General features: G+C 54.0%; 2 protein-coding genes and 1 long non-coding RNA gene across 6 annotated transcripts in view; 1 reads left to right on the top strand and 2 right to left on the bottom strand.

Annotated features, from left to right (window-relative positions):
• The first annotated feature begins 45,677 nt into the window (after positions 1-45,677).
• ITPK1 (inositol-tetrakisphosphate 1-kinase) lies at positions 45,678-218,228 on the top strand. 2 transcript variants are annotated; one of them, XM_023628307.2, is made up of 10 exons: positions 45,678-45,978; positions 82,644-82,668; positions 146,367-146,492; positions 169,080-169,197; positions 196,696-196,794; positions 197,198-197,238; positions 200,926-201,091; positions 206,633-206,700; positions 211,638-211,800; positions 216,150-218,228. In XM_023628307.2, the coding sequence occupies exons 1-10, from the start codon at positions 45,884-45,886 to the stop codon at positions 216,500-216,502; spliced, it is 1,254 nt and encodes a 417-aa protein (XP_023484075.1). In that variant the 5' UTR covers positions 45,678-45,883; the 3' UTR covers positions 216,503-218,228. The 2 variants fall into 2 exon arrangements, with proteins under 2 accessions (XP_023484075.1, XP_070106443.1); XM_070250342.1 differs by lacking the exons at positions 45,678-45,978; positions 82,644-82,668 and adding an exon at positions 83,806-84,004.
• Positions 218,229-222,048: 3,820 nt separating this feature from the next.
• On the bottom strand, positions 222,049-233,476 carry CHGA (chromogranin A). The gene is given in 8 exon segments (NM_001081814.2): positions 222,049-222,535; positions 224,855-225,345; positions 226,070-226,489; positions 227,963-228,058; positions 229,160-229,228; positions 230,086-230,179; positions 232,518-232,564; positions 233,356-233,476. Coding segments are annotated over 8 exon segments (1,347 nt in total). The 5' UTR covers positions 233,402-233,476; the 3' UTR covers positions 222,049-222,451.
• A 22,765-nt stretch (positions 233,477-256,241) lies between these two features.
• The window catches only part of LOC111770387 (uncharacterized), a 3,360-nt gene continuing 3,082 nt past the window's right edge, over positions 256,242-256,519 (bottom strand). For 2 of the 3 annotated variants that reach the window (XR_011432115.1, XR_011432117.1), the window contains exon 4: positions 256,242-256,472. This is a non-coding gene — a long non-coding RNA (uncharacterized lncRNA). The remainder of the gene's footprint in view (positions 256,473-256,519) is intronic. The other variant, XR_011432116.1, reaches the window with a different exon arrangement.

The raw sequence follows: 256,519 nt of genomic DNA, 5'->3' as shown, positions 1-256,519 counted from the left end.
CGAGGGGAAGCAGGCCCCGCCGGCGGCTGTGGGCGCCCGAGGCGAGGAGCGGGTAAGGTGGCTGCTGGCCGCGGTGGGGCCGGCGGGATGCGCTGGGCTTCTCAGGGGCGGGCGTGCACACCTGCGGCTAACCCGACCGCGCCGTCCTCGCAGGCCGCCGGGCCCCCGACGCTGGCCGGACTTAGCCGTGGTACCGCGGAGGAACACCGTGAATTGCGGGGGCAGCAGTGCCCCGAAATTTCAGTCTCTCGGTTGGGGCGTCGTGACGCCGAGGCTCTTGGAGGACTGGTGCAGGGGGATGGATGTGAACCCTCGGAAAACGCTGCTCGTCGCCGGCGTCCTCCAGACCTGCAGTGTGGCAGAGATGGAGGAGGCCCTGCGGGCTGGCCTAGCTCCCTTGGGCGAGTACAGACTGCTCGGGAGGATGTTCAGGAGGGACGAGAACAGGAATGTAGCCTTAACAGGGCTTCCTCAGGAGACTGGTCCTGCTCTGGTCCCTAAGGACACACCTGGGAAAGGGGGTGTCTGGAGAGTGATCTTTAATCCCCGTGACCCAGATGACGCATTTTTAAGCAGATTAAATGAATTCTTAGAGGGAGAGGGCATGACTTTGTGTGAGTTTGCCAGAGCTCTTGGGTATGGAAACGGCCCTTTTGACCTAGACCAGGACATGATCCCAGAAGTACGGGCCCCTTTGTTGGCACAGGCATTACCTGAGGCTCTTCAGCCTGCCCTGCAATACCTGGAATACAAAAAGATGAGAATCTTCTCGGTCAGCGATCCTCCAGAACCAGACCAAGAAGAATTTGAACCCTGGCTGTTTCATATCACGCAAATGATAAAATCATGGTGGGTTTCAGATGCAGAGAAAAGAAGGTGATTGCCAGGAAGCCCTAGAAGCCCAGCATTTGATGTCATTCGTGTCCTCGATATAAACAGTCCTTTAATTACAGTCCCTGAATGCCTGCGAGCTCTTGAGCAGGTATTTGGGGTTATCATAATCCCAGGGAGTTGCAGGTCAAATATCTGACCACTTACCAGAAGGAGGAAGAAAAATTGTCTGCTTATGTACTAAGCCTGGAGCCTGTGTTACAGAAACTGGTAGAGAGGTGAGCAATTGGGAGAGAAGTTGTGAACCAGGCCCGCCTGGACCAAGTCATTGCTGGAGCAGGCCACAGAACACTGCACAGGAAGCTCGCTCTGCGCGGGGAGGCCCTGGCTTCCTGCAGCTGCTGACGCTGATAAAGAAAGAAGACGCTGCTGAGGAGGAGGACGAGGCCCTTCTCCAGGCAGGACTGGAGGGGCATTTCGTCTGAATCTTAGGAAACCAGGAGGGGACATCTGACAGCGAGCGGAGCACGGACGTTGAACAGTCCTCATACTCCAGTGATAGACATTAACCTGTCCCTACCTTGTGCTGCCAAGTAACTCATTTTTGTCCAGTTCTCAGTATAAATCCTTTGTCATTTCTGTGCCTATTTTATATCTCTTAATGTGTCATTGACTAGGAAGGCTGTAGTTCTGCGCTGGTATTTATGTATTTATTTTCACCTCCATGAATTTTTTATCATACGAAATTGTATGAAAGGTCTGTCACTACACCTGTGGTGCTCTGAGAGGATGGCAAGGCTCAGGTGCTTATGCTCACTCGATCTTGTTGAGATGTCAGCTGTGTGAACAGGTGGAAGTGTGGCGTGTCAAAGGTGATAATGGATCATAGATAGTTTTTTTTTTTGAGGAAGATGAGCCCTGAGCAAACTGCTGCCAATCCTCTTCTTTTTGCTGAGGAAGACTGGCCCTGAGCTAACATCCGTGCCCGTCTTCCTCTACTTTTTTATATGTGGGATGCCTACCACAGCATGGCTTGCCAAGCGGTGCCGTGTCCACACCCGGGATCTGAACTGGCGAACCCTGGGCCACGGAAGCGGACGTGTGCACTTGACCTCTGCCTACCGGGCCGGCCCCCATAGATAGTTTTTAGGTGTTTATTGCCCTCCATTTATCATGAAGATCTTGAGCAGTGGTTAAGAGACTTCATTATTTTCTATGTGCATCAGAATTTTACTGATTTTGTGCATTCAAAACGAGAATTAAATGCGGAGGTTGGTGAGTTTGTAGCTGCCTTCTCTAACCCGGATTTTCGATGTGCGTCATCAAAACATCTAGTTCTGAATATCCTTTTCATAGGGGTTCTGAAATTGTAGGTGTGAACTTATAAAATGAAGGACTGCTAATAAGATGACCTCTTTTATCTGTTATGTTTATATCAGGGTTCCAAGAGAGATTTCATTTGAACGAAGGGTGCCAAAAGCGTGAACCTGAAAACCACTGAATTTACACAATCTTAGTCCCTTGGACACTTTTCCTCATGGTGCCCAGGGGTAGGAAGTAGTTTCCTAAGTGAGATTGCTATAGGAACCTTCTCCTGAAGCACAATGGAGTGAAACAAGACAGTACACAAATTAGTGCAAGCTGCAGGTCCAGCTGCATCAGTGCATTGAATTTGGAGGGTGGAAGGAAAGGAATGAACATTGCATATCTCTGTATGGCATCCTGGACTTAACATTTTTCCATGTACTTTCTCAATTAATCCTCTTAAAAATCCTGCAGTATAGGAAAACTCAGTTTCGCACTTGAAATGGGCACATAAAGGTTAAGAACTTGCCCAAGGTGAAACAATGGGTTTCAGAGTTCTATCCTCTGTGTTACTGTAAGGCCCATATTCTTCCCACTGCCAAGAAGGAGAAGCAATCATAAGGGTATCTGTACCCAGCAGCCTCACAAGGGAGGCTGGGCAGATGTTACCCGCGTTTCATAAATGCACATCTTGAATGTGTTAGTGTGGAGTACGTTCCGCTGAATCACTACTGCAAACTAGACACTATTAGAAGCGGGAGTATGAGAACCTGGAAGGCCCAGGGGCAGCTGATAGACAGACATCGTGTGTGTGCACACACAGATGTGGACAAACGTTGCACCTCTCCTATGTGCAAGGCACCAAGCTGGGGAGTTTAGACTGTATTGTTAAATGTAGGTTATAATCCCTGCCATGGAGGTCTCTCCAGAATCAATAATAGTAGCTGACATTGAACACTTGCCATGGGACAGCACTGAGCACCATTGAACACCTGTGGTCCTCCAACCATACTGAGAGGCAAGTCCTTTTGTTTTCCCCGTTTTACAGATCAATGAGGCACAGAGAAGTTACACATCTTGCAGCGGGTTTCCCGGTTAATGAGTGGCGGGGCCAGGATTCACACTCTAGCCTCTATTTCCAGAGCCCTTGCTCTCCATCGACTCTATGCTGCCTTGTTAAATCCTCGCAGAAACCTGTGAGAAACATACCGTCATTTCCCCCCTTACAGACAAGAGCTGTGAGGCTCAGAAGATTCAGTCCCGGCGCAAGGGCACGTAGTCTGACTCCGGAGAGCTTCTAAGGTGTTCTGACATATGCATCTGGTAAACACCACGTATTAAAACACCATGTGTTAAAAACGGCGGTTATGTTAATGAAAGGTAAAGTATTAAAAATGTTTGTTCTTTAAATGCTATGTTTCAAAAACATGAACAAAGAGAACATTAAAATACTATAGTCATGTACCATGTCATGACTTTACACTCCAAGAGAACGCATGTACAGCGTTGGTCCCATTGGGTTAGTCCCATACAGCCTAGGTGTGGAGTAGGCTGTACCATCTAGGTTTGGTAAGTACACTCTAGGATGTTCACCCAATGATGACATCACCTAACGACACATTTCTTAGAATGTACCTCCATCATCGTTAAGCAACGCATGACTGTAGTTGTGTTGGGATGATGGAACTATAAGGGTGATTTAGTTTTCTTTCATTTCCTAAATGTGTTGTTTTTTTAAACGAAAAATAAATATGCATAGGCAGTGTTCAAAAAGCAAAAGCCAGGTGGCAAGTCAAAGGAACGCAGGAGTCAGCCTGGAAGAGCTCCCACTGGCCGAAGCTGCAATTTGAGCAACCAAATGAGTAGCATAGTATTGGGTTATGACCCAAAGTATAAAACAGATATCTGGGCCAGCCCTGTGGCCGAGTGGTTAAGTTCGTGCACTCCGCTTCAGAGGCCCAGGGTTCGCCAGTTCGGATCCTGGGCATGGACATGGCACCGCAAATCAAGCTATGCAGAGGTGGTGTCCCATATAGAAGAACTAGAATGACCTACAACTAGGATGTACAACTATGTACTGGAGGGGCTTTGGGGAGGAAAAAAAAGAGGAACGTTGGCAACAGATGTTAGCTCAGGGTCAATCTTCCTCACCAAAAAAATAAATAATATCCATGCGTTCATGCTGACATGAATAAATGAATGAATAAATAAGTATGGGAGAAGAGTCAAATTTTCCTTACAGAGGAATTTCAAATTGTATGGACATTTCCTCCAGGAGGTGGAGTTTATTCACTTCCCCCTTAAGTGTGGGCTGAACTCAGGAATAGAGTATGGAAAGGAAAAATAGTCACTTTTCGGTGGAGAAACCTGGCACGTACTAGCTTGGCTAGGTGATCAAGGTGAACAGTCATGTTGATAGCATGTTCCCCTGATTCCATGTAATGACAGGGCCACCTCACCTCTGTGGTCTTAAAACCCATAACCCCATCTATTCATGAGAAGAAAACCAGACAAACCCAGATTGAGGGACACTCTGCAAAATACCTGACCAACACTCATCAAAACCGTCAAGATCGTGAAAAACAAGCGAAGACCGAGAAGACGAGGGGAACGTGGTGAGTAACGTAACGTGGTTTTCTGGGAGGGGTTCTGGAACAGATAAAGAACATCAGTGGAAAACGACATCGAGATACAGTCTGGAGTTTAGTTAATAATAAGGTACCAGTGTCGTTTTCTTAGTGGTGACAAATGTACCACCAAATACGTTTGTAACGTAAGACGCTCCCAGTGCAGGGAAACGGGGTGAGGGTACAGCAACTCTGCACCATCTCTGTAACCTTCCTGCAGCTCTAAAACTATGCTCAAATAAAATGTTCACTGAAACGCACGCAGAGATACGCACATACATGCACACGCAAGCAAATGCCAGACGACCCGGAATGCCAACCAGAGTCATGAGGGCGTGAATGACTGGAATGCCCCACTTCCTAAAAATAGCTATTCACCCCGACACCGCTGGGTGGCGGTGAGCACTCAGGTTCGGCCTCCGCGGGGCCTGAGCCGGGAAAGGGACTGTTTCTTACATAAAGGTCATCCCTGCCCCCCTCAAAGACTGGAAAATTTCTCAAGCCGTTATGTAGAAAAATATTTAAGTACTCAATCTGGGAAAGTGACTTCCTCTCTACGCCCATGACACTTCTAGAATCTTGTAATTAGCTTGTGGGAGAGGCCTGGCCTTGGCAGATGGACTGATGCGTCTATAGAGTGAGAACATCCCTAGTGACTCCACTTCACTGCCAGCCAGAGTTGGAAACTAGATGGTTTGTAGAGATCAACTTCTGAAAGTCTCTTATTTTAAAGAGAATGACATTAGGGTCGAAAGTACTCTTTAGCTATCATGGGTCTCCCCCGCACACTCTCCTGCCTCTGCTACCAGCAAGCCTGACTCTGCTTTTGGAGGTGTTAATTTTCTTGTGTACACTTGGATTATCGTACGAACTGGAACAGTGTGTTAAATAATTCAGTGTGAAGTAGGGCTGTAGGGCTTTTAGTGCCCGTCCTGAGAGGCTGGTTGGGAGTCAGAAGGCCGGGATCTGAAATAAGAGGATTTTGCATGAGGCAGATGAGGCTCAGAGAAGGTGAGTGGCCTGCTCAAGGACACGCAGCTAGTTAGTGGCAGAGCCCAAACTTGAACCCAAATCTGAGTCTGCCTCTAGCTTGCTCTATGACCTGAAGTAAAGGCAAATTCCTCTTGGACTTCAGTTTACTAACTTGCAATATCCATGGTCCCTTTTAGCTCTAAAACTGTGTGACACAAAAGGTCTACTTATCTTTATGTGAATATCCTTAATTTAAAAATTGACTCTAAATTCTTAACACACCTAATATTTGTCACATAACACGTGTTCCCAAATATTATCAAGATATCTTTTGGTGGATATGCTTTCTAACTCCCCAGCTGGATTCTATGTTCCCCTTGACATCAAGGTATTATATCCCCATATAAGCCCAACACGGTGTGTCACACTTGGAAGGCAATAAATGTTTCGTGACTAATTAGCTGTGCGCTGGCATACCTTATGGTATGCAGTAATAGTCCTGGCTGTCATTTGTTAAGCTGTGCCCTTGTGCCAGGCGTGGAGCTAAATGCTTTATATGTGTTACCTCATTTAACTCTGACCACAACCCTTGCGGGTCTATTACTGTCCTTAACTTCAAATAAGGACACAGACCTCTGGATAGGTCAAGTGGCTTGGCCGGAGTCACACAGCTAGAAGCTACCAAAGTCTCTCTGCTTCCAGAACCAGCACCTTAAACACTGTGCTCTGAACCCAACCAGCACCACCTCAAGAGCAGGTAAGAGTACGTGAAAATAATCCTCGGTGAACTAGTTCTGAACGTATAACCTGAAACCCTGTCCATCGCCACTCCCCGATGCCTCCCTCCAAAAATAAATAGTAATGATACAACCCAGCTCATGCTGCAGGAGACAACGCTGTTAGCCACCACCTCTCTTCCCCCTTGGTATCGAAAGCCAGATTTGTTCGCCCACTTTATGGAACCGAGAATCTTAGGGGAAGCCCAGCCCTTCCCTGCCCAGTAGGAAGTGGGGGTGGTAACTCTTGATTAGTGTAAGATGATTCAGTGCCCTTTGCCAAACTGCTCATTTCAGGCGTGGGAAAATAATGCCACTGTATCCAGTGAGATAGGAGCAGCTATGTTTTTCTCTTTATTTCTGTGAGTGGGGCTCTGGTACCAGATGCCTCCATTCAGATTCTCCAGCTTCACCATTTTCTAACTCTGTGACTTTGGGAAAATTTATTAACCCTTCCCATTGCTTCAGTTTCTTCAACTGAAAATGGGGACAACTATGGCACTTACAGGGTCCTTGTGAAGTCCAAATGAGTTAATAATGTCATGCTGAGAACTGTACCTACTACACAATAAGTATGCAAGAAACAGCTGTCGTATTTGTTCTCTATTGCTGTGCAACGAATTACCCTAAAACTTAGAAACAGTTGTTATCTCACAGTTTCTGTGGATCAGGAATCTGGGAGTGACTTAACTGGTGGTTCTGGCTCCCTGACAGACTGCAGCTGAGGTGTCGGCCAGGGCTGTGGCCGTCTCTGGTGAGACCCTCCAAGCTCACCCAGGGGGACCTCTCCACGGGGCTGCCTCGTGACACGGCAGCTGATCTCCACTGGAAGCAGGAAGTCCGAGAAAGAGTGAGAGAACACCCAAGACAGAAGCAGGAAGTCAGAGAAAGAGTGAGAGTAATGCCCAAGACGGAAGCCACAGTCTTTTTAAAATCTTATCTCACAAGTGACATCCCATTGCGTCTGTCATATTCTATTCATTAGAAGCAAGTCAACAAATCCAGCCCAATCCAGCCCATACTCCAGGGGAGGAGATCACACAAGGGTGTGAATTCCAGGAGGTATCATTGGGGGCCATCTTAGAGGCTGCCTATGACAGCTTTTTTTTTTTTAACATATACAGAGAAGAAGTCTGTACTTTGTTACTTCTACTTTATGTTTTACCTTTAAATAATAAAATTCCTCTATTAGATCCAGGTTAAAAGAAAAAATCTTCCATTACATTTCTTGTCACTAATTTAACTCTTTCATGTATCAGAGTAATAAGTACGGGGCTGTTCTTTGTCCTTCCTGAAGGCTGCCAGGGGCCCTCTCAGGTTTTACAACCAGCATATGTTCGGCTTTTTAGAATACAGGCATAATTACCTCCTCAGTCTCTCTCCCCTCTGAGCAGTAAAGGCCCAACTGCTTCTTAGGTTCCAGTCCCTCCAGATCTTGCCTCCCTCCGTTTTGAGTGCCCTTTAAGGAGAAGCAATAACCCACAGGGCCCCTGACATTCCCATCCTCCTGGAACCGCAGAGAAGACTTACCTTCAACCAACCAGCTTCTAGCTTCTCAGAAACTGTAGCTTCAATTTGCAACAAAAGCTTTCAAAATATGCCTCCTTTTATTGAATGTATTCCATTTATAGAAATGTATCCTAAGAAACTAAGCAAGGATGTCCACAAAGAACGGGCCAAAAGAGTTTTCCATTGCAATATTTTCTATAACTGTGAAAAAATTGGAAACTACGTAAATGCCTAATAATAAGTGATAGCTTGAATAAAGTATGCAATGTCCAAAGGGATGCAAACTCTGTACCCATTAAACCAAATTGTATCCAGTGGAACCATACATGATTGCTGTCTTATAGGTCAACACTGGTTGAATTTTGGTAATATCATATGGTTCAACCTAATAGAAGGATATTTTTTGGTATACAAATAGGTTTATAACCTACTCTTGAGCGAGGCAAGCAGAGTACAACAGTATTTATGGAACAGTCTCATTTTTGTGTGGACAAATACACATAAATATATTTGTAAAGCAAAAAGTCTGGAAAAGCATACACCAAAATGTTCACAGTAGTTATCTTTAGGAGGAAGAATTATGGGCAATTTTATCTTTTTTTTTTTAATGAAGTTTCTGCTTTTTTCCAATGAATACTTCCTATTGGTGTAAAGTTGACAGGCTCTTAAATAAATAAAACACCGTAAGAGATCAATTCCAGGAGGCCAACCCTATTCTCTTACTTTTTATTAGTAACTTACAGTGCATTCAGCAAAGCAGGGGCTACCCAGCACCTCTGCAGGGAGCAGACGTGGCAGTCCTAGCCAGCTGGAGGGGATTCGTCCTGGAGACAGGTGTTTTCTCTAAGTGACTGATCCCCATTTCAGTTGTGCTGAGACCAGAGCAACTGAAGAAATGCGCGTGCTCCCAGGATGTCTGCATAGACACTGCTTCTCTCTCCAGCCCATTCTGCCTTCTCCCAGCAATAACCCTAGTGTTTGTTTGTGGATTCTCCCCCTATAGCTTAGCCATAGTTAGGGGTGCATCGATGATCTCCCTAATTAGACCTAGACCCATCAGTGGGTCACATTCCTATGAGGTGGGCGTGAAACCGACCAAAGCCGCTGAAGCAGGAAATCATTTCCTCAGCTCCCTCCTCCAGCCTCTCCGTTGAATTTTAGCTTCAGTTTTGGCTTGACTTTCCTGGCACTCATTCACATTACATGATTATTCCATTTTTATTAGTTTTCTATTCTTATTTCCCAGCTGTATTACTCCCTATCACCTATTGCTGCCTAACTAATTAACTTAGTGGCTTGAAACAATGATAATCGTTTCTTATCTGTCATGGTTTCTTTGGGTCAGGAATTCAGACAAGGCTGAGCGGAGATGGCTTGTCCATTGCATAGTATCTGGGGCCTCAGCTAGAAGACTTTAAGGTCGGGTGTGGCTAGATTTCTCTGGCCATTGATGCTGGGGTCAGCTCAGGGCCTAGCCGGGGTCAACTGTCTGCCAGAACACAGGACTTTGTCTGCCAGGCCTTTCCATGTGGCCTGGGCTTCCTCACAGCTTAGTGGTTGAGTTCCTAGAGCAAACATCCCAAGACTCAGGTAGAAGCCCTATCCTTTTTATGACCTAGCCCCAGAAGTCCTATAGCATCACCTCTGCTCTACTCACCAGTTACTGGTCAGGAAGTCACACAGCCCCTCCCCCACCCAGATTCAAGGAAAGAGCATAGATTTCCCTTCAGTCCTACTGTGAGAAGGGCATGTGGAATGGGATAAATATATAACTGGAAAATGCACCCTGTCTCAATGGCTACTTATCCTATATTACCACTCAGGGTAGGGTGGGGCTCTGGGTGTCTTACTGTTCCTTTAGCTGACGTTCAGCCAAACTCTCTGTATATTTCTGATGGCCGCTACAACAAATTATCCCAAACTCAATGGCTTGAAACAACAGAAATTTATTCTCTCACAGTCTAGAGACCAGACGTGCACGATCAGTTTCAGGGGTCCCAAATCGAAGTGCTGGCGGGGCTACCCTCCCTCTGGAGGCTCTGCGGGAGAGTCCAGTCCTCGCCTCCTCCACTTGGGTGGCTGCTGGCACTCCTTGGCTGTGGTCACATCACTCGAGCCTTTTGGCCACCATCTCTAAATCTCTATCTGCCCCGTCTTCACATGGCCTTCTCTTCTGTACCTGTGTCAAATCCATCTCTGCCTTCCTCTTGTAAGGACATCTGTGATTACATTTAGGGCCCGCCTGGATGATCCAGGACCGTCTCTCCATCTCAAGATCTTTAACTTCGTCGCATCTGCAAAGACCCTTTTTCCTAGTAAGGTAATATTCATGGGTTCCAGGAATTAGGAGCTGATATCTTTCGGGCCATTATTCAACCTAGCACACCCTCTGTTTTCAGTCCCGTGTCCTGACCGTCTGCTTCTGTCCCTAGTGCCTTTAACGCCTTCTAGAAGTTCCATGAGGGAAGATTTGCTTCCAATCCGTAGCCCCCTCTCTCTGGGGACTTGTGTAGCTTTCTCTTCTCTCCTAGGTCAGCACCATTCCTTCAATACTCGTCCACATTCTAAAAATGTGCTGACATTTTGCTATGGTCTGAATGTTTGTGTCCCCCCAAAATTCATATGTTCAAATGCTAACCCCTAAAGGTGCCGGTATTATGACGTGGTGCCTTTGGGGGGTGATTGGGTCACAAGGGTGCAGCCCTCACAGATGATGGATGAGTGCCCTGATAAAAGAGACCCCAGAGAGCTCCCTAACTCCTTCCACCATGTGAGGACACAACGAGAAGTCTGTGACCGGAAGAGAGCCCCCACCCGACCACGCTGGCACCCTGACCTTGGATTTCCAGCCTCCAGAGGAGGAGAAAGGAATTTCTGCTGTTTATAAACCACCCAGTCTGTGGTATTTTGCTATGCTGCCCGAACGGACTAAGACACATCTCTCCTTGGCAGTCACCGCATCCCCCTTCTCCTCGTTCTGGTAGGCTTACACTTGTCTTAGTCCTTGACTGTCATTTTGGATGAGTTTCAGGTGGAACTAGAGAGAAACATGTGTGTTTAATATACAGTGTTTAACCAAATGTCTCTCCACTGGTTTTAAATATTTTTACAAATAGCTTTGTTGCTTCTTGCATTTATTACAATATTATATGCTTCTTTTCAAAATAGTCCCCTACCGGGGTCCGCCTGGTGGTGCAGCAGTTAAGTTCGCACTTTCCACTTTGGCCGCCCGGGTTCACCCGTTTGCATCCCTGCCTAGGGGTGCCTAGGGTTAGCCCTGACCTAACATCTGCTGCCAATCCTCTTCTTTTTGCTGAGGAAGACTGGCCCTGAGCCAACATCCGTGCCCATCTTTCTCTACCTTATATGTGGGATGCCTGCCACAGCATGGCTGGCCAAACAGTGCCATGTCAGCACCCGGGATCCAAACCCGCGAACCCCGGGCCACCAAAGAGGGAATGTGTGCGCTTAACCGCGGCGCCACTGGGCCAGCCCCTACAGTTACAATGTTTTTAAAGCCCATGCCAAACAGTATGGCATTTTGTCTCTACGCACTTCAGTACACAACCCTTACAAAACACATTGTTTCTTATAATGTCCATATCACACCTGACAAAATTGTCAATAATGATTTGGTGTCATCTAACACCCACTTCATATCCGAATTTCCCTGATTATCTCAAAAATATCCTTTTACACTTAATTTATGGGAATCAGGATATAAACAAGGACCACCAAGACCCTTCATCAACATGCCCCTGACGTCTCTTAATTAAAGCTGTCCCCTTCCCTTTTCTCCGTGTGATGACCTTGTTGGACCTCCCACTTTAAAAAGACATGTAAGATGCACATTTATCTTCTCCACATTGTCCCAAAATGGCTTTGAGAGAGTCTAACAGAGTACGCTCTTCTTTCATGGAAAGCCATATTGGTGTGACTTGGAGTCCAAAGGAACCAGGTCTTGCTCAGACATCAAACTCCAGCCCTCGACATGTCCCCACAGCAGCCCCTCTACTCTGAAATTTGAGGAGCCATCTGTTTCTCACCCAAGGGTCTTGAGCAGCCCTCTCCAAGCGAAGCGGTCTTTGGGTCAGATGGCATCCAAATTCCTTCTGCAATGGCCATGGTGCCCAGAGGACGCCCTTGCTCCGTTAAGTTCATGTCCAAACTGATTTTAAAGAAGAAACGTTCAAGAAGCCTCCCCTTGAATGACTGTTTCAGAATATTACTCAAATATCTGCGAGACAAGGAAATGTATCTTTTTCGTGGGTGGGGGAGGCGGCTTCCACACCTCCTTCCTACATTTGAGGATGTCCCAGTGTTAGTGTCTTGGGGCTGCTGTAACAAGGCAGCACAAACGGGGCGGGGAGGGAGGGCTTAAAACCACAGACATTTATTCTCTCTGTTCTGGAGGCTAGAAGTGCGAGATCAAGGTGTCGGCAGGCCCTGCTCTCTGCAGGCTCCGAGGACGGATCAGCTCCATGCCTCCGCCCTGGCTTCTGGGGCTTTCGGCAACCCTTGGCGCTCCCTGGCTTGGAGGCGTATCACTCCAATCTCTGCCCCCGTTGCCATGCACATGGGTTCTCCTCGTGTCTCAGTTTTCTCTTCTTATAAGGGCACCAGTCATTGGATTAGGGCCCATCTTAATTGAGTACGACCTTATCCTAACCAGTTACATCCACAACGGCCCTATTCCAAATAAGGTCACATTCTGTGCTTCCAAGTGGAGGTGAATTCTTGGAGGACACCGTTCAGCCCAGTGCACCAACCTGACTCTGGCTGACCTAGAGAAGACACAGAGCTCACCTACTTCTATAGAAAATGAAAGCACCTGGGGCCGGCCCGGTGGCGCAGCGGTTAAGTTCACACGTTCCACTTCGGCGGCCTGGGGTTTGCCAGTTCCGATCCCAGGTGCGGACATGGCACCATCTGGCAAGCCATGCTGTGGCATACGTCCCACATATAAAGTAGAAGAAGATGGGCACCGATGTTAGCTCAGGACCAGTCTTCCTCAGCAAAAAGAGGAGGATTGGCAGCAGATGTTAGCTCAGGGCTAATCTTCCTCAAAAAAAAAAAAAAGAAAGACAGAAAATGAAAGCACCCGATGTGTGCTTTTCTAGTCTCCCTGTCAGGTACTGCACAGGTGTGGGACCTGGGCTTGGCCATTCCGACACACTCACGTAGGATTTTGTAGCTGGAGCTAGAGATTTTTCCTAAAGAAGCAGAGGAGAGTTTCTTCTAGCTGGTCATGTGTATTTGTCAGTTTCTACGTGGTAACAAACACCCTCAAATCTCAGTGGCTTCCAACAGCAAACGTGTTTCTCACTCTCAGTTCTGTGGGTGGGTTGTTGGTGGACTTCAGCTTGGTGGGTTCTGCTGGGCTCTGATGGGCTGGGCTCCAGGCCGTGGGTTGGGTTCAGGTTTGCCCCACATCTTTATTTCAGAGCTTGGGCCAAAGGAGCAGCCATCCCCTGGAGCATGCTCATCTCATGCAAGATGGCAGGAGCAGGAGAGCAGGGCAGAAACACTCTGCTCAGAAAGGGCGCATAGTCACTTTGCCATGCTCCATGGGTCAGTGCAAGTACCTGGCCAAGCCCAAAGTTGGTGGGGCAGGGAGGTGTGGGGTGGGAGAGGGGAGACAGCATCCTTCCTGGAAAATAACAATCCATCACACCATGACAGAAACATCAGAGGCTAGATGGCGGCCGTGTCCTTTCTAGTCTGGTTCTGCTTGTGGTTCTGGCCCAATTTCTAATCCCGATTCTCAAGATAGTTCTGTGAGGCACCCAGTAGGCTTTGGCAAATTCCTTTCCAGCTTCAATCAGCCAGAGTGGCTTCTGTGGGTTGCAGCTGAGAGTCGTGAATGAGATGCAGGATGTTAATTCCTCTCTGGCCCTAAGGTGGCTTGGTGGTCACTGGCCTAGTGTCTCTTAGCCCCAAGCCCACCTGTCTACTTGCTCTGGGGCTGGGACTCTGAAAACCACATTCTAGACTCCTTGGCCAGCTGGCTTTCTGACGGGTCCCCCGCATCTAGAGAAAGACTGCCAGGGAAGAGGAGAGAAGGGACATGTTTCCTGCTGCTTAACTCTCTGGTCCATGTTGTCTTGGCAACAGCACTTGGTCCCACCCTCCAGATGCCTTCAGCACCCCCAGCCCTGCTCCTTTATGCCCTCTCACATGGACCGCAGAGGCTGGGCAGTGCCCCCTCCTCAGGGGTGTTTTCCCAACAGGGTTGATCAGTGACCGGGTCATCTCCAATCACTGTCCCAGGTTGGGGGCTCCAGCTTGAGGATGTCATCCCCCAACTACAGACAGCTGTCACACCTCCTCCCATGCTATCCACTGGGTGGCCAGGGCATGCCCTTTGGGCTCTTGGGGGTCCTGGAGCATTTCAAGGAGGTGTCACACTGCATAGTCACAACAGGACAGAGTACAGTCTTGTGGCATCACTGGGTGTGGTCCCTGCCGGGCAGTCCCTGGCGAGAACCTGACTTCATCCTGCGTGCAGATGACAGAGGCGTCTGTATCCAGAGTCTTCTGGCAGAGGCTGGGGAGGTTCCAGCACAGCCCTCGGGCTCTCAATAGTGCCTCACACACAGTCCTTTCCTCCTAATCCCTCCACACAAAAGTACTACTCTCTGCTCTCGCCTAGTGGACCCTGACGCGCCGATAGAACTGGCCCCTACATCATCACCCAGTGAAGAAGCGGTGTCCCTTGCCCCGAGGGCTGGAAGGGCTCATTCTTCAGCTACTGCTGGAAAGGGAGGGAAGCCTTTGCACCAGGGTACGTGCTTGGGGGTGGAGGGGAGACTCGCTTCCTAGATTGTGTCGAATCCTTCCAAGGCAGGGAAGAAAAGGAAGAAAAACAAAACCGTTAAGTTTCCATGTTTAAAAAGTTCCTATGCTGCCTCAGCTTTAAAAAGTAAAATAAGGGGCTGGCCCCATGGCCGAGTGGTTGAGTTCGCGCGCTCTGCTGCGGGCGGCCCAGTGTTTCATTGGTTCGAATCCTGGGCGCGGACATGGCACTGCTCATCAAACCACGCTGAGGCAGCGTCCCACATGCCACAACTAGAAGAACCCAGCACGAAGAATACACAACTATGTACCGGGGGGCTTTGGGGAGAAAAAGGGGAAAAAAATAAAAAATCTTTAAAAAAAAAAAAAAAAAAAAAGTAAAATAAACTTAAAAATACAAGCAAAAAGTCATGAACTTCAAATTAACATTAACTCAACGTGATGGAGGTTTTACTGAAACTGAATCACTGTAAATCACTGGTGTGTGGTTTAATGGGAGAAAGACGTATTTTCAACTTGATTTTTCTTTTTGTGCTAATGGACCATTATTTGAGTCACTGACATGATCACTGTTAATTTTTTTTTTTTTTGGTTGTGAATAATAAGCTTTTTTAACCACCTATCCATTATTTTAATGAGCCAATCAATTTAACTGTGCACCCCCAAAATATAATACAGGAAATATTTAATGAAACTTGTTGATTGTTTATTTACCACCACACTTACCGCTAATGCGTATTGTTGCAAGTTGGGTGGGAAGGAGATGGGGCTGCCAAAGCCATCGGCTTGCAGGGCCACACAGTTCTCCTGCCATCTTTCCCTATCTGAACTCTGGTGAAATATTTGCCTTTGAGGATACTGCACACTGACTCATCTGCCATGAACATGGCCTTCATCCAAATGGAAGAGCAGATTTTAAAATTGTGAAGTGGCACTTGGTTCTGGGGTGATCATCCAAATGATCCCAAAATGAAAACACGACACTAGAAACTTTGGGTAGAGCTCACAGATCCCCAGGACCGTGCTTGCAGACCCCAGTTTGAAAAGCACTATGGAGAGAGGATCGGGATGAAAAGAGAGAGTGCTCAGCGGCCACGTGCATGGGGCCTGGAGGTGTCCGCTGCTGACCTGCAGAAATAGCTTAGGAAGATGCCAATACACGGCAGGAAGTGGAGGTGAGTTTCCAAGGCCAAGTATAGACACCTCCTATACATTCAAGGAAGAGGTGGCCTCCTCCAGGAAGCCTGGCACAATCCTGGCCAGAGTGGGTCTCTTGTAGGAATCAACAACGTAAGACACAAGATTGCCTTTGTACTGTGCTTCCTTGAAACTTGAGCTGCAAATTTCCAAAAAACAATGCTAAAATGAGTATAGTCTGAAAAAAAAAATCACAAATAAACAGTTAACAATGCTTACCCCTGGAAAGCAGGAAGGAGGTTGTCAGGGGACTTCCTTTTCACCCTACTATACTTTATGCATTTTTAACATAAGCATGTATAATTTATTTTATAACTCATTTTATTGAATAATAAAGAGTGCCTCACCTCTCCATCGCCAATACTGTGTCAGAGGGAATGGCAACCACATATCCTGGATCTTCTCGCCCAGCGTCAGTCTGTTCTTTTGGTGAAGTGTCATCTCCTCTGATTATAAAAGTCAGATTGATCACAGAAAATTGGGAAAATACAGTAAAGTGGGTAGGAACCAAACAAATTCCCATCCTTTGGAGACAATCGCCATTAACTTTTGGAAATATTTCTGTCCACTTCTGCTTTGAGGTATAAATTTCCCGTCCTTGAATACAGCTGTAATCACGCATGAGTGGAATTCAGTAGTTTTTTTTGTTTTCCAAGCAACATTAGGACATAAGCGTTTGCCCCATGGTTCAGTAAAGCCCAGGTGAGCACTAGCATTTGAAAAACTATTTTGGAGATCCCATCTTTATTAAAAAAATTAATAAATTTTTGAAAATTTAACTAAATTAAAAAAACTTTTCATTTTAAACTAATCAGAGTCTCACAAAAATAGTATAGAGAGGCCTGTGTTCTCTTAACCAGCTTTCCGTAATGGAGTCATCTTACACAACTACAGGACAATGTCAAAGCCAGGAAATTAACATTGGTACAATCTGTAGACCTCATGCAGATTTCACCAGTGTTTTCACGCACTCGTGTGTGTGTGTGTGAGAGAGAGATTACCTTAATTTTACTTGAAAAGGTAGAGAAACCTAAGGCTCAGTTTGGTTTACCGTCTGCCCAAGCTGCAGTGCTGGTGACTCCTGGTGAAGCTGTCTGATGGGAGCCTGCACATTGCTCCCTCGTCCTGAGGGGTGGAAGGAACTGCGAGAGACAAACCTTAAGAAATGACAACTGAAACATTGAAAATTTAAACTCAAACGTTGTCTGAGGACTGGTTTTAGTAACCAGGAGATCCGGGCTTGGTTCTCCCACTAACCGTAAGATGTTGGGCAAACTTTTAACCTTCTATCAGCATCAGAACCCTGGTCATAAAATGGGAGTGACCCAACCCCTACACACAGAGCCCTCCTCCTAGGGCTGTTGTAACACAGACACAATGCCCATTAGAAATGCCGAGAGGGGGGCTGGCCCGTGGCCAAGTGGTTGAGTTCTCGCTCTCCTCTTCGGTGGCCCAGGGTTTCGCCGGTTCGGATGCTGGGTGCAGACATGGCACTGCTCATCAAGCCACGCTGAGGCGGCGTCCCACATAGCACAACTAGAAGGACCCACAACTAAAAAATATACAACTATGCACTGGGGGGGGACTTGGGGAGAAAAAGCAGAAAAAAAAAGAAGATTGGCAGCAGTTGTTAGCTCAGGTGCCAATCTTTAAAAAACAAATAAATGTCCATAGACAAGTGCTTTAGACACACGCACACACACCCCTTCACACTGTTATCTTAATCCCCAAATTTAGTAGCCCTCCTAAAAATGTTCTGGATGGGAAAACTCTAATAGAAACTCCTGAATCTGGAGTTAAAAGATTTAAATACATCAAGTAGAGTGCAGTTATATTTTACGTGAATTTGAATCATGGAAATCTGAAATAATATAAAAATATGAATAAAGCCTGATATTATATCCCATAATTGAAATAAAGAACCCCACCCAACTGAAAAATTAGTCAAGAATCCCTATATTTCAAAACTGGTGAGACTGGGCATTGTTCACCATACAGGATATTGCCACAGGGTGGCGCCACGTCAATGGGTAAACAGAAATAGGTCTCCTGAGTCAGCAGCCTGGGAACCACAGGCCGGTTTAGGTGTACTGGGACTTCTGAGTTCCAGTGGTCTTAGAAGCGCTGAGGCTGAAAAATGCATCAATGCCGTAATCTCTTCTGTGGGAAGGTTAGCTGAGGTAAAATCCTATGAAGACCTGTCACTGTGACAGCTCTTGCTATTATGTGCGAGCACTCTGCAAAATAATAGAGATGGTGCAAGAGCAAAGTTTCCATGAAAGCACAAGACTACAATGGTTGTAGAATGTGTGCCCTGAAGACCATGCCCCCAACGTTACAGTTATTCTTATGGGAAATTACTCTTGAGCTATTGAGCTTTAAATGATGCAAATCTCGGGGTTGGCCCAGTGGCGTAGCGGTTAAGTGTGCACGTTCCACTTCACGGCCTGGGGTTCACTAGTTCGGATCCCGGGTGTGGACATGGCACTGATTGGCAAGCCATGCTGTGGTAGGCGTCCCACATAGAAAGTAGAGGAAGATGGGCACGGATGTTAGCTCAGGGCCAGTCTTCCTCAGCAAAAAGAGGAAGATTGACAGCAGATGTTAGCTCAGGGCTAATCTTCCTCAAATAAATAAATAAATAAATGATGCAAATTTCTAGAAACCCATCACTCTCATTAAATGTGATTGATCAGATTCTGATCCCCAGGAGTAGATCAGCTCATCTGGAAAGGAAGTCCTGCACTCCTAGCCAGATAACCCAGTTCACTCCGGAATATAAAAGAAGAGATGTACAGTTTTTTTAGCTCCGTTTCATGGTAAGTTATGTTTATCCACCTTCTTTCATTTAACTCTACAGCCCTACCTGGTTCTATTATCCAGCTGTCCACCCCCACAGCTGATCTCTGGTTAGTGTCTTTTCCTTCCTTCAACAAATGAGGCCACTGAGGCTCAGAGAGGTTAAGTAATTTGCCCAAGATCCCACAGCTGGCAATTGGTAGATCTGGAATTTGAACCTAAGGTCAGCTTGACACCGAAGCCCGCTTTGTTCCTGTCCACCAGGTTGCCTCTAAGCTATATTTGCCTTATCTCTAGCATCAGATATTCAGCAAGAATAAACAGGTGTCTGTCTGTGATGAGGGTGGAGGGAAAGCATTTCTCAATAAGCTATCACTGCTCTTTCATAAACTATGTGAATGTCTGAAGCATGCTTGGACAGGATGATTTTGAAGATTGTTTGGGTGGTAGCCATCATAACTTGTCCCCAGACATAATGTCACCATCTGTGGTTAACATAGCAATGGTATGCTTATCAGCAAACTTCTCAATCAGTGATTCACTTGTGAGATTTTATTTTAGTTGAGCCAGCTTCTTAATGTCATAGAGGCAAAAAGAGGTTGACGTAGGCAGGCCAGAAATGGTGGAAACTTGTGACATAGCAGCAAGGGCAGGAACCACAAATGCTTCCCGATTCTTTGGGAAATCGTAATGTTATTTATCCAGCCACCCAACAAACACAGGTGAGGAACCAAAAGCATGAGACCTTGGAGAATTTGCCCATTGCCACATAACAGGTCAGCACCTGTGTTGTGAAATAGCGTTATTCTGAAAGTAGGGTGGATGTGTTCTTGATTAACCCGAAAGTAGAAATGCAATTGAATCTCACAAGTATGATCATAGGGGACGTACATACCACCTTTTTCTTTTCAAAATGCTTCTACATCCGTTATCTTAATTTATCTCTCCACAACCTCCCTGCCTTGAACAAACTTTTATTACAGCGCTTATCGCTCTGTAGTTAATGTTTACTATGTATGTCCGTCTCTCCCACTGGTTTATGACCTTCTTTAGGGCAGAGATCTTGCCGTATTTATGCACTGATACAGTCCTAGCACTTGGCAAGGTGCTAATTAGGGCTTGTTCCGTTGCAAAAGATAGAAACCCAACTGGATGCAATTTAAGCAAAAAGGGGGCTTTGTTTCAAGGAGCCCCAGGGCAGGGGTGCAGCCACTTCTCGGATGGACAGGAACCAGGCTCTCTCGCGGTTTCTCATCTCTTGCATCTGCCTCATTAACACCTCCTCACTGCATAAGTGTCTTTCACTGCTTCCTGGTCCCCTCGGCTGAAATCCTGGCTGCTAGCATCTCCCGAGGGGACGAGCAACTCGTCCAGCGCGGAGCTGAGAGCCTCGTCACTCTCTGGGTTCCAATCGCCCCAGTCTCCAGGGGTCGAGACTCTGATTGGTCCAGCCTCGATGAGGTGCTCACCTCTAGTCCAATCAACTGCGGCCAGAGGGGTGTGGTCCAATCGTAGGAACGCGGTTGTTCCTATGGTAACCACGTGGCGGGGGCAGGAAGGAAGAAGGCTCAGTTCCCTAGAAAAAGGGAGAAGGGGCGGGACAGCCCAAACAATAGGGGGCCACGTCCCCGTATGTACTTGGTGCTCTATAAATGCCTACTGATCTGCCTGGCTCCTTCTGGCCCCAGGGCTTCCTGAAGGCTCTTCCCCACCTGCACCCCCTTGGCCTGGCTAACTCCTGCTTTTGGGGGTCTACCTTTGGATTCGCCACCTCTTCAGATGGCCTTCCCTGACTCCCTTCCAGAATATCCTGCTCTGTTTCTTCAAAACACTCCCTGCAGTTACTTGTTTAATTCTAGCCTTCTCCTCAAAGAGTGTAAGTTCCAGTGTTCCCAGAGAGCCCAATAGCTCCCCACGCAAAGGAAGAAGCAGGGCGACGTGGGGGTGGGGGACAGCAGGGGAGTTAATGCCCTATTAGGAAACGTTTGACCGATGCGAGTTGGGAGAAGTGGATCAATTCCTAACCTTTTCCCCTCAATGGACTGTCCTCAGATGAAACTGATGCGGCTTTTAAGAGGACTGTCCCACAAGATGGGGCACCCTCGTACTGACAGTGGCTCCTTCTCGCCCCATTCTCCTGTCCCTCATTCCTGCTCTCTGGGACTGCCTTCCCTCAAAACTAGCAGCAAACAGGCCTTTGCCTCAGACTTTGCTTTCTGGGGAACCCAGGCCAATTACCAACTCCAGCCAGCATAAATAAAAAATTAAGAGCATTGGCTTGTGTTTAAGCACAATGGGGCAGAAATCCCCCCTCTCTCCACCTCTAGGCTCTGCTATTCTCCACTTTGGTTTTATTCTTATTCAGCCTTTCCCTGAATGGAGGCTAGGGTACCGCCAGAAGCTCCGACCTGTTCTCACACGCAAGGAATGCTTCTTTCCTTGGGGTTTCAGCCAAAGTCCTGGAGCTGACCCTCGTGGACTCTGATTGGCCCATATCGGCTCACGTGTTTTCCTCTGGTCCAATCACTGTCCGGGGGTGAGGACCAAGCTCCGTCTCCAGGTATCTTCTCCTTTCAAGTTTCAGGAGCAGTGATAAGCTGGGAGGAGGGGCAAGATGAGGCGCAGGGAAGGCCAATTTGGGTGTGCGATGGAGGAGGGGAGCAACGCAGATCCAGATGGCAGGGAGTTTATGACCCGCCCGCCGTCCAGCACAGACCCATGGGGCAGGAGCAGGAGAGACCTGGGCAGCCAGCTCTCCAAGCATGTGGGGTGTGAGGCCAGAGGTGGGGCTGGGCAGGCTCCCTTCAACAACAGGCTGGCCCGGAACAGGCTCTGCCGCCAAGGCCCTGGAGCAGAGCTCAGGCCCCTCTCACCCTGATGTCCAAGCCCGCGCTGGCCCTCTCTACTCCACAGCACCTTCAGGGCCTGTCTCCTGAAAGCTCTCAGGCGCAGAGCCTTCCCAGGGGCCCAGACACACCTCCACCCAGCGCTGAGTTCTCTTAGCAGGTGGAGACCCCAGGTAGAAGCAGCCTGGAGCTTCCTGATTCACTACACGCTTTCAGCCAGGCAGACCACGCCCCACCCACCCTCACCCCCAGGGGACACTATTCTGATGAAGTCACCTTCTAGAAGACAGTCAGGACTGACTGAGACCCAGCCAAGAGGCTCCCCCGTGGACCATCCGCTCTGTCATGGGGTCGCCACACACCACCATGTGGGCCTCCTGGGCTCAGTCCTGCTTCTCTTGACACACTTATTATTCCCACCGTGACATGGTGTGTCTGCAGCTCCCTGAGGCTGGGGCCCCGTGGAGTCAGCTCCCAGTCTCTAATGCCTGATCAGGGTCAATGCTCACGGAACACTCACCATACCAGCGGATTGTCCACGCAGCTTTGTGATCATTGATTCATTTCATCCTTATGGCAGAGACCCTCTGGGATCAGTGTATTGACCTTGACTGGGAGCCACTTTGAAAAAAGCAATCAATAAAAGGCATTTTGGAGAACTTTAGGCAAATCTGGACATGGATTGGAGACTAAATGATACAAAGGAATTATTGTTGCTTTTGTTAGGTGTGATAACAATGTTATGGTCACTGTAGAAAAAGAATGTCATTTTTTTTTTAGCATAGTGAATCATTAGAGATGAAATTAGATGATATCTATACTTTGAATAATTCCATTGGGCCAGCCCTGGTGGCCTAGTTGTTAAGTTTGGTGCGCTCCACTTTGGCGGCCCTGGTTTGGTTCTCAGGCACAGAATCGCACCACTCGTCCAGCAGTGGCCATGTTGTCGCAGTGGCTCACATACAAAAAGAAGAAGATTAGCAATAGATGTTAGCTCAGGGCAAATCTTCCGCAGCAAAAAAAAAAAGTAGTAAATAAATAATTCAATAACAATGCCAACTAAAAGAAATAAATGAGGCAAAATGTTAAACATTGTTAAATCTAGGTAGTGGTATATGGGTGTTCATTATGCTATTGTCTCTACTTTTCTGTACATTTGAACATTTTATGATAGAAAGCAAAACAAAAAATTGTTTAACTAGGGGGTAAGTGATATTAGTAATCCCATCTTACAGATGAGAAAGCTGAGGCGTGGAGAGGTGAGCAACCCCCAAGGTCACCGAGCCTGGGAGTAGCAGAGCCAGGACTGAGCCCACTGCATGCCCTCCTGCCTATCTCTGCAGCCAGCACACTCCTGTGCTCAGTGAATATTTGTTGAATGAACAGTGGTTTAAAAGGCATCGGCCGTTCCCCCTCAGATGTGTCCCCGGAATGCACACTCTACTCTGGGCCCCAGTTCACACACCCAGAATCTTCCAAGTGGCCTCTGGACTGGCTGGGCTCCTGTCCCCACCCCCAGTCTCCTAACGGTGCTCCACAGGGCAGCCACAGGGACCTTTCTGCGGGCGATCTGACCCTGCAACTGCCCTGCTTAAAAACCTTCCTGGGTTTCCTCCCTAAGCTTGTCTTGTTGTTGCTCTTGTTGCTTTATCTTTTTTTTTTTTTTTTTGAGGAAGTTTAGCCCTGAGCTAACATCTGCTGCCAATCCTCCTCTTTTTCTGAGGAAGACTGGCCCTGAGCTAACATCCGTGCCCATCTTCCTCTACTTTCTATGTGGGACGCCTACCACAGCATGGCTTGATGAGCGGTACGTAGGTCCGCACCCGGGATCCGAACCGGCGAACCCTGGGCTGCCAAAGCGCAACTGCAAACTTAACCCCTGCTCCCCTGGGCTGGCCCCATGCTTTATCTTTACTTACTTCTCTGAATAAGTAATAATGCACACAACTTAAAATTCAAAAAATGCAAAAGAAAAGATAGTAAAAAGTTCTCCCTCCCGCCCATTCAGCCACTAGGTCCACTGCCTGGATGGCACTGCTCTACTCAGTGTCCTGTGCATCCTTCCAGAGCTGGTCTCTCTGTACAGCAGCCAATGGCGGGGGCAGGAGGGGAGGGTGGCAGGACCCTCTTCTTTTCCAACCCCCATCCCACCACTTCCAACCAGAGGAGCTCTATTTTGTCTTTTTACAGCTTGGTCTTTGGTACAGGATCTTATGTGAAGAAGGGGCTCTTAGTGCTAAGAAAGGGTGGAAGCCACTGACTAAACTGATGGCACCCACAGCCCTTCTCGTACCTGGCCCATCTTGGCAGCCGTGTGCTGTCTCCTCCCAGCCAGCTCAAGCTCTGGCCGGACCAAGCTACTGTTCCCGCTTCATGTCCTGCACTTTCTTGTCTACAGCTTTGCACATGGCATGGCTAGAATGTTCTGCTTTGCATGCTTTTCTTTGTTTCTGCTTTGTGAGTTCATCCTTTAAGATCCACCTTGAATGTCACCTCCCATGTTAGTCATCTATGGCTGTGTAACAAATTATTCCAAAACTTTGCAACTCCCAACAACAAATACTTATTATCTCCCACCATTTGTGAGGGTCAGGAATCTGAGAGTGGCTTAGGCGGGTGGTTCTGGCTAAGGGTCTCTCATGAGGTTGCAGTCAAGCTGTTGGCAGGGCTGCAGTCTCATCTGAAGGCTTGACTAGGGCTGGAGGATCTCCTCCCAAGCTCACTCACCTGGCTCTTGGCAGAAGGCTTCAGTTCCAGGCCACATGGGCCTTTTCCACAGGGCTGCTCATGACGCGGCAGCTGGCTTCCTCCACAGCGTGTGGTCCAAGAGAATGAGACAACATACTCAAGATGGAAGCCACAGTCTTTTATAACCTAGTCTCTCAAGTTTCATATCATCATTTCTACTTTATTCTGTTGGCCACACAGACCAAGCCTGTGCAGTGTGGCCGGGACAACACAGGTGTGTGAAGACCAGGAGACAAGGACCACCCAGCCATCTTGGAGGCTGCTGGCTGCAGCTCCCCATTGCCGTCCTCAGGGGATCAGCACTTAGTACGCGCTTCTTGTGAAGCTTTTTCCATGTTGCATTATCATGGATGCTTGCTTCGTTCCAAGATTGCCAACTCTTTGAGGGTGATGACTAAATCTTATTCATCTTTCCCTTCGATTTTAGCCCTACCTGGTATCTAATAGAGTATGTATTCAATAAATGTCAAATTAATGCTGAAGGCATGATTGAATGACTAAATAAATGAATGAATTCGTGACGGACCCGCAGCAGATAGTTAAAAGACTAGAAGAGAGAGCATGAACTATTATATGATTTCTTTCCCCCATTTTCTGCTGGTCAAGATACCTAAGGAGTAGGTTGCTCAGATCTTGCTTCCTTTTTCTCTGGTTCCTTCTCCTTCCCCGACTACCCTGTGGTCACAGCATCAGAGGGCTTGGTCGCCATCTTGGAATAATGACATCCTGCCCCCTCATCACAGCTGATTGGACCAGGGCTGAGCACCTGACCCAAGCTGGGCCAGCGGACTCCTTCTCTAGGGCATGTGAAATTGGGACTAAGAGAGTCCAGGCTTCAGTCTGGCTGCTCTCTTGTCAAGATGGACACAAAAACCTGGAAACTGTTGGCAATAGCCATTCTTTGCTCCATGGACTGGGGAACAGAGAAAGCCAATATGCCACAACGGGAGAGAAAAATGAAATCAGAGGAATGAAAGTGAAGAGAAAAAGGAAGGATAGCTGAGATTGCAAAAGCACTCGGTTCCTGCTTCCAGTCTGATCCTGAGAGCAGGCTGCATCTCCGCCTTGGTCCCCAAGAGATATGCTTATATTCTTTTTATTATTATTATTATTAAGATTATGATAGATTACAACCTTGTGAGATTTCAGTTGTACATTATTGTTAGTAATGTTGTGGGTACACCACGAGATATGCTTATATTCTTATAATAAATGGGGTTTAAACAATAGTGTGCTGGAGCTGGCTCACACTGGCTCCTGAAAGTCAATTGTACGTGTTTTTTCAATGACATCACCTTAGTAGCTTGAAACAGACCATGGTGGCAGTATTTACACCACAGAAATTGGCAAATGCTACAAATCAGGATCCCCACTAAAAGCTAGTTATTAAACATTTACAAGAGTGCCACCGGGTTTAAGACAGTTCCAGGAGATTTCTGTAACTTACTGCCCAGTCTTTTTTTTTTTTTTGATTTTTTTTTTTAATTTTTACTTTTTCTCCCCAAAGCCCCCTGGTACATAGCTGTGTATTTTTAGTTGTGGGTCCTTCTAGTTGTGGCATGTGGGATGCTGCCTCAGCATGGCCTGATGAGCAGTGCCATGTCCGCACCCAGGATTCGAATCGGCAAAACCCTGGGCCACCGAAGCAGAGCGCGAGAACTTAACCACTCAGCCCCAGGACTGGCCCTCTGCCCAGTCTTTCTAATTAAAACATTGGGGGGCCAGCCCAGTGGCGCAGCAGTTAAGTTCGCACATTCCGCTTCGGCAGCCCGGGGTTCACTGGTTTGGATCCCGGGTGCAGACCTACACACCACTTGTCAAAACATGCTGTGGCAGGCGTCCCACATAGAAAGCAGAGGAAGGTGGGCACAGATGTTAGCTCAGGGCCAGTCCTCCTCAGCAAAAAAGAGGATTGGTGGTGGATGTTAGCTCAGGGCTAATCTTCCTCAAAACCAAAAAAAATCTGCTGGGCAGACTCCTACTCATGCTTCATGACTCATGAGAAGCCTCCCCGGATGTTGAGAAGGGAGTTCTCTGTGTGCTCATAGTGTCTGGGAGACACCATGAGACAATCCAGAGCTATGAGGGTTATGTGACATAGGCCAAGGGTAAAACAGACACCCCACCTAGTTAATAACTGCCTATTGCCTTAGACTGAAGTCCATGCTCCTTAGCAGACTGGCCCTCTGAGCAGTGGCCCCTGCCCTCCTTGCGTCTCCAGGCTCTTTCTTGCCAGCTCCTCTCCTGCCCACCCCACCCCCGGCCTCCGCAGCCTTCTCAACCTCTAGCCCAGAGTCTCTAGCCCACAAGCTGTCAATCATCTGGGGAATCTGATAAAGAGCATGGGCTTTCTCCCTGCGGGAAACACACACTGACCCACAAACACTTGTGTATAGTTTCAGGAGATTCATGGACCAAATACCTTCTTTTCTCTGAAGCTCTTCCTGACTCCGACATCCTGTGTGCCCCCACTTTGCCCCAAACATCCCTCTAGCTCGGCATCTTCAGTGCTTTCAAATTTGTGCTTATTTTTGAGTCTTTTACTACACTGGGAGCTGCTCCAGGAAAGCACTTATCACTGTCATATTTGGGAGCACATGGGTGACTGAGGGATGACCGGGGTGTGTCCTAACACCCAACTTCTAATCATGAAATCAGGGTGTAGCTACGGACACAGCCGACTGTCTAAGCACAAAGGGGCGTGACTGAGGATGGCGTCAACATTGGTGAGGGAGCCGACGCCAACCGCAGACAGGCCGCGACACACGCTGAGGGTGAGGGGCAGGAATCGCTATGGCCAGTGCGTTCCCAGCCCCAGTGGGGCGAGGGGTGGTTAGGGGCTGGGGAGTGCCTGGGGCAAAGGAAGAGGGGCACCTCAAGTGTGGTACCATGCGAACACCTGAGCTTTGGGATCCCAGGGATCTAGGTTCAGACTCCAGCTCTGTCACTTATGCCTTGTGATTGTGAGCAAGTCACTATGTCTCTCTGAGCCTCAGCATTCTGACCTGTGAGACCCAACTTTATTGAGCCACTGTTAAAAGACATCATCTATACGCAGTGCCTGGGGCCCAGGAGATGGCCAATAAAAGTTAATGTCCCCTTTTCCCACATTCTTTTTTCTTCTTTTTTGAGGAAGATTAGCCCTGAGCTAACTGCTGCCAATCCTCCTCTTTTTGCTGAGGAGGACTGGCCCTGAGCTAACATCCATGCCCATCTTCCTCTACTTTATATGTGGGACGCCTACCACAGCATGGCTTTTGCCAAGCGATGCCGTGTCTTCACCCGGGATCTGAACTGACGAACCCTGGGCCGCCGAGAAGCTGAACATGTGAACTTAACCGCTGTGCCACCGGGCCAGCTCCCCCATATTCCTGTCATGTTGGTCATATGCAATAGAAATCAACTCCGTTTAACCAAAGCAAAACAAGGAATTTATTTGTAAGAGTGGCAGAGACTGATAACGGTTCCCCAATTTCTGTTATCCTTTTCTTACATGGTAGCATAATTTTTAGCTAGGTATAGAGTTGCTCCGCTAAATACTACATTTTTTCTTCAGCCTCCCTTGCAGGTTGGCGTGACCTGGTGACTATGTTCTAGACAGGGGGATGTGACCAGAAGTGATATGTGAAAGTTCTAAGTCATGTCCTGAAAGAGAAGGCACATACTCACCTCTTCCTTCTTTTCTCCTGTCCTTCTCACTGGAACAGGGTGTGCTGGCAGGAGGTGGAGCAGCCATATTGACCCATGAGGTAGAAGATGAGTGTTGAGGATACAGAGAAACAAGATAGCAGGAGCCTGGATCCCTAATGACTTCGCCGAGAAGAGGCACCATGCCAGCTCAGACTTGTAAGTGCCAGAGAATTAAACTTCTATTTGCTTGGCTTTGGCCAATCTTTGGGTTTTTGTTATAGCAGCCAAACCTACACTCTATCCCATACTCAGTTCAATAGACTGAATGTTTGTATCCCCCCAAAATTCATATGTTAAATCCTAACTCGGAATTTAATGACTTTAGGAGGTGGGGGCCTCTGGGAGGTGATTAGATCATGCAGACAGAGCCATCATGAATGGGATTAGTGCCCTTACAAGGAGACCCCAGAGAGCCCCCCTGCCCCTTCAATGCAAGGGCACGGTGAGAAGATGGCCACCTATGAACCAGGAATCAGGCCCTCCCCAGACACCGAATCTGCTGGCACTTTGATCTTGGACTTCCCAACCTCCAGAGCTGTGAGAAATAAATTTCTGTTGTTTGTAAGCCACTCAGTCTATGGGAATTTTGTTACAGCAGCTGAGCGGACCAAGACACTCAGTAAACCATTAAGGAGCTCACAGCTTCCAAAAAGAGCCAAACAAACGTCCCCATTGTTTTGGCTTTGACTACTGGGAGCTCCTTCGGCGGGCTCCTGTGTTCCTTTGATACAAGCACATTATTTGTTTATTGAGTATTTCCTTACTTTGGCAGAAGATGTTCCATGTTCATCTTGTAATTTCCTTTCTCCAGCCTTGGAATCAGCCATTTCAATAATGAGTTTCAGTTCTTTTAGGGGAGAATGGTAATTAGAGACCACATCCCAGGCCCTAGGAGGGCTTATTACTACTAAGCTGCCACTCATTCTAGGCTTTCCAGGAGACAAAGCGAGAACTATATGTGTGAGTCTATGTGTATATATGCATATGTATGTATCTACACGTATGTGTGTAGATACATACATACAATAGCAACTTCCACATCTACATATATTTAAAAACCACGTAGGGGCCAGCCCAGTGGCGCAGCGGTTAAGTTCTCACGTTCCACTTCAGCGGCCTGGGGTTCGCTGGTTCGGCTCCCGGGTGCAGACCTGGCACCGCTTGGCAAGCCATGCTGTGGTAGGCGTCCCACATGTAAAGGAGAGGAAGATGGGCATAGATGTTAGCTCAGGGCCAGCCTTCCTCAGCAAAAAGAGGAGGATTGGCAGCAGTTAGCTCAGTGTTAATCTTCCTCACAAAAACAAAACCAAACCAAACCATGAGTTTACACCAACAGCTCCAATTCCAGTCCAACACACAGGGTTGACCCTCTGGTCTGACCCCTTTTCCATAGAAAGTTACTCTCTTCTCTGACGGTGAGAAACCGGATCCCGTTATCTTCACTGTATCTCCACATGGGCTCAGTCTCCCTGTACGGACCAATCCTCAGGCCTGACCCTGCCAGGTCCTCAGTCTGACCAAGGGCAGGGGGAGACCAGACACACATTTTGAGATAATATCAATCCCTTTACTTTCCCCTGCCCATCAGATAGCCTCCTCCTTACAATCTGGCCTCCCCTTTGCTTTCTTATAGGGACAGAGCGAACCGTCCTCCTGGAGAAAACATCGCCACCTCACCCCTGGGCCCTGGGGAAGCTGGGAGTGGCTTTGCCTCTGTTTGAAGAAGGAAGGTGCTACCCGAAGGGGCTGGCCTGCAGGACACCCTCAAAGGAGGACCCTGGAGGCACAAAACCTGGATGCTTCTCCAGCGCTAGGCAGGGAGCCTGACGCTCAGGCAGCTGCTCTTCAAGGGCATCCAGCGAAGCCCCTTCTTGTCCTCTGATCCCACCCTCGGGGACAACTGTGCCTGTGCCCGGCACTGTGCCAGAGGCTTTGCACACATTGTCTCTTTTCAATCCTCACAGCAATAATGGGGGAGGCACTATTCTGGCCCCCATTTTACAGATGAGAATACTGAGTCTCGGAGAGATGCGCGAACCTTCTTCTCAAGGGCATTTGGCAAGCATCAAGGCCAGAACTTGAACCCTCTCAGCCCAGCGCCACTGTCCTGCTGGGAGCCCCAAGCCCTTACTTCACTCGCCCTGTTCCTTCTGAGACTGCCCACGCTCTGGCTAGTGCTGCCTTTGCCCAGGAAATACAGTCCCAGGCTCACAAAAGATGTCAGTGCCAAGCTTTTTAAAAAAGCACTCTCATGTGATATTTAACAAGTACAAAAGAAAATATGTAACACACATATGCAAGTTATAAAGTGTAATAATAAAACAGCCCCCACCCCCTAAACCTACCTCCCAACTTAAAAATACCCTGTTCTTTTAAAAATAGGTTTAATCTTTTACATTTTTAAAGATCTGTTGTATTTTCAAAATGCAAAACCTCTCTCAATTTAATCTCCTAACTGAAAACCTGACTCTCCCCCGTGGGTTAGCCAGCTGTCTCCCTCTCTCATCCTTTCTCTGAGAGGCGAGTCCTTGACTACTGAGTGTGGGTTTTTTTTAAAATCACACTTCCATCAGCAAATCCTGTGGGTTTTACCTTCAAATACATCACAAATCTGACACCTTGGGCCTCCTGCCCTCATCCAAGCTATTGTCACGGCGGGACCACTGCAGTAGATTGCTAGCTGCTCTCCTTTGGGCAACCACAGTGAGCTTTAAAAAAAAAAAAGGAAATCAAATTATCTCTCTTCCCTGCTTGGTCCTGGCCGCTGGACATGCCTGTCCTGCCAGCTCAGTCCTGAGTCCTCAGCACTGACAAAGGGGCACAGCCAGAGACGACGGCCCCCCTTCCCCCTCTCTCTCCCTTGGCGCCCATGTGTCTTCACACTGGCTGTTCCTTCCGCCTGGAACACGCCTCCTCAGATATGCTCGTGGCTCCTTCCTTCCTCCAGCATGGCCTCTGCTCTTTAGCACATTTACTCTAATTCCCCCTTTTATAACATTTTATAAGCATGAAGTAAATTCACGATAATAAAACCTACCTAAGCCCACACTTAAAAAAAAAAATCAGTAGGATGTACTATATAATTTAAAGGAGAAGTAAAAGTAAATTAATGTTTAATAATTTGACATGTATTTTACCATACAGATGTTCTGGCAGCTGTCAGCATCTACACCTAGACTTCTTGTAAATGTGACCGTGACAAAGAGGTGACATGTTGACTCAAATTCCACAGAGATGTGGTTTTCCAAAACAGTGAATAACTCTTGGTGGAGTGTAAACAAAACAGAGTATCACTCTCCCTCTGTATACATAATTCCTGAAGTCCTGAAAATGCAGTGACAAATCTGTGTACAAAATACTTTGTGCTTAATTACAAAACAAAGTCAGGTTCCAGGCTCATATAATTATAAGCAGATTTTTCACCTACATGGATGTCTGCGGGGACATTCTAGAGCTGCTCGAGGCGGTCAGTCTTGATCTTTCATGTCCGGTGGCCCCGACACCGGCCAGCTCCGCGCCTGGTGTGCCCCCTCATCAATGCGACAACCGACAAAGCCCCCGGAAATACCCAAAGTGTCCGCTAGGCGGCGCTGCGGTCCAGGACGAGAACCACAGCCCGGCCCTCGTGCTGCTTTTATTCTCAGCGGCCCCCTCTCCCCGCGCTCGTGGTCCACACCTTTTGCGCGTGTGTCTCGCCTGTCTCTGAGACTAGAATGTGAGCTGCAGGAGGGCAAGGCGTTGCTTCTTTCGCTGATGCATCGCCAGGCCTAGAACAGCGCCTGGCACATTGTGAGCCTGCCGTGACGGGGTGGATATGAGTGGGTTTATCCAGGATCTAATTCCCATCCCTAGAAGGGTACCTCACAGTGTGGTCAGCATCATCTCGGAAGAGGATACAAGATTTCGAAGTCAAGGTTGACTTACATCCAACCCCCCGTTTTGTATGACTTTGAGATTTTTGAGCAGGGCAAGTGCCACCATCCCTTTCTTCGCTCAAATCATACTTTAGGCAGGTTTTACAACAGCAAGATGGTTCCCGACGCCCACTAAATGCTTGTCGCATGCCCAGCACTGGGCCGAGTACTGCATAAGGACCATCAGTTTCAATCCTTTGGGAAAACCCTTGAGTGAGGTACTATCATTATCCCCATTTTACAGATAAGGAAACTGAGGCTCAGTAGCGAGGCCGGGGTGTTCTCAATGTCACGCACCCAGCAAGTGCGAGGCCTGGGTTTTGAATACCGGGCACTCCCTGTCCTCTCGTGGAGCCAGCAGGCATACGCCCTCCTGATACGCTCCGGGTAGGAAAGTGTGTGATGGTAGAAAGTAGTCTGGCTTAGGAGCCAGAGACCTGGGTTCAAGGTGTTGCTCTGGCACCAACTTGCTATGTGGCAACAGCTGGACCACTTAGCCTCCTTATCTATGAAGTGGTGGAACCAGTCAAAAAAGTTAGTTTGGCCCGAGGCCACATGAGTAGACATGTTGCTGCATACTTCAAGGAAGGAGAATTCGACTCTGCCCTGAGGCCGCTGGCGGGCCCAGCTGGGCCTGGAGCGGGGTCAGAGGAGGCCACCCAGCTGGAGGAAAGGGGGCTGTCTTGGCCTGGAGAGCGAAGCCCAGCGGGTGGGTCTGGGTGGGGTGACCAGCTTCTCCTCTCTGAAGGGCGTTCAGTGGGCAGAAGGGTTTTGCAAGGTTGCCACGTGTCCCAGTGATGTCTGGCACTCCTGACCAGTGACCCAAGTCCAGGAGGGAGGTCAGTGTTCACACTGCAGAGGTCAGAAAGGAGGGCTCCTCAGGGTCACCTCAGTGTTAGGTTAGAAGATAAAAAAGTGTGATTCTACCCTGAGGGAGTTGGAAATTGGACACAAAAGACAGAGAGCTTTCTGGAAGTCGGGGTGTGGCTGCACAACGGGCTGCCCTGGTGGAGGGGAGTGCTCGGGGTGCGCAGAGGCCGTCAGGAGAGTTGTCCAGAGGGCTTCCCGCGGGTCTGCAGAGTCTTTCACACCAGCCTGTGGGGGGGATGGTCCCCGACGTCTCCTTCAGCTGGAAGCCCCCCACAGCCCCCCGCTGTCTGCTTCTTAAGGCTCACATGCTCCTTTCTCTTCCCACCGGGCCTTGAAAATCCTTGAGGGGCTCTCCTCGGGGACGACATGGGAGAAGCTGCTCTGACCTATCCCGCCAATGCTCTGGGGCCGGGCCTGCCTGGATATTTCTGGCTCTCCCAAAAGAAAACAAACCTTTACCCACTAATGTCAGCAGGCAAAATCTTTACCCAACAAAGCAAACAAACCCAGCTGCTCTAGGCCATGCCCAGCTTTCCTAATATGGCATCCAATCCACACGGAGAGTCCCACTCCCCTCAGAAACGGAGGGACCGACCCCAGGTGGCAGATAAAGGTCACATTCACTTCGAGGTGGCTTCATAGATTGGATGGGGTCTTCGGGCGAAGGGTTGCCAGATAAAATACAGGAGGCCCAGTTAAATTTGAACCTCCGATCAACAACGAGAGTTTTTTCTAAGTCTAAGTACATCTCATGGTCCATTTGAGACATACTTATGCTAAAAAATCACTCATTGTTGATCGGACTTTCAAATTTAGCTGGCCTCCTGTATTTTTACTTGCTCAGTCTGGCAACCTTTGGGGGCTGCATGTAACTATGAGAAACAACTGAGACCAACTGGTGTCTTTAAAGGGAGTGAGGGCACCTGTCAAAGGAGGACTGTGCTGGTAATTCAGGTAGGTGCCGCCCTTCCACCACCCTTCCAGAAACTACCCCAGAAGTCGAAGTCAGTGGCAGCCTTTGGGAAATACCTTTGACTTCTTGTTACTGGAGGAGATTGATCCTGTTATTCTTCTCTGAGGAGCCATGTCCATGGACAAAATCATAAGTAAGCTTCAGGAATAAAGCCATTCCTCCAGCAAGAATAATTGCTGACGCTTCCACGGCAAGGCTGTACTTAAGCGAATTGCTTAATCCTCCCAATAAGACTGAAACCAGAGAATAACTCAGGTGTCCAATATCAGGGGACCCGTTAAGTGAGTTGGCCTAATCATTAGGCAGAATATTAGGCAGTCGTTAAAACTAAGGATTATTAAGGCTGCTGCAACATAGAAGATGCTTAGGGAATGAGGATGAGAGGCCAAAAAGCAGGATACAAAATTAAAATAAGAACTTGTTATCTATCTATAGAAAATGCACTGGAAGGAAGCAATGCGGTGATTGTTATGCAATTTTTTCTTCCATAGTGTCTTTCTTTCCAAAAATCCCTCAAGCAGTGTCTATGAGTTTGAAAGTTAAAAAACAAAGCAAAACTGAACAGTCTTCCAGAATCCTCCCCCTTTCTTCCCACGTAGCCAGAGAGGATGCAGAGTCTGCCCAGGGTTATCTCACAGAGGCCTCCACTGTAATTCTCTCACCTTCCCTTCGTACCTTCCAACAAATTAAAAATAACGCTTGATGAATGCCTCTGAGAGGTTAGGCACAGGCCCGCAACAGAGCAGCTGGAATATGGAGTTGAGAAACCCACAGAACCTGCCCTCGAGACGCCTGCTAATCAGCCGTTCTAGGCGTCCCTCCTCCAGGATGTCTTCCAGGATACCTTCTCCTGGTGGTCTCATACGTCTCTGTACGTACTTACCTGAGTTTCCCACTAGATCATGAGCTTCTTAAGGCCACAGACTGTGTCTCTTTCCTCTGACTTCCCAGAGTATGGAACTGGCCTCCCGATAGGTTTCTGAATGAATGCTTTGGGGGCCGGCCTGGTGGCGCAGTGATTAAGTGCGCACGTTCCGATTCTCGGCGGCCTGGGGTTTGCTGGTTCGGATCCCGGGTGCAGACATGGCCCCGCTTATCAAGCCATGCTGTGGCAGGCGTCCCACATAGAAAGTAGAGGAAGATGGGCATGGATATAGCTCAGGGCCAGTCTTCCTCACCAAAAAGAGGAGGATTGGCGGCAGATGTTAGCTCAGGGCTAATCTTCCTCAAAAAAAATAAAAATAAAATAAAATAAAAATTAAATAAATAAATGAATGCTTTGTATGTCCTACAACCGTGTGGTGAGAACTTGGAGGGTACCTCACCCTCTTTAGTTTGTCATTTTGATTTTCTTACTCAGCTGCTTGCCTTTTTTTATTTTTACTCCTCCCCAATGCCCCGGTGCATTCTAGCTGTAAATCCTTCTGGTTCTTCTATGTGAAATGCCACCACAGCGTGGCTACTGGCAGACAGGCGGTGTGGTTCCACGCCCAGGGACCGAACCCAGGCTGCTGAAGTGGGAGCACCGAATTTTACCCACTAGGCCATCGGGGCTGGCTCTGCTTGCCTTTTCCTTTTTTTCTTTCATTTTCATTTTTTTTTTTTATAGGAAGATTAGCCCTGAGCTAACTGCTGCCAATCCTCCTCTTTTTGCTGAGGAAGACTGGCCCTGAGCTAACATCCGTGCCCATCTTCCTCTACTTTCTATGAGAGACGCCTGCCTAAACATGCCTTGACAAGTGGTGTGTAGGTCCACACCCGGGATCCAAACTGGTGAACCCCAGGCTGCCAAAGTGGAACGTGCAAACTTAACCGCTGTACCACGGGGCCAGCCCTGAGACTTCCTTTTGTTATAAATGTTTTTACGGCCTCCCACATCTGAACACACAAGACCTTTGCATTCACGAACTTGAACTGATTCACCAGAAATCTTGGACAAGCAACTGACTGGTTTATTGTTAAATGACCCTATAAAAGTACTTTTATACATGCTTGAATTTAGCAGTTTGGGGGTAAAAAAGGTACTCATTTAAGTGTAAAAAAAAGAAAAGTGGAGAATTTATAAACAGCGTAACCATTTAGAGCAGGGGTCGGCAAACCTTTTCTAGAAAGGGCCAGATATAAACATTTTGGGCTTTGCCGGCCATATGGTCTCTGTCACAATGACTCAGCTCTGCCGTTGCAGCAGGAAAGCGGCCGCAGATGAGATGGAAAAGAGTGGGTGTGGCTGTGCACCAAGAAAACGATTCATGGACGCTGAGATCAGAATTTCATATAATTTTCATGTCATGAATTACTCTTCTTCTTTGGATTCTTTTCCACCAACTATTTAAAAAAATGGAAGAACCATTCTTGGCTTATGGGCTGTACAAAAGCCACTGGTGGCGGGGTCGGTCTGGCTGTAGTTTGCTGATCCGGGGTTTCCAGTAGGAGCTCTGGGATCAGCTGGTCCTGAAGTCAACTCTAGCCTTACCAGTCACTCACTCTGACCTTGGGGGAGTTCCTTAACTTCTAGGCCCCTCAGTTTCCACAGATTTAAAATGAGAGGAGGGGCCTGCCCTGTGGTCGAGGGGTTAAGTTCGTACGCTCCGCTTTGGTGGCCCAGGGTTTCTCCGGTTCGGATCCTGGGTGCAGACATGGCACTGCTCATTAGGCCATGCTGAGGCGGCATCCCACATGCCACAACTAGAGGGACCCACAACTAACAATATACAGCTATGTACTGGGGGATTTGGGGAAAAAAAAACAGAAAAAAAATTAAAATAAAATGAGAAGAAATAACTGTGGCCCCAGCATAGAGCTGTTATGAGGACTCAGTGTGACCCTGTGTGCATTCTGTAGGAGCCTTATAAATGCACACATGGTAGCTATTACGTGAGGAACATTGGGTACCCGATTACAAACGATGATGAAGATAACTTTGTGGCTCATTTCTCCCCATATATTGGTGCAGCGCAATAGTTCTTAAGCCCCACGTGCATCCAACATCCCAGCGAAGACTTTCATTTCTTGCATTTTTTTATGTTGATCTTAGAGGCAGAGGATTTTAAAATTGTACTCTGCTTCATTGCACATTATCATCACTGGTGCCTGCAAGGTGCCTCTCTTGTTTATTTTTTGGGCCTGACTCTCTCCACGCCCTTCCAAGAATTCTGATCTATTGGTCCGGGGTGGGGTGCAGACAGACAGAGACACGTATTTGTTTTTAAAAGCACTTCAGTGATTCCAATGTGCAGCGAGAGAACCACTGATTTAACGTTTTCCTTTTTTTTTTTTTTGAGGAAGATTAGCCCTGAGCTAACTACTGCCAATCCTCCTCTTTTTGCTGAGGAAGACTGGCCCTGAGCTAACATCCGTGCCCATCTTCCTCTGCTTTCTATGTGGGACGCCTGCCACAGCATGGCTTGATGAGCGGTGCCGTGTCTGCACCCGGGATCCGAACCGGCGAACCCTGGGCTGCCGAAGCGGAACATGCGCACTTAACCGCTGCACCACCAGGCCAGCCCCTGAGTTAGTGTTTTATTATAGCTTCTAGCATCTTACTGCTCAGAGATCCCCATGGACCAGCAGCATCAGCATCACCTGCTGGAAATGTGGGGTCTCAGGCTCCACCCCAGGCCACACTGAGTCAGTGTGGGCACTTTCACAAGATTCCAAGAGATCCAGGTGCTCATTTAAGTTGAAGCAGCACGCAGCTCTTGTGTCCTGTGTGGGTTCGCTTCCCTTTCTGCATTCGACTGCCGGAGACGGAACCACGTTTTAGACCCTAGACGGGGCTGATGAAGCCTCAACCACTGGAGCACATGTACTGCGAGCTTCTTTTTTTTTTCCTTTTTTAATTCTAGGGTTCTCGTAAAATGAGGTCCCTCTGCAGTTCTCTGTCTGGCAGAGCCCAGAGGGCGGGACTGTGCCAGGAAAAGCAATTTAGGACCTGGGAGGCCACCAGGGGCCTCTTTCCCCATAACCCCAGAGGGTGGACGTCACTGGGGCACATGGGGCTGCCAGGGGTGGTCTGTAGATGGCATTTCTTAATATAGTTAGTCATAGCTGTGTTTTCTACGTGCCACAGAGGATTAAAGGAATGTCACTAAATGTTTGGCATGGATGATGGCTTCGAGAGGGACATTTCCCAGGCCTCGGAGGGAGCACAGCCATCACAGAAGCGGGCAATCCTGGAGACAAATCCCCATGCACAGGCCTGGTCACTGCTTTTTACCACTTAGGCTTTGGGCGTGAATATATTGGGGTAAGCAGTGAGCTAGCATCACCCAAGGAGGCTCTGGCCTCGCAGTCCTTGGAACGTGGCCTTGCTCAGGCCCCGGGCAGAGCTGGCTGCTGTTGGCTTTCTCACTCGGCCTCAGTTTATTGGCCTGTACAAGGGGTGTGTTGCCGCAGCTAGGTACATTTCGAAACTTGATTGCACCGCCTTGCTTCTCTGAGTATTTCCTTCCTTCTTTCCTCTGGTGGCCTTGAGAAGAGGGTTCCTGTCCTTGACCTCTTTGTCTTCGCACAGTAACAGGGAATGGTGGGGCGAGCCCAGCGTGAGGAGTCGGGCCCCACTCTGTCATCACTGTGTGACCTTCAGCTGGGCACATCACCCATGGGGGTCCTCGTTCAGCATAACGGGGAGGACACATCCTTCTTCACGGGGTGGCTGTAGAAGTCCCTGAAGCAACGTATTGAAGAGCTCTTCGAAAACCAGTTTCAGAGCCTCAGTGACTTTCCCCCATCCCCCTTTTTCTGAGGATGACAGCAACTTTTGAGGAAATCATCAATTTAGGCAAGATTATCAATTGGTGTTAAAACTATTAGGAGGTTTATCAGCAGGGGAACGCACAACAAAATTGTGGCATATTCATCCAGTGAAATAAGACAATAGTGGGGAAAACCTTGATACTCACCACCATAGGAGTGGAAGAGTTCATATTATGAAATCCCATTTCTGTGAAGAGCAGAAGCAGGCAAAACTCATCTTTGTGATAAAAGTCAGACTAGAGGCTTCCTTTGTGTGGGGGCTGTTATCTCGGGGGGCTACATGAGAGGGAGTCAGCTGAGGAGCTAGGAATGTTCTCTGTCTTGATTTGGGCTGTGATTACGTGGGTGAATACATATGTAAAAATCTTAGCACAACCAGACCTCATGTACTTTCTCGTCTACCTAACACCGTCTATAATGTATTTTGGCCCAAAGCTTTTAACTTCAATCTAATCAAGACTTTATGTCTAACTTCCAGTTTCCAGGAAATGTAGGGATAGAGGAACAAGCTAAATGATACCACAAGGAAGCAACCAGCCAAATCCAGAGTGTTGGCCCTTCTGCCGGACAATCAACCTGGTCTTTTCACCAGGGGAACTGGTCAAGGTCCAAAGAGCTCAACAGACAACGCAAAACCTTGGTTTGGATCCTGGTTTGGACAAACCCATTGTGAAGGAAACTTTTAGAGGCAATTAGGGATATTTAAATATGAACTGAGTTTTAGATGACAGTAAGGAATTGTTTTAAATGTTTTAAAGTATGATAATGCAAATTTGGTTCCATGGGATAATGTTATTTTAAAAAGATGCTGGAAAAAGAAAACTCAGATTCACTTTCAGCTTGCTGAAGGACACGTCAACCCACAAGAGAACCTCAAAAGTTTCCCTTTCTCCCAACAACCCTTTCAACAGGAAATGGACATTTATTGGACTTCTGTTGTGCACCAGCACTTCATATATTTTTCTGATTTCATAATAGTTTACAAGTTTTTCCTTTTTATAACTACTTTTGATGAAAAAGTAATATCTATTTTATGAAAAATATTATTATTATTTTTTTTGAGGAAGATTATCCCTGAGGTAACATCCATCACCAATCCTCCTCTTTTTTTGCTGAGGAAGACTGGCTCTGAGCTAACTAACATTCATGCTCATCTTCCTCTGCTTTTTATATGTAGGACGCCTGCCATAGCGTGGCTTCATAAGCAATGCATAGGTCTGTACCCGGGATCCAACCTGGTGAACCCCAGGCCGCCAAAGTAGAGTGTGTGAACTTAACCACTGTGCCACTGGGATGGCCCCTGTTTGATGAAAAATATTTTAATAGCCTAACAACTACCAGTGAAATATGAGATTCCTCTCACTCCAGGAAACTCCTTTTCTCAGTTCCTCTCCCCAAAGGCAACGACGGTTAATAGTTTCTTGTGTATCTTCAGAAATGAGACATTCTTTGTCCACACAAACGTACATATGGATATGTGATCCCTGACTTCTTTTACTCAGTGGCAGTCTCCTGTCCACACTGTATTACATTTGGGTTTTTTGACTTAACTATCTAGGAGACCATTCCACATCGGCTCTTATGAAGACCACCAAGGAGCTCCCGGTGCTCAAATCCAAGGCCACCTGTCACCAGCTGATTGCTCCTTCCTCCTGGAATGCTTCCCTCACTTGGCTTCTGGACTGGTACCCTCCTGGTTTTCCTCCTCTTTTCAGCTCTTTTGCGTCTTCCTCCCGGACCTCTGAACATTGTCACGCCCCTGAGCCTCAGCCTTGAACTTCTCTCTATCTTCATTCACACCCTCGGTGATCTCATCCAGTCTTGTGGTTTTAAATACTATCTTGACACCGGCAACTCCCGATTTTCTCTCTCTAGCCTGAGTCACACCCCTGAACTCCAGAACCTTTTATCAAATTGCCTACTCTACATCTCCACTCAGATGTCTCAAACCTAACCCGTCCATGGGGCCGGCTGGGTGGTGCAGTAGTTAAGTGCGCACGTTCTGCTTCAGTGGCCCGGGGTTCCCCCGTTCGGATCCCTGGTGCAGACATGGCACTGCTTGGCATGCCATGCTGTGGTAGGTGTCCCACATATAAAGTAGAGGCAGATGGGCATGGATGTTAGCTCAGGGCCAGTCTTCCTCAGCAAAAAGAGGAGGATTGGCAGCCGTTAGCTCAGGGCTAATCTTCCTCAGGAAAAAACCCCCAAAATTTAACCTGTCCAAAACAGAACTCCTGATGAAGGCTTCAAACCTTCTCCTCCTGCCGTCTTCCCCATTTCAATTGTTGGCAACGCCATTTCCCCAGTTGCTCAGGCCCAAACCTCAGACATCCATGGCTTCCGTCTTGCTCTCAAACCCCATACCCCACCCACCAGCAAATCCCATGGGCTCTCCCTTCAAGCTGTACCCAGAAGCTGACCACTTCTCATCACCGTCACTGCTCCTGGTCTGAGCCACCGTCATTCCCTAGCGAGATTATCACAACAGAATCCTGACTGGTCTCTCTCCTCCAGCCTTGCTCCCCGCCCAGTCTCTCCTCCGCACAGCAGCAGTGTGATCCTGGTAAAGCTAGACGAGGTTCTATACTCCTCCAAGGAATTCTGTGTCCCTTAGAGTAAAAGGCAACGTCCTTGCCGCGGCCCACGAGTTCCACGTGATCTGGCCATTCCCTCTCTGGCTCACCTCCTCCTACGCCCTCCTCTGCTCCTTCTGCTCCAGCCAGTCTGGCCTCCTGACTATCCCTTGTCAACACCAGGCCCAAGCCTGTCTTAGGGCATTTGCTGCTCCTCTGCCTGAGAGCTCTGACCCCAGATACCTGCACGACTCACCTATTCACCTTTGTCACATTTTTGCTCAAATGTCACCTTCCAGTGGGATTTACCCTGACCACTTGATTAAGATTGCCACCCACCACTTCCTGTCCCCCTACTATGCTTTATTATTCTTTTAGTAGCATGTGTCACTTACCAATATACTATATAATTTATTTACTTACTTAGTATATTCGCTGTCTGCCCCGTGAGAACATAAGCTCCTCAAGGACAGGCAGTGGGGGTCCATCTACTTCCCACTTTTGCTCTGTTTTCATCATTGCCGTATCCCTAGTGCCTAGAATAGTGCCTGGCACATAGTAGGTGCTTAATAAATATTTATTGAATGGATGAATGGACAGATATTATCTTATTTGATTGTTTAAATGGCTGCAGGGGTCCACTGTGTGGAAGATGCAATGACAGCACGGTGGTGGCTGACGCTCCTAAGGCATGTTTGACATAGTCCTTTACGAACTCAGCTTTACGAATTTAGACTCATGTAAACTTCTCAACAAGCTCATCAGCTGGGTTTGCTAATCACCCCCATTTATTTATTTTATTTTATTTTTTTTGAGGAAGATTAGCCCTGAGCTAACATCTGCTGCCAATCTTCCTTTTTTTGCTGAGGAAGACTGGTCCTGAGCTAACATCTGTGTGCATCTTCCTCTGCTTTATATGTGGGACGCCTGCCACAGCATGGCGTGCCAAGCAGTGCCATGTCTGCACCCGGGATCCGAACCAGCAAACCACAGGCCGCCAAAGTGGAACATGTGAACTTAACCGCTGCGCCACCGGGCAGGTCCCAATCACCCCCATTTAACAGATTATAAAACTGAGGTTGAGACAGATTTATTACCTTGCCCACATCACACAGATAGTAAATGGTCATGCCAGTCTGGCTGCCTCTTGAACTAGCACATTTAATTTCTCTGCCAAACTGTTGCAGAATGGGTTTACTTAACCAGTGTCCTGTAAATGGACACCATCTTATGGTTCTCAGATGAGGCACATAAGGCTCAGAGAGGTTGAGAAGCTTGCCCAAGGTCACACAGCTAGAGTTCAAGTTCATCAGCCTGAATCCTAGGTCTGAATTCTCAATGGCTACATTCTGCACCACCTCCCAAGAGTCCGTCTCCCTCAGGAGAGGATGGGGGCTAAGGGGTTAGGTGGGCTTCCCAGGTGGCTTACTTCCGCCCCTTGGCAGTGCCCTACCTCCCCATACTGCAGTTCCTCTTCCCACTCTGGAATCCTCTCCCTGATGGCCCCAGGCCATGGATGCGCAAAAGCCCACTGAACGCCCTAATGGTCCACCCGCCTCCCAGAGGGAATATGGATGTCTCCAAGTTCCCGTTCTGGAGTTCCCCACGTTTGCCCCTCTCACCTCAGAGAGGTCAGGGACCACTGGGGGGACTTACCTGACACTCGTTTATTGAGTCCCTTTTACTGAGCACTTCTGCAGGCAGGGCACTGCGACAGGCGGTTTGCCTTCACCTGAATCCAGCCAGAGTCCAGCCTCAGCCAGCGTCTTCTCCTACTGTGCTACGGGATGCAGTGCTGAGCAGAGGACAGCCCCTGGCCTCCAGGGGCTCACAGTCTAGCGGTGGGACCCACATTAGTCAAGGACTCAGCCCAGGTAAGAGTCCAAGCCTGATTACCAGGTGCGGGGAGCTAGATGGCTGAGATGCCAGGAGAGGACCACCAGCCGAGAGCTGGTGGGTGGGTTAATTAGCAAAGAGAGGGAGAAACATTCCAGATAACAAAAATGGGACTGCATGTCTAAAGGCCCCAGGGACAGCAGGGACCACAGGACGCCAGGATGGGGGGGGCAGGGTGAGGGGAACGTGGCAGAGACGCGGCTAAGAGGCCTTGGCCGTGTCAAGGAGTTTTGGCTTTGTCCCAAATACAGTGGGAAGCTAATTAAGTTGGATCCATTGGATGTGCATTCTGAAGACGTTCTGGCTGAAGAGTGGAGGACAGACTAGCTGGGACTAGAGAGGACAGACAAGCCGGGAAGGGTTGATGGGCTTCTGACTTTGAAAGAAATGGAGGAAGTAGCGAATCTGAGAAATATTTGACCAAAGGTCATGCCCCTCCCTGGGGTCAGCCCATATCCAAAGACTGGTCAATTGGGCCAGGGTGGGGTAGGCAAAAAGTCAGGCTCCCTTGGTCAAGGTGGGGCAGCTCTTAAGGGTGGTTCTGGCCCTGGAGCTCCCTGTGTGATGACCAAGATCGTAAAACAGATAAAAATGTAGAGTTTCCTATTCCCAATGGAGAGGAGGCTTGAGGCCAGGACGCAGCTAGGGTTCCAGAGAAGTGTGAGTGGGTCCCTGGTCCCACCAGTGCATGGGGAGGATTCTGCTCTACCCTGGGCAGGGGTCCCACTCCTGAAGCCCCCGAGTGGGGCGGGGTGGGGACTTAACTGGCCTCAAATGAAGGGTCCTTGGATGAGACAGTAACAAGCCTCATTTCTGATGGCCTGCTGAGGACCAGTCTATCATCCTGCCCTAGTCCTCAGCACGGTCCTGTAAGGCAAGCATCACTCTTCTGCCTGGAGCTCTGAGACAGAACTTAAGGGACTTGCCTAAGCTGGGAGGAGCTGGACCAGGACTCCCAAGCCAGGCCTTTCTGAAGCCAAAGACCATTTTTCCCATTATGATGAGCGATGTCTCTACTCTCCTCCTTTCCCCGCCCCTCCCACACCCCCATAACACCATACATTTTAGACTTCCTAGCCACTGCTCTTTTGCAGTTTGAGGTGATCTCCTGAGGCAGGGCTTACCTCATGAGGTAAGATGGAGGACCTGAGGCTCAGAGAGGCTAAGTGGCCTGCAAGGTCACACAGCAAGGGTGGGGTCTAGATGAGAGAGCAGACATCTGCCATCACTCCTGGACAATCCTCACCTAGTTGCAACTTGGAAGACCAGAAGGAAGAAGGCTGGGGGGATGCCGTAATTAGGGGAAGAAGGCAGGCCCCTAGGGCTGGGCCTGGAAGAATGAGCTCAAGTTTGGTCAAGGAGAGTGTCACTCCGAACAACTTGGTTTTCCTGTCTCCCTGCTTCAATCCGAGCTATTGCCCCTTCTCAGGCCCGTTAGAATCCTCGTTATTTTCCAGTGTCAGCTTAAATTCCCCCCTGAAACTTTGAGCCCCCCCCCACTCATTTTTCCCGTCTGGGCCCGGGGACAGATGTCCTGGAGCTCTTGGAAGGCAGGACGCTCCCCTATTGCCCCGCAGGGCTTGGGCAGGGCAGGGCGGCTTCAGCGAACCAAGGGCGCTGAGCGGGACGCCAACATCACCTCCAAAGGAAAGGGTCTCCAGGGAGTGTTCCACCCTCACCTTTGACGCTTCTAGTCCCTCCCATTTCCCCCCCGGGTTGAAGAGGACCCAGAGTGTGAGCTGGTGGTCAACGTCCCAAGCCTGAGAAGGCCCTTGGGTGTTCAAGGCCCCACCCAGGGGCCCACATCCTGGGCTGTGTCTGTCTCCTCGAGGGAAGAAAGATGATCTCATGGAACGTCTGTATTCCGCTCCCCGCTGCAGTTCCAATGAATTATATGGGGAGGGGGGGCCTGAATACTGCTGGGGGTACGGAGACGCTTTTGATGAATGAAACTCAGTGGCTCCATCGCTCGCCAAGGACAGCCAGAAAATGCCCACAGCACGCCTCCTCTCGCCCCGTTCGAAAGTAAAACCACTTGCAAGGGCCGCCCTAAAACCCAGGCCCGCGCCCTCCGTCCCCACGCTCCCCAGCCTGAGCGCCGACGCAAGCAAGCACCCGCTCGGCAGGCGGGGAAGGCGCGGCGCCTTTAAGGGGCGGCGGGCGGCGCTGCCCCCTGGCGGCCGGCGCGGCCGCGCTTCCTCCGCCCCGCCGGGGTCCCGCGGCTCCAGCGGCCGGGCCGGGCCGCGCGCGGGGACCCGCACCGGGAGCAGGCGGCGGCGGCGGCGGCGGCGGCGGGCGAGGACGGCGGCCGCGTGCGCCCCGCCGGGGACCGAGCGCGCGGGGAAGGGCACGCGCCCGGCTCGGAGGGCGGGCCCGCGGGCGAGCGGGAGGGAGGGGCGGCGCGCAGCCCGAGCGCGGAACCGACCCGCCGCCGCCGCCGCCGCCGCCGCCGGAGGGCGTGCTGCGGGGCCCCGAGCGCCGGGCGGCGCCGGCGAGGCCGAGCCGCCTCCTCCCCGCCGCCCGGCCCGGCCCGGCCCGGCGCTCGCGACCTCGCGCTCCGGGGAGCCCCGCGCGCGGCGGGCGGGGCGGGGCGGCGGCGCAGCCAGTGGCGGGTCGCGCTGAGCGCCGCTCCCCCCCGGCGCCGCCCCGCCCCGGCCCGCCCCTCCCGGCAGGACTGCGCGCCCCGCGCCCGCTCCGCGTCCCCGCCGCCGGGAGGAGGTGCCGCACGCCCGCGGCGCGCCCCGGCCGCCAGCCTCGGCCTGTGGGCGATTTCCTCCGGAGCCCAGCTCCCCCGGCCGAGGAGGAAGATGCAGACCTTTCTGAAAGGGAAGAGAGTTGGCTACTGGCTGAGCGAGAAGAAGATCAAGAAGCTGAATTTCCAGGCCTTCGCCGAGCTGTGCAGGTAAGGAGGGACGGCGCCCCGGCGCCCGGGGACCCCGGCCCGAGCCCGGTTAGCCTCAGCGGCTGTTTTGCGAGGTTCGAGCAAAACGGGAAGGAGCGGGGCGCGGGACAGCGAGTCCGAGGAGCCGGGGGGCCGTGGGGGGCCGCCGGCTGTGTTCGGGGAAGCGGTGGCCGGCACGCGCCGGGTGGCACGGAGCAGGGCTCTCAGGTGCACCGGGCTCTGGGGAAGCCTCCAGCCGCCCAGGGCGCGGTGGGAAGGCTGCCGAAGGGGGCAGAGGGACCTGGGAGATCGGGGGATCCACGCTGTCTGCCTGGGGCTGGAGGTTACTTTGGGGCTGGAGTATTTTTCTTGCTTCGTCCCCTTCCCTTCATGGAGAAAGGCACCAGTGTCCGTGGAGCACCTACTACGCGCCCGGCGTGTGCATCTTTTGAAGCTGTCATTGCGTGTCACTGGGTTAACCCTGTTTGAAGCGAGTAGTAATACTTGGCATGTATGTGGTGATTTGCTGTCTCATTAGAACCTCCCACTAGCCTTGAGAATTGGCGGTGGGGGGGGGTGAATCTGGGCCACGTGTCTGAGAAGGGGGATCCATCCGCAGAGAGGTGGGGTACCTCGCCTGGGGTCCCACAGCTGGGGAGTGGCTGGTGCAGAGGAGGTGCTGGGTGGATGCGGGCGGTGTAGAATGGCCTTCCTCTATCTGGCGGCCCCCCAACCCCACCCCCACCCCCACGCTGGTGCTCACTGGTGGCGACTCCGGGTGTTTTAATAAGATTGCATTCTTAATCCGTTACAGAAGCCTCGAGTCTTGGGTCAGGTATGCCTCACCTCGCACCGCAGCTGTGGCTTTGCCTCTGAGAAGCTGTTCGCTAAATCCTGTTCTCAGCGAAAGCCCAAGAGAATCCGGCTCCCCAAGCCTCTTGCAAACTCTAGGTGGAAACCTTTTATTATGCAGTGTCTCCACTTGGTAGATTTGATTCTTGAAAAGCGGCCCCACTTGCCTTTTTGTCCCTGTTGGGTCCCCAAACATCTTGCATAATTGAACAATTGGCTTTCCTTATCTCCTGTTGTGTGGAGCAAGTGGCTGGTCTGTGCTGGCTTGCACGGCTTGGCTGGCAACGCCTCTGTGCCCCTCGTGTCTGTCCCAAGGGCCTGCTGTTCCTTTGGCCCTGGCAAGCCCTGTGGGCACTCCTCTCGGCAGCCAGAGGGGCGCACCTTGTATACAGCGTCTTCTGGATTTGCATCCCTTGGTCTGAGGATGGAGTTGGCTGCCTTCTCTCAGGCCGACTGGCCCATGAGAAAGCAAGCTTTTCATGGTCTGCAGGGCATGCCAGCAGCCTGGGAATTCACAAGGAAATTGGGAGGAGCTTGCAGCCAGAGCTCTGAAAATGGGTCTGAGGACTTTGGGAACATTAAAAAGGGGCACTTGAACGTTCCACCGCAGATACACACACTTGTGGAAAAGGTGCCCTAGACATGGAAGAAATGTGGAGAAGCCCCTTTGACAGGTTTGTGAAGTCTGGTTCTAGTGTTCGGCGCCCCTGCAGTCACCTGAGACTTGGGAAATCCCAGTTAATACCTCGCACCCTTTTTACTGAGGTCTGTCTGTATTTGTGTCATCCAGTGTCTGCAGCGAAAGCATGAGACTTGTCATCTAGTTGGTATGTTTTGCTCAGTAATTAGGAGCCTCTTGCAAAACCGTTCCAGCCGAGACTTGCGGCTAGTCCTCATGCTGGACTTACCGATTGGCGTTCCCTCCTCGTGGACCCCCTCTGCTTTTAAGCTGAGGGGTGGGTTCAGGGCAAGCTATGATGTCATCCATTCAGGGGGAAATCGGGCACGGAGGATTAATTTCTCTAAAAGGGTTGTTGCATTCAAAGTCTAGTTGCCTTCTTCTGGCCAAAATATTGGCTTCAAAGAGAAGACAGAATGCATCCGGGTTCTTCTAGAACCTCGGGATGTCCACTTTGTGTTTTCATTTGGGAAGCTTTAGATATTTTGTCACTTAAGCTTAAGAAGGAAAAGAAAATACCAAAAAGAGTTTTTCTGTTTCTTCTCTCCTGTGTGACTTCGGGGCAGTGCCCCCTGGTGGCCACGTTTCCATAGAGGGCTCAGCATGCTCCCAACCCTGGAGAGGGCGGCCAGAGCCCAGTGCTGTTGCTGTGTTTGGTGTGCATGCTGGTGTGGTTTTTGTGGCCCAGGAGCTGATGTGGATGAACAGTGTTGTGGTTTGGACGTTCGCAGTGGGGGCGTGCAACGCTCCTGTTTTGACGGATGGTGGATTGTCTGTAAATTCCGTAATGAAAAAGTCCAGAGATATTTGAAAATGACCTGCTCCAAATGTTTGGGACAGCGTCAGTGCCAGAGAGGATGACCTGAGGAGATCGCGAGGACTTGTTTAGTCGAATGTCAGGCCTTGTAAAAAATCCTAAGGCAGGAAGGGATGTGGACGATCCCCTCTTCCAGCCCCTTTGTTTTACCGATGGGGAAACAGGCACGTGATGGCGCGGCTTCGATACTTTTGTGCCTTTTGTTTAACATCTAGAATAGGCTGGACCAGGCGACCTTGAGACCCACGCAGAAAGCAGTGCTTTCTCCTTGGGCATCTCCAACAGTAAGGCGGGGTCCCCTCATCATCTTCACAGGGGTCCGGCTGCCGCCCTTTTGTCCCGCAGACACTTCTCCTTGCGTGGCTGAGTCGTGCCCTCAGCAGGCATAGTGCATGTTTTCCGAGGGGGCATCGCACACTGGTGACAGCAGCAGGGGTTGGAGCCCGGTCCTGCCTGCATACCTTACGTAGGCTTAGGGGCCAGCCCTTCAGAACCCTTGCTGCACCTTGATGGACGGGCCCTTGGACCGGTCAACAGATGGGCCTTTGATCAGCTTGTTTGTCAGGGGGCCCGTTTGTTCCTGTCACTCTCTGTTTCTTCCCCTCTCCATGGGGACGTGCACTGGCTGTGTTCCCTCTTACCCCTCCCACCTTCCTTCCCCTTCTCCAGCCCTGGAGCAGCCTTGCAGCTCCCTCACACCCTCTCTCTGGCTTTTTCACCATGCCCACAAGGGACTTCAGAGGCAGAGCAAAGAAATAAAGCTGTTAGTTGGAAATGCTAGGTGATTTTAATTTGTAATTTTCCTGGTTCTCCGCAGTACCCCGTTTGGAAATGCTGGCTGACCCCGGATCCCTTTGTTTGCTTTTTCTGTGTCAGTCTTCCAGCTCCTCACCTTCCCTCTCTTCTCTTTCCTGCCTCCGAACCTGTGTTGCAGGAGGTAGGGACAAGGCACATGACTTCCTGAAGTGTTTTGGTATAAAATGTGGGTGAACTTCTGTCAGTCTTCTTCTTTTTTTTTTTTTTTTGGTGAGGAAGATTGTCCCTGATCTAACATCTGTGCCAATCTTCCTGTATTTTGTATGTAGGATGCCACCACAGCATGGCTTGATGAGTGGTGTGTAGGTCTGTGTCCAGGATCTGAACCTGTGAACCCCAGGCTGCTGAAGCGGAGTGCATGAACTTCACCTCGCCCTGTCCATCTTGACTGTAATATTAGCTGACTTTTCAATTCAGTCCTTCAGTGAGATGAGTTTCCTCATCTCACTTAATCCTCTCAGCAGTCCAGGGATGGAGGGATGGGGAAACTGAAGCTTTGGGAGTATAAGGGCCTTGCATAGTCAGTTGGGCTTCCCTGAGCCCAGTCTCAAGGCTTCTCCATCGGAGGACATGGCTTCCTCGTTAGGTGTCTCTTCTTTGTCTAGGTTAGGACTGGGCTTCCAGAAGCAGAAGAATGTTTGTGAGGTTCTTGTGCTTGAGAAACTGGAGGCCGGAGGGGCTGACGAGGCCTGCAGGAAATGTGTTTATGGAGCAATCTCAGACCGTGTTATCATTGCAGACTACCGCTGGGGACCTTTTGTACTGTGCCTCCAGGAGGAGCTAGGCCCAGGGTCCATTGCGGCTCATGTTTACTGGACACCTTCTGGAGTCTGGGCCTGTGTCAGGCAGGAGGTTGGGGGGCAGCAGGGTGGAGCTGGGAGTGTGGTGTTGACAGTAACCTGGCCTGGGAGGCATGCCAGGGATCTGGGGTGCTGTCACCTCCTCCAGGCTGTCCCTTCCCCTGAGGGCCTACATTCCTTCCTTTAAAAGAACGCATCTCAAAGGTTGCTTTCTGCTGGGCTGGCTTAGCCTTCTGGGCTGGGATTCTTTTGGGAGCTTCTTAGTGGGAGGAGGAGGGTCTTTTCCAGGCTTAAGTCATGCTCGTCTGTGGGTGGGTATTTTTTGTCTGTCTTAATGTCTGGATTTGGCACCATTTTGGGGGTGTGGGGGTGGGAGGAGGTACCGACTTAGGTTTCCTTTGCTGTAGCGCACCAGGACGATCCGTAACTCAGCCTTGCCAATAAACACCTTCCACCCGCCTCCGAGGGAGTAAACTGGACTTAGCGTGGGAGAAGATGTCCACCTGGACACTGCTGTCTGTCAATGAGACCGCCGGGGAACCAGGCCTGGCTCCACAGCAGACTACGCCTGTGACCCTGGGCACGTGACTTCTCCCCTCCATGCCTCAGTTTCCTCATCTGCAAAGTGAGGATAACAACAATCCTTAGCTCAGGGTTGGTGTGTGCGTTAAAGGAGTCGATATGCCGGACGTGTGAAGTGCCTGGGCCTCTGTCAGTTGTGGCTGCTGTTATTTTTTCATTGCTGTCCTGGGGGAGTCGGGGAGTGGCCTTCTGCCCGTGGAGGCCTCTCCATGCCGGGATCTTTGGCAGTTGTGGATTTCGTGTTCTTGGTTTGGGCAGTTTGCAAGTGACCCTAAAGTTCATGATGGGTGCTAACTGATCATCCTGCTGGGGTGTGGGGTTTGTGGAGCCAGCTAGCACGGCTAAGGAGGGGCCTACCCTGCCTGCCCACCTCCAGCATCGCATGTTCTTCTTTCAACCCACGGCCATCCGAATCTTACAGCCCCCCGGAGGCAGGGATGCTGTCCACCTATTTTAAGGATGGGGAACCCAAGAAAATATGTTAATGCAAGATGATACTTTGATTTTTGTAAGTTTGGAGATTTGAGAAGAGTTTGTGCTGGGTTTCCTGAAAATGCTAAGAGTCTCCATGAGCAATCATAATATTAGCTGACAATTATTGTTTCCTTTATCTTTCTCAATATTTAATACATGCATATGTTAAAAAAAAAAATGAGAGGACTCAAAGTACCCAATGAAAAGTCTGTCAGTTTCCTCCTTGTTCCCGAGTTCCAGTCACTCAGGGACAACGCCTGTTGCAGTCTCTCTGTAGGTGTTCTGTGCAAACACAGGCACACGCGTGTGCAGGTCTCTCCATACACACCGTTCTGCCCTGGGCTCACTGTATGGACCGTGTCTTGGAGAAGTCGCGCATCACTGCTTCATTTGGAGACAGCTCCGTATCATTTGCCTCATTTCTTTAACGGCCGTGGGGTCCAGCTCTTAAAGTGAGGGACTGTATTTCTTGCCCTGTGGTTGGCTTCTGTCAGTGTAGACAGGGCAGTCAGTGCCCTACCCCATTGCCAGATGAGTGAGTGCGGGGTCAAAGGGCACAGAGATTTTACTTTTTTATGGCAGTTCTGAAACTGCTCACAAAGACGTGGCACTGCTCACAGATGACAGCGATGGGAGGGCCTGTCACCCGTACCCTCTGCAGTGCGTGGACAAATGGTTTTTGATCTTGGCCACACACATGGGTGTGAAATGGTACTTTTGATTTGCATTTCTCTTAAGACAGTGAGACTGAATTCACGTTGTCGGGGGCTGACTATGCCTTAGGCCCTGGACAGAGCTGAGTTCACCTGCGTGGCAGGCTGGGCGCCTCCATCCCTAACCATTGGACAATCCTGCCCCCACTGGCTGTTTCTCCTACATGATTTAGCAGGTTTGGAGCATTCAGTAAATGCTTAGCGAAGGGCGTCAGGAATGCAATTCCTGAGCAGCTGGGTGTAAATAGGGTTTCTGTTCCAACTCGTGTTTTGAATTCAGCTGGTAAGCTAGCTTTTTGAGGGAATGTTCTGGTACCTCCCTTTTAAAAAGGTTCATTTGAGAAAGCACTTCATGCTTCAGGAGCTGCACCTGCTCCTTCCCTGGCAAAGCCACCGTCTTAAACACCTTCCCCTTCAGGTGCGAATCAGGCCCCCCAGCCTTCTCCATCTGCCGGCCCGGGGGTGTGGGGCCTTGCTCTGGGGAGAGTGTCGGCGTCCCCAGAGGGAAACCCGTGCCTGGGGTGGGGCGGCTTGTCCAGGGTCACAAGGTGGGCTGTGGGGGGGCTCACCCCCTCCCCCTGCTTTCAACAGCACTGGCTCCGGAGCTGTGACCGAGGGGCCTTTTGGAGCAGCCAGGCTGTTCCCGTGGGCTGGCAGATGAATCCCCCTGGTGCTTTGTCTTGCCTGCTCCAAGCCGCCCTCAGAAAGCAGCTGGCCGTGTGGCTCGTGCCTCCCCAGCTGGGCCTCGTGGGCCCATGCCTGGTGCCAGGCTGAGGATTTGCGATGGCTCCTGGGAGACGCTGTTTCTCCCCCTTTCTCTCAGAATCTTCAGCCCTTAGTGACCCCCGTGTTGGGCTCGTTCTTTCTGGACTTGCTGGTGGCCTGAGCATTGTCTGTCTCTCCTCTGAAAAGCTGGTTCTATAAAGGCAGAGACTTTGGCAGGTTGGTTCACTGCTGAGACCCGGTGCCCGTCCCCATGCACACAGTAGGACCTCAAAAGAGGAGCTGCCGGTGGGTGAAGGAACTGGCGGGTCTGTTTTGGAAGCCTTTTCTGTGTCCGTGCGGCTCAGCCAAAGCCACTTGTGACTCAAGTGCTCTGGGCCAGGAAGGAAACCCCAGGGGTGGAGGGAGATGGGGCGGGGAGGTGCTCATCGGCTTCATTCCTTCAGGCTTTTATTCCCTTAGCAAATCTCCAGCATCCACCCCAGCCGGCCCTGTGCTGGTGCTGGTCCCCGGCCTCGTGCACTTAGGTGCATGGTAATGAGATGAAGGTAAACCTGCACACAGATATACTTAAAATGCTGCAAGGTGTAATTAAAGCCGGGAAGCCTGCAGAGAGGGGAGAGAGCTGTGGCAGGGGTGGCTGCAGCCACTTTAGCACTGTGTGGTCAGGCCTGTCTGAGGAGGTGACATTTAATGAGAGCCCTTTCCTCTAGAAGCTGAAGACCCACAGGGTGGGCGGTGTCTGCTGCTTAGATGCGGGGCACCCAGGCTGCCTCTGTCCTAGCCCTGAGTTCCATGTGGACCGAGGGCAGCTGTCTAGGGAAGGGCAGGCCGGTTTCCACTTTAGGCATCGGGTCAAGGTGGGCAGCGTGGTGTCCTCCTGTAGCCTTGTTCCCTGACACGGTGATGGGGGGCCAGGTGGGTGGCCCTGGGACCGTCCTACATCTGAGGTGGCAGCTGTGCGCTGGGGCCCAGGACAGTAGGCCAGAGCTTCCCTTTGGTTTGGCGCAGTCTGGCCTTTGTATTCAGGAATCTGCATTCTGGGCCTTGGGAGGTAGTGGCGGGGGCTGGTGAGGATCCAGCCCCAGGCGCCCTCACCTTTCCCTCCGCTCTGGCTGGGCTGCAGGTGCCCAGGGGGTGGGATGGGAGCCCCACCTGATGCTGGTCCTCTTTAACCGTCATTCACCTTCCCCCGGGCTAGTGAACTTGCCCAACACAAGAACCACCTGGGGTGTGAGTGAGTCACACACAGCCTCGAGTCCACCCCTCGCCTGGAAGCTTCGCCAGGGAAGGGCTCTGGGAGTCTCCTTCAGCAGGTGCCCTGATGCTGCTTCTGGTAAACTGAAACTGTCTTTCCCCAGATGCGCTGCTAGGCCTCACCCCCGAATGGCCAGGCAGGAGGAACACCAAATGAAACAGGCTGCAGTGGTCTCCTTACCATCGGCCTTTTCTTTTTTTCTTTTCTTTTTTAAGATTTTCTTTTTTTCCTTTTTCTCCCCAAAGCCCCCCGGTACATAGTTGTATATTCTTCGTTGTGGGTCCTTCTAGTTGTGGCATGTGGGACGCTGCCTCAGCATGGTTTGATGAGCAGTGCCATGTCTGTGCCCAGGATTCGAACCAACGAGACGCTGGGCCGCCTGCAGCAGAGCGCGAGAACTTAACCACTCGGCCACGGGGCCAGCCCACCGTGGGCCTTCTCGAGTCAGGGGTTTCCTGGGAGGGTGTCTGGGATGTAAAGATTCCCCAGCTGGTCACTCTGGGAGCCCCTGGGTGGGACTCGTGTTCCCCGGTGCGCATACCCTGGGAGCCTCTTGTCTGGCACCCAGCCCCGCTGCCCCGTTTGAGCCTGAGCACACAGGAGTGGGCAGGGCAGGGGCACCAGGCTGCCGCCCAGCTTCCCGCTTGCTGGGGGCTGGCTGACCTGTTGGGCAGTCCTTATAAACTCTCTTGCCTCTGGCTGCTGGTTTGCGCTGGAGTCACTTCAGGGTGGATCCTGAGGCTGGACGGGAGCAAGATTTTGCGCAGGAGACATTCCTGGAGACTGGCCTGGCCAGGTGTGACGCCGGTGGTCAGGGGTTTACTCTGTACACCATTGGCTCTTCATCAGCCATCTGCACGTTCGGGTCTTGGAGCCCCAGCCGTGAAACCAGGACTTGGGGCTCATCCAGGTGGCCCTTGTCATTCAGAAGGGCCGTGTTGACGTTCCCCCTGGTGCCTTCCTATGTCAGTGCCTCACACTGATTTCAGAGCATAGGGAGACCCTACCAGCGCCAGGCACTATTGCAGATAGGAAATATCCCCTCCTGGATGAGTGACGTGTCTCCATTTGCTGGATGAGAAGACTGAGGTTCGGGGAGAGGCCAGGTGCCTGGCCTGGTCACACAGCCATGGGTGGCAGAGCTGGAATTCACCCTCATGGTGGTTGACTCCTGAGACCACACTGTTTCCACCCAGCCGGGTGTCCTTTGTCTCCGTCTTGCATGTAACATCCTGGCATCATTGGCTTGATACCAGTTTCAGAAGAAAATCCAGGCGTTCTTTTCCAAGCATCCTCTCTGTGCAGTTGGGCTCAGAGGGGTGATGACGTGGCAGTGAACTTGGAGCATAAGACCTGCCCGACTGGCTGTAGATGACCGGGCAGGCCATTCCGAGCCTCTGCTTTTCCATCTGTGAACTGGGCTTGGTACCCCTACCTCAAGGGCTGGTGAGCATGGCAGGTGCTTAACAAATGATAGGATTTCCCCTTCCCTCCGGAGGCCATCTCCCATGCCCTCCTACCCGACTAAGCTGGGGCCTGGGACCTTATCCATTCTCAGGTGGGAGCCCCCAGCCCAGGGCACTGGTGGTCTTTTTCTGGTGGAGGGGGGTCCTCTAGCATCAGTGACCGGGACAATGCTCACTGCTTCCTGGGAGCGCCGAGGGTGGTAGGTGGGTGCACAGTGGATGCCCCAGTGGGAGTTTCGCTTTCGTTTCTCCCTCACTCTGTTTCCATCCAGTAGTCGAGGGCTGGGGTGTGGAGGTGAGGAAACAGCAGGTCCCCACCCTGGGGTGCCCGTCCTAGTGCAGGTTCCCGGGCCGCCTCCTCCCCCTTGAACGTCTTGGGGGCCCAGCCATCTGCTTTTTAAAAAGCACCGCCTGCCTTGTTGTCACACAACATGTGTTTAGTGAGTGCCTGCTGTATGCTGGGTGCCCTTCGGTTCTGGGAATCCTGGCAGTGAGCCCTGTGGAGTCCCCTGCGGCCCCAGGGACAGCCTGAGGCCACAGAAGGCTCTTCCTGCAGTGTGCTGGGCTGGGGACCTGCGGGGGGGAGGGTGGTAGCAGGGGGTGCAGGTTGGAGGGGGGATTCTGTTCTCCCAGGGGGCTGGGGGCTCTTGGAGAGGAGAAGATGGATATCTTGGCACCGTGGGGGTGTTTGTGAGCCCTGGGTGCAGGATCCTGGGCTCGTGGGCATCTCTATTAGGAGGAATGTTCGCTGCTGGGAGACTGCTGGTTTCTCTCTAGGTGGAATTTCCTCTGCACGGGAAGCGAAGCCCCGGAAGGAAGATGTGGAGTCAGCCCCATGTGGTAGGGCTAGTAGGGGAGGTAGTTTGGATTTGATCCTGGCCTTGATGACATAAAAATGTATTTTCTTTAAGATTTTATTCTTAAATTCCTAACATTCATTATGGGATCCTTGGAAAGAAAAGGAATTCTGACCATCCCATCAGAGGCCTGTTCCTGCCTCTCTGTGGCAGGTCTGGGCAGGGGCGTCGCGGTCCTGTCGGGAAGGAGTTCTTCCTGCAGAGTCAGTCCCTGAGTCCCCTCCGGCCCCCACCCTGACCCGGGGGCAGCCGAGCTGTGCACTGCACCTAAGGAGGTGGGGCGCTCAGTTCCTCACTGCTCTGGGGCAGAGGGTCCAGGCCTGAGCCCCTGGGCCTCACAGAGGCCTTTGGGTGTAAATTGGGAGGTGCCCCTGCTGGTGAGGAATGTGCCTGTTCCCTCGGGGGAGCTGATGTGGCCGTCCCGGCCTGGAGGAGGGTGGCAGTGCCCTCCTCCACACGTGCACAGCGGCCTTTGATTGAGATGGTAAGGTCGTCCCTGCATGGCATTGTTTTCAGTGGTGTAAGGACAGTTCGGTCCTGGAAGTAACAGTCGTTCCTGTTTCTGGAGTTCCCGCTACGGGCTTGACCCTGTGCTTTAAGGCTCTCAGTCCATATGCAGAAGCTGAGGCTCAGAGAGGGTAAGTGACCTTCCCCGAGTTTCACAGCTGGTCACTCCTGGGAGTGGGATTTGAACAGCAGTCTGTGTGAATCCAAAGCCCGTGCCCTTGACCAGGAAGGTTATTTTCTTTGTAGACAAAGGCAGAGGACAAGAGGATGGCTTTCCTTTTGTCTGAGCCCTTCTCCAGCGACCTGTCCTCAGTGCCTCTTCGTTACTAACTTCTCACCTGGGCAGACCCTCAGCCTCAGAAGGGGGGCAGTGCTTGTGAAAGAGCTTCGAGGTCAGGAGCAGAAACTTGGAGGCAGCCATGCTGCAATCTGGCTGTGTGACTTTGGGTCCAGTGACTTAACCTCTCTGAGCCTTTAGTTTCTGCACCTGAAGTGGCATTTTAATACCAGCCTGCAGCGGCACAGTCTCGCAGCTTGGGTGCACCGGGCAGCTTGAGTCCTTACACAGAGCCTGGCCTTTGGTAAGCGCTCAGTAAATGGGAACTCTCTAATTCGTGTTTGCAGTCGGGGCTGTTAGAGGCTGATGGAGCTGTTTGCCAGGAGCTTGCGTTTGAGCATCTCTCCCATCTGGGAGGAAGATGGGCAAGCGGAGGAACGTGGTTTCAGAAGCCCCATAGGTAGGGCTGGATTCCACGTGGTGTCCCAGGACAGTGTGTGTTTTAGTCAGTGGTAGGGTTTGAACCCTGACCTCCCTCTTATGGGATGGGTGACCTGGGTGCATTTTGGCCCCTCTCTGGGCCTGATTTCCTCCTTGTTAAGAATCGGCCTCGTGCCTGGAGGGGCACCCTGCGCAAGAAGCTGGGAACTGTTCCCTGAAGACAGTGGGATGGCCGTTGGGTAGCCAGGGGGAGGTGGAGGTGCTCGCTGGCTCTGGGCTCCGTGGCTGGTTGGGGTGAGGGTGGGTTGCCTTCTGCCAGCCTGAGGGTGTGTACACAGGCTCCAGGGCCTGGGCCCTGTTCCCAAGAGGGGAGTGAAGAGTATGCCCACAAGTTAGAGCTGAAGGCAGGGCCCCTGGCTCCATCTTTCTCAGATAAACCTGAGCCTGGCATGGTCCACAGCGGGTCAGACACAGGCAGATGCTGAGTGTCCTGGGCTGTGGGCATCCTGGAGAAGGGCTTGTGTAATCCTGCCTTCAGGGATGAGGTCTTCCAGGGCCTTGGGCCGCCCGGCATCCGGGGTGAAGGCTGATGTCCCTGCCCCCAGTGCTGTGCAGAACTTTGATGTTTTGACACTGTCCTTTGGGGGAAGCGGTCTCGTGTTATGTAAACACACCATCGGCCTGTGGCCATTTGGCCCCTTCCTGAGCGTGGGGAACAATTGGAAGGTGTATTTTCACTGGGAGCCTGGAGGGTCTCGCAGCCGTAAACTGTTGGATTGAGGTTGTCGAGCTGGAGGGGAGCGCTGCTTCAGGATGCTCAGCTCGCCTGTCCTGGCCCTCCCACGTCCCAGCAGGCCTGGGGGGCTGTGGGGAGGACACACCAGGAGTAGTTCCACCTGGAAGGGGGAGGACTTGAACGGTGAGTGGCTGGTGGCCACGCACTCGGGCCTGCACACCTCAGGGCCCCAGTCCTGGAGGGGCTGGGCTGAAGGTGGGAGAAGGCTCCGGGCGGTTGGCCTGATTAGGGGTTTAGGTCCTTCATGGTTCCTTTCTGCGACTAGTGGGAAGTGAGGACCCTTGAGAGGCTGGTGGCTGCCCTGCCTGCCCGATGCCTCTGCTTTGGGTGTTCCAGAATTCTCCTAGGCTAGTGTTTCATTTTAGTGGTGTGGCCTTTGGTGGCAGCTAGACAGAGGTAGTGCTGGCAGGAAAGCAGTGGAAGGGAGGGCTGTGCGGTGCTCTCCTCTTTGCTGTGGTCACTTTGGACAGCAGGGCTGGCCTGACCTTTATCAGCCCCAAAGTAGCTTCTTGGGGCCTTTTGGGGCTGTATGAGGTGGCGTGAGGTCTCAGGGAGCTCAGGTCTCATTCTGCTGTTTAGCTGTGTGGCCTCCATCCGAGTCCCTTTTTGAGGGCCCTCAGCTCAGAGTTCCTGGGGAGCCAATCTGTGACCCAGTGCTTCTGGTTCAGCCGGTGGGTCTGCTGTTTGGACCCCGCTGTCAGGTTGTCAGTTTTGTTACGTGAGGCGAGGCTGCGAGGAGGGGTCCTTTCAGTTGATCAGCTGATAGAAATAGTGCTGGAAACCGAAACCAAGCTCAAGAAGTTCAGTGACCTGTCTACATGGAATTCCATAGTCTGTCTTGGTTCACATCTGGCTTGTGAAGACCACTGAAAACTTCTTAAAAAGTAATAATGTACATGATCAAAAATTACATCAAACCAAAGAGCGTCCAGTGCAGTGTCCATCACCCTCGACCCGGATCCCCGGAGGCAGATGTGGTGCCACATTCTTGCCTGTTCTCACAGACACATGCTGTGTCTCTACAAGCCCATGTGTATGACACGCCAGTGTGTACAAATGCACATGCACACACACGCATGCACAACTCCCTTTTTGGTTTCTGCACCAGTGATGGCCTATTATCCATGCTTTCCTATGCTTCACTTTTTTTTCATTTAATAAAGCTTATGGGGCCGGCCCCATGGCTGAGCGGTTAAGTTGGAGCTCTCTGCTTTAGTGGCCCAGGGTTTCGCTGGTTCGGATCCTGGGCGCAGACATGGCACTGCTCATCAAACCACGCTGAGGCAGTGTCCCACATGCCACAACTAGAAGGACCCACAACTAGAATATAGGACTATGTACTGTGAGGCTTTGGGGAGAAGAAGAAGAAGAAAAAAAAAAGATTGGCAACAGGTGAGCTCAGGTGCCAATCTTTAAAAAAAAAAAAAATAAAGCTTATGGATGATTCAGTACCTACACTGACTTTGAACCCTCATTGTCTAGGCAATGATATGTGAATACAGCTCTTTTTTTAATGATTGGCACCTGAACTAACATCTATTGCCAATTTTTTTTTTTTCTTCTTCTTCCTAAAGCCCCCTTTCCATAACTGTATATTCTAGTTGTAGGTCCTGGTTGTGCTATGTGAGATGCTGCCTCTGCATGGCCTGATGAGTGGTGTGTAGGTCCACGCCCAGGATCCGAACTGGTGAACGCCTGGCCTCTAAAGCGGAACGTGTGAACTTAACCACTCGGCCATGGGGCCAGCCCCAATATAGCTTTACTTTTCTGTCTAGTATACCTCAGGCTTGAAAAAGACCCCTTGTCGTCTCTTTTTGGGGTTCTAGGCTTGCCCCAGGGTTGTGGTTTACCTTCTGCCTTAGCCCACTCGAGCCGCTATAACACATACCATGGACTGGGTGGCTTAGACAACAGGCATTTCTTTCTCTCAGTCCTGGAAGTCCAAGATCAAGGTGCTGGCCGCTTCACTTCCTGGTGAGAGGCCACTTCCTGGCTCAGAGACCGTCGCCGTCTCCGTGGCCCTACATGGTGAGGAGAGAGAACTCTGGCCTTTTCATTGTATGAGGGCATTAATCCCATTGTGGGGTCTCTGCCCTTTTGACCTCATCTAACCCTAATTACCTCCCAGAGGCCCCACCTCCCAATACTGTCATATCTGGGGTTAGGGCTTCAAAGTGAGTTTAGGGGGGCACTCAAACATTCAGTCCATAGCATCTCTACTGGGGGGGGGGGGCATGGTACAGCGTGAGCTCCCTCCACCTAAGGCTGGGAGGGGCCTCGGGGTGTGAGGGTCCCTCTACCCCCTGCCCTGCATTCATGCAGCCCCCAGGGCAGGTGCTGTCTGGGAAGGAAACTGACAGGTGCACAACAGGTGCGGCGGGCCTGAGCCTACCAGCTGGCTTCTGAACTCAGCCCCAGCGCCCAGGGCATGACTGACCTTGGGAAGGTGAGCCGCCTCCCTTTCCGCATCTGTAAAATGGGGGCATCAGTACCCTATTGTGGGGCGGTTTCGGGGGTCAGAGGAGATGAGGGCTGAATTGGCAGAGGTGGTTTCCAGCACGTCATGAGGGGTCTGATTATAATTACCCTCTTCCCAAAATAAATTTTTTTTTCCTGCCTGAAGATAAATTTTACAGAAGAGTGTCATCTCTGATCTCAAACCCGGTCAGAGGAAGGGGCCCCTGGCGTGGTCCCTTACACTGGGAAGGACTGATCTTGGTTGATACCTCCCCTTCTGGCCAGCTGGGGTGGCGGGCTGGGGGTCCTCTCCACAGCGCAGCCAAGTCTGGACTTCCTCAGTTGTCTCCTGTGGCTTCCAGCAGCGTCCTCCCCCTTCCCAGCCCCCACCCACCACCCCCGCCAGCCAGCCCCTCACTCACGCTGAGCCCCAGCTGAAGGAAATGAAAAGATGGCATTGTTTTTCCTGGGATTTTTGGTGCTCTGTAAAGACAACTTAGCATCATGAAAGCAAAATTTGAAGAGATAAAGTCATCCGTCTACCCCCCACCCAGCCGCATCTCTTTCCTTTTTGTTTCTAACAGTTGCAGTGTTGGAATCATTGTACTGTTGTATATGTTGCATTTTGATTTTTGCTTTCTGCACATAATGTAACATTTTAAATTTTGTTTTCTGCACATAGCATTGTAGTGTAAACGAATTCTGTGCTTCTACAGTCTTTAGAATGATCTTTCCTAAATTTAATTTTTATGCACTTTTGTTATGAAAATTTCCAACATATACAAAAGAATAATAAAATGGACACCCTGCCCCCCTCAATACTAAATGTTAACCATTATTGACTTATGGCCAGTTTTGTTTTATTTCCCCTGTTATTTTGAAGCAAATCCCGGATATATTATTTTGTATGTAAATACTTTGATGTGATCTTTAAAACAGAATCCCAATGTCCTATCCCACCTGGAAATCAGGTTTAACAGAGGCTCGTCCTTGGTGATCACTATGCAATAGTTCTGTCGGACGTCTACGCTGTGATATATTGAGCTGTAATCTTACCAAATATTTAGATGATTTCCAGTTTTCTTGCTGGTGTAGATAATGCTGCATTGGACATCTTTGTGAGTGTAAATGTCTTCCTGATTCCTTTCTGATTCCATTATGTGTAAGTAAGAGTTTTATCGCTTATTATTGAATAACAAACCGTCCCGAATGCAGTGGCTTGAAGCGGTAACTGCTGTTTCGCTTGTAGTTCTGGGGCCGGGCGCCTCGTGTGTCTGGTCGGCTGCAGGTCTGTCAGCATCTCTGGCTGCTTGGCCCCTGGTTAACTGGGCAATGGGGATGCCCTGGCTACAGGGTCTCCTCCTCCAGCAGCCGCCTGGGTGTGTTCTTGTCCTGGAGGCGGGGGCTACGACACGGTGAGCGTTTCTAGGGCCTTGGGAGCTCTGATCTCCCTGCTAGGCTCTTGGCCAAAACAAGGCACAAGGTCAGGCCAGATTCAAGGAGGGGAAAATGAACTTCACCTCTTCTTTTTAAGCACATAAATAGAATTTACTGAAGGAAATATAGAAGCTTTCCCAGAAAACGCCTCATTCTGTGGAACACTGCTTCTTAACCTTTCTGGGGGGTCCTGGATACCTCTGAGATTTTGCTGAAAGCTACAGACCCTGTTCCTAGAAAAATCCATGTAATGGTATACAGCAGAATATAACGATGCCACAGATTCTCTGAAGTAAAGGTTCTGTGGATCCTTCTGTGGTTACATTTTCTTGTTTGACACACGTGACATAGATTTTTCAGGAGAGATGCTATACAAGCATTTTTTAGAACATGACTTCTGCAGGATAATCCACTGAAGAAGAATTCCATGGTCACGGAATTTTGGCCAGCAATGCATCTCTGGAGATTCAAAATACATAAAAGCATGTTAGAAACCCTAAGAAGTCTTACCATAAAGAAACCTTTTTGTCTTTGTTTAACTTAGTGTTTTGCATTTGACGTGTTAGCATCTTGGAGAAGACATTGTGGAAGACACAGCTTGGTCCTGTACCCATTCCATGACTCACCAGCTTTGTGACCTTTGGCAAAGAACTTCACTCTGTGACCCTCTGTTTTCTCTTCTGTGAACTTGCGACAGTGATGCTGATGCCCCGTGAACTTCACCTCTTGATTGGAGCCCCAAGGTCATTGCCAAGGGCACAGGTCCCGGGAGGGGTCAAGAACTGGGAACGTTTCTGTACACGAGTGTGTGAGCTGGCCATAGGCCCTTCCTTCTTCAGGTCCCAGCAGGTGCCCAGCTGGCACTGTGCTGGCTGGTGTGAGGTGTGGGAAGGTCAGGTCCTGGCCTGGGGCCCTCAGGGCTCCTTGAGTGGACTCCCTAAGGAGTGAGTGTCCGTCTGTTGTTCAGAAAGCTTTTCTGAGCGCCCACTGTATGCCCAGCTCATGCCAAGCTCTCTCGGGCCTGGTCCTCAGGGAACTTGGCCTCCACTGGAGGAGAGGAGGCTGATGCCCGTGACTGACGGGGCAGCTGAGCAGGTGTGATCACGCCGTGCGGGGGTGGCAAGTTTTGGTCCCTGTTTGGAGCCTGGTGTTAGCTGTGTGGCAGCCCTCCTCGAGGAGCCTCATTTTCCTTAGCTGGAAGAAGAGAAGGTTAGAACGGAGGAGCCCTCAATTTCTAGAATATTCCAACTGGGAGAGCCATTGGATGCTCAGTGGGGAAACTGGAGTGAACCTGGCCCTCGCTCACTCCTACGCTCTCCTCCTCCTCCGCGGGCGGCTGGGCGCCCTCTCACTTCCGGATTGCTTCCAGACCCAGCTTCCTGTTGTTGGTCTGCTGATGTGTGTTTTCACTAGGATGACAACTGCATTCCCTCTGTAGAGGGTTTATTTACCGACATCTATAGTGTCCCTCCGCGCCAGGGCTTGTGAGAGACCACAAGTGTGAGAGACTGACAGTGGTCGGGATGGACAAGGCCTGTCCGTTGGAGCTTTAGTCCAGTTTAGCTTTAGTGGGGGTAACAAACATGTCCTTCAGTCAGTTAAAGGGAGTAATTTCAGCAGGGATCAGGAAGTAAAGTGATAGCAGTGATGTCACAGGGTCCAGGGACTGTTCTCAGGGTGGTCAGAAAAGGCCTTTCTAAAGGAGAGACTTGAGGCTGTGAGCTGACTGGTCAGAAGGAGTTAGCTGTGGAAAGGCTGGGGCTGGAGCATCTCTGGCAGGGGGAACAGCAAGTGCAAAGGCCCTGGGGTGCCTTTGAGCAAGGGAGCTTGGTGCATTTGTGGAGTAGCAGGGAGGAGGGTGTGGCTGGAGCAAGGCTTGTGCACTGTGTGGGGGAGAGCGATAAGAGAGGTTGGTGGGGGCCAGATTCTTCAGGGCTTTCCAGGCCATGGTGTGCCAAGGCTCTCATCAAGTCACCCCACACAGCAGTCCATGAACATCGACGACCCCACTGAAAGCTTTGGGCAGTGTTCACTAAGGAGGAGGCGGTTTTCCAGAGCTCCGTGCTAAGCTGCCCAGGCTGTCTGTGCATCCTCTGAGGATGTTAAATGTTAAGTGAAGAGCACTGCTCACAGCATCCCTGGGGCTGCGCTCAGCCCTCAGATGGCGGCGGCCTGCCTGTGTGCCTGTGCCCTGGAGCGGGCAGTACCCTTGGGGTGGGTGGACACAGGAATACTTCTGGGCGCACAGGGCAGCCTGGGCTCCCTTCCCTCCAGCTGCCGGCCACAGTGCCCAGAGCTGGCTTTGGAAGGAGGGACCTGGGTTTCAGCCTTGCTTCTGCCACTGTCCAGCTCTGTGGTTTGGGGCATGTTATTGTGCTCTGAGCCTCCGTTTCTACATCTGTAGGAGAAACAACGTACTTCCTAACCCTCGTGGTTGATGTGTCCGTTGAAATGATGAGTATGAAGCCCCATAGTTCACTGCCTGGCACATTGGTTTACTTATGAATATTAGAAACACCCCATCCTAGGTCCTTGCTAAGTGGCAGGTGGGTGGCATTGTTATTGTGGTGGTGGTATTCAGGTAGTGCCGTGGGTCTGGGTTAGACGCTGCACTAGGGGCTGGGGACACAGGGACTTTCCGTAGCCCAGGGGCTCAGTTGCGTGGAGGAGACTGACCGAGAAGCACTGAGGGGTTAGACCAGCTGTGCTCAAGGAATGGTACTAGTGGGGGTGGGCAGGCAGCTGTCTCCGTCTGGGAAGGTTGAGGAAGGCTTCTGGGAAGGTTGAGGAAGGCTTCGGGAGGTGATCCCCAGCTGGGTCTCTGAGGCTCAGGAGGAGCTCATTGGGTCGCCAGGTGTGGATTTAAGGTAGTCCAGGTAGTAAGTGAGCCAGCACGTGCGAAGGTGTGATGCTCTGGGTTCAGGGGTCCTCAAACAGGGACTCTGGGTGTGTCGGGTCGGGGGTGTCCCCATGGGGGCTGCAGGGAGCCACTGGAAGCCTGGGAGAGCATCTAGAAAGCAGCGAGATGGGGCATAGTGGAAGGAGCACCCACTGAGTCTCGTCCCCACTCTGTGAGTGGCAGGTGTGGCTACACCCACACTGAGTGGTTAGGAGCGCAGAGCCCCAAGGGGGCCCCCCTGGTGCACGGATCCTGGCTGCCCCACTGGGAGGTCATTGCAGGTCTCCCCGCCTTCAGGGCTAGTTGCAGGGACGAGAGGTCCACGTTTATTACTTACTTGATAATAAAATGGTGGCTTTTAAATGAGCTCCTTGAGGCTGCGTCTGACCAACAGCCTCTTGTTGATTTAGCTGTGTGGGTGGTGGGCGGGGGTGGGGGGCTGTCCCCTCTTAGCCCCTCCGAGCTGTGGGAACAGGTGAGTTTCCAGAGCAGGCTGACAGAGATACAGTTCTGCTTCTTGTTTCCTGTCTCTCATTCTGAAGGGGCCCAAGAGCAGCTCCTTCCTAGGTCTGCCCTCAGCCCCATGCCTGGCCGTCCCCTCCCCCCACGGGACTGTTCCCGCAGTGGAGGGAGACGGAGACCCCGCATGCCCTCAGGTGCGGTCCCCCCTGCTCTCACAGAGGATGCTCTGGTGTAAGAGCTGGGATGACCCCCAGACCCCCCTCTTGGGAGGGGAGGAGCTGAGGCAGTGGACTTGGAAAGAGCGTCCCAGGAGCTGAGAGAAGTTCGATCTGGCTGGAGCTTGGCACTCTGGGTGAATCAGGCCAGGTCGCACAGGATCCTGTAAACCATCGTTGCAGGAGTTTGGGCTTTGGCTGGAAGGCTGTGGGGCCATAGCTGGCAGGAAAGCAGGGCGGGCAGAGGCAGTGTGGGCTCTGGTCAGTACCTTGGAGGATGGATTGGAGAAGGCAAGACTGGGACTGGGGGCTCCAGGGGGTGGGAGGCCGCTATGGTTGTCCGAGCAAGAGGTGACGGTGGTCCAGGCAGTGCAGGGGCAGTGCAGGTGGACTGGACCAATGGCCGGAGGTGAGGATCTTTAGGACCTGGCTGCTCAGGAGATGGCAGGCAGCCTCAGCACTCGGGATCTCAAGAGAACTGCAGAAGCTTCGTCCACTGCAGACCCCTGACTGGAAGCTGCATCTTAGCAGGATGCGCAGGGGGCCGTGTGCACGTTGCACATTTGTGTCTGAGAAGCACCGGTTTAGAAACCCTGCTGACCCCTGGGCATGGGCCTTGGAGGGGAGGGAGGGAGGAGGCCAGGGCCTGCCCCCGTGGGGAATTGGGTGTGTGGATAGAGTGCAGGTTAGGTCGGCCGGGGACGAGATCCTGTTGGGTTTGGGGTGTTCAGTGCCCCCAGATTCCTTGCTGGGAGAACAGGTAGTTTGAGGACTGGGGAAGGGCTGGAAGCAGCCGGGCAGTGAGCTGGGTTCTGAGGGGCGGTCTACTGAACCCCAGCCCTGCCCTTGGGGCTCCGGAACCGGGCGGCACCATCTGCTGTGATGCTTCTGTAAACGTGGGGTGTGCCTCCCCCGCAGAATGGGGTGTTTGTTCGTCTGCTTATTCGGTCAGGAAATGGGCATTGAGTCCGTCTGGGCATGGCCATGGGCCCTAGAAGAGAACGAAGGGCTGCTTTTATGAGCTGCCCTTCTGGTTGGAGGGACAGATGGTGATGAGCGTGCAGAGGGGAGAGCCGGGTGGGGAGTAGGGGGAGGGTTGTTGTGAGGACCAGATGAGGCATCTGCCAGACAGGCCGGCTGGGTGTCAGCCAGCCCGGGTGAGATGTTCCTGTGGAGGACGTTGGTATCGTGATTGGGGTGGGGCCCTTGGGAGGCAGGTGCGTGAGGAGTGGCATGAGAAGTGGGTCACTTAGTAGCTGGTGGGGAGCATGCCTGGGGCCCTGGGAGTTTAGCTGAGGCCGAGCTCGCTCGCCCTTCCAGCCCATCCCCCTGGCATCCGGCCCCTGACCCTCTGGAGTCTCCTGGTGCCCCAGGCTGGTGAGCACACGTTCCTGAGACTGGCTGTACTGGGACAGGAATTTGGCTGGACCGGTTGGCATCAGCCAGGACCACAGCATGCCCAGCTCAGCTGGGTCACCCGCAGGCTCTGTGGTCAGCTGGGGGAGCCCAGCCTGGGGGGTGGCAGGCTTGGAGGGTGGCGGGGGGTAGGGTGGAACCTTGTGCCTTGGTGGGCATTCTCAGTGAGGATCTGATCCCGGAGTTGTCAGGCAGGCGTGTGGGAGGCTGGCCTCAGATTTTCCTGCTCCAGAGGCTGTCCGAATGGAGGTTGGGAGGTTGAGACTGTGTACATGCCGCGAAGGGTGAGTTTTTTATTTCTAAGAGAACATAAATGAACTGAAATAGTACAGTCACACATTCAAATCAAAAGATGAGAAAGGACTGACAGTTGAAAGGGTCTTCTTGTCCTGGCGATGTCCCTTCACCCCAGCTTGCTTCCTGGAATTGTTCCTAGTTTTTTATGCTTCCAGGATATTCCGGCACATGCAAGCAGACACGTGCGCATGCATATACCCATATGTACATAGATGCATATGTGCATGAACGCGTGCATATTTATTTAATTGAAAGTTTTGTTTCTTTGAACCAACCCCCTCTCGATCGGAATCATTCACAGGTTACCGTAGCTCGGGGTTCTTCAGCCTTGGCACTCCTGACATTTTGGGCTGGATCCTTCTACTTGTTAGGGGCTATCCTGTGCATTTTGGGGTGTTTCGCAGCATCTCTGGCCTCCGCTTCCTGGGTGCCTCTCCTTCCCCAGCTGTGACAAACAAAAACGTCTCCAGGCATTGCCACATATCCCCTGGGGGCACAGTCGCTCAGCGAGAACCAGGGCTAGCCTGGCTTTGTTGCCACCCAGCCACCAGGTGTGGGGATGGCCTGCTCACTGTCCTCACCACCCCAGTCAAGGCCTGTGTGGCATTGTGTTGGTGGGTACTCAGTGTGGCCAGTTCTCTGGCCTGGGAGGCAGGGCATGGCTCTCCTCTTCCCTTGTTGGAGACCCTGAACCTGTCCGTTGATGCTTCTCTGGACCTCACTGTTCTCATTTTTGAAATGGGGCTGTGGCAGCCCTTCCTCTCCTTGGATGCTGGTACAGATTGGAGATGCCAGTGTGGGGTGCCTCTCATGCCCTCGTGCTGGGCTTATCATGGGGGCCTGGTGACAGTTTATTGATGTCCTCCTGACTCTCCCTGTGACCTCAGGCTCCTCTTAGTTCTGGGCCTTGGTTCTGTTGCGTATAGAATGGAAGGACCCAAGGAGTGGAGGGCCCAGAGCTAGAAGGCCTCCCCTGGAGGGAGAGAGGAATAGTGGAGGCCAGCCACCCAGCCAGAGCCTGTGACGTTTCAAAGCCCCGAGTTCTGAAGAGGGTCGTGTGGCCAGGCTGGAGAGGGCCGGGCTGCCCGCTGAGGTCTGAGTGCATGCTGGTCTGTCAGCTCTCCCAGGAGTGGCATCCTGAGAAGCTCAGAGAAGCGCCTTTTCCATTATCCCTCGAGCCCAGCAAGGACTCATTGCGATGAGTGTGGAGTTTGGACTCAGGCAGAGCTGGGTTTGCATCCTGCTCTTCACCCGTAGCTGAATGGCTCCTCTAGTCTTTCTGAGTGTCAGGTTCCCCCTCTGCAGAACCAGGCCAGCACTGTTCCGAGGTTAAACGGGAGGAGGAGGATTGTGGTGACACTGATGGATGCTCACTATGTGCCAGGCATCATTCCATCCTCCAGCAGGTCGTGAGATACACGCCATTGTCACGCCCAGTTTACAGATGGGAAAACTGAGGCACAAAGTACGGCACGTGGCCATTTACAATCTGTGAAACTGTCCTTGTTGTTATTAACGGCTGCTCTTGGGATTTGAGTCTGAACATCAGAGACCCTAAAGAGAAAGAAGGAAAGTAGGAAGAAAGATGTGCCTTGTGCCTTCTGGGGACTGGCCCTGAGCCAGGTGTGCAGGGGAGCGGGGCCGGTTCTGAGCTGGGTTTTCTGGGCCAGGGCTTTCCCTGGGCAGCTGGAAGTGCTTCTCTGGGAGCTGTCTGGCCCCTGCGCCTTTGTTGGCATTGTAATTTTTCTGCCTGTAGGGGCCTGAATGATCTGTGCTGATGATAAAACATTTGTTGGGCTGATGCTGTAATCGCACTGCAAGGGACACTTACAATTATATCCGCTTTGGGGAAGCTAATTTTAAAGAACGCTTTTCCTTCATAATTATATGCAATCAGCCAGCCAGCACTACTGGGGGCTTCTCTCTTTCCCTCAACCGAGAGACCATCTGCTCTTCTCTTCCTGCCCCTCCTTCTAGCGTGCAGTTGGCCACCTCCTGGGAGAGGGACCACCGGCCCTTGGCTGCCTGCAGGCCCCGTTGAAACCTTTGTGTGGTGACCGGATGGGGCAGGGGACGAGGGAGAGGAGAAGTGGAGGGTCACGCTGGGCTCTTCTTGGGCGACTGGATGGGAGGTGGTGTCTGCTTTCAAGATTGAGGCTCACGTTGGTGGAGGAGGTGATGGAATGTGGTGCTTTGTTTTGGATGTTGTAGGAGCCAGGATTCTTGTAGATGCAAGTGAAAGAAAACCCAATTCAGATGAGCTTAAGCAAAAGGAGAATTTCTTGGCCTGGGTAACCAAACAGCACAAGAACGGCCCCTCAGGGCCCCAGGCATGCTTCCTGCCCCTCACACTCCTGATCGTGTCTCTGCCTCCATGATCTTTTCTTAGTTCTTCAGCTGCTCTCAATCTTTTCTACCTCAGGACCTTGGCATATGCCATTCCTGCTGCCTAGCAAGCTCCTTCCCCACGCTCACACCACTGGCTCCTTCTGAGCCTTTAGATCTCAGCAGAGTCCCCACTTCTCTGCCTCAGCCTCTCAAGTGTTCCTTCCAGAACATGTCACACGTTGCACTTACTTCAGCTGTTCTCTTGTTCATCCTCCTCTACATGTTGTCAGCTCCTGGAGGACAGGAACCCTTTCTGTTGTCTTCACTGTTGTGTCCTAGGTGTTGGGACCATGCTGGTCAGAGAGCAGGTGCTCGAGAAGTATGCATGAAATAATGGATAGAAGAATGCCTTGGATATAAAAGGTGGTTCGTGAGAAAGCAAGTCATCTGGAGGAATTTAGTTTGAGAAAACTGGCAAAATAAAAAAAGTAAGCCTCCTCTCCCCACTCCCTGAAAATTGGGCTCGTTCCTCCCTCTCTCGAGTTCTTATCCTGGCGTTCAGATCATCCCTGGAGAGTCGTCCAGCAGATGAGCATCCTGAGTCAGGGAAGTGGGCACGGACAGTAGAGCCCCCCCAACAAGGATTGGAACAGGTGGGCTGCATCCTTGTCCCTGGGGAGGGAGGCGTCCAGATGAGGAGGAAGCACCGTTCGCTGGCCCTTCCAGTCAGGAGCCGCCTCCCTGGCCCCTCAGTGGCCTTACACTTGGGCTGCCCTCTGGGAGGACATTTGAGGAAGAAGCTTCCAGTGTGGGTGGCGGGAAGGGGTTGGGGTGTTCCAGACTCGGGAAGGGGAGCACTACAGTGTAGAGGCATGTGGTTGGAGGTGTGGGGGAACCAGCCTGTGCAGGAGGGCATGGAGCCAGGTGTGCTGGGAACGGATGGGTGAGCATCACCAGGCGAGGAGGTGGGCGCCTGCTGTAGAGGCCTTGAATGCCAGGGGGGGTCAAAGGAAGCGCAGGAGGCCTGGGGTAGGGGGCAGCAAGGTGATGAGTCACACCTTAGATGTAGAGGGTCACGGGCTGGGCCCCTAGGGGAGTGTGCAGGGACAGCAGCACGGTGGCCTGGTGGTCCCGGTGGCCGTCAGGATGGAGGCCTGTGTCTCTTGAGGCAGGGCGGCTACCCTTTGCCGGCACTCAAGCCTTCTTCCCTTCTGGCTAGAATCAGGGCTTCCTCTTTTTGGCATTGCTCACTTCTGCCAGGGTCCCAGCTCTTCGCTTTGGCTGGCGGCTGCTGTGACACCCTGTTTAGGGCTCTCTGAGGCATTTCTCTCACTATTTGGGGCCTGTTACCACAGCTCCCAGCTGCAGAGCCTGGCAGGGTGGGAGGCTGGGCAAGAGGAAGGTGGGGGTGCATGCCCCCCTGCCGGGAGCAGGCCCTGGGTTTTCAACCTCTGGCAGTGGGGCCCTCTGAGGCCCGAGGCTCCTTCTTTCCCCCTTGGAGGCCCAGCCGACCTACCCTTTGGAGCACCTTTGCCTTTGTGAGTCCTGTGACCCACCCATTGCTCTCACTTGTTGGTAGGTTCAGAAACCTTTAGAGATCAGAAGGGGTTCCTAAGACATTAATTCCACCACTTTCCCTGTGTACAGTTCTCCCTCCCTGATGGTGGCCATCCGGCCTTTGCTTGAATCCCTCCCACCATGGGGCGATCACCCCCTGCCTGGTCAGCCTTCCTTTGGGAGCTGGCAACCTCTCCCCACGGTTGAGCTGAAATCGGTTTCCTCGTCCTTTCGGCTTTGTAGGAAGGGTTCCTTCTGCCTGGGAAGCGTGGATTTGAGGTGCCATCACAGTCGGGAGAAGCTGTCAACCCTGAGGAGGGGCAGAGACAGGCCTGTCGGCTCCCCCTGCTTCTGGGCCTCGCCTGACCTGGAGCATGTCCAGTGCCCACTCCACAGTGGTCTCGGGACGTCTGAGGCCAGTCACAGCTTGCCTTCTGGGCTCTTCCCCGCAGGCCTTCCCGGGGGCGACAGCGCCCCTCCCCCAGCCTCCTGGGGGTTGAGGGTCTGAGGAAGGATTTCAGCCCAGACTTGGGGCAGTGGCTGGCGGGGGGGAGGAGAGGCGGCTCCCTGGCTTGAGGAGAACAGGCCTGAGGGCAGAGTGGGGGGCCCGGGAATTACTAGTATTACCCATCCTTTGTTTGGGTTGTGCCCAGGCCTTTGGAATCCTCCCTGAGATTTGAGGGTCTCGGGCACGAGATGAAGCCGCCGCCTGTTTCTAGAGTCGGGTGCTCAGTTCATCTGGAATGGGGCTGAGGCCATTTACAGGCCTGGCATCCCCAGGCCTGTAAATGGGGGCTCAGCAGGCCCCTGTGGCCTCAGTGTGCCCAGGTGCTGGGCTCAGGCTCCAGACACCTCTGTTTGGGGAGTGTCTGTTGCTGCCACTTGGCAGGATCTGAGGGATGTGGCCTTCAGTGGAGCCAGGGGGCCTTGGAGTGGGGGGTGAGAACCTGTGTATACGGTACCTTACATGCAGAGGGACTTTGCAGATGTGCCAAAGGTTAAGGGTGTTGAGATGGGAGACTATCACGGATTACCTGGGTGGACCCAGTGTAATCACAGGGGTCCTCATAAGAGGGTGATGGGAGGGTCAGAAGGAGATGTGACAACCGAAGCAGAGGTCACAGTGATGTGGCCAGGAGCCAAGGAGTGCAGGCAGCCTGAGAACTGGAGGAGGGAAAGGCGTGCCTTCTTTTGGGGGAGGAATGCAGCCTCTTGACCTTGGAACCGTAAGAGAGGACATTTGCATTGTTTTCAGCCACTGCCGTTTGTGGTAATTTGTTACAATAGCAGTAGGAAATTAATACAGTGTTCATAACAGTGCCTTTCTCGGGCGTGATGGGGACAGGTGGGGTCAAGGTCAGAGCCAGGCTCTGACTCCCTGCTCTCTTTTTGGGGAGGATTAGCCCTGAGCTAACATCTGTTGCCAATCTTCCTCTTTTTTTTCTTCTCCCCAAAGTCCCCCAGTACGTAGTTGTATATGCTAGTTGTAGGTCCTTCTGGGTGTGCTATGTGGAACGCCGCCCCACCATGGCCTGATGAGCGGTGCCAGGTCGGCACCCAGGATTCGAACTGGCGCAATCCTGGGCTGCCAAAGCAGAGCACGTGAACTTAACCACTTGGCCATGGGCCGGCCTCTGACTCCCTACCCTTAATCACAGACCAGTGGATGAGGTTGGTCCCTGACTCCTTGGGCTTGCCTTCCCATTGGCCATCCTGTAAATAGCTGAGGGGCTGGGGGAATATTTGAATAAGGTACTTTCTGGTTTAAGTTTTCTGGGATTGGGGGGGCTAACCTCACCTTTGCTGTGATGTGACAGCAACCCTGGTGCTTGTGGCAGAGGGGCCCGGAGGCCCTGGCTTTGCCCTAGCCGTGCCTGCTGCTTGGCAGCCTCCCTCCTGGTCACCCCGGGGCTCAGCTCAGACAGCAGTCTTCAGTCACCTTCCCGCGTCCCCTGCCATCACCCAGATGTCTGCTGTATTCAGGGGCCCCGTGGCTGCTCGCATCTCTAGGCAGGCCTTGTGGCTTGGGGACCCCTCTGTTCCTGAGCCAGCCCGGGGCTGGACAGAGAAGCCCAGCAAATGTTTGATGACAGTCGGACGGGGACTCTGCACTCCTGTGCTTGGAGGCCCAGCGTCAGGGCACAGACCCTCTAAAAACAGGGGCTCAGAGAATCTTCCTCGTGGCCTTAGACTCCAACCCTCAGGCCAGGAGGGAGCGTTGCTGTGAGGGGGTGCTAGCAGCAGCATCTGGGGGGATGGAGATGTTTTATCTACTTTGGACCGCAGCCTTTAAAAGGATGTCAGCATCCCAGATCGCAGGCCTGGGACACACGTTCGTGCAGTTATTTTAAGAGCTTGTGGTACCCTGAGGATAGGTGCTAAAAAACTCAGACCTTCTTGAGCAGGCTTCTCCCTCCCCCAGCGGGTCCAAAGGAGGGAAATGTCGGTGTGGGAATTCCTGGCTCCCTGCTGTGGCTGACTGTGCTCATTAGGCTGATGTTAAAGGGACTTTGCATTCTTGGGAATAAGAAACTGCTGTGGAGAGAACAGACTGAGTCGTTAGCCCTGGGGCAGGCAGACTGATAGCTGGGGTGGTAGTAGTGGTGGGAGTGCTGGAACCAGCCCTTCCTGCAGCCCCTGTGGGTCTCCTGCTCATTACAGCACCTGCAAGGAAGTAGTGAAAGACTTAAAAGGAATTTCAAGTAGAAGATTTTTATATTAAAAAGTGGGGGCGTGTCAAATGCCATTAAGGGAATTTCAACATTTGTTTTCAGATGAAAAGCTGGGGTGATTTCCAATCTGAAATGGTGGCACTTTGGATGCAGCAGAACACATCCTTGGTAATCTCCAGCCCACCCCTGCCTCAGTTTCCCCATCCTGAAAGTGGAGTGGTTTCAAAGGTGCCTAGGCCTCTGGGCTGCCGTGTGCCTCAGTAGCAAAGGCCCCTCGGCCTGGGTGGTTCTGCTTCCTTCCAGGAGGTGCCAGGAAGGTGAGTCACCAGGTCTGCCTCTCGCTCACATCTTGGGTTCAGGAGGAAAAGCCGCTTCCAGGGACCCTGTGGGCTTGTTCTAGGCCTGAAGGGACATGCTGACTCACGCTGCCGTGTCTGCACTGCAGGGACCCTGTGGCCCGCCGCCTCCTCCAGGTGGGGCACCTAGTATGGAGGAAAGTCTTCAGTGACGGGAATTGGTGACTGTCCAATCAAGGGAAGGGGTCTCCCCCCACCAAAAAGAAGACATAAGGCAGCGTCCAGTTTATCTGGTTCTTTCCCGGAGCTGTCCAAACAATTAAGATGTTTGTACTGGCTTTAAAATTCTGTTCGTATGTTGCCTTTATATTGGGCCATTTCAGCTTCTGGCACTGTTAATAGGAGGAAAATCCAAATTATCAAACCACCACCAAGTAAACCAGGCGGCCGAGGAAGCCGACAGGCAGGGGCGGCTCAGGGCTGGAGCCCCGCACTGGGAGGCTGGGATCCTCATTCAGGAAGGGCCTGCGTGAGGTGTGGGCTGTGCACTGGGCACAGGGTGCTGGAATAAAGAACACAGCCTCTGGCCTCAGGGGCTCACAGTCCGAAATGCAGCACAGAGCAGTCTTAAGTGTCAGATGGCTGTATGGCTAAGAGCCATCATTTCTGCCCAGGGAAGTGGCAGGAACAGCCTGCTGGCAAGTATGCTGTGGGAGCTGTTGTTGCTGGTGGAGCAGGAGTTTGCCAGGGGAGGAAGGGCATTCTGGCAGAGGGAACAGCTTATGCCACGGCACAGTTATGTCAGGCTTGGGTGTTTTTAGAGAACAGGGTCCTTCCTGGGGCGGTTAGATGAGAGGAGGGACTGGGGCTGCCGGCCCCCGCCCCGCGATGCCTTCTGTGCTGCACCTCCAGATGCCATGTGCCGGGTATCGTGCTAAGAATTTGCGGTGTGGGCAGAGGGTACAAGCCCTGTTTCCTCAAGGAACGTTTATTCGTCAGGATAGGCCAGGTTAGGCTGCAATAAGTACCCCCTTGGAAGCTCTTGCAACAGCGGGTTTATTTATGGCTTGTCCCCATCCTGGACAGCTCTGCGGCGGCTCAGTGCTGGTCGGCTGTACCCGGCATTTCTCAACCTTGGCGCTGTGGACAGTTTAGGTCGGTAATTCCTTATTTTAGGGGGCTGTCCTGTGCCTGGTAGGCCCTCTACCTTCTGGATGCCAGTAGCACGTCCCCCACTTGTGACAGTCAGATGTCTTCAGGTGTTGCCAAATGTCCCTTGGGGGCAAAATTGCCTGGTTGAGAACCACTGCTACTGATGGTCCTCTTAATAGTTTCTTTCTCGTTCCCAGCCTGGCTTCATTGCCACCCGGCTGGGTTCCTTTCCAGGAGGGGGTCCGGGCTGGCTTTGGGGCCTGTGACCTCGTGCTTCCACAGTTACTGAGCTCTAGGAGGGCTGACCAGGGGGTTGTCCACTGGCAGTTAAATGCTTCTACTTGGAAGTGACGTGAGTCACTTCTGTGCACATTTCATTGCCTAATCTGGTGGGGTGGGGGGAGTGCCCAGGAGGGGAACTGATGGTATTTCTGGCCCCCATTAATGTCTGCCACAAAGCTCTTAGCCTGGGGGGGCGTTGGCAGCACAGAGCCAGGCAACTCCGTATCAGTGCTGTGGTGTGGGGGTCTCTGCGGAGAGGGAGAGCCAGGAAGGCTCCCCAGGGGCTGACCCTGAGCGTGGGTTAGGGGTGACGCTGGGGCGGCATTTGAGGCAGCCGGACAGCGTGTCCCTGTGCACTCACCGAGGAGAGAGGAGGCCCAGCCTCCTGCTCAGGGAACCCTGAGTCCCTGGGAGACGTTCCGCAAGCCCTACCCCCTGCAAGACAGGGAGAGGTGGGAGGAGGTTGCTGGCAGGCCTCGTGGGTGTCAATGGGCCTTGTTATTCCGGGTTCCTGGAGTCTGGTAATTAGCGAGCCGAGCTACAAATGGCTTGGGTGAGAGCGTGCCCGGCTTTCCACTTGCGTAATTACTCCCCGCCTGTCTCCCAGTGGGTCTAGCTCTGGGTGCAGGTGCTGCTGCTTGCTCTGGGCCCGCTGGTGGGAGGGCCTGCCGCTCCGCCCCATCACTCTGCTGTGGGGCTGCCCCCGAGGCCGGCCTGGCATCCCTCTGCAGCTGGCTTGTCCTGCAGGCCCCCTTTCCAGTGGCGACTTGCCCTGCCGGCCCTCAGCTGTGTCTGGAGGGCAGGCAAGGGGCTGTGGCCTTGCCTATTGCGGGAAAGCAGGTCTTGTTGAACTCCAGGGCCCCGTTTTTGACAGACTTCCCTATTCTTCAGTCGCTGTGCTCTCTCTGAGCGCCGGCAGTTCTCCCAGCTGTCACTGGACTTTTTGGTTGGAGGGTGCATCTGGGTCTCGGCATAGCTCTCTCTCTCCCCGGCTGATTCACCATTTCCTGGGCTGCACTCGCCTGCAGCCCTCGGGTGTCACACCCGCCCCGGAAGGTCCCACTGGGCTGGAAAGGTCATACCCATTTATCAAATGTGAAAGCTGAGACCCACGGCGGCTCAGCAACCTGTTCTGTGCCTGCTGCTGGTTCTCACTGGGCCCTGCTCGGCTGTGAGGCAGGCCTGCCGCTCAGTGGGGGTCATTGTCTCCCTGTGTCCGTGTTATCCTTCCTGACACCACATCCAGTGGCCGCACCTCAGGCCTTACGTGGCCTCGCTGTGGCGAGGGCTCGTGGATGCTTCTCCCTCTTGATGGTCCTGCCTCGCTGGCTTCTGGGACGTTGCTCCTGTCTCCTCCTCATGTTATCGTCTTCATTGGACTCCTTGTGGTCCCCACTCCCTCCGCACCAGGTCATCCAGGGCAATTTTTCTCATCCTCAGGAAGTGTAGCCGCTGTCACTTACTGAGCACCTGCTGTGGTGAGCAGGACAGCGGCCAGTGGCAGAAACTCAGCATAAACCGGCTTAAGCAAAGTCCATAACTGAGAGTCCAGCAAGGACAGGCTCCGGCCTGGATTCAGGCCTTGATCTCCGGCTAGAGAACGCTGGCCTTTTCTCCTTCTCAAGAGTCTGGCTGCGCAGGTCAATGTGGCCATGGTGTCCTCTGACCTTTCCTGCTGTCACAGTCCCTCAGGACCTGTCCTGCAAAGGCCCAGGACTGGCCTGGCTTGGGCCCCATGCCCATCCTGCAACCCAGTGTGGTGCAGGCCACGTGCCCACCTGGAGGGGGTACAGTCCCTCGATTGTTTGAGTGCCCATTGGAACCATGTGGGACAGAGGAGGGGCGCCTCCAAAAGGCAGAGCGGAGCAGAAGGAACGGAAGCCCTCGGCTCCAGTGTGGGCCCCAGCAGTCCTGTGGGGTGGTTCCAGGAGTCTCCTCACTTGACAGGTGAGGACACTGAGGCACAAGATGTAGTTGGGTCTGGGTCCATGGTCTCCTCTTGGGGACACAACCCCCCTTCCACCTCCACCTGCCCTCCCAGATTGTGTTTTGCTAACCCTGGACTGTCCGCTCAGCTCAGTCCTGGGCTTCTAACCTCCTCCTGGCATGACTGTTGAAGAAATGGAAGAGTTATCATCTTCCTACAGTGTCCTCTCCCGGTGCTGGTGTGTGGCCTCAGCCTGCTGCGCCCAGACTCTGAGCACCATAGCTGCTTCTAGTTCTTTTGTGTCCTTCTGTCCCCAGGACCTGGAAGGGCTGCCTCTGAATGAACACCCCACCCCCAGGCAAGTCTGTCCTGCTGCTCCTCGTGCTTGAGCAGCGGTTCCCATACCTGGCTGCTCCTGAGCAACGCCTGGAGTGTGACCAGCCCCGGATCCCTCTCAGGCTCTGCCCCTAGACCTCCTGAACCAGAGCCTTCAGCGTTGGACCTTGAATTGGTTGACAAGTTCCCGTGGTGATTCTTAGTCATCTGCCTTAGCATTTGGAACCTACTGGCCAATGCACTGTGACAGTCCAGGCCTCTGGGGCCTGCCTAGCCTACATCTACTGTCTGCTTTTCATGGCCCCTGCCTGCCCCCTCGGTGGGTCTTATGCTCCCACATCCCCAGACTTCTTTTGGGAAGGGGGCACTCGTGTTATTCCTCTTTAACTTCTCCCCAGGGTCTATAGTTTTCCTTCAGTTTTTGTTCAAATGGCAAATCTCGCTTCCTCCCTCAAGCCCTCTTTGATTGCTCTCCCTCCTCCCACAAGAGGACAGTTGGTTTTGTAAATGAGTATTTGAAATTCCCCAAGGCTGTGCTTTCCCTGAGCTTCAGGAGTTGGGGGATGGAGGGAGTGGGGGGATTGGGGGGGGGAGTCCCTTGTCCAAAATGGATCCTTCTCCATCAGTTATCCAGCTTGTGGAAAAGCAAGTTTATATTATGAGCTGTGGGGTAGGCCTCCATCCAAAACTTATTAATGCAATATTTATCAAGAAAATGACTGTTTTACAGCCTATAAAGATTTCCTCAAGGAGCAGGCTTTTAATAAAATTCTGTAATTATTTAACTTTTATTGTTACTTTTTCTGTAATTTTGGAAGTAATATCTGTGTTCGTTTTAGAACACTAGAAAATACCAGGAAGTGTAAAGGAGAAAACCACACACATCGCTCTCCTTCTGCAGCCACAGTTAACGCTGCGGCCTGTTCCCTCCCGGCCTGTCTCCCAGGCCCCGAGTGTTTGAGTGGACGCAGACCGCGAGCTGAATCCTCTGATGCGTGACAGTCCCGTGGCCCTGGGATGGGTGTTAATTCAGCTCCTCTTCGAGCAGAACTTGGAAACTTTTCTAGATAAATCCTGAGGTCCTTTGCTTCACTGCATCGATCTATCGATCAATTGGTTCATGCCTTTATCAGGCATCTACTTTAAACCAGGCACTGGGAAGGCTGGCAACTATTTATTTATTTATTTATTTTTAGCAGTAATTATTTTTTTTAAAGATTTTATTTTTTCCCCTTTTTCTACCCAAAGCCCCACAGTACATAGTTGTATATTCTTCGTCGTGGGTCCTTCTAGTTGTGGCATGTTGGACGCTGCCTCAGCGTGGTTTGATGAGCAGTGCCATGTCCGCGCCCAGGATTCGAACCAAAGAAACCCTGGGCCGCCTGCAGTGGAGCGCGCGAACTTAACCACTCGGCCACGGGGCCAGCCTGGCAACTATTTAAAAAATATGTTTCTTTAGTTTTTGCGAATATGTGAGAGGCAGTGGCACAAAATTCAAGAGCTGCAGGAGGGCGCACAGTGCAAGGGAAGTCTCCTCACCCAACCTCTAGCCACCCTTGCCCTTGACCAGAGGTCCCGCTACCCCTGTTCACTTGTAGTACTTTACATTTGTTCTGTGTGTACACAAGTACTCATTCTTGTCTTGGAGTCGTTCTTAACCCAGATACTTGCACGCAGCATGCAGGGCTTTGTGCTTACGTTTTCACATAGCAGTGTCTGGAAATAATGCTGTGCGGGTGTGAGGAGCGCTTCACCCCTTTTTCCTGCTGCGTAATATTCCTTCGACAGCGTTCCGTTTGTTAGTGGCCCCTCTTGGGAGCTCTTTTGCTGTCACCAACAGTGTGGCCGTTAACAGCCCCAGCTTCAAACAAGCGTGTCTGTGGCGTGGGGTCATGGAGCTGGGGTTTTTGGGAGGAGTGGTTAATCACTTGACAGTGAGTTCTCTGGTTTCTCTTCCCATCTCCCTCCCTCCTTTGCCCCCTCCTCCCTCTTCCCGTTTGGCATCATGGTTCGATTTCTGAACTCTCCGGATTTCAGGAGCCTGCAGCGGGGAAACGAGGGTTGTTGGTGCCTTGGTTCGGCAGAACTTCCAGGTGAAGAAGTGAGCCCCAGCAGGTTTCCGTTTTACTTCCCTGAGCGGGCCACGGTGGCGTGCATGGGTTCCCACCACCAGAGGGAACGTGGTTTCCCCCCTGCCCCTGCTCGTCTCCCCCTTACTCCGAGGTCCTGGAGCCTGGAGATCAGGCCCGCCCCTCCCAGGGCCTCCCCTGCCGGTCACCCTGTGAGCATTGGGAGCCCGGCTCTGGAGCCAGCGCCCGCACTTCTGGAGGCTGCCAGGCCTCAGCTTGCCCATCCGCTAACGGGCTGTCACCGCCCCTCCCTCGTGGGGCTGCCGAAGGCCTTAGTGAGCAGCAGCGAGCACTTGCCATCGAGCATGTCTAGTGTACGTGTGTGGCCTGACGTGGACTAAAAGGGGAGCCAAACCCCCTCTTTTTGGCCAGAGTCACAATTTATCCTGTCCTTGAAGTTCTGAGCTATGGAGAAACTGTTCTGGCTCCTGGGAGCTCAGCCCCACTTGAGATTTTCAGCCTGTCTGTTCTCAAGATTACTTTTTTTTCCCCCCCTTTTGTTTCTTTTATTTTACGGGTTCCATCTGTTTTCAAAGTTAGAGCCCTGTGAGCTTTTTAGGACTCGGGGAGGGAGAGCCCTCTGGGACGATGTCAAGTGTGGGCAGATTGGAAATGACCGCGGCTGGCTGCATAAGGAGAGGAGAGCCACACGCCGGGATAATCTGGATGCCGCAAGGATTAACTCGGAGGGAAAGCCTGGGCCGGCCCGGCGCCCAGCGGAAGCCCTGTGCACCTGGCGTGGGTCACGTCCGCCCGCCGCCCCGTCTCCCTCAGTGCTCGTCTCTCTCCTGTTGTGTGGTCCCCGGTCTTGTCGTGGGGCTTCTGTCTCGGCCGTGTAAGATTTCTGCCCAGGAGCAGGTGCAGGTCGAGAAGCCACCCAGCCTGACCTGGTGAGTCAGAGGCACAAGCTGAGTGACCGTGGCAGGTTGCTGTCACCAATGCTCACTTGGGGCCAGGGTGACCTGGGAATGAGGCAGGGGCAGAGCTGACGGCTCTGGGCAGTGAGCTGACGACTGGGCGTGGCACAGGTTCCTGGGGATGCCCTCTGTCCCCTTGCTGTGAGCTCTGGTGGCCCAAGGCTGTGCTGTTGTGTCTGGGCGGTCCCCTCATGAAGTCATGGAAGCTGAATAGTTGCCGGTCACCATTCCTTTCGGAACTGCAGGGAAGCTGAGTGACGGGCAGGGACCTTTGAAAGCATCTACCACCGTGGTCTTCAAATTGGGTTCCTTGGGGCCCGGGGTTCCATGGAGGTGTTGGGGGTCGAGGGGAGGGCCATCTGGGCACCGCCCACAGTGTGACCTGGGCAGCCCTCTTTGGCCTCCATCTCACTGTCTCGTGTGGTGGCTTCCTCGCAAGGTTCCACTCGGGGCCTGGCTCTCAGAGGCACTGAAACACTTGTTGGATGAACTAACCGACGCATGTAAGATGGGTGGGTGTCACCTCGGCTGTGCTGTGCTGGGGGACTGTGCCTGCTCACGGTCGCCAGGGGGTTCCCGCAGGATTGGTGCCATCTCCTCCCTTAGACTGTGAGCCCCACGGGGGCCATGCATCTGTCGTGCTTCCTGACGCAGGCCGGGCCGGGCTCGGGAGCCGAGCTGTGTTAACGTGCAGGGAGTGTTGGTGTCCCCGGTGGGCACCACCGCGAGGCACAGGGCCCTCACAGTTACTGCGTTTGCCCCGTCCCTGCTCCAGGGAAGCAGCTTGGGCGAGGCAGCTCCCGTCCCTGAGGTTTCCTGGCTGGAGGCCTGGCCCTTCTTTCCAGGGAAATGCCCGCGGGCACAGCCGTTGGCAGGCTGTCCACGGCCCATGTGGACCCCTGTGCCTTCCCAGCTTGCTGCCCTGGTGCCGGCCTGTCACAACTCGAGAACGAAGGGCCAGGCTAGCGGCGGCCCTGAGTTTTCGGGAGTGTTCTGGTTCTGGGTGGGGGTGAGGGATGGGGGGTCAGGGAAGGCGTCCTGGGAGAGCTCCTGTCTGAACCGCATCCTACAGGCTGGGATGAAAGCGTGGACCAAGTCTGGAGGTGCCTGAGCTGTCCTCAGGAAGGAATGCAGGCCGGGGCAGGTAAAGGTGGGCAAGCCCTGAGGGTCTCCTCTGCCGAGACCCTGACCCTGACCCCAGACTCTGAAATTGGTGAGTCAGGGCATGTGTGCAGGAGAACAGTGGCCATGGGATTGTGGGGGACAGATGGAGGAGACGAGGTCCAGCCTTGGAGGGATATGAGGAGGGGGTCGGGATGAGTAGGCTGGACCAGCTGCGGAGGCAGGTCGGAAGAGTTTCGGGGCCTCCTGCACGTGGGAGAGTGGATGGGCTGAGGCAGACCTGGGGGGCCAGGCCGAGGGGTCAGACCTGAGGTGGGAGGAGATGGGGAGCCATGGGAGGTGGCTGAGTTAAGGAGGGATGGCCAGGCCGTCGGTGATGAATATGGTGGTGGGGAGGGTCTCGGGGCCATCCAGGCTGGAGCTGCGCCCACTCAGGCCTGGATTGGACAGCTGGGTGTGAGGAAAACCAGCCAACTTAGGGTCTCTCTAGAACTCCAGCTAAGTTCCTCTGGGGAACTAACCCTCCCTTTCTGCCAAAAGGTGCATTGAGGACCGGCTAGGAGCTCATAAACCTTCCTGTTGAAAATGAGGCTGTTGTGGGGACCATGGCCTGAGTGGTGTGGCTGCCAGCTCCCCTCATCCTGCCTCTAGCCGGCTGCAGTGAACTTCTGGAAGGATGTTTCCTGCCCGTTGGATTAACCTTTGTTTTCTTTGTTTTTCTCCGCAGGAAGCGAGGGATAGAAGTCGTGCAGGTGAGTATGGACGACGCCCTCACCATTTTTCGGGTGGAGGGCCTTTCAGCACTCCCTTCCCCCTCTCTCTGAAGAGCCTGGGCGCCTGGCCCTCTCTCCACGTCTCCCCTGTGGAGTTGCCGTGGTTTCTGCGCTGGCAGGACACGAGCGGGCCGGTGGTCTCTCAGGTTTGTGGAGTTGCTGTGGCTTTGTTGGTGGAAGGAGGTGCCTAGGGGAGAGGTGAGTCTGTGGTGGGCAGAGTGAGGGGTCATGGCCACTCAGCCAGACGTCTGTGGTCCCGATGCCCCCACGGTTTGCGTGTGCCTGTCCTCAGGCTCTGCCGAGGGAGCAGCAGCCCCCTGGGCCCCTGCCGTGACTGTTCAGCCCTTTGGGGAGGAGCCCTCTCCTAGCTTGGACCATTCTTGTGAGTGGTGTCATCTCCAAGACCACTCCTGTCCCCACCCCTTCTCCTTTCCCCCCGAGTCAGGGTGCGTCCCCACCCCAAGTGACCCCTTTTCTGCTGTCAGTTGGCCACACCTGCTCTTCTCTATGGGCCCCTGGCTTCTGGAGGGTGGACTGAGAAAGTGGGGCCTCTTGATCCCTGTGTTGCCTCACCCTGGGGTGGATTTGGGTCGGGAGCTCATTGGCTGGGGAAGGAAGGATGGATGGAGAGAGAAGCTCTCCCAGGGCCTGGGGCAGGCTCTGTGGCTCTGAAATAGATGTGCAGCTCTGACAGCATCCACGGGGGTGGGTGGGGCTGGGTGCCTCAGTCTCAGCCTTGGTGGAGAGCTGCTGAATTCTTCCTTCTGGCCTCCCTCCTCGTAGTTTGTGGGTTGAACTTGTCACCCGGAGGCTGAGGTTTGTTTTGGGGAAGGAGGTAGTTTCTGGAAGCCTCTCATTAGAACTTTCATCCAGGCTCATCTTGGCTCTGCAAAGTTGCGTGATCTGCACTGAGCTTTTCTGTGGACCTTAATCTCTCCATACAGCAAAAGGAGGAAGTCAGAGTTCAGGAATGGCTAAGAAGTATGCTTTTGGGGCCTTTTCTGATTGATTGGTCGTGCCTGTCTGGAGGATGCTAAATCTGTGAGTGGCTGAGGGCAGGGATGGATTGATAATGCCTGCCAGGGCTCCAGCAGTGGGCAGAGGAGGAGTACTTGCGTATTTGTCATTCTGAGGCTAGGTGTCGCAGACCATTGTTCCTCCAGGATGGTTTGGCTTATTTTTGTCTTTTAGTCCTTTCTGATGATTACGTTGGAAGTCCCCAGCCTTTGAAGATGCTTCCGTACCCACCACCGAGGCTTGGACTCATAGTTGGAGCTATACTTGGAGCTCGCTGTGGGCCAGATGCTTCCCTGAGGTTAGCTACAGACGCTTGTGAGGGTCCACGAGGAAATTTCTGTTGGTAGCCATTTTAGAGGAAGTGACTTTACGTGCTCACCAGCAAACACTGCTTAAAAGGGGAAGAAAGGGGCCCTTCCCCCATACCTGATCCTGTACCCGCCGGCTCCCAGACTGTAACACAGTGGGCTGCCACCTGCCACGGGAGGGGAGGTGGGGAGAGGGCCTTGGGGTTTCAGGGTGTGAGGGACAGCCCAGGGTCAGTGTTGGCTTTACATGGCTTCCTGGGAAGATTTAGACTAAAACCTTTAATCCACTTAGTCTCTGGGTGGAACGGGAGAGTGGAGCCATTGTGAGAGAATGTACCAGGCGGAGGAAGCGTTATGAAATCCTTGATGTGTCTGCTGTTCATTTTGGTGATGACTTGGGGGAGGAAGTGGTGGCTGGGGACCAGAGTGACGCTTTCCATGCCAGCATTTAAAAATAAAACCCACCGAGACATCTCTCCGTTCACCTCCCCCTGGCATCCCCAAGCGTTTGGAGAGCTTGAAATTTCAAGGCGTAGAGAAAGGCTCTTTGCACAAATTGGAAGCCAAGCCGCTTGGCTGGTTTTTCACAAGCAGCTGGGCCTCTGTGCGCCAGATCCCTGGGCTGGTGGGCTGCTGGATGCTGGAGAAGGGCGTTTTGCCAGTCACTAGGTGTCTGGGCTTGAAGAGGATGAGAATAAGCATGCCAGCAGCCACCAGCAGTATTTCCTGTGTCGCATGCCCCCAGGGGCATTGTCTCATTTTGTGCAGCCACCCAGTGATGTGAGGGTTCATGCCCGTTTTAGAGATGAGGAACTGAGGCTCAGAATGTTGTGACTTCTGGGGAGCTCAGCTGATAAGTGGTGGAGCTGGGGTTTAACTGCAGGTCGGTTCATCTTTGCAGCCCATGGCTTTTCTGCAAATTCCGTCTCCTCTGCGTGTTAATAGACTGCTCCATTTACTAATTCCTTCCAGGCCTATTATTACCTGGGCTTTGGCTACTATTTGACAAAAGGATGTTGGGACCTAGGGTCAGGGAGCAAGACTGTAAAATGGTGGTGAAATCCTGCAGTGTTTGTCCCAGTGACAGGAGTTATTTCTCTTCCTGCCATTTTGTGACAATGGTAACAATATGGGTAGTAACATTGTAACATTTATTGGGTACTATGGTGTACCAAGCATCATGATGCCAGTTACTTGAAAGAAGTGTTTGTGTATAACCTCTCTAAGAGGTGGGGGTGGGAGCACATTCAAGAAAGTAAACTTCACAGAGCCTCAACTTCCTGCTGTGCTTGCTCCCACTGCCTTTCTGTTTAGGAAGGAGCTTATAAACCCTCCTTGCCGGCTGCCCCTTACACATTGGCCTTCCTCGCGTCTCTGCAGAGGCAGTGCATGTGGCGGTGAGGAGCGAGGTCTCCTGGGTTCTGGCTGTGTGATGTTGGGCCAGTTCCCTAACCAATTTGCACCTCAGTCCGCCTGTCTGTGAAATGGGGATAATAGTGGTGCCTGTTGCGTGGGATCTTTCTGAGGACAAATTGAGTTAATTTGGGCAGAGCAGTTGGCAGGGTGCCTAGCTCACAGGAAGCTGGTTATCTACAGCAGACGCACACTTGCATTATCTACAGCCACATGTGGATCTGGTCTCCTGAGCGCCATGTGGCTGGTTGTAGTCCTGGGGCAAGCAAGGGATTTCCACTTCTTCACTTGCAACAAAATTGAAAGAGGACCTGATTGAGTTGTCAGCTGAGAGAACATTAAAAATGATTTTTGGTGGTAAATTACTGTAATTGCTGGCATATATTTCTAAAGGAATTCAGAGAATTTGCTCTGGTAAATCTCTTTCCATTCCGTCTTTTTATTTATTTGAATAAGTGGTTTCAGCACTTATATCTATAAAAATTGATAAACAGAGATAGAATTGAAAATAAACTCTGCCTTATTCTAGCAATGGGTAATAATCATCTGTGGATACATGAAATAGTTTTAAAAATTCGCATTCATCTCTTCTGAGATGTATTTCTAATAAGGTTTAATTTTTTATGCTTATTACTTATACAAATTTGTAGTATATTTCTGTTGTCTTCATCAATTGTGTACTAATAGTAATTATAATAATAATTCAATCCAGAAGAAAATTTTTGATACTTAGAGCTTTATGGTCACATGAATTAAAAAAATTAAAATATTTATATACATTTTTTTTTCCTGGTAAGTATGATAGACTAATCAATAAAAGGCCTTCAAACATAAAATACACTGATAGTAGAAACATCCTGAGGGAGTGGATTGGAAATTGGAGTTTGAGGCGGCAAAAGGAACACTGCTAACTTCCAACTGTTTAAGAAGAGTCTGATTCTGTAATTTTAAGATGGATGGTGGTGCATCTCAAATTGCTATGTTATTTAGATTCCATTGGATCCTTATTTAAAAGAGAAACAGTAACAGTTTTATTTTGAAATGTTAATATTTACAATATGTTGGAAATTACATCCTCTACAAGTATTTAAACTTACGATGAGAAATTTTAGATGTCAACTTGAAAATGTGCAAATGGATACATAGTTTTAAACATTTATTTTGTGGGGTTGGGTTTGAAGTCCACTGCTTCTAGAACATTACCCCGTTTACTTCTCAGAACCAGGTACCACCTCAGGGAGGAACAATGACCTGGCTCTCCAGCCATCCAGAGGCCCGGCTCGGGCTCTGGGTCTGTGCATCTGCTGGAGCCTTGGCAGTGGGCTTGTCTGCAGGCTGGCTGGCCTCCCCTAACCTGGGTCTGTTAGGCCAAGAGATGCTTGAAAATAGGAAAACCTGCTGTTCCCTGCTTACCTAGTGTGAGAAGGCCCAGGTGAGCCAGGACAGCCAGGAGGAGAGGAAGTCCTGCTGTATATTTAGTGCTTGGGCTAGAGGACAAGGGGGGAGAGTGGAGCAAGGGCTGGGGGGCAAGATGTCCTCAGGGGCTACTTGTTCTGCGGTGATGGTCCCAGATACTTGTCCTGAAGCTGATGGTCGCAGGTACCTGTCCTGAAGCTGATGGTCGCAGGTACCTGTCCTGAATGGGATGGTCGCAGGTACCTGTCCCGAAGGTGATGGTCGCAGGTACCTGTCCTGAAGGTGATGGTCGCAGGTACCTGTCCTGAGGGTGACGGTCGCATGTACTTGTCCTGAAGCTGATGGTCACAGGTACCAGTTTGTCTCACTTTCCTCCTCTGTACTTCTGTAACGAGAATGCTGGACACACAGGCCCCCGACTCTACCATTTCGGGTGTCAGAAGTTGGCCTTGCTCAGCCGTTGAGGTGAGGGCCCCTTAAAGCCAGCGGGTGTAGCTTGGGAACACTGGGCTCTCCTTGCAGCAGCATTCAGCAGACCTTTCCCGGGTGCCTGCTGTGTACCAGGCTGCAGGTGCTGGGGACTCGCACGGGCCAAGGGCAGGTCACTTCAGCTCTCCGAAGTCTGCAGTCAGCAGCTAGAGTGGGTGGGGCTCACCAGCACAGGCATGGAGGAAGGTCCTTACCCAGCCTGGTAAGTCAGGAAGACTTCCTGGAGGAGGGCAGGGTGATCCTGGCTCATGGCTATGAGCCTCAGCCGCTGGACAGATCCTGGCTGAGAGGCATGTCCAAGCTCACGTCCCCAACGGGGGCTTGACCTCCTCCTCCCCAGGCCCTTCTGCCCCTGAGACAGCCAGGGGCTAAAATGACCAAGTGCCGAGCACAGCGCAGCCATCACTGCCCCTCACCCAGCAAGCCTTCATTGGGAGAAAACATTCCTTGGCCACTGCGGGCATCTGTGGCCGAGGGGGCCTGAGGGGTAGGCCTGGGGCTCTGCTGAGGGCCCGCCATCAGCCTTGCAGGATGCTGTCACCTGGGGGCATTTTCCACTCTGTCCTGATCTGTGGGGAAGGCTTGGGAAGGACGCCTGTGGGGCTCTCCGTCCCTGGACCCCATCTCCCCTTTCTCGGTCAGCCCTGAATTTGGTGGAAGAGGATCCGGAAAGAACACCGAACCTACGGCCCCGCCCACTTCCAGCTTCGGCATCCTCGGGGGAAAATGCATTTGCCTCCCACCCCCTGCTCTGGCATGTTTTGTGGGCTGTCATTCACCAGTTATTTTCAAAGCGCATGGGGAGAAGGAGATGACTGTTAGCACGAGAGGGTTTGGAGTTTTATTTTAAAATGCAAATGAGCAGACTGTGAGTATGAGAAGTACAGTGGCTGATTATAGAGTCACTGTCCTCCTTCCAAATTCCTTGAGAAATCAGACATTACGAAACCCGGTCTCTGGAGCAGCCGCTGTTTCTCAAGCGGGCAAGGAAGTAAATAAATTTCCCAGGTTGCAAAAGAGTGGAGGGTGGGCGGCGGGCCTAGGCTCCAGGTTTCTCAGAGTTGTTGCCTGCCTGTGATGTTGGAGATCCTTATACATGCGTTTCCCCCTTTCTGCACAAACCATTCAGGGAAGGAGGTTGGGTGGCGGATGATCAAGCAGAAAAGGAAATACTGAGAAAGAGCCAGACAGAAAGACGCCGAGAGCAGGCCATGTGCCCGGGGCTGCTGAGGACTGGGTGCTGGGCGGCTGGAGTTAGAGCTGTAGTCATTGCTTGAGCTCATGGGCAAGTCCGCGGGGCTGGGGGGCTGTCTGTGCTGTGCTAGGGACCTGCGAGGACACAGGGGTGGGCGTTTCAAGGAGAGGGTAGGCAGGGGGTGGGGAAGGCCTTAGAGGAAGTTGATGCCTCTCGATACGGAATAAACGGGGCACAGGTGCAAGCGGGGAGGTGAGGGATTTGAATGTCATTGCAGGCAGGGAGCATCGTGTGAACAAGGACCCAGAGGCTGGTCAAGGGGGTCTGTTGACTGTGTGTGTTTGGAACGCTGGGGCCTTGGTCATGAGGGAGTTGGCAAGTGGACGGCAGGGCCAGACCACAGAGGGCTGCATGAGGTGTCCATGGGACGTTGGTTCAGGGGGCATTGAAGGGCTTCTTCATGGTCCTTGCTCCAGTTAGAGGCAGCAGGGGAAGGTCCCACCCAAGGGCTCATGGGGCATGATTAGACAAGGCTGGACTGAACGGCGACCAGTTGGGTCTTCTGGAAGGAGGCTGGGGCCGTGGCCTAGTGGGGGTGGCAGTGTGATGGAGTCTGGCTGAATTCACGCAGTAGTGGAAGGCAGGGGGAGACAGATGGCAAGGCGTGGTACCTGGGTGGATGTGGGGGGTAAGGGAGAGTGAAGGGTCGGTTCCCAGACTTCTCCCTTCTTTCTGGCCAGGCACCCTGGCACAGGGGTGCAGGAGGAGGAGCAGTGGGGCACGGAAAGCTGGTTCAGACAGGTGCCCTGAATGCACGCAGTGTATGCAATAGCTGGCTTCCTCATTTAGAGCCAGAAGGAGAGTCACGTGGCTGAGTAGTATGCTTCTTTCTAAGAATTACAGTGCTTAATTCTCTGTTCAGCTTTAAAGAATGTATTTGTTGTTTGGGTAATATTTTCACATGGTTCAAAAATTGTTTTGAAAGGTCAGCAGTTAGAGGTGTCAAATGATTAATCTCCAGCTGGGCTCCCTTTTCCAACAGCTCTCTGTCCAGGGTGTCCCAGCTGGCTGACCTCCATGCCCTCAGTGGATTTTGCTTCCAGATATTGGGGCCCAGGTAGCGTTGGACACCTGTGAACATTCTTCCTTCCAGCTGCTCCCTCTGCCGGGTGCTCAAGGATAAGGGACTTTGGGAATGTCAGTTGCTTTGGTGTTTACTGGGGGCCTGACATCCCTGCAGCTGGAAGGGCTTATGGCAACCATCAGTCACTTCCTCACGGGCAGGGTCTTTCTGAAGGCCGCCTGAGTATGACTCTGGACTTGACCTCTGACAGCAGACTCCAGCACCTCTAGGGAGGGTGGCCCTGGGATTGGGAAATTGGCTCTACACAAAATGTTTCCACATGGTCATTTGGGTCCATTATTGGGATATAGGTTTTTGGCTGTGCTTGACCTCCCTGTGTAGCCCAGAGAGCTGGGTTTGAGTTTCTATTAGTCTGTTTTCTGACTGTGCCTGATGTCACTTTCCTCATCGTTAAAATGGGATGACCTAAGACACCTAATGGATGCTTCAGGAATATGGGTTTATTTCCCCTCATCCTTTGTTATGAACAATGCGGCTCATGGGGCAGGGGCAGCAGGGAATACAGCTGCAGGTGAAACTGTGCTGCTTGGAAAAATGCATTCCCTGGCGTAAAGAATGCCGTCTCACTAGGGAGCCCTCATATACTCTTGTTGGGAATGTAAATTGGTGCAGCCACTATGGAAAACAGTAGGGAGATTCCTCAAAAAGTTAAGAATAGAACTACCATATGGTTCAGCTATTCCGTTTCTGGGTATTTACCCAAACAATACAAAAACATGAATTTAAAACGATACAGTCACATGTTGCGTAACGATGGGGGTACGTTCTAAGAAATGTGTCATTAGGCGATTTCATCGTTGTGCGAACATCATAGTGCACTTGCACAGACCTAGATGGTACAGCCCGCTACACACCCAGGCTGAAGGGTAAAGCCTGTTGCTCCTGGGCTACAAACCTGCATGCTGTGCTACTGTACTGAATACCATACGCACTTGGAACGCAATGGTAAGTATTGTGTATCTAAACATATCTAAACATAGAAAAGGTGCAGTAAAAATACAGTATTAAGGATAAAAGTGGTACATCTGTGTAGGGCACTTACCGTGAAGGGAGCGCGCAGGACTGGAAGCTGCTCTGGGTGAGTGAGTGGTGAGTGAGCGTGACGGCCTAGGACATCACCGCACATTACTGCGGACTTTGTAAACACTGCACACTTAGGCTGCGCGAAATGTATTTTAAAAATTTTCCCTTCTTCAATAATAAATTAGCCTTAGCTTACTGTAACTTTTTTAGTTTATAAACTTTTACGTTTTTTAAAACTTTTTGACTCTTTTGTGATAACACTTAAAACACAAACACATTGTACAGCTGTAGGAACATTTTCTTTCTTTATATCCTTATTCTGTATGACTGGCGGGTGGTAGGTTTGCCTATACCAGCATCCCCACAAGCATGTGAGTAATGCATTGCACTACAAGGTAACGACATCACTAGGGGTTAAGAATTTTGTTCCTTTATAATCTTATGGAACCACCATCATATATGGGTCCGTTGTTGACTGAAATGTCCTTATGCAGTGCATGACTGTATATGCATCCCAAGGTTCATAGCAGCATTATTCCCAATAGCTAAGATATGGAAACAACCTAAGTGTCCATTGATGGATGAATGGATGAAGATGTGGTATGTGTATACAATGGAATATTATTCAGCCATAAAAAAGAATGAGATCTTGCCATTTGCGACAACATGGATGGACTCAGATATTATGAAATAGGTTGGAAGGAGAAAGGAAAAAACCGCTCATATGTGGAATCTAAAAAATAAAACAAATGAGCGAACAAAACAAAAACAAACTCAGACACAGAGAACAGATTGGTGGTTACTCTCTGGGGTAAGGAGTGGGTGGGTGAAATGGTGAAGGGGGTCAAGTGTATGGTGATGGATGGAAACTAGACTCGGGGTGAGCACTTTGTAGTGACTACAGATATGGAACTATAATGCACGCCTGGAACTTATATAATATTAAATACCAATTTTACTTCAATAAAAAAATCATGGAAAAAAAAATGTCTCCATGGTGCCCCCTTCCCCCAGTAACACTTTTAGGTTTCCAACTATTGTGGATTTTAGCTTAACCCCCCCCCCATTTTTTTTTGTTGTTCTTGTGAGGAAGATTGGCCCTGAGCTAACATCTGTTGCCAATCTTCCTCTTTTTGCTTAAGGAAGATTGTTGCCAAGCTAACATCTGTGCCAATCTTCCTCTATTTTTTTTTTTAATATGGGATGCTACCACAGCATGGCTTGTAGAGTGGTACTAGGTCCATGCCTGGAATCTGAACCTGTCAACTCTGGGCCAAAGCAGAGCACACAAACCTAAACACCACACCACTGGGCTGGCCCTTTAATTCCTTTTTTATTTTATTTTTTTTATGATTGGCATCTGAGCTAACAACTGTTGCCAATCTTCTTTTTTTTTTTTCCTGCTTTTTCTCCCCAAATCCCCGTGGTACATAGTTGTATTTCCAGTTGTGGGTCCTTCTAGTTGTGGCATATGAGGTGCCGCCTCAGCGTAACCTGACGAGCAGTGCCGTGTCTGCACCCAGGATCCGAACCAGCGAAACCCTGGGCCACCGAAGCGGAGTGTGCCAACTTTACCACTTGGCCATGGGACCGGCCCCCCTTAATTCCTTTTTTTAAGATAGATTTTATTTTTAAAATTTGAAACAGATATTTTGATTTCTTTTTTTCAAAACATTGAAAATCATTTTCATTCTCGGTCATTTACTTAGGTTCTATTTTTAACAAATAGAATTAGACAAATTTATGTGTGAGCGTGCTCATCACACTGTTTTTTAATAATACTGATACATGGGGCAGGGGAAAGAGTTATGTAAATTAGGATCTGATCATATCAAATGTGTCTTAGGAGCCATTAAAAAGAGATCAGCCAGCCCTGGTGGTCTGGAGGTTGAGGTTTGGTGCTCTCACTCCACGGCCCGGGTTTGTCTCCTGGTCAGGGAACCACACCGTCTGTCTGCCGGTGGTTGTAGTGTGGCACCTGTGTCTTTCAAATACCAGCACAGTCATCCAGGGTGGGCAGGTTTCAGCAGATCTTCCAGACTGACACAGACTAGGAAAGAAGGACCTGGCCACCCGCTTCTGAAACAATTGGCCCTGAAAACCCTACGAGTAAGAGGGGAGCATTTTCTGATATGGCACCGGAGGGTGCGAGGATGGGCGGAAAGACGGGGCAGGGTTCCGCTCTGCTGTCTCCAGGGTCGCTAGGAGTTGGAATCGACTCCACAGCACTAACAGCAAAAAAAAGAGATCACATTTTGGAGGACAACGTGGGAAAATGCTCCTGAGATGATGTTAAGTGCTGTTGACGTCTACTGAATGGTTTCAGTTCTGTCAGTTTTATTTTTATTCTTGAGCTTTTTAGGCTTGCTGTTACAAATAGAAAGTGTCTCCAGTGTCAGTGAAGTCCTGTGTGGCTTCAGACGGCTGCGATTCTCAGTTCTGGGGTGTTCTTCCCCCGGCCTTTGACTTGCTGAGTCAACTGGAGCAAGTCCTTAAAACAGAAAAAGTGCTCCTTCCAGGGACTCTGTGCGCCTGTGCTCCGAGGTGCCTGGCTGGCCTTGCGGGACCCAGGCCTCTCCGTGCCACCCCACATGGAGCCGTGACTCCATCTCCCAGGTCCCTCTGCCTTGAGGTGGCCTTCAGATGTCACCGGTCTCACTGGAGTGTAGCACGTAAGCACTTCATGTAAAAGCAGAGAGATGGAAGGAGGAAGTGTGGAAATAGGAAGGGATGAAAAGGGCAACTGGAAGAGCCAGGAGCAAAGATTCTGCTTTGAAAGTAGCTGCCTGTTTTGAAGTCGTTCTGGGGTGAAGTTGTGCAGAGTTGCCACTCAAAGTGTGGTCTCCTACCCGTTGGCATCAGCACGGCCCGGGAGCTGGGGAGAGCCCAGCCCAGCCCTTCTGCATCTGGATGTCCTGTTGAGCCGGGGGCACATTACAGTTACAGAAGCTCTGGTGCAAACGATGGGTGCCCATTTGAGTTGGGGGGTGTCCCTCCTGGGGCTGAGACTCTGAGCAGGCTGATGAATTGATGTGAACGCCCTGGGTGCACAGCTGGCACTGGGAAAAGCAGAGTAAAGCCAGGCAGTGCCTTCAGCTCAGTGTCACAGACCGTGAAGCATCCTTGAATCTTGCGGTTGACTAGGAAGCTGGCATCTCCCTCTCCAGCCCCCGCCCCACTCTCATGTTTCTGTTTGTGCTGTTAGACCTGCTCAAGTGTCACCTTGCCTGTGACACCTTCCCCACTCCCCTGGCAACCCCCACCCCACCCCACGCTGGAGCTGCCTGTTCTCCTGGGCCAGAACTGTCTTATCTCCGAGGAGTGCAGGACCTGGCCTGGTGCGTGCTCTCTGTTTGCTGGGTGAGTGAGCTGAGGACTGAGCTGTTCCACACACGAGAGGGCAGGCCCTGAGCTCTGTGTTTGTTAAAAAACTCTTGATTATTCTTTCCTCATTAAGTAATATGTGCTTGTTGTTGAGATCTTGGGAAATAAAGACAGGCCTAAAAATGGAAACCCAGAGATAATCATTAAAACAATTCTTTTGGTATGTTTTCCTCCAATTTTTTCTCCTATCTTTACCTAAAATATGCTATTTGGTACCTATTGTGCGAATCCAAGTTGGACTTTTCTGTGTCCGTGGTTTTGCGCCCTGCATTTGGGGGATGGATGAGCATTTACTCGTGCTCTTTAATCACCTGGGCAGTGACCATTAGTGCAGCGTCAGTTTTCCACCGTCCATGTGTCCCAGCGTCTGGAACCATCACTCTGCTCTGGAGCCTCAAGTTCCAGGAGGTTTCTGGTTTGCTGTTAGGAACACTGCTGCCTTGGGTGTCTTTGGACTTCAGTCTGAGTTCACATCTCAAGTTCTCTCTTTGGACTGACTGCTAGAAGTGATATTACTGAGTCTAAGGCATCTAGATCTTATGGTGTGCCAGTGCCGCATGGCCTCTGGACCGTTTGAGCTCTCTGCACTCCCCCCTGCGGTGTGGACGTTGGGGGGTCTCAGGCCAGTGACTCAGTGGAGGTTTACTGCAGCATCCCCATGCCTGGCTCTGTGCTAGCAGCGGGAGCTTGGGGGGCCCAGGCATGTACAAGCAGTGGTGGCAGCAGCTAACACCTCCGTAAGGATGGTGTGTGGCCATCCCTCCACCGCACGGCCTCGAGGTTCTAATGTCTGAGGTTGATCGTGCACTCACTTTGTGCCAGCCAGTGCACTCACTTTGTGCCAGCCACGGTCATAAGGTTTATGTATATTAATTCATTTATTCCTTACAACAACCTTCTTAGGTATGTGCTGTTGTCTCTGTGTTATGAAGGAGGAAATAAGACAAAGGTTGTGAGTGAGTGGAGGAGCTGGACTGGAACCCAGGCACTTGGTTCCAGAGGGCTTATTTATTGTTGTTCGTAACTTTCTGTTAGGGAGAAGTTGCACGGCATACCAAATTAGAGAGCCTAGTACTGAGTCCCCCTGTGCCCTTCCCTTGGCTTGACGCACGTCAGCACGTGGCCAGGTCGTTTCTTGGAGATCCTGTGCCCCGCTGGATTGTTTTGGGGCCAGTCTCACCATTCTGTTAGCTTATCTGTAAATATTTCACTGTGTGTCTCTGGAAAGTAAGGACCAACCCTTGTTCTTAACTCTGGGCAGTCCATGTGGGGTGGGGTGGGGCGCTGCTGGGTGATGGGACCCGGCCTCCTGGGTCTGCCCGCTGCACTGTGTTCGTTTCTGGACTCTGGGAGGCGAGTGAAGGACGGTGCTGGGGCAGGTCGGTGAGGCCCCAGCTGTCGGCCTGCTGGCTGCTGGGCCTCAGGCTGGCTGTTAGAGACCCAGGACATGTGGGAATTGTTTGGGTCCTGAGGAATTGTTCATATTGGTGCCCCCTTAGGAGTGGTCATTATAGCGGGTTAGGGGAGATGATCAAAGCAGACAGGAACACAGCCTCACTATGTTTTGGGAACTTCTCTGAGCACTTCCGTATGTTAACTAATTTAATCCTCACAACAGTCCAGAGAAAGACTATCATTAGTACATTATTAGCTCTATTTAGTGGATAAACTTTCATTACCCCCACTTTGCAGATGTGGAAACTGAGTCAGAGAGATCTTGCCCCAGTCCCTCAGCTAGGAGGGGGCAGAGCTGGCATCTGAGCCCAGCATGCTGGCTTCTTGGTCCGTCTCTGTACCTCCACACCCTACTGCTGGTTTTGCATCATTCCTGAAACTAGCGCTTCCCTGCAGTTCCTTTGCACGGGGGTCTCAGTCTCTCTCCTGGACTGGGCCTGTCTGCTGGCCAGCCCTCAACCTGCTCTTTCTCAAGCAAACCCCATCTCGTCACAGCTTGGCTGCAGCACCCCGTACAGGATGAAGACCTATTCCTTGGAGGGGTCCGTGAAATCCTGGGCACATGGTTCCCACTCCAGGGAACCCAGGACATGCCCTCACACGTACCCCAAAGCATCCTGTACAGAGCCCCAGTATCCACATGGCAGGCCTGCCCCTCCACACACCCTATCCCAATAGCCTGCCGTGCCCCTCCTCCTGTTCCATCTGGTGGGCACTCATCGATCTGTCCAACCAAGCTCACGGCCACTAGCTTCTCAAAGCCTTCCTGAATCTCCCCAGGCTCAGTGGGTCCCTCCCTCATCTGGGCCCCCACATGCTCTGTGCACCCAACCTCATGGGCACAGAAGTTTCCATTTCATGGTCTAACCACATACTATGGGGGCTTCCCCCTTCTCTGTAAGCTCCTTAGGCCCATGGACCACGTCTCGTTCTTCTGAGGGCTGTGCCAGCCTGGAGTGTATCCTGGCTTGTTGATGCATCGTATCAAGAAATCTTTGGGGGCGCCGGCCCCCGTGGCTGAGTGGCTAAGTTCGCACGCTCTGCTTTGGCGCCCCAGGGTTTCACCAGTTCGGATCCTGGGCGTGGACCTAGCACTGCTCATCAGGCCATACTGAGGCGGCATCCCACACAGCACAGCCAGAGGCACTCACAACTAGAATATACAACTAAGTACTGGGGGGCTGTTGGGAGAAAAAGAAAGAAAGATTGGCAACAGATGTTAGCTCAGGTGCTAACCTTTAAGAAAGAAATCTTTGGAAATCAGTGGAAAATAATTAAATATTACGGAAATACGTGAGTTGGAAAAATTCCCCATCATCTCATTCTCTAGAAGTAACTGCTGTTAACTTCTCCATTGTTTTTCTATGCCTGCACTAACATCCCCTTTTTTCCTCTCTCTTTTGGTTCTATTTAAAAACCTTGTAAGACTTTTGAAATCGGGATCTGAACGTTTACTGTGATGGTTATGACTAATGGGGCTTTCGATCGGAGGAAATAGAACGACAACGTATTTGTATATCATGGAAGGTTTTTTTTTTTTGAGATTGGCACCTGAGCTAACAACTGTTGCCGATCTTCTTTTTTTTTTTTTCCTGCTTTTTATCCCCAAATACCCCCCAGTACATAGTTGTATATTTTAGTTGTGGGTCCTTCTAGTTGTGGCATGTGGGATGCTGCCTCAACGTGACCGGATGAGTGGTGCCATGTCCGCGTGCAGGATTTGAACCGGCGAAACCCTGGGCCGCCGAAGCGGAGTGCATGAACTTAACCACTGTGCCACGGGGCTGGCCTCTCATGGAAGGTTCCTAATCTGTGTTTCATAGTGTGTAGAAGCTGGGGCTGGGGGAGGTCTGGGCGTGTCCTATTCAGCAACACGTCTATGCATCCCCCTTTTGAAAGGTCAGAAAGTGTACATGAACATGAACTAAGAAGTCCTAACTTATTAGATAGTTTGCCATTTTAACAATTCTCAGAGGAGAAAAATGATTTAATTTTATAGTCTAGGGACCTTCCTAGCTTTTAGTGTTCTGTGTACTTTACACTCTCTCTCTTTCCCCTAAGAAAAGGTTAGTGAAATAGAAGAAGGAAATCAAGGCTGAGGAAAAGAGGATGTAATATTAACTGTCAGGCCTGCTGCTCTGAGGGCACATCAGGGTTCTGAGCTTCCTGGTGGCCAAGGCATGTGGGGAAATGAGATTAGCTGCCACAAAGAAGAACTCTTAAGTCCTCAGGTGGGGCAGTAAAAACCACAGAGCATGTTGAACCTTCCTTCCTAAAATGTTGAAGAACCTCACCAGTGTCACAAATAGGAAGTCTTCATCTTGACTTTGATGAAAAGGGAGAATTACGTGAGAAGCAGATCAGAAGTATGATGGCCTGAGCATATCTTCTGTGAGTCTCTCATGCAGCGACATTGTACTTTGGGGGGCCCTTTCCTGAAGATGGCTGCGGGGGCTTCAGCCATTGTGTTTATGTTCCAGGTAGTAGGAAGGTGGGAAGGGAGCAGGGCACCCCCACCTCGCCCCTGAGCCTGTTCTCATTTGATGGGCTCTGTAGAAGTCCCACGTTACACCACTGCCTGCACTGCCTTGGTCACAATCGAGCGTCCTAACAGCTGGCAGCCAGCAGGCTGGCAAGTGTGGTCTTTTTGCTGGGCACGCTGTCACCTCGCGTGAACTCGGGGTTCTCTTACTACAGAAGAAGAGGAGGATGGAGAATTGGCATTGGGCTGCAACTAGCTGTGCCCAGCACACTGGGCTCTGGACTTGGAACTGGTCAGGTTACCTCCAAGGAGCCTCAGTTTCCTCGTTTGTAGAATGGCAGTAATGATGGAACTAGCCTTACAGAGTTGTTGTGAGGCTTGAGATGATACGGCTAAGAGCAGCACAGAGCCTGGTACAGAGCTCATCCCCAGAAGCCACTGTTCATTCTTATTTACTGGTGCCATCGTCGTCGCTGTTCTTGGCGGCCCGTGGAAATTAATGAGTCTAGACGAGGTGTTGTGTACTTGAATGATTGGATGGGCAGATGAGCCAAAACAAAAGGATCTCTCTTGTGTGATTTGTTATCCCAAGTAGAGAAGCCAAAAACGTCTACCGTGTGTGTTACGTCCCTCTGGTTTGTTAGAGCAGGGCTGACAGGGACAGTTTTCCTGCTGTGGTCCAGTGAGGTCCCAGCTCCAGTGTCCCTCTGGACCTGGCAGCCCCAGGCAGTCTGCTGCGTGCAGGGATGGGCATAGCCTGGGCCGCAGCGTGCTCTGGGATTGGAGAGGAGTTTGTCCTGGCTGGGTGCATTTGGGGACACAGGCTGACTTACTCCCTCTTTCTGGATCTCCCTGGGTCCAGCCATGATGGGGGGAAGGCATCACCTCTGCGGGGTGCAGACCCCGACCCTGGCCACGTAAGGCCCTCCTCCCTAAAACTGGCCTGCTCTCTCATAATTGGCCGGGGGAGGCCCCGGGAGGCCCATGTGCAGCCGAGATTTCATGGCTTTTGCAAGAGTTTGCGAATCCAGAGCTGTGACTGGGCTGTATCTTTCTCCCCTTCAGCCACTCCCCCCCCCCCCCCCCCCGCCTCGGGAACTCCCCTGGGAGTCTCCGCGGCCCCCATATTTCTCGAGTTCTCTCATGTCCTGTACAAGTGGTGGCAGGGGCAGCCCTTTCAGTGACCCAGTTGCTCTGGGTGCCTTGTCCCCCCAACAGGCCTGTTTTCCAGCAGGGCCGTCAGTCTGAGTATTTCTCTCTTTGAACTTTCTGATGGCCTTGGAGCATACCCTATAAGGACATCCCAGCTGGTGCTGTGTCCCGCAGACTTGGCGGTGGAGCAGGGCTCAGTCATCACTTCCCTAGAAGCCACTTGGCAGGAGGTGCTCAGCAGTCTGAGGGGAATGCAGGGGCTTTGATCGGGTGTCCTGGGGCAGTGTTTATGGCTGCCGGGTTCTCAGAGGATGGGACCAGCCTGGGCATCTGGTCAGTAATCACCTAGCGAGGTTGCTTCAGAGCTCTGAAATGCCCATGTAACAATTCCCCAGTGCTTGGGTGTCCTTGGGCTGGGCTTCTGTGAGTCAGCCCAGGCGGCAATGGTGACAGCTCCTGTTTGCGCCTTGCCTGCTGGGTGCCACTGTTAGCGTCCCCACTTGCCAGGTGAGAGCACTGAGTTTCAGACAGGTGGGGTGTCCTTGCCCTGTGCTGCCCAGTGAGTGGGCAGCAGAGCATCAGATTCCAGGGGTGTGTGACGGGAAAGCGGGTGCCTTCTCTGCTCAGGAGGCTGCCTCCCTGCACCGAGAGTCTGATAACCCGGCCCTAGTTCCCATTCTGCCCCTTTGTAGCTGTGCAACTCAGGGCAAGTAGCAAAACCCCTCTGAGGCTCATCTACCAGATGGTGATGAGATTGATGAATGAGGTGAGGCCAGGGCAGATGAGATGGCCCTCCTTAAGGGGAGCATAGCCTGAAGCCAGGAGATGAGGCTTGGGGTCTTGTGTGGGGCTGTGGGTGGTAAGGACCTCTTAGCAACTCATTGGTTTTCTTGCTCCTGAGGTGACTTGAGGGGTCTTGTGAAGCTCATACTCCCATCTTATTAGGCAGAAATTTAGTGTTGACTCTGAGCCTCTCCTATCCCTGATGGGTGGGGGTATGGGTTTCCTGGCGTGGAGGCAGCCCCTGCCCCCCTCCCTTCTCCCTGCCTGGGCTGCAGGCCCTGCCAAGTGGAAATAAGTTATTTACAGTGTTTTGACAGGATCCCCAGAAGCCAGGATGGGAAAGGATGCCTTTGGGACTGAGCTAATGGCCTAGAGTGTGGCCTGGGGGAGGGGAGCCTGGCACGGAAGAGAGAGGGGAGATACCCAGTGGGGGGGTGGGGACACACATTTATTGGACTGAATAAATGGGAAGGCTGGCCCTGCCCTGAGCCCAGGGCTCGATAAGACTGTGTGCTGACTGAATATTCCGGGCTCCCGCTTCAGTAGACACCTGGGTGTCCCCAGGGCAGCCCTGGGCCTGAGCCTCCTTACTTTGTGGTCTGAGGCCTCAGTGCCGTCATTTGTCTGATGGGGACAAGGACCCCTGATGTGGAGAAGATGAAACACCCTAATGTGATAAGACCAGGCCTCTGCCTTGACTGGAGCCCATCTGTCCTCAGCACAGCCCGGGGACCCTCCCCTGGGACCGTTACGGACCCATTTTGTTGTCTCAAACAGCATGGAGCTGCCGTGGGACCAGGGCCGCCTACCAGAGCAGCACTTCCGTCTCGCGTGACTCTCTGGTTCTCCAGAAGGGGTTTGAAAATGTTTTTCACGAAGGTACTGAAGAGCCTCGTGTGTAGCCGATGGGAGCAAGATGTGTTTACCAGCGGTTACGCTGCGTGAGGGTCCTTCAGCTTTTCTCTGTGCATAGAAATGGAAAATCTATTTATATATTTTAAACAAAATTGTTACCATTTGTAATCTGCTCCCCACAAACACTCTTAACATATTGTTAGCATTTCCTCTTTTGCTTGTTTTCTTAATGGCTGCGTAATATTCTCTTGTAACCAAAGTTACTGAATTCTCCTGGTGGATGTGGGCGATGGTTCTGGTTTGTCACTATTATAAATAATGTGGTGAACATCCGGCTCTGATATTGTTGGGGCAAGTCTGTAATTATTTCTTTGGGCTATATAAATAATAAATCATATTTGTTGGCTTTTCGGTTTATCAAAGTAATATGTACTTCTTGGGGGAAAACCCCAAAGATCATAGGGAATTGTAGAAAGGGACCATAGGGACCATTGTTCTGGAGTTTGTCCTTCTGGACTTTTGAGTACACCTGGGTGCTTATATGGCGTCTGTTTCTCTCTCACACGTCCTCTCTCTCCTCTCTTTCTTTTTTTTATTGGGTGAGGAAGATTGTCGCTGAGCTAACATCTGGCTTCCTCTGTTTTGTGTGTGGGATGCCGCCACAGCATGGCTTGATGAGCGGTGTGTATGTCTGTGCCTGGGATCTGAACTCGTGAATCCTGGGCTGCCAAAGTGGAGCACACAAACTTAACTGCTATGCCACCGGGCTGGCCCCTCCCCTCCTCTCTTTCTTGTTCATGCCCTGGACCCTGTCTCTGCCCATTGTAGCTGGGGCCCGGGGCCTGGCTGCAGCCCTGCCTGTGGGCATTTTGCTCTGTGTGTGTTCCTGACCCAGGAAGAGGCACAGGGAGCATGTGCTGGTGAGGAGGTAATTTGGTCCCCGGTGGTCTCCAGTCCTGCTCTGTCACAGCGCCAACAGGCTGCAGGCTGCTCCCCCAGGCTGGTCCGTCTGCACAGTGGTACTGCATCCCCCTCTGCGGCCCTTGCTGCTCTCAGGGGCTTTGCTCCTCTTTGCACATCCCTATGGTTCCCTAGCCAAGGGGAAGTTCTGCCTGTACCAGACACCTGGAGACCTGCCATCCCCCTCGTCCACCTCCCTTGGAGGCGGCCAGCATCACCTCGTGGTCCAGGGACCAGCCATACCCACACAGGTGCTGGTGACCCGTTTACCAGCGGGGCAGGGGCGAGTTGTTGAGCCCTCTGGGCCCAGCCTTCCTGCTTGGAAGGGCGTTGTCATGGCACCCGCCTCTAAGGTCGGGAAGACTCATTGAGATAGAGCATCCAAGCACTCACTGCAAAGCCTGGTGGGAGATCCGTGTTCTGTAATCCAGGGCTGGTGGAGGAGTGTTAGGATTCAACCCTGTCCTTCGGCTGCCGGTTTGCGTTTAGGGAACTGAGGACTGGAAAGTTAGTTTCTGAAAAGAATATCCAACTCCAGCTTGCACGTCAGGTTCCTTTTGGGATGGGAGAGTTGGGTGTGGCCCCGAGTCCATCCCTACAGCGCTTCCTGGTGGGATGGGCCCAGCCCAGACTTCCAGGAGAATTTCCAGTGTGGATACGGGTCGCTGTCCCAGAGAATCCTGACCATGTGACTTTGAACCAATTCCTTGTCATTGCTGAGTCTAGGTCCTCCTCTTTCTCGGACATTTTTACTTTTATCTTGCCAGTTCTCAGAACAGCTCTCTGAGGCGGGATCTATCTTTTATTCTCCCCATTTTGCAGATGAGGAAACCGAGGCTCAGATAGGTCACTTGATTAAGTGACATGTCTGAGGTCACAGAACCAGCAAGTACCAACCACTGTGGTCTCTGAAGCCAGATGGGCTTGGCCCCCATGGCCTGGGCTCTTCCTAACCAACCACCCTCCCCACCCCTGCCCCAGTGCTAACCAGCGCTCCCTGGTTTCCCATAAAAACCTTTGCCCTTCCTGATTTTCTAAGGCTGCCACGGACCCAGCCCCCAATGTCTTGCAGGGGCCTTTGCGGCAGAGCAGGGTCACCCACTTCCCCAGCTCGGTCCGCTGTCCCCCTAGACGATGCTCACCTTTTTCAGCCTATGACCCCCTCGGCCCGCCCTCCGTGCTGGTGAGAAGGTCTACACCCTGCCTGCTCTGCACTGTGTTTCTGTGCTAGTCTCTCCAGCTAAAGTTTCTTACCGAGTCCTGATCCTGTAATGTTTGGTGACCTGGACCCGTCCCTCTTCATCTCAGTTAGGGACCTGGTGGGGAAGCAGAGCCCCCCAGATGGTTCTGATGAAGTGACTTTGATGTGGGGATGATGTGCAGAGGTGTGGGCAGGGTGAAGGGACCAGAGGGGACGGGAGGCTCCGAGAGCCTGACTGTGGGGGCCTGTGACGGCTCCTAGGGCTGGGGGGCGAGGGCCTGCCCTGAGGAGGCTGCAGGCACAGTGAGCCCCACCCACTGCCCACAGCATGGTGTTGAAGCGGGATGAGGGATGAATACTCCAGCCCCTCTCTCCTCCTGCCCTCTGCCCTCCCCCCAGTGGCCCCTGTTGGCCGAATGCACCTGGAAGCCCAGGATCCTGAGTGGTCCAGTCCTCAGAGGGCAGCCTCCTGGGCACAGAGCAGGGTGCAGAGTGGGTGAGGGACCATCAGGGAGTGGCCAGCACCCTCTCCCCCCTGTTTTGTGTCTCTATGGACCTCAGGGCAGAGCAGCAGTGTGTCCTGTGCCCAAATGTCATCCCTGGCTGTCCCTACCCAGACTCCAGCATGGCCCCTCACCTCTGACTTTCCTGTCTGGCCCTCCCAGATGCCCCTTCGGCCATCGTCCCATGGGCCTGTTTTCTGTCATCTGGTTGGTCGTGCAGTTGTGATTGATCCTGTGAGGGAGCTGACACTCTCGGGCTGGTTCCTTCATTCCTTCCGTCGCTGAACATTCACCTAGGCCCCCGGCAGCAGGCCTCTGCTGTCCACTGGAGACACTGAGATGACCAAGTCTCCAGCTGCCTTGATGCCCATGTCTTGGGAGACAGAGAAGCCTAGGGCCGCATCAGAAGAGCGGGGGAAGGGTGGGCCCCTACTCCACCTGGGAGCTGGGGGGGACTCCTGCCAGCACAGTGGGCCCAGAGCCGGTGACTCTCCCCCAACTGTTTGCAGCCCCTCAAGAGAGGATTAGCCTGTCCCTGAGCTGGAAACTTGGTCATGGAGCCAGCCAACCTGGAGAGGGTGACAGGTGGGCACCAGCAGGCCTCGAGTTGTGTGACACCTGGGGGAGGAGTGGGCACTCAGTCAAGGCTCCTGGGCAGCTGGGGACCCGGGTCCCTGTGCCTCATGCCGCCGGGCCCGGCTCTCCTCCTTCCTCTGTGCCGGGGGCTCACGACCCTGATGGCGTCTCTGGGGTCCCGTCTCACTCTGCCCTCCTGTAAATCTCTGAGTCTTCCGAGAGCCGAGTGGAAAAGCTCCCGACTCTCCTCTCTGTCTCTGTGTCCTCATATCTCAGCCTTTCATCTTGAAGACAGCCTGCCGAAGGTGCCGCGCTTGCACGGCAGAGTTGGAGATCTGAGCCCTCCTGTTCCCTTGGGTGGTGAGTGAGTGAGAGAGAGAGAGGGAGAGAGTGTGTGTGTGTGTGAGTGAGTGAGAGAACTTGCTGATCTATTTGAAGCAGCTCCCTTTGATGCTCTGCAAATTCTCTAGAAATCTGCTAGAGAATTCAGCCCGCTCCCCACATCAGACCGCACTCGGGTGCAATTTGTGTGTGTATAGCCAGTGCACACGTGGCTGCCTGTGTGCTCGGTGGTTTTGGAGTCGGCGGACCTGGGTTTGCATCCTGTGTCTGACCTTGACCAGCTCTGTGACCTTGAGCAAGTCGCCGTGCTTCAGGCTCTTCAGCCCTGCGCAGCTCCTCATCCTAACGGAGTTAGTCAAGCTTGCTCCCCCATCTGCCAGAGGGCTTTTGGGAGGACCAGGTCGGGGGGTGCGGGTGCAGGTGCTTTATAAACTGTGAAGCGCCCTCTGAGGGGAGCAGACGTGCGGATGTGCTCTCCCCAGCAGCACCCAGCGTTGGAGGCGCAGGGAGCATTCCTGACGAGGTCCGTTTTTTTAGCCTTGAAACATCACGCTGAAAAAATGCTCGCATGCAGTTTATTTAACTTTAAGTGGGGCAAATTCTGAAATGGGTTGTTTATTGTCCAAGTTGAATTTTTAATTTCTCATAAATTCCCCACAAATTGCTGTAGTACATCTCTATTTATTGAATCTGTCAGGGTTGTTTATGGCACCGAGGCCCGGGCTCCTGTGTTTGTGGGCTGTTGCCACAGCGACGCTGGGGTTTGAGGCTCAGGAGGAGAGGCCCTGCACCGAGGCGGTGTGGAAGGTTCTGGAACGTGCCGGCAATGTGAAATAGAGCAGCTGCTGTACCGAGGGCCGGCCTTGGTAAGACTCCTTGTCTTACCAAGACTTGTTTAAGACTCCTCATTCCATTCCAACTGTACCTCACCCCTGTGGGTCCCTCTTCCCTTGGCTGGTACACTGCTCCAGTCTCCTGTTTCTGTCCCCAGGCCCTTGCTGTGCCTGGTGTGGTCTGAGACCCGCAGCGGCTGCACCACGGGGCACTTGTGGGAGACGACATGCTCCCCCAGACCTGTTGGGTTGGAGTCTGCAGTTCAGTAAGATGGCAGGTGCCTTCTGACCTGTGCCGACGACACTGCCATCGGCTGACCTCTCTGGGACACCCCTGAGGCTCCATCACTCTCAGGACAGAGCCCAGAGGCCTTAGCCTGGCTGTTCTTTGTCCCCGCCACCATCTTATCCTGTGATCTTTCTAACTCCTTATCCCCCATTCCCCTTGCCCTGCCAGGGGTGGGCATCAACTCTCAACCCAGCGACATCCAGCCGCCCTGCCTCTGCTTTGCACACGGCAGTCTCCACTTGCCTGCCTGCCCCAGCCTTCTCTTTCCGGGGGACTGTGTAGGCATTTTGGGAGAGGCAGCTCCTGAGATACCTCCTCCTTGAAGCCTTCTCTGCTTTCCCTGACTGGGTCAGGTCTAGCTTCACCGCAGCTCCCATAGCCCAAAGGCCTCACCTTCCCCAGCCCCATGGGGCTGCTTGACCCACCTGCCAGAGTCTCTCCCCGGACCATAAGCTCACTGGGTGCTCTGACTGCCCCGCCTGTCCCCCTCGAGGGCTTGGCCTGCAGCTGGCACTCAGGAATGCCACTCCAGTCGGCCAGTCTTCACAGGGCCAAGACTGGAGGCTGGGCCTTTCCCAGGAGCCTGTACACTCTGTCCTGGGGACTGGACCTTGTGTGGTAGGAATGGCAGGAATTGCTGGGGGTGGGGCCTCTAGTGTCCAGTTGAGGCCTGATTGGCAGCTGGTGCGAGGGACTGGATAAAGATGGGGGCCTTGGGCTTTGGGAAGGGCCCGGAGGGACGGCTGAGAGGTGTGCCGAGCTCCTGTGTGCGGGTGAGAACGCAGAAGTTGGTTGGCCTGCAGGAGTTGGTTGAGAATCTGCTCCGGGCCAGGCAGTGTCGAGGCTCTGGGGACTCTGCCGAGAACGAAAGTCCCTGCCCTAACGGAGCGTCTACATCTTGAAGGACGAGAGACTGAAGACAGATAAATCAATGTATGAGGAGGGCGAGATGGTGGAGAGGCATAGGGAGGAAAATAAAGCAGAATGAGAGACTGGAAATTGATAGGGGATTTTAGGACATGGCTTGGTTAAAACTGAGCGTCTGCCTGCCCTTTGACCCCACAATTCCACCCCAGGTGTATACCCTAGAGAAAGGAGTGCTCTGTCCACCAGAAGGCAGACAGAGGATGTTTAAAGCAGCACTGTTCATAATAGCCTCAAAGTGGAAACCCCCAAATATCCATCAGCTGTAGGATGGATGCATAGGCTGTGTCGGGTTCACATGATGGAATCCTGTACAGCAGTGAGAATAACCAGTGGCGGCCATATGCAAAACATGGCCGAGTCCCATAGACTCATGTTCCGCCAAAGGAGCCAGACGCGGAGGAGCGCTGAGCACACGATTTCATTGATGTGAGGTGCTTGAGCAGGCAGAACTACTCTGTGCACGTGGAAGGCAGGCTGGCGGTCACCTCTGGGGACAGGGTCCTGGGTGGGGACATGACGGACGCTGCTGGGGTCCTGCAGGGTTCTCTTCTCAGTCTGGATCTTGGCCGTCCGTTTGTGAATATTCATCAAGCTGCTCACTTAGGATATGTGCTTTCTCTCTTCTCGGGTGTTATACTTCAATAAAAGGCTTAACGTAAACAACAAAGACTTAAAACAAACAAAAGGCAAAAAAAGCTGTGGGAGGCGGAGGGTGTGCTGTTGTTTGTAGTCAGTACCCTGGGATTCTCTAGAACATTGGTTCTTGGGACGTGGGTGTCCCTCCTCCCGAGGCTGCCCTCTGGGGAAGATGCTTCCCTCGCCACCAGTGGTACAGCCTCCACGGAGATGAGGAGCCTGGCAGGAAGCCAGCACCCCAGGGATATTCCTCTTGTCCTTCCCGGGACTGGGGAGCCACCCTGTAACCAGAGGTCTGCAGGTCCTGCACTCCCAGCCTGGCCTGGAGCAGGCTGCTCAGTGGACACTTAAGGAGCGAAGGGTGTTTCTGTCTCCGTGGCTCCAGCTCGTCTTTGGGAAAGTGGGCATGGAGGCACAGGATTCCCTCTTGTGCTCTGTTCTCTAGCCCTGGCCTCCAGGCCAGAGAGGTGGTGCCGGCAGGAGATGAGAACATTCATTGTCTAGATGCTGTTTTCTTGTAGCAGATGTGGGCTTTAGTCTGCACCAGCCGGTTTATAACAGCCTATGTTTAGTGTGCGTTTACCCTCTCTGCCAGGCGCTATATCCCACTCAAGTCTCTCTCTCTCTCTTTTTTTTTGTTGAAGAAGATTCGCCCTGAGCTAACATCTGTGCCAATCTTCCTCTATTTTGTATGTGGGTCAGCGCCAGGCCGCTGACAAGTGGTGTAGGTCCGTGCTCAGGATCTGAACCTGGGCTGCCAAAGCGGAGTGTGCCAAACTTAACCATAGGCCACGGGGCTGGCACCCCACTCAAGCCTCTTAATACCCTCTGTTTACAGATGAGGAAGCGGAGGTCAAAGCAGGTGCACACAGTGACTTGCTCAAGTTCACCTGCTGGAAAATAGGGGCTGTGGGTGACTGAGTAGAGCAACTCTCAGACCGCGCTTGAGGCACTGACCACACCAGAGGGAGGGGTTAAGGCAGATGTGGGGAAGGAAGATGTTAAAAGCAGAGCTGCAAGGAGTTGGATGGGCTATGAGAAAGCCCTTCCTTCCCCACCCTGTCTTTCCCTTCTTCAGTCACGAATGTGACTTCCCTCCTTCTAGCATCTTCTGATTGCTCCAGACCTCTGTGTTCTTACCTGTTGACTGAATCCCTGCTGTCCTGCCTGCCTCCCAAGCATCAGCCCGGGTGACGCGGACCACCTGAATTGCAGTCACCTGGGGGCTTTTTAAAAAGTAGACATTATTATCTAGAGCAGTTTTTAGGTTTACAGACAAATGAAACGGAAGGTGCAGAGTTCCCACATACCCCCCGCCCCCACACACGCACAGCCTCCGCCACTGTCAACATCCCCTAGCAGCCTGGTATGTCTCTTACAGTCAATGAACCTACATTGACCTGGCACGATCGCCCGAAGTCCAGAGTTCACGCTGGGGTTCCCTCTTGGTGGTGTACATTCTGTGGGTTTTAGCAAACGTATAATGACATGTATCCAACTCTTAGTATCATATCGTAGCACCATATCCTAGTATCATACGCCGTATGGTATCATTTCTTTGCCCTAAAAATCCTCTGTGCCCTGTGATTCTGTTTTAACATTCTTAAAAAAGAGTGCTGATGGGCAGCATGAATCATATCAAGGTCTCTGGGGCGGGTCAAGGGCATTGGTTTGTGTTAAGTTCCCTGGGTGATTCTGATATGCAAGCAGAGTGAGGCTCATTGGATTCAAGCCTTGGTTTTCAAACTTGAGCGTGACCAGAATCCCCAGGAGTGTCTTCAGCCAGGCGGCTGACCTCACTCGAGGGAGTTTCTCCGAACCAGTAGGTCGGGGGAGGGGGGTTGAATGAGAATTTGCATCTCTGACAAGTTTCCTGGTGATGTTGATGCTGCTGGTCTGAGGACTCCCCTCTGAGAACCGCTGGTTTTAAATAATGGTGATGAAAGTTGTGGTGGGGCCAGATGCTCCTCACTTGGAAAGCCATGGAAGCTCTTTCCGAGTCCTTTGGGGCGTCTGGGGGTTGTGCCTGGGTCCCTGTCCTCGATTGCACTGCCTGCTCTCAAAGTAGGGGCCTAGTCTGTGTGTGGGAGATGCAGCGCGTTTCCTCTGTGCCTGAGCCCACAGTCTTCAGCAATGAGCCCCCTGGGGATCCTGGGTTCTGGAGGGCGGTGGTGGCACAGGAAGGTATTTTACTGAATGCAGGGTGGCCCGGGGGAGCGGGGTGGGTTGCTCACGAGCCAGGAGGCCAGGAGAGTCCTGGGGGGTGAACTTGCAGCCCCTGAACTGCTCTCAGGCAGTCTCTGGGGGTTCCTTTAGCACTCCCAGCAGGACGGACAGGACCCCCAGGGTGAGGACAACCCAGACCAGGCCTCCCTGGTGGGTGTCAGCCGGGTCTGACTTTGAGACTTGGGCCCTGTGTGGAGCTCAGGACGCTGGGGTCCGGGTCCCAGGCTGCCCTGGATCTCCTGGCAACTGTTATAAAAACCTTCCATAGAAACTAGAAGCCTAGCAGTAAAATCAATGTAAATATAGCTAACATTTGGGAGTGATTTATAAAGCACTTGAAAAAAATCCCTCCTATAAACCCCAAGACAGTCCTACGAGTTGTGGGGCTGATGAATTATCCTGCCTTTCAGATGAGGAATTTTAGGGTCACAGAGCTCTCTAATTGGCGGAGCTGGGATTTGAACCCATGGTGCTTTCTGCTCTCTCAGCCCCCACTCCTCCCCGCCCCCATGTGAACCCCCAGGCAGAGATTAAGGCTCCTCTCCAGCAAGCTCTGGCTGTGAAAGGTGAAGTGAAGAGGTTCATAAGAGTGGAATGTGCTAGAATTCCTCAGAGTTGTTCTTGAAATGAGTGAGTGTTCTTTGTCTTGATGTCTCAGCCAGAGGTGCAGCCTGCCCACCCGTATCTGTCCAAGGGCAGGGGTGGCGAGTCATTCAGCCCTCACACTGAAAGGCTGCGGCTGCACCTGCCGTGTCCCGTCTCCCGGGCTGAGAATCGAGGCCCAGGGTGTTTTTCCAAGCTCGTTGGAGTAGGACTGGCAGGAGGGGATGGCACTGTCGTTTTCCCAGCTGGGCTCTTTGAGGAACCGAGGGGTTCTTTGAGGGACTGCCTGCCTTTTGGTGGGGGGGGGGAGGCGCTTTCTGACCCCCACACAGCAGGCTCCCTTCAACTGTTGCAGCAACTCTTCATCTGTTTCCGATTTGGGGTCTTCATGTTGGATTTCATTTCAAGTGAGACATTGGAAGTCAGAGAACGTTTGAAAACCACCGGTGCGGGGGCAGCCCGGAAGTGACAGTTGGGATCCAACAGAGCCAGAGCCCCGAAACCCGGGCACTTGCCCAGCCCTGGGCCCCCGTCGTTGGGGTGATGTTGGTACAGGGCGCTCCTGTTCTGCTAGGGGAGCAGGACGGCCAGGCTGTGAGGCCTGGAGTGGAGTTGGCTGTCATTGGCTTGACTGATTCATTGACTCTTCTTCAGGCGTTTGTGCGCCAGACCAGCTGGGTCCTGTGCCCAGCACTGGGCGTATAGTTGAGAGCAGAGCTGTCCCAGTCCTCCGGGAGCTTCTGGTCATTGGTAAGACAGAATCTGGCTTTGGTGGACTTTGAACCTCTTTCAGCACCTCCGGTGGATTATCAGAGAGCGGAGCATTTTAATCTCCTGCACAGGTACTTCTGCCCGGCTCGTTTCTTCAGACTGGTCAGCGTCTCTTGCTTCCTCCCAAGACCTTGTGGGCGCGCCACCTACTGGACACTGCTGGTCATGGTGGGTCAGCAGCGGGGTCAGCTGTGGCTCCCTGGGTCTCTAACTGGTCCCTACCTGACCCCATGTTTCAAGAATTACACTTGCCAAACCTCTCCAGGGCTTTGATTTGCCACCTTTCTGAGTGGGAAAAGGGAATGAACGGAGGAGAGGTTTCTCGTGCGAGGAGGGGCCCAGGAGCCGAGGTTGGACCCTGCAGTGTGGATGGGGTGCTTTCGAAGGCCAGCATCAGGAGATGCCCACTGGTGTCAGCCTTTGACCCCTGGTATCAGCCTTTGTGTCTTTCTGTCTTCTGGTGGACAGAGCCAAAGTTGCCACTCAGGTCTCTTAGCGAACCACTGGAACACGTGGTGCTCAAAGGCACAGGGCCACCATGGGCAGGACAGGGGCCCGGTGGTTTAGAGGGTGGGGGGAGTGGAAGGACGTGCCTTCCACCCCACTGCACGGATGTGGTTGAGATAGAGGCAGCTGGATCCTGCCCGCTCAAGGCTCTTGGACGATAAGACTTAGAAATGCAAGCTTAGTTCTGATTTTCCAGGCTGGCAGCACTGGTGGGAGAACCAGCATAACCACTGGGCTTTCTTCAAAGTGTGCCTCGTGGGGGTCCCCAGTGCACCCCCGCCCTCCTTGTGTGAACTCTCACTGCCGACCAGAGCCGTTTGCTTCTATTTCTGTTGCTTCTATTTGCCTCTCCTCCGGCCTGCGGCCTCCTGGCCTTTGCTTTGCTCCAGGAAGGCTGACCTCACACGGGCTTTTGCCGCTGAGTGAACCTGAGCAGGGAGTGCTGGGAGCTTGGTCTGTCCCCACCTCACCCCGTCCCCAGCAGGCCTAGAATGTTTGGGAAACACCTCTGCCTGGAGGTCCCATGTTCTGTAACTTGACTCACCACCTTCCCCTCCAGACCTGCTGCCTCTCCTGTTTTCTTGGATCATAAAGAAAGCACTCTCGCCGTCTCCCACTCAGGCAGCCAGCCCTGATGCCTCTACCCCTCCGCATCCACAGCTCATCAGTTTCCAGGCCCTGTTGATCTTCCCTGGATGTTTCTTGCCCATCCCCCCTCCATCCTTTTACCATAGGTCCCGTGTCCCTCCTTCCCCAGTATTGCCAGTCCTCTGGCTGGCATCCCTGCTTCGGCCCACCCCCACCTCGTGGAGTAGTCTCTCATCAAGAATATCTGAGCCAGTCCCCTGCTTCCCGCTGTCTGGAGGGGAAAGTCTTGGGAATAGTTGCCAGGCTCTTCCCAGTTCGCCCTGCCAACCCTGCCCCCTCCCCTCCTGCCGCTCCACAGGTCACCCCAGTAAACCCTTAGCTGCCCCCGTCTCTGAACCCCTGCACACGCCCTTTGGGACCCACCTTGGCACAGCTGCTTTCGTCCTCCAGCTACCTGTGAGGTGTCACTTCCTATCGGAAGCGTTCCCCCACGCCCGCTCTGCCCCCTCCCCTCCTAGGAAACCACTCCCTCCTCTGCGCCTCTGGCCTTCCCAGGCTGCTGTACCTGGCAGAGAACCTGGCTCGTGGGAGGTCCTTGATCAGTGATTCTTGTGTAGTTGTTGACTTTACCTCAAGATCAGTATATAAGCTGCAGAAGTGAGTTTTTTAAGACTTTAAGGGCTGCATGGGCTCCATTATTCTTTACTATCTTTACTGTCTGGGGAGTTGCCTTCCTAGCATGTCTTCACTCTTTACCTTCCACGTAGTCCCTGTTTTGATCCTGCTGGCAGTGGTGATTGCCATAGGCCTGTCATGAAAACAGTTTCCTTTGCCAGAGACTTGCTTCCCAAGCCTCCCTTGTGCAAGGGGCACCCATGTCTTGCAGTTCTGACCAGTAAGATATAAGGAGAAAGAGTATATCCTGTCTTACAAAAGGGCTGCCATTTGAGTCATATCCCTTTTTTCCTGCATTCCAGGAAACCCTCTGGGGACAGAGTACCTGGAGCTGTGGCAGCCATTTTGTGACCATGAGGTGATAGGCATGAGGACAAAAATCTCCTGTAGTAAGCATGGCAGAATAAAAACTTGAGAAGAGCCTGGGTTCTTGCTGACATCAAACTGTTGAAATACCCTAGAGACCCACCTCCCTCTAAACTTTCTGTCCTTAGGATTTAAGCCATTTTTAGTCAGCATTTCTTACAAATACCTCTTCACTGATTATTCTGAGCTTGGCTGAACTGTTTTCTGTTATCAAAGATCAAACGCACCTTTTGGATAAGGACTGGCCACTACCCAAACAAAACTTTGAAGGCTGAAGGTGCATGCCACAGAGAAGGCCACCAGTGCTCCGAGTGTTGTTACTGTTAGTGTTGAGAGTTTTGATACTCAAGGTGATGACTGTTGGGGATCATGTTCATTTGGACATATGTCTTGTTAAAAAGCAAACTGTACCTTGTGTCTGATCAAACTTAAAGGCTCTTCAGGTTGTAAGCAACCCAGTCTCAACATGAAAGACTTAAGGAAACACCAATAAATAGAATTTATTGGCATGGATGTCTCAAGCAGTCCAGTGGTAGGTGTGACAAGTTTCAGGCCATCAAGGGCTCAAATTTTTTTTTTTTGAGGAAGATTAGCCCTGAGCCAACTATTGCCAATCCTCCTCTTTGTTGCTGAGGAAGCCTCGCCCTGAGCTAACATCTGCTGCCAATCCTCCTCTTTTTGCTGAGGAATACTGGCCCTGAGCTCACGTCCATGCCCACCTTGCTCTACTTTATATGTGGGACGCCTACCACAGCATGGTGTGCCAAGCAGTGCCATGTCCGCACCTGGGATCCGAGCTGGTGAACCCCGTGCCGCCGAGAAGCAGAACGTGTGAACTTAACCTCTGCACCACCGGGCCGGCCCCAAGGGCTCAAATTTATGTCATCAGAAATAGTGCTTCACTTTTCAGGCTCCTTGTGTAGGTTGTGTTGGGGCAGGCTTTGCCAGGTCATGTGGAAGAGATGGCCAGCAGACCCATCCTCGGCTTCACAACCTCACAGGAAGCGATCCGAGTCTCCCCAGTTCCAGGGAAAGCCCCGGGCTGGCTGATGCTTGTTGATTCTGATTGGTGTGGCTTGGGTTACATACCTATGATATTAGTTTCCTGGGGCTTCCAGAAGGAATTAAAGCAACAGACCTTTATCCTCAGTTCTGGAGGCCGGGAGTTGGAAATCAAGGTGTTGGCCTCCTGTCCTTCCCTGCCTCCTCCGGTTTCTGGCTGGCCCCTTGGCGCAGCCTCACTCCAGTCTCTGCCTCCGTCTTCATGGGGCCTTGCTCTCCCTGTGTGTGTCTTTGAATGGTGTTTCCTCTTTTTTTTTTTTCTATTGAGGTATAATTGACATACAGTATCGATTAGTTTCAGGTGTACATCATAGTGATTTGATATTTATATACCTTGGGAAATGATCACCATCATAAGTCTCGTTACCATCTGTCTCCCTACAAAGTCATCACAGGATATTGACTGCATTCCCCATGCTGTACATTGCATCCCCATGACGGACTTATTTTATAACTGGAGGTTTGGACTTTTTAATCCCCTTCACCTGTTTTGCCGCACCTCCCCCCGCTGACCCCCCAAACTCTGGTACGTTTTTCTCAGAACACCAGTCATGTTGGATCCGGGCCCACCCTAATGACCTCATCTCTGTCTGCAAAGACCCTATTTCCAAATAAGGTCACGTTCACAGATACGGGGGTGAGGACTTCAGCCTCTCCTCCTGGGGGACACAGTTCAACCCGTAACACCTATTCCTGGACCAGTCACTTTGGCCTGGATGACGTGATGTTCTCACTGACCAGGCCGGAGTCGCATGCTCACCCTGAACGTGAGTAGGGGTCAGCCCCCCAGAACGATGTGGCTTAAAAGCCGGAGAGCAGGGGGTCTGTGTTGAGGGCAGGCCAGGGATGCACGGCTGGAGGAAGTGGTGGTGGTGATTCACCAGCAGCCTCGCTCGCTGTGAGGGCCCAGGCCTTTCGGTTTATGAGGGTCCATCCTTCTGCTGCTTGTCTCCACTTCTCACCCCTCTTGCCCACTTCCGTTCTTTGAGATCGAGGAGGGGGCCGTTGTTCAGTTGGGAGGTGGATGGAGAGAGAAAGCAGAGCAATGGCAAAGAGGCCTGTGTGATTGACGTGCCCTCTGGTCACCTGGGCCGGGCCTCACAGTGGACCCAGTGGCCTCAACGCCAGGCTGCGCATGCCGCCCTTGCGCCCCTGTCCTTCGCGTGGTTCCATTGACAGGAGTTACTGAGGTGGGACTGCAGTCTGGGTAGGTTATTATCATTTTTTTTCTTCTGAGGAAGATTTGCCCTGAGCTAACATCCGTGCCAGTTTTCCTCTATTTTTTAGTATGTGGGCTGCCAGCACAGCACGGCCACTAACAGAGCAGTGTAAGTCTGCGTCTGGGGACTGAACCCGGGCCGCCGAGGCGGAACGTGCTGAATTTAACCACTAGGCCACCAGGGCTGGCCCTAATAGTTAAGCTTTGACGATAAGGACTGTCTGTTTGCTGTTTTTCTTTATTGGAGAGCTGCTCAGCCGCTGTGGGAGGCAGTCATAATGTCAGGGGGTGGGAGAAGGCTGCTGGAGTGTTCCGTCCACAGAGAAATGGAAAAACACCGATCCCTGGTTCTGTCCCATGCTTTCCAGTTGACCACTCATTTGGAGATATTGTTGCTGCACGGTTTTTCCCCACTCCGTTGGTCCGTCCCACCCTACCTGGCCGACAGTCCAGAAGCCTCAGAGCACTAGGGAACCTCTGAGCGGGAGGTCCAGCCGTTTCACCACTTCCTGTACGCCGGCCTTATCTCTCTGAAGACAGGGACATGGTTCAAGGTTTCTTTTATCTGGAGCACATAGGAGGACACGTGGGAGAGGAAATTCGAGCGTGGCGGACCCATCGCAGGTCCTGGGGCTGCCACCCTGGGGCCCTGGGTTAGCACGATTTCTCTGAGCCTCGGTTTCCTCCTCTACGAAATAGAAAACGGGGCCAGCCCGTGGCCCGCTTAAATGGTTGTGGCTTTCCTGTAAGCGATTTCCTGTAAGCAAGTTTGTATGTGTCAGAGACCCTGAGCACAGCCCACAAAAAGATCTTGAGTTGAGTTTATGGTCGGCCTGCTAGGTGAGGGCCAGATGCTCTGGGAGTTAAGATAGAGGAGTGTGGCTCATTTCATCTCACACAGGGCCATTTGCATAAGAAAAGAGCCTGGTGGGGGTGGGGTGGCAGTCAGAGAGGGCTCTGTGCGTGCTGGCCAAGGGCTTGGGGCCAGGTTTGTGGACCAGTCCAACCAGTGTAGTGAGCTGTGAGTGTGGAGAGGAAGCTGGAGGCTGTGTGGGTCCTCGTGGAGGGCAGTGGGGAGCCATGGAAGGTTTTTGAGTGGGTGAGGAGAGCAGCTTCAGGAAGGGGTCTCTGGCAGTGCTGGCCCAGGATGGGATTAGGTTTCACCCAGGCTAGAGACTGGAGTCTGAAGTTAGTTCTGAAGCAGTAAAGTCTGCACTAGAGTTCAAAGTAGTAAAAACATAGTTGAGTTTTAGTTACTGGTCCTTGTTAACCAGCCCTCTGATCTGAATGGAAGCCGGGGTCCCTAATTGGTGTTCAGGTGCTGTGACACCTTTCAGGTGGGCACAGCATCTCTCTTACCTAGCTGCCCCTCAGGTGACTTGTTGAAGAACCCTTGTTAGGAGGGAGGCAGAGCATACCTGGGGCCTCCAGCCTGCAGCCCTGCTCTTTGGGGTCAGGAGAGGGCCTGAATTCACAGGCTGCTCTGCCCTGGCCACCCCCTCAGCTTCCCAGCCCGGTGAGGAGCTGCGCAGGAGGTGATTGCTGGCAGTGAGGCCAGAGGAGCCCGAGGGTTTGCACAGAGAGGTACCTGGCCTCCCAGCTTATTCCTGAGCGACGAGGCTTGAAGCTTTGATTTGATCTTGAACTGTAGTGCACGCGAGGGCGAGGACAACAGGCCGGATGAGTCAGCACCAGACCCTGGAGGCCAGACACAGACTTTCATCTCAGGCTGAAAGGCCGCATGGCATGGGCTTCTGGTTCTTTAGGGTCATCTTACAGGGAGGGGGGCTTTAAATGTCCCTTTCCCCCCACCTCCTGACAGCCCTGGAGCCTGCTCTGGCCGGGGTCCCTGGGGCTGGACCCAGTCAGTCACAGCGTCATCGGAGTTTCTTGCTTTTTCCCCCAGTCAGCCTGGGGCTTCAGGTATCCCCTCCAACGGGGCCTGCGCGCAGAGACCACGCGCCTCTTTCACCCCGCAGTGCTAGTGTCCCCTGGGCCACCGTCTCTCCCTCTTCTGGGATCTGAGATCCTCACGGGCTTGGAGGATGGTCAGCATTAGTCAGTTACTGCATACAACTCAGTCTCAGGCCCTCGTGTGGACAGCTCTCAGTGCTTCTCTACAGGGCCCCGCAGCAGCACTCCCCAGGGCCACAGCTCAGCAGGTGGGGGGAAGGTGGTTAGTTAGCACCCATCTAGGCTTTGGGCTAAATTTTATCGTGGATTTTCTCAGTAATTATTGGCGTGACCATTGTCATGTTCCCTCTCCTTGTGGCTCTGCCTCAGCTTCCCCATCTGTGCAGAGGAGCTGGACCAGATCACAGATTGGTGACCTGGATGGTCTCTGGCCTGTCGGTGACCCTCTTGGTCTACACAGGACTTTCACATTCTTCGAATTAATTGCCAGTATTTAAACCAGTCGCCTGGAGCCTCCACTAGTCCCTGTTGTCCCACACCAGCCGCCTTGTTTCCATTTCCTCTCTGCTCCTCCATTTGCTCCTAGGCCCCTCCCTGTTGGAATTCCCCTGCAGCTGCTGGCTCTGGCCTCCCTGGGTGATGGGGCGGAAGAGGAGAGAGGCTGGTCGTTCACAAGCCGGATTCTAGAGTGATGGGAGGTTGAGCGCTTGGGAAGGGGAGAGTTTCTCCATGTGCTCAGAGCTTAGGGTGTGGATGGTGCCTGAAGAGTGGGCTCAGACAGTGGACCTGGGGGCAGTAAATGCCTCAGGGACAAAGCAGGAAGCTGTGAGTGGGCCGCTCAGGTGGAGGGGTGGGGGCAGGGTGTGGTATGGGAGGGGCCGGGGGCAGCTCCCTATGGGGTCCCGGGCAGGATGCCAGGCCTGCCACCGACAGATCAGGAAGAGACTGTGGTTAGCACACAAGCTCCAGAACCCTGATATGTTCCAGAAACAGGTACTCAGTTGCAGCACCCTGAGCCTCGAGGCTTGTAGACCTCGGTAATCGAGTCTGGCTTTAATCAGGCCAGGCCGAAGATTAGGCTCAGCCTCCTCCCAGCCAGGCCTGGCCCCACATTCCTGCCTGGGGTGCTTTGTTCTTTCAGGAGGGTGAGGCTGGGCCGGGTGGGGCTGCCCTGCTGGTGTGGACCCGGGGTGGCACTTCCCCTCCTTGACAGGGTCGCGTGGAGTTTCCTGCTGGGAATAGCCCCAAAGGAGAGAACGGTCACTGGGTTGATCCAGGGTGTGTTAATATTTCCTGCAGTGACCCCAGAGAGTGTGTGGGCTTTTCCAGTCTCCGTCCCGGCTTGTCTCCTGCTTTCCTACTGATGTTCCTGCCTTCAGACATCCACCTGGCCTGCCTTTTTACCTGCCTCCCCCGGGGAACCCTCACCTTGGCCCCTCAACTCTCCACGCACACGTGGATGGATTTGAATCCTGGCCTCCTTAGCTGTGTGATCGCGGGCAAATCATTTTACCTCTCTGAGCCCCAGCTTTATACCTGTGTGTGCTGTGAACCGACCTGTAGTTCAGGTGGCCGGTCCTGGGTCAGTATTTTGTGTCCATGCCAAGGCGTTTGTAGGACTTGCCTCCATTTGTGGGCAGTTTGGTTTTCTCATCCTGGCTGTAGCTGGGTGAGAAGGGTTTGGACTTCCCATCCGTTAGTATCAAGGATAGAATCAAAACTTTAATTTCCTTCTCCTTATCTGAGACCCCACTCTCTCTCTGCCCACCAGAACCTCCCTCTGGTCCTGAGCCCCCCCAGCGTCCTGAAGCCAGTACCTGGGTCACCCCACAAGCCCCAGTTCCCACAGAAAGGCAGACAGCGCCCAGGCCGAGTTTCTGAACTTTCCTTCAAAGCCCTGTGAGGGCCCAGCTCTGCCCTGGCCCGGTTCCCAGTCCTGTCCATGGTGAGGTGTTGGATCCACACCCTCGAGACGGGTGAGATTGCAGCCGCAGTCGCATCCATCTGCCAAATGGCTGCATGTCAAGGGGGTTCGGTGACCTGAGAAAGGACCAGGTGTTTTCCAAAACCCTCAGCATTGAGGCCCACCCAGGGGCTGGGATGGAGGCTGCCTGGCTGAGGAGAGAGGGACTGTTTTGTTCTTTCTGTTCGTACATGGCTATCGTTCATTCAGTCAACGTTTATTAGAATATCGGGGCAGCAGAGTAGGAAAAAACATATTTCAAGTTTGTTAGACCTCTGTTTGAATCCTGGATGTGTTCCTCTGAGATCTAGGACATTTAAGCTGTTTGTGCTCTAGAAGATTAATTTCCTTAACTTAAAAACAAGGACTTTAGTTGCGCCCATTGTGGTGGATGTCATGAGGATGAGATGAGATGTGAAGGTGCCTGCACATGGCAGGTGTGTGATAGGTGGTCCCCGCTGTTGTCATTTCATAGGTGACATGTGGTATTAGACGCCATGGGGGACACAGGCTGGGTGAGATGGGGTCCTTGCTGCCGGGAGCTCATGGGCAGAGAGAGTCAGCACGGGGCCACAATAGAGGGGTGCTGTGTTTTGGGGTTCCCAGCATCTGAACCTCCCAATTTACATCCGAAGAATTCTCTTTGACATGAGTCGTGGAGGTCAGGCAGGAAGGGCCTTGCTCTCTCTCGTCCTGCACATGGACAGGGACATGTCCTGGCTGTGGGCACATGCCTGGGAGCCTGCCAGCCAGACCCACCACCTGGCCCTGGTGTTCGGGAAGAGGGACAGGGAGCATGTGTCGTGGTGGTTCCGCTGCAGCGGCGGGTCCGGCCGGGATGGGGAGTGCTGCGTGCCCTGGTTTGGGCTGGGCAGCGGGTCCTTGTCTGGCTGCTGCGGGGTGCACTTTCTCTGTGCTTCTGGGTGCAGCCTCCTTTGCTGGGATCTGGTTTCCGGGCGTGGCTTTCCAGGCTTCCCATATTCTCTGAGCTGCACAATGGCCTTTTAATGCGGCCTTTTTGTGCTCATGTCAGTCCTGGGTCAGTTCTGTGCTACACCCCAGAACTCACTGGTCTCTGAGACTCAGAGTAACCTGTGCTGAGAGCAGAGAGGGGGAGAAGGCTTACCATCTCTGCCTACAGCAAAGCATCAAAGAAGACTTCTCGGAGGAGAGGGCATTCGGAGGGAACTTTGTGGGATAAGAGGCTGGAGGCAGGAGGTTGTGGACAAGATTTCGACAAAGTGAGATTGTGTGACGAGAGAACACGCAAGCCAGTCATGCAGGGGGTTGCTCCATTCATTCATTGATTCACAGAGATTATTGAGCTGGTCAGCCTGCTTTATTCAAATCCCAGCTCTGCCACTTGAAAGTGCAGCCTGGCCCTGGCCTCATAGCCTCTCTGAATCTCTTTCCTTAGTGCCCGCCTGATAGAGTCTGTGAGGAGTAGAGGGTTGAGGACGGTGCCTGGCCGGCAGTAGTAAGCTCTTGGTAAGGCGAGTGAATCATGCTCACCAAGTGCTGCATGCTGGGGGCTGTTGGTGAGCAGATGGTGCTGCCCTCAGGCCTGCAGGCAGCGGTGGTAAGAAAGCCCAGGGCAGACACAGAACACTGGACCCCTCAGACTCCTGCCAGGGGTCAGGTTGAGGGCAGTTGTGCCAAGACCCTCTGGCCCTGCCGTGTTGACTGAGGGGAGGCAGGTGCCCTTGTGGAACTTCCGCCTGAGCTCAGTGCATCCATGTCCTGTCTCGTCTCATCCACGCGACGCCTTGTGAAGGAGGTGCGATCCTTGTTTGCAGGTGGGGAGACAGGGCCTCAGTGAGTTCCCAAGGCCGTCCAGCCCATGGGCCAGGACTTTGCCTCCCGAGCTTGGCTGTTTCCACAAGCCCATACGGCCCCCACCCGGGGACACGGGCTTGAGGTGGAGAGAATGGCGGTGCATCAGGATGGACGCAGAGCCACTGCCTCCTGGGGGTGCAGGTGGCTTCCCCGAGGAGGGAACGTTTGGACAGCCCCTTCGGAGAAGGCTGGGAGCTTGCCAGGTAGCCCAGGGAGAGGAGGGGAAAGCCCCGGAGGCCGGAGCTGCATTTGGAGTGACTGGTTTGTCCAGTGTTTGTGGGTGGTGCCTGGGCAAATGGTAGGGGGCAGAGCGGTGTGAGAGAGGACCCCGTGTGCTCTGGTCAGGGACCTGAACCTCATTCTGTCGTTGGTGGGAGCCGGTGCAGGTGGGGAGTGGCACAGTGGGCAGAGGCCTGCCCCCTGCCCCGCCCTGCCCTGCCCTTGCACTGTAAGGCCACGGCCAAGGACCCTGGGCACAGATCTAGTGGGAAGCCCCGAGGATGACCCAGGCTCACTGCTCTCCGTCCTCACACAGACCCTCAGAGTCTTCAGTTCTCTGGTCTGTAAAATGGGTGTGAAATCACCTGACTGGTCTCCTCGCAGGGGGATGAGGAGGAGGGAGAGCCTGCCAGATGTGTGACTATGTACTTTTTAAAGTTAAGGCAGTTTTACCCGAAAGGAACAAAGTCAATAGAAAATGAATCAATAGAAGATGCTCTGGGCGTTCTTTCGGTAGCCTGTGTTAGGCTCTCAGTGTGTTTTTAGGGGGAGGGGACACTCAGCAGTGTGCACGCTGGCTTCATCCAGAGAGTTCTTGGGGCCAGTTCTGCAGAGGAGTCTCAGAGGGGTGGGGCCAGTGAGGGCAGGGGCGGTCCGGAGGAGAAGTGACAGTGCCCCTTGTTCGCTCCCACCCCCGGGACTTTGTGGACCATGGCTGTGCCAGCCGAGGAGACTGGGGTTCGTGCATCAAGGGGTGTTGAGGCCACGTCCCCGCCGGTTGCACTGCTGGCCTCCTGGGGGTGGCGAGCGGGAGGGCAGGGTGGGTCCTCGAGAGGCCACCGTCTGTCAGGAGTGACTTCTAGGCACCCTCTGAGGGGTTGTTGCCTCCTCTGTCCCCATTCGGTGGTAACGGTAGCACAGCGGGGTGAAGTGGGCGCCCAGGCGGCGTCTGTGGGTCTGACACCCAGCGCCTTAGGTTTGTAAAGATGCAGGCACACAGTGGAGGAGGAGGATTCTTGTAGAAGTCGATCGATGGGGGAAAGCCGTTCAACATGAGATGGGGTGCAGGGCGTTTCTGGGGAGCAGTGGGCAGGAGTCTCGCTTGACTGGCAGGTGCGTGGACTGAAGTCGGGGGAGGGGAGCCAAAGGCAGGTTGGGGCTAGATCTGGCTAGAGATGGGCACTGAGGGACTCGGCCTCCTCTGAGGACCAGGGGATCATTTGGTAGGACAAGGGGAGTCGGCGGTGGGCTTTTTATACAGCAGTGCCCCGACGAGACCTGGGTGCAGGAAGATGCCGCAGCAGCTGGCGTGGGGACTGGAGGGGGCCACGAATCAATGTCAGTGGCACAGGGAACTTGCTCCAGAACTTGGGGGACATCTTTTGGGGCTCAGTTCAGAGACGAATTGAGCAAGAAATAGGTCACGGGTTTTAGGAATAGCAGTCGAACATCTTATTTTCTGGCGTGACCAGGAAATGAGGTTTTCCACTAACTGCATTTTTTAGGTAGTTGTTTGGGGCTTACCTTTTGTCTTCAGAAAAATGGTTTTCCAGGTTTAAACACATCTCCCTCTTCTTTCCCTTTTAAAAAAGAGTATGTGGGCTGCAATTTAATCTTTTTCCTATGTTGTTTCTAATTTAACAATTAGAAATGGGTGCTGGCCCCGTGGTGCAGTGGTTAAGTTTGCACGTTCCGCTTAGGTGGGCCAGGGTTCACCAGTTCGGATCCCGGGTGTCGCCATGGCACTGCTTGTCAAGCCATGCTGTGGCAGGTGTCCCACGTATAAAGTGGAGGAAGATGGGCACGGATGTTATCTCAGGGCCAGTCTTCCTCAGCAAAAAGAGGAGGATTGACGGCAGAGGTTAGCTCAGGACTAATCTTCCTCAAAAAAAGAGTCAACCAAATGTTAAATGGTAGGGAGTTGGTTAAATAAATTATGCTTTATTGATCTTTAAATGACAGCATGTTAGAAAAATACGTAATGCCATAGGAAAATATTCATTATAGCATGTTTAACTAAAAAGTAGGATCCAAATCTGTTTATGCAATATGATTCCGATGTTGGGAAAAATATATCTAAAAATCGCAGAGATGTATAATAAAATATTATTGGTTACCTTTGAAATCAAGGAATAAATGTCTGGTGTGAATAATAACTTGGAATTTAAACATCTCTTACAATGAGCAGATACTAATTTGATGGGGAAAAAAATTTTTAATTGCATTACTTTATAGCCACATCTGGTATCTTTCCAGCCTGCCTGATTTTCACCGGCTCCACGGTGGGACCCTCTGGAATCTGAGCTCCAGGCCAACAGAGGCAGCCCGTGTCCAGTCGGGGTTCACAAGGTGCCAAGTGGCATTCCTCTGACTCGAGTTTTCAGACCGCACCCTTCCGGAAGCTGGGCTTGTGTCCCAGCCCTGTGGTGTCTAGCTGGGTGTTCTTGATTCCCGGGCTTGGCTCCCCTTTGGGAAGTGGGACAAGCCTGCAGGTGGCTGCCAAGGTGCAGGCTGCTCCGTCCTGGGGTTGAAGCCGGAAGCCTGGCCAGGTCTTCCCCTGCAGTTGCCGTTTCATTTCAACAGCAAGACCTGAGCTTCACATTTCTTGAAATACCTTAATCATCCTTACTAACTGCTGAATTTTTGTCAGAAGTCGGTGTGAGGTTGAGCCTTGGCTGTGTCTTTGAAAGGACGGCAGACTCCCGCCCCTGCCCTCGCTAAAGCAGGCAGACGGGATCTGAGCTCCTGGGGGAAGAAGTGCTCCCCTCCTCTTTTCCTGTCAACACTGCCCCATTGACCACGGGAGGGATGCGGAGGCGGCTTTGCTCTGGGGTCAAGGGGTTGGCAGGGAGCTGTGCTCTGGTCAGGAGGTTCCCATGTGCCCTCAAGGATGGGGACATCCCCGGAGGGCTATGCCCCAGAGCAGGGAGCTGCACGACCCCTTCCTGGGAGCAGTGAAGAGCCTTCAGGGCTGACCTTGTCCCAGAACAGAGTCCTGACAAGTGGGCTCACTGTCAAGATAAAAGGTGCATTGTTGAGCGGGTCGGGGTCGGGGAGAAGTGTGGGGGCCGTCGCTGGCCAGGGGGCTCTGCTCCGTGGCCCACCCTGCTTCCTGGCAGGCGAGAGGCCCTGTGATCTGGGGCACACCCCTGGCAGGTAAGTCCTTCTTCCCTCACGACTGCCTTTGCTTTGGGGGCTGCTGTCTCTCCCAGCCCCTCCTTGCTCTGCTCTGGGGAGATTTTTCTTAGCATCTCCCAGTTCTTGGAGCCTGGTACCTCCCCCTTCCCCTGCTGTTGAGATGAGTGGGAGAGAAGGCAGCGCGTGCTTTCGGTCGTGACCCTGGAGCCAGGAGAATGGGGGCAGTGTTCCCGGGCGCCGGGTCTGGGCCGCGGGGAAGTGATTATGGAGCTGGGTGGGAGAACCCCTGCCGGCCGGGGGCTGAGCCTGCTTCTCCCACTCCAGGCCGCTGGGGGTTCAGAAAGCCGCTGAGACTTGTGGGGAACAGTGGGCAGGGTGCCACCAGCCAACAGAACAAGAGCCTAGAGGGTCCTATGGGCCGTGCACTCCGCCAACGTCTTGGAGGAAGTCGTGTTTATTAATCGTTGGAGATGTCAGACGAATGTGAAATCAGCTGTCTGTATTGAGGAGCCTGTCCCGTTTCTGTTTGTCCTCTCAGTGTCTCTGGTTTTATCTTAAACCTCAGTTAGACCTTTGCAGTTTTTCTCATGCTTGTCACAGAGAGGTGACCCTTGTGGCCTTGATCATATGCCCTCTCGGCGTTTCAGTCCCCTGCACCGTGCAGGCATCCTGGGGCAGGGCTCCATGCTACAGAGAGCATGCCCCTCCCAACAGGATAGGGGCAGCATCCATCTGGTGGTCTTTGTCTGCTCCCTGTGGCCTGCCACATGGCCAATCGTGGGCTCCTCGCAGAGGGGGCTCATTTCACTGATGGCACAGTTGATGCTTTTAGCCATGCCTCTCTCTTGGGAACAGGTGGCCTTGGTGAATACTCTCTCCCACCTGTTTCCATCCTCTCTAAGGATGCTCCTTGGGAATAAGAAAACCATGAATTAGTCATCAAAGTGCTCAAGTCAAGGCTGGGAAACAGTGGCCACCTGGCACCACATACCCCTTCCCACCAGGTCTAGCCTGGAACATCCAGGCCCATCTAGGCCTCAGCCACAGGCCTCAGACCTTTATGGACCCCTGACCAGGCCTCACTCAGGGTCCTGGCCTTCAGATCCCAGGCTGACCTGAAGTTGGTGGAATTCTGGCTCTGCTCTCTCCTAGTACTGAGGAGGGTTAGACAAATGTAGTGTGATGCTGCCAGGGCACCAGTTACTGGTCAGCTGGTGGTTATTGCCATCCTGGAAGGCGTCACAGGTGCCCAGTAGGCCACTACATCCCCTTCAGCAGTGTTGGGAACAGCCATGTGGGTTTCTGCTGCCTTGAGGCCTCCCCTTGATAGTCCTGTTCTCCAAACCTTGTTTCCAAGGCAACACTGCTTCTCTGGCCATCTGCTGACCTCCTATTCCCTCTGGATTCCACATGCAGAGTTTCCATAGTGCTTTGGTGTGCACCATTGATTTGGGACTCCCTGGTGTACGTGTGCAGATATGCACACTGCCAGTAGGCAAGGGAGGTCATAGTCACAGCTCCACTCGCCGGCCGTCTCCTCTGAGTTGACTTCCCAATTTCCCTTTGAATACCTGCACCTTCCCTTGTGTCCCCACCACACTCTTTTTGGTCATTCTGGAAGAGCCCCTATTGTCTTTTGCCTCACTTTTCCTATGGCCCCATGTCTGCCCCCGGAGGGCCCTCCCGGTTGCCCTGGTGAGGGGTTAGGTACACGGCGAGTACTTGATTTCTGTGTGTTGAATGAATGACTGTGAAGCGGTGTGACCAAGGTCCCAGAGATCATCGGCATCTGGCCCCTGAGTCAAGGGGTTTGTTTCAAGGGGATGTGAACAAGGAGGAGCAAGGCATCCTCCTGGGGGCGTAAAGCTTGGTGGAGAGAGAGGACCCGAGGGAGAGGTGTGTGCTCGCCGTAGGGCCGGCTTGTAGAGTGTGCTGCTCAGAGGACAAGCCCGTCAATGCCGCCTGGGGGAGGTGGGGAAGGGAAGGCCTGCTGAGGCACTGCCAGACCCAAGAGGAGGGGGCGCTGGGACATCGAGGTGGAGGGAACCACTGACGCCGGGCCCCATGAAGGCGTACAGGGCATGGGCCCCTGGGCACTGGCGCTGGGATGGGGGGAAGCACAGCAGACAGATCATCCCAACCCAGGACAGTCAAAGCTGTGGCAGAGCCCACCTCCCATTTTCATTCCTGGTGGAAGGTTCTAGAAAAGCACACAGATAAAGGAATAAAGGCATGATTGGGCAGAGGGACTGGAGGCACCTTCTGAGGAGGGCTGTAGGATCCCCAGAGGGAGGGAGAGTTTTCTGGGTCAGAATCAAGGAACTCAAGAGCTCATTACATTCCACTGAACCCAGTGGCTTTGCCTTTGGTGGTTGTGGGTTTTCCCGTCTTCCCCCTCCTGCAGAGAGAGGGAGGGGTGCTTTCCATAGGAACCCCTGGTTGCTGTAGGCACCTGTGTGCCGGAAGCTACCTCTGCTTGTGCTGGGGCAGGATGCTGAGGGAGGGCACCTGGGAGGAAGGTGTCAGCTCAGGGGTCAGAGGGACCACTGTGATTGCTTTTAGGGGCTCACACTTTGATTGGGGGCTGGGACCCTGGCATCAGAGCCCACTCTTTTCTCCCCATTCCTGGCTTTGGAGAAAGGCTGCCGCTCCCCACCCCCCCACCCCATACCCCCTAATGAGAATCTGTCCTGTGTGCCCACCCTAACCCATCCTGGGTCCCCAGCCACTCAGTCACTGCGTATTCCTGCCTCTTCCCCCTCTGCCCATTACTGCCCAGTTTTAGACCTTTCTATTTACTCCTGTCCTGCCTAGGAGCCCTCTGTCCTGGTCTTACCCTGCTACACACACCCCGGGCCATTCTCTCTCATCATCAGGAGCTCCATGGCTCCTGAGGCCCCTGGGAATCCATGTGCCCCTCTTTCCAAATCCTCTTCTGCTGCTCTCCTCTGTCCGGCAGGGTCCTGCCTCTCGTCTGACCTGAGCCCCTTCAAGTGAGCTGGCCCCACCGCCCCACGCTCAGGCTGGGTTCTGACCCAGCCTCTCCCCTTGGTGAAGCTCTCTCTCTCTTTTGGTTTCTCCAGCAGGAGGGACACCCCCCACCCCCACCCCGTGGTTCCCCTAAACCCCCGCACAGCCCTGCACTCCCTCCCTGATCGCCCTGGTGGTCACTGTTTACTGACAACTGGTTGGTTTTCAATCTGTGCCTGGCCCTGGTTCTGTGCCTGAGCCCAGCACAGGGCCTGCCCTGGAGGAGGTTCTGGGGGATGTTTCGGGGGGCAGAGTGGGGTTGCTGCTGCCTGGACATTAATAAAGGCTCCTGCTAAGATGAGCAGAGTAACTGTGTTAGGCAAGGTCGCCCTGCTGCCTATTTCTTCAGGTTCCTCTCAGGTGCAGCTGTGCTCATGCACTCAGTTTAAACTCGACAGCACCTACTCCAGGCAGCCTTCCCTGACTCTGTCATCTCCCCCGCCTCCTCGCTTGGTTCAGATGACCCTCGGGCCTCCTCTCACCTGCAGGACGGCAGTCATACCAAATAGCACTTGGTCCCAGGCCCCTGAGCAGAATCTGTGACACGACAAATTTGAATTTGCAGATTTAATTTGTAGAGCCTGGGAAAAACCCAGGCCTGCTTTTGCTCCACGGCCCTGCTTTAGGATGCGGCCCTGTTTGCAGGCCAGTGCGGGCCCTTGCACGTGTCTGCTTTCGCTCTGAGTCTCCTGGGCGTCTCTGTGTCGAGGCCTCCTGAGCGGCTTCTGAGCAGCTGCTGCCAAAGCAAGATGAGGCCCACCAGGTCTTTGCAGAAGGCCCAGGCCAACCCCTCCCCCCCCAGAGAGAGGGGCTGGCTTCACAGCGTAGTGAGCTGTCCTGGCCATCATCACCCATTGACCCAGCTTAAAGGCTGAGTTTAAAAGCAGCTGCTCACAGGTATGGAGTACATTACAGTCTGCAGAATGTGGTCTCCTCATCCTGAATCTTAGTGACTCACCAAGGTCACCACACGCTACTGCAGGACGTCACCAATCAGAAGATGCTCAAGGACACCAGGCTGCCCACTCCCGACATGGTATGTGCAGGATCCACGGGGACTTCGTCCCATTGAGGGGCAGGGTGTGGGCCAGACGCATTTTCTAGGATCTTCCGTGCTGATTCAGTGGAGTTTCTAAATTCCTGTGACCTGGCGTTATTCTCTAGAATTCTCCCAAGTGAGTCCCAGAAGGGTTTCGGCATCCACTTTTTCCCTCTTTGTTAATCTCCAGCTCACACGAGCATTTTAAAGGACCTGAAAAGTCCTGCACCAGAGATACCTGTTCAACTTGACACAACCTGGTGCCTTTTCAAGCAATTCTGAGTACTGAACTTCTGTTTTTCATGGAGTGTGTTCAGTTTTTTTTTAAAAGCGCCTTCATTAACATTATATCAAATACCAGTTTGGAAACTGCCTCAAGGAATGCTCTCTTTGGCCTGGAAACAAATGAATATAGAAAGAATACTGCTTTGGGGCTTAAAAGATAATCTATGCAGGGTTTGTAGGAGTTTGACTCACGTTTTCCTTCCTCACTGTTAAGGAGGATACACAGAGAGTATGTATTTTTGGCTTGGAGAATTCTTAGCCACTTGAGGCCTGGGCTGCCAGTTGCCATTCTGGGAGGAGCGTGGAGAGAAATGAAACATTGAGATGTGCTTTCTGTTGTCAGTGGAAAGAAACATCCTCTGCCGAGAGCCAGGGTAGGGCGGGAAGGAGGGAGCATGGTTTGGGACTTGAAGTGAGGGTCCCAGTTGCGGGTGGGCAGCTATTCTCATATCACGAGCTCTCAGCACCAGACTTGGCCTCAGCGGGTCTGGGGCCCTCATGGTAAAGACTGGGCCCCCAGGTTACAGACAAGGAAAATGATGGTCCAGCGCCACACGGCGTCAGCGCCAGACCCCTGACCCATGGCCCCCTGCTCTCTTCAAAGCGTCATAGTTGTTGAAGTTCTTACCTATGCCCCCTGTTCCGTGGGGCCATAAAAATGACACCTGCCAGTATTAAGTGCTTACAACGTATCCCGGGCAGCGTGCTGATGCCTCACCTATGTTAATTCCCAGAGCTGTCTCTTCAAAGGGAGCGGAGAGCATAACTCCTGCCCAGCACCCTCCGTGGCTTCCCCTCCCACTGGGAATACATTCCCAACTCCTGGTCCTGCCCTTGGAGGCCCTGCATAGCCTGCCCCGTCTCCTTCTCCCCCTCCGCCTGAGACCCACTAAATGCTGCCTCTGCCTGGGGCTCTGTGATGGCCTTTCCTGTCCCTTGCAGTTCTCTCCTCTTGGATTGTTCCTGGGTCATCCTCCTCATTCAGATCTCACCTCAGATGGGGCTTCCTTGGGAAGGCCTTGCATTAGTTCCCTGGGTTGCCTAATACACTTCCACAGACTGAGTGGCTTAAACAATGAGTTTATTCTCTCAACGTTCTGGAGGCTGGCAGTCAAGGTCAAGGTGTCGGCTGGGCTGGTTCCTCCTGAGGGCTGTTGGGGAGGATCTGGTCCAGGCCTCCCCCCCAGCTTCTGGTGTTGGCTGGCAGTCTTTGGCGTCCTTGGCTTGTAGATGCATCGACCTGATCTCTGCCTCCATCTTCACATGACATTCTCCCTGAGTGTGTGTCTGTGCCCAAATGTCCCCTTTTTGTAAGGACACCAGTCATATTGGATTTGGGGCCCACCCCACTCCAGTATGACCTCATCTTAACTAATTACATCTGCAGTGACCCCATTTCCAAATGCAGGCACATTCCGAGGAACTGGGGGTTAGGACTTCCATATCATATTTTTGGGGAACACAGTTCACCTCATAGTAGGCCTTCTCAGATAAGCGCCCCTGCCCCTCCCATCATGCTCTCTACGCTGATTTTATTGATGTTGTGACGCTTGATGGCCACCTGCAATTATTTTGTTTGTTGTCCATCTCCCCCGACTAGAGTTGGGTGTCCTGAGAACAGGGACCTTGGCCCCCTGGTCCACCGCTGTGTCTTCAGTACTTGAGCAATGCCTGGCACAAAGTATTCACTCACAGTAATTATTGAATGAATGAATGATTACATGGGTGAATGAGTGGATGGATGGCTGAAAACGCAGCCCTATGAAGCAGATACTCTTATCATCCCCACTTACCACTCACACAAACTGAGATCTAGAGAAAGCAAGAGCAGAATAAGGAACAGTCTTGTGTATGATGTGTAAAGCAGTAGCGGTTTCTTTTATTTAAATCTTAAAGAGGAGAAGTGATGATTGCTATTATTGCATTCTCACGTTTTGAGGGTTTGTCAAATGGGATACGTCTCACCTCCTTTTGTTTCTGCACGCTCTGCACTCAGTTTCTGCCGAGGGCACATGTGCACCCGGTCCCCTGCGGGGCACGGCTCTCTCACGCCTCAGTCACGTTTGCAGAGCACGTTGCTCGTGTGAGGCTGCCGTGGGTCGGATGGACGATGCAGCATGCACTGGGCACCAACATCAAGTTTACCATCTAGGAGGTCAGTCCATGCTCGTTCTGAAATCCTCTGTAGGAAGTGCAGGGAGAAAGGAGAGAGAGGAAGCAGTGGGGGTGTCTGGGACTGGGGTGGGAGGGTGGTATTTGCATTCATCTGGCTGGGAGCTCAGGTGGAGACCCTTACGTTGTCACAGCTCAGGCTTTTAGCTTTGGGGCAGTCAGATGAGGTGAGCAGAAGCCTGTCTATGGGGAATGTTGTCCCTGTGCCCCCTTTCTTCGTCCGCCCTCTTGGGTCCCTCAGGGTCAGTGTCTGGTGAATCTCTGATCCTGTATTATACTCAGCTGTTGACAGACACCTAGAGGCAGGGGCCCTCAAGATGCTCCTGGTCTGCTTGGGAGGACAAGACTCAGGCCCAGGAAGCCATGCCAGCAACGAGGGGCAGCTCCTCCCCCTGCCCCTTTGTGCTGAGGTTGGAGCCCTGGCATCTCTACCTACAACGGTCATGGCCTGCTGGCTGGGCTGACAACACAGCTGTTTCAAGGCCTCCAGGCCTCTCGGACTGTGGAGGCCACGTCTCTCTCTGCAAGGTGCATGTCCTGGGGCTGGAACTGGGGTGTCCACATCGCCTTTCTTGTCCCCTGGGCTTGCGTGTCCTTGCTCCATGGCCCAGAGCCTCCCTTGACTTTCTCACCCTGCCATGCCCCGAGTGTCTGCAGCTTGTCCCTACGGCCCCTTGGGACTTATGCAGAAGTCTTTGGGGCCTTCTCCAGTGGGCCCTGTGGAGCACCCTTTCCCCGAGCCCAACACAGGTGTAATAAGGTTGGAGGCCTTGGGGGTCCTGGCTCTGGGGAGGGGGCAGTGTGCTGAAGACAGAAGGAGGTGGTGGCTGTGGGGAAAGGAAAGGATGGAGGTTGTGATCAGAAATCCCTTGGGCCTGCCCCCTGTTAGCGGTGACCTTGCATGCATTCCCTAATCTCTCTGTTTTCATCATCTTAATGGAGCATGGGGATGACATTTACTTGGAGGGGTGGTTGTGTAAGTGCTCAATAAATATTGTGTGAATAGGGTGGGGGCGGGTGGGTGGATGGTATGAGTCTCCAGCCTCAGGAAATTGATTCAGCGTGTTTGCTGGTCCCTGCCATGACCAGGCACTGTGCCCAGCCGTGCAGGGGTCACAGGGAGGAACAGGACACAGTCGCTGACAAGGTCGATGAGGGTGCACAGGCTAAGGAGAGCTCTTTTTCTGCAACTCGCCAGTGGTGTAAGCATCATGCCTGGGACCCAGAGTGTTCAGAAGAGTCCGATCTGAACATGAACAGCCTTTACTGGGTGGCCTCAAAGGTAGAGGCGCCCCCAAGCACTGCGACTGATGAGAGTCTCGAGGGACTGAGAGCAGAGAAGGCTCCAGGAATGGAGAGCTGACGCCCTGCTTCTTGGGATTGTGCCTGCCTGGGGCCTGCTGTGGGCCTGGCGCGGTGTGAAGGCTTTACCAACACTGTCTTCAAATGCTGGGGGCAGGTGTCATTCTCCATTTCACAGATGGGGAAACAGAGGCTCAAAGGGGTTGGAGGTCACTGACTGAAGGCCCAGGCCCTGTGCACAGCTGCCTGCCTTCCTCCATTTGTTCCCAGTCCCAGAGGCCTGGCTTTGGGTACACAGTGACAAGTGCCCTGGGCAGAAATTGTCCTGGCTGGGTGTGTTTGTCAGCATAGGCTAAGCTAAGCCACTGTAACAGACAACCCCAATAACTCAAAGGCTTAACACGGTGAAGGTTTTATTTCTTGCTCGTGCCACATTCTGATGGAGTCTGGTGATCTCTCCAGGCAGTGACTCAGGACTCCAGGTTCCCTCCATCATGTGACTGTCATCTCAGAGTCCTTCTCTCTAGCCACGCAGACCAGGTCTGGGGAAGGTACACGGGTCATCAGAGACTTGAACTGTCTTTAGCCTTGGGTCCTGGGCCCACAGAGCTGCAGTTTCCCTCTGACGTCCTCTCACTGCGGAAAGCCAAGGAGCAGCTCCCTTTTCCTCCCCACGGCTCTCCAGGTGACGAAGCCCTGACACCTGCGGCCAGTGGTTGAGGGGAGGACAGCCAGGATTCCTTCTGGCTCTGATGCCTGCACTGTGAGCTGGGAGGATTTTTCAGTGAACATCTTGCTGCTCCTGGCCAAACCAGGCTGGTTAGGTGGACACGGCTGAGAATGAGCGAGTTAGAGGTGTGAGTCAGGGGTGGGACCAGCTGGACAGATGTGGAAACCATTTCCCTTTTCAGTTGGCGATCCCACTGCTTATGGAGTAGCTAGTGTGTGTGCTCTGAGATCTGGGTAATTAGTAATGAGAGTGTCTGTGCCCGTGGTTATCCACGTGCGTGCGCGCGTTGTTGAGGTGTCCGTGTCTTGGGCATTTGCAGCTTATTTGCATAGCCAAGTCTGCCTCCCTGGCTCCATATCCCGGCTCCTCCCTGCTTAGCTGTGCGAACGGGGACCAGTCATTCACCCTCTCCGGCCTTGGTGCCCTCGTTTGTACAATGGGAGTAGTAATTGTCCTCTGTTCCCCCACAGGGTAGGGGTTCAATGAGTTAATTCATGTAAACTGCCTAGAGCCGTGCCTGGTACACAGTAGGTGGTCATCGTATGTTAGTTACTGGCTGCATTTGAATCCAGGTCTATCTGAGTCCGACTGTGCGCTCTTTATACATGCTACCCATCTGGTACTACAAATTTATGTACGTAATACATCTCACTGGTTGGAAATTCAAAAGAACGCACGCACACTGCTCCCTCTCACCCTGCTCCCAAGTGCCCTGGTTCACCTGGAGGCTGCCGCTTTGACCAGCCTCTCGTGGACATCCTAAGCTACTCTGTCACATGCAGGCAAATGTGCATGTAAATCATTATTTCTCCCCATGTGTATCGTAGCGTTCTGTGCTCGGTGACCCGCGCCTTCTTGGAGATGGCTCTGTATCAGTGCAGAAAGCACTTCCCCATTCCTTTTATGGCTGTGTGGTGTTCTGCCTTGGGGATGGCCATAGGCCATTCAGTCAGTCCTTCTTGATGGGCCTTTGCTTGCTTGCTCGCCTGCTGCTTCCTCTGCTCCCTTCCTCCCTCCCTCCTTTAGTGCATGGCAAGTGCACCAGCAGTGCATAGCAGTGCCTAACCTTGTACTTCTGTGTGAGTTCTCCCAGGGTCAGTTCCTAGAAGCGGAGTGTGTGATTTAAAATCGAGATGGCTGTTATTAACTTGCTTTCTGTTGAGATGATTCGAATTTGCACCCACCCTGTGCTTGAGTATCTGTTTCTCTACATCCTGGCCAACATGATGTTTTATCAATCTCTCAGACTTTAGCCAATCTGGTATACAGAAAAATGCTATCTTTTTAATTATTATTATTTTTTTATTGAGGTTCTGACAGTTTACAACGTTGTGAAATTTCAGTTGTACATTATTATTTGTCAGTTACCGTATAGGTGTGCCTCTTCACCCTTTGTGCCCACGCCCACCCCCCTACCCCCTGGTAACCACTGAATGATTCTCTTTGTTCATGTGTTTGTTTATCTTCCACATATGAGTGAAATCATACGGTGTTTGTCTTTCTCTGTCTGGCTTATTTCACTTAACATAATGCCTTCAAGGTCTGCCCATGTTGTTGCGAATAGGACGATTTAAAAAAGAAAATTTTTTTTTCTGCTTTTTTCTCCCCAGATCCCCTCAGTATATAGTTGTATATTTTAGTTGTGGGTCCTTCTAGTTGTGGCGTGTGGGATGCTGCCTCCCCGTGGCCTGATGCACAGTGCCATGTCCACACCCGGGATCCGAACCAGTGAAACCTTGGGCCGCCAAAGCGGAGCGCACGAATTTAACCACTCAGCCACGGGGCCGGCCCCTGAATGGGACGATTTTGTCCTTTTTTATGGCTGAGTAGTATTCCATTGTATATATATGTCAAATCCTCTTTATCCATTCATCAGTCAGTGGGCACTTGGGTTGCTTCCACGTCTTGGCTATTGTGAATAATGCTGCAGTGAACATAGGGGTGCATAAGTCTCTTTGAATTGTTGATTCCAAGTTCTTTGGATAGATATCCAGTAGTGGGATGGCTGGGTGATATGATATTTCTATTTTTAATTTTTTGAAAAAAATGCTATCTTAATAGAGTTGTAATTTGTTTTTGTCTTGGGTGTGACATTGAGCATTATCTAGTGTATGTTTGGAGCCATTTTATTTACTTTTCTGTACTTATGTCTGAACATACGTTTTATTTCTGTTGGTGTTGATTGACTTTCTTATCAATTTGTAGGAGCTTATCATCTGTGAAAAAATTAGCCATTTGTGATGTGAGCTGCGGAGACAGCTTGCCATGTTCTTGGTTAGGAAGGTTCAAGGTGAAACCATGGATTTTCCTTAAATTGTCTATACATCTAACTAATTCCCAGTCCAGTCCTATTTTAAAAGGCATGTCGAAAATATACATGAGCACGACTGTCAGGAAAATTCTGAAAAAGAAGGTTAGTGAGAGGGAACTAGCTTTTCTAGGTATTAAACCTTATCCTACAGCTACCGTAATTAAAACAATGGAAAAAAACCCCAAACCAATGTGGTATCCGTACAAGACTGTACAGATTAATGGAGAGTCCAAAAAGAGAGCAGGATGAACATGGGAATTAATATTTGGAAATAGCGGCATTTGAAAACAGTGGCTGAAAGATGGATTATTAATAAATGTCATTGGGACAATTGAGTCTCTGGAAAAAAATATACAGAGATGCATACCTCATATCATTCAAATTCCAGATGGAGCAGAGATTTAATTGTAAAATTGAAAACATAGAAATATTTGGAGAAACTGTGGGATACTTTAAAAATAATCTCACGCGTAAAGAATCAAAAAGTGAAACGTGGTACATTTGAATTAAGAAAGGTAAAGATTTTCTGCATGGCAAAACCACCTTAAGTCAAGTGAAAAGATGACAAAGTGGAGACTTAGACAAGTGTTATCCCCACGTGCTGTGGGTGTCTTTGTTCCCGCCGGGTTTTCCTGGGCGGTGGTGCTGGTGTCAGACCCTCTCCTGAGCTGACAGTGGGGTGCTGCGTTGGCTGCAGGCAGGCTGGAAGACCCGAATCCAGGCTCTCGACGCCCTCAGGATGCTCCCGCAGCTGCTGTGTTTCCTGACACAGGTGGTGCTCAGGCGAGGGCGTTCTGGTTGAAAGCTTCGGGCTCACCAGCTGGGATTTCAGACTTGCTCCCCTTCCTCTGGAGCTGTGAGCAAGACTGCACTGGGGGCCCTGTGCCTGCGAGGCCCCAAGGCAGACAGACACAGGCCTGCCTCTGGCCCTGGCGGGAGGGAGCAGCCCCTCAGACCACCCTGTAGCCGCCCCAGCCACTCTCCTTCCTAAGGAAGGCAGAGGGCTGAGGAGCACCCGTCATGGAGCCACAGGGACCTGGGGTGGGGACCTGTCTCTCCCACGTACTGTGCCTGTACAACCTCCGTCAGGTTTTGCCTCCTGGAACCTTCCTTGTCTGACGTCTGTCAAGTGGTAACAACATCTCTGCCTCCTGGGGACCTTATGAGGATTTGATGAACTAGGTATGTAAAGTGCTCAGCACAGCACCAGGGACCTCCTGAGAATCTTGGTTTGAAGGTGATTATTAGGATCATGCTGGCAGCCTAACAAGGCGAGAGAGGCTCAAATTGAAGGGAGAGTCAGCCTGGAGTAAGGAAGAAGCTCCTGGTTGCTGACAGCCGCGAGGCCCGCCTACATGGGGCGCTGGTGACTGTCCCCTCACTGCGTGCAGGTGATGACTATAGGAAGCATGTCTCTCTGCCCTCACCCTGCAGGTGAGGAAACAGGCTTAGGAGGTGAGGGAAGTGCCCTCCCCAGGGCTGGAGTCTCTGCCCTGCCCGTTGTTCCTTTCTGCCTGGGATGGGGAAGGGGAGCACTGTGCTTGGGGTGGCTCTGGGAGGGGAAGAGGAGAGTTGACCGCCAGGGAGAAGGGAGCACTCTGGATTTCCTCCTCTGGCCTGGGGACCAGAGACTAGTAAGTGGGGCCGCCTCCCCCCTCCCAAACACACGCAGTGCTGTCAGCCTTTGTTACATGGCCCCCGACTTTCCTCCCTGTGGGTCCAGATCCCCCAGCCCTTTTTATGCTTCTTTTCTCTTTCTTGCCAGCCTGTGGTTTGTGCTTCGTCCCAGGACAGGACCAGGCTGGTGCCTGGCACGTAGGCGAGGGTTGGGCTCCCACCATCCTGACTCTGTCCCGCAAGCACCACTGTGAACGAGAGCAAGTTGGAAGCGGCCCACTTGGCCAAGCCACACGGGGTTGAGGGACTCATCTGGCAGATTTAGGGTGTGCTTTTTGGGGTGCCAGAGAGCAGCCACATTCAAGATGTGGCTCTCTTCACGGTTTCTGCCTTCTGAGCCTAAGGGATGGGCAAGAAGACTTCCCCTTACGGGATAAATCCCTGTTATTGTAGTTCATCCAAACACTAAATCTAATTTAAAAAAAAAAACTCAACAAAAGCCCATTCTCAGCCTGGTAAGTTACCTGTGGGGCCCATTTGCTTTCATTTCCCTTTCTCCCCATTCCGCTTCCCCTCCATACTTCCTTTGTTTGAACAAATGGAAAAAGAAAAATCTATGGGGGACTCTGTTAGGGAGGGTAGACTAGGTTGTGCTGTGTTAACAAATAGCCCACAAATCTTAGTAGCTTAAAGCAGCGAGTGGTTATGTTTCACGCATGCACATGTGCCTGGGGGGTCCGCTGGGGCCTCGGTTCATCATAATCGCTGAGAGATCCGAGACTGAGCAGCCTCCATCTTGAACATTGCCAGTCCTGTGCCAGAGAGCAGAGAGGGAGCTCTGGGGGCCCTGGCACTTGCAATTACACGCTCTGCCCGGGAAGTGACATGCTTCCCTCCTGTGGCAATTCGTTGGCCAGAACTAGTCACCTGATCACATGCAGTTACAAGGAAGTCAGGAAGTGCACCTGCCAGGTGTCCAGAAAGGGGCTGCTGAACCCGTAATGACCACTCTGCCCAGAATCCTCCCATTTTCAGGTTTGTGTTTTCTTTCCAGCTCTGTCCGTCACAAGGTGGTTTTACATGGCTGTGGCGCATGCAGCCACCCTTGTCTCCACTAGGCCTCTTCATTGTCATCTCAGTAGTTATGTTACATCCTCTGGTGCGGGTGCACCTGTCATTACTTAGCCACCCGATTTTGGATGTGTATTCTGTATCTTTCTCTTGTTGGTGTGGCCTCATTGAATCTCCCTGGACCAGGACTGGTTTTCACCTGTTCATTTTTTCCTTTGGCCAGTGCATCCTAGGAGGGGGCTTAGTGGGTCAAAGGGCATGGGTGTCTTTATCCTTTGAATCTGCTCTTGAACCTGGCTCCTGGCATGGAGTGCAGGCCGCAGTTGTCTTAGTTCCTGAGAACCCAGGTCAGTCCCGTTCTTCCGGACCTGTGCTTGCTAAGTGGGCGTAACTTTTGTGGCTCTTTGAAATAAATTCGGCTTGCAAATTCCCAGAACTTTGGACCTGCGAGGTCCCTTTATCATGACACATTGAGTAGACTTGGCCCTTCCTCTTCTAGGGGAGAAGGGTTATCCAGTCTGCTGCCTTAACCAGATCGCTGTTTCTTCTCATTACCCCGGTGTTTGGAAACCAGTTACTGATAAAGTGGGGAATTGGGTCAGGGAGCATTGGTGACAGCTCCTCTCCCCAGCCCGGGGCAGAGGCTGCTGGGGTGACCAGTGCCCTGCTTGGCCCGGCCTTTGGGTCTTGGTGGCTAGCCCTATGTGACCTCCTACTCTTGACCTCTCCGAGGGCCACTTTGAGCTCCTTTGGGAGTGAGAATGGATCTTGCCAGGGAAAAGCCTTTGGTCTGCTCCCCCCAAGTTGTCTTTTGGAACCAACCCCACTGAAAAAGACACAAGTGCTGCGTCCTCCGAGGCCCAGCTGCCTTTTGAAGTCTGTCCACGAGGCACCAGGCCTGACTCTTATTTCAGGAGAGACCTGCTCCTGCTTGGCACGGCCTTTAAACATTGGAGCTGGCAGTCGTGCCCCAGATCCTGAGATCTGTGGAGAGTGCAGAGGAATAAATCAGACTTATGCCCACTCACCTTTCATCCCGGCTGCTTTGTCTGGATCTTGTTTGAGACAAAACTTTTCATCAAGTGGCTTCCATTTGAGGTCACAGCTGAAAACACACCACTCCGCGGGGGTGAATTGAGGGAGAAGTGGATGGAAGGAAAGCCCCAGGTGCCCAGGACACCTTTTGGCTTAGAGGTTGAATGCCTGGCTTTGGTGGGAGAGAGACCCAGGTTCCACGCAGCTGTAGCTGTATGACCGTAGGCAAGTTACTTAACCTCTCCGTGACTCATCCTCGTCTGCACCTCATGCCTTTCGTGCTTGTTAGCATGCTATCTGACCCAAAGTAAGAACTTTGTAAATGTTAGTTATCATTCACAATGATAGTAAATTTTATTGTGGCTGCAAAGGCTTTGAGGAGTCTCCTAGGAGCCAGGACAAGTGGCCTAGCTTTGCACAATCTGAATTCCAGCCCGTACTTGAGCTCATACAGGAAGTCAGGGAAATTTCCACTGGTCAGTAATAATGTGAATCGTGAGAAGAGGGAAATAGAATAGTTGACATTTATCTACTGTGCTACTGAGTAGGAAAAACACACCTCTTGTGCATCTCCATTACTCGCACACCTACGCACTCGGGACGCTTCTGACACCAGACGTGTGGAGTTCTCGTACAAAGCAATTCTGTGACACTAGTTGAGTGTCCTGCAGTTTAAGTCAATTCTGACACTGTTACCAGGAGACGGTGTCAGATCCTACAGTTTAAGGACTCAGTCCCGACTGCCTCCCCCTCTCCCCCACCTTCAGGTGCCAATCCCAAGTCAAGGTTGTTACCTGTGCTCCTGACCAGTGGGCTGTAAAGCAGAGGTTCCCACAGCCCCCTCCTGGGATCTAAGTAATTTGCTAGAGCGGCTCACAGAACTCAGGAAAATGGTGTACTTACTGTTGACAGGCTTATTAGAAAAGGATGTAATAAAGGATACAGTTGAATATCCAGGTGGCAGAGATGCGTAGGGCAAGGTATGTGGGAAGGGGCGTGGAGCCCCCATGCTCTCTTGGAGCAAGCCGCTCTCCCAGCACCTCCACGCGCTTACCGAGCGGGAAGTTCCCCAAACCCTTTCCCTTTGGGGTTTTTATGGAGCCTTTATCACACAGGCATGATCTACCATTAATTCAATTTCCAGCCCCTCTCCCCTTCCTGGAAGGTGGGGGATGGGGCCGAAAGTTCCAAGCTTCTAATCGTGGCTTGGTCTTTATGGTGACCAGCCCCCATCCAGGAGCCCACCCAGCTTTGCCTCCTTAGAACAAAAGACACTCCTATCACCAAGGAAATCCCAAAAGGTTATCCTTTCGCCACTCTGCCCGTTGGCTGGGTACTGTTAAGAGCGAGGGGAAGCTGTGAGACCTCGGCGCGTTATTTAACCTCTGTGCCTCTCTCGTGAGTCCTCGTCGCAGGTGGTTGTGAAAATCGAATGACTTAATGTATGTAACGTGCTTGGAACAGACCTGGCATGAGAGAGGGGTCATGGGTCACCCTCCCAAGGTGCCAGTTGGGGGTCAGTGCTGCTGGAGAAGCTCTTTCTGCAGAGTGGCGGCCTGGGGCATCCGAGGCACTTGGAATTGACAAATGCAAGGAGAGTGCTTACTGGAGATGAGTTCTGCATCCCTGCAGCACCCTCTCTTCCTGGATCACCTTCCTTACCCCACCCATCTCCGGAGGCCCCGTTCTTCCCTCCTCCGTGGCTTGGCCTGGACGCCTCCTCTTCCAGGACGCTGTTTCTGGCTCCTTTAGCAGGAGGGGTCACTCGCTCCACGGAACATCCCCTCGAGGTGTTCTGCGTTGTTCACTTTGTTCTGTAAAGCATCCAGTTGCATTTAGCAGTCGTTTACCAAGCTCTTACCTCGAACCACTGTTCTGGGTCCTGGGGGTGCCAGGCCTCAGCCCTGGTCGTTGGGGGTCTCAGGGTCTTGAGGAGGAGTCAGGGTTAGAGAAATGACTTTATAATTGGCACTTGTGGTACAATCCTGGCAGGATATGCAAAGGGCCCTGGGCATATGGTTGAGACCAGGGGACTGTTAATTCTTCCTCTTTGGGGTGGGGTGAGTTGAGAAGTCTGAAACAGGATTGAACTTTTGAGCTGGGACTGGAAGATGAGTAAGAGCTCCTCGTGCAAACAAGGGGACGTGAGGGCGGGGGATGTTCCAGGCAGAGGGCGGCTCAGGCGCAGCAGCACGGCTCCCGTGCAGGACCTGGAGCAGCACGTGGCTGCCTCGCCTGCGTCTGCTTCCAGGGGGAACAGCACGCTCGTATGACCACTGAGAACCCCGAGGGGAGAGGGCGGGGGCTGTCTGTGCCCGGCCCACAGAGGTGCCCAGGAAACGCTTGTCAGGTTAGTGAGTGAGCAGCCAGAAGTGGGAACCTGTCCTGAGCACTCACGGGGGGAGCCCTGCTGCGTCTGCCGGATGCCCACCCTGGGCCCCCTCCATAGATGGAATGTTCTCGTCCACCCAAACTGTCCTATGAGGTGTCAGGAGTAGTTAATAGCGTCTGCATTTTATGAATGGGGGAAACTGAGGCACAGAGCAGTTAAGTGATCTGCTGTAGCCCCAGAAGCGGCTGAGCTGCGGTGCATTTCCGGGCGTCTGCCGTGCCCATCCTCCTCCCCGACCAGGTGGGCGAGGTGGGGTAGTCGCAGCCCAGCCCGCCTGGATACCGGGCCGGGTGTGATTGGGTTGCTTATTTCAGAAGTCACAGGCGACTCCCAGGCCACTGGGGTGTGCAGGCCTTTGTCCCCTCTCCTCCCAGGCCCGCCCCACCCCAGTCAGCCCTGCTGCTTCGTGGCTGCGGGAAACAGTGGGCCCTTGTTTTCCCTGGATTCTGAACTCAGAGCGCCGCGCGGAACAGCGTCCAGCTTGGGCCTCACAGGATGGCGTGACCTGGAAACATGGCGCCCACAGCCTTCCTCTGGCCACAGCGGGCGGCCCTTTCATTGAGACGCCCTCCTTACTGGCTGAGAGGGCCAAAGCAGACCCCTTCCTGGGAAGAGGACAATTCCCCAGGAAGGTTCCCTTTCCTGGGGGCCGAACGTGGGCAGAAAACAGAATGACACAACTGCACTGAGTTTTCACTTCCATGAGGGTCCCCATCTCCATCCCACTCAGGAAACGAGGCCTCTGAGCTATCTCCCGCCAGATCCCCTCCTCTGTGGCATCCCCTCCTGAGGATCCCCTCCTCTGTGGCATCCTGCCCTCCTAAGAGTCCCCTTCTCCACAGCATCTTCCCCCCACTCACCAAAAGGTCCCCTCCTCTGTAGCATCCCCTCCTGGGGATCCCCTCACCTGTGGCATCCTGCCCTCCTAAGAGTCCCCTTCTCAGCATCCTCCCCCCCACCCACCAAGGGTCCCCTCCTCTGTGGCGTCCCCCTCCTGGGGATCCCCTCCTCTGTGGCATCCCCTCCTGGGGGCCCCTTCTCAGCAGTATCCTGGTTCTTGGGAGCCAGCCTGTTCTGCCGTGGTGCACCCGGAGCCTGCCTGAGCCTCAGCCCCTCCTGAGGGTGCAGCCCCAGTGGGCCCATCTCCTCCTTCCCAGCTGGCTGGCAGAGACTGAAGCCCCCCTGAGGCGTTTTCAGGGGGATAGACCCCTCAGGGTGATAGCGGCTTGTCCGGCTGCTTGAGGAAGAGGCTGGAGAACCGGCAGCTCTGTTTAGGCCTCAGCAAAGATGCTGCTGCGAGAGACGGCCGAGCCGGGACCAGACCAGGCCTGATGCATGTCCCAAGTTGCCGTTCTCCTGAAAGGGTTTTACTGGCATCAGAACGCTTGGAAAATACACAAAGGAAGGTGGCTGGCTTCCAGAGCTCAACTGTTTACCTTCAGTGGAGCAGCCGGGAACTCGGAGAGCTTATTTTCCAAACAGCCCACGGTTGTCAGGTCTACAGGCCTCGGGCTGGTGCCAGGCGAGGACAACCCAGGGGCATCTCCTGTGCCCACCTGCTTCCCCAAACCCATGGGGACCCGAGCGCTCCTCTCGGGGGCTGATTTCTGTGCCCTCATGCTGCACAGGAGACCTGGAAAATTCTCTTTGGAGATGTGCACGCTGGTGGGGATGGAGTTTCTGACTGGCCCCAGGGCACCCTGCCCAGCATCACTCGTGTGGCCCAGTTCTCTTCCGTTTGTGGCTGACTTGGTCTGAAAATATCGGCCTCTTGTGTTTTTTTTGTTGTTTATTTTATTGAAGTCATAATAGTTTATAACATTGTGAAATTTCAGTTGTACCTCATTATCTGTCAGTCATCATATAAATGTGCCTCTTTACCCCTTGTGCCCCCCAACCTCCCTCTTCTCTAGTAACCACGGATCTGTTCTCTTTATCCATGTGTTTGTTTACCTTCCACATATGAGTGAAGTCATACGGTGTTTGTCTTTCTCTGTCTGGCTTATTTCGCTTAACATCATACCCTTAAGGTCTATCTATGTTGTTGCAAATGGCACAATTTTGTCTTTTTCCTGGCTGAGTAGTATTCCATTGTATATACATACCATGTCTTCTTTATCCATTCATCAGTCGATGGGCACTTAGGTTGCTTCCACATCTTGGCTACTGTGAATAATGCAGCAATGAACATAGGGGTGCATAAGTGTCTTTAAATTTTTGATTTCAAGTTCTTTGGATAAATACCCAGTAGTAGGATAGCTGGGTCATGTGGTATTTCTGTTTTTCATTTTTTGAGACATCTCTATACTGTTTTCCGTAGTGGCTGCACCAGTTTGCATTCCCACCAGCAGTGTAGGAGGGTTCCCTTTTCTCCACATCCTCTCCAACATTTGTTATTTTTTGTCTTGGTGGTTGTAGCCATTCTGACAGGTATAAGGTGATATCTTAGTGCAGTTTTGATTTGCGTTTCCCTGATGACTAGTGATGTTGAACATCTTTTCATGTGCCTATTGGCCATGTATATATCTCCTTTGGAAAAGTATCTGTTCATATCCTCTGCCCATTTTTTGGTCAGGTTGTTTGATATTTTCTTGTTCAGTTGTGTGATTCTTTATATATTTTGGAGATTAACCCCTTATCGGATATGTGATTTGCAAACATTTTCTCCCAGTTGGTGGGTTTTCTTTTCATTTTGTCCCTGCTTTCCCTTGCCTTGCAGAAGCTCCTTAGTCTGATGAAGTCCCACTTGTTTATCTTTTGTTTCCCTTGTCCGAATAGACATAGTATTTGAAAAGACCCTTCTGAGACCGATGTCAAAGAGGGTATTACCTATATTATCTTCCAGGAGTTGTATGGTTTCAGGTCTTACCTTCAAGTCTTTGATCCATTTTGAGTTAATTTTTGTGAATGGTGAAAGGTCATGGTCTACGTTCATTCTTACGCGTGTGGCTGTCCAGTTTGCTCCTTGTTTGGGTGCCTGTCGCAGTGGACCACAAGTTATGGCAAAAGTGGGTTTGTGTCTATGGCTGCTTTTGAGACTTTGCCATCCTTTGCTCTCATTACCACCTCTCATTGGCTTCTGTACCTTCCTTCAGATTCTGTTTTTTTTCTGTGAAGTGGGGCTATTTGGGAATGTGATACTGAACCTGCGAACAGAACCAGAAAGGTCTTGCAGTTTCCTGTTTTTATCGAAGGGGAAACTGAGGCCCAGGGGGATGATGAGCTGGGCTTTTGCACAGGCCCAGGACACCTGGCAGCTCAGCTGGGGCCCCAGTGGGCCATTTCCCAACTGCGTGGCCTCGCCCCAATCGTTTTGCCTTCTGGGCTCTTGGTGTCCTGGTCTGTGAGGGTGGGAACTTTGTCCTCAGCTGCTGGGCTTGCTATGAGGACAAGTGCCACTTCCCTTCCTCGTCCAGGGGCCCTGGAAGGGATGCTCGCTGTCTCAGCTGGTCTGATTCTTGCTTTGTTTTGTTTTGTACACAGGCTGGTCACCATGGGACGGGAAATGTCTTCTCAGTATTTTCTTACTGTGTGGTCTGTGGGGTTTTGTTTTTTTTAAATCGGGGAAATCCCTTAACATCTTTCCTGGCAGACAATAAAAAAAGAAGAGTTAAGGATATCACCAGGAAGGAGCTGGCACATTCTGAAGGTTTACTGAAAAAAAAGTTCAAATAAGGGAGGATGACAAGGTGTGGGCAGGGTCAAAGGAGGCAGCAGGAGGTGGCGAGGCAGAGAGTGCAAGCTGTCATCACCCCAGGCCCAAGGGGACAGGGGGAGGGGAGGTGGTGTGGGAGCCTGGAGACAGCGGTGGTCTTGGGAGAGGGGCTGCCTTGCTCGACAGGGACTGGAGCTGCTGCCAGAAATATGGTCGGGGTGTGAGGGCGGTGGGAACACTCACTCACTAGACTTCTCTCTCTCATCTTCTGCTGGTGCCTCCAATTGGCCAGACTCGGCCAGAAGCCAGAGGACAAGGCAGCCAGGGGGTTGTGGCTCTAGAGGACAGCCTCCCAGGGCACAGGGCGAGCTCCAGGGATGGGGATGATTGAGTGACAAGCACAGCTTCAGATCTGGCTTTGCATCCGAGCTCCACCGCTTTCTCGCTATGAGATCCCAGGCAGGTTTCAAAAGTCTGTGTTCTCCACCCTCCTCATTCGTGAATTCGCTTCTTATTGCGTGGTTGGAAAATAAAACGAAACAAATGCATGTCACTTTTAGCACAGTGCCTACCTAGAGCCATCATTTGTAGCTGTCGTTGTGATTTCTTTACCAGTAACTTTGAGACAATCAGCCTTGAATCCCAGAGGAAGCCCTACTTGGGGGTCAGGCTGGTGGCCTTCTCTGGCCTTTGCTGAGGCCATCCTGGGGGTCAGCCAGGTGCCGGGCTGGCGCCGCTGCCTCTGAGGGACCGGCTTTGCAGGTGGTGGTGGCTGCGTGCCGGACGGCAGACATCTGGCGGGTCAGGAAGCGCGGTGTCAGGCTGCCCCAGCTGTTGGCAGGTGCTCTTGCCTTGGGGTGAGGTGATGCCGACTGTCTGTCAGCCGGCGGCTCTGGCTCCCTTGGGGACCGATCTTCCTAACCCCACGCTCTTGAAAAAATAATCATGCCCCCAGCGGAGCAGGGCAGGCAGAGCATCACAGGTTCCAGGCAGCCCCGCTCGCTTTTGCTTTGTCATGGTAAGCCCTGATCTCAGTGTGAAGGGCAAGTGCCTGATCTCTGGGAGCAGCAGCTCTCAGATTGGTGAAGATCACAGCCTTGCGAGACTTTCTGTGTTTTGTAGAAAGATTACCTGCTTGGGTCTCAGTTCAGAGCTGGCTGTGTGACTTCAGTTGCTTTACTCCACCTTGCTGAGCCTTGGTTTCCCTACCTGAAAAATCTCAGCTGTTGGGCAGAGGGGACATCTTCATTAAACACTTTCTCTGTGAAGCAATTTCACAGTGGCACTCGCTTGACCAGTGAATCCTTTGTCACCTTGATTTCCTGTGTGTGTCTTCTGTATCCTGGGTAGCACGGGGCCCGGGGACAGAAGTACAAACATGGGGCCTGCTCCGGAGGAGGTCTGGGATCTCAGCGGGTTTGGCCTGGCGGTCCTGTCTTTATTTCCTGTGTGTGCGGCCCTCCTCCCACCCCCTTCTCAGGGCTGCAGGGGCAGGCAGAGGGTGAGGATAGCACAGGGTAGTGGGCTCAGCTGCTGAAGTTGTTCTTTTTCTCTGTGTCCCCCTGCAGCTGAACCTTAGCCGGCCAATCGAGGAGCAGGGCCCCCTGGACGTCATCATCCACAAGCTGACCGATGTCATCCTCGAAGCTGACCAGAACGACAGCCAGTCCCTGGAGCTGGTGCACAGGTTCCAGGTGAGTGAGGATGCTGAGGAGGGAGCGGATCTGTGCGTTTCTAAAGCTAGAGCAGCTGTCTTGCTGTGTGGTCTGTGGTAGTGGCTCTGCCGCTGCCGAGACACGGGCTTGTGGGCAGGTGCTTTGCTGCCAGGGCCTCTGTCTTGTTGGCTGTGAAAGGGGATTGAACCAGGGCAGAACCGCCGCCCTCTACCTCTCTGGACATGATTCACTGGTCAGAGTGCTGCCGAGTCCACATGTGGCCTCCACATCCTCAGCACATGCACACACACAGCCACTGCCAGTGGTTCTGAGCTGGCACAAGGGCTGCAACCCTCTTGCCGGGCTTAGAGAAAGGGACACCCGAGGGCTTTTACACTGGAACAGCCGCACGTGCCCCCAAGTCTTGATGTGGTGGAGAAGCCCCTCTCTGTGCTCGTTGCTTTGACCCCTGTGTGCTCATCTCCAAGCTTTGACGTAACGTAGTCCTCTTAGCTGTTCCCTCCTCCCAGCCCCATGTCCCCACAGCCTGGGTCCTGACTCCACGGTGACCCGCCTGACACCTTGGGAGGTGCTGCCTTTGCCCCCACTGACTTGGTCTCTGTTGTGGACAAGAGCGTGATTCATTCCTCTGGAAGGCGGCTCGGGGGTCATGAGAAACAAAGTCCTATTATCCGTGGAAATGCAGCCAAGGAGAGGCCTCCCTGGGGGAGGGCTGCCTGAGCGAGCACTTCCCAGTGGAGATGGTTGGGGACTTGGTGTCCTGTCCTTTCTCAGGACAGAGGGCACTCTCGCTAGCTCCCCTCCTCGCCACACAGTAGCCCTTGTGCTGACGGCATTTCTTTCTCCCTGTGTCGGGGTCAGTGACCCCAGCCTCCCTCACTTCCCCGAGGGTCTCACCCCCTCCTTCGCCGACTCTCATAGATTGCTGTGTCCCGTGTGGCCCCAGAATAACGGTGGCCTGCTCATGGTTCTGCTGTGGTTCCCCCCCCCCCCCCCGCCTGAAGGGGGGTGTGCTGTCCTCACGTCGTGCCCTCCTGGGCCTTTGCCTTGCCCGTGCCTGAAGTCCGTCCCTCCTTCACAGGGCTGGAGGCCACGGGGGAGGCGTGTTTGGGCTCCCCAGGAGGCTCCAAGCCTCAGTTTCCTTATCTGTACGATGGTGTTAGGACAGGAAAACCTATACACTGCTGGGGGCAGTAATTGACGCAGATGAAGCACTTTGCACACTGCTTGGGCCCCGTGAGCGCTTAGTGGGAAGTTGATGCCAGCTGGATCCGGTGACCTCCCCAAGCCTTAGTTTCCTCTTCTGAAGAATGGGGATGCTGAGAGTTCCTCCTTCTTGGGGTGGGCAGGTCGCAGTGAGGAGTACATGTCGGTGGATACGAAAGGGCCTGCTGTCTGCTGAGTGCTGACTGCCACGCCTGCTGCTAGGCCAGTACAGCCACCACTGTTGCTTGTGGCACTACTGTCCCTCCAGCTGAAGGTCTGCCACCCACGGCCAGCCCCGGTACCCGGAGAGTGATGGGACAGCCGCCCCTGTGGGGATTGCCCCCCACACTTCCCCAGACACACAGCCCACAGCCCAGCTGACTGGTAAAGGAGAACTGTGTCCCCTGTGTTCCTGTTCTTGACGGGAAAGAAGGTTACAGAGAGAGCAGGTCGGGGGACTAGGGATGTGTGGCTTAAGGGTTTCAGCCGCTGCGTGCATTTCCCAGGGAGGGTCTGGGCTGGGTCCCTCCCAGGCACACTCACTCTCCCAGTGGCCCTCCGATGACTGAGGTGACCTCAGGCTAACCTTGCAGCCTTGGAACTTCTGGGATAAATTTCCAATGTAGCAGTCCGTGCCTCAGCATGAAGCCGGATATCTGATAAGGCCAGGACGTTTCCTCCTTTGTGAAGAGAACAATCCTTTGGGGAAAAGGGTGACAGGCTGCACTTTCCAGAGGCCCCAGGAAGAGAGGAGGTGGGCGGGGGCTGGCGTAGAGGGGGATGCAGAGATGCCGGGGAAGAGGCCCCCTCAGCGGCACGCAGGCCTTCCTCCTGCCGCCAGGCGCGGTGCTGTCCGCGCTGACCCGGTCCTCCCCTCCGCTTAGGATGCGAGAGATCCAAGTTCAGAGCCAGACCAGATAGACTGAAACTTGACCTTGGTCATGCCATTGTTTTCAGATTCCTGTTTTAGAATTTATTCTCAAGATATTAACAGGGAGACACGGCTTGGGTGGGTAGGGAACGCAGGGACCAGAGAGGCAGAGGGAAGCCCTGTCAGAGGTGGAAAAGCAGAGCCCAGGGCTTGGGTTTGCAAAGCTGGCCTTTCTGCATTTTGTTGTGAGCAAGGCCAAGAGTAGGATGGAAGGCCCAGCTCGAAGGGCCTTCTCCAAAGGCCATACTCAGGTTCCTGGGGAAGTGGTTTGGGGCTGCTTTGACCTGTCTGAGATCCTACTGACAGCCCTGAAGCATTCTGCCTGTGGGATGCTTCCCTGAAACCTCCAGGTCCCGGGGATGGAAAGGAATTCTCAGAGCTGACAGATGATGCTTTTTTTCCTGGCTACACTTTGTGGGCAGGTTGGAGGGTATGGGCCTGGGGCTTATTGCAGATCACTAAAGCTGGTTGCCGTAGGAACCCCTCCACTCCCAAGCCTTTCTTCTTTTTTCTGATGGGCCTCAAGAGGGCTTGGCTTGCAGAATCCTCAGGATGATTCAGTTGTTTTCTGCGCCAAGGTTCATGTGGAGCCAGCAGCCTCGTGCCACCGCGGCTCTGCCCGAGATTCAGTTATCAGTGATTATTAGTGAACAGATCCAGGCAATGGTCCCTTGAATGGGGCTGGGCAGTGGGGAGGTCCCTGTCCTGTGCTCAGGGGTGTCCTCGCTGCTCGAGCTGCTTCCTCAGGGGAGCATGGAGAACCTTCTTCTCACTGTGGCTTCTGGGGCCACCTGTCAGGTGTGGCCAGGGCTGGTCTTCCACCTGCTGCCCCTGCCAGCCTCCAAGTTGCCCAGAATGGTTCCTGGAATCATGCTCCAGGAGGCACGTGGAGCTGTCTAGGTGGATCTTCGTGGGATTTTCCCTGAATGAGCTTAGAAGAAGGAGGTTTGAGTCTAAATGGTCGCCTCTTCTCGCCATCTTGATTAGCTGGAAAGATATTGAGTCCCCCAGATAGTCCCCGAGCCCCCAGTCTGGGCACAAGGACAGCTTCCTCTGCCGTGGCACACTGTTTACAGATCACTGCCCATGCAAATTCCTAGCCCAGGAGGAGAGACCTCTGGGGAAACCAGGACCTGCCATCGTAGCCCCCAGAGTCATCAGCTAGGACAAACACAGACCTGATCACTGCACGTCCTGGCTTAAAACCATTCCACGCCTCCTCATTTTGGTGTGATCAAGGCTGCACCATTTAACGTGGCCCGTGAGGACTGAGTGATCTGGCACCTGCCTCCTTCCCCAGCTTCATCTTGCCCAGCCGCCCCTTCTTGCCAAGCTGGCCCCCCCACAGCAGCTGCTCAGGCTCTGAGCTCTTGCCCACCTCAGTGCCTTTGCACAAGCCATCCCATGCTTGGAATTCCATCCTGACCTTCAGCTCCCGGCTCAGGTGCCCCTTCCTCAGGGATGTCTCCCTGATCATCCGACCGAGGACACATCCCCCGTCCCAGACCCTCATAACTTTGCACTCTTTCTTCCTTCCATTTGGAAGTTCGTGATTCTTTTTCTGTTGCTACTGCCATCTCTTCATTTGGGGGTTAGCTCCACAGTGGCAGGGATTGTGTCTGCCTCAAGCTCATGGCCACACACGGTGCCCGGTACGTAGGAATTGTGCCTACGCGTTTGTGAAGTGAAAGAACATCATGGGCACTGGCCTTGTGCAGAGCACCTGGTCAGCAGAGGGAGCAGGCGGCTCCAGTGGGCAGCTGAGAGCGGGACACGAAGGCAGAGGCCAGGCGGGGTCGTGAGGCACATAGCGCTGCCTGTTGGGTGCGTGTGGGCGTGCCTCATGGGTGTCAGAGCAGCAGGACAATAACGTTGGAGAGAGGGCTTTTTCTCGGCAGACTGGGGGGCCTGGACTCTATCCTGCAGGCTGGGTGGGGGGGTGATAAGATCAGATTTAATTGGAACAGAGAGAAGCCTGTTTGGGATGGGGCGTTGCCAGTGTGAGATGAACTCTGGGCAGTGAGGACACCGTGGTCGCTGGTGTCTGGCAGTGTCTGATATGAAGAGGGGGCTCGTGCTTCGCAGTGCCCCCTCCTCACCCCAGTGCCCCTGTGGTCCTGGACACCCCCCCCTCAGCTGTGACAGGCCAGCCTCTGAGCAGCGCCCGGCACCCATAGGCCCACGAAGGACAACGCCCTACTCACCTCTTGGCTCCCAGTCCACTGTTTGATTGTATAAAATGTGTCTGGGAAGGGAGCTCTCGCCTCACGGCGTGGACGGGCGTGGACGCAGGCAGAGAACGTACACTTTGCACGTTGGTTCTTCACCAGTGTTTACCGCAAAGGAAACAGTATCAAATCGACCCTCAGTAGCCCAGCTCCCCATCCCATCCCCTACCCCTTATCATTAAAAAAAAGTCAGGTTTATTGAGCTATAACTCATACCATACAATAAACTCATTCAAAGTGTATGACCCAGTGGTTTTCAGGGTGTTCACGGGCGTGTTAAAGCACCACCACACTCAGTTTTAGAACGTTTTCATCACCTCAGAAGCCCTGTAACCTTTAACTGTCACCCCCCTCCCAGCGCTAAGCAGCCAGTGCTTTCTGTCTCTAAAGATTTACCTCTTCTGGGCTTTCAGATGAAAGAGATCGTAGAATATGCTATGTTTTGGGACTGGCTTCTTTCACGCAGCGTAATGTTTTCGAGGTTCGTCCATGTTGTAGCATCAATCCGTGCTTCATTCTTTTCATGGCCGACTATTGTTCGTGGTGTGGACGGACCACATTGTCAGCTGATGGCTGTTTGGGCCATTTCCTTCTCTTGGCTCCTATGAATAGCACTGCTATAAACGTTCACGTGTACGTTTTGTGGGGATGTGTGTTTTCATTTCTCTTGGGTAAGTAGAATTGTGGGGTCATGTGGTCATTGAGGACCCACCAGACTGTTTTCCCCAGTGGCTGCACCATTTTCTGTTCCCGCCAGCAGTGTGTGAAGGTTCTAGTTTCTCCATATCCTCAGCCACACTTACTATCTGACTTTGACTTTTAGCCCTTCTAGTGGGGGTGAAGTGGCATCTTGTGGTTTTGACTTAATGATGCTAATGGTGTCAGGTGTCTTTTGGTGTGCTCCTTGGCCATTTGTATACCCTCCTAGAGCCCTCATGTCCTGTCCATGTTGGTGCCTAGAGCCTGCAGAGTTGCCTTCTCCACCTTTAGACTGTTGGGCCCCATAGCACAGTGGTTAGGGACACTGGTATTGGAGCCCGCTGCCTGGGTTCCAAGCTCTCCCCACCACTTCCTGCTGGCCGGCCTTGGGCAGGTCTTTACCTTCCTCTGTGCTTCAGTTTCCTCGTCTTGAAAATGGAGACAGTCCTGGTAGGAGGCCAAGTGTGTTAACACACGTCGACCACGCAGAGCCCCGGGAACCCAAGCTTGACGATCCTGGAGGTGCAAGGCTGGCATATGCGGGGCCTGGCCACGGGGCAGGAAGCGCCCGAGTGCCACCCGTCTCCCCCAGGAGTAGCGAGCGGCAGGCCCCAGTTTCCTCCTGAGGAGCTCGGACGGACGGCTTTGAAGGCCCTTCCTGCTCCAGGCTAGCGGGATAGGCTCAGCCACACTGCCGTGACAGGCGGCTCCTGGAACCCACACGTTCTCATTTCTGCCTCGTGCCACACGTCATCGGAGGCTCGCCTGCAGCTCTGCTGTGGGTGTGGGAGCTGGGAGGACGGAGCAGCTGCTGACAGGTGGTGGCAGAAGGAAGAGAACTCCGTGAAGCTTGTTCTGACTCTTAGCTCTGCCCCAGAGTGACACGAGCTGTGGACTCTTACCTTTCATGGGTCACGCCATCCTCCTGGGCATGACTGACTGCAGGAAGTCAGGGGAGAGGACCTGCCTGCAGGCTAGGGAGCCACATATGGTGAAGAGGAACACAGCAGCCCCGCAGTGTCCTTTTCTTCTAAAAAGTAAAGAAGATAATTAAACTGCCTGAGAGGGGCGTTGTGAGGCTTAAACCCATTAATATTCTTGGTGCCTTTAGAACAGCGCCTGCAGTGTGTGCACGGGTGTAAGCGCTCGCCACTCTTTCTGTCAGTGCCTGGGTGTGAGACCCATGGGAAGCCCTCGGCGTAGGCCTGGCACTGAGTGGGCTCTCAGTCCTGTCAGCTTATTATTGCCCTGACAATAGTACTTTTCTTATCTGTGGCTTATCTGTGGCTGTCGGTCCCTGCTGACTTGAGAGTTCGTAGTCATAGCTGGAGTCAATGAGACAGCGATAATGAAAGTGTCCCCAAATGGGAGATGTGCTCTGTGACAGGGGAACGGAAATGTGGGCTGATTTTAGTCTAGGAAGTGGGGCCGGTGGGGGTCGGCTCCACCCCTCTCCAGCTGACCTGCCTCAGTTGTCCTGCCTGCTGCGCGGGGTATATGTCAGGATGGCAGTGTGAGACAGTGGCTTTGAGAGCGGCTGTACCCAACTCGAAAGGTGGCTTCTCTGAGCAGCGTGATCACCTCCGAGGCCGCAGCTCTGGTTTGCTCCGGACCCCCAGGGCTCAGGAATGATGCCACAGCTGCGCTGACTCAAACCTGTCAACCTCAGATGTTTCCTGGGCGGCCGCCAGCACAGGGCTCTGGACTGTGTGCTGTGGGGATGGAGTTGAAGTAGAAGAAATGAAAGGTTTTGTTGTTCGAGGCCTTCTAATCTGATTATCAAACGTTAAAGGAGTTTCTGTCTCTTTTGGGGGCAGAGCCTGGCGGCGTGAGGGCCTCCTGGCTGGTGGGACAGAGTAAGAACCATGGGCGCCAGGGAAGGATTCGGGGGGTCACCTTGGAGCCCCGGGAGAGGCCACTGTTTCCCGAGTAGGTCCCTGGTGGCCCTCTCTGCACTGGGCACTCCACATCTCTTATCTCATTGGGTGCATCTGTCAATCCCTGGGAAAATGGAATTGCTTCCCCCCTTTTTGGGTGAGGAAACCAAGGCCCAAGGAAGTTGAGGCGCCTGCCCGGGGTTGCTGAGAGGGAACATGGCAGAGCCAGGATTGTGGCTGTGCTCTTTTCAAATGCGCCTCAAGGGGCCTTTGGCCAGCAGCTGACGGACCCCTGGGGAGTGTGAGGCCCAGCGATTCAGGGTCACCTGAGGGAGACGTCACCGTCTAGGATTGCTGTGACACAGCTGGTGCCACGTGATGATCAAACGCTGGCCACAGATGCCAAGGGAGACAGAACTGGACATATCTGGTGGCTCTGGCCCCAGAGGACGGATGGCTTCTGTCCCGGGGTGACCATAAGGTCACCCTCCCCATGACTGCTGCCCGGGGTCACGGGGTCACGAGGCCACTCCTCCCATGGCAGAGATGGCTGCACAATCTGCCTGTTGTGCGGCCTGGCCCGGCCAGGCAAGCGGTGGCTGTGAATCTCTCTTTCTGCCCTGGGGAGGTTGGTGCCATTTAGTGTCGCCTTTCTGGTGTGGAGGGAAGGCCCGCCCCCAGGCAGACCCGGGACTTTCTGACCCTGTTGCTAGCCCGGGGCAGAGCTGGACTTTGTATGGCGCTGGGCGGTGCAGTGGGAGGGGATGGCTGCCCCGGAAGCCTGGGCTCTGCCCCAGCACACTGGCCGTGGTTCCTCTGTTGGACGGTGAGTGTTTTATGGCACAGGGTGTGAGGCATGTTGGGTTTTAAAAATACTAACATTTTGTTAATAATACCTTTTCCACATTTGTAGAAAGAATGTGTCTACACATCACATCGGAACTCCTCAGCCTAAGGGCTGCTGGCTTGTTGGGCCTGGATCCATCCTTGGTCGTGGGGCTGTCCTGTGCATTGTAGGATGGCCAGCAGCATCCCTGGCCTCTTCCCACTAGCTGCCTGTAGATCACCCCCAATCGTGATGAGTGAAAACGTCTCCAGACGTGGCCAGCTGTCCCCTGGGGGGCACATTCACCCCTGGTTGAGACCCCTTCATTTCTCAGAGCACAGCAGCTCTGAGAGCCTCAGCGGGTTGGTAAAGCTGCTCGTGTTTCCTAAGCGTGGATGCCGGGGCCTCACTGTCTGGTGTTGGAGATCAGCCTGTAGGCCGAGAGGTCTGTAGTCCCGTGGGTTTTACTTCCCAACACCTGCAGCAGAAAACTCGCCTTCCACTCTCATCCTGGGCGGTCTTGGGGCCAGACTCCCTGACTGGCTGCTGTGCCGCCCCTGTGGGCTGCGTGCCCCCAGTAAAGCCCCAGTGTGGTTTTCTTCCACTTTGTGTAGTAAGTCATGAAGTCTCTCACCAGCCAGGAGTCAGACTGCGCAGGTGCTGAGCCTTTACCCACCTGGGTTCCCGAGACAGACAGAGGGAGGCACGAGGACCTTCTCTGAGCCCCTGCCTGCACAGCCCACGCCCCCGGGGCTTCCAGCATCTGACCTGGCCCTTTATCTCAGTCTCTACGTTGATCTGTGAGATCATTCATCAAATGACTGTCATGTTGTTCATTCAGCAAGTCTTAACTGAGCACTTACTGTGTGCCAGGAATCATAAAAGACGTTGTAGACTCAATGATAAATAAGACGGATCAGGTGGATGCAGCCCCTGCCCCCACAGAGAGTGTGTGTGTGTGTGTGTGGTGTGTGTGTGTGTGAGGGGGCAGGGGTGGTACAAAGGGAACACAAGTGAAGGGAGGAAAAAGTAACACCATCTCTGATTGGGGTAAGTTCTAGGAAGGAGAAAAGTCAGGGCCTGTGATAATGGGGAGGGTCTCACCACCTCATCCTGCAGCCTCCTAGAGGAGTTAGCGCTTGAGATGAGGCCTGAGGAGCCTGGGAAATGAGGGAGACTGTGGCACAGGCGGAGGGAGCAGCGTCTGCCCAGGCCCTTCTGCAGGGTGGGCACGGAGGCCCGAGGACCTGGAGTAAGTGGCTCCGGCCAGAGCACAGTGGCCAGGGGAGAGTGTGCGAACTGGGCTGGAGGGCAGGCGGGAGCCAGACCAAGCGGCGCCTGGTGGCCCCTGAGGAGCTCTGGGCAGCTCTTTGAGGAGTTCTAAGCAGGGGTGTGGGGAGAGGACAGGATTAGGGACAGGTAACATCATGCAGAGTCTTCTCCCTGATCACCTGAGTTGAACAAGAGCCATTTTCTAGCTCCACAGCTGTCTGGGGAGGATGGGTCAGCACCCCGTGGTGGGGATTTGGGGCAGCGGGCTGATGCTTGCTTGGTGACAGGATGACTCCTACCCCCGAGCGTGCCTGATGGCCACCTGTTCCAGGAAGGCTGGGGCGCCAGCAGGAAGGCAGACAGCTGTCTGCAGCACCCAGTATCATTGCCAGGGTCGCCTCTGGCAGCAGTAGCCGTCTCTGTTCTCAGGCAGCCAGATCCTGGCTGGAAGCTGGGAAGGCTGGGGTGGCTGAGTGCAGGCATGAGGGGCCCAGGTGTCCTCTGGCCTGAGCGACCCTCAGTGGTTCCAGAGTTAGCAGCATGCTGCAAACTCTGCACTGGTTCCAGACGACCCTTCTTTCCCCGCTGACAGCAGTGTGGGTACCCCGAGTTCTGGCTGTGAGTAAGGCTTGCACACCCAGCGAAGGAGGTCGGGGAGCCTGTGGGCATTAGGGAGGCCTCAGCTTGTCCTGGGAACTGAGAGCTGGGCTCTGGCTGGAGGGCTGTGGGTGCGGCGGGCGGGGCAGGCAGAGCAGGCCTTTGGCCTGGATCCTGGGAAGCTGCCTGAAGGCAGGGGCAGCTGCACAGTCTCACCTGGGCAGGTGTGTGGAGAAGGCACCGGGAGTATGGAGAAGGCGCCGGGTGTGTGGACTGGGTGCATCCTTAGGGGTTAAGACAGGTGTTTAAGGAATGAGGGTGCTACTGCTGAGCTGGAGCAGAACTGAGGGCCTGGGACCTCGTCCCCACTTTGCTCAGCTGTGACCGTTGGGCTAGGTGACTGCTGAGACCCCCTCCAGCCCAGACGGTGATCCCCGATTGGGAATGCTAGCCTGTCCTGGCTTAGCATCAGCCCATGAGGAGATGCCTTCTCCCGACCAGGACCCAGCCCTGCAGATGCCCCTCCCAGCTCCAGAGGCCGTGTGTGGCCTCCGTCTCTGTTTCCCTGGAGGACCTGTGTAGTGTCATGGCACTGTGACAGGACGTGTGACAACCGTCAGGTGAATAGCCTGGCTGGGCACGTTGCCAGCCTCCTGCTGATGGAAAATGGAGAAGGCTTATAAATTGGTGCTGAAATCTGGGAACAGAAAGGGAGGTATTGTTTTCCGTGGGGGGCCTGGGCAAGAGGCGGGAGAAGGCCCTTACTGTCTCGAAGAATAGTGTTCAGTGTCCTTCCAGCCCTCTCTTCTGAAGTGTTCTGGGTTATATTTTGGCCAGAGCTACATTTTTTTGTGGACTCTTCTGCCAGCTCTGTCAACAACAGTTTCCCCCCAACAGGACCATGGCTTCTCCCAGTCACGCTCGCCCTGCTTGTCGGGGGGCTGCGTGAGGCATGTGACACCATGACAGCTCACACCATCTGGGAAGATGACCCAGGTGGACGGACGGTTGTGGGTGCCCGTGACCTGGAGGCCACAGGTGTGCACACTGAGGCAGGCGTGCAAAGTCACACACCCAGGAGAACCTGTTGTCTTTCTGGGTGCTCAGGTCCAGGCCTGCCCCATGCAAGCACTCTCTTAGGAGCTCCCCCCCCACCCCCCAGTGTGGAAAGGGGTTTCCCTCTGCGTCTTTGGTGCAGGTCCCGTACAGTTCATTCTGGAGGGTGGGGTCTGGGTGTTCGGACCTCTCCTCATCCTTTCTGAACCTCTTGTTCTCTGAGTGTCTCTCCGTCACCAGTGATAAATGGGGGTTATTGCTGCCTTCTGCTCCATGGAAGCTTCGTCTGCCCTTCCCACATGCTCCCGTTTCCCCCACCTCCATCCAGTGCAGCCTGGGACCATGAATTTTACCCCTCTGCAATTGGACTTTGATTCTGGTGGCTTTCCCTATGTCTCTGCTAGGCTCTTGGCAGTCCTGACCTATTTTGGTAATATGTGCATACGCAACAAATTAAAAAATGGGGTCTCCTCCTGCCCCTGCTACCCAGCCTGCTGGTTTCTGTCTTGTTGGTGCCAGCAGCCTTAAACCTTTTCGGGGGTGGGGTGGGCGGGGGAGGGGGTTGTTTCTGTGTATGTGAACAAAGAAGGTCTTTCCTCCCCCACACAAAGCCATTCTGTATGATACATCTTGGAAGTGATTTCATATCAGCCCTTTGGGCTGCCTCATCCTTTTTGATGGCTGCATAGTATTCTGTTAAATGGCCTTAATGTCCTTTTCTTAACCAGTTCTTTGCTGAGGGACATTTAGGACATTTCCGATCGTGTTGTGGAAACGTGCTACAGTGATTAAATAGCCTTGTGCGGATATCTTCCTGTACATCTGTGGGGAGTTCTATGGGATAAATGCCTAGAAATAGAAATGCTGACTTTATCCATTCGTAATTTTGGCTGTTACCTGATTTTTCTCCATAGAAGTTAGATTAGTTGCACTCCCACCAGCCAAGCGCTGGCCCGCATCCCCCCCTTTGGGAGGTGTTTCCATTCAGTTTAAGTTGGCATGGAGTCGCAGAGTATCGGAGAATGCCAGCATCCTAATGGTCCCGTCCTCATCTGTTGTTTCTGCCGCACACGTTCAGGGCCCTGGGAAGGGCAGCATCTGTGCCAGGCTCATGGCCTTGCTGCACTTTGAACCTGGGCCGCCTTGCTCCTGTCCAGTGCTTGCGTGCTCGTCCCTGTGCCGTGAGTGCCTGAGCGCATGGGTTTAAACAATGGGTCTGAAGAGCAGTAGGCCTGGGGGCACGTGGCGTCATGATTTTCCTTTCACCAGTGCTGCCAAGTCATAGAGACCATATTGTGCCAAAGGTCGGGCAATGTCTCAGTCCTTCCCAAACAGCGAAGGCCAGCGCACATGTCCCTAAGGCCAGCACTGCATCTGACACGCTGCACAGGCCTCGTCCCTCCCCAGCTCGGCTGCTGGGCCTTGCACAGCACTTGACTGCTCACTGCAAAACTCAGAGCTGGCCCCATCGCTCCCTGGCTCAGGACCCTGTTGCTTTAGGATCACGTCCAAATTCCTTGGCTGGTGTGTCTCCAGCTGTCTGTCCCGCCGTCTGCTTTAACATGACCTCCCCTTTGACACCTACATCCACCCAGCCACGCCGGGCACCTCACCTGTGCCTTTGCTTTTGCTGTCCCTCTGCTTGGGATGCCTGTGACCCTTTGTGGTTCAGTATCACCGTCCTCTGGAAACCCTCTCTCCTCCCCTTCTCCCCCCTCCCTACCTGCACCCCTGTGCATTCCCTCATGGCCACACTCCTCTACTCTGTGATCACCAGTCCCCCCACACCTCTCCCACTGAGGAGCCCCCAGTTAGGGTGGGCAGAATGTGCTGCTCTGCAGCTGAAGAGGTGCCCCCCCATACACACACACACACACACACACATACACACACACTTCCTAGGGATCCCGCTGTCCCTGGTCTCGTGCCCTCTGGGGGGCCTCAGGCTTAGTGCTCAGACACTAGCGATCTCTCCAGAATAGTGACGAGGATTGATTAAGACCAAGGTGTCTGCCGGCACGGAGGCCCACCTCCCCTGAGGATTTTAGAAAGGTTAGAGGAGATGCCCTCCTCACGCCAGGGCTGAGTCTGTAAGAAAGGGAGAATCGCCTTAGCACTGCACAGAAACACAGCCTTGGGGGCTGGATGGTCTTGCCTGAGTGAGTGAACGGGCGTCTGTCCATGACACGGAGCCGTTGTGTGTCTGTCACTCGTATGGCTGGCCTGCTCGCCCTCTTCTCTCTACAGTTCCGGGCACGTGCCTCCTTGCCCTGCCGAGATCGGGTCCTTTGTGGTCATTACGCATCGGGTGGGTGTGCTCCAGGGCAGCAAGCCCCAGCCTCCCGCATGTGGATGTCTCCACCTGGGGAAATGGTCTGGCTCCTCCATTCTGGGGTTGTCTAAGAGCTTTGTTTGTTCATTCTTCACAGCACAGAATCAAAGAATCCTGGGACTTACAAGTCAGAAAGGATGTTATAAATGCGTTTTCTGACCCTCTCATTTTATAGAGGGGAAATCTGAGATACAGAGAATTTAAGTGACTTTCAGAAGCACTCGTAAAGTTAATGGCAGTTCTAGAACTTGAAGCCAGATTTCTTGACTCTGCCTTTGCCTTAATTTTCACAGTGTCTCGGGGTCTTTGTGCTGGAATTGGGACTGGCTAGGTGCACTGGGCTGAAAGAGGTGGTCTGCCAGTAATTGGAAGGCAGAAGCCTTGGCTGACTGTCAGGGACTGTTACACAGATTGCACACTCCACAAGCTCGGTGATAGACTCTGCAAATGGCACCCCGTGTGGCTGAACTTGGTGGTCCTGCCTGCCCCTGGTGTCTGCTGGCCACTGCTGCAATCTTCTCTTGGCCTCCAGTAGCCCGCTCCCAAAGTTGAGCTGCATGAATTTCCAGCCCCAGCTCCATGCCAGACCTGGCTGCCTCTTCAGACCCCTGGCCTGTGGTTCTTGAACAGCTGTGGGTGCTAGGGTTTAGCCAGGACTGTGGTTGGCTGCCGGGCCCATTGTGTTACATCACGGCTCCCTGGCTTAGCGTGGATTCCTCAGGACTACCTGTGGTGTGGTTTTCTGTAAGCTGTAATGAATAGGCAGGTATTCTGGGTGGTGCCAGGAAGGCTTTGCCTGGGGGACGTTTGGCCCTGGCCTTGGTTGGTCTGTGAATGGTGGTTGATTTCACAGCTGCTGTGGTCTGCCCAGAGGATTCCTCAGTTGTCCTCCCCAGAAAGCTCTGCTCAGCCTGGCTCATGACCCCATCCTCACGTGGAGCTGACCCCCCAGGGACAGGTTGCATGTCTGCAGACGTGTGCTGTGCCTTTGAAGGTGCGATGGCCCGCGACACTGCTGTGTTGTTCGCTCTCCTTCCATGCGGACCCATCCTTCACTCGGTAGGTGTTCACTGTGGCCTGCCTGTGTGTCCAGCACGTGCCAGCCCTGAGGACCTTACACATGTCCTTCCCTTGGTGCCATGCAGAACCTCCTCCCAGGCCACTGTGGACACTGGCATCTGGTCGTGTCATATTTTTTACTTTCCTAAGAGGCATCTCTCTTCTAGTCATGGTAGTTTATCTTGATCCAAGATGGGAACAAATGCAAAGACTCTGGCCCGATGTGCTGGCCCCTCGGGGGCCATTAGAAGAAGAGGGAGCCAGGGTGGCCCCTGGGGTGGTAAAAGGAGCAGAGGGGGCCGCAGTGTCACCTCTGCCACTTCACTGTGTGACCTTGGGCTAATTTCCACTTCCTTTCTGAAAAGACGGGCTGGAATAAGGGACCCTTAGGTCTCGCAAGGTCTGACCATCTGTGACTCTGCCTCTGGGAAAGAAATTTGCAAACTCTGGGCCATTTTTCCTGACTTTACCTTCTGCTGGCACCAAATGCAGTGTGCCTGGTCTCACGGGCGGAACCACCAGGCTAAAGGCCTGGGCTTGGGTTGGCAGGACATGAGAAAGGCTTACTTTTCTGCTTTAACATAAACTTTAAAAGAATGCACCTGAGTCATCCTGGCTGTAGCTAGAATTGAGGTGCTTTTCCTTAAGCCGGGCCTTCCCATGCCTTGCTTGGCTGACTAGAGGGCTCTGGAGCCAAATGGCCTGGGCTCAGAAGCCGTCTTGGCTACTTCCTAGCCGGGAGAGCCTGGGCAAGGTTCTGAGGTGCTCTGGCTCAGTTTCCCTGTCTGTCAAATGGGGCCGCTAATAGGACCTAAGGCATAGGGTTGTTGTGAGGAATTAAATGTGTCCACTCCTGCAAAGTGTGTAGAACATTGTCTTGCACTTGGCGAGCCTTCAGGAAAGGTTAGCTGCTGTCATCCCCATTATTATTGTAATTATTAATAATAGTAACTCATCCTAGAATCTTGCCAGGACCCCCATCATGGCATTAAGACTTTAGGAACCAGAAGCTTCCTGGCTTTCACCCGCCACTTTGTGGAAGGAGCTGGTTAAAAGGCCAGCCTTTGTGGGCATCAGCTGGAAGGTCTGGGCTTGCGCTGTGCTCTCAGGGAGAGCCAGAAGGAGCAGGATTATGCTGAGTAAGCCCGAGGCCACCTCCTTTCCCATAAAAGCCCCGTGAGTAGTTTTTAACAGCCACGAGAAAGTAATTGGAGTTCCTCCCCGGGGTTCGTCTGGTGGCCGAGTGCTAACTGGAGCTCACAGACCCTGACTCGTGGGGTCCTGGGAATCTGCCGGGGGAGTTTCTTCAGTGCATGGCGTGTGGGGTTCGTCTTGAGTGCTGACACTTACCTACTTCTAGAACCAACAGAGACTCAGGATTCTGAAGTCCCACTGGGGCTAGCACAACAGGTTGTTGTCGCCCCCAAGTGACCGCTGCTACGCTCAGTGGTGACGGCTGCCGTGGCTGTGGGGGAGGCGAGGCAGAGTTGCAGCCCGGTTTCCAGCCTTGATCTGCTCCACATAGGAGACTGGCATCCCAGAGAGGGTGACGCAGGCAGGCCAGGCTGCAGAGCAGGGACAGGAATCCAGGGCCGTGCTGTGCAGTCCAGTGCTTGCTTGCTTCCTTTTTTGTTTTTTTAGTTGAAGTATAATATACACATGGAAAAGTGTACCTGTCGCACGTGAACAGCTTGATGAATTTTCACAAACCAGAGACACAGGTGCCTAGTGCCAGATCCACCAGGAGGGCGGTGTCACTCCCAGGGCTGCTCATGGGCTCCCTGCTCCTTCCCTTCCCTGCCACCCTGCCCCTCTCTTTCCACTCTCAGAGCCTCTGTCCTCCCACGTGACATCCTCCTCCCGGGGGTGGGGGACAGGGGTGCTGGAGGAAAGGAGGCTGGTTACCAAACCAGGAGATGGACTTTCTCTAACAAACTGGGTGCTCTCAGATCAGTGTTCCACGAATGGCTCCCAGCCTGGTCCTCCCACACTGCTCCTGCTAGCAGGACTTTTCTGAAACTTACCTCCCATCCTACAAAATTCTCCTAAAAGGCTGCTCGGCCTCTCCCTCCAGCTTTTAGGTTAACCTGCAGAAGGCTTGGCAGGGGGCCTGGTGCTTAGCCTGCCCAGCTCTGTGCATGGCTCCTGTCTGGCCTTCACCAGGCTGTTCCCATCTCGGCCCGCTAGAGATGGAGAGCTCCCTGAGAACAGCGGTGTGAGGCTCGCCCTTGCTGTGGTGCTCCGGAGGTGTCTGCTGAGGTACGACTACCCAGGCAGTTGTTGTTCAGATAGCCGGCCGTCCAGACACCCAGCAGGGGCCTCTGCTCGTCCCATGGGAGGTCTGGGCAGCGCCCAGCCTCTTCGTTCTCGTCCTCCCACCACTGACCCCAGGCTTCAGTCTTCTCTTTCCTGTTCTAGACCTGCCTGACCGAATTGTGTACAGCTTCTTCAGCACTTAGATTTGAAGTGGGTCCTTAGACTTTCTGGGAATTGAAAACACTAGAGCCACATAACTTGTGTTTGGGTGGGTCATAGGTATGCCCTGGAGGCCTTGGGTTTGCCATTGCAATGGCTGGTTTGAATCCTGCCAAAGCCCCAGCTGGTCATGTGACCTTGAGCTGGCCACTGGGCCTCTCAGAGACTCAGTTTCTTCATCTATAAAATGGAAATGAAAATAGGGATGTTCACGCAGTCGACCCACAGGCATTGCCCTGATAATCAAATCGAATATTTTGTGTGATGGCAGCTTTTGAAAACCAGAAAGTACTATATTTTGTATACCACGATGGAGTATCATGATTACAGTCTGAAATATCCGTGCCTGAAGAGCTGAGAAGTTCTGTGGTGTTTTTCATTCTTACTAAGAGAAATGAAAGCTTAGTCCACACAAAAACTTGTACACGAATGTTTGTAGCAGCGTTACTCATAGTAGACGTAAAATGGAAACAATCCAAATGTCTGTCAGCCAATGAACAGATAAACAAAACATGGTATATCCGTACCGTGGGATATTATTCAGCCATAAAAAGGAGTGAAGCAGCGACACACGCTACAACATGGACGAGCCTTGAAAATGTGCTGAGTGAAAGAAGCCAGTCACAAAAGACCACATATGACTCCACTTCTATGGAATCTCCAGAATAGGCAAATCTGCAGAGACAGAAAGTGGTTTCCAGGGTCTGGGGGGAATGGGGAACTTAGGGCTGGTAACTCAAAGGTGTGGGATTTCTTTTTGAGGTGATGAAAATGTCCTAAAATTGTGCTGATGGTTTGATAACTCTGTCAACATACTAAAAGCCATCGAATTGTAGACTGTAAGTGGGTAAATTGCATGGTATGTGCATTACACCTCAATAAACCTGTTTTTAAAAAAATCCCACGAGGCAGGAACTATTACAATCTCCATTTTCCAGATGAAGATTGAGGTTTGTGGAGGCCCAGAGGCACAAGTGGGCAAGGCAGGGTTCCTCTCCAGGTCTGGTGGCCTCCATCTCTGCTCCTACACGTGTCACCCCTTCTCAGCGTTGGCCTTCACTTGACAGAGGAGGCAGCCTCGGCCCGGACAGGAGAAGTGGCTTCCAGCGCTCTGTGCTGCCCCTTCCTCCAGCCCAGCTGCCCACCCCCGAGAGGAGATTCCAGAGCGGTCCCCAGGGGCGGAATTTACCAATCCTGCCTCAGTTAGGCCATGCCCACGGGGCTCTCAGGCATGCATAGCCCAGTGGGTGGTGTTTCAGCACCGGGTCACGAGTGTGAGGAGGTGACCCCGTGTACGGGCCCTCGGTCCAGAGCACCAGGTCCAGGGCGGGCGGTATCCTTGACTCACAAAAGCTCCTCCTGGGCATGATGTTCCATTTATCTAGTTTTTCCTCTCTCTTTTTTTTTTGAGGAAGATTAGCCCTGAGCTAACATCCATGCCCATCTTCCTCCACTTTATATGTGGGACGCCTACCACAGCATGGCGTGCCAAGCGGTGCCATGTCCGCACCCGGGATCCGAACCGGTGAACCCGGCGCCACCGAGAATCGGAACGTGTGAACTTAACCACTGCACCACCGGGCTGGCCCAAGTTTTTCTCTTCTTGCTTGTGCTTTTGGTATCACATCTAAGAAACCATTGTCTAATTCAAGCCTACAAAGATTGACAGTGTTTTCTCCTAAAAGTGTTATAGTTTTAGCTCTAACTTCATCAGATTTTTATATTGGAAGAAATGCTGCTTGAAAACCATTTTATCCAGTGGTGTGCATATATAGCCAGTCCTGGGTAAATGGTAGCTGCTATTATTTAAAAATTATCAATCATGATTATTTTTATTTATTATTATCTTTACTGTAATTAATCTCTCCTTCTCATCGGGTAGTCGCCTCTGGCTCCTTCATGAAAGGTACTGTTGATGTCTGAACCCGTTTCTGGCCAGGGCAGGGCAGCATGAGCTCGGAGACCTTGGGTCAGGTTTGGCCACGAGAATCCCCATGTTGCAGAATCATGAGAACCCTCTTGGTTTTTATATCTGCCAACTCCTTTCCTATCCCTGACCTCCTTGTTGCCAACCACCGCAGCTCCCCGAGATAGGTTTTATTCAAAATGCACTTTTCACACACAAAGAAACAGACGCTCAGAGATTAAGTGCAGTTTCTTGTTCATAGACATAGAGTAAGTGGCAGAGGCAGGATTTGAACCCAGGACTTCTGCGTGCGTTGTCTGTTAGATGAGAGCAAGTCCCTGTGTCTCACTTCCTGTCCATGGATGGAACTGCACAGGAGGTGGTATCTCTGGTGTTCATCTCGCTCTTCTCAATGGGCTCAGATTCCCCATGGAGAAACCTTGAGTCCCCCGAGTCCAGCAGAGGGCCCAGTGCCCCTCTTGGCATCATCATCCCATGGGCCTGGGGTGCTGGGAGCGTCTGGCTGGTCCTTGTCCCTCTGTCCATTCTGACAAACAGTTGGTGTTCTCCAGGCCCCCTCCTGGCCCTGCTGACCCAGGGCTAGATATTTCTGCCTGTCCCTCTTTCAGTCTGTGGGGAGCCGGGCTCTCCTGCTAACTTCCAGGGCCCTATCCAGGTGTTCCTCGGCAGGCCCTCTAAGGAACGTGTTTACTATTTGCCATGGAGATGGTTTGGGCCTTTCTTCCTCTGAGCGGTGATAAAATGGGATAGGGCACTCGCCCTTCCAGCAGTTTGGTGATTCTAAGAGACTTGTGAAAATGCATGAGGCCTGCAATACAATAGATAAGCTGGAAAGCTTGAAAGAAAATCCACTTGTGGATGGTGGGGTGATTGGAAAAACTCTTTGCTCTCTCTGTCCTTGTCCCAAAAGAGATAGTGTTTAGGAATAATTCTTCTGTTAATACTGGTGCTTTCATCCTGGGTCAAAAGCTTGTTGGTGCCTGCTTGTCAGATCTTTTCCCCTTTGGTTTCTTCGAGCTTCTTAGCTCCTTCCCTCATGAGTTTGGCTTAAGTTCATGTCTTAATGATTCTGAGTTCTCTTTTCAAAGGTCGCTGCCGTAATGCATAAAAGTGGAACAGAACCAGCAGCTACGCAGATAGTTTTCTCGGGACTTGGAGGGGGTTTTTGAGGGGGTGGGAGGATCGTGTCCGTGTTTTATGTGACTCAGTTGTTGGGGGAGAATTGGGGCAGCCCGTCTAAGTGCGCCTCTCTGAGACTGCCTCCTTTTTGAAGGAAGGCAGTCAGTATGTGTGTCCCCTGTAATGCCTCTAGCAAGTGGGTGTTTGTCCTGTTCTAGAGCAGTCCCCATGTGTGGCCTTGAAATCTGCCTCTGTAAATACCGGTCCTTGGTTTTCTCCCGTGTAGACTGTCAAGTCACGGGTGAGGCAACTGAGACCCTGAGAAGGCAAGGGGCTTGCCCAGGGTGACCCTGGGAGGTGATAACAGTGGGAGCCTAGGTTTCTTGACCACTGGTCCCTTAATGGGTCCTCTACACAAGCTGCTTCCCAGCGTGTTGTGGGGGCAGGTGGTGAGGATAGTTCTGTGCTTTCAGGTCATAACCCAGAACATGAGTTCATGGGCCAGGATCATAGCTCCGGTGGAATGAAGCCTAGAAGACTTTGGTTCATCCACGCGTCTGCTGCACCCTGCACGATGCCCTGGGCACTGTCGGTGGTGTGAAGTTTGTTGAGTGATGACCTTTTAACCTGGGGACATTTGTATGATTTCATCCCTATATGTGCATCTTGGTGTCTCATGAATGACAGGCTCTTGGGGCAGCGTAGGCGTAGTTCCAGGAACGAGTTCTGATAAAGGAGCGTGGCCAGTGGTGGGCCTGCACAGCAGAGGTGCGGGCTCTTTGGTGAGGCCGAGGCTGCAGGAGAGAAGAGCCGGGCACGGCCCCTTGGCCTGAGGGCAGCTCTGGATAAACCTTCCTGAAGGACACCCCTCAGCCCGTCCCCACGTCCCCTGTGGGTGGCAAATGTGGGCTCTGCCGCATCAGCTGCCTGGCTTGTTCTGTAAGAGTGGAGCAGTGGGCCAGTCACTGTGCTAACCTGCTGACAGTGGCCTCTCTCAGGAGGAGGAGGAAGAGGGGTGGCTTCTGTTCACGCTCAGGTCTACAGAATGCGTGTGCAGGGGGAGCGTGTAGGCTCCGTGGAGTTCGTGCATGTGAGGATGGGAAGAATGTCCTAGCTACCTCTTAGGGCTGGAGAAGATGTTTTAAACATTCAGGGAGAAAGACACAGAGGAGCCCATAAACAGATACTCTGGCACGACACACAAGGGGGAGCAGATTTCAGGGGAAAAGTAAATATGAATCTCTGGCTTTCCTGTTGAGAGCTCTTAAAAATGATTACTAGGAACCAAAATAGTTTCCCTAAAAAGAAGAGTAATTCCAAATGGAGCTTTCTTTTTTGTTGATAAGGTTTACTAGAAAAGAAGCATTGTGGCTTTTTTCCTGGCCTTTGCTGACCTCACACACTATCTTGTAGACGGGGCGGGGAGTGGGGTGAATTAAGCTGGTGTATTCATTCCCTGGGGCTGCCGTGACAAAGTACCATGAACCGAGTGGCTTAAAACAACAGAAATTTATTGTGTGATGGATAAGGAGGCTGAAGTCTAAAACCAAGGTGTCTGCAGGGTTGGCTTCTCCTGGAGGGCCTGAGAGAGAGTCTGCTCCGTGCCTGTCTCCCGGCTTCTGGTGGTGGCTGGCAGCGCTTGCTGATCCTTTCCTTGTAGCCCCATGGTTTCAGTTGCTGTCTCCATCTTCACGTGGCCTTCTCCTTGTATGTTTCTGTCTTCAGATTTTCTCCATCTTAAAGGCACCAGTCGATGCGTTCGGGCTCACCCTAATCCAGCATGACCCCATCTTGACTTGATTATGGGTGTAAAAGACGCTATTTCCAAATAGGGTCACATCCACAAGTATGGGGGGTTAGGACTTGAACAGATCTATTGAGGTGACACAATTCAGCCCACAATGACAACAGCTGGTGAATGGCTGCCCTTACCCCCAGCCTTCTCTCTGAGCCCCTCTCTTGTTATACCACCATTCCACGTTTTGGGTCTTGGAATCATAGAGCCGGAGGGATGGTCTCCTTTACTGTGTCTGCCCAGCAAGCTGCTGTGGCCCAGTGATGTGGCGTGGGGCTCCTGTAGTCACAGAGGTGACAAGTGGCGGGGCCAGATCCTTGTGTTCTTTTCCTAGAAACATTTTGCTTTGTTTTTTGTTGAATTCTGTTATAAAATTTTTTGTTCCCCATGTGCGTTAGTGTTATTTCCCCGAGAAGATTGGAGTTTCCTTAAAGACTGATTTTGTCACAGTTCCTCTTGCGTTTCCACAGTCTACCGTGAAGTTAGTAGGTGCTGAAGGAATGCTTGTTGAGCGAGCACGTGAGGGTGAGTGGCTGTTCCTTGGAGTGCTTCTCACTCAACGCCTTCCCACAGACCTCCTAATGAACCCCGGCGTTCCACTCCCCCCTGGCCCTGCCTCAGAGTCCTTATCAGTGCAGGGTGCTAGGCCTCTCTCACTGAGTGTAGTCCACACGTGGAGCAGATCTGGTTTCAGGTGAGGCTTTATCCAGGGGTCGGACGAGCTGACCAGAACTCAGTTGCTCTCCTTTTTTCAGCTGTTTTCTCACTTTGGGCTCCATTTTTGAGTTCTGGCTCCATCAGGCCTCTCTTTCAGGTCCCAGGGTGAGTACTCCCAGCCGCCCAGTCTCCATGCTTCCGCCTCTCCTCAGTGAGTGGGAGAGTGTTCTTGTCCCAGCATTCCCAGCAAGAGTTCTGAGCCTGCCTCTGATTGGACCAGCTTGGGCCACATGTCCTCTCTGAGCCAGCAGCCCTGGGAGGTGGCATGCGCTGATTGGTCTCCCCAAAGTCCTGTGATCCCAGTGGCGCTGAGTGAGTGGAGGCAGCTTCCCAAGACCATGTGATGCCCCAAACAGACGTGAGGGCTAGTGGGGGAGGGAGAGGGAGGGACGGATGCAGGGAGGGCCCGATGGATGAAATCTTGCTTGTCACCCTCCTTTCAGCATCAGCCTCCCCTCTCTGACCGGAGGGCTTGTGTTTTCCTTCCAGGAATACATCGACGCCCACCCCGAGACCATCGTCCTGGACCCCCTTCCCGCCATCAGGACCCTGCTGGACCGCTCCAAGTCCTACGAGCTCATCCGAAAGATCGAGGCCTACATGAAAGGTACGGACACGTGCGGCTCGGCACCTGCGGCAGGCAGCCCACCTCTACAGTCAGTTGCAAGGTGGTCATCGCATGGGGCCGGGGTGGGGTCTGGTCTTCCTAAGCACTTTGGGACAGGAAGCGGTTGAACTCCGTGGGGGCAGATGTTGTGAAGAGGGCCTTTCCTCCCTCTGTGACCAGCAGAGTTAGGAAATAAAAGCCCCAACATGCTCTTTGGGGGAGAGAGTGGCTCCAGACACTTCAAGACAGTTGTGTTGTGTTGTGTTGAGTCCCCAGAGTGGCAATGAAGTGTCCCGATAACGCATTGGGGAGAGAGCAGGAATGTGCGTGGAATAGTTCGGTGGCAGGTGGCCCGTGGAGTTGTATAACTGGGCGAGGGAGACAAACAGAATGAAAGGGGCTTTAATCAAAGGAGATACATAATGTAGCGGCTGGGCCTCGCGGGACGCTCTGTCCTCGAGGGCGGTGCCTCCCTCTGAGCTGTGAGGCTTCTCCTGCCAGCTGCAGGCTCCTGTCCCTGGCACTCATCCTCCTACCTCCTGGGCAGGGCAGCCCGGAGGGGGCGGATGGCCTTTCGACGGGGTGTGTGCGTGCGTGCGTGTGAGAAGGGCTTCTGGAAGGATTCACGTTAACAGTCGCCTCCTGCTTCTCTTCGCCTGGTTCAAGTGTTCCCTGCCGAGAGCTCTGGTTTAATTTTAGGGAGAAGTGCTTTGCGTGGGCCCTGGGGCTGCATGAGGATTCACCTTAGGGGCAGGGGAGGCAGCCCCTGCTCCTGCCATCCAGACCATGAGTGTGGCCTAAAGGGGCCGCCTCGAACCCTGACCTGGATGGAGACTGGGCCTGAGGTGTCCTTTCACGTGATGGTGGGGTCAGTGGGTAGTTTGGCTCACAGGACCAAAGGCAGCCTGTCTGCAAGGGGAGCATGAGAATAATGAGAGCAGCATTTACTGGGTACACTCCAGGTGCCTGGCGTTGAGTTGAGTACTGGAGGCTCTGAGAGGTTAGCAGATATACCAGCATCACACAGCCTGTAAGTGGCAGGGCCAGCGTCCAGCCAGATCTCCCCGACTCAGGCTCCCCAGCTCCTAAGCCCCGGGCTTGACTTTCACGTCCACGGCCAGAGGGCCCTGGATCTAGTAACAGACCCTGTATGCAGCCACGGGCCCTGGCTGGGAGAGTTGGCGAATGCTTGGTTCTCTAAGGAACGTGCCCTGCAGAAGAGCTGGGTGCTGGACCTGGTCATCCTGGAAGCAGTCTTGTGGCTTCTTTCTCTGGGGGCCTGGTGTTCACTAAGTGGTGTTGAGCATGGACATGATGTCCTCGGATGCCTCAAGGAGACACACCAGCATCATTCTTCCTTGGGTCTGGAGTGGTCAGTGACGATGTCAGCTTCCTTTTGTCTTCCTTTCCTGGGTCCAGCAGAACCTCCAGACAAGAAGGAAGATCTGTATTGAAGTTTTGGCTAAATGGTGTATCTGGAAGGGAAATCCGCCTCTTCCCAGCAGGGGGTGTGTTGGACACTGACTCTCTGTGAAGGCACAGGAGATCGTGTTTAAAGATAAGAAGGACCTGTGAGTGGGAGGAGGCGCAGGTCAGCAGCCACATCTCATGTCCTGGACCAGTCCAGTAGGAGAGTGACGCATGCTGATGGGATTAGGGAGGGCACTGCTGAGAGGGCTTTTTCTGGGCAAAGAGCACAGGGTTTGGGGGGAGAAAGACTCAGGTTGTGTCCGAATCTGGACTCTTGCTGGCTGTGTGGCCTTGGCCGTTGCTTGACTGGTCCTGCCTGTTTTCTGTAAGATGTGGATAATAAGTGGTTTATCCAGGGGGTCCTGGGATGACGTCTGATGAGCAGTTAGCGTGGGTCCTGGCCTGTGGGATCACTAGGAGCAGTAGCTGCTGCCGTTGCTCCTGTTACATGGAAGGGGCTGAGGCACCTTGATTGGATCTTGGAGTCTGTCTTGATTTTCATGGACAGGGAATCAGGGCTGGGGTCAAGGGTGAGCCCGGGCCAGAGTGTGAGCATGCAGGGCGTGATCAGGACTTCAGGGTGCACAGGAAGCCGGGCCGTGCCTGGTGGGCGAGCACGAAGGGAGTGACAGCTGGGGCCCCCAGACAGGGCAACGGTGTGAGCAAAGCAGGGAGAGAGCTGAAGCGTGGGGTGCTTGTGAGGGACTTGTAGACCATCAGGTCAGACTGGGGGACCAACGCCTCGTGCAGTTGGGGACTTTGTTCGTGGGCAGCTATTGAAGGCGTGTGTGCTGGCGAGTAAGGAGATGAGACTCCGTTTAGACCAGGGCAGATGTGGCCTGCAGACAGGTTCTGGGGGGCATTATCTGTATCCTTTGTGAGGGTGACCCACACCCAGCCTCAGGCGTGAGGGACTGGTGACCGGCCCCAGTGGGGAGAGAGTCAGACAGACACTCTGCTGGGGCCAAGAAACCTTAAACCCAGGTGTCAAGGCTCAGGAGCTGCCTGCCAGGGGGGATGTCCCCTCTAGGCCGGGCAAGAACTTGCTGACCAAACCCTGGAGGCGGGCTTGGTCCCAGGCCAGCAGGGATTGTTGCGTGGGTGGGCCGAGACGGCTGCACCCTGCATTTTCCTTATCGTGCTCGCCGAGCCAGGCTGGCATTCTTCTAGGAGGGCGGCCAGAGGCTGCCGCTTCCTGGAGCCTTTTCCTGCCCACCCGGGGGCTGTGCGTGCTCAAGCACTGCTGGCTGGTCTCTGCTGGCTCCCCACTCCGTCTTCCCTGCAGAGGCCAGGGCTCTTCCTCCGTGCAGCTGTGGAGCACTTCCCTGGTGCTCTTCCGCTCCACTCCTGCTATTCCTGGAGGCATACAGCCCCGTTAGATGTACTGTAAACAGCCATAATTACCCTTTAAGTTCCTCAGACAATTATAGCAGTCCCAGTGACACCACTTTTGTGTCGGAAGAAGGGACGACTTCCTCGGGATGTTGCCATCCCCCATGCCCAGGCTGCTCTCCCTGCCTCAGAGAGCCTGGGTGGCTGCTGCAGGGAGGCCGCCAACATTCCCTGCTCTGCAGTGGGGCTGGGCGGGTGGGCCGTGGCACATGGGAGGGTCTCCCAGGAATAACAGGTAAAGCAGTTGGATGGAGTCGTGGAGGGGCCCACACTCAGGCGGGTCTTCTGTCTCCATGCAGAGCATCAGCAGTGGGAGACAGTGAGGCCACTGCCCGGAGCTCCCAGCCTCCCCACTCTGAGTCCCGGGGCAGCCGCGGCGTGGCTGGTGCCACCTTCCCGGAGCTCATCTTCTTCAGTTCAGAGCCTGGAGGGAGTCAGGCTCCTCGCCCTGCCTCAGACCCGCTGATTCAGTTAGCACTGACATCGTTACAACAACAGAGACCTGAAATGACGGTGGCTTAAATGAGATAGGACTTTGTTTCTCCCTCATGTACAAGCCCAGGGGAAGCCATCTGGTGCTCTTGTGCGATGGCAGGGACCCAGGCAGTTTCCAGCTTATTCTGTGGTGTGGCCCTCCTGGCCTATGGTGGTGGCTAAAACTCCAGCCAGTCACATCCAAGATGTAGACATTAGAGTAGAAAGGGGGACTAAGAAAGAGGAAGCAAAGGGAAACAGCCCTGGTTGTCTTCTAAGGGAAGGTTCTGGAAGCTCTGCATGATGCTCTGTTCACGTGGAGCCAGAACTGAGTTAGGTACTTAGCTGCAAGGGAGTCAGGGATTGTGGTCTTTATTATGGGCAGCCGTGTGCTCAGCTAGAATTTGGGAGCTTTGCCACCACAGAAGAAGGGGGAGAATGAATCTGGGGGACAGCTAGCAGTCTGCCACTCCACCTTCTGAGAAGTGAGTTCCTGCCTGGGGAATCTGTGGATGAATGACCATTCCCCCTCTGGCTGGTCAGGAGGTGTGGCCTCAGCCTATGACCTCAGCAGCAAATCCACTCCACCCAGCAGCTCAATACAGTGGGAGGTCAGTAGGCTGGGAGAGTGACCCACCCGGAGCACCTGGGCTGTGGGTTTCCCTAGGAGATGACTGCTTCTGGGCATGGCTGCACTCAGAGGCACAGATGGCACTGAAGCTGGACCCAGTTCAAGCCAAGTGCAGGAGCCTCCCAGAAATTAAACACTGCCTGGCGCAGGCGTGGGGGCGGGGCGGGGGCGGGTGGCCGTGTGGACAAGCCGAGATTGCCAGACACACGCTTGCGGGCCTTTCTCCCACTGGCACCCGCTTTGCCACACACGGCCAGGATCTTGAGATGGAAGCCCCAAGACCAGGGCCTGGCTCTGCCACTCCCGGCCAGGCGATTCTGGACAGGGCTCTAGGCTACTCCTGAACCAGCCGAACCCATGTGCAAGAAAGCTGGGCTGTGATCGGATGATGGGCTTGCCTCCTTGGCCCCGGGAGCAGTGGCTGGTGAAAGGTCTGAGGCCACAGGGCAGAGGGCCTGAGAGGCCCTTCTGAGCTGCTGACGGCTGCAGGTGAGGGATGGCTCTCCTGGAGCCTCCCACACACGTGCTCTGGAGGTGACAGATGGCCATCGGACGCCAGGCTCCCCTGGGGAGGGGAGTGCGCACCACATATTGAGTGTTTCTGCCTGTGGTTTTATGGGAATTTAATCAGCACTCAGCTTGGAGGCCGTTTGGAAGCCGGATTGAAATGGAGTAATCTAGACATGCAGTGCAGAGAAAATAACATTCCTCAGATTTCCGCAGAGCTTCTGCCTGGGGGTTAGGGGTGTGGACAGATGGGGCCCGCTGTTGCCCTTGGCGAGCTGCAGAGGGCAGTGGGTGGGAGAGGAGAGGGCAGGGAGGGGGCCTCAGGCCGGCCTGTGCCCCCTGTGCCATGCAGCCTGTGCAGGTTGCTTTTCCTCTCTGATCCCGCCTTGGCAGTGCTCAGGTGGGCACTAAGCACTGAGTGCGTGCCAGGCACTGTAGGAAGCACTTTGCACGTATTAGCTAATTCCGTCCTCGTGAGAAAGGTACTAGGGTCCTCGTGCCTTGAGTTTCAGTTGGTTAAGGCCACAACGCCACCAGGGCACAGAGCTAGGATTTGAACCCACACTGTGTGCCTGTGCTCTTAGCCAGTGGTTCCTGAATCCGGCTTCTAGCCCTTGTGTGAGCTGCCTCCTCCATCCCACCATCCCTGAGACTGACCTCCGGGACCGAGGCCACGATGGGTACCGTCGGATACAGTGATCCCTGGAGTGCCCTGGTGGTGTCGGCACTGCCTGCTGGCACCGCTCTGAGCGCCCTCTGGTGTCCAGCGATGGCACTGACCAGAGCAGGTCCCTGGTGTCCACTTGAGAGACCAGCAGCTCTGCTACAGATGGTCGCTGAGTGTCCGCCCCCTTACAATTATTGAGGAAACAAAAATCCTGTCTGTTCTTGTTGAGGGTGGCAACACATTGTACTGGAAAGAACAGGGCTTTGGCGCGGACAGACTGGAGCTCCAATCCCAGCGCCCCTCGTGTGGCCTGGGCAGTCACCAGCCCTCTGTGAGTCGCGTGCTCCTCTGTAGTGGGGCGTTGCTGTCATCTCTGGGGGAGGAGATGTGCGGAAGGTCTGGACACAAGTTAGGTGCTCAGATGCTGTCAGCTCCCTCTCCTTGATCCTGCCAGGCACCCCGGTTTTGGGTGGGAGGCATGTGGCAGAGGCTGGTAGCAGGGCCTGGAGTCGTGGAGGACACAGAGGACAGGGTGTCTGCCCCCCACGACTGCTGCTTCTGGAATCAGGGCCAGCCTCCAGCCCTGATTTTGTGTGGGAGGCTGGAGTTTGGGATCAGCCTCCCAGGCAGATGCCTCACACCTGGTAAGTGGGTTTCTGAGGAGTTGGCCCCTTTGGTGTCTACCTGCCCGGGACCTCCCCACAAGTCAGCCTGCTCAACCCACAGGGCTGAGGGGGCAGCGTGCCCCATCAAGGGGGCTGGTGTGAGGGAAGACAGGGCACCAGGCTGGGCCTGGACAAGCTCCTGGAGCAGGTGACCGCGGAAGTGGCACAGGCCCCATGGCCTGACAGGGGGTGGGGCTCTTTGGGTGGGTGCTTGGCTTCTGGTTCCCCTACTGGACTTTGGGGTGTGTGGGAGAAACACTGTCCTCGTTTTCACATCAGCTGCTTCCCGCCACCCAGGCAGAGACCCCACGGAGGGTCTGCAGAGCAGGAGGGTGGGGTGGGCATTGGCTGTGGGCCAGGCCGAGGTGGGTGTCTCCTTATGACGCAGCTGGCCTTGAACCCTGGCCCTGCCCTGGGGCCCCAAGTTAGTCTCTGAGCCCTGGTGAACCTCTCTGTGTCACCTGCCGGGGGGAGGGGACCGCCCACTGCGACCTTCCCCTTATCGGATGAGAAAGTGGAGGCTTAGGGAGGGAGGCAACTTGCTTAAGCTCCAGAGCTGCTCGGTCAAGTTGAGCTCTGCTGACTCCAAGCTGACCCTCCTTCCTTTATGCCAAATGCTATTTGCAGCTAGTTCTCTGAACCCCACCCATCTCCCTGCCCTCTGCTGACCCCTGGGTGGGGTCTGCTCCTGTCCTTGGCTCCAGGTCAGAGGCCACACCTGCTGTGCAGGCCTGGGGCCAGGGCACATCTGAGCTGCCATCCAGGCACCCTGCCCTGCAGGGACTCTGCACAGCCCTCAGAGGTCCTGTTCCACGATGAGGCCCCATCACCCCCAGGGACCCAGGAATCCTGAATGTGTCAGCCCAGCCAGCCAGGCTCCCAGTTGAGGCCGCAGAGCCCAGAACTCTGCAGGGAGAACATCCACAGGTTCACACCTGCTCACCACCTGTCCCTGACCCCAGTAGGCCTGCTCGCTCTCCTCAGGCCTGGGAGCCCTTTTGTTGGCATCTCCTGCCCTGGCCTAGCTTCAGCAGGGGGAGAACCCACAGACCTACCCCTCCAGGAGGCACTGCAGTGTGACCCCACCAGGCTCTGATGGCTCCTCCAGGCCTGTCCCTGCAGCCCTGCATGTGAGTGTGCAGGGCTGACCCTGGGCCAGTTGGGGAGCCAGATGCTGTCTGTCTTTGGGACCCCTCGCTCCGTTTTCCCGAGGTCCTTTCCCCTTGTGGTAATGATTGACTCTTCCAGACTTGGGACTCCTAGGAACCTTCTTGCCCCATCACACTCAGTCCCCCAGCTCTCAGTGAGAAATCTCAACATCTCTTCCCTGGGACGTAGTAGGGCAGACGGACTCAAAACATACTTTCTCATCAATCTGACCAACAAGTATCAGGCACCAGTCATTTACACTTTAGTGTGAATTTAAAGCCCGCCTCGTGTCTTTCCAGCTGAAAGACATCTTGAGCTCTTGACGTCCCCAAAACTGCTCTTCTCCATATCTTTGAAGATGAGGAAAGGGGCCCAGAGAGGTTGCAGGACTGACCCGGTGCCTTTCGATTCTCAGCCCGGTGCCCTTTCCGTGGGATGCACACCCCTGCAGCAGTCTTCTCAGAGGCGGTGCCATGATGAATCTGAGTCAGACTGCCCAGGTTCAGATCGTGTCCTTAGGCCAAGCTGTGTGCATTTGGGCAAGTTATTTGACTGCACTGAGCCTCAGTTTTCCTATCTAAAATGGGGCAATGAGAGTGGCACCTTCCTCAGAGGGTTATTCCAAGATTGAACGTGCTTGTGCATTTAAGGCATAAACACTCAGTGGATGGTGGTTCTCCTGGGTCACCCTGCATTGTGGTTCAGACCACACCCCGTATGTTGTGACCCTGCGCTGCTGAGTTCCTGAACTTCTGTTTAGCACTAGATCTGGGCTAGACTCACATGCTGTCTATCAGGAGGGCATGCCGCCAGCGTGTCTTCTGTCTGGTTAACTGATTATTTGTTAGAGTGGTGTCGGCCAGGGCTCTCCACTGTAAATGGAGACTACAGATCTGCCGTGTAGTTGGCGGTGGTCTTACAAGGAGACACTTTGCAGCTATCCTGTTTCTCATCATACTTCTGCCTGCTATTTTAGCATCCATTGATGTCTTGATGACAACAGTTGCTGTTATGGTATTTGCCAATGGCCATTATATGGAATTTTACAAAGCAAGCCTGCCCCCATTCGTCCAGGGACTTCTCGTACCTTCTCTGACATCCATGGGGGCACCTCATGGAGTCCCAGTGTATCTCATCTGTCAACAAAGGAAAAGGTGAAGATAAGAATTGAGAAGAAGGAAAAAGGGGCTGTGTCAGATATGTTGGAGAAATCAGCATTAGACAAATTTCTTTGCTGCAGGACTTCTCAGAGCCTTTAATGTGCTAATGTGAATCCCCAGTCTCCCAGAGGGAGGTATACTGACTTTTACCACGCATGGTAGGATGCACTGATAGTTTATATTCTACTAATGAAGAAAAAAGTGCTAATTAAATTGTGACAGACCATTGATGATGAGACACATGTCAACTTCACAGGTGGAAAATGAAAAAGAACACGTGTCTTAGAATCAATGAGATAGAGCAATATTTAACTTTTTCCACCTAATTGGTTATGAGTCCCCCTACCCCGTCTTGTAGGGCTTCTAGTGGGAGGCCTGCTCCACCCAGCACACTTCGGGAATTCTGAACTGGATGCCCCCTGATCTGCACAGATCTCATCCTGATTCCTCTTTATCAAAGCAGGGTCCTGATTGCCAGTGACTCAAACCTGTTTATCCTCGACCTCACTTCCCAGAGGCAGCTGCTCTTAACTGTGGAATGCAACCTTCTAGACCTTTCTCAAACATGTACAAATACATATGTACTTTAAAAAAAAATAGAAACAGGATCATATTATGTGTGTTCTCATTTTTCCCTCCTTAGTGGATATCTTGACTTCCGTTCATGGCCCATAAAGATGGGGGAGATTAGGCCGTCTCTGCCCTTTTTGATGGCAGTATAATTCAGCTTGAGGGTGAAAGAATCATGATTTCGTCAATTATATTGGGCTTATAAGGTCATTCTAGTTGGGTTTGGATTTTTTTTTTTAACAAATTGAGCTGCAGTAAACACAAGCCTGCATATTTCTGTAGCATTAGTCGCTAGAAGTGGAATTTCTTGGTCAAAGATTATTATAAACATTCCTCACGTTGCTGGATTGATCTCCAAAAATTTGAACAAATTTTACTCCTAATTGTGCCCATCTGCCAGGGAAATGGTAACTGCCTTAATTTGCGTTTCTTCCATTATTGGCAAGATTGAGCATCTCCTCACGTGTTTATCGGCGTTTTGCTCTCTTCTGTGTGTGCATCCTTTCATCTCCTTTGCCCATTTTTCTATTGGGTTATTGGTCTTTTTCTTATTGATTGGTTAGAGCCCTTTTTGGATTAAGGAAATTGCTCATTGTTTAAAAATATGGAATGTTTTGTCGATGGAAGCTTCATCTTTGCACTGGGGCCAAGCTGACATCTTCTGCTCTGCTTTTAGAGTGTGTACTGCCAGGGAGAGCACTTCAGATATTATTTTTTAAAAGTCTTGAAAACAAAAAAGGCGGCTGCGTTTTGGGAGTTGGAGCTGAGAGGGGCCAGCGAGCATCTGCCTGGGTCTGGAAGGGGCCGTAAATCAGTGGGAACAGCTGCCACAGAGTTCCTGCCCGTTTCCATAAGCTGGAACGGGGCTCCGGAATGTCCGTGTCTCCGCCTGGGCCCGTGTCTGGCTCCTCCGCTCCTGGGCTTCCAAGACGCCGGGTGCAAACAGGGCTCCGTGCCCTGGAGATGAAACGGGTCCTTAGCTAAGTCAGATGGAGGAAAACTGCTCATCCAGTTGACCATGGCCGTGTCAGACCTGTGGCATTTGTTTCCCTCTGTCCCTGCCGGGAAGCAATCCCCTCCCCTAGTTTCAGGCTGATTCCCATTTTCCAGAGTTGTCTCCCTGACAGCCCACCTGTAGCCAGTGAGCTGAAGATCAGGCTGCTGGCAGGGAGGGAGCAGTTGCAGCAAGGGCTTAGGGCCCCTCAGAAGCCTCTGGGGAGCAGGGTAGGGGCTGCAGCCACTGGTGAAATGTCCCCCCACCCAGCGTCTCAGATAGCTCAGTGAACTTTCCCTCTGAAAACTCGTCGTACCCCAGTCTCTTAGTTCCCTGTTGCTGTGTAACAGGTCACTATGAACGGAGTGGCTTACAGCAGCCCCGTTTATTGTCTCACAGTTCCGTGGGTCAGATGGCCACCTGGCAGGGCTGGTTTCTTTTCTCAGGGTGTCACAGGCTGGCATCAAGGCATCACCGGGCTGAGTTCTCACCTGGAGGCCCCGAGGAAGATCCCACTCCAAGGCTCGTGCCTCTTGGCAGAGTTCTGTTCCTTGTGACCGTAGGACCGAGGTCCCGGTCTCCCCCCGCTGGCTGTCAGCCGGGGACTGCTCTGAGCTCCCGCAGCCCCCCACTTTCCTTCCCACGGGGCCCCGCCATCTTCAAGCCAGCAGTGGTGCGTCCAGCTCTCTTGGTGCCTCTGATCTCTGACTTCCTCTCAGAAAACACACTCTGCTTGCAAGAGCTCCTGTGAGTCAGCGGGTCATCCAGATAAGCTCCCTCTGTTTTGTGGTCCACAGTGTAACGTGACCCAGTCACCAAGTAACATCCATCGTTTCAGTCCCTGGACTATGTGCAGTGTGCACACGGGACAGCATCTTGGGGGCCGTTTTTGGATTCTGCCCATCATGCAGAGCAACAGAAGCGTTTTTCCTTAAACGCTTGTGAGTTAAGTTGAATTTAATTGCTTTTAAGTCTCTCCATGCCCTGTGGCCTGTACTGGGCATCTAAGGGCATGTGGCCCCTGCCCATCCCCTCACCTGGCGACATCTCTTGCCATATCAGCCCTCACGTTCCGCACTGTGGCCGTGCCAAACCTCACGGGCAGCCCCCTCCTGACCCTTAGCCTTTGTCCTCAGTTTCCCTCGACCTGGAACACCCTCAGTTCCCTTGACGAGCTCTAACTTTGGGATTTGGCTCAGGCAGCCTCTTTCAGGAAGTCCTCCTTGCTCCATAGGCCCTTCCGTGTGTGGGCCTCAGTGCCCTGCCTCTCTGCTCCCATAGACCCCTTGCCACCCTTGGTCACACCACCAGTCCCACTGTGCTGTCGTGTCTGCTTACCAATCTCTTCCCACCCAACCGAGGGCCTCCGAGGGCAGGGCCTGGGACATAGCGGGTGCCCAGTACATGTGCAGACGAAGGAAGGATGTGTGCAGGAATTAGATGCGTAAGAGGCAGACGCACTAGGGGAGCCTCTGAGGCAGAAATTCCGGAGGAGGGGACTGACTCATGCAGGTGGGGTGAGGAGCTCAGAGCCAGAGGAGGGGGTGGCCCTGGCCCTGGCCCTCCGTGGTAACGAGCTATTGCGGAGGTGATGTTTGAGGCGGGTCTGAAACAGTGGCATGAGCTGGAGAAACGGGGGCTGTCTGTGCTGTGGGAGGGACCCCATGCCCAGTCCCAGTGGGCCTCCGGTGCCAGTGTGGACCTAGCCTGTGGGTGGAGGCAGGGAGGAGCTGCCACATTGGGGACAGATGCCGAGGGCCTAGTGAGGGTGGTGGCAGTGGCAGGAGTAGAGGGGACAGAGCCCAGGGAGATTGGAAGGGGGCTACTGACTGGCGTTGGGGACGAGCATCATGTTTAGGCGGGCAGAGGGTGAGGTGGGGAGGCACCATGGTACAAGCCGTCCCGGGGTGTGCAGGCCAGAGCCGCAGGGGTGGGGCGGTGCTGTGGGGCTGGAGGGGCGAGCGATGCCTCCATGGCTGCCCAGAAAGGCTGGGGTGGAGGGGCTTGTAGTCAGCTGATGTTAGTGAGCCCCCAGCCCGGGCCAGGTGCTGGCCTTTGTGACGAGGCTTCTGTTCAGCAGCGGAGAAGCGAAGGGAAGGCTTTCCTGGGGGCAAGTGCAGAGGGCAAAGGCCGAGCAGGGAGGAGCACAGGTGGCCATCAGCAACAGAGCACGGTCCCCTTTGGGAGAGCCCTGCTGGTGTTGGGGTGCAGGGTAGGTGTCTTAGCCGGCCCTGCTGCCACACCATGGAGTCAGGGACCCGGCCAGAGCCCCCACCGCCCGCCCTTCCCTCCCATCCTTGGAGGAGACTGCCGTGGAGTTTTCACTCTCCCGCCTCAGGGCTCCGACCATGGCCAAGAGCGCTGTCGGGCCTGCGAACGTTCGTCCCAGCGTGTCGTCTCACACTGTCGCTGTCATCGTCGTTTCTCTGGCCCTGCGGGACCGACTGCTCAGATCCAACCTTGTGTTCTGAACAGGGGGATGCTGCCTGGGAGCCACATGCTCTGCCGAGAGGAGGCACTGGCCCCTGGGGGGTTGCTGGGGCGTTTGCTGCTGATCTGCTTTAGGAGTCTGAGTTCTGTCGCAGTGGACAGCTGGACGAGAAAGCTTTGTCTCTCTCTTTAATGCTAATGTCAAGAGCGTTATCTCTGGGCAGGAAAAACCAAGCATGTTGCTCCTCCATGTCCACTCTCCTGTCTCCCCAGGGGCGTCGTCGGGCCATGCAGAGCAGCCCTGGGCTTGGAGCTGATTTTGGACTTTTAAAATGGTGGACCTGGGGGCCGGCTCTGTGGCCGAGTGGTTAAGTTTGCACGCTGCACTTCAGTGGCCCAGGGTTTCGCTGGTTCAGATCCTGGGCACGGACATGGCACTGCCCATCAGGCCATGCTGAGGTGGCATCCCACATGCCACAACTAGAAGGACACACAACTGGAATATACAATTATGTACTGGGGGGATTTGGGGAGAAAAAAGCAGGAAAAAAAATGGTGGACCTGCGAATAATGACAGCAGTGATGATGACGGGGGGTGGTGGAGTCTACACTGAGGACCTCTCTCCCGTGCCTCGTGTGTTAACTCGCTTGATCCTTAAGGCAGCTGCACGGGCAGGACTGCTCTCCCCCCCATTTTACAGAGCAGGAAACTGAGGCAGCGAGAGGGGAAGTAACTTCCTCAAGGTTACACAAACCCAGGCAGCCTGGAGTGTCCAGTCACTCGGTGTTGGGAAGCATGGCCAGCTCGACGCCTGCCTCCTGGCAAACCTTCGCGGACCCTTCCAGTGGGACTCATGCAGGCATGGAGAAGCGAGGCTCTGGCCCCGTGTTGAAGGCCTGGCCGTGGACCAGCCTGCCTGCGCAGGAAGCCTGCACTGCTGCAGACCAACTTTTGTCTTTGAAGACAGAATGTAACCCCCCGGAGCCTCAGTTTCTTCCGGCGCCCAGTGGAGGTGACAGCAGCGATCCACACCAGGACATTGCCGGAAGAATCGTTCACAGGAGTGGAGGCCTGTAGGTGTTGGGAGTCCTCGTGTGGCTGTTGCTGACACGGAGCCAAGCATGGCCTTCCTGTCGACCTCTGGCCCTCTGTTAGGTGTGAGCCAGAACAGTGGCTTCAGACAGTAACGTGTGTGTGTGTGTTGCTCACAGATCCGGGGCGTGGCTGGGCTCAGCTAGTGAGCATCCCTTCGGATCCAGGTGGTGGCTCAGCAGGGCACCTGCGCAGTGGCTGGGTTTCTGGGCTGGCCAGGCTCCAGGGCATGTGTCCTGAGAAGGAGAGCGTCTAGTGGCCTTGCCTGAGAGTCCGCACCCTGGGAGGCCCCACGCCCGAGGGGCCAGCAGTCAGGCCTGCATCTTAGTGGGGAGGAACCGTGCTCAGGCCTCCTCTCCACAAGCATCACTGGGGCAGGCCTGCTGTGTTCCCAGCTCTAGGACCTGCCCAGGCAGAGGGAGACACGACCGTCTCCCAGTCTGATTGGAGGGCAGACACCAAGCGAAGCTTTATGTCAGGGCCGACCAGGTGCCATGGCGGGAGGCACGTGCCGGGGCGCTGAGCCAGCTCCCCGAGGCAGGAGCTTGCTTGGAAAACTGAGTGAAGCCTGTTTTGTCCAGAGCCTGATGGTGGGGGGCCGGGGGCGGGTGTAGGCAGGGCCTCCATCTTGGAGGACCTGGAGGGCTGGTTAAGGAGCCTGGACTTGATCCCGAGGACACCGGGGGCCACAGAGGGGTGTGGAGCAGGTGGAGCAGCAGCAGGCCGGCCCTCCACACATCGCTGCTGCCGAGCCCCTCCTCCCCCCTCGCTGCTCTGCTCCATGCGGGCGGTGAGGAGACAGCGAGAGGCCCGTCCATGCTCCGGAGGTGCCCCTTCTCCCCTCCCTGCAGGGGGTCCTGGGAGGAGCACCCTCCAGGCCTGGCTCCTGCCCTGGGGCCCTGGGTCACTGCTGGGCTCTGTCTCTGGGGACCCAGGGGGAGGGAGCCCTGGCCTTCGCTCACAGCCACCGTCCTCACGTGAGCTTCCGAGGTGCCAGGCCCTTCTTTCCCTCAGACGCCCTGGGTGAACCAGACGGATGAGCAGAGCCCGGTCGTGCCTGGGGAAGGCCTGCCCCCGGCTGCCTTTCTGGGAACCTGATTCCCGTGGGTGGTTGGCTGTGGGCCTTGATTACCCCCAGCTCCGTCTGAGCTCCCCGTGCCTGAGCAGTGTGGGCAAAGCCTCCTCCCCCTCCTTGTCCCAGAGCGGGAGCCTGGAGGGGCACCTGTGTCCTTGCTTGACATTCGTGAGACAGGCGTAGCTCCTGAGGAGCGCTCCACCCCGTCGTGGGTCCAGGTTGTTGGCTGGACCTTGGTGAGCAGGTGGGAGCAGACCCATCTCCAGCGAATAGCACAAAGCCTCACCTAGCACTTTCCACTGCATGTCGCACACGGTCCCAGCACGCTCACGCACAGGGACTGACCTAGTCCTTCCAACGATCCAGGTAGTAGTTATGCCCATCTTGCAGATGTGGAAATGGAGGCACAGAGACAGCCAGCCCAGAGGGAGACAGTGGACCTCGGATTGGAACCCAGGCACTTAGCCCATGACTGCATACACCCAGAGCCTGCGGGGGGCCGCGAGGGTGAGGCTCCACCTCTCCTGGGGCTGACCCAAAGCCGTGGCAGGTTTCCAGTGGTTTCCATGAGTCAGGCTCCCAGTCCCCACATCCCCAGGGCATACCAGCTCCAAGGGCTGGAACATCTCATGTCTTAAACAAAACAAAGCAGATTATTTGAGTTTCATCTCATCTGGGGCTGTGAATGGGTCTGAAGATACACCCAAGGATGTCACCGTCGTCCAGTTGTTTCCACCCTTTTGAAGCCCGACGCAGATCCCCCGGCAAATCCAGCCGCCGCCATGCTTCAGGGGGCCTACAGGGAGAGATGAGTCACCTACTGCAAAGGGAATGAGGAGGAACTGGAAGTTGGTGTGAGGGGACATGCTGGGGACAGAGCAGGGGACAATTCCGAAGTGTAGCGGGAGGGAATCAGCAGCGGAGAGCAGACGTTCTAAGTTATTTGAAGGAGGGGCAGGGGGAGGTGGTAGAGACCTGGGTGGTGAGGGTGTCCCAGGGGAGGATGCCCCAGGAGAACAAGGAGGCGGGGATGGAGCGCCACCTTGGGGAAGGGCACGCGGTTTGCTATGACTGGACACTGGAGCGCTTCCCGGCCAGGTCGGGTGGACGGGACATTATACTCTGGGCGCTGAGAGCAGGGCAGTCATGAGGATGGGAATGCCCTCTGTGGGCCCGGGTCCGGCTCCACATCAAAGACCAATGCCCACTTCCATTGCCTCTCATCCATGGGCCTCTCATCCGGCCCCTCCTGGCCTCCTCTTTCTGGCTCCAACCTGCGGCCGCTTTCCCACCCCCACGTGCCTGCGACTTGACCGTTCTGAATTACTGGGCGGCTGCCATCATCATGAGCTGGAAAGCCATTCGGGTTGTTTTCAGAGCTGCCATCAGGCTGAAACTAGGTTCACTCAGAATGCGCAGAGTGTCTTTCCCCGTCTAGAATTCAGGAGCACGTGGCTCCTGCCGCTGACAGCTAAACAGCAGAGGGAAGGTGACTTTGGACAGTCGGGCACCGAGTGAGTCATGGACACCGGGCCTGCAGGGTGGCAGGCCAGGCTCTCAAGGCCATGCCTTCCCGTCCTGTGGCCAGTCATCAGGGCCGTGCCAGGCCAACAGCGCCACACGGTGGCTGGCTGGGGAGTTGCAGGCCGCCTCCTGTCTCCCTGTGCTGGTGGCTTGCGAGGGCTCCGTGCTTCCCCTTCTCCTTTTGTTTCCAGTGCTCACAGCTCACTTTTACTCCATCTCTCAATTCTTCTCACACGCACACACTTGTCAGAGCAGTGGTTCTTACTGACGCCTGCCGCCTCTGAGCATTGCTAGGCCCAGGGCAAGGCCTGGTCCTGACCCCAAGGAACGTACACTGGTTGCTGAGTGAGAACCCAAACACGTGCACATTTAATAGGGTGCGAGAGATGAGCAACCAAACAGGACATGGTGCAAGGCCAGACGAGCGTGCCCGGAGAAGGTGCCGGGGGAGGTGCTGCTGGGCGGCAGCATTGTTACAGCACAGCTTGCTCTGAGCTTCGGGGACCCGGAGCCATGCTGGGATGACTGGCTTGTGGCCGAGTGGTGGGGGAGGGGAGTCCCAGAGGCCCATGTGGGGAGTGAGGAGAAGACCACTCTGCCCGGAGCCAGGTTTGGCCGTCAGTGACCCCGGGCTCTGCGCTCTGAGAGGAGTAGAGAAGCTGTTAGTCGGCTCGGGCCACCGTAGCAAAGTACCACAGGTTTAAGCGACAGGAATTGAGTTTCCCACAGTTCAGGAGGTTGGAAGTCCAGAGTTAAGCGTCGGCAGGGCTAGTTTTTCTAAGGCCTCTCTCCCTCGTCTTGTAGGCGGCTGTCTCCTCATTGTGTCTTCCGTCCCGTCCGTCTGTGTGTGTCCGTGTCCTAATCTTGTGATAAGGACACTGGTCAGATTGGACAGGGCCCGCCCATATGGCCTCTTTTACCCTAGTCACCTCTTCAAAGGCCTTCTCTCCAAATACAGTCACCTTCTGAGGTGCTGGGGGCAGGACTTGATCCTGTGAATTGAGGGAGGGACGCGCTGCAGCCCGGAACAGGAAGGGGAGCAGGGTCAGGCTGCAGAGGCCTGGAGAGACGCTGGACTCATGCTCGAGGTGGCCGTGGACCGTGCCTGGGCTGACAGCTGCCTTGGGAGACAGGTGGGAGCTTTAGAGAGAGGCTCCGGGATCCTACAGCAGTCTGCAGGTTGGGTTAGATGGTGGGCAAGGTGGGTGTGACACCAGGAATCTGGTGGCTGGTGGATGGAGCAGCCGATGGTTATGGGGTAAGGGTCCCAAGAAGGGGGTTCCTTGATTCACAAACTCCAGGAACATTTGGTCAGGGAGCTGGGAAGAAGCCCAGTGCTGGGGCCACAGCACTTGTTCTGTCCGTGTCCTGGGAGGACAGGCTGAGATGAGGGGTCGTGCTGGGTAGGCTGGGGCCACTGCAGCTGCCCAGACCCTGGGGTGGGGCCGGGTGGAGCACAGAAGGGACTGGCAGAGGTGTGGTGGGTGCCAAGTGCCCTAAGGAGGGTGATGTGGCCTCACTGAGTCCCTGCAACAGCCCTGGGAGGTGGGCAGCGTCACTATCCCATTTTACAGATGATGGAAAGGATCAGAGAGGATCAGTGACCTGGCCCAGTGGCACAGGTTGCAAGGACTGAGCTGTCTCTTGGGCTGCAGAGCTGATGCTTGTCATCGCTGCCCCATTTTGCTTTCTGGGCTGCCCTTTGCAGTGACTGCCTCCTCCAGGCAGTCTTCCCTGATGCCCCTGGTCCTGGGCATCGTGCTGGACGTCTCAGTTGTGTACTCAGCATTCAACCTGCTTCCCTTTCTCCAGCACCCTCTCTTCTGCTGCTTGCACTTGGTAATCTGATTTTAGCCATATCACTCACAGTTTATTTCTTGTTAAACGAAAAAGGTCTGAAGCAAATAATGGAAAAATGTGAACATGTACTCTTTAATTTAGACACTGTTTCATAATTTAAAAATACATTTTCTAAGGGGGGGCAGGAGGACAGGCCTATGAAGTAGGTACTGTCATCCTCATTTTCCAGCGAGGAAACTGAGGCAGAGAGCTAAAATTACTTGGGCAGAGTTCATACAGCTGGTATGGGGTAGAGCCAGGATTCAAGCCCAGGCAGCCTGAGTCCCCTGCAGGCCCTAAGGGTCTTTGTGGGGCCCCATCTGTGCGTAGGCGGCCGTATCATAAGTCACCGAGATGAGCAGCACAGGGCCCTGGGCGAGCCCAGCAGAAGGGGCCTCCTGCTCCCCGATGTGCGGGAAGGAGGTGCTCAGAGGAGGGAGGTAGCCGGCCCTGGGCTGGGAGGACCAGCAGGAGTTTCCCAGGCCAAGAAGGGCCTGGAAGAAAGGGCTTCGGGGGCTGAGGGACCAGCATATGCAAAGGCCCAGAAGGCTGTGAAATCTGGACATGGGTTTTCCTCAGCTCTCAGAGGTTGATGAGAGCCTGGATCCTGCTCCCCACCCCTACCTTCCTGTGCCCCATCTGCCAGTGACACAGAGGATCTCTTCGCCCTCTCCTGGATGAGGCCGTTTCCTGCCATTCAGCGTGGGCCCCTGGGAATGGGGAGTGGCCCAGGAAAGCAGGACAGCCCGCCTCTGAGGGGCAGTGTCTGGGGCTGGTGCGGGAGCCCAGGGCTGGGATGCTGCTGACCCTGCGGGAACCTGCTCCTTCATTTGGGCCAGGAGAGCTGGGAGCCCAGGCCACCGTTCAGTCTGTTCACTCACTCACGCGTTTTCGGGGATGTGAACCTGGCAGAGGAAGATAAGGTCTCTGCCGTCATGGAGCCTGCGTTTTGCCCAGCAGGTGGAGGCCCAGGTCGGGGCAGCAGCTCTGGCTAAGGCCAGAGGGTTCGCATAAATTCAAACTTCTTGCCTTCACCAAGGCCCGCTGCTATGTTGCATCCTCCAGGGAGCCCTCCCTGGTCTTTCCAGAATGCAATTAGAAGTCTGCCCCCTGAACCACATGCTCCCTAGGTCTGGGGCTGCTGCCCCTTGGCAGCCAGCTCCCCTGGGGGTCGCAGAACCCTGGTCTGCTGCCTAGAAATCAGAGTCACACGCTCTCTCCCGGCCCTGCCTCCAGCACGCACTGGTTGGAGTGCTCCTGTTGTCTCCGCCTCTGCATCGGGAGCTGGGCTTCAGTGAACCGGCCCCTTGCCACTGCCCGGCTCACAGTGGCACCTGGGAGCCCTGGCCTTCCTCGCTGTGCGAGGAAGGTGTGAACAGATGGCTGCACCAGGTCCTTGCTTGCCGCCCCCCGAGAGGCTTAGCTGCTTTATCTGGCATTTTGCAGATTGCACAGCACTGTTTTGTCATCCTTGATTCTCGCTGCAACTCCGCCAAGTAGGCAGGAGGCTTACCATGACCCCCTTCTCCCGGTCAGGAGCCCAAGACCAGACGGGCCGTGTGGTTTCCAGGGCCCAGGGGAGCTGCTGGGATCACATGTAGGTCTTGGGCCCACGTCCAGTGCCTTCACTCATGAGGTCATGCACAGGCCTTGCCCGCAGCTCTTCACACTGGCCTCGGCTTTGTGCCTCGCTCCCCCTCCTGGGCGGCCCACGGCCCCCAGAGTGACCATACGTGCCGGGATGGGATCATTCACTCTGTCGCCTGTTGTCCTCCCTCGTGAAAGTACTGCCCAGGTTTCTGAAAATGGGACCGCCCAGGACTGGGAAGACGTGGTCAAATCCTTTCATTGCTGCTCCCTTTGGAAACAGTGTCACAAGAACCATAGAAATGTCGATTTCCGTGGACCCTGGAACCCCAGTGCTGAACACTTGGTGTGTGGAAATGATTTAGCACAAGCAGAAAACTTATGCCTGAGATTGTTCATTGAAGCCGTCTGCCGTGGAGAAAAATTGGCACAAACGGAAATGTCTGACTTGCGGGGAGATGTCACCACCAGATGAGCAGGACATGGTAAACCATGGCAAAATCCTGATGGCAACAGTGTTCGAGAAGAACAGGATTAGAAAAGGAAAATGCAACCACAGTCACAGCAAAGTAGAGAAACAAGATGTTTGTGAGGAGACAGTCCTCAGAGGAATGAAGGGCGGGCTGAGGGGTGATCATGGCAGCTGCCTTGTTTTCAAGTGGAGCGAGCCTGGGGCAGGGCAGGCCTCAGGGGAGTGGGGCAGTGACAGCATGATGGTGGCCAGCGGCCCCTGCGGCAGGCTGGGCCTGGAACACTGTACGGGTGGCGCCCAGACACACTGACCGCAGGTCCTGCATCTGTCCGGATGCCCAAGGAGCCAGCCTTGCTTACCAGGGCGCTGTCAACCCCTTCACTCGACGGGCCAGTCCATTCACTCAGCGAGTATTGTTGACCACCTGCTGTGTGCCAGGCAGTGTTCTAGGCCCTGGACCTATACAGCTGAACAAAACCCGCAAGCCCTGCCCTCGGGAACTGACGTTCTGGACAGGGAGACAGAGCCCACAGTTGTAGTATGTCCTCTCCGTGGGACGCTCCAGATGAGATGTCGCCCCACTGCCCAGGATCACGCAGCAGGCTCCTGGCCACTGGGCCCCTCCCTGGTGTGTCTGCCAGCATTCCTCTCCCCTCAGCACAGGCCTGACTCGGGGGTGTCATTCTCTCCTTCGGGGTCTCCGCCTGTCTCAGAAACTTCAGAGGATTCCAGCCTGCATGTCCTCAGGGACCATCTCTGCCCCCAGGTCTTGTGGGGTTTTCATGAGGTACGTCTGGGTGAAGAGGTTAAGCCTGTCTGAGAGAAGGGAACCGAAGCAGAGGCTCATCACAGCTGTCCCCAGGCCCAACACTGCCAGTGCCTCACCAAGGCTTCCTTCACAGCCACATGAAGAAGGCCTGCTCTGCCAGCACCATGCTGGGCACAGCGAGAAAGCCAGTGAGGACGGCGCCCAGCACCCAACATACCCCAGGAAGCTGGACGTGGACCAGTGGCCATGATTCAGGATCTGCCTGTCCTCCTGCGGTGGCAGCTGCCCCTGTTGGGTACCTTTATGTGCCAGGCCTCCCAACAACCCTCCAGGGAGGCATCGCTCCCATTTTACGGACAAGAAGAGCAAGGCCCAGCAGAGTTAAGCCATTTGCTAAAGGTTGCGGCTAATGAGTAGTTCATCCCAGGTTCAAAGTTGGGCTGACTGGCTTCCAACCCACACCCTCAGAATGCCAGTCTCCCCTTCTCCTTCACCCCTCCTTGTCCTCTGCTTGTCATTGGTCTTTTGTCTTCTTGCGAGTTCTGTAGCAGCTGCCACCGGTCAGATGCGAGCATGGCCACCTGGCAGAGTGGACGGGGCAGTTGTGTGCAGCTTGGGACGCCTGGCCTCTCACCTTGGGTCTGCCAGCGACTCATGTGTGGCCTTGAACTGTTCTCTTCCCTTCTGTGGACGTGTGATTGGGGCTCGCCCATCTCCCAGGCCTCCAGCATCACGTTCTCCGATGCGGGTGGCAGAGAGGGAAGACGGGGTGTTGTGGTTTCCCAGGGGCTGATGTTTCAGCTCTTGACAGAACACAACCCACCATCTAACTAAAAAAAGCCTCTTTCCAACTCCCATCCAGAAATAAGCAACAGTAGCCTTTTTCAGGGAACCAGAAATAGCCTCCCGGGCTCCCAGTGCTGCCTTAGAGAAAGAGGCCTTATTCTGTCTCCATTTGGGGAGAAGAGCTGCTGGCGACGTTGTGAGTTTCCCAGGGCTGAGCTGGAGGAAGCTCTGCTGTCACCGCCTCTCACGTGGAGCAGGGCCCGCGCGTGTCTGCTGCCACCGAGGGGCTGGCTCTGATGCTGCAGGGCCTGGTTGCTTCCCAGGCCTTCCACTGCTCGGTGACCTCTGTGTCCATGAGCTGGACTGCCGTCACCATCCTCAGCTCAGAGGTTGCGTCCAGTTTGTGCCTCCAGACGGCAGCATGTCCTTGAGCAGAGTCTTTGCACTGGCTGTTCCCTCTGCCCGGAACACACCCCCCTGGATGCATGATCCATTCGCTGGCCTTCGCTTCTCTTTGCTCAGTGAGGCACCCCTGAATCACACCCCCACCCCTGCTGGCACCCCCTTCGGCTCCCTATTTTGTACTTTGTGTTTCCCACTGGCACTGTTCACCTCTACATTCTACTTATCAGTCTAGTTTGTTGTCTGGTTCACCTCACCTGGGACGTGAGCTCCACGAGGGCGGGGTGACTCTGTCTGTCCACTGCTGCATCTCCAGCTCCTAGGGTTTTCTTGAGCTTCAATATATTTCTTTTTGTTGGTGAATGGTTCTTGAAACCAAAATGGGAAGAATGGTTTCTAATTTACTGCGATTTCCTGGACATGCAGGATGATTTTGGCTACAAGGAGCCAGAAACTGGCTCAAGCAGTAAAGACGTTGTGGTCTGCTGTACCCAAGTCCAGAGTGGGAGATGGCCCCAGGTGTGGAGCAGGCTGCGGCCCAGTGAGGGACACGGGTCCCTTCCAGCCTCTGCCCCATGGGCTCAGGATGGCCTTCACCCGAGGCTGGCCCCTCGGTGGGGCCCGAGCTCAGACGGCCTTCAGCCGGTGCTGGCCCCTCGGTGGGGCCTGAGCTCAGACGGCCTTCAGCCGGTGCTGGCCCCTCGGTGGGGCCTGAGCTTGGACTGTGGGCCCTTCCTGGCGGTGTGAGCGGCCAGTCTCAGTCTCGGGCCCATCCCTGGAGAGGGAATAGGGTGAGCAGCTAGTGGTCTGCTGCTCAGGGTGTGGTCACAAGCTCCAGATTAGGATAAAGGAGGAAGAGTGTGACAGTGTGCATGTACCCCTCTCTCTTGGCGCACTTGGTCCTTTGCCACCTCTGCTGGGTCCTGCCACCTCACACACCAGAGCCTGAGATTTCCAAAAGAAAACATGGGGGTATTTGACTGAATGCTGGTTGTGACCCAGTCATTGGAAATATCTTGTGTCTGCATTTCCTTTGGACCCCAAACATCTCTGGGGAAACGCTCCCCTGTCCTGTTCTGACTTTCACCCTGGACCTAGCGTGGGGAGGGGACACTGCCGGTTTGCTGGGAGAATTGAAGGAGATAGTGTTCTGTACGTGAAACATTTATTTAGTCCAGTGTCCCGCAGGGAGCAAGCACTCGAGGGACGACAGCTGCTGCTGCTGGAGTTTCTTCTTCTTTTTTTTTTATTGATATAATTCACATACCATAAAATCTACCTCTTTTGAGTGTACATGTAATTCAGTAGTTTTGAATATTTTTACAAATTATACAGTCATCACCACTATCTTATTCCAGAATGTTTTCCATCACCCCAAAAGAAATGTACCCATTTGCAATCTCTCCCCATTCCCCCCACCCCCCAGCCACTGGGAGCCACCCATCTCCCTTCTGTCTCTATGGATTTGCCTATTCTGGTCATTTCAGGTAAATAAAGTCATATCATATGTGGCTTTTGTGCCTGGCTTCCTTCACATAGCATAATGTTTTCAAGGTTCATCCGTGTTGCAGCATGAATCAGTGCTTCGTTCCTTCTTATGGCTGAATAACATTCTGTCGTGTGGGTAGATCCCGTTTTATTTACCCACTCATCACTTGGACGTTTGGGTTGTTGCCACTTTTGGCTATTATGAGTAATGCTGCTATGAACATTCTTGGACAGGTTTTCGTGTGGACGTGTTTCCATTCTCTGGGTTATATTTCCAGGAGTGGATTACTGGGTCATTCTGGAACTCTGTGTTTAACTGTTTGAGGAAATACCAGACTGTTTCCCAAACCAGCCGCACCATTTTGCATTCCCACCGGCAGTGTCAGAACACTTGTTATTGTCTGTCTTGGGGGTTATAGCGGTCCCACTAGGTGTAAAGTCATATCCCATTGTGGTTTTGATTTGCATTTCCCTGATGGCTAATGATGTTGAGCACCCTTTTCACATGCTTATTGGCCATTTGTATGTGTTATTTTGAGAACTGTCTATTCAGATCCTTTGCCCATTTTTAAATCAGGTTGTCTTTTTATTGTTTGGTTGTTAATAGTTCTTTGATTTTTGATACTAGACCCTTGTCAGATACATGATGTGCAAATTTTATTTTCTCCTTCTGTGGGTTGTTTTTTCTCTTTCTTGATAATGTCCTTTGAAGCACAAGTCTTTAATTTCAATGATGTCAAATGTATCTATTTTTACTTTGATTGCTTGTGTTTTTAGTGTCTAAGAAACCATTGCCTAGTCCAAGGTCATGAAGATTTACACCTCTGTTTTTTTCTAACAGTTTGATGATTTTTAGCTCTTATATTTAGATCATGATCCATTTTGAATCGGCTTTTGTATATGATGTGAGGTGGGGCTCCAACCTCATTCTTTTGCATGTGGATGTCCAGTTGTCCTAGGACCATTTGATGAAAAGAATATTTTTCCCCTTGTCTTGGCACCCTTGTGAAAATGTCACTTGATTTGAGACGTACGGGTCTATTTCTGGACTCTCAGTTCTCTTCCCTTGATCTGTATGTCTGTCCTTCTCCAGTAGCACACTGTCTTGACTGCTGTAGCTTAGTAGGAAGTGTTGAAATTGGGAAGTGCGAGTCCTCCAACATTGTTGTTCTTTTTCAAGATGGTTTTGGCCTTCTGGGTCCATTGTATTTGCATATGATCTTTAGGATCAGCACACTGGGATTTTGATGGGGATTGTTTTGAATCTGTAGATCAGTGTGGGCGTGTTCCCAGCTTAGTAAAATTAAATCTCCTATCCCAGAACATAGCGTGTCTTTGCATTTATTGAGATCTTCTTTAATGTCTTTCAACAATATTTTGTAGTTTTCAGCATTTAAGTCTTCGTTAAATTTATTTCTAAGTGTTTCATCTTTTTGATGCTATTGTAAATGGAATTTTTTTCAATTTCACGTTCAGACTGTTCGTTGCTAGGGTGTAGAAATGCAGTTGCTTTTTGTATTTTGATCTTGTATCCTGCAGTCTTGCTGAACTGGTTTATTAGCTCTAGTAGTTTTTGGTTTTTTGTGTATGTGGATTCCTTGAGATTTTTCTGTATACAAGATCATGTTTTCTGCAAATAAAGGTAGTTTTATTCTTCTTTTGAATCTGGATGCATGTTATTTCATTGTCTTCCCTAATTGCCCTGGCCAGAGCCTCTAGTGCAGTGTTGAATAGCAGCGGGAAGAACAGACGTCCTTGTCTTGTTCCTGATCTTAGGGGACAGCATCCAGGGTTTTGCCGTTGAGTATGGTGTTAGCTGTGGGTCTTCACAGATGCTCTTTATCAGGCTGAGGAAGTTCCCTTCTGTTCCTGGTTTGTGGAGTGCTTTTATCCTGAAAGGACATTGGATTTCGTTGGATGCTTTTTCTGTGTCTCTTGATAGGATCGTGTGGTTTTTCTCCGTTATTCTGTTAATATGGAGAGGGCGATTTTTCTACTAGGGAGGCTGTGTCAGTGGCATGGACTGGGAAGTCAACTGCCCAGGTGTGAGCCCCCCAGCCGTACCACTCACTCACTGTGTAACTCTGGGCAGGACACGTCACGTCACCTCTCCAGGCCCCATTCTCCCCGTCCGTAAAATGGTGTTGACCGTGCTTCCTCATAGGGTTCTCGTGAGGGTGAACGAGTTCCTTCGTAGACTGTGTGGAACAGTGTCTGGTATGTAACAAGTGCAGCTTATTGAGATGTTGGCTGTTAGCGGTGACGTTTTGTGAAAGTGTTGAAGGGCTGGGGTGGGAGGGGACGTTGAGGGGGCGCTGCGAGGCAAATCTAAAAACCGGGCTGATTTGCCTGTTCTGAAAATCTGGTGGTGGGGAGTCTGACGTGCTTTCAGGAGGTAGCCTGTGTGACTCCAGCAATTTCTGAATCTTCCTGTGTGTGGCGAGGGGGAGGTGGGCCAGGGCGGGGCCCCTGCCAGGCCAGGTGAGCACCTGCCCTCAGTCCACCTGTGCAGCATCCTCCAGTGTGTTCACGCCTCGAGCGTCACATCTCTCTAGGGCCGGGCTGCAGGGGCTGTGTGTTCACAGGAACAAGCCTTTGCACAGACTGCTTCCTCCCGCCAGAGTGGTGGAAGAGCCTGCCGGCCCCCCACCACCGTTGCCACCCTGGCTCTGACTCTGGGCTGGGGGTGCAGAAATGAGGCCTTGTTTAGCTAAGGGCTTACAGCTGAGGGTCAGGACATTGTCCCCCACGCCTCCCCACTCTGATTTTCCTGACTTCTCTTTTCCTGGCCTGCCGTGTGAGCCGGGCTCCTTGTCCTGGCTCTGTCATTGACTACCATGTGACCTCGGGCAAAGACGACCTCTTGGGCCCTTGGTTTCTGCATCTGTCGGTGGAGACTCTGTCACCACACTTACAGGATTTAATGAGTGTTGTATGCGGGGGGCCAGCAGCGCCTCCTCAAACTACCCTCCCGGGGTCCCCAAGAAGCTCTGCAACCCCTGAAATCTGCCAACACTCTTGGCCTATTTGGAGTTTGGACTTTGTGGGTGAAGGAGGGAGATTAAGACGTTTTTAATATGCCCTGTGTAATTCTTGGCATTCATTTTAATGAGCTTTATGAGGCTGGATCTCACCCTGGTTTAACGTACTGACTTCCTAGCCAGCCAAGTAGCTAGAAGCTCTTGGAGACAAGCCGCTTGCTTATTTACTTTTGATCTGGTTTCCAAGTTTGTGGGTGGGGGGCCACCCCCACCCCACTAACACTTAGCCTTTCCCAGCCCTTGTGCCCAGAAGTACAGGGTGGTCCCACCTCCTGAGAGCTGTTGGTCTGATCAGGGAAGAAGACTAGACAAGAAGTAGGAGTAACAAACCAGTAATGTAGTTGAACCATCAGTAGAGAGTCAGAATGCGTTTTGTTATCCCTCAAATAATCTGTTTTGCCTTCACTCGGTGCCTGGCACCTGGAGCATCCTGATGAACAGAGCAGATTCAGTTCACGGGGCTTTTCAGAAAACCAGACACACCTAGAACCTGCAGGGTGGGCGCCTGGAGGAGGTGGGCACCCCTCTGAGACTCGGGGCTCAGGAGAGCTGAGGCGTGGGGGGAGAAGGTGTTGGCAAGGGCTGAAGTGTGTCTTCAGTGCAGGAGGGTGGGAGCGTGCTTGAGAGGAGCTAGGAGGCAAGACCCAGTGCGGGGCGGGGGTTGATTAGCTGTGCCATTCCGTCTTCTGCCTTGCGTTAGGTAGGGATAGGGTGCAGGCCCTGCCGTGCCGCTGCGGGCGTGCTCATGCGTCTCCGCAGCCTCCGCTCTCTCCTCAAGGGGCTGCTCTGCAGGCTTCAGAGGTGATGCCTGCAAAAGCCCGTAGCACGGTGCTAGCCACATGGCGGGGGCTAAGTGTGCCGCATGGTTCCTGTGATTCCTGTTGAGCCAAGACAGCAGGTGGGGGGACCAGTCTGTATTGAGCCAGAAAAATGTGCATCGCTGGTTGAAAGTTCGGGTTTCAAAACAGCGTCCTGTTGTAAAGCTCTGTGTGCGTGTATGTGTATCTGCCTAAAACAAGGTGGTCGCAATAGTCACGTCTGTGAAGGGGCGTGGTGTTTACTTTTCTTTGGTCTTCCAGTTTTACACTTATCATATATTGGTTTTGTAATTATAGAAATGTTATTAGAAAATGTGATTAGAGAGTGTGCTGCTGTTCTCAGTGGGGGGTGTGTGTGTGCACGTGACTGTGGAATTGGGGCATCAGATGAGGAGAGCAGGGCCTGGAGGGCGGCCCCCAGGGAGGTGGGTCTGACCCAGGACGCGGCCGGCGGGCAGACGTGCTGACTGACGCGGGCTTCTCCTCTGTCCCCAGATGACAGGATCTGCTCCCCGCCCTTCATGGAGCTCACGAGCCTGTGCGGGGACGACACCATGAGGCTCCTGGAGGAGAACGGCCTGGCGTTCCCGTTCAGTGCGTATCACCTGGAGCTTGGTGGGGTGGATGTGGGGGGCCATGAGTGGGTGGGGCTGTCCACGGCCCCCTGGCCTTCACCTTTCCAGGGTGGATGAAGGCCTTGGCTGCCTAGGAGGGGATGGCCCTGTGTCCCCCACCCCCCCCCCCCCGCACTGTGGAAACAGATCCTCAGGTAGTCTGGACAGAAGGGCTTTTCGTGCCTGGCCTGGGGTGTCCGTCCGGATCACCCTGAGGGCAATTGCTGGCCGTCGTCCGGCCGGTGTGTCTCCCCAGCCCCCACCTGCCTCTCTCGCCAGCGGCAGTAGGAGTTTGGGGAGTTTCTCCCTATATCTGCCAGGCTGGGCTTCATGGGTGAATCACCTTGCTAACTCCTCTCGGCTTTTCTCTCCCTTACCCACAGTTTGCAAAACCAGAGTGGCTCATGGCACCAACTCTCATGAGGTGAGTAGATTTGACCACCTGACTGCCCCCATCCCCTACCTCCCCACCCCAGCCGTCCCCCCCGTCCCCCGTCCTTCCAGCTCAGGGTGGGGAGCCCACTGGAGGCTCTGTGCCGGATCTCACATCTGCTGCTCCCGCCCCGTGTCCTGCTCCTGGTTGTGGCTGCTTCCTGGTCCTGTCCTTCCCTCTCTCCCTCCCTTCCTTCTCTGAGCTCCCCAGGAGTCAAGCAGGAGAAACGCTGCGGCTTTGCACGCTGTCTTCAACCTCACCCCTTGCCTGTCCTGTCCCATGGCCAGGATGAGCCTGCCCCCTTTGAGCCCATGCGAGTCATGACCCAGTCTGACCTGTCCTTTGGCCTGTCAGTGTTGCTCACTCCCCGGGCACCTGCTCTGTCGGGCACTGGGCTGGCCCCACGGCCGCTGTTAGCTGAAGAGATCCCATCCCTGTCCATGAGGATCTGCCTGTCCTGCTGGGTTGGAAGAGGGTGGGAGGGGGAAAGGGCCCCTACCTGCTCGATGCATTGACTTACCACCCAGGTCATTCCTGGCCCCACCTCAGGTGCCAGGGGACGGTCACATAAGACATGAATCCTGCCCTGACGGGAAGACAGAGGATCCCAGAGGCAGATAGCACCAGTGAGACGCAGTGCAGGAGACGGGCAGAGGAGGCCTTTTGGGGCGAGAAGAGCAGATGGCCAGGGAGGGGCTCCGTTGGGTCTGTGTTGCCCTCATGTCGTTAGAAACCATACCTGGGGCGTTGCCTTCAGGGCCCCTCACCCCCTGCCTTTCATGCTCCTCCGGGGCACAGCTCCCCCGGGGCACAGCTCCCCCTTAGGTGCATGAGGGCATGCTGGGCCCTATCATTTGACCCATAGAGAAGACCCTGTGGTAAAGCCTGTCCCTGGGCAGCTCCACCGTCAGAGATGCTCCACAAGGCCTGTGACTAAACATGGACCACCCCACAGCCACGCCCTGTGGAAGATTTCTCTAGTTCTCTTTATCCTGGCGTGTACTTTCGGGCAAGTGTCTGTAAACAGATAGTGTTCATGTGGTGTGGTAGGTGCTGTGATGGGGCTGCGAGGCCCAGGGGCACCTCTGCTCGTGGCAGGAACGTGGGGGCAAGAAATCCCAGCCCGCTGCGGAGGTCAGCTGTGTCCTAAGGTCAGGAGCCCCCGTGGAGCCCTCCCAGTCCAGGCCTGCCTGGGGTGCCAGCGGTGTGCTCCATGCCAGGCCCAGGGGTGGGGAGTAGGAACGCTTCAGAGCAGCCAGAATCATGTCCCCAGGACCTATGCTCCCCTCAGTGGCATCAGTACCTACCTGCCACCTGGCCCTTCCCACCGCCAAACAGTTGGTCTGTCTGTCAGTGCCATGGGGTTTTCAGGATGGTTGGGTGACAGCATTTGTTGGTGTGACTAGACCAGCCTGACACAGAACAGGTCAGTCTGCAGGGAGGTAACCCTTCTGCTCTTTACACAAGAACTTTGGTATCGCAGAGACCCAGAACTGGGCCTGGCTCTTAGCACTGGCAGCTGTGTGACTTTGGGCAGATTCCCCAGCCTCTCTGAGTATCTGTCCTGCACTTGTAACTGGGTATGTGGTGGTGGTTGCAAGGATAAGGGACTTGCTGCATGTGCCGCCCCGGGGCCTGGCACAGGAGCTGTTTGATATGCTCTTGTGGAACCAATTGCCCTCTAGCCTGCAGGGTCACTGCGGAAGGGATGGGGGTTCTGGATCCAGGTGAGTGCCCTCCTCCGGAGGGGTCTTGACCCTCCGGTGTGGGGTCAGCACCTTCAGGGGAGGCAGCTGAGGGTCTGAGTCTGGCTCCAGGGTGTACATACATGCGTGCCCCCGTCTCTCGCCTGTGCTCCCTGACCCACAGTGTGCTGTTTCAGGGAGGGGTTCCTCTCCTCCAGGGTGGGGTCAAGGACAGAGCCTCCGAGAACAGGACCTGGAGGGCTGGAGAGTCCCTGGGGGCTCGCGTGTGCTGCAGGCTGCCTGCCTCCCGTGAGGCTGTTAGCGTCAGAGGGATGCGCCCCCTGGTGGGATGCCCTCCACAGCGTGAGCTGGTGCAGGGGCCAGGCTCCTCCCCTAGTTCCCGTTCCCTGGGGATGCTGGGTGCAGCGAGGACGGAGGGCACCTCTGTGCATGTGATTAGCTTCAGACTGGGACGTAGGGCTTTCGGTTGGGGTCCTTCTGGCACCCCAGCCTGCCCGAGCCCTTCCCTGAGTCCCCCAGCCCTTAGATCCTCTGAAATCAGGACGAGTTTACCAAATCACTCTGTTTTCGTTTTATGTTCACAAAACTGTTTGGTTTTTTGCTTTAAGCCAGTGAGAACATGCTAGTTTGCTCCACAGTGGAATACTCCCCCTCTTTGTTTAAACCACTGTGCTAAAAGCTCAAAGCACCCCCAGAGCCACCCCGCTGTGGTTATTGATGCGATTTTACTGGCGAGGAGAATGGAGCTTACACCGGGCGAGTCCTCTGCCTGAGCTTATGCAGCGAGTGCCCGAGCTGGGGTCTCCTGCCCTTTCGTGCTCTTGTCAGAAGGCTGAGGAGACGTTCGCTGCAGTATACACGCACGTGCACTTGTACACACACACACACACACACACACACACACACACATTGTTTCCCTGTGCGGCCTGGATCTCTACTTCTGCTCTGCCCAGCCGAGCGCCACACACACTAGGTGGTGCTCTGTGATGGGTGACGTGAGCGGCAGCAGCCAGTGCAGGCAGCCAGCTGTCCAGGCCCTGTGATCCCCTCCCAGCAGCCCCAGGCATCTGCTGGCTCCGTCCCGGGGCCCTGTGGGCTGGGGATTAGCCGTGGCCCCAGCACTGGCAGCTGGCTCAAGTGGGCTTGGAGCAGCCCCGGCCTCAGCCAAATCCGAGAGGTTTCCTCCAGCTGCCCCTCTGCTCTCCCGACCTCAGTTCCCTGCCTGATCCTCCTGTTGGAGACCTTTGTCCCTGGAGGAGACACAGGGCCTGGAGCAGCATGTGGCTATTTCTTAAGCATCCGTATGGCTCACTCAGTGTGTAAGAGGGCAAGGCTGGCTGCTGGGCAGACCCGGTCCCATTCCGGGCTTGGTCACTTTGCAGCAGGTGGCTGAGCTTCTCAGGGCCTCAGTTTGCTCATCTGTAAAAGGGGCATGGTGATAGTGCCCTCAGGGATGCACTGTGAGGACCACACCAGGTGATGCATGTTAAAGTGGTCACAACAGGGCCTAGCATGTCCAGAGTGCTCAGAGGCAGCCCTTGTCATTACACAGGCTCTGACCCAAGGCTTCCCAGCTCCTAATCCATAGTCTTCTGCTTCCTGCCTCTCCCTCCTGGGTCTTTGTGGTAGAACCTCTAGGATGTCATAAGAGTTGGGTAGTATTTGCCCCAGGGGCTCCCATTCCCAGACTACAGTGTGAATAGTGGAGCTGTGCAATGCACAGCCAGCTCAACCTTCCGTGGCAGGCCTAATGGTGCAGGATTTCCAAACCCCCACAGCAGGAGTGAATTGATCTCCAGGTGTTCTTCTCGAATCCCACTTCACTCACCCTGGCTTGAGACTCTGCTTGGGGAATCCTCATGCCACTGGGCCAGGGATGGGCCCTGATGGTGGTGCTCTGGATAGGTAACGCGCCCGTGTCCAAGGCTGGAGGGGTGGCGGACTGACAGCCCTTGGCCCCCTGTCTCCCCAGATGGCCATTGTGTTCAACCAGGAGGGTCTGAGCGCCATCCAGCCGCCCTGCGTGGTCCAGAATTTCATCAACCACAACGCCGTCCTGTACAAGGTGTTTGTGGTCGGCGAGTCCTACACCGTGGTCCAGAGGCCCTCGCTGAAGAACTTCTCCGCAGGCACATCAGGTAACTGAGCCTCACTCCACCTCCAGCTGCCCTAAGCCCAGGGGCATGGCTGGGACACGGCATCAGCCATCTGTCCTTCAGCACTAACCCTGGCCACCCCGTGTAATTTCTGGAGGGAGGAGGAGATGCTCTGAAGGTTGAAAGAGTTGCATGCAGGACCTTGGAGAGTCGAGTGAAAAACCCCTGACCAGCAGATTGCCGGGGCTCCATCCACAGGCACCACCATAAACTGCAGGAAGCACCCGGAAGCTTTCTGTACCCCAGTCACTCCCTGGGACCCTACGCGTTAATGAGACTCAGGAGGAACGTGCTGGCGTGGATGATTGGCCCTTCAGGGAGGGAGGGACGGAGGGGCCCTCATATTTTGAGGGCCAGAGTGCTGACGATCTTATGTCATCTTTCTCCAACTGGGGAAACTGAGTTCTTGCCTCTGCAGCTGCTGAGGTCAAGTTAGCACGCGGAACACAAGGCTTCCTGGCTGTGGGGCCGCAGGCAGGCCAGAGGTGGGCACAGTCACCCCACCGTGCCCCCTCACAGGGGTGAGGACCACATGGGTGAGTGTGTTTTGGGTCAGTGGATGATGGTCCTAAGTGTCCCTGTGATGTCACACGGCGGTGGCCTCTGCGCGATGCTGCCATCATTTGAGGCTTCAGACGGGGTCCTCTAGGGACGCTGAGGGCTCCAGAGCTCAGCTTTTCTTCAGCTGCTCACCTGACACCAGGTGACCCTTGGCCATTTGAAAAACTGACACTAAGATAAGGATTTGCTGGCATTGGGGCTGCTCAAAAGAATGTTCTGGTGCCTCCAAAGGCATCTCTAAGGCAAGTTCCGGAAACCCTTAGAACAGTGGCGGTAGCATCTTTGGAATCCGCGTAGCTTTCCACGAGGACCCTGTGGAGGACGGTGGATTGCCCTGGCGTGGTTTGCTCATGTATCTGTCTGTGGAAGGGAATTGCGCCCTCCCAGGATGAAACACCAGGCTGCATTCTCTCCATCTCAGCGAACAGATGTGTCTGTCTTCCTGAAGTCCCTGCGGGGGAGACTGCCTGTCCCCATCTGCTCCTCGCGCTGCAGGCCGTCCTCTTGATGGAGTTCAGCTGCTCCGTCTTCTCCTCTCAGCCCTTCTCCCATTAACACAACACCGGGAGCCAACACTGGAAATGTGCGTCTCTTCTTGCTCCCTTCTGAGCACAGGCAGCCTCCCCAGCCAGGCGTGGGAGCTCCAGGGCGCGAGACTGTGTTTTCAGGGCTCAGGACGTCCCCATCCTCACCCTGGTCCCAGCCCCTGTCCACTGGGGTGGTGGAATGATCTGGGGGTCAGGGGACAGACGTCTGGAGGGGTCTTTTTGCGTGTGGCTGTCTACCGGCAAGAGGCATCTTATAAGTTGTGGGCTGGAAGAGGCTGGGCCAGTTTCTCTCTCAGCCCTGGGAGCCACGAGGGGTGGTGTAGGCTCTGCATCTTGTGTCTGAGGACAAGCACTCCATGTCTGTGTGTTTCCAGGTGGGCTATTTACCGTAAAATGCAGACCGGCGCCGAATGAATGAGCAGGTAAACACACAGAGCTAGCGGAGAGATGTTTATCGGGCTCAGGCAAGCTGAGTCACTTTCATTGTGTCCATCCGTCAGTCCCCAAAGCCGATTCCATGTCCACTGTCTTTAGGGCACCGGGCTAGGGAGCTGCCATGGGCTTTGTTCTTTTTACACGCGTGTTCTCTTTCTGGATGAGGAGCACAAGGCGACAGCGCCCCTCGAGCTGGACCGACTGAGTGGGGGCTTTGGGGCTCCGGCCTCTTCCCGCCCCCACCCATCTTTCTGGTTCCCCTCATCCAGTGTGGTGGCCCCGGCTTCCCCTGTCCATGCAGGGAGGTGGGGCTCCCGGACTGGGATTCTGGCTCTGGAGGAGATACGAGGCCATCAGCCTCCCCGCCACCACTGCTGAGCTCTTATGATGCTGTTTTGGTCCTCAGGTGCATGTTTTGTTTTCACATGCTCACGTCTCTAACGTCAGGTGTGCCCTGCAGCCAGTGGCATCTGATAGTTGCCTCGGCTGGAACTAAGGTCAGGTTCTTATGGAGGAGTTGACATTGGTCTGCGTCAGCCAACGGGGACACTTAAATTCTCTGCCCGTGGTTCCCAGTCTTGGGGAGACTGCTCCCCTCATTCCACCCAGTGCCAGGGTCAGGATGGACACGCTTCTCCGCTCCCCTTTCCGTGCTGTGGGTTTGTTCTTGTTTCCTTACCCTGCGGACACACCACCGTTATCATGCTCTCCGTCCTGGTCCTCTTCCCTTGCAGGTACGGAGAAGAGCAGTACTACCTGCCCCACGGAGCAGGTCTCAGCAGATTTTTTCCTGCAAAAGGCCAGAGAGTAAATATTTCCAGCTCCGTCACAATTGTTTAATGCTGCTGTTGGGGCGTGAAAGCACTATAGACAACTATGTAAACGAAAGGGCATGGCTGCGTTCCCATCAGACTTTATTTACAAACGCAGGTGGCAGGCCAGGGCTGGCCTGCGGTCCTGTTTGCTGATCTCTCGTCTCGATCGTCTGAGGTTTAGTAAATGCCGTGTTTCCTTGAACCTGCCACGTGCCCAGCCATGTGCGAGATGCTGGGGTCCAGCAGGGAACTAGTCGGCCAGGTGTCCCGCCCTCGTGTGCTTATATCCTAGAGGGAGAAACCACACACCAGGAAAGAAGTAATCAAGGGATTAATTGTGGTGTGAGATGAGGGGCTCCAGAGGAAGCAGTGGGTCCGGGGATACCACTAGGTGAGGGGAGCTGCTTGGCCAGCATGGCTGCGCTGCACAGCTCATCTTTGTCTAAGAACTGCAGCAAGACCCTGGTCGCCATCTGCGGCGCTATGACATGCCCTGCTCTCCGGAGAGAGACAGAGAGATGAAACAGATAAAGCTGAAGAAAGTGGGGCCATGGCTCATGGCTGCACCGCTGACTTACTGGGATGTTTGGGGGTTCAGCTCGTCATTTATTCTTCTTCTTCTGGACATTTTTCTCAACTGTAATTTGGGGACAGAAGCAGCCGTATTCCTCACTGCCCTCCCTCCCCTGCAGGCGCTGGTGCTGGTTCTTCACCGGGCTCTCAGTGTCTCGGGAGGAGCCTGGGAACAGAGTAAAAGGCCCTCCAAATCCGGTGCTCCCACAGTGAGAGTGCAAGAGCCTGGCCAGGTCTGTCTGTAGAGGGACTGGGCATCTTAAAGCTGCTGCAAGGGGTGCTCTGACCCTTTCTGACCCGTCCCAGCTTCCCTCAGTGTCCTGCGCCAGCAGCCTCCAGCCATTCCCACCCACTCTGGCCCCTGCTCAGGCCGTAAATGGGGAGTCGCTGAGCACGGAGTGCTCACTCCACCCTGCTGAACAGTCATCTGACCAGAGCCCCTGGTCAGTTAGCCGGGAGAAGTGAGTCCCCTTTGAAATGGTCCACACTGTTTGTTTTTAAAGATTGGCAGCTAACCTAACATCTGTTGCCAATCTTCTTTTTTTCTTCTTCTTCTCCCCAAAGCTCCCCAGAACATAGCTGTATATTCTAGTTGTAGGTCCTTCTGGCTGTGCTGTGTGGGATGTCACCTCAGCATGGCCTGATGAGCGGTACCATGTCCGCACCCGGGATCTGAACTGGCGAAACTCTGGGCCACCAAAGCGGAGTGAGTGAACTTAACCGCTCAGCCACAGGGCTTGCCCCTGGTCCACACTTATGATTGAATCTTCTTGCCACAGGAAGTTGTTGGGTGACATGGTGTGTCCAGTTCAACGGGCACTGGGTCAGCCCCTCCGAGTGTCCGCCCCTTCCTTCCTGGCATAGCTAAGCACCCATGGTATTCCCTATGGTTCCTGCAGGCTTCCCAGCCTCCCTGAGCTGGGCTGTGAAAACCTGCTCTGGGTGGCCCTTCTCCCCCAGGCCAGCTCTGCCACCCTAGCCATTGCCCTTGGGAACCCAAGGGAAACATGGGAAGCGCCAGGAGGTGCCCTGAGCTCCGTGGCTACAGGGTGAGAAGGTGAGCAGTGCCTGCAGAAGGCCAGAAGGCCCATCCCAGCTGCTCCAGCCCTGCTCCGGCCGGTGGGGCTTGCCACCCCCAAAGGCTTACTTTTCTCGGCTCTCAGCACCCAGGAGCAGAGATCAGGGGGGCTGCTTGGCCCAAGCCCTGCAGGCTGTTTATTTTCCCCCGGCTCCTTCCCAGGACCGTCTCCCATGCACCCCGTCTGGACTGGCTCTGGTCGGAGCGGCGGGAGGAGTGTCAGGCACACTGGGGCAGCATGGGGCCTGCGTAGTCCACTAGCAGGAAGGATGCCAGTTAGACCTCAGCACCTGCCTGCTTGGCTCCGCCCGAATCACCTCCTCGTGCATGATTCTTGCGACCCTGTAATCCTGGAGCTGGTGGGGGTCATGGGCAGCCAGAGCAGGTGCCCCCTCGGCCTGGCCCCTGGCACACAGTGGTGCTCAGCCAGGGCCCTTCCTGTCCTGCGCTTAGGGGCCTGGGTCCCAGGGATGAGCCTGTGTCCTGGGGGACGGGAGCCATAACGCCCCACCCCAGAAGGATGGATGCCAAAGCTGCCCAGGCCATGTGGGGTCTGGTGGCCCAGGACGGCCCCATGCCATTGTTGGGGGGTCGTGGAGTGGTGACAGACAGGCTTTTCTGCGACTCAGACTGAGGCTTGTGGTTTTGTGATTCCTGCATTCGTGTGCCCACGCTTCCACGTGCTTGAGAACCTGTTTCTGACCGACAACTGTACTTTCCTTTCCCTGGGACAAACAGACAAACCGACTGCGTATTGCTCTCATTATCCTGCGGGCTGGTCTGCCTCTCCGGGTACCCTCACGGGGCAGGGGGAGGCAGGCATAGATCGAGGAGGATGGGGTGGGAGGAGGCGGAGGGCCTTTCAGGGGCTGTGCCAGCTTCCCAAGCCAAACGGAAATTACTCTGGATGCTTTCTTGGATGGATCCTACAGAAGCCCATGTCTGACTTCCTCTTTTTTCCCTAAATAGTTGGGAAACAGCAGAACCCCTTGTATTTTACACACTCAGCTGCCAAGTGGCAGCCTGGCCATTTCTCAAGGGCTACCCCAAAAAGGAGTCCATGGGTGGATACAGGGAGGGGTTGGGAATACTGGACTAAATGGCGTTCTGGACCTCAGCCCTCTGGGCCTTTAATACTCGGGGATGCAGCGTTTCCTGCTAACTTGGCCCCCTTTCTGGTGCCCTGTCCATAAGACACACTAGACCCTTTGGGAATGGGGCCCTAGGGATTGGGGGATGTGATCTGACGTGATAATGTAAGATGGTAGCAGAGTCATTGCTATATGTGAAGAAACGGGAGCCCTGCCTGGGCATGTGTCTGTCCACGGTGTAGTGTCTCCTTGGGATGGGGGTGCCTGGCTCGCTGGGGTCCCAGGTGGCTGCTGCTGGACCCTAGGCCTGAAGGCCACCGTGGCCTGTGGGTGGGGTGGTGCTGCCCCCTGGTGTCGGGTGGCGGAGTCGCCGTCCCTGCCTTGAGCTGCTAACTGGCTCCTTCCTGTCTTTGCTTTTTCAGACCGTGAGTCCATCTTCTTCAACAGCCACAACGTGTCGAAGCCAGAGTCGTCGTCCGTGCTGACCGAGGTCTGTCTGTCCGCCATGGCGGCCTGGCATGAGGCTGCCATCACTCAAGCCTGGGTGTGGGGCCAGGGCTGAGCTCTCCATCTAGGCAGGGTGGGAGGGACCTTTGCCCCCTGCCAGGGGCCTAGGGCAGCTCCATGGACCCCTCTTTCTGCTTGCTTCGGGCCTTCATGCTGACGGCCATCGTAGCCATGCCCGTTCACCACCAGCTGCCTTTAGATGGAAGATTTTCTGACTCTTCTGCCAGCATGAGGAAATTTCCCTGATCACGAGGAATTTGAAGACCTGCTTTCTAATCTGCCTTTTTCCTGACTAACAAAAGGGGTTGGGGGGACCTCACCTCAGTTTTCCTTTTCCTTTCCTTGTCCATATGCGTCCAGGAAGCATTTGCTGAGAGCCTGTGTGTCCACAGGGGTTGGGGTGGTTCGTGTGGGTGCTGGGCTCTGGGCTGCTGCTCAGTAAACGCTGCTGTGTGTCCATCCTGGATGCCCCATGGGGTCACAGCCAGGCACTGAAACAGCCTTGCAGGGGCGGGGCGGACAGCTCCACCTTCCCCAGGGGGAAGGCTGTGCTCGGCGAGGTTAAGGAGTTTCTCCAAACTCACAGGGCTCTTCATTCACGGGCAGAGCTGGGATTTGACCCCAGATCCATCTGGTTCCAAAGCTGGGTCTTCCAGGAGTTCAGGGCTTCGTATCTCACTGGCAACGGCAGAGCAACCGTTGCCCAGAGCAGTTAGAAATTGCCACGGGGCCAGCCTCTGCCATCCCTCTCGAGTCTCGCAAGGCAGCGGCCTCTGCTGCCACTTCCCTTGAACTGGGAGCCTGGTGTCGAGTCCCCTGCTCCCGAGTCATGGCCATCCTGGCTCTTCTGGGAGGATTTGCTTGTGTCTCCCTCCCTGCCCGGAGCCGGTCTCGCCAACGTGATCCATGGCAGACCCCCACCCCCCAGGCCTCACTCCCCTCCGTTCCGTGTCAGGGGCCTGCGTTTGACTTACTGCCTCCTGCCCCCGACCCAGGCTGCTTGTCTGTTTCTTGTTTGTTTCTGGGTCCTTTGAGGAGCCAGCTGGGTGCTGAGGGGGCCAGAGGGAACACCAGCGCCCCTCAAGATGTTGTTAGACATTCCCCAGGAGCAAGTTCCCTGGGCAGGGATGCTTGGAGAACAGCCAGATTTCCAAGAGAACCTCTTGGCGCCTGGCTGTGCGCACTGCAAGATGTAAACAGGGGCTCTGTGCCAGAGAAGGTTTTCTGTCCTTCTAAGCTCCAGAAACTTGAGGCCCGCCCAGTGCCACAGGGCTCCTTCCCAGACCCCATTCAGGAGGGAGTGGGCGTTCCACAGACTTCCCAGGAAGCTGGCCCTGCCAGTCCCCTTGCACAGCATGGGGCCGGTGGCCACTGGCGCTGTTAACTGATGCCAGAGGGTCCCTGTGAGGGCTGTAAGCAAAGCGACCTGCTGGAAGTGACCTTGAGTGGTCACCTCGCCACTGCTCGGCCTGTTTCTCCGTCTGTGAAATGGGAAAGGGTCAGCCTAGACCTGCTTCCGGGCCTTCTCTCCACCTGCTGCTGTCGTCGCCTCCTTCCCTGAGGCAGCCAGTCACCCGGGACTGACAACACAAATAGAAGAAGGAAACGCAGTCAGCAGTCCCCTTTCTATTTGGGACATAAGCCCCTTCTGTACACCTGCAGGCTGGCCTGGCACAGACAGCTCCATTCCGGGCATGCCCCTTCTCATCCTCCTGCCCCCGGGGGCCCTCCAGTCCCCATCTCGCCTCCTGCAGGGAGCCTTGCCCTGGCCCTGAAGCCTCGCTTCCCTCCCAGGCTGGATGTCCCCAAGGGTGGACCCAGCTCCCACACTCAACTTGCAGGCCCCCAAACACTGGTGTAGGATATTGGATACCAATGAGGCTGCCTGGGGTCAGACCCAAGCTCCACAACATTCCACCTGTGTGGCCTTGGGAGAGTCCCATTGCCTCTCTGAGCCTCAGTTTCCCCATCCTGCCCTGAAGTGTGGTCAGGGGATTCCAGGAGCTACTAGATGAAAAGGGCCCGCAACTGAGCCAGGTGTGCAGTAAGTGCTCCGTCAGTGTCAGCTGTGAGGGGCGACGAGGGGGACCTGGGGGATCCACGTGAACACCCCTCACCTTGTCCATCGCCTCCTTGTTTTCCAGACCATCATCAAATCCTTTGTGTTTATGACCCACGGGCAGGATTTCCAGCCCTTTATCCTGTCCTAGGGTGGCTGTTTGGTTTCAGATGATCAAATGGCTTCAGAAGGATTTCTGAGATTCCTCAGCTGAGCTGAGAAAGTGCTTTCGTAAACAGCATGTCACGAGGCTTTGTAACGAGGCAGCACCCTTGCTGCCAGGCCTGGGCTGCGGGCCGCAAGCCTGAGTGCCTTAGGTCCTCACCACAGTCTGCGGTGTAGGGAGCTTTCCTCCCTGTTTATCAGGGTGAGAAAACAAGACCCAGAAGGGTACGTTCAGGGCCCCACAGGGGAATGGGCAGCGCAGAGGGGCCTCTGACGTGGGGAGGGCCCTGGGCTGCAGCACCCCTGGCCGAGCTGCTGCATGAGACGGTCTCTGACCCTCACCTGTGAGAGTGAGCAAGAGGCAGGCGCCCACCCAGGCAGGCAGGTGCTAAGTGATGAGGACCTGTCACACCAGCCTGGCACTGCCCCTCAGAAAGTGTTTCCCCAATAAGATGCCACGGCAGCAGGGTCGTGGCATGGGGGCCCTGCCTGTTGTGCGGAGCCAGCGGGGGTGGCCCGGGGTGGGCTCCCTGCTCCTCATGTGTCTGGAAGTTCCCCACTGGCCACTTCAGCATCCTGTGCTGGGGTCAGGGCCCTTTGTCCTTGGTGCCCAGGGGTCTCTCCCCACCCCTCCTGACCCAGCCTCACTTTTTTAAGAAGTTGAGGTGAAATTCACATAAGATACAATTAGCCATTTTAAAGAGAACAATTCAGTGGCATCATTTAGTACATTTATTATGTTGGACAACCACTACCACTATCCAGTTCCAAACATTTTCGTCACCTCAGAAGAAAACCCTGCACCCAGTAAGCACTCACTCCCCATTCACCCCTCCCCCCAGCCCCAGGCGACCGGTGATCTGCTCATCGGCTCAATGGATTTACCTGTCGGGACCGTTCATATTAATGCAGTCATACCGTATGTGGCCCGTCGTGTCTGGCTTTTTTCACTTAGCCCGGCGTTTTCAAGGTTCATCTGCATTGTAGTGTTGTATGTAGTAGTCCATGAATTGCAGTCCGTTGTGTGGATGACACAGTTTGTCCGTTCGTCTGCTGATGGAGACTTGATTTGCCTCCACTTCTTGCCTGTTGTGAATAACGCCACTGTGAACGTGGTTGTACACGTGCCTCTTTTCAATCTTTTGGGCACATACCTTGGAGTGGAACTGCTGGTCAGGTGGTAATTCTGTGCTTGACTTTCTGACCCAGCTTCACTTTGCTCTCTGCTGGACTAGCCCCGAGCTTCCCCTTTCGCCCCCACAAGCCCACAGCCCCCAGGACTCGGTATTTATTGAGCACCTGCTGTGAGCCCTATTCTGGCTGACTTAGAGGTGACCCGGTGCCATCCCTGCCCTGGAATGCAGGTGGAGCACCTCCTCCCAGATGGGCGCGTGCTGTCCCCCCTCATCAGTGACCTCATGGCTCCTCCCAGCAGTCTGGGACGGATGCCTCATTGGTCCCGTTTTGCAGATGAGCAAACCGAGGCACAGAGAGGCCAAGTACTTTTCCCTAAGACCACAGAGCTAGGAAGTCACAGTTAGGATTCGAATGCAGATCCCTCTGACTCTGAATCCTTCCCAGTGCAATGTTCCCCGTCCTTGGACGCCCTGGCCAGGGGCCAAGCTCGAGCCCAGGAAGACTTGTGTGCCTGTTCCAGGCCAGCTGTGACGAGCAGAAAATGATCAACGTAGGGGGGAGTCCAGGGCAGGGTGGGAGGACTGTGGGCTGGGCCGGCCCCATTAGCCCGTGGGAGATTTGCTGAAAGCTGAGCTTGGCCCCCAGGAGCTGGGTGGGAGTGGCAGAGTGGCCTCCGTGGGGAGGCCCATTCGTGTGGGCTGTGAGTTAGCGTGGAAGCCCTGTAGGCAGCCACTCACCGGGAAGGGGGGCTTGGGAGCCCCGCCCGGGAGCTGGGCGGGAGTGGCAGAGTGGCCTCCGTGGGGAGGCCCATTTGTGTGGGCTGTGAGTTAGCATGGAAGCCCTGTAGGCAGCCACTCACCGGGAAGGGGGGCTTGGGAGCCCCGCCCAGGAGCCCTGTGACCCCCAGCACCAGGCAGTAAATGAAGGCCAGTCCACGGGACCCTCCCCCTCACAACCTTGAGGTTCTGGCGATGACAACCCAGTGCCCATCTCTGTCCCGACCGTCCAGCGCTCACAGCTCTCCTGTAGGTTCTGGCCTCTGCATGTTTGCGTCCACTGTGCCCGCACCCGGCACCTTTCTCCTCCCATCCTGGCCCAAATTCTCCCCTCCTTCAGGGTCCAGCTCAGGCTCCCTGCCCCACAAAGTCTTCCCGTGTTCACAACAGAGTTTCCGTCTCCTTCCTCCCTGCTAAGAGGGTTGGGTTTTTAGAGGCTAGCAAACTTAGGTACAAATCTGTCCCTCTGCTTCTGAGCTGTGTGACCCTGAACCAGCCCGACGCTCTCTGAGCTTCAGCTTCCTGTGTAAAATGCTGACAAAGATGCCCGCCTCCCAGGTTGTTGTGAGGCCTAGAGGGGTAACATACACAATACACCTGGTAGCTCTCCGGTCCTTGGCAGGACTTGGGAAACGGCCATCCTAGTGCTGACCGCCATGGGTCTCTCCTGCGTCCTTGCCTGAGGGTAAGGCCAGCCTGGGGCACCTCACTCGGGGGTCTCCGTGTGTGTCGTGGCATCGCGCCCCTCCGCCCACGGCCTGACTCCTGTGTATGTGTCGACAGCTGGACAAGATCGAGGGCGTGTTCGAGCGGCCGAGCGACGAGGTCATCCGGGAGCTGTCCCGGGCCCTGCGGCAGGCGCTGGGCGTGTCGCTATTTGGGATCGACATCATCATCAACAACCAGACGGGGCAGCACGCAGTCATCGACATCAACGCTTTCCCAGGTGAGCGGTGGGCTGGGCGCCACCTCCGTCCGTCTGCAGGCTGGTGTCCTGGGGCAGCGCAACAGGGCGGGCGAGTCGAGTTGAGCAACTCCATCCCTCAATCTCCGTGGGGTAAATGCAGCCCTCGATAGGCCTCAGTGCCCACCCCCCGCAAAATGGGTGCACAGCGTGTGGGGAGGAGTGAACTAGGTCCATCTGTACATCCAGCCAGGGAGAGCGCTGGGCGCATTGTGGGCCCACCCTGGACCTGTGTCCTTCCACCTTTTCCTCCTCACCCTGTGCCTCAGCGTGAGCCTTCACTGGGGAGGTCTCACTGATCCCTTGGGCCCCTGTAGGTTTAACGAGCAGAAAGGAGTCCCCTAGTGAGGGAGTTGTCCCAGGACAACTGCAGGTTGGTGGCATGGCTGAGCTCCCTCACCGAGCCACGGTGCTGGGGACAGCAGCTCCCCGTGGCTGCGGCGCCTGCAGCAATGATGGCAGTGATGTCCCGCTTTACACAGGAGCACACTGAGGCTGCGTGACTCCTCCACCCGCACAGCAGGTCAGGGGCAGAGTCCCACTGTGATCCCACTGGCCCCGGAACACACCGGGTGCTTACCCGCTCCATGGTACTCTGCCTCGAGGCCTTGTCTCACCCTGATTGAGTATCTGCTGTGGAAGGAAAGAGCCAGCTGCTCAGTGGGTGTGAAAACGAGCGGGAATGGCTCCCTACCCTCAAGGCGGTTAGCATCTCAGTGGCTCAGGGGCCTTTGCAGGGAAGGGCTTGGGCAGGGCTCATGGGGTACCAGGCCCTGGACCGGGTGCTTGATGTGTCCCTCCACCCCCCCAACTCAGAGCACGTGAGCCAGGCCCGGCCAGCACCACAGGGCACAGCCAAGGAAACCGAGGCTCGGAGAAGGCCACCCACTCCTTCAGTCATTCAGTTGACCTTTATCAAGGGCCCACTGCGTGTCCCAACTGGTCCAGACTGGGGTGCAGTGCGAGCACGGCTGCCAGGACCCTGCCCTCAGAGGCCAGGGGTGCCCAGGGCTCCTCTGTGAGGCGGTGACGTGGGAGCAGAGCCCAGCGAGAAGGGAAGAAGCCACCCCACGTAGGATCCCAGGCAGGACAGGGTGGAGGCCTAGTGTGCGGGAGCGGCACGGGAGGCCTGGATGAGGTCTGAGAGGAGCCCGCTGTGTGCGTGGTGAGAACGAGGGGTTTACCTCTGAGCAAGACAGGAGCTGCCACTGAGGTCTGCTCCTGAGTAGAAAGTCAGACCCACTGGGACCAGGGTGTCTCCCCCAGTCACCCTGGTGCGGCCTGGATGGAGAGCTGGATTTCGCCCGAGGCGGGGTTTGACACAAGTGTGCCCTAATGAGAGCGAGCCAGGGAATTGAGGGCGCGTTGGGGGACACTTATCATAAACGGGAGGATCTCAACCAGGGAGGACGTGGGGACAATAACAAAGAAATGGTGGCAGAGTCAGCAGATTGGAGGGACGGGGAGGGAGCAGGGCAGGCTGTTGGGGCAGACGTTCTAGAAGGAGGGTGATAGGAGGTGGGGAGAGCAGGAACCATGCAGCTGAGCTTTGCAGTGGTGCAGGGTCCCGAGTGACCCCTCCCAGCGCTAACAGCTGTGTGCGACTTTGGCCAGGTGGGCGTCCTGGGTGCTCAGAGGAGGGGCGGTCACTGGGAGCCAGCGAGGATGGGGAGCCTTCTTCCAGGGGAGCCAAGAGAAGGGCAGCCCAGGACTGGGCATGGAGGGGTCTGAGGCTGCCTAAGTGAGAGGCTGAGCACAGCGGATGCTGAGGGAGGGCCCAAGGGGAGCACGTGTGGCCCAGGGGCCCAGAGGAGCCCTGTCCAAGAGACACACTGCCCAGGGCGGCCCCTGCTCTCCCTGCTTAGTTTGGAGCCTGGGTTTAGAGCACTCATGGGCCCCGAACTGAGGAGGGGGCCCTCACCCCAGGGGAGGTGCCCTGGGCCATGGGTGTCTGGCAGCAACCCCGTCAGAGGGGCGTGCTGGGCTCTGGGCAGTCATCACAGCAGTAGCTGTGGGTGGCAGGCCCATCTTGTGATGACCCCCCACATGCCAGGCCCATCCTGCAAGCTTTACTTGCAACATCTCATTTCGTACTTGAAACAACACAGTGCGCAAAGGACTGTTAGGCTCTCCATTTACTGCTGGGGACGTGGAGGCTGGGGGCTGGGTGACTTGTCCAAGGTCACGGGGCTACCAAGTGGCGGAGCCGGGATCAGGACCCTGCGCTCCTGACCACAAGGCTTTCTCAGCTTGAGTTGTGGCTTCAAATCCTGGCTCTGCCTCTATAGTCTGTGATGGGACAAGCCACCTCCTGGGGCAGTCTCAGTGTTCAATTCTGCATAGTGGGAACAACGCTTCCCACCTTGCAGGGACAGAGGAGGTGGCGTAGACACAGTGCCTGGCCCCGAGCTGCCACCCCGCAGCGCTAGTACATGCCTCGGTCTGCTCTCCCCAGGCCAGTGTAGAGCTGGGGGCCCGGAGCGGCCTGCATGGCTTCCGGCCAGGTCGAGCAGACCTGAGGGGTGACCTCCCTGGCCTCCTGTCCACCCTCAGGCCTCCACACGACTCTAGGAAGCACACACACCCTGCCCTGGGCCTCCTAGGCCTCGTCTGGGGACAGCAGAGTGGTTGCTGAGGAAACGGCTTATGTTCCCTGGTGTTGGCCTGACGTGATCTCCAGCTCTCCTCCCCCTGCTTGCATCTCCACCTGGAAACCCAGCAGCGCACCTGCTGGTGGCCCTGAGGGGCCTGGGTCCACCCTATCCTCCCCTCAGCCCCAGGCTGAAAAGCCCCCAGTCCTAGGGCGGCGCCAGCACCACACAATATTCAAGGCACAGATGGGAGCAAAGGGCCTGGTTCAGACCCCACCCTGCCGCTTAAGAGCCTCATGTGCTCACCCGTACAGTGGGACGGTCATAGGGCCCCTCTCCCTGAGGCTGCGAGGAGGCCATCTGCACCACCATCTTCACCCTCCTGGTGAACAGTCTCGAGTCCACCTGTTGACGGTTCTTTTTGTCTTTGGGGCCGGTTCCTTCCTCTCCTCGTCTGTGAAATGGGATAGTTGTGAAGGTGAAACGAGGGGATGGTGTGCGCGTGGAGCACTGTGCACACGAGCTGTTTCCCCCTGTTTTTACTGTGGCACCTCTGCTTCCCCCTCTCAGCCTTGGGCCCCCTTGAACCACAGCAGTTGTTCACTGAGCAAATGAGGCAGCCCCACCACCCAGCACTGTGCGGGCTTCTCTGTAAACAGTAACGCCCTGCGCCCATCTCCAAGCCTTCCATCTCACCCGCCTGGTGCTGGGGGCTGTGCAGCCCACCCTGGAGGATGTGTGAGGGTCCCAGTAACCTCTGAGCACCGGGCCCAGTGTCGGTGATGCAGGTCACATCTAGGGGAGGGGACAGCACCCGGAGCCCCTCCAAGGTGGGCACACTGTTCCTTTTCGGGGACGCACTTCCTGTCCTGGTCATTGTTCTTGCAGCTGTGTGCCCGGTTCTCTTCCCTCCACGTTGGTTTGGGCAGGCGGGGGGCACCCACCCCCTGTCAAATTTCTTTTGAAGCAGGTTTTTGGCCGTCAGCAAAATCTCCACCATAGATCCGAAACCTGCCCGGAGGATTGGTTTGCTGATGTTGGCATCTACGCTGGGAAATCGGGCAGTTTCTGTTCAGGAGCCCCGGGCCCCACTTGTTAGGGGGAGTGGGTCTCAGCGTGAGGTGGCCCTGTCTGGGGCACCCAGTCTCTGTCCCTTGGCTCTGATGCCCAGAACATGTGGCGCAAGGGGTCCCCCTGTAGGTATTTTGGGAGGAGAAGGAAGCAGACTCAGTTCCAGGAGCAGCTGCTGTCGATCAGCCGTCACCCAGTGCCAGCCCCTCTTGTGGTCGTGCCCACAGGAACCTCCCCCTGGGAATTCTGTTCCCACGTGAGGAAGCTGAGGCCGGGCGCATGGAGGCGAGGGGGTGTTTATGGTTTAGAACGTGAGGAGTGGGCCGTGGTACTGCCACTTCCAGCCGTGCCATGTCCCCCACATGATGGCCTCTGATCGCACTGCCAGGTGATTAAATGAGATGCTAAAGCGGTGCCCGAGAGGGACAGGGCCGCAGGGCGCTGTCTCATCAGCGTCTCACCGCGGGGCAGCCAAATCCAAGGAGCGGCGCTCTGGGTCACACGCACCCGGCTGAGACCAGGCTGTGTGGCTTCCATCAGCCCCTCATCCGCTGAGCCTCAGTCTTCTCTGTACACGGGATCCTGAACCTGCCCACCCTGGGTCCCGTGAGCCCCCTCCTCCCCCTGCGCCCTGGCTGAGCGCCCGTGCTGTCTGTCTCCCTCCCCCAGGCTACGAGGGCGTGAGCGAGTTCTTCACCGACCTCCTGAACCACATCGCCACCGTCCTGCAGGGCCAGAGCGCAGCCACGGCGGCGGCGGGGGCCGCGGCCCCGCTGAGGCACAGCAGGCTCCTGGCGGAGCAGGCGGGCAGCCTGGCGGGCGAGCGGACGTGCAGCGCCAGCCCGGGCTGCTGCAGCAGCATGATGGGCCAGGAGCGGCCCTGGGCGGCCGAGGCCGACGCGGGCGGCGTGGGCGGCACCGCCAAGCTGCCGCACCAGAGACTCGGCTGCACCGCCGCCGTGTCGCCCAGCTTCCAGCAGCATTGCGTGGCCTCGCTGGCCACCAAGGCCTCCTCCCAGTAGCCGCGGAGCCCGGGACCCAGAGGGGCGGCGCGGCCGCGGAGCACACCTGCTGGGCGAGCGGCTCCCAACGGTGACGCTACTACTAAGAATTCCCAACAATCTGATTCTCCTTCTTTTTTTTAATTTTTAACCTGATTTTCTGATGTCACGATCTAAATAGGGGGGAGGGGGGATGGAAGAGAACTCCACGTGGTCCAGCCTCGCGGAAGAGGGGCATCCCGCCTAACTGCCGCTGCGCAGATCCCGGCACTGAATTTTCAACACTAGGTCTGAATGTGAGGTGGGGCGTGCGCGAGCGCGCGTGCACATCCACGTCTCTTCGTCTCGATGGCTGCTGCGGACCAGGCCGAGGGGAGCCTGGAGGGGGCCGCCCCATGAGCGGTTCTCCGTCGCTGTCTTCTCCCCGAGCCCCATCCTCCCAGCCCAGCCCCTTCGCTGGTTCCCCTCCCGCTGGTCTCCCCCCCAGCTCTGAGGAGCAGGGCGGAAACCCGCACCGGGTGTGCCACGGGCCCTTCCCAAAGGTGTGAGCCAGAGAAAGCAAGAGGCTACAGCTCCTGGTCCCCTGGGGAGTCCATACGGGGGTGGGGGTCTGGGTGGTGGTCTACCTGCTGCCCGCTCACGAAATGGAGGAAGGATGCTTCCAGGGGAGGAGCCAGCGTCCTGGGGTGGCTGCCTCTCTCTGTGTCCAGCTCTCTGCAGTCCCCCAGGCCCCTCAGCACTGCCCGGTGCAGTCCGGTGAGGGGGCTTCCTGCCCTGACCACACGCTGCTGCTCACGGGGACCAGGAGGGGCTGCCTGGCTGGGAGCCCCTGGTCTGATCGCACCTGTACCAAGGATTTGTGTCGTGACTGTGGGCGGATCATTCCGAGAGTCGTCAGGCATCGTGTCCCCATCTCTGATGGGCAGGCTTGACACCCTCGCCCCCGTGGTGCAGCCTGCTTCTCCTCGAAGTCAACCCGCATGAGCTCTCCTGGTCTCCGAGGCCATTTGGGGCCCTCTTCCCCGGCAGGAGGAGGCTGCCAGACGCTTCCCTCCTGTTCACAGCTGCCTGGCCTGTCTTCCCAGTGGGCTGATCCCCTCCCTTCTGTATTCACTGCAAGCTCCAAGCCCTGAGCCAGCCGGGTGCGAGGGGCTGCAGTTGGGAGGTGAGGAGACACGTACACTCCCAGCCCCTAATAGCAGCAGACGGACCACCAGCTGATGGGTCAGATCCTGAGGTCCAAGTGGACTAGAAGCCCCCTGTGCAGAGAAGGGAGTGGGTGAGGGGCTTTGTCAGTCCTCGGACGATGTGAACACTGGCGACATCCATGGGACCCCCTGAGTGTGATCTTGTGTCTTAAGATAACGGTTCACTTTGAACAAGAGGAAGAGCCCTCTGGACTGCCCTGTGTGTCCAGGGCGGATGGCCGAGAGAGGCTGCTGGGCTGTGCACTGGCTCGGGGGGAGTGGGGGTCACTCAGCTTTGGGAAAGGAAGGGCTAGGGTGGTGACCATCACAAAGCAGGGCTGGGCCTGGGGTGCGGGGTGGATGCGGTCAGAACTGCCCGCTGTCCTGGAAACCGAGGGCCTGCCGACTAACCGCGTTTACACAACGTGAGTGTTGAACCCCAATCATAATGTCTGTATGCTGCCTTTCCCGGTCGGACCCCGAGCCCCCGGGCCGCAGGAAAGCGTGGCCGGCCTCTTGCACTGCTTCGTCTCCAAAATAAACTACTGAAATCAAACGCATTTCACATGTGTTTGCAGAATGTTGCTAAGAGTTTGTCGTTCCTCCCAATTTTTTAATAAAACCGCTTTTCCTTTTTGAATAAAATTCCAGTCCCGATCTGCCTCAGGAACAGGTGGCGAGTGTAGTGTGACCCTCGACACCAGGCTGTCTTGTGTTCCTCTGTAATTTTTGTCGCCTCTCAGGGTCACCCACGTTAGTGCCCAGGGCCCAGGTATCAAGTAACTGTTTTCCGGTGACATGGCGTTTTCCCCCGGTCTCGATGCGGGTGGCAGGCGTGGTAATTGCTTTTTCCAGGAGTGGAAACGTGGGGCGGGGAGTTGGCTTCCTCAAGGCCTGGGAGCTGCAAGGTGGTGGGAAACGGACCAGCCCGCACTCCAGGGCGTGTGCAGCAGCCCCCCAACACACTGGGCTGAGGTCACTGTCCAACAAACTCAGTGGCCGTCTCTGCAGGGGTTTAGGAGCATAGACGAGGAGAGGGACTGGCCAGTGATGAGACACCAACCGCCCCTTGTAGTGGGCCTCAGGAGCCAGACAAGCGACCCCCCTCACAGTGTCACCTGGGTGCACACTGACCTGTTTGGGTCCTGGGACACTGTCCATAGAGTTGGTCTCCCCTTAGGCCTCTTCATCGCTGGCCCTGGGTTCCTGCGTCAGGGGAAGACAGACTCCCTGAGACACGCTTAGCCTTTGCAGCCTCTTCGCCAGCACATGGTGGTGCTGCCTCTGAAACGGAGTCTCTGGAACATTCGAGGGGCCATGGGAAGGGTCTGCTGTGGTCTGCAGGTGTGGCGCCCAGAGTCGGCCCTGCCAGCATGCAGGGGGAGCTGGGACTCGCATTCCCAAGCTTCTCTTTGCCAGTTGGTGGGCATGTTGGGGTCCTGTGGTGCTGCCACATCTGTCTTGGTGGTGGTGGTCTGTGGCCAGGGCTGCTGAAGGCGCTCCTGACTTCAAGGGCTCTAGGAGCAAGTGGCAGGGACACATTTTGACCGAGGCCTTGTGTGGGTTCAGAGGGTGACTTGCAAGGTCTCTGCCCTGGGCAAGCTGGAGCAGAGGCCTTGGGCCGCGTTCTGCTTTCAGATGCTTTGGTTATATAATGAGGTGCTTCCACACGCTCAGCCCCACCGAGCGCAGGCGCTGGATGTCTGTCCTCACCAGAGAGCCCAGTATAGGGTCCTTGCAGTCAGCATCGTGGAGGCGCCTGGGGTCACAGCGAATGGAGGGTCGGGCTCGGCCTGAAGCCACCCGGCCTCCCCTGCAGAAGGCAGACGCAGCTGAAGTCCCGAGGAGTTAATGGGGCATCCTTTAAGTGGGGCTGCCTGTATCACTAATCCTGCCAATGAAGGCGAAAATGACCTTGAAAAGGAATTGATTGCTCTCTACCTGGAAGACTGGAAGGTTGAAGGGCCCTGGCAGGAAGCCGTAGTTTTCCAGCCAGCTGGGGAAAGTGGCCACTGAGACCAAGGGAGACTGTATCCTTGTCCTAGCCTGGGAGACTGGTCCTCTCCCCGGGCACTCACACTGGCTACTGGCCACTGGCCACAGAGAGCCATTGAATGGCCTCACCAGTGTCCCTGGGATTCGCACTGCCCTTCGCTCTCTCCCCTAGAAACCGATCATTCACCTGTGGAATCCTCGACATCTCCTCTTCCTTCTCGGGCCGCAGCTGAAGGGCCCCTTGTGCTCCAGAGACCTTGAGCTGGCTGCTGGCTGCCCTGAGGGAACATGGCCCCTCCACCGGGGCTGACCATGAGGCAGAGAAGTGTGTCGATCCTTGACAGAGGTTCTGGGCTCGGTCAGCCTGGCCAGCCCTGATGCCACCCATATCCGCCCTGCCCGTGCCTGAGCCCGAGCCCGAGATGTTGTGGCCGAGGCCTCCAGAGAGGCGATCATCCCGTGGGTCCCACCCTCCATGACAGAGGGCATGTGCCTCTGCCCCTTCCCTCTGCACAGCATTGATGGTGTGACCTTGGAATGACCCCAGACACACTGTTCAGAGGAGCTGACAGTTAACATGGACAACCTGGACGCTCTTCCTCTGGTTCTGAGCACCAGGCCCCACCCAGACCACCTGGGGCCTTTTCCAGAGATGGTCGCATTTCCCCTTACTTCCAGAGGTGTCCACCACCTGGAGGTTTAGTGGGACTGTCCGCTCCCCACAGCCTGACTGGCCCCTTCCAGCACTGTGTGGGGTCACACCCTCAGAAGCTTGCTCTCTGAAGAAACTTCTCACGTGGTCATTTCGCCGAGACGCTGGAGGCCCAGCGTGAGTGCTGACACCCGTGCTTTGTGACCAATGGGGTTTGCTTCAGTCCTGTTCACAAGCACCGTTTGCCAGAACCCTGAGCTGGCTTGTATTTAATTTGTGTACGTACGTATACATAGTGTTTATACGATGAGATATATATATACACACTATATATAAAAGCACAGCTTCTGTACAAACCGAGAACCTTTGTCCATTGGCTGTTTTGGTTTGGTCATGTCTTTGCTCCATGCGATTATGACAACGCAGGTGGCCCATCTTTGGGATGGGGTATTTTGGGGACAAGGTGTCCTGTGTTCTCTTTATTGGCCCACTGGTCCTGGTGGTGGATGTTCTGACAGCTGACTGACTCGGGGAGTGTGGTTAGCATGTGTGTGTGATTTCTGTGACTGTCGGGGTGGAACGCAAACCTGTCTCTTTGGAACGTGAATAAATACACACCTTCTGGCACCAGCTCCTTAGAGGGTGTCCCTCTGCTGGAGGGCACGGGCAGCAGCAGCAGTGGGCGGCCCCCTCGCCTGCCTCATAGGAGACGCCCAGACTTGCCAAGACCCCCCCAAACGACTCGTGTCGCCATCGTCGTAGTTTTCCCATCCAGGCTGTCAGGGCCCTCGAACCCTAACTATGATCTGCTGAGGAGGGAAGTGTCATCCCCATTGTGTGGATGAGGAAACAGGTTCTGAGAGGCCAGGAGCGCTGGCCCAGGCTCCCCAGCCAGGCTGGGGATCCTAACTCCAGTTTGACATCAAAACCCACGTTCTCTGGGCAGTGGGCTTCTTGACATCAGGGCTTGTTCTGGCCATTTCTGTGTGCCCAGGCCTGCAGGCCCAAAGCAACCACTCACAAATGTTTGATGAACAACTGAATGATTGACCCTGATGTTCCGCTGGTCCACACCGGTCCAGTGCACCAGCCCAATCCATTCTGATTGCATAATCCTGCAGTCCCCGTGGTTAAATGTTTTGGACATCACCCTGCCTGTGACGCAGATGAGTCATTTCACCTCTGAGCCTCAGTTTCCTCATTCTCAAAACTGAGATTAAGACTCCCTGCCATAGTGAACCATAACATGTGCCAGAACCTCGGATGCCCCAGAGACCTACGTATGTGCCAGGTCAGAGGGGATGGACGATTTATGCTGAGGAGGGCCTGCTGCTCAGAGGCCCCGGTCAGGAAAGTCCACCGCTGGTCTGGGGCTGTGGCCTTGGTGGCAGGCACCATCCCAGGGCTCTCGGAGCCTCTACCCAGCACCACAGAGAACAGGGACTGTTTCCCAAACTGGCCTTGCCTCTGGATGCCCCAGCTCAGGTGTGGCTGGGAGACGGGCGAGGGGAAGGGCTGGGGTAGCCCCTTTCCATGTGTCATTTAATCCCCACACATGCTGGGAGGCAGATGTCAGCATCCCCATTTCACAGATGAGGAAACTGATGCTCAGACGTGCAAAGCCCCTTGCCTGTGGCCCAGAAAGGAGTCGCCTCATGGGACCTGTACCTCCCCTGTCCCTTTGCCCGAATCCAGTCCAGCCCACCCCACTCCGAGTCAAGAGGGGGAAATGTTCAAAGAACAGGCAAGAGCCCAGAGCAAGTTTATTTTTCCTTAGCTAAATTTCATATAGAGTCTGCTGCAGGCAGGAGTTCTCAGCTTTCATCAAAAGGTCAGAAGTTATTGCAGTTGTGCCCAATGGCTCCGATGGTGGAAGGGAAACTTCTAGAAATTTGCCCATGTTCAGAGAGAGGATAGTCGTTTATAGTCATGGGGGTCTGCCCTGCAGAGGGGCACCCTGGGGCAGGGGTCAAGAGCAGGAGGAAAGGAGTGTGGGGACAACAGGGTGGCCTGGGCTGAGGGGGCTGCCCTACCGGAAGCAGTGCCCAGGCCGCCTGGCCAGGACCTGCAGAGGGGACAGCAGAGCCAGGACCACAGGGTGCCTCGGGGCCCTGGCTGGCGTGGCCGGGTGGCGCCTCAGCCCCGCCGCAGCGCCTGCAGCTGGTGGGCCACCTTCTCCAGCTCCGCCTCGATGGCCGACAGGCTCTCCAGCTCCTGGTCCTAGGAGAGAACATCAGGGTCACGCTGGGACTGGCCCAGGGAGCCTGTGCCAGCAGGCAGCGTGCAGTCAGCCAGATTGGTTGTGCCACTGGTTAGCTGTGTGGCCTCGGACAGGTGGCTTTGCTTCTCTGAGCCTCAGGGGCCTCATCTGTACCATGGGGACAGTGATGCCACCCTGCTGAGCTGCTCTGAGGAGTACCGTGTGCAAGAATGTGGGGGGCATGGGGGCCCTGACCTCACACTGCCCCTGATGGCCTCTTATCCAGGCCCATGGGAAGCAAAGCCTCTGGTGCCCTTCAGGGCGCTTTCCAGTCCCCCCACCCCAAGGCCTGGACCATGCTGGTGGCCCCCAGGGTGCAGCCAGGCCTGAGTCTTCTGTCTGCTGCCGGCATCCCTTCCTGAGGGACCGTGGGCCCGTGGCACAGGCTGGAGGGCGTGGGGGCTGCCCCGCATCTCCCTGCTTAGGGCTGGGCCTCCATCCTTGGTCACGATCATGGGGACCCCACGGCTGCCAGGGTGGTTCAGGGCAGCAGGGGACCCTTCTGTGAGCCCTGTTCTGTGCCCCAGCATCGGGAAGCTTCCAGGCCCCTTCCCAAGTCGGGACTGACGCCCACAGGAGCATGCCCTCAGACTCAGAGCAGGAGTCAGGGAAGACCACCTCCTCAGCCTTGACCTGGGAAGGCTTGTCTTCCTGGGGTCCCTGCCGGGTAACAGGCTGCAGGGGCAACCGCCTGGGGCCCTGGCAGAACAGACGGAGACGGTTGCCATGGAAATAGGGATCCTAGAGCCCTCTGTCTTGGAGTAGCCGCTGGGAGATGAGTTCTGTGATGCTGGGGCTGTTTCTAAGAAGACCCTTGGGCTGGTGGAGGGACTCTGGGGGTCCCCATCTCTCTGCCCCACAGGCCAGGACTCCCTCTGCCTGTGGAGAAGGGAAGCTGGTGGGCACCTCACTCTCCAGCTCCTGTTGGGGGAAGAGGGGGGTCAAAGGTGCCCAGTCTTGTCCTTGGTCCCAAAGCTAGCGGTGGGGGGCAAGCTGCTGTTTTCTGTAGCCCTGTCCCCTCTGGCTCTTGGGGACAAAGGCAGATGCCCCTTCCCAGCTCCAAGAGCCAAGGAACCTTCTTCCTCTCAGACTGCCAAGACCCCAGTCCCAAGCCTAGAGAGAGGGTCGGCGGCCTGAGGAAGGGGCTACGTCCTCTTCTGGGTGGATGCACTGGGGCCAGGGCCTCGGGCAGGTCCCAGCCCCCACAGGACCCTGATTCCCAGCTGGGCACTGAGGCTTGAACCACAGGCCCCCCAAGGCCTCCTCCAGCTCCAAGGTAGTATTGCCAGCCTGCCAGGGACCCCAGCTTTCACCCCATGCCCTCCCATGGGGCTGCATCTCTGCACCGCATCGAGCTTCCCAAGTAACGTGGGCACAGCCAGGTTTTCAAAGCTCGCGTGTGTTCTGATCATGATAATGAGATGAGCAGAAAGGAGTCCTTACCCCCATTTCACAAATGGGGGAACCAGTGAGGCTCAGAGGAGGAAAGTGACCTGCCCAAGGTCACAGAGCTAGGAGGAGGCAGAACCCAGGTCATCTGGCACACGTCCGCCTCCCCACCCACTCGTCACCAGGCCCTGAGGTCCACCTGGCCCTGCTCCGGCCCCCTTTGCCATCGGGGGTGGCAGGAGGGTGTGCCTGGACTGCCTGGGGTCCAGGAGAGAACATGGCTGAACCAACCACAGGGTCTTCCCAGGGCGTGACCTGTCCCTTAGCGTCCCCTCCTCCCATGCTCCCCCAGCTCTCGGGGCCAATGGTGCCCTGTGCCTGGATCCCCCAGCAGCAAACAGCCCTCCCCAGGCCAGTCCCTGCCAGGTCCTTTAGTTTCCAAATGCTCTCCATCTAAAGCCCCAGGTGTCACCCATCACTCCCATTTCCTGCTCTCAGACCTTCAGAGGCTCCCTATTGCCCTCAGGACAAAGTCCCCACCCAGCACCTCCGGGTTTGGCTCAACTCACTGCCTCTCCAGCTTCCATGCACCCATCTGATCTCTTCCTGGCTCCTGCCTGCCTGTGGCCAGCTTTCTGGGTGCCCTCTGGGAGCTGGGTCCACGTGGCTCCCTGCCTGACATGCCCTCTCTCCCGCCCCTTCCCAACTGCCCCAAACCCAGGCCTCTGGCATCTCCCAAGAGCCCCGTCTGAGCGCCTCTCCACTCCCGGACACCAAGGGGACCATGTCCCCTCCATGGGGCAAGGGCTGCTCGTCTGGCTGTGGCTGTCCCCAGGCTGGGCCCTCACTCCCGGGGCCTGGCCCAGGGCCGGCTCCTGCCCCATACCAACCTCTGGTCTGCGGTTGGCGCTGCCTTCCTCCTCTTTCTTCTCCTCCGGGTAGCCGCGCACCGGCGGGGGCAGGCCCGCCTCGATGCTGTCCTCCCGGGAGGACGGCCTCCAGCCTCGGCGCAGCTGCAGCCCGGGGCCCCTGAAGCCGTAGGCCCGGGCCCGGAAGGAGAGCTTCATGGAGCGGTCAGGGTCGTCCTCCTCCTCGTCCTCCCCCTCCAGCCGCTTCTCGGCCGTCAGCTCCTTGGCCAGCTGGTCCATCTTGCTCCACCGCTTGGCATCCTCCCACTCCTTGGAGAGCCGCTCCTGCTCCTTCTCCTGCTCCAGCTCCCTGCTCTTCCCGCCCCGGAAGAGGCCTCGAGAGGCCCCCGCCGTCTCCTCCTCCTCCTCTTCCTCCTGCCGGGAGTGCTCCCGCTCCCCCTGCCCCTCGGGGGGCTGAGCCTCCTCAGCCCCAGTCTTCCTGGCTCCATCCACGGCCAGAGCCTCGGACCAACCTGGAGCAGGTGGTGGACAAGAGCAGGAGAGTGAGGAGGGACCGCCACTTTCCTGGGTCCCTGCCGCTTGCCGGGGGCCTCTCTGTGGCCACCGCTGGGACCACAGACCCACACTCGGGGTCCAGCTCAGCCTCTCCATACAGATTTCACTTGGAGGGAAAAGCCATCTTGACACCAAGCTTTGCCATGCCCTCTCATATCTCAGAGGGTGGGTTGGCCGGAGCCCGCCTCTTCCGTTAGCCCTCTCAGCCCAGAAGCCCCTGACCCCAAGGGTCATGCAGCCGAGGAGGGAGGAAAGACCCTGACAAGGGCCTCAAGAGGAGCTAGGGTCTCTCCGAAACCCTTGTTGAAGCTGACAGTGTGCCCAGACCAGCCTGTTCCCACTTGTCGTGCTGTCCCTCTGTTCCCAAAGCATAACCACCCACCCTTCAAAGGCCCTCTCACCTCCTGGGTTGGGGAGAAGGGACTGTGTGAAATAGTGGGAGATGCAGGGTTTTGGAGTCAGAGAAACCTGGGTTGGAATCTCAGCTTTTACTACAAATTAGCTGTGTGACCTTGGGCAAATTACTTAACCTCTCTGAGCCTTGGCTTCCCATCTGGAAAATGGAGATAATACCTACCTTTCAGGGTTGTTGTGAAGGTGGAATGAGATTATGGATGAAGTCCCCCTCCCACCAGTCCCACTCTCCCTGACATTTGCTGAGGTCTCAGACATCATACGTACTCTCTCCCTTCCGGATCTTATAGCTGAGGCTCGGGTGGGGGTTAAATGCTGCGGTGGGGCCTTCCTCCTCAGCGTCAGCCTTCTCTCCAGCCTCGTCCTCCTCCTCTTCTCTCTTTGCCTGCTGCCCTCGCTCTGCACCCAGGCCCTTCTCTCTGTCCACCAGACCCTGGGAGGGGCTGTCGCTGTCCCCTTCAGCCTGTGGGTCTGGGTGTTTCTGGCTGGGGAGGCGGGTTGGGGAGTGGGTGTTGATGGCCTCCTTTTCCTCCCCTGGGGCCTGGGCATCCTCAACCCTGGACTCCTGCTCGGGCTCCAGGGCGGCCTGGGGCCTGGCTCCATCCGCATCTTCCCCATTCTTCTCCACCTCTTTAGAATCCCCTCTTGCCTCTGCAGCATCCTCAGAGAGCGCCTCTTCTGTCACCTCTGCAGAAACGACAAAGTCAGGCCCTGAGGACCATGCCGCATGTGGGGTCTCCCCAGAGGCCAATTTCAGAGCTTCATCATTGTATCTTTGGCTTCCAGCAAGTCCCGCCTAAGACACCTGAGACAGAATTAGGCTGACCCTCTCCGTGTCTAGGTTAGACCTGAGCACAATTAGATTGTGTTTCTTTGCCTCTTATAGAAAAATGTGATTTAAAAAAAAAAAAAAAAAAAAAAAGACCTTGAAAATGACCTCAGGAGACAGAGCCCCGAATTAAAAATTAGGACATCAGCTGAATTGCTGTGTGATCTTGGGCAAGTCCTTAACCTCTCTGAATAAGAGGCACCATTACTGTGTCTTCATTCTCCCTTCCACGTGGGACTTCTCTGTGCTGAGCATCCTGTGAAAGTGTTCAGTTCCTCACTATTTGTTGAGTTCCCTTTAAAAGGTAGTTTCATGTGGCTGCCTTGCCGACAGCCTTTTAGCTAGTAAAAATCCCTCCCATCACTGGAATGATTGCCGTTGCACAAGCAAGTGCATCCCAACGTCTGACTCCAGGACCACAGGGGAAGGTGCTCCCGGCCCGTTACAGACACTCAGACTGAGCCTCAGAGAGGGAATGTGACCTGAGCCTGGAAGCCAAGCCTCCGGGTGTCCTTTGCGCTGACACATGGCTGCCTCCCTCATTAAAGTTTACACACACACACTCCTCCGTCTCCCGCAGCCCATGGCCAGCATCCATGGTCAATCCAGACACTTGATGCCACGGAGCCAGCGTGTGGGAATCCATGCAGTGCCCAAAGCAGACACTAGGGTGACAGCTCTGGTCAAGCCCGGGAGGGAAGACCACCGAGATCCCGGGTCCTGGAAACTGGCATTATCCACCCCCCTTCCACACGCAAAGAGCAGGGCCTGCCGGGGCCTTCGTGGCTGCTTCCGGGTGGGAGAGGAGTAACAGGGCAGCACCCCGAGCTACGCCAGGACCTCTTGGACCCCTAAATGTGCTCTGGTTTCAAGAAGGATGAGCAGGTTCGTTCAGCATTTCAAACCTCCTCCTCTGGGGTCCTCCTGCATCTTGGTTGGCTAAGGCACCACCGAGGCCCTGGAGGGCGGGTGCTGGGGGCGGGGCCCTGCTGCCCTGGCCACCGGGAAGACCAGAGTGGAAGCTGCTCGCCTGCCAGGCCAGAGACTTCCTGCTCTCGAGGGTCAGTCCCTGAGGGGGGCAGATGGGCGTGACCGAGGGCTTTGGGGTGAGACAGACCCAGCTTCACATCTCAGTTATGCTGCTGCTCACGTTGGGCAAGGTACTTAACCTCTCTGAGCCTCAGCTTCCCCATTTGTAAAGGGAAGAAAATAATAGCTACTTTGCAGGGCCCAAAGGAGGGGCTCCTGAGCCCTGGGAACCCTCGATCTATCCTAACTCCTGTTACTACCTTCCTCCCTCCCCTGACCTCTGCCCAGACTCTGGCACTGACCCTTCAGCTCGGCCTGGTGGTTCTGCTTCTCGAGAACCTCTGCGAGTTCGTCCTCAAGCCGGCTGTGCTTCTGCTGAGGCGCCCTCTCCTTGGCACCTGGTGGGAGAAAAGGGGGAAGACGTCCCATTGGATGGAGCCCAGCCCGCAAACTCGTCTATGAGAGTGAGGGCCTCCATCCCTCATCTCTGCGCTGGGCACGTCCTGTTCCAGGCCAGCCCCCTGAAAGACCAAGGGCGAGAGCTTGGGGACAGGGACCAGGGGGTGGCTGTCTCTGCCCACTCCCGGCTGAGGCCCCTGGGACAGCCACACTCTCCAGACTCAGCTGCTCACCCAGGAAATGCAACAAGCCCTGTGTGCGTCCTCACATAGCAGTAAAGGCTCGCGTGGAGCAGAGCGTCCCGGAGGCAGGAGCAGAGAGTGGGGACCCCTCAGGACCTGGCTGGTGGCTAGGGGACCCTGCAGCTGGAGGTGACAGTGACTGCTTGTCGCCTCCATGCAGTGCCCCAAGCAACCACTAGGGTGACAGTTCTGGCCAAAGAGAGGGCACCTTGGGGTGCACGGGGGCTCTTGGTTCCGGCAACCCCTGCTCCCCTTGGGCCCCATGAGTCCAGGCCCTTGGGAGAGGGCCCAGCCCTTGCCTGCGTCTGAGCCCAGGCTTGGCACCTGCGGCCATGATCCAGAAACCCCTCTCCCTTCTTCAGCCGCAGGCTGCCGCTGCCTCCTCTGTCGCCATCCGTGCCTGGTTCCTGATGATGGCCCCTTGGCCAGGCCAACTCTGCAGCTGGCGATGATGTTTTTCCCCATGATGGGAATTTCTGGGGTGGCCAGAGGAGCCTGACCCTCTGGGTGTGGGCAAGGGAGTACACCCAGGCAAAGAGGTCCTCTCTGCCGTCTAGTCGTCAAAGTGCCCCCACGGAAGCGGCTGACCCCAGAGACCGTGGGGTATTAGGTGAGCTGCATCTGGTCTTGACATGTCCCTCACTCACTGTGTGACCTTGGACAATTCACTCAGCCTCTCTGGGCCTTGATCTCTTTAACCATACCAATGACAGATTGGACTCACCGTTCTACTCTATAATTGAAAGGAAATAACTGAGTATCAGAGAGAAACGGGACCTTGCTCCACCATCCATCCTGATTTTCTGACTTCCAGTTACTGGAATTTACCCAAATCCATGCGCAGTGGCCGGAAGATACCTTGGAGTGCGAGGTCTTGGAGCTCTTTCAGCAGATTCTGATGTCGCAGGATTGACAGGATCCGTTCATCTGCAATGAGGGAGCGTCGTTATGGGTGGTTTACAGAGAACAGCTGAGAAAGAGATTGCCGTCAATGTTTTCAGCTGAGCACAAGGAATTTATTCTGGAAACTCCAAACCTGGGTGGCAGCAGCAAGATTGGATCTTGAGATAACACTTTTGAAATGACCTCCTATCTGAGGTGTTCATCAGTGTTCTGCAACTCAGAAAGGTCCGCCACCGTCCCAGCACCCAGACCTCAGCCAAGGGAGGGAGCCCCCGAGGTGAGGTATGCGGGCCTCTCCAATCACAACACGTTCCCCCCTCTCCAGGCCTCTGTTCATGCTGTTCGGTCCACCTGGAGGACCCTCTCTTCCTTTTTCTACCTATTGATTCCCAACTTTTCTTACAGCCCCGCCCCAAGGCTAATGTTGGATCCATCCAACAGTTGGTCACAACTTGACTGCCTGCTTGGAAAAGCTTTGTCCTCCTCACGCCCACCCACCACGTTCCTTTATCCATCACGTATCTATAGGGTATCTGCCAGGTGCCAGGAGCTGTTCTCGGCACTGGATGTAGCACACAAAATCCTCGACCACGGGGAGCTCACATTCTGGTGGCTTGCTGTTCCAGCCCTGGTTTTGTTCTGCCCAGAGGTCCAGTTAGTTGTGTTCATGTCTGTCCTCTTTGCTAGTCTGTAAGCTCCAGGGATACGGGGCTATGACCTTCAGCTCCCTATACCACTCAGACCCCAGTACAGGCCTGGCCAAGGCAGGCACTCGGTCACTGACCGCTGAATTAAATCACTGAATTCCATTGAAAGCCACACCATGTCCTAGCCTCCCAGCCCAGCAGGCAGCAGCCCCTCACCCCCGGCCTGGCCCCTACCTCCTCGCAGGGTCTCGAAACACTCCTGGCTGACAGGCACAGGGCTGGGCTTGGAGAGCGTGTCAGAGATGACCTCAACGATGCACTTCATCACCTGGGAAGAGAGTGGGGGCGGGTTGGGGGTGGTGTGGGCACCGAGCTCAGCCCCTGGAGATGCCACGGCGAATTTCTAATGAGGACAGATGGGCCTTTGCTTCTGTCTTCGGGAGTCCGAGGATGCCTGGATCCGGGGCACAGCTTTGCTTTCTTAGCCAGACAAGAAGAGCAGTGATAATAGAAACCCCTTCTATGGTGCTTACCGTGTGCCAGCCACTCCACGCACGTGGCCAGCAGGTGCCTCACTAAGGTGGGTCATGGTGGGAGTGAGTCCCTGACACCTCCTCATCCTCAAGTATTTCTCTGAAGATGGGAAAGCTTCCCTGGGCATTAAGGTATATTTTGCAAAAGCGCTTTAGTCTTGCAGGTGCCCCAAAGGTCAGCTACCTCCAGGAAGCCTTTCTGGACCACCCAGAGGAGAACAAAGACTTTCCCTGGCTCTACCCTGTCTGGAAACAGGACTTGGGTCACTGTCTCCCAACATCCACAGTGTTGTCACATGCAAGGAGTGACAGCCTCACGGTCTGGCTCCATATTCAGCCATGGGATGCATCCCCTGGCTGGATGTGGGCACACATCAGCTACATATGGCTGCCCATCCCAGGCCAACAGCAGCCATACCTCTGAAAATCTTGTCCAATGCCCAGCAAGGTGCTGTGGAAAATCATGCAACTGATTTTTAGATGATATTTGAAGATGATGCCAACTGTAGTGTGGTATCCTAGCTGTGTGATCTTGGGCATGTGACTTGACCTCTCTGAGCCTCAGTTTCTTCATTTGTAAAATGGGAGTGAGAAGACCTTCCACTCCCCTCCTAGGGTGATAGGACACAGATGGGAAAACACTGTATAAAGCGCGAAGTGCCACGCACACCCAGGGAAGGATTCACAACTCCCAACCCACTTCAGCTGCCTAAAGCCAGGCAGAGGAGCAGGAGGTGTCAGACATGCATCAGGCAATACTGGTGGGGAGTGAGGGGGTGGAAGCTGTGTCTATGGGATGCCAAGGCAACCCATCCAAGGATCCAGGATGGCAAACTGGCAAACAGGTGCTACAGTAGTCACAGCATCCTAGGATGGAACATTCAGGTCTCAACCAGCTGCTCTGGTGCCTCTGACCCCAGGCTGCTGGGTACAATATGGTGACCAAAGTGTCTCCCCTAAGAGATCTGGCAGGGGGCCCTGCAGCCTGTTCCCTGGATCTCCCTGCACCCCTGGGTGCTGCAGTGGGAATATCAGAACCATGGGGCCCTGAGGACAGATGCTGGGAGAGAGGACTGTGGTATGGCTCCTAAGAATAATGGAGCGATCAAGAAGGGAAGCTCCAGGAATAACAGTGCCCATCTACTGAGGACCTACTATGTGCCAGGCACCTCACCTCTATGATTCCTACTCCTCACAACTCCCCTCAAGGGAAATATTATTACAGATGGAAAAAGGGGAGCTTGGAGAAGTTAAGAATTTCCCCAAGACCACAGCTACAACGAGTGGTAGAGGTTTAAAAACAGGTCTGTCTGTAACTAAAGAATAGGAAATATAATTAATTCAAATTGAGATTGAAATCACTTTTATGCTTTGGGTTTTAACCATAGCCACTCTGGAATGGAAGAAAACAGCTCCTGGAAAGGTGGGAGTAGAAAGTTCTTCGATGCACAAGTGCAGCTATCTGTAAGCACCAGAGACTGGAAAAACAGTCTAAATGAATTCCAAGTATACCCCTCAACACGGAGTGTCTCTTGCTGGCTCCAGAACTCCCCACCAGTGTCTCCTAAGGCCCTTTCCTGGGTGACATCCACCATCAGTCCCAACTGGCTGGGACCCTGGGTACAGAAGCCATGATCAAGAATGTTTCCATTGCGGCACTTTGGGACAGCCGGGGTGGGAGCGCCTGTGGGGTGAGGGGTGTTGTTGGCAGAGCCTTGGGGGGAGGGGAGGAGCAAAGCGGGAAGCCAGGGCCAGGCAGGTGAAGACCCTTCTCGCAGGTCTGTGGACAACCACAGCCACGGAGGAGTCGCCCCCAGCAGCCCACGGTGGGCCCGACAGATTCGGAGTATTCAAGACAGTGGCCCTGGCACCTCGGCCCAGTAAGTAGACTTGGGTTTGTCAGGGTGCACAGCCAGCTCAGAGGAAGCTGGGGAAGTCCCCACAGCAGGGTGGCAGGGAAATCAAGCAGTTTTTGATGTCTTCTTTTGCAAACTGTCCCCAGGCTCAGCAGCCGCAGTGCTGGTTCTTGGCTTTATGCCAGACTCAATCCTGCAGCTGCCCAAGAACTGGCTGTGAGGTGTCCACTGGGGCCTTGCACCCCCTACCCCGGGGCATCCCCGAACCCCTTCTTACCTCAGTATCCCCTGTATCCATAGGGCTGTTCACAGGGAGGGCAATGACTGGGAAGAAAAAGAGACAGTTGGGGTCACGCCTCCGCTCCGAGCAGAGAGCCCAGTCCTTCCCAGCCGGGGTCATCGGGGACCCTTTCACCCCAATGTCGCCCTTGAGACTGCCGCCACCCAAATGGAAGGCTGGGGCTGATTTTGTTTCCCTGCCCTGGCTGCTTCCCCCAGGAGGGTGGCTCCCAGAGGCTACACTGAGAGCCTTAACCTTTTCCTTTGGGAAAGCTCCTGCTCTGGGAGGGGGTGTGGGAGCTGAAGGCAAGTCCTGTGAAAACAAGGCCAACGGCTGGTTGGGACTGGGGTAGGGAGAGGATGCAGAGAGAGGGAGGGAGACCCCAGAGGTGAGGGAAAAGAGGGTGAGGTGGGGGGAAAGACATGGAGGAGGATTGTGAGAGATGACCCGGGCAGAAGAAGTCAAGGGCAGAAAGAAGGGGACAGCGGGAGGATGAAAGAGGGCGAGAGGCGAGAGAGGGAGCCAGGAGCAGTCCTCCCATCTCCCCCAATGACCTTGGCCAGCCAGGGCGCGGAGCCGGCGCTGGCCCTGATGCAGCCAGAGCCGCGGAGCCCAGACACGTGGTGGGGGCGCGGGGTCGGGAGTCGCGCCCCGAGAGTCGGGTCTGCTGGCTCCGGGCCGAGGCCGCTTTGCAGGGTCAGGCGGGAGGCGGAGCGCTGTCCGCGGTGCTGAAACCTCGGCGCGCCGGAGGGCGCGGGGCGCTGCGCGGTGCCTGGACCTCAGGGCAGGCAGGGGCGCCCAGGACCCTCTCCCCCGAGACCCCGCGCTCGCTCACCTTGCCCAGCGCAGAGCAGAAGCGCCAGGACAGCGGCGGAGCGCATGGCGAAGCCGGGCACCGAGCAGCTGGCAGTCTGGGGCCGGGCACGGCAGGCACCCGGACGAGGGGTGGCTGGACTGGCGGCGCGGGGCGGGCTACGGCGGCGCTGGCGCGGGGACGGGGCGCAGCGTCTCTGGGTGCGTCCGTCTGTCGGTCTGCCCACCAGGCTCTCTGCACTGGGTTTGAGTACTGCAGCTGCAGCGGCAGCGCCCGCGCGCCCTGCTTATATACCCCCGACCCCGGAAATGACGTCATCGTGCCCGTCCCTGCCCCCTTTCCCCACCCTTCTGGGGGTCCGGCGGCAGCTCGCTCCACCCCTAGCCTCACCCGGCTTGCCTCTAGCCCCCGCCACTCACAGTTCGTGGGTCAGGCCACGAAGCGAGCATTTGGCACAGGGAACTCGGCTGATCTTTCACCCTTCGACTGCTCCACTGACTTGCTGTGTATCGGTGGGCAAGTCACTTCCTGTCTCTGGGCCTCGTGTGCCTCTAATACGCGCTGAGGTCCTGACAGTCTTAGCGAGCCTCCCCAAGCTCCTGCGGTTCCGCTGTCCGGAACGCGCCTCCCGTGATCTTACAGGCTGGAGGCACGCTCAGCCGTTTAGGGCTCCCTCAAACAAGAGGCCCTGGAGAGATCCCCAGACCCCCTGTCTGAGTGAAGCCTCTCTTTTTCGCAACCCAGTTTTCTGCCTTCCCAATTCGTAATTGTATATGTGTTTATTTATTTGAATAATGTTGGTCGCCATTGCTTTCGCCGTGCTGAGCCTGGCACGTGGCGCAGAGTAAACGCGCTTAATAGACAACTGTTGAACGTACTCCGTTGAAGTTCAGCCCATGGACGAATGAATCCTGGGCCCCGGCCATGGCTGGACAGTTCTCATGGGGGCTGAGGGAGGAGTGGGGGCCAGTTCTTGATAGCAAACCAATAGGAGTCTGACTCATTAGCCCTGGTTCAACCCTCAGGACCACTTTGTTGTCGCTGGTAACCCATTGTGTATTTGGGAACAGCTCTCACCTTTCTTGAGTGTTCTCAGAACCTCGGTGTTCTGTGTGTAAGGTTGATCTCCTGGTTTGTGTCCCTCTGCCCTGGGTCCCTCATGCTCTGGCCACACTGCTGTTCTCAACCTGGGGGTCACATTGGAAACCCTTTGGCACCTGACCCCAGTGTCATAGCGAACCCGGTATCTGGGCTACAGTTTGCATAGGCTGGCATCATCCAGATCCCCTCCCTCTTCCTGGGACTCTCCCCTCCCATCTGCTGCTGCTATTTCCTTCTTCCTGCCCCCACACCTGTGCCCACTCCCACCCCTAGAGGAGAAACTGGCAGGAGCTCAGAGGAGACGGAAATGGTCTTGTTCATGCATTAATTAATTCATTCAACAACTATTTGTTAAGCACCTACTATGTGCTTAGAACACCTTGGAACAGCATTCACTTGTTCTAGGTGCTGAAGAGACAGCAGTGACCAAAAAAGACCAGAGTTTGGTCCGTGTGGAGGTCACATTCTAAAGGGTAAAGACAGAAAGACAGACAGTGAAGAAATGGGGAAGTAAGATGCACAGTATGTCAGGTGGGGACAAGTGCTGTGGATAAAAGTGAAGCAGGGAAGGGGGACAGGTGTGCTGGGGGAAGGCTGGGGCCATATTTTAAATAGGGTGGATCTGAGGAGGCCTCACGAAGGAGGGGACATTACAGCAAAGACCTGGATTTGGTGAGGGAGGGGGCCTGCGTGTGTCCAGGGGAAGAGGACTCCAGGTAGAAGGACCCACAAGTGCAGATACCCAGAGGGAGGAGTGTGCCCGGCATGCTCAAGGGATAGCGAGGAGATAGAATGAAAAAGACCTGGAGAATACAGCCGGGCAGTGACAAATAGTCCATCTCAAGAACTTGGAAATGCAAAGAAATACAGGAAAAGTACTCACACCGCCCAGCAATAAGCATCGATAATTTTCCACAGTCTTTGTTGAGGGGGGTCCCTTCGTAAAGGGCAGTTCCCAGTGAAAGACTTCAGCTGAGCACTGGAAGAAAAAAGCCCTTATGATGTGCGCTCATCCTGAACGTGCTGCCCAGGTTTGCAATGTCTTCCTCGCCTGTGTCATATCATAAAGAATTTCCTGTATCATGAGGATAGTGGTCCACCACAATTTATTGTGTACCGCATTTGTTTGACTCACATACAGATAGTTTTCCTGTTTTTTGTTTTTGTTTTTCCTGTTATAAAGAACAATCTTCTACACAAACCTCTGTAGCATTTGCAAGGATTTCATTTAATAGTGGGTGAAAGCCTTGGTCCAAGAAAATGGACATTTTTAAGGTACTTGACCTGCATTGTCCAACTGCCATGAAGAAGTTGAACCACTTTCCAAGCTCAGTGGGCTTTTCTCCTGGGAAGTTTCAGAGCCCTGGCCACCCTCCCAGGAGCACCAGTCTTCCGGGAGCTTGACCCTGTTTGTCATGAAACTGAGCCTAACCAACCAGCAAAATTATCTCCCAAACTAAGCATTAAAAGTGCCAGTGCCTGTCACTAGCGTTTGCACCACGTTTTATAGCTCTTCAAAAATGTCTCATTGTTGGGCTCTTACAGCACCCTAGGCCTCAGTTAGAGTGCGATTTTTGATCCTACTTTGCAGATTTGGAAATTGAGACCCAGGATATTAAAGTGAACATCCAAAAACACCTCGCGTCCCTTGATCCTGTCTTTGAGCTTTGGGCTGGACCGGTTAGGTAAGCTGCTGTCACAGAAGACCCTAAAGTACAGTGGAATACGATGGGATCTTATTTCTCTCTCACTCAACAGTCTGGAAGTGAACCATCCAGACTTATGGGGTGGCTTTGCTAGCTCAGCATGAGATTTCCATCTTTGATACCAAGGCAGCTACTCTGGTTACCACCACTTCTCAATCATCGCAAAGGGGCCAAAGGATAGAGGGAGGCCAGGCAGCTTCTTTGTAAGGATTTGATGCAGAACCTGCACGCATCACTTCTTCCCACAACCATTGGCTGGAACCCAGGCACACGGACACACCTAGCTGTAAGGGAGGCTGTACAGCCAGCCATTGGGGGTGGTTCTGACTACTAAAGGAAGAGGGGACCCTGGAGAACAATGAGCATTCTCTACTACACACCCCTGGGGAGGATGACAAAACAAAGAACCTTGTGGAAGACTTCCTAAGAAGCAGGCTCTGTTCTCAGAGTTTTACATTACAGCCCTATGAGGTAGGCGCCATTATTATACTTGTTTACAGATGGAGTTCTACAAGAGATTTAAGCCCAAATGTCCTAAGGCATCTGCCATCTGTAATGAGTTAATGTCTCTTGCATGCATCTAGAAAGGTACGAGTTCTGCACCATCCTTGGGAGAGTTGAGAAAACAGTCACTCCAATAACTTCTGTGTTGTGGATCTGGTGAGGAAGTCTCTATGGTGCTGTTGACGAGGACCTTTCAGGGAGCCAGGCACTGGATTTGATGCCTGTCTTTGTTTGGGTTCCCCTAAAAGGAGCCCCTAAGACAAGGATTTGGGAGTGCAAAGAGTTCATTTGGAAGTGATTCCAGGAAGCACAGTAAGGGAGTAAGGAAGTGAGAAGGAAAAGAGAAAAGCCAGTGAAGAGAGTGTTGGTGAGCAAGTCACCACTGAGGGTGGTGGAGACTCAGTCTGGCCGGGACTTGTTGAGAAACCATGTAAACACACCTCTGGGATGAGGAGGCTGGGGTGCTTACTGTCGATTCCTTTCCCTCATCGAAGGTCTCTCTTGGAGCCCTTGATTGCCCAGCACTTCTGGTCTGCTCTGTGAAAGGGCCAAGCAAATTCCCACTGCCAGAGAACACCCTTAGGCAGAGAAACACAGGAAGCTGTTGGTATGTATGGGAACTGTCTACAGGTAACCTCTAAAGTAGCCCAAGGGGACATAGGTGGGACACTGACATCTACTACAGGGCTTTATACATGTTATTTCATTTTATCTTTACAAGAAAACTGTGACTAAGTTATCAACATCTCTGTTTCTCATAGGCAGAAGCCAAAGCTCAGAGAGATGGAGTAACTCTCCCAAGGTCACACAGCTAGGAAATGGTGGAGTCTGGGGGCCAGCCATCTGTCTCATGTCATTGCATACTCCCTTTCTGAGGCCCTAAGCCCTCTACCAGCTTAGAGGGGACTACCCTCTACCTGCTCCCTATCACCAACCCCCACTAAAACTACTACCTTCAGACTTTTGGGGGGTTCTCACCTTTGAGAAAGACAATTGATGTTTGTCCAACCTTAGGTGGATGAAGCATGAAGAAAGGCCATTTTTATTGCTGTACGTCTATACTCAATCTCCATAAAAGCCATGCCCTTACTCTGCATATGCAGCTTCTCTAGCCTCCTATTTCTAATCAGGTCGCTACCCCTGAGCTCCTCTTGTCTTGACATTCTGGAGCTGCCTCTGGTTATAGCAAGCACCTCTCCTCAGGTGCACCCTGATGGTCCTCGTTTTTTTTCCTCTGGACAAATGTTCTTACTGTGAATCACTCCTGCTGTAACAGGAAAGCCTGGGACAGAAAGCCAAGAAGTGGTTAATTCTCCATCAATTATGCAGTAAGAGGAATCAGCGAGGAGTGTGGTCTGCTCTGAAGGTGGGCTTAGCAGTCCGTCTTAGAATCATGTTAGAGCTCCAAGGGACCAGTAGTTGTCAATCTGCTCACTGCTCACTCGTTCCCCAGGGCAATTTCCTGGATCTGCTGCCAAATTTTGACCCATGCACAAAATGGGTTTTGATTATAGCTAAGTAGATACATTGCCTTGATTTTGTATGTCATTGAGCTGAGTGGGTGGTGGGAGCATACAGCTCACTGAGAGACAGAGGTGAGAGGCAAAGCAAAGTCAGGAGCTCTTTGCCTCGTAAGGGCACTGTGGATTAGATTGCTCATCGTCCACTCTAACCCTCTTCTTGGGCAGAAGTAGGAAAGCTAAAAACTACATTTCCCAGACCCTCTTGCAGCTAAGGACCTGGATGTTATTTTAGGTTCCACCAATGAGTGGTACTTGCTCAGGAACTGAATTTGGAGTCATGCATGGAGAGAGAGAGGGTGCAGAGCCATCATGTTGCCAGTGTGGATGTGGCAGAGGTGGGTGGCCCTGGAGACAGCAGCCGTGGTGGCAGCTCCCTGACGTGGCAGGCAGTTACCCAAGTCTGGCAGGGGCAGCAGCTCCCGGGGCAGCTCAGTTCTGAGGTGTGGCTTTGCGAGCTGTTTCTGGAAGCACACTCTATCGTCAACTTCTTCAGCCCCCCCACCGATTCTGTAAGCCATTTAATAGCCTGTTTTCTGCAGCTGAACTCCAACTGAAACAAGGAAGAGGCCAGAACTGTCAGCAGTTCTGACAACAAAAGCAACAGCAGGTGGGGAGGGTGCTGACGGTGGGTGTGGTTTTAGACCCCTTGTCACGGTGTCAAAGGAAAGGGACTCAATGCCAGGCACTATTTCCATATCCCAGACGACACTGTTCACCTTCATTCAAACCACGCAGTCTTTATAAAGGATGCTGACACTCGGGGTTGCTTCACGGGGGTAGAAACCTCCTGGTTAATAGGCGGTTGTCTGAACTAATGCCACAGAATGATCAGTTTCCAGATCTATAGGAAACTCAGTGACTCTTGGTGTTGCCAAGCTTCTAGTCCCATTCCTGAGGTTCAGAGATGAGAAGGGACTTACCCAAGGTCACACAGCAAGTTGTAAGAGCCAGAACTAGCTCTCCTGACCCTTGACCCAACCGTTCCACAGCTCCAGTGAATGAAGAAATGAATGCGAGGATGGGACTGGCAGCCGAAATACTCGCCCCCTGACTCCAGAGTCCATGGGCCAACCTGGGGTGGGAGGGGGAGAGGAGAGGAGGCAGAGCTGAACAGTGAGAACTACATTGAAATGCTTTTTAAAAAAAATCACTTCTTAGCCAAATTCACAGCGACGGAAAATAGAACGGTGGTTGTCAGGAGCAGGTGGGAGGGGGGGATGGGGAGTTGTTGCTTAATGGGAACAGTGCTTCTGTCGGGGAAGATGGAAAGTTTTGGGGATGGATGGTGGTGATGGTTGCACAACACTGTGAATGTGCTTAATGCCACTGAACTGTGAACCTAAAAATGGTAAATTTTATGTTACGTAAATTTTACCCCAATAAAAAGAAAGCATTCTCTCTGCCCCCTCCCGTGTGGGGATGTTGGCTATAGTAAGGTGGCTGCCTCCTTGCTGAAGGGAGGAGAGCAGGGGACAGGACAGTGTCCTGCTCTCTATGGGGCAAAAGCTGTCCGCCCGCTAGCGCACTTGGGAGCGGTCCAGGAACTAGGCCTGGAGAACAGGAGTCCCGCTGGGGTGCCCGCTAGGGAGAGGCGCCAGAGGCCCCACCAGAGCTGGTCTCCCCGGACTCTGGGGTCGCTTTCACAGAGGGCAGCCCCCAGCATGCTGACACCAGGTGAGACCCCAGAGGCGGCCCCGTCTGTGCCCAGGGGAGCTGCAGGCCCCGGGCTGCCAGAGCCCCCGGCTGCTCCCCAGGAGCCGGCTGAGTCTACCTGGATCAGACGCAGTCCAAGCCCCCACTGTGTCTCTTGGACCTTTCAGGGTCCTGGCCAACCTCCCACTGCCAGGATCTACCCCTCGGGGGCCGATGGTTTTTTACAGAAACCTAGAAACTGGCTCTGCTCTCACCTGCCGGGTGCCGAAAATTCGGAGAGTCGCCCTGGGCCAGTGAGTCTCAGAGGGTCATTTAGAAATGCTCCAACTTCCTCACCCCTGGGGGGATAGTGCTGAGGAGGGGTTTTGGTACCATTTCCCAGCGGTTCCCTGAGGAATTAAGCTCCGTTTCTCGCAGTGGCATCCGGCTTGCCCGGCGCGCACTTACAGCCTTCCTTTCCCCTCCTCACCCTTCCACCCTCCCCCCTGTCTTCCCTCCTCTCTCCTCCACCAGGGACTCCTGATAAACCGCTGGCGCTCACAACCTTGGCCCACGGATCCCAAGCCCAGACGCTGGCCGCCCCCAGCTCTGTGTCTGGGGTGTGGGTGGTCCGACAGCGTCCCGGTTCCTTGATGGTCCTCTGTCCTGAGCCACGTGGAGCTCAGTGCCTTCCGGGCCTCGCCCTCCTCGGGCCTTCATGGATTCCCTCCATCCCTCACGCTGGGGCTCGATGGTCCTTCGCGCTGATTTGGGGGGTGGCTCTTTAGAGCCATGTCCTACTCAGGAAGTGTCTTGTCAATGCTAGGCCACTTCAGGGCTTCTGGCCCAAACGGTGAGGGTGGGCCGAGGCCGGAACCCACTGGGTCGGGAAAAGAGCAGCCTTGCATCAGCCAAGCTATGCGCCCAACCAGGGGGTGGGGACAGCCCAGGCCCCAGGGTCAGCCGGACATAGAGTCTGCTCGGGAGCTGCCATCGGCTCACCGAGTAACCCTGGCTGACCACTTTCCCACTCCGTGCTTCCATGTCCCTGCCTGAAACATGGCTGAGGGGACACGTGGCAGTCAGTTGTGCTCAGAGTGTAAATGAACTCCGAACCCTCATAGCCACATGTTTGCGCATCTTGACGACTTCACTCTTCACATGCCTGTGACAGTGTGCTAGCGTTGTCCTCATTAATAGACTGATTAGGAGGTGGAGGTTCAGAGAGGTCGCCTGCACTGCCTAACACCACACAGCCTAGTGAGTGGCAGAGGCAGGATTTGACCTCAGGCTGTAGCGTGGAAAGTCCTAACGTGGAAGTTTGTGGCTTTTAGATAAAGAGGGTAAATGTTAATATCATCTGATAAAAGAGGAAATTGAGACTCAGAGATGAACAGTGGCTTGTCCCAAGTCACACAGCCAATCAGCAGCAGGGCTGTGATGGGAGCCCAGCTCTCCTGGCGCCCCGCCTTGGGTCTTCCTTCCTGGACAAGGCTGCCTTCCTCTGGAGGTCGCTTGTGCTGGAGAGCGGGGGGACGGCTGCCCCAGGCCTTTCCCGGGGGGCTCGATTACCTTGTAGAGACGCATTCTGGGGACGGTCACATTCTGGCCTCCCTGGACCCGGCCTCTTTCTCACCACTTCTGCCAGAGCTGTTAGGGGGCTGAGAAGGGGAGGCATTCCTTCATTCAACAAGCATTTGCTGGGCACTGACTGTGTTCCAGGCTCTGTTCTTGGAGCTTGGAATATGCTAATGAACTAAAGAAGCAAGACCCCTGCCTCGGTGGGTTTGTGCTCAAGGCTGAGTGACAGGCAATAACCATAAAGCAGAGTAAATAAGCACGCTGTATAGTAGGCTCGAAGGTGCTGATGCTGTGGAAAGAAGAACGAGCAGGGCAGGGTAAGGGGCTCGGAAACAGTAGGGTGGGAGGGTATGCCCTCATAAGCAGGTGGTCCAAGGGGGCTCATTGAGATGGTGACTTGTGCAAGGACTTGAAGGGGTTGAGGGAGAGAGCCATGCGGACATCTGGGAGAAGAACGTTCCAGGCAGAATGAACAGCCAGTGCAAAAGCCCTGGGGCAGGGGTATAATGGCAGGTTTGAGGCAGATCAAAAAGGCAAAGCTGGCTGGCAGAGGGTGAGTAAGGCAGAGAGTATTCAGGAATGAGACAGTATTGGGCCAGGTCATGCAGGGCCTCATGGGCCTTGGTGAAGACTTTGGCTTCGACTTCGAGGGAAAGGGGAGTCGTTGGGAGAAGACGGGCAGCCGAAGGTGGAAGGCATTGGGATGCTCAAAGGCGTGGTACGGATGTGCCCATCAGCCCTCGCTGGCTCCCAGCAGCCCTAACACCCCACTGCACCCCAGGGGGCCCGCAGAGATGCTTCTGAACCAGGAGTCACAGAGAGGAGAAGAGAACGCCATTGCCACCACCCGTCCCAGGTGACCAGAAATGTCCCCTTCGGTGAACACCGAGTCCCAGGGAGTGACTGGCTGCTCCCAAGCCTGGGGCTCAGAACATCTCCACGTGGGGAGTCCCTGCTGGGGGGGTCTCCAGGAGCAGCTCTGTGCCTGTTCCTCAGGGAAAGTGGCAGCTGTTTATCTGACGGGGAAGCCCAGGGTGTTGGACAGCAGAGTCAACACACCCTTCGCCCTGCTTACAAAATCATATTTTCCAAACACACAGCTCCTCCAAGCGCCTTATCAGGCCTCCAGGTGGCAAAGCCCCGTTGCCGGGCAATGTCGTTTTATCGGCGAGGTTGGCACAGACGCCCGAGAAGGCGAGTTCATTAGCTCCTCCCCCATCTGTCTCCGCAAACATCTCCGGGGGCCTCCAATTAGGGTTTTGCTTTTCTTCTTTGGCAGATGTTTGTTTTAATCTAATAAAGTAGTTTACAGGCCTCAATGGGTGGACGAGGGCTTCGGGGGGTCCACGCCCAGGAGAATGGTGGGGGTGTGGGGGGAGGTGCCGCGGGCACCGAGGGTAGCAGGCTCAGGGCACGAGGCACAGCAGCTTGGAAAGAAGGACCAGGCCTGGGCCAAATGGAGGTGAAGGAGGTCTGCCCCGTGCCTCGGTTCCTCTCCCCCTTCCTGTGGCTGTGTCCCCACAGAGGACCCCAGTGGCGCCTCACTCCCGAGCAGGATGTCCTGTAGGGAGAAGCTTCTCAGTCAGAAACTTCCGCCTCCAAGGGGAGCATCCCCTGGGAGGTTGGTCTGTCGAGGCTCCAGAGAGATTGTGCCGTGGAAGAATTGGTTAGCAAGGTGCAAACCCCAGTCGTGCCAGGTGGACCAGGACACTGGAGACTAGCGGGCTTGGGGAGAGACAGTGGTGACGGTGAGGTTCGGGGCGGAGAGGTGAGGCGCTGGTCTGACCGCTCGGCCGAGGCACGCGGCAGGGAGGGAGGGGGCGGCACTCCTGCCCTAAGAACGGGGTCAAAGCCACGCAGTGGGGCTTCTAGCATGGGGCCAGGTAGCCGGGACTCTGAGGGAGAGAGGAGCCCCTGCCAGACCCCAACCTCTCAACTCCACAGGCCCCAAAGAGGTTGACTTCTAGGGCCTCCCAGGGAAGAGTCTTCAGGTGACCTCAGGGTGAACCTTGTCCCCAGAGCCCCTCACCAGCTGGCAGAAGCGGCTTAGGATGGTGGAAAGAGCTGTACTTTGGAGTCAAGGAGACCTGGGTTTCAATCCAGGCTCTGCCTAGTACTGCTGTGTGACTTTGTGAAAGTCACTTAACCTTTCTGAGCCTCTGCCTCCTATTCTACAAAATGGCCCAAATAATTCCGTGTGTGATTTCCATGAATTTAACTGAGAGAATTCGGTCACCATTTATCCGTGCCCACTATGTCTGGGCTGGCTCAGGGGTGCTGAGAACAGGAGGGGAAGCCCCAGGACAGTTCCTGGGTGCTCAGCACATGTGACTGTCCCTCTCGTGTCTCAGGTAGCTATCATACCCCTCCCCCTCCCCTCTCTCCCTCAGGCTCTGTCCTCTGATGGAGCACTTGCTTTGTGTGGCTCCATTTTGTAGTTGATTGACTAAATGAGCCACATCCTTCAAGCTTCTGCATTTGCAGGGCTGGGCAGCTCAACTTCTGGAGAGCCTTGGTTTTCTCTTCTGTAAGGTGGGAATGTTGCTGGTAGTGCCTCCCTCCCAGGGCCCCTGTGAGGGCTCACAGGGTGACAGTGTACAGTGGGCCAGCTGTTTTCACACAGGGCCCAGCCCAGCGTGAGCACCGAGCCAACGCCAGCACCTACCTGTTGTTATAGTAACTTTGGGGTGTGCTTTTCCTCCGGGTGACTGAGTGTCTCTCGTGTTCAGGGCAATGGAGCTTCCCACAGCTGCATCTAGTGCCCTGCAAGGTTGAGCCCTGGGAAAGTGATCTCGTGGGGGTGGGGCTGGAGACCTGAGGGCTGCCGATTCTCCTCTCCACAGAGGGCAGGGGGTGAGCTGATCCCCCCCGTCCTCAGGCCCTGCCCTCCCCAGCCGGCCCAGCTGGGGGTCAGGGGCACAAGTAGAGGGGTCTTTAGGAGCTCTGCCTGGAGGGGTGCGTGGGGAGCTCCTGCATGGCCGGGGCCTGGGAGGCGGACGTGAGCCTCTTATCTCCCACCAAGTGATTGTTCAGAGCCAATTAGCTGAGCAGCCATCTCCCCTAAAGAACAGGCTGTTCTCAGGCTGGCCCCGTGCTGAGTGGTTAAGTTCGTGTGCTCCGCTTCAGCGGCCCAGGGTTTCGCCGGTTCGGATCCTGGGCACGCACATGGCACTGCTCATCAAGCCATGTTGAGGCAGCGTCCCACATGCCACAATGAAAAGGACCTACAACTAAAAATACACAGCTATGTACTGGGGGGCTTTGGGGAGAAAAAGGAAAAATAAAATCTTTAAAAAATAAAAAAAGAAAGGCTGTTCTCTCACACTACCCTCGGCCCCCAGCTTAGAGACGGAGCAGTCTGGGTTACCCGTTTATCCTCAGGCCTCCTCACCCCGCAGGAGCTGGCAGAGAATCCTGGACCCTGTGGGGTTTGATCACGGACCTTCCTCCCAATGGAGACCTAAGTCAGTCCAGGGGCAGACCTGGTGTCCTCGGCTTCACCCAGCATCCCAAGAAGACTTCTCTTCCTGCTCCGTCTGACTCCGAGATCAGTGCTTCATCTCTGGGGTCAAAGCTCTGCCCCGTCACCTTCAGCCCTAATAGGAGGTGCCATGTGTTGGGCTGTCTCAGGCATTCACTCTGCCATATGGGGGTTCCATGCAAGCGGGGTGACAGGGCACCAAGCACGAGGAGGTGACAAGGTATTAGGGGGAAAACGAACTAAGAAATGCATATGAGAGTCTCCTACGGTTTTACCTTCTGGGAGAGTGAGGACTTCACACACTCAGGATGGTCCCCGCATGTTTTTGGCCTGGTCTCTGATGATTCTTCCCCCGCCCCCTACTGACTCTGCTTCAGCCACACCAGTCTGATTACCGTCCGGACACTTGCCCACCTCCCCTGTGTCATATGTCTGTGTCATGCACACTCCTGCCTCTGTACCTGTTTCATGTGTCCCCTTGCCGAGAACGTTGTGTCTTCTTGCTTGCTTGTCTTCCCCAAACTTTGAGGCTCAGATCAACTCCACTCAATGCCTTCCTCCTCAGGAAGTCTTTTGGGCCGGGCCCACCCACCCACCTGGATCTCACTATCCATGGAGATCGCTTAGCTCTTACAATCGGCACCATGATTTGACCATTATCACATACTATATTAGCCTGGGCATTAAGCTGTATGCAAATATTCTATCTGTTCAACTAGATTTCAAGCCCTTTGAGGAGAAGGACATTGCTTCAAATCAGCTCCAATCCTACACTCACAGGAACATGACCTATGTTTTTTCACGGAGGTGAAAATAGCTTAACCCAAATGTGAGGATGGCAGTGGAATTTCTCACAAGGTGGTAGACGGGTTGGGGAGATGTTTGGGGGACCCGGGTGCTTCCTGGACCCCATAGCTGCATGAGTCACCTTGTGAATAGTTCTCGCCCTGCTTCTTCACGTAGAGGTAGGTGAGTTCAAATGATGCTCCACAAACGTCCGGTTTCCTGGGCGCTGTGGATGGAAGGCAGCGCCATGCTCAGAGGCGCAGACGTAGCAAGACGACCTGCCGCTTCATGGGCCGCTGTCCGTGGTCCTGAACCATCACCTCCCTCCGGGGAACCCAGGATACTGGTTAGTGACTGTTGTTCAACAGGTCCCAGAAGTCATGGTTTTAAGACCTTAGATTTTTTTTCAAGCTTGTTTAAACTTTTGAATTTTTTAAATCATTGCAGAATAATTAGAACCCTGTCTTTATTTTTCAATCGATGTAGTTAGGTTTTTTTCATGGAGTTTTATCTTAATCCCAGTAGTTAGATATTTTTCACCTCTGAGAAGTTGGAGGGTAGGAGAGTCATGTGTCTACTCCATCAAGTCCCTCATAATGATATCTTTCTGATTAAGGATCTTCCTTTTTCGTGGGACCTAGTGCACTCCCACTTTTGTGCATCATTTCAGAGACATTGTCCCAGCTCTACCTCAATTGACAGGGTAGGTCAATTCACCTATCTGGACCTCAATTTTTCCTTTAAAGATTGTTAAAGCGATTAGGGGTTGGGAATTGGGGTTTGATTATATGAGGGATCCCTTTCTTTGCCAAAATGGTGGCTCCTGAGTCACTGGCTCTGTCTCCCAATATCTTTAAAATAAATAAGAAAATCTAGGACATTTTCCCCTGAAACTCAAAAAACAGCTTCCTGTGGGTGGCCTCACTTCTGATTGCTGAGAATAATGTGAGGGCCCTGCCTATGATACCCACCGCTATCTGAGGAGGACGTTCAAGACACCCATTCTGGGGCCAGCTCCGTGGCCGAGTGGTTAAGTTCACGTGCTCTGTCTGCTCTTATATTGAGGTAAATTTAACAATATCTCAGTTTCCTCTGGTGGAAGTCACATGCTAAGAAGCATTTGGTCCCAAATACAAACAATGAATTTTATTCCGTGCATTCCAGCTCTTCCAGAGAAGATCTGTGCCTGGACAGGTGGTTTTAGAGACAAAAAGCCTACTGACCTGGCATCAGAACCAGGGAACTTCTCAGCTTAGAGGGCCCCAGAGGCCTTCAGCTGCTGTCATACCCAATGAGGGTGCTCTAAAGAAGCCACAGCCCCCTCGCCCCCAGTCCTCTTGGCTCCCAGATCCAGAACAGGGGGTTCGAGCTGGTGGTTAGATGGTGGACCTCCCCGGACCACTCAACCACTCATCCTGGAATCTCAGTGAGAGTCTTATTCCTGAGGCATTGGACGTCGATAAAAAATAAATGCCAAAGTGGACACAGGACCATGATACTGAGAGGCCAGAGAATTTTTGCCAAAGGTGAGAGCTGAGTCTCAAGCGCATTTGTCCCAGAATCACACGGCTGGGAAGGTCCATGAGAAGTCAACTTGCGTGCCCCACAGCCTCTCTGATGGCAGAAGGGAAGAATGAAAGGTGCACTCAGAGAACTCGGGGGGTCTCCAAGCCCTGCCTCACCTCCTAAGAAGGACACCCTGGCTCTGGACAGCCCTGAACTCAGGCACTTCTCTGAGCAGAGCTCACTGTGCAACGAGATACGCCACATGCCTGTTAGAACGTCTACAATTAAAGGCTGATTGTACCCAGCGTTGTGAGGATGTGGAGGAACTTGACCTTGTACACTGCTGGTGGGCTTGTGAAATGGTACAGTTACTTTGGGAAACAATTTGTCATTTCTTTCAAAATTAAACATATGCCCACCATATGACCCAGCCATCCCTCTCCTAGATATTTACCCAAGAGAAATGAAAGCATTCAACACTCGTACGTGGATATTCACAGAAGCTTTATTTATAATAGCCCAGAACTGGAAACAACCCAAATATCTATCAAGAGATAAATGGATTAAAAAGTTGTAGCATATAATGGGCTACAACTTAGCAATAAAAAGAAATGAACTATTGATATCCACAACAAGATGGATGAATCTCAAAATAGAAGCCAGACAAAAAGAGTACATGTTGTATAATTCTATTTATATAAAATTCTAGGACATGCAAATGAATCTATAGTGACAGAAAGCAGATCAGTTGTTGCCTGGGGGTGTGGAGGTGGGGAGGGGAAGGAGGGATCACAAAAGGCCAAGAGGAAAATATTGGGAGGTGATGGATATGTTCGCTATCTTGATTGTGGTGGTGGCTTCAAGGGGCCTTACCTATGTCCAAACTTACCAAACTGGGCATTTTAAATATGTACAAATGTACGTCAATAAAGCTATTCCTTTAAAAAGAGCTGCCACAAAAATGCAGAAACATGCAGAATTCATGAAGCCGTAGACGCCTCCCAGTCCCAAGCTGGCTTGATTGTCAAGGGGAAAAGAGTTATCGTCCTCATCTGACCCATGAAGAACTCAGGACCCAGAGAGGTTAAGTGCTTGGCCTGAGGTCACACAAGAAGCTTAGGGCAGAGCCCATGGCGGGGTCCCTGCTTCCTCCTCTGGACCCAGTGCTTTTTCTGCAGGGTACTGGCTGTGCTTCCAGGAGTCATCCACGGCCTGTCAGCATGTCCTGAGCTGAGGGACAGGGTGTCCCTGCCACCTGAAGATGTAATCTCCCTCCACACCACCCTCCTCCCCTGAGAGTGGTCCCTTGCTTGCACTTGCAGCCAGGAGACTGGCTTAATTTGCAGAGAGGGGCCATGGTTACCGCATCTCCCCAGGGAAGTAATAAAGAGTGAGATGAGATAAGAGACCAATGCAATTACCTAATGACGCTATTATCTGTGGCAGAGGAGGACACAGGCCGAGCTGGTGATTCCTGCCCCAGCATCCTGGAGAGGCGGACAGGGCGACCCAGCCCAGGAGACTGCCCTGGGGCAAGAGGTCATAGTTAGAGGGTGGAAGGGATGGGGGATGGTAGGAATCAGGGGTGGGGGTGGGAATGGGGGTGCCAGGCTTCGGCAAGCACCCCCTGGTTTTCTGTCCACGTGCTCTCCCGCAGTCCCGGGGACCCACACAGTGTTTGGAGTCAGAGCTGGAGAGGGATCTTGAATGAGCTGAATGAGCACCAGCTTTGTGCATGGACAGAACTGGGTGTGGAACCTGGTGCCAGCTGGGCCTCAGTGACCCCACCTGGGAAAGAGGGGTAATGATGGGAAACGGGGGCCCTGCCCCATGGGGTAATGGCCTACCCCGTAGCTCCATCACCCTGCCTCCCCTCCCCTGGCTGTCCTGGTTTATTTTCTCCTCGTCCTGTGCAAAACAAAGACGGGACACGCTGAGGAAGGAGGACTTGCTGCCCCTTGAGAGTGGGTGGGAGGGTGAGGCGCAGCCATGGGGACAGCCGCGTTTACTGAGTGCTTACTGTGTACCCGGAACTGGCCTGAGCACTTCACAGGCTGTAATCCCCTTTAATCCCCACAACAACCCTGTGAAATATTTACTGTCACACCACTTCACCAACAAGGACATTGAGGCCACGTGACATTAAGTACCTGGCCAAGGTCACGGGAAGTAGAGAGAGGCAGACGCAGGCCTTGAACCCAGGCGGTCTGACTCCCAAGTCCACGGCCTTGTGGGTGAAGTTCCCTACTGGGTTCCTGGGGTCTTTCTCTTTCTGAGTTCTGTCCCCCTTGGCTGGGAGGATTGCCCTGGCAGGGATCCAGGTTCAAGTTCTCTCTGCTACTCAAGCCGTCCTCATGATCCTGCATATGTGCACAGCACTCTCCAGTTTACAAAGAACTCTCATCACTTATGCCATTAGTGGTTCCGGATCCTTGAAAGAGGAGAGGGCTCCTGCTATTCCTGCTTCATGGCATCTACCGTGAAGATGGGGTGGCTCCCTCCCCAGAGGGCGAATGGCTTTCCAAACATTGGACCATTTCATCTACACAACATCCCTGAGAAGCAAATAGCATCAGGCCCAGTTTATAGACGCTGAAACTGAGTTCCAGAGAAACTAAATAACTTACCCGCGTTACGAAGCCAGGGAGTGGCTGAGCCAATCCTTCCTCCCAGATTGGATGGACCCCAAGCCCAAGCTCTTCGCCGCTTTGCAATTGAACTTGAGCAGGGCCTAATCCTATTTTGGTGATCGTGTCAATCATCCTAACATCTGATCTAAGCTAATTCAAGAGGTAATAATTAACCCCACCCTTTCCCAGCCCCTCCCAGGGGAAGGCCCTGAGGTCCTTTATTGAAGACTCAGTCCTGCCATTTTCTGAGCCACTCAGACAACATTCATTTGTTCATTCGTTCGTTCATTCATTCAGCAAATATGCATGAGCACAGCTGTGTCCCAGCAACCATGTAGTCACTGGTTTCTGAGGGTCTGTAAGTCATGAGCTGGCCCTGGAAGCATTCACGGTCTGGTAAGGAGAGAGGTGAACAGGATGGGTGAGGAACCTGCCGCCTTTGCGGCTGCAAAGTGCAGAAGCCCCAGGTGTTCTCAGTTTAGAGGAAGACCGTCTGTTCTGGGCCTCTCTCTCCAGCAGTCTCCATGGGTACCACATCACAATAACTAATTAGACGAGATCAGGGGCAAATCAAGTGTCCATCTCAATCTTTGATGTCATCTGCTTCCAACCTTTTACCCACTTGCATTTATTTCATTCATTCATTCAACACTAACCATATACCTCTAAGGCTCTGACTTGAATGAATGAGTTAATAATAATCATCATCGTAACAACCACCAAAAGACCACCAACATTCACAGAGAATGTGTTTTGTGCCAGGCACTGTTCTAAGCACTTCACACGTATTCATTCCTTTGGTCCACAACAGGCTTGAGGAAGGTATTGTTTATTGTTCCCTGTACAGGATGAGGAAACTGAGGCAGAGAAAGGATGAGGATTTTGCCTACTGAAAATGGCACTTGGCAGATAGGTCATCATCAGATTTCTGGGTGATCCAAAGACAACCAGATCTGAGAGTTAAGCTCCTTGCCCAGGGCAGGCCACGTCTTCTGCTTCTGGTCCCTGATTCTAGCATCAATCTTTCACATCCTGGTGCTTCTTATATAAGGCCCTGGGAAAATAAGCACTGGCCAGGCCCAGAGCCCGCAGGCCAGCTTGAAGACAGGCCTGGCTGGACTAAATGCTCAGAAGCGAGGTGTGTGGGACCCCCAATGGCTCCAGAACAGGAGGAGGTCTCTGCGAAACACTGCAGGTGGACATGACTCCTGTCCCCCTCTGGCCTCCTCCCGCCATCCAGAACACCTCTCCCTCATCCGTGATCACGGGAGGGCAGGTGCCAAGTCAGACGAGAATATCATGGGGTTTGAGCAGGACGGGGTGCCACGAAAGGCCCCTTCTCATCCAGGGGTAGTGGAAGTTTGGGGACAGAGGCGGAGGGTCCTCACTGTGAAATACAGGCGGGCTATATCCATTTGTCAGTTTCACGAGAGCCCCGGGACGGGAGCCCTTCTCTTCCTCACCTGTCCAACCTGGGCGTCAGCTCCCCCAGGAAGCCGTCCTGACTCTCCAGCCCTTGCTTCCTCCCAGACTTTTCCACTGTAAGACCACAGACTCCGAAGGCGCCCTGGAGATCACCTTGATGGGAAACCAAGACCACCCCAAGGACAGAGTCCTCACTTAGCACGCAACCCCTCGTGCCCTCTGGCCCTGACCGTCACCCTGGCTCCTTCCGATACCCTATGAGTCTTCCGTGCTTTTCCCGGAACCAGGCGGGGTCATGTGGTTGCCTGCCAGCCTGCTTTCTCCTGCCCCCTCACCTGCTCCTGGAGTCATAGCACGAGGGGAGAGGTCTCCTGTGGGGGTCCCCACAGGGAGAACTGCCTTTGAGTTTGTTCCAGAAACGTGGGATCAGAGGAGCTTGGGACTCAGAGGGGCTCAGAGGGGCCTGCTCCAAGTCTGGGGTCCGATGCTCTGAGAGGCAAAACCTGGAACTTCTCTCTGATTGCAGGTATGGTGGGGAGTCTGTATGCCAGGACTGAGTCTAGCGTTGGCGGGGGGAGGTCCGTGGGCGCTTCGCACACAATACTCTGATCTTTACATCAGCCTGGGTGGATGTGAAATTAGCGGTGGTGTCGAGACTTGAACCCAGGGCATCTGCTTCGAAGGCTAGGACTCTTCCACCTGCACCATGCCACTTCTTGCTCTGGAAGATTCTCAGAGAGGCCAGAGGCTCAAACACAAGGGTGGTGTCCTCTGTCTCCCAGGAGTCCTGGACACGCTGAGCATAGGAGGAGACCTCAGAGGCCTGTTTCTGCATCCTTGTGTGTCCCATTCGCATGTCCCTGACTTCTGGACAGGCTGCGCCTGAGCCAACAAGAAGCTACCCTCCCAGGCACCTGTGGCTGCCCGCCGTCCTGTTCCCGCACTTGATTCAGTTGGCGCCACGATGCTGCTGTTTTCCTTCCGTTGTTTTCATGCGGAGGAGTCACCTCCTTCCAGATCCAGAAAGGAGGTTAGAAGAAAACGGCTCGGCAGCTGGCTGAGACGCACTCGTCCCAATTGTCGGCCAACGCAGGGCTGTTTGGATTGGGTTTCCATATGGTGTCGTGACAGGCCTGGCTTCTCCGTCAGCATCGGGAAGGGGAGGGTTGACTTCTCCAGGAGCAACCTTCCCTCCGTCAGTGGGGAATAGTGGTTGCCAGTACACGTCCCAGCCCCCAACACTCAGGACTGTTCTGAGGTGCATTTGACATGGTTCCTCAGAGGGTCCCTGGCCAGATCGAGCCCCAGTGCCCACACCAGTGACCGGCTCCCTGATGCCCACATGGCTGGCATTCTCTTCTGTCCTGTCTCACTCCCTCACACCCTCACTGTCACCTCCTGGGCTCACCTCCCAAGTAAACTCCCTGAACCCAAATCCTTGTCTCAGGCTCTGCTTTAGGGGGAAGCGAAGCTAAGACCACTGTGTGAGCCAGGCCGGTGGGGAGCGTGAGTAGGAGGAGGGTGAAGCCCAGCTTCAGAGTCAGGAGATCTGAGCTCCCATCCTACATCACTGTTTTGTTGGCACCTCACATGATAAAAGTTAGTGGCTTGAATCCATGAACGAGAGCAGGAATGGTGGATATGACTTTGCTGATCTGGAAACTTTGGTTGGCTTTTTTTTTCTGAGAAAGATTTGCCCTGAGATGACATCCATGCCAATCTTCCTCTATTTTTTAGTACGTGGGCCTCCAGCACAGCGTGGCCACTAACAGAGCGGTGTAAGCCCGCGCCAGGGAACCAGACCTGGGCTGCTGAAGTGGAGCGTGCTGAACTTAACCACTAGGCTGCTGCAGCTGGCGTGTGGTTGGCATTTTTAGGACTCCCCAACAATTTCTGGACATACACTGTCAACCCCCATTGATGCCAGCCCCACCTCTTGAATTAAGTGTGACTGTGCGGCTTTCTTTGGCCAAGGAAATATGAGCAGAAGTGACGCATCTCACTTCTGGGTGGAAGCAGTTCAGAGCCAGGTACCCCCTGTTCCCTTCCTCCCCTCGCCAACCCCAATGCCATGTGTTGGGAAAGAAGTGTCAGAAGCTTGAAGCAGTTTGATTGCTGAGTTGCCCTGCAGGTGACGGTGACCCTGGAGTTGCTGGACTGGCAATGGATGTCTTTCTGTGAGTGAGAAACAAATGTGTCATTTTGAGATTGAAGGGGTCTTACTTGTTACTGCAGCATGACCCAGCTCATCCTGACTGATGCACAAACCAACAACCAAGGGGGCAGATGGGCCTGGAACCAGGCATTTCCTCTCAGTCCAGGTAACTCTTGTCCCTGATAGAGGCCGCTACTCATTTCCCTGTGCTTGGAAGCAAGGCAGTGCGACCAGAGGGGCGGCCACTTCCATTCTATTCCAGCTGGCCAATCTCAGGCGAGCTCCTTAAAGGTCCTGTCCCTAGCCCCCCACCTGGCCTCAGTTTACCCATTTATACAAAGAAGAGGGCAGATGCGATTGGTGGTTCTGTACTCTGCAGAGCCCCTGGTCCCACAGAAGTCATGGGCTGGGGATGGCAGAGGGTGGCAGGGCTCCCCGTCCTCCTCCTGCAAACAGGACTCCTCCTCCTGCAGCTGTTTTGCATCCGGGGGTTTTCACGTTAGAGGATCCAGTGATAGCAGTTTCAGGAACACCGGCCTGCATGATCTGTGACTTCACGACAAGGACATTGTACCTGCAGACACCTGAATTCATCTGTTCCCACCCAGCCCTGTCCAAATGTGACGTTCCAGGGCCCTCCGCCCTGACTCTCAGCCATCCTGCGAATGCTCAGCTCTCTGGTGTGAACCATACAAAGAGGACACCTTCTGTGGCAGTGGCCTGTGTGTCCAGAGTGCATGAGCCACCAGGTGCCCATGTGGCTCTTTTTCTTTTTTTACTGAGGTCATATTGATTTATAACATTGTGTAATTTCAGGTGTACATTATTATTTATCAGTTTCTGTATAGACTGCTTTGTGCTCACCACCAATAGTCTTGTTTTTATCAGTCACCATACAAATGTGCCCCTGTACCCTTCTGCCCACCCCCCCAACTCCCACCCCCTCCCTTCCCCTCTGGTAACCACTAATTTGTTCTCTTTGTCCATGTGTTAGTTTATCTTCTACATACGAGTGAAATCATATGGCGTTTGTCTGACTTATTTCACTTAACATCACACCCTCCAGGTCCATCCACGTTGTTGTGAATGGGACGATTTTGTCTTTTTTATGGCTGAGTAGTATTCCATTGTATGTATGGACCACATCTTCTTTATCCAATCGTCAGTCGATGGGCACTTGCACTGCATCTACATCTTGGCTATTGTGAGCAATGCTACAATGAACATGGGGGTGCATGAGTCTCTTTGATTGTTGATTTCAAGTTCTTTGGATAAATACCCATGTGGCTCTTGATGGGTCCACCAAACACAGAGCTTCACCTTGGCTGTCAGCCTCACCACGTCGCCACGTTCAGTGTGAAGAGCATGGGACCCGGGGTCTGGAGACCTGGTCTCTAACCCCACCTCCATCGCCCTCTCACTGAGTGACTCAGTTTCCTTTGCTGTGAAAGAATAATACCAAACAGTCGAGAGCTGGGCCAGTGCTATGCTAAGCAGGTGACATGCGATAATAAAGGGTGTGCCATGTGAGGAGGGGATGAGGGAAGCGTGGGGCTTTTGTCTGCAAGAGACGAGCAGAGGGGGCACGAGAGCTGGCTCCAAAACTCCGCGAGACTCTAACAGGAGGGAGGTCAGATGTTATTTTCCATCATAGCAGTGTTTTCTCCTTGTTTATCTAGAACGTGTTTATCTAGAGCCCCAGGAGGACAGGCGGGGACCTCGGCTGTCTTGTTCGCTGCCGTGTCGAGAACAGAGGTGGTACACAGTAGGTGCTCACTAAATGTTTATCGAGTGATAAAACTTGTGCTGCGTGGCTTCCAAGGGATGAAAATTCCAGGGAGCCCATTGATTTCTCTCTGCTTCCCCCCGCCAACAGTTCCGTTCATCCCTCCCCCCCTTGCCCTGTACCCCCTCCACTTCCCTAAGTCAGCCGCTTCCTCTCTTAACTGGAATCAACTTCCTGCTGCTCAGGGTGGGGTGGTGGCTCAAATGGACTTAATCAGGCTGATGGAAATCAGGCGACTAATTAGCCAGGGAGGGTGGAGGCGGGTGGCTGCTGAGCTGAGCTGAGCAACAAAAGGAAATTACCCCCAGAAAGGGAACAGCACCCTCACCCCACTCCACACCCTTCATCCAACACCATGAGCCATGAGCTGTTGGCTCATGCAATCCTTATGCTGGCGCCAGTTGGAGGTTGGGGGTGAATCAGAGCTCACAGCAATTGCAAGTTAATTTCAAGGTATGATGTGCAGGGTGGGCTCAGGGTGGGGGAAGGTGTCCTGTTTTGACCCGGAGGTAAGCGAGATTGAACTGATTCCACAACTGGGAAGAGGAAACCGCAAAGCCATGGTCTTCTTGGGTTGTATTACTAGAAGTCTATCACCCAACACAAAGGCGGGGATAGTCCACCATGGGCCAGGCTGACTAACCCTTGCTTTGCTCCCCTCCTGAGGACTGGAGAACTCTCCTGAGCCCAGGACCTCCCAGCTGGGTCTGCATAGACTCAGTGCCAGAGCTGGAAGCCTTTGGAGTTCAACAGACAAGGGGTTTAGATCCCGCCTCCATCCCCGGTGTGACACTAGGCAAGCCATGAACTTCCTGAGCTTCACTTTCTAAATGTGTGAAAAGGTGGCTGAGGATGCTCAGCTCTTGTTGCAAAGATTAGGTTAAGTCATAGAGATACAGAGTCTAGCCCAGCGCCTGGCACAGGCAGGTGCTCCACGTATGGCAGTTCCCTCCCCAAGCCCCTCTGCTCAGTGCCGGCCTCGCTCCCCATACAGCCTGGTCTCCAGGGGCCCGTCTATGAGATGGATCCCGAGTCAGGATGGAATTCACGGCGTCCACAGACTCAGTCTCATTTGACCCTCCCACTAGTGCTGAGGTAGGAATCGTCTGCATTTTACAGATGTGGACAGTGAGGTGCTGCTTTGCCAAGATCCTACCTGTGGTGAGTGGCAGGTCTGGGAGCCCATTTTTGATTCAGGACCATGTTTATAACCACTCTACAAACGGGTGCGTGGAAGGTTCAGCAACAGCATCGAGGACGGAGTGATTAGCTCTGGAGTGTTCAAGAGGACTTCTTGGAGGAGGTGACACCTGAACAGAAATCTGAAGAATAAAGGAGAGTTCAGCTGGCAGGTGAGAGTGGGAAATGC

This window comes from Equus caballus, chromosome 24 (assembly GCF_041296265.1).
Source record: "Equus caballus isolate H_3958 breed thoroughbred chromosome 24, TB-T2T, whole genome shotgun sequence".
Taxonomy (NCBI): Eukaryota; Metazoa; Chordata; class Mammalia; order Perissodactyla; family Equidae; genus Equus; species Equus caballus.
Note: the sequence above shows the minus strand (reverse complement) of the source record. Positions and strands in the feature narration are given on the sequence as shown.

Coding starts and splice junctions, on each gene's coding strand:
- ITPK1 (XM_023628307.2), top strand. CDS start 45,884: ATGCAGACCTTTCTGAAAGGGAAGAGAGTTGGCTACTGGCTGAGCGAG. Junction 146,493..169,079: donor AGCTGGTGCACAGGTTCCAG/GTGAGTGAGGAT, acceptor TTTTCCTTCCAG/GAATACATCGACGCCCACCC. Junction 196,795..197,197: donor CGGCCTGGCGTTCCCGTTCA/GTGCGTATCACC, acceptor CCTTACCCACAG/TTTGCAAAACCAGAGTGGCT.